At 46.7% G+C, this 256,554-nt stretch overlaps 1 protein-coding gene across 2 annotated transcripts; it reads right to left on the bottom strand.

Annotated features, from left to right (window-relative positions):
- Positions 1–16,026: 16,026 nt before the first annotated feature.
- On the bottom strand, positions 16,027–219,987 carry TMEM132D (transmembrane protein 132D). 2 transcript variants are annotated; one of them, XM_058851867.1, is made up of 10 exons: positions 219,248–219,304; positions 186,783–186,874; positions 173,232–174,120; positions 135,777–135,920; positions 93,077–93,260; positions 51,959–52,102; positions 23,735–23,940; positions 22,493–22,766; positions 20,922–21,113; positions 16,027–18,102 (listed from the first exon to the last, which is right to left on the bottom strand). In XM_058851867.1, the coding sequence occupies exons 3-10, from the start codon at positions 173,990–173,992 to the stop codon at positions 16,942–16,944; spliced, it is 3,066 nt and encodes a 1,021-aa protein (XP_058707850.1). In that variant the 5' UTR covers positions 173,993–174,120; positions 186,783–186,874; positions 219,248–219,304; the 3' UTR covers positions 16,027–16,941. The 2 variants fall into 2 exon arrangements, with proteins under 2 accessions (XP_058707850.1, XP_058707849.1); XM_058851866.1 differs by lacking the exon at positions 186,783–186,874 and having other exon boundaries at positions 219,248–219,987.
- Between the last annotated feature and the right edge of the window lie 36,567 nt (positions 219,988–256,554).

The raw sequence follows: 256,554 nt of genomic DNA, 5'->3' as shown, positions 1-256,554 counted from the left end.
TGTGCAGCTCAGCCCTGTTCCAGCTGTTCCAGCTGTGCAGCTCAGCCCTGTGCAGGCTCCCTTTGGATCAGCCCTGCAGCAGCTGCCTGGTGTTTGCTCTCCTGAGGCTGCCGAGGGCAGAGCATTCCCTGCACACACAAATGCTCTGCCCTGGTGCAATCCCAGCCCCCTGCAGCAGCTGCAGCTGCCCTGGCACCTCTGCAGCCAGCCAGGCAGCCTCCCACAGCTGCTGCAAAACCCCCAGCACAGCAGAGGAGCAGAACAACACATCTTCCCTCAGCCAGGCTCTGCTGCAGCTCCAGGGGCACTGGGGAAAGGGAGGAGCACAGGGTCAGCTCTGTGCTGCCCCTGCAGCCCTTCCCCAGCAGCTGCTGTGCCTGCATTTGTGGCCCTGCATTTGTGGCCCTGCATTTGTGGCCCTGCATTTGTGGCCCTGGAGCAGCTGCCAGGGCTGTGCCAGAGATGCCTGGCTAAAAACAAGAAACTACCTCTGGGTTTGCCAGTTCCTTTGGCACCTCTGTCATTTACTTATTTATTAAAAGATTTATGAGACCTATGAAGAGGGATGTGGGGGGAGTGGAGGTATTTTCTATTTACTGTGTGTTTTATATAATGCAGCAGGCTTGTCCTAAAATGAGACTGATCTCTGCCTGAAGTCCACACCAACCATCCCAGGGATTATGGACAGATCTTTGTAACTGCTCATCAAAGGACTGGAATCTAGAGAGAAAAAAGATGAGAGGCATATTTCTAAGTGTTTGTTATTAGGAAAGTGTTTGCTTTGTCTGTCTCGATCCTGCCCCAAGGAGAGCCTGTGCAATGTTTTCTGTTGACTTCAGTGGCTGTTGTGTCAGACTTTTCTTTGTAATAATGTTCACTGTGTATTTTGAGCTTTCCTCTCTATTTTTGATGTTTTGCAAGGTTCTGGTACAGTAAACAAGAAAGCAGTTTGAATGTTGTATATTGATTTCTCCCAGATTTCCCTCCTTGTTTTGTGTTGGGGTTGCTCAGCTCTACCTTCAATAACACAATCCCCAAGGGCAAAACCAGCCTGATTTAAAATCCCAGCATTGCTGCACTCCCCTCTGAGCCCATTTCTGCCCCATATTCCCCAAAGGTGTGTCCTTTACAGCGTCACAGATGGGCCAGGGGACCTTTAGAGGGAATAAAAAGGGATTTTTCTGACTAACTGAGCCAACTTCAGAGTGTCCTGTTCTTCTCACAACCTCTCAGCCTGCCAGCTTGTTTCTGCTCACCTGTTTGATTGGCTTTGATCCTTTGCCAGCTCCCCTCCCCTTGTTTTCTGAGAACAACAGGTTTTTAAAAGCAAAGAAACAAATACACAACGTGGGCACTGAGCTAATGGTAAGAGATTAGTAATAGTAATGATTAGAAAGCTTTTTCTGCAGCCTGATACATTTATTACTAAGCTTCAACTATAAATATATTGATCTGGAATTTGTGCTATTCCCAGCAAAACAAAATATGTGCAAGTGAGAAATTCTGCTACACCCTCAGAATGTAATTAACATATGATTTTTCAGGCTGTATTTAATCTATAAATATGAAACCTGCATCTGGGAAGCAGCACACTCATTTGCATGTGCTAACAGTGGCAGAAGCACAAACAACACTTGTGCATGAGGAAAAGCAGGAGAAGAGCCCAGCCCCGGAGCAGGCAGCACTCATCCATCAAGGGTGGCCAGCTCTGGGCTCATCCATCACAGCCCTGAAGGCTGAAAGGTTGGGGCACCAACTGCAGGACATTTCAGCAGCATAAACTGTGCCTGGATTTATGTTTTACATTTCATCCCGTCTTAACTTCCAGGCCTATAAATATTCAATGAGTCTTGTAAGTCCTTGTAAGGGAAATATGAGACCCGTGCAGGCAGTTTTGGGTATAATTATCCTTGCAGCAACTTCACTCAAATGATTTTATAGGTAAGAATAATCCTTTTGTTGTCCTGCAGCCCTAATTACAGTATTTATCTTCGCCTTCAAAGCCCCACTCCTACCCAAGCAGCTTTTTAAGCAAAGCACACCTCGATGAGCTGCAGATACAGCTCCAAAAATAGCCCTTGTTCTGTTTGCAGGAACAAACCTCCATTGTGCACCTACCCCACGGCTACTGCTGTATTTCAGGACCTTGAAATGTACTGTTAATTAATCCAATTACATGCATTTTATTTTGCAGTTAGCTCTGCCACTGAATCCATGGGTACCAGGAGGCTGCTCCCTTCCTTGACAAAGCCAGCCCTGTGGAATGGCAGCTTTCCCAATTAGGATTTCATTTGAATCACCCCCAGAGCACACACTCCCCATTTCCAGGGTTAGTTTCTGCACTTTCCTGACCAGTCTGCCCTCAGAACACTCATGCTGGGTTAACTTTTCCCATTTTTTGGGGTGCTGACCATTGGGGTTTGCATTTACAGAGCCCCAGAGCCAGGCTTTGAAGGTTTGCTGTAACCAGATCAGGACTTCAACATGAAAGAAAAACGTTCAAATGGATACTGGGAAGATTTAAAAGTATTTGTGCCTCTTCTGCAAATCATTTACCATCAATTAACCAACCCAAACATCTGCAACTGAACCCTCTGGGTTTAATAAATGCACGAGCACTTTGCTTTCCATTTTCAATGGATTTCCTCCTGTCTCTTGGGCTCATAACTCCTTCTGTCCCTCTCTCCCCCCAGTCTTTTTAATCTTTAGGTCAGGAATCATTCCCCATGAAAATAAAGGAGCAGTTTTGTCCAAGGCTTGTCAGAGGAGATGGGTGCTTCCATGTGGAATTCAGTCATTTAATGGCTCACTGGGATCTGAGCTTTTTTTTTCATTAAGTTGTCCAAAGTAATCTCATCATTCCAGAATTTATTTCACTTCCACCCTCCTCTGTCTGGCTGGTCCCAGAGTTTTAAACATTCCTTTAATGTTTAAAGCTTAAACCTCATGTAAGAGCAGGTCCCTACAGCCCTGTACCTGTCCCAGTGTTCCTCAGTGCCTCTAATTCTGCCTGACACAGACAAAGCCAAACCTTCATCTCCCAGGGCCTTAATTGCACCGAGAATTTTAAAGGAAAGGAGCCACTTATTAATCCAAAAAGTCTCACAGTCACCAATTTAAAAGCAAACCGTAGTAAAAACCAGGATTCCTAATTTTTTGAGAAACAGTCTTCATTTTTCCAAAGGGCTGGATAATCATCTGCAATTTAATTCTCTCTAAATGAAGCATTTTTCATCGAGTAATTATTCTGTGTCATTCCTGTGACATCTATTTTAGGTATCAGATATTGAGGGCACTTGAAATCTCACATCCTTTCTGAAAAATGTAGGCCAGCATTTGTTTTGTCCAGTGCCTGAAAAAATGACTAGAAATTCATTTTCCCTAGAGCATTGCCATTGAGCTAATTTAAAACATTTGTTTGAAATGAAACAAAACATTTTAATTAGACCAGCAGAGGACATCTGGTTACTGAGAAATCAGAGCTGTGGACACCTGACCTGAAAGAGCATTCACCCTTTAACCCTTCCTGCTCCAGAAAAAGTGCTGGCACCCCTCTCAAGATATTTTTATGAGCTTCCAACCTGCAATTCCCATTTCTGTGCACTGCAAATCTGCTTAAGAAATAAGTCCAGCCACAAGTATAACCTTGCCAGACAGAGGGCAATTATTTCATTTGTCTGATTCAGTCAAGCTTCATCATTCATTGAAACTAAATGCTCCTCTATGGCTTCAAAAATTAATCCCTGCCATTGAAAAGTCACACTGTTATTTTAGCAAAGTGAACTGAGTTACCAAAGCTTTAATTTCATTTGAGCAATGCATCAAAAGCTCTTATCCCTGAGCGTGGCCTTTGCCATCCCTCACAGCTTCTTCCCAGGTTTTTTTGTTTGTTTTTTTTCTTTTAAAAATAGGTTTAGGTAAGTAGGAATTCACCTGAAATCACTTTTTTATACAAAACTTCCATAAATCCCTGCTTGTGGAAGCGTTCACAGCTGAGCCAGGCTGCCCCACAGGGCTGAAGCAAGGCTGCCTTGGCCCTGCGTTATTTCACGAGCTGCAGCATCATCTCCTGGGTGACAGCAAAGGAAGAGGAGATGGACAAATTTAATTCCCATTTTCTGGAACAGGAGAGCATCAGTGTTCCATGTTCTGAATATTCACCCTCTTTTTAACACCACTCCTCTCTCCTTTTCATGTCAGTGGGACCCCAGCAGTGGTTCAGCCTTTCCCAGAGCCTGCAGCTCGGGCTGGCTGCTGCTGCTGCTGTTGATGACATCTCTCATCCCAAAGCTCTGGGAGATGCTCCCAGCTGTCCCTGGAGAGTGTCTGGTGCCTGCTGCAGCCTCCATCCTTTTCTAGTGGCTGTGAGAACTTTTCTGTGCCTCCCACACTTCAGACATTTGTTCTTTATGGCATTGTTTGAATAAAACATCAGGACAGCTCGGGCTCTCACAGGGGAAGGCTCCAGGCAGAGGAGCTCAGGTAACGCTGCCCACACTGAGCTCTGCTGCCCTTTCTGCTGCTCCCAGGCTGGCATTTCAGCAGGAGAAAGGGAATTTCTCCCTCCTCAGCCCCAGCTCGGCTCTGGGCTGCCCTTTGCAGGCACAGGAGCAGCCCTGGATCTGCAGGTGAGGACACAAACAAGCCCTGCTCCAGTGCCACAGCAGAGAGCAAACACATCCCACTCCTGTGTCCCCCATGGGAACACTCCTGGGAAGACAGAAATTGAATCATGGGCAGAAAAAAAGAAAAAATATAAATATAAATAAAATATAAATATAAATGTAAATATAAATATAAATAATATAAATAATACTAATATAAATATAAATACAAATACAAATATAAATATAAATATAAAATAAGGGTAATTTGGTAATTTCTCTGGGTTTGGTAAAGGTAATTTGGTAATTCCTCTGGGTTTGGTAAGGGTAATTTGGTAATTTCTCTGTGGTTGGTAAGGGTAATTTGGTAATTCCTCTGGGTTTGGTAAGGGTAATTTGGTAATTCCTCTGGGTTTGGTAAGGATAATTTGGTAATTCCTCTGGGTTTGGTAAAGGTAATTTGGTAATTCCTCTGGGTTTGGTAAGGGTAATTTGGTAATTCCTCTGGGTTTGGTAAGGGTAATTTGGTAATTCCTCTGGGTTTGGTAAGGGTGTTTACTGCCTGCCTGTTGCACATCTGAAACCTCTGTGGCCTAAAACCAGGCATCCCACTCTAAATACTGCTCAACAACTCAGGATTTAAATGTTCCAGCTCTTTAGCTCCCCAGCATTTCTCAGGCCAACAGAAAATTCAGAGAAATCCAGGTTTTGCAGGGAAAAGTAATTTTTTTTTAATGACAACACTCAGCAGGTAACCCCAGAGCAAAAATCTCCATTTGGCCTTGGGCACCCATCCATGGCTGATACAAAACCTGCAATCCCATCCCCAGAGGAAGCAGATTAGCACCCTAAACCACCAAATAATTCCCATTGTGTATTATGTGCAACTGCACAAGCAAAATGTTTTGCTGCACATTGTGCTCCATTATTTTGGAATACAATAGTTCCCTTGGCATTAGTGCCAAATGAATGGAGAGTTCATTTCGTCTGAAAGACTCAACAAACACACGCTGACAATGAGGATAAATCAGATTGCTGCAGCACTTTCAAGGAGCTGGTAAAAATAATATTTTAATCAAATAACTCAGCTGCAACTGGCATGAACTACTGGGAGGGTTAAGGCTGTGGCTCAGTGTTCTACTGAGAAAACACAGAATTATTCCAAACACGCCTTTCCATCACTGCCGCTGGACCTGGGTTAAAAGCAGAGGATGCAAAGCAGTTTCCAGCCCTAACAGCAAATTGAAGCCACCAAAAAATGCCAAGGTTAAAGGAGCAGTCTCAAAGAGCAGTCATCCAGCAAGATAATGCAATGCTAGAGAAAATAACTACTGCCAGACTGGTGTGGTTCAGTCCAAAAGAAAGATTTGGGATATATAGTCCAAGATGAGGAATAAAGGCAGATGTAAGGCTCTGGAGCAGGGTCTGTGAGCTCTGACTGCTGCTGGACAGGCAGAGACACCTGAAATCAGCAGCCACAAACCTGGGCAGCCCTTGGTGCCTCATCCCTCTCTGTTCATGGTTCTGTGCCCCAGCTCCACACCCTGCTGGCCACACCTGGGCTCAGAGGGGCTGTGAAATTCCTGTCCCCACCTCAGCACCCTTTGAGACACAGCCTGGACTGTGCTCCTGGGCTCTCTCCCTCTCTGTTCCCTGACCTCTTCATCATTTCCCTCTCTGAATCCTTTAACACATGGCCTGGATTGTGCTCCTGGGCTTTCTCCCTCTCTGTTCCCTGATCTTTTCATCATTTCCCTCTGAATCCTTTGAGACACAGCCTGGACCATTCTCCTGGGCTCTCTCCCTCTCTGTTCCCTGATCTCTTCATCATTTCCCTCTCTGAATCCCCTCCAGCTCCTGAGCCAGTGTGCTTTGGAGGCCATGGCTGCAGGAAATGCAGAGTTCTGCACTTGGGAAAATGTTCCAACTCTGCTCTGCTGCCCCAGAGCTGCCAGAGGCTGGGAAAGCAGCACAGGCACACTGGGCACTGGTGCTGGCACCATCCGGGTCAGGATCACCCACCTGGGTCAGGATCACCCACCTGGGTCAGGATCACCCACCTGGGTCAGGATCACCTGCCAGCCCCTCCCCAGGACCCTCCAGGATCCTCCAGCAGCTCCAATTCCCAGGCTTGGGCCCCACTGGGCACAGAGAATTGGCTCTGAGAGCCAGAGGAGCTGGCAGTGTGACACTGTGACAAGGATTCATCTGCCACTTGAATAATTCAAATCCCTGTCACCCAGGGGGAGCTCTGTGGAATATTCCTCAGGGGTGACATCGAGGGGAGGCTGTGTGCAACAGGAGCAGGTTTTGTCACACAAGCTCTGCTTCCCAGTAAAGGTTTCATTGACTTCTACATAAAGACCATGAATGACTCCAAACCTGGTTTGTGCCAGTGAAATGTTCTTTCTTTCTTTCTCTTCCACACCAAATATTTAGATGTCAATCAGTTTAACAAATTGCCTTTGGAGGCTGGGAGCACAGGTTGTGTTCCTTATTAGCCCTTTCCTAGGTAACCTAAATTGCAGTCAACTAACATGTGGATTATAAATTCCCTTTCACAAAATACATAAAATATTAGTTTTAACCATCCACCTCTATTATTTACACCAGCAAATGTTAATTTGAACAGCTGCAAATTAAGCCTTTTGAGTGCAGCTTTACTTAAGTTCATTTAAAAAGAAGAAAACCAAAACCCTCCCAAATGAGTTTAAACAGAATATTTATCCTAATACATTCCACATAACAAAGCATTTTTTTTCTATATTGAATATTCATTTCTGTAAAGAAAAAGGCTTGGAAAAACCCCACAAAGCAGCCACACAGCAAATCAAATCAAAGCAAATCAAGGCTTTAGGAGTGGAAAAGGCAACCCCAAGCCCTCCCTGCCAGGGAGTCACCACCCAGCACCACCGAGAAATCAAATCATCCCCAGCAGCAAGGGAGCTGCTGTTAAATCATTCCAAGGAGCTGTCCCAGGCTCCTGGATAACTGCAATCCATGAATCCTCTGCCAGGCTGAGGTGTGAGCCCTGCTCTGAGGAACAAACACAGCCTGAGCAGCCAAATACCCCCAGCACCCTCTGAGAACACTCAATCCATGGTCACTGCCACAGCTCAGCACGTGGGGAGGGAGGAACGCAGCAATCAGGATAAAAATGAGATTTGGCTGCTTTGGCTCAGCAGCTCCTGTGTCCCAGAAGGAGATTGATGCTGTATTAAAGCTGGAGCACTGCAGGCACCCCCATGGGAGCCAGGAGCTCCTCTGCAGTCCCAAAAACAGACACCTGGGAGTGTGTGTGTCTCCTAAAATGTCTCTAAAATGACAAGCTTTCATTAATGCTGCTACCACAGAAAAGAACAAATCATCAGGTATTTACTATTCCCACCACCACAATTCGTTCTTTCTGTCTCATACTTACAGTGGCTGCCCCAAAACTCTGGAAATGTGCTGCACAAAGAAATGTGTGCCTCTGCTCTGGTTTTGTCTGATTCTGTTCCCCAGGTCTGGCAGGGAGAAAACAAATGGTTGGCACTTACCCAACCCCTCCAGCTCTGCCAGCCCCGGCTCCAAGGCATCCTCCCCTCCTTGGATTCACATCCTGCACCCCTCCTGCACCCATCAAACCTCTCCCAACACAACTGCAATCCCCTGACAGCTTCACTTGCAAATTCCCTCTCTGCACAGCTCATGCTAAGAACCTTAATATTCCTGCAGATTCAGAAAGGGGATTTCCAACAAGCATTAGGAAAATTAAACTTCTCAAGAGCTGTCTCAATCTGACAGGCTATTTCTGGCTCTTTAAAGTACAGTAAGTGAAAATATTATAAAGGAGGATGGGGAAGCTGTAGTAAGCAAGTGATGAGTTAGAAAGGAGGACAGGCAGCTCTGGATACACCTAAGGCACCCATATTTGTATATACATCCACAGAAATACATGAAGATGAATTGTTTAAGGCCTCCTGCTGCCTTGGAATAGAAAATCATCATCTCCCACCCTCTGCCTCTGTCCAAAGCCACAGCAGCTGGTGACACCAATGAGCGTGAGAGGCATTTCCCTCGGAGATCTGTGCTCTGTGTTCCACCTGGAGCCCCAGGTTAATCCAGGGAAGCCCCAGAATCCCACCCAGGCCATGGATTCTGGGGCTGGGAGCCAGGCAGGGCACGGTCCAGGCTGAGCTGGGGACACTGGGCTCCCCACAACCCCTGCTGGAGGTGGCACCAGTGCTGAGTGCACCCCACAAACCCCAGAGATCCATCCCTGTGTGTGTCCTGCTGTTCCCTCCCCATCAGGGCAGGCTACCAAATGCCCCCGAGGCCCAGCTCGGCTGTCCCTGTCCCCTTTTGCTCCTTTCTCCCCCTCTGCTGCTTTCCCTTTTCGATCCCCTGCAGAGCTGCCAAGCCCACACCCCAAAGGGAGGAGAGGCTGTTTATAGCCCAGGTCACTGCAGGGGAGGGTGAGAAGCTCAACCAGGCTTTCAAGATGTAAGGGTGTGACTCCGAAGGAGGAGATGATGTTATTTTCTTTAGGAGCATCAGAGTGGCAAAATTTAGCTGCTTGAAATTTTTTTTCAGTAGTCTGGCCTGACTCTTGGTCTAAAACCTGGAAATTTCCCCTGGTTTAAGGCCTGATTTGAGTCACAAGGCTCAGTGTGTCTGTCTGCCCTCCCTCTTTGTCATCCCCAGCACAAATCACATTACAGCTGGGCTAAAAGAGCACCCCCTGCACCTCCTCAGGGTGCAGCTGGAGTGGGGGACACCAGCTCTGCAGAAGATGAGGGGACAGAACAATTAGAAGAGATGATTAAAATCCTCAGGGGTGATTGTGCAAGGGCTGTGCATGTGCAGTGCAATGAAAAAAAATCCTTGTGAGCTTGCACTTGCAGCCTGCCCAAAATTCCTCTCCAGCTGCAGGGACTGGTGCTGCCAAAGACAATTACTGAGTGAAAGTCAGGCTGTGTGGAGAGCTTGGTACAGAGCAAGACCTGATCAATACATGGGATTTTTCACTATTGCAAAATACTTTGCAGGCTGATACCACTTATTTAAGGGAGAAACACAAGAGGGACTGGTTTGACCTTGGTATCCCAATGGGCAGAACAGGAGGGAATGCCAAATGCTAAGAGCAGAGCTATTGATTAGGCCTGAGAGAGGGGACTGATGGAAGAAAGCTGTAAAGTTATTAATGGTCAAGAGGAGCACAGTGATTTAGGGGTTTGGCTCGATGACAACAGGATGGAAAATGTGTGTCCACAGTCATCAGACAAAGGATGTGCTGAAGAAATAGGGAGGCATGAGATACAAGTAGAGTTCTTCGTGGATACAGATCATCCTGGGCTGGGCACAGCCAGAGACTGCTGACCTAGCCAGGGCTCAGGGACATGGAAGGACAACCCCCTTTCTTCTGTCCTTATTTCTGCTCCACTCTGCCCATCTGCACTTCCTGAGCTCAGCTGAAAATGGGACTCAGTCATCTCTGCAGCCTCGTATTATCAGGGCTGAGTAGTGAGGCTCCTTGGATTGGTTTTTATGTCATTAGTGCATTAACTGACTGTAGGAAGCTCTAATTTAATTATTAGGAACATGGGCCTGAACATGAATAAGCACAGACCCTGTTAGAATTCAAAGCTGCAGCGTTTTGGTGCTGGGGACACCCATCTGGGCTCTGCCAGGTGCCAGAGAGAGCTGGGACCCAGCATGGAACAGAGCTGCAGGATTGAGGCACAGAGCTGGGACCCAGAACAGAACAGCATGGAGCAGAGCTGCAGGATTGAGGCACAGAGAGCTGGTACCCAGCATGGAACAGAGCTGGGACCCAGCACAGAACAGAGCTGGGACCCAGCACGGAGCAGAGCTGCAGGATGCAGGCACAGAGCTGGTACCCAGCACAGAACAGAGCTGCAGGATGCAGGCACAGCACAGAACAGAGATGCAGGATTCAGGCACAGAGCTGGTACCCAGCACAAAACAGAGCTGCAGGATTCAGGCACAGAGCTGGTACCCAGCACAGAACAGAGCTGCAGGATGCAGGCCCAGCACAGAACAGAGCTGCAGGATGCAGGCCCAGCACAGAACAGAGCTGCAGGATGCAGGCCCAGCACAGAACAGAGCTGCAGGATGCAGGCCCAGCACAGAACAGAGCTGCAGGATGCAGGCCCAGCACAGAACAGAGCTGCAGGATTCAGGCACAGAGCTGGTACCCAGCACAAAACAGAGCTGCAGGATTCAGGCACAGAGCTGGTACCCAGCACAGAACAGAGCTGCAGGATGCAGGCCCAGCACAGAACAGAGATGCAGGATGCAGGCACAGAGCTGGTACCCAGCACAGAACAGAGCTGCAGGATGCAGGCCCAGCACAGAACAGAGCTGCAGGATGCAGGCACAGAGCTGGTACCCAGCACAGAACAGAGCTGCAGGATGCAGGCCCAGCACAGAACAGAGCTGCAGGATGCAGGCACAGAGCTGGTACCCAGCACAGAACAGAGCTGCAGGATGCAGGCCCAGCACGGAGCAGAGCAGGGTCTGTGGCTGCAGGAGGGAGCAGCACAGGAGCTCAGGGCTGCTGTGAACCAACGTGACTCGGGGCATTCGTGTCCCTGCAGGCTCCCTGGGCTGCCTGGAGGGGATGTGGCAGAACTTGTCGTGTGTAATCCAGCAGCCACCTTGGCAGCGTGGTGGGGATTTCCTAATGAGCACTGGCAGTACACACAAACACAGGAGTGCTGCTGCTTCTCCAGCCATTAATATTGCATTCGTGGGCTGCTTAATTTGCTGCTCCTCACGGAGCTGGAGCAGGGAGCCTGCATAATGAAGGATTTGTTGACAGAGGTCTTCATATCACATCAGCAAGAAGGTAGAAAATGATCCTGTTCCAGGCTCGACTGGAGTAACCTTGGCCCTTGTGCTGCTCCCGAGGATGAGCAGGGCTCTGCTCCTCTCAGGCCATCAACGCTGCCAGTTTTCAACTTCACCTGCTCCAGCTTTCAGCAGGAAGCCAAACAGCACATCACTCACTCCACAGGGAAGGAGCAGTGTTTCTGCACGAGGAAGGTGCTCAGAAAGGTGCTGAAGCACAAGGCTGGGGAAGGGCATGAGCAGAGCCCACCTGGGAGCTGTCAAACAGAAATGAACTGGGAGCAGATCGTGTCTCCCCAGCACTCTGAAGGTGATGGCCTCACTTGGTTCAGAGCTCTTGTCCTGGAGCTGCAGCCCCACAGGGCTGTGCTGGTGGGGAGCTGGGGCTGGCACCTCTCCCTGTCCTGCAGGACACACCTGTCCTACCCTGAGAGCTCCCTGGCCATCGCTCTGGGGACAGCTGGCACCTCTCCCTGTCCTGCAGGACACCCCTGTCCTGCCCTGAGAGCTCCCTGGCCATCGCTCTGGGGACAGCTGGCACCTCTCCCTGTCCTGCAGGACACACCTGTCCTGCCCTGAGAGCTCCCTGGCCATCGCTCTGGGGACAGCTGGCACCTCTCCCTGTCCTGCAGGACACCCCTGTCCTGCCCTGAGAGCTCCCTGGCCATCGCTCTGGGGACAGCTGGCACCTCTCCCTGTCCTGCAGGACACACCTGTCCTGCCCTGCCCTGGGGACAGCTGGCACCTCTCCCTGTCCTGCAGGACACCCCTGTCCTGCCCTGAGAGCTCCCTGGCCATCGCTCTGGGGACAGCTGGCACCTCTCCCTGTCCTGCAGGACACCCCTGTCCTGCCCTGAGAGCTCCCTGGCCATCGCTCTGGGGACAGCTGGCACCAGGACAGCTCGGGTCTGTGGTGGCTTTGATTTGTACTGCGGGCAGTGATGTGTGGCTGCAGGGCTGTGCAGGGATGGGCTCTGGCACAATGAACATGTAGAAATATGTGACAGGGTTCCTGGGCTTTCAGGACTAAATAAATTCATCTCTGGGAGCTTTTTTAAACGCTTGAGGCATTTTCTAAACGCACCATTTGGCAGTGATAGCTCCTTCCCCGAGCTAATTCCTCAGTGATGCTTGCTGGACTCTGATCAATAGCGAGTCCAGCCAGCTCTGTCTCCTCAGTGCCACATCTGCAAGGCTCTTCCAAGCTCTACACCAGCCCTTCAGCTCTCACCAAGGATCTTCCACAGCACAGCAGCCCCTGGGGCACAGGAGACCAGAGCTGGCACTCCTGGAGAGCCTGAACATGCACAGAGCTGAACTGAAGCGTCTCCAGGGTGCTCGTTTCATTTACATCCCATTCATTATGGAAACGAGGTGTGAAAGTCGTTTCCAGAGCTACTTGGTGCAGGCTGCACATAGATTTAATACCTATTATGGTTTTTCAAGTCACTTACCTCCAGAGAAGTCTTGTTTCAAACCAATTATTTAGCTGCACTGCTCAGACTTCGAATTCACGGGTGTATTAATGCAGCTGGGTCTAAACCAGCATATATTTAAGACTGCTGAAGGGGAAGCTTTTAAAATGAAAGAAGAGAGTAAAGAACCAGCTTACCTGATTTATAGGACCATCAAGTTTCTACTCCTGATTGTATTCATGCATAAAGTCCCTAAAAAGAACCAAACTATCAGATAAATGTTCTTTTTTTTCTTTTAAACATGCCTCAATCACTCTACTCACAGGAAGAAAGACTCAAACATGAAAGTAAGAGGCAACTGCAAAGAAGAAAACAATAAGGTAATTAATAACTCTCACAGGAGAGTGCTTGCTGTCAGCAGGGCTCTTTATCAGGTTCAAGAGATTGCCAGTGGGAGCCACAGCTGCAAAACATTGTGTGTATGCAGCACCTGAACACCATCACTGCTGGGAACAGGATTTAGTCCCCACATTTGCCAGCTGGGATCTGAAACACGGAATTCCTCCCCTGGGATGCTCCAAGGTGCAGAGGGTTTTGTTTAGAAACAAAAAAAGGGCCCTGTGCAGCACAAAAATGGAGTGCACACAAACACCCCCTCCCAACAGATACATACCTGCCCAAATCTCTATAGGAAGTTGATTTATTCTGCCATTAGCAGATTAATTAGTGTTTGCTTGCACACAGGTGGCCACAGTTCACTCTCAGGGCCCCTGTGTGAACCCTGCACAGTGGGGTTTTGTCACAGATTTGCAGTGACTCTGGGCAAATCACCTGCCTTGCGGTTCCCCATGTCAGTAAGGAGCACACCTTGCTCAGGCAGCGTGAGATCCATGGGAAAAGAGCACCCTGAACCCTTTGCATGATTTCTAGCACTGCCCTGTGGCTGGTGGGCACTTCCAGCTGCAGGACACACAGGGACCCCTGAGCAAGCACACGGGCAGGATCTGCATGTCAGGATCCTCAGCACTGCAGCTGGAGGCTGTTTGTCCTCAGAGAGCATCTCTGTGCTTTGTGCCAGCACAGGAGCTGGGTGTGGCTGTACCTGCTGCTCCCAGCATTGACACCTGCACAGGCAGCCCTGCACTCACACTCTGCTGCACTCCTGGGCACCCTCACCCTGCCTGCCACCCTGCAGACACCAAAACAGCACCCAAAATATCCCCAGGGCTGCAGGCGAGGCACCAAGGCTGCTTCCCTCACCTGAGAGCTCAGCCACAGCTTGTCTGGACATTGCACTGTGCTGTCCTCCCTGCTGCACTCTTCCTGCACTGCTGCACTTGTGCTGGAACTGCTGCACTTGTCCTGCACTGCTGCACTTGTCCTGCACTGCTGCACTTGTGCTGGCACAGCTGCACTTGTCCTGGAACTGCTGCACTTGTGCTGCACTCATCCTGCACTGCTGCACTCATCCTGGCACTGCTGCACTCATCCTGCACTGCTGCACTCATCCTGGCACTGCTGCACTTGTCCTGGCACTGCTCCACTTGTCCTGCACTGCTGCACTTGTGCTGCACTTGTCCTGCACTGCTGCAGTCATCCTGGCACTGCTCCACTTGTCCTGCACTGCTGCACTTGTCCTGGCATTGCTGCACTTGTCCTGCACTGCTGCACTTGTCCTGCACTGCTGCACTCGTCCTGGCACTGCTGCACTTGTCCTGCACTGCTGCACTTGTCCTGGCACTGCTCCACTTGTCCTGCACTGCTGCACTTGTGCTGCACTTGTCCTGCACTGCTGCACTTGTCCTGCACTGCTGCACTTGTCCTGGCATTGCTGCACTTGTCCTGGCACTGCTGCATTTGTCCTGGCACTGCTGCACTCTTCCTGCACTGGGTCACCAAGGCTTGAGCAGAGGTGCTGAAAGAAAGCAAAGACCATCTGATCTCCAAAGTATTGGGCACATTTCTCTATTTATTCACTGAAATTGCCTTCAAAGGTGTTGAGCTGAATGTGGACCTTGCCAAGAGAAGAAAACCAGAACCTAAACCCAGAAACTCACGTACTGGGCTTCCAGGCTAGAAATAAAGCATGTGGATTTATTTGCAAATAGTTTCAGATCTTGGAAGGGTGGCCTGGTGCACGTACATTTGCAGCATAACACGTTGTTGGTGCTGGATGTTCTGCCCCAGCACTGCAGAGTGTAAAATTCTGTGAGTGGATTGTGCCATGAGCCTCCCTGGATCCATCACAGGACACATCTCTGTACTGCTGCCAGCCTCTCTCAGGGTAAACGCTCTGACAGTGAAAGGAGAGAGGCGTTCAGAGTAGGGAAAAAAGATGAAGCCACTAAAATGCAAATTTTATTCACAGTTGGCATGTTTATAAATATATATATTACATTCTTACAATCTACAGTACATTCTAAATATAGAGGGATTCAATCTAAGTGTTTGTGGGAGGGCGGGTGTGTATTGAACTGAGCAACCTAGATTCAATGATGGAAGACTTAACAAAAAGGGGGCAAGGACTTACTCCAGAAAATAAAGGGGAACTTGAAAGATTTTTATATATAAAATCCACCATCTGGATTTTAGTTGGTGCTTTGGCACTTTGCCATTGGCCCTTGGGGGCTGCTGCTGGACCCCACGAGAAAAGTCCTGGTTTGAGGGCTGGGAGGGTGATCACTGAAATCCTAGAGTATGTACATGGTTATCAGAAGCAAACAGAAGATATCCATCACCCCTGGGAGAAAACAGAGTTATCTGCTGAGTTCAGCTGTGCAGGGCTCGGTGCTGGGGGTGCAGCTCTGCCCTGCGACCTCCCAGCACCCTCCAAATGTGCTGTGGGAAAGGGAAAGGGAAAGGGAAAGGGAAAGGGAAAGGGAAAGGGAAAGGGAAAGGGAAAGGGAAAGGGAAAGGGAAAGGGAATGGAAAAGGGAATGGGAAAGGAAAAGGGAAAGGAAAAGGGAATGGGAAAGGGAAAGGGAAAGGAAAAGGAAAAGGAAAAGGGAAAGGAAAAGGGAATGGGAAAGGGAATGGAAAAGGGAAAGGAAAAGGAAAAGGAAAAGGAAAAGGAAAAGGAAAAGGAAAAGGAAAAAAGGAAAAGGAAAAAAGGAAAAGGAAAAGGAAAAAAAGGAAAAGGAAAAGGGACCACAGCTTCCAAGGCTGACTGATCTGGGAAGTGCCCTCAGGATACCAGATGGGGAGCTCCAGGGAAAGGGTTGGGAATACAAATTCAAAACAGGACAATCAGATAAAGTGGGCTTTTAAAAATAGCTCATTCTCTCAAACTTTCCAAAACAGACCTTCATTAATATGAGTGATATTCTGAGTATAGATTATATCTTCTCCTATTTTACAAATTAAGAAATACCGAAAATTGGCTGGCAAAGTTTATTACCTTGGCATCTACTTAAAAAGAGAGTTTCAGTTTGAACTGTATCTGTGTATCCATTGTCAGTGCTTGGGAGGCAAACATGCTGGTTTGTAAACAGCCCAGTTACGCCTTTATCCCCTCCAGACTCTTTGGAAACCCACGACTCCTCAGCTCTGGGAGCTGCTTCCTTCACGCTGTTGGTTTTTGTCAGCTTTAAATGAATGTTCCTGGATGGATATTCTCTGCACGCGGCTCTTTGCATGGATCTATTTATTCTGAGAGCAATTTTTTAACCAAAGCTTGCAATATGGAACAGTAGAGCTGTGTGAGCTTTGTAATATCCAAACTGCACTGGAGTTTGTTATATTTATTGATTTCCTGGGAAAGCACAGAGAATGAGACCGTATTATTTTTCTACATTTTTTTTTTTTCATGTTACTGTGTATCAAAAAACCACACACATCTCTCACTTCCATCTCTGAGCACAGAGAAGACTTGAATTTTAAGAGCTGTCCAGGATCTCTGCTCTCCCAGCTGCTTTTGGGTGGCTTCTTGGGGCTCCATGGAGTTATTATCCACCAGCTGATTCTTGTTAGAATACAACACTTTGCCCCACTACCCAAAATTAAAGGCAGAAGGTGAGTGAAAAACAAACAAACAAACAAACCAAAGCAAAAAAGTCTTTTGTGTCTCATTACGCATTTTCGTGCAATCTCTCCATGTAGTTTTTAAGTTCTTTGCACTCCCCCAGGTCCATATCCTGGCAGACCCATTTGATGTCATCCTCATTGCTCATCAGGATGGAGTTGACAGTTGGACACCCATCATCAGAGGAGATGGTGGTAAAGGTGGTGAATTTAACCCGTTTCCTCTTAGAGGTAGGAGAAGTGGTTGGTTCACTTTTCTGTTCTTTGCCCTCACTGAATGGGGACTCAGGAGACCTGAAAGATTGTCCATTGATGTTGGTGGTGGCAGTTGTGTTGAGGAGATACTTGCTCTCCTCGTAGTCCACTCCCCTGTCGATGGCTGTGATGCGTTCATCCTGCTGGGATGAGAAGTTGATGTGGTTCTCCAGGAGTTCTGTCCTGTTGCTCAGCCCAACCCAGTCATGAGAGTGGCTCATGCCCTCCTGCTCCTCAAAGGGAACTTGTTTGTTCCTGTACTTGAGAGCGAACGTGACGCAGTTGATGAGGAACACCAGGATGGCGAGGCAGAAGACGCCCAGCAGGGCGTACATCCCGATCTCCAGGTCGCTGAGGCCGCGGGGTGTCTGCACCAGCTCGTTCTCCTCCGCGTCCCCGCTGTCCCTCGGCAGGTCCACCTGGGCGGGGAAGCTGGTGAAGTCTACGGGCAGGTTCTGGCTGTCATCCTCCAGGAGGCTCTCCCTGTCCTCTTTCCTGCTCAGAATGGACCTGTGGGTGGTGGTGGCCCTGCCCAGCTCGTGGCCCATGGAGGAGCTGTAGTACTGCCCATCCCCTCCTCTCTCCTGCCAGCTGCTTTTCTGGCCGTGCTTTTCCAGGTGGACGCCGGCGCCCCTGTGCTTGCTCTCACTGATGTTGGGGTTGGCGTCGCTCTGCCCAAACTTGACCTTGATGCTGCCACTCCCAACAGCCAGGATGCTCTTCCTTTTGGATTTCTGGCAGGATTCACTGATCACCATCTCCACCTTCACCAGGGTCCCCTGGCCCTCAGTCTCAGCGGCAATCACAGGCCACTTGAACTTGGGGTCATGGTGGATGGACACCACCTTCTCATCCAGGGAGGTGGCTGACAAGGAGAAGTCTTTGGAGTCATAAATATCCAGGGGCATGACAGATCCATCACTGAACTGGATCCAGCAGCTGATGGCTGCCTCCTGTAATATATAAAACACACACTCACTCAGAGTGATCGTCCAGGGAAACGTGCTGTGCTCTGCTCTGTTCCCTCCTCCTCACCAGATCCACACACCATTAGTGATCAAACACAAATAAATAGGGAGAGCAGTGGAATTCATATCTTGCCAAGATGTGAAGAGCAATACTAGTCTAAAACACTCGTTGATAACAAGATTTGTTTCCACAAAGGTGCTTAAAGGAGCCGTATCCCCTGGGCTCTGCAGAATCCACTTCAGCACCAGAATAAATTGCATGTCAGGAAGCATTACCAGTGACTGAGATCATTTACTATTGTATATTTAAATAAAAAAAAAACCCAACATTATTTCTAAACTGCTTAAAACATAAAGTCTCCTCTTATTACACAAAGCACATGTTCAAAGACAGCTAATACAGCCAACAGGTCCACACATGACTCCATACCTTCACTCCTTGGTTTCTGTCCTCAAATTACATTAGCAGATCGTATAAGCAGAGGAAAACAATCAGTTGCCTCTTTAGGAACTGGCCAGGGTAATTTTTACGCTTGTTAGCAATTAAAAGCAAGACAATAATAAAGTTTAATCTTGTGTCACAGCAATGCAGATTGTGTACTCCAGTGTGTGTGGTGGCTTTCACCGAATGCAAATGAATCCGACCTGGGTACTGAGAACGTGCCTAATGCTGCAGCTTTCCTGGGTCCTTGACTTTGGGCTTCTCACTTGAAACATTTTAAAGTATTTTTAAGTTTCAGAAAACATGTGCTCACCCATCTCTGAAAATCAGGTCCTCTAAGGACTCTCAAATGGCTATTGAAAATTGTCGTGCCACCTGAAAAAAATCTCTGTATTTATAAATTGATCATTTACAGACAAAATTCAGGTTGCTGTTCTGGAATCTCATTGCAGCTTCTGATGGTTGGACTTGTCCTGGTTGGGATATCTGCACTGGAGCATCCCCACCAGACACACCTGGCTCCAGCAGTGCAGTCTCTGCTGTCTGAGCCTTTGTCTGGTCAGAGCTGGGATCACCTTGCTCTGAGAGCCTGCCAGACAGACAGACAGACACCCAACCAACAAATTAACTTGTGAAAACTGTGAAAAGTCCTGCTTCTTTAAATAAGCAGTTTTTCATACAGTATTTACGTTCTAACTCCACACATGTACAGAGAATAAACACATATGGTTATCCTCTAAACTGCTCATAGCACAAAGTCATTCACCTGCTCAGAGTGTGGAGAATAAGCTTCCAGTCTTTGGGATTGTATTGTGCAGAATCTCCTGGCCTGATTCCGAAATCCTCAGAGCCACAAAGCTCCCCCTGCTTCAATAGGAGATTTGTTTCTGTCTGTATTTCAGGACAGAGCCCTAAGACTTTGCTGACACTGTCATAAATCCCAGCTTTGTGTTTATTAATCTTTGGATGTTTCTTGAAGGCTGCATAGAATTTATGTCATCAACTCTCATCCTCCCACTGTGTTGCTTAAACCTGCATAATCATTTAATAACTTTGCACAGCTTTGCTTACAGGGACTGTGCTCTGAAATCATGTCCTGAGCAATGGAGGGACCCAGCTGCCTTTCAAACAGAGTCAGGCTGGAGGGCTGGGTCCCCTCTCTGGGTTAGTGTGGGTCCAGAGAAGATGCAGGAATGACCTGTCCTGGTTCCACTGCTGGGAACTGAGATTCCAGAGCTGGGCACACAGTGGGACAGCCTGGCACCAACCCTGCTCCAGCCTGGCACCAACCCTGCTCCAGCCTGGCACCAACCCTGCTCCAGCCTGGCACCAACCCTGCTCCTGCCTGGCACCAACCCTGCTCCTGCCTCCCTCAGGGCACTTTGTTCAACTCCCCGTGCCATGGGTCAGCTCACTGGCCTTCCTTCAGCCTGCCTGGCATCCATTTCTGACTCCTGGAACACTGTGAGAGCCTGATTTTATCACCCTATAAAGACAGCAGCTCTGCATTATTTCTCATCCTGCATCCCAAGGATAAGACCCCATGATGAATTAAAGTACCTCAGCAGTTGGCCAGACTTCAAATGTGCATGCCATGATCATTTACCTTTAAAGCTCAGAACATGCTTAAGTGCTAACAGCCCAGTGCATCCTTGATGAAAGTCCCAGACTGATGGATTTGGTTTGAAAAAAAAAAAGTTTAAATTTCAAATGTGTACAGAAGCACAAGGACAAATAGCAAGCAGGGGTATGAGGACACAGCAAAGTCCAAAAGCCCTTGGTAACTGCTGGTTCCCTAAAAAGGAACTAACAGTAATAAGGGGAAAAAAATGGTTTATGAAATCATGAATCAGGAAATGAGTCAGTGATGCTGATTCATCTTCTAGTAATGAATCAGAATGAAAGGGATGTTCCCTGACTTCTTCAAGTGCTCACAGGAAGTCACTAAAGGAAGAAGAGTTTGGCACAACACGAGACCCTTTCTGATGTAAAGGTGGCATTAAAGGCTTGATTTGGATAGCTGAGGCTGAACATGGCAGGATGTGCTGGGATCCAGGGGGTGCTGGATGGGACAGGAAAGGTGTGTGTGTGTGTGTGCACCACTGCTGCTCCACTCTGACACCTCACTGCCTGTTATTTATGGGCTGTTTGGTGCCTGGGGCTGTTAAAACACAGTGCCCTTTTCGTCAGATCTTTGCTTGTCTGTTTAGAGCCCTTGGTGGCCTTCAGGAGAGTCCCATAAGCAGAATGTTTCATCAGCACACTGTTAGTAAAGATCTGCTTTGCTGGATGGCAGCAGCTGGAAATGTCAGAGGCAGTGAGTCAGAGCAGCTCCCTGCACACAGCCCAGCTGGCTCTGTACCTGCTTTGGGGACTGCAGCAGCTCCTGGGCCACTGCCGTAGCGAAGATGGCCCTGTTGCTCCCCGGGCTGAGCTGCAGGGACAGCGACAGCCCCGTCACCAGCTGCACCCCCAGGTCAGTTATTGTCACCTTCTCGTCCAGCACTGTCACTGTCTTCTCAGCCAAGATGGCATCTGAGAGGGGGGACAGTATCTGGAAAGAAAAACTGAGGTTAATGACAGCCGTTTGTACAGCACACGTGAAATAACCACACAGAACTGGTGGGGCACAGATGAGGGCTGTTCATGCTAATGGGAGGAATTTCTCACAGCAGACACTATTAAAATGTGATTAAAAAGGGCTACTCACATTTTGTAATTCTGCAATAACAGGGGCCTTGTAACACCTTTTACCTGCTGTAATCAGCTGTGCCGTTCCCCTCTGCAATGTGCCAGCCACATCTGCTGCAGATGTGCTAATTGTAAATGCAATAACCACATCTGCCTCACATGTAGGACCAGTTGGAAATCTAAGCTTCATGTGAAATACAAGTATTTGATTAATCTTTATGTTCTAATGTGGCAAAAATAGAATGCAGTCTTTAGTTTTGTATAAAATCCACTGACTAAATGGTATTTATTTCTATCCTGTGGAAAGGAAGGGTAATGTATTTCTACAATAACCTCTCCTGGTACTGAATGCAAAATTGACAGAGAGGATTTGTTTTGGTTAAGAAAATACACACAGAGGTCAGTGCAGTGATACATGACATCCAAGATGCTCATTAGCAAGCGAGTTGAATTTAATGATCCATACAGGGTACAGAGCATTTTTGAAGCAGCTTATAAGAGATATTCTTTAAACACAACTTACTCTCAGCTTTTTACCCTTGGATTTTTCTTTCCACAGTTTTATGTGCATTGGTTGGAGCATTGGAAGTTCCAGAGCTTTAGAAAGGCATTCAGAAAATCTCTGCAGATTTTGCAGAAAGACAAAAATCTCAAGTCTCATTTCTCCAGCCTTGACAGCCTCGTTATCCACAGGTGTGGTGGTTGTGTTCTGCTTGGGCAGTTTGGGATGATAAGCTTGTTTGGAGAGAGATTTTTCTCCCTGTTCTACTGTTTGTTAACATGTTTTCTACTTCAGTTTCACTGAAACAATCTCTCTCCCCATCTCCTTCTTCTTTTCTTTTAATTAATATTTGGATTAATATTTCAGTCTCACTTCCTTAATCAGCACTGGTTAATTTTCACTTTACTCTCTGCTCTGTCAGTGCAGGCTGGGAGGAGGCTGAGCTGTTCCAGCAGCTCCATGCCTTGTGATAACCCAAATCCTGGCTCCGGGTTCAAAAGCAGCCTTAGACTAAAATAATCAAAAAAAGCCTCCCAATGCACAGGTTGGGTTACATGAAATAAAACTGCCATCATCTACACTTTGGGGCACCAGATAAGGAGAGAAAACCATCTCTTCCACATCTTCTCTCTTCAATTCTGTTCCATTGAGAAGCTGCTGGCTGCAGCTGCTGCTGTCAGTGCTGGCTCCCCCATCCCCAGGGAGGTGACCCAGGGGAGGACAGGGACACGTTGCCCTACCTGGATGGTTGTCATTCCGAGCTCCAGCCCAACCAGGACCTGCCCGTCCTGCAGCCTGGCGATCCTGGGCTCCTCCACCTGCATGAAGTCCCTGACCAGGTCTGTGATGTCCAGCTGCCAGTCGGAGCCCAGCAGGAAGCTGAGCTGAGCCCCAGGCTCGGGGGGCTCGGCCACGAACTGTGTCAGGACCCTGACCATGGCGTGCTGGTACTGCAGGGTGCAGCCCCTGCCCCTGCGCTCGTCCTCATCCTCGTCATCGCTGTCCCTGGCCGGCCTGCCAGGGAAAACAACAGGAAATGTTCAGCTGTGCTGGGAGCTGCAGCAGGAGAGCTGCTGCTGCTGCTGGCCTGTCTGCAGCCTGCTCGTGCCTTCCTGCACTTCTCCCACTTTTACCCTGTTTCCCGTGTCCATAACTCAAATACAGAGCTTGAGACCTCCCAGCTCTGCTACCACACTGCCCTCCCCAAGCTCCTTCCATTGTTTTCCATGCCAAGTCCTTGCTTTCAGGACTTTCACACTTCTTTTCTTTCTGGATCTTCCCATAAACATCTTTGTGTTGCCATGGAAATCTGCTCTGCACCTACACACACATCCCTCTCTGTACAGTACAATTTGAAATCACATCTCCACCAAAACGTCTCTGATGCTAACAGAAACCTGTAATGAATGTCTTCATTTGCAGGTGGGAATACCAAGTACCTGCTTTATCACTTTGTTCCTCTTGGTAACACTGACAGCAGATGCAGACAGTTCTGCCCTGCTCCATCCATCCTCTGTCCCTGACAGTGTCTGAAAGCTCTGTGTCCTGACTTTGGGATGCTGAGTGGTGCCACTGAACCCGACAGGGGTGTGAAACAGCTGTGTGCTAACTGTGACCACTGGATCCATGAGCTGCCAGGACCTGTGAACAGGCTGCAGACCGACCAGCCCTGCCAGAGCTGCCTCTTGCTGATGTCTCCTTGCTGCCTCGTGGCTGATCCTGCCTAACTTGACCAATTAGCTCTTCCCATCTCAGTCATTAGTGCTACAAAAGGAAATTGATTTCCAATCTAGATTCATGCAACCTGCAGCTTCCATTTCCCTTCCAAGTCCAGTGCAGGAGCCTATTGAATAAATGTCTGGTGACCTTCAAATTTACAGCAGAATTGCATTAAGGCCAAATGAGCATGTTCAGATCCACTGGCCCTGACAGGTCCCTGGCAAGTGCACAGCCCAGAATGAACATCCTCTAATGAAACCTACCTCTTATTAGAGATGATGGGGACTCTCCACCCCTTGATCTGATTTAGTTCTGTGTCAGAGACCTCTATCTGCAGCGGGAGACGAGGAATCCAGACTGTCATTTCTAAAGGGGCACTCAGATGCTGGTAAGTAAAATTAACTATGACATTCACTTTGCCTTTCATTTCCTTCCCGTTGACAAAGACATAGTCACATCTGTCAGAAACCTGAAAATAAAAAGGAGAAGGGGAAAAAAAAATAAATTAATGAGTCTCTTCACTAATTATAAAGTTCACAACATGCTGGGTAAGTGAGTGGGAGGAAGAGAAAGGATCTAGGTTTAAACTAGCTCCAGGTTCAGAGGACAGCTAGGCATAACAAGAAAGGTGCCTGGTGTGCCCTTAATAGCCTGTATAATTCAGCATCATTTTAACAGGCTGGTTTTCCTGCTATAAACACTTCTAGTAAAATCTAAGATAAGGAAACAGCTTTTTCTTGGTCCTTAATCCCCAGTAGGACAGACCTGGGATAAAGGAAGGGAGAGCTCAGCCAGACTCCCCAGTCCTGCTCTCCTCTGTGTGCAGCACAAGGAACCCATCCCCTGGGGAGGAACAGAACAGAAACAACTGAGAGGGGACAGAGCTCCCTAATCCAGCCCAGGACAGGACAGAGCTCCTCAAGAGTCCCATCACAGACACAGAACAGCTACAGAAACAATTGAGAGGGGACAGAGCTCTCTAATCCAGCCCAGGACAGGACAGAGCTCCTCAATCCAGCCCAGAACAGGACAGAGCTCCTCAAGAGTCACAGAACAGCTACAGAAACAACTGAGCGGGGACAGAGCTCTCCAACCCAGCCCAGAACAGGACAGAGCTCCTCAAGAGTCACAGAACAGCTACAGAAACAACTGAGAGGGGACAGAGCTCTCTAACCCAGCCCAGAACAGGACAGAGCTCCTCAAGAGTCACAGACACAGAACAGCTACAGAAACAACTGAGCGGGGACAGAGCTCCCTAATCCAGCCCAGAACAGGACAGAGCTCCTCAAGAGTCACAGACACAGAACAGCTACAGAAACAACTGAGAGGGGACAGAGCTCCCTAACCCAGCCCAGAACAGGACAGAGCTCCTCAAGAGCCCCATCACAGACACAGAACAGCTGCAGAAACAACTGAGAGGGGACAGAGCTCCCTAATCCAGCCCAGAACAGGACAGAGCTCCTCAAGAGCCCCATCCCCTGGGGAGGAACAGAACAGAAACAACTGAGAGGGGACAGAGCTCTCTAACCCAGCCCAGGACAGGACAGAGCTCCCCAAGAGCCCCATCACAGGCACAGGCTGGTGCCAAGCAGAACTGATGCCAGGGAAGAGCTCCCTGCTGGCCAGGGCTGCTGCCAGCCTGGCAGGGGCTGCACAGCACTGCAGCACCAGCTCAGGCCAGTCCTGCTGCCGCTTTATTTATCACCTGCAGCTCTGGACATCAATATTGCAGAGAGTTAGTAAATCTCACTCAAGCAATTTAGCAGTTCCTGCAAGGATCTAGGTGAGCTGACAGGACCTGTTCATTACACTTAGTTAAAATATATGAGTAAATGTACACGTCAAATAATTTATTAACTACCACTTTACCGTGCTGATGATCTGAAGGAATGATCTATTGGAACCCTGAACTCTTTTCACAATCCATTACCAGCCAGACCTTCAATTCCATTCCATCAATGTATTTAATGTTTCTCACTCTGGAATGTATAGTCTCATCCCTGTCTGAATTTAATGCCATTTTCTACTTTCTGGTTTAAATGCTGAATGAATTTAAATCATATTTAAATATCACCAACTTTTCTATGAGAATTGGCATTCCTAATGTTATTATCTTTAAACAACAACAATCCCCTCACAGACAGATCCACAGCAGATGCATTTCCATCCTGGCTTGTCTGAGCCCAGGTAATTCACCAAGAAAGGTGACCAGGGCTCTTGCAATGCCTCCCTTCCAAGCCAAGGGTTTTAAGGGCAGACTCTCGAGGTTTTGGCAGCAAAGGAAGGAGTTTGTTTTCAGGCAGATTTATGGCTTTGGGGATTTTGGGATCCTGTAAACCTGTTTTACACCAGCTCCCAGCAGCTCCTGTCAGGAGCCCGTCTCATTGTTGTGCAGCAGGGAAATCCAGCTGCTGTCAAAAGCCCTCCAGACACGAGGGGAGGAGCTTAGAGCAGGCAGCTGAGAAAGAAAATTTGGCAGGCAGAGACCTCAATTCCAACTTTATCAGGGAAAAGTTGTTCTTATTACTGCACAGAAACAGTTAAAATAAAAGAATCCATCCCTAAAAAACTACTGTATGAATGATTAAATAAATACCATGACCTTGTGCCTTCAAGATTATGATTTCTAGAACAAACTGATGGTGAGGAAAGAAATGCCCAGGCTTGGGATAGGTGCTTGTGCCTGTTTCCCTGGCTGAGAGTGGAGTCAGCAGCAGCTGTGAGCTCACTGAGTTCCCAGGCAGCCCTTCAGCGTTTCAATGAATCAGCATCACTGTTCTGCTGCAGTTTGCATGCACTCCTAACCCAGCAGCATCAAAACACGGGGCAAAGTACAGGACATTTTCATAAATCAGGCCAGCACATTCACAAACAGGTCATCAACAGACAGATCAGCCGTGCCCCTGCTGCTGCAGGCACATCCCAGCCATGCATCTTCCTGCAGAGAGCAAGGAGAGATGGGGGAGCAGAAAATGCCAGCCTGGGGTCTCTCCTGGAGGGTCTCTGGGGATCTCTGGGGTCTCTCTGGGGTCTCTCTGGGGTCTCTGGGGTCTCTGGGGTCTCTGGGGTCTCTCTGGGGGTCTCTGGGGTCTCTCTGGGGGTCTCTGGGGTCTCTGGGGTCTCTCTGGGGTCTCTCCTGGGGTCTCTCTGGGGTCTCTCTGGGGTCTCTCTGGGGTCTCTCTGGGGTCTCTCTGGGGGTCTCTGGGGGTCTCTGGGGTCTCTCTGGGGTCTCTCTGGGGTCTCTCTGGGGTCTCTCTGGGGGTCTCTGGGGTCTCTCTGGGGTCTCTGGGGTCTCTCTGGGGGTCTCTGGGGTCTCTCTCTGGGGTCTCTCTGGAGTCTCTCCTGGGGTCTCTCCTGGGGTCTCTGGGGTCTCTCTGGGGTCTCTGGGGTCTCTCCTGGGGTCTCTCTGGGGTCTCTCTGGGGTCTCTCTGGGGTCTCTCTGGGTTCTCTCCTGGGGTCTCTCTGGGGTCTCTGGGGTCTCTCTGGGGTTTCTCCTGGGGTCTCTCTGGGGTCTCTCTGGGGTCTCTCTGGGGTCTCTCCTGGGGTCTCTCTGGGGTCTCTCTGGGGTCTCTCTGGGGTCTCTCTGGTGTCTCTCTGGGGTCTCTCTGGGGTCTCTCTGGGGTCTCTGGGGTCTCTCTGGGGTCTCTCTGGGGTCTCTCTGGGGTCTCTCTGGGGGTCTCTGGGGTCTCTCTGGGGTCTCTGGGGTCTCTGGGGGTCTCTGGGGTCTCTCTGGGGTCTCTCCTGGGGTCTCTGGGGTCTCTCCTGGGGTCTCTGGGGTCTCTCTGGGGTCTCTCTGGGGTCTCTCTGGGGTCTCTCTGGGGTCTCTGGGGTCTCTCTGGGGTCTCTCCTGGGGTCTCTCCTGGGGTCTCTCTGGGGTCTCTCCTGGGGTCTCCTGGGGTCTCTCTGGGGTCTCTTTGGGGTCTCTCTGGGGTCTCTGGGGTCTCTCTGGGGTCTCTCTGGGGTCTCTGGGGTCTCTCTGGGGTCTCTCTGGGGTCTCTCTGGGGTCTCTCTGGGGTCTCTCCTGGGGTCTCTGGGGTCTCTCTGGGGTCTCTCTGGGGTCTCTCTGGGGTCTCTGGGGTCTCTCTGGGGGTCTCTGGGGTCTCTCTGGGGTCTCTCTGGGGTCTCTGGGGTCTCTCCTGGGGTCTCTCTGGGGTCTCTCCTGGGGGTCTCTGGGGTCTCTGGGGTCTCTCCTGGGGTCTCTGGGGTCTCTCTGGGGTCTCTCTGGGGGTCTCTGGGGTCTCTTTGGGGTCTCTCTGGGGTCTCTCCTGGGGTCTCTCCTGGGGTCTCTCCTGGGGTCTCTCTGGGGTCTCCTGGGGTCTCTCTGGGGTCTCTCTGGGGTCTCTCTGGGGGTCTCTGGGGTCTCTCTGGGGTCTCTCTGGGGGTCTCTTTGAGGGTCTCTCTGGGGGTCTCTCCTGGGGTCTCTCTGGGGTCTCTCTGGGATCTCTCTGGGGTCTCTCTGGGGTCTCTCTCTGGGGTCTCTCTGGGGTCTCTGGGGTCTCTCTGGGGTCTCTCCTGGGGTCTCTCTGGGGTCTCTGGGGTCTCTCTCTGGGGTCTCTCTGGGGTCTCTCTGGGGGTGTTTTCCCAGCTGCTGACTGGGACAGAGGGGGGTCCCGTGCAGTGAGTTTGCTGGGCTGGCAGGATGAAGAGGAGCAGGAGGAAGGGCTGTCTGGGCAGGGGATGTGCTCATCCCAGAGCAGCACATGGAGCCCCAGACAGGCCCTGGGGACCAGCAGTGCCCGCAGCTCTGTCTGACCCAGCTCCAGCAGCGAGGGACTGCAGGGTGCAGCACCCAGCCATGCAGCAGCCACCCCCAGCGCCAGCCAACACCTCCTCAAACCCAACAGGAGCCGCAAGGGTGTGTGATTTGTGGGGGAAAACAAATCTGTTTTCTTCCCAAGATCCAGGGACTCCCTCCCATCTCACATTTCCCACTCCCCCTGCCTTTGAGCTCTGATTTCTCAGGGACAGCAGATCTGGCTCTCAGTGAAGGTGACAAGGGCTCAAGAGAGAAAGAGTAGATTTTCTTTTACTGCTAATGCACTGCTGGAATACATCTCTGTGTTGTGGCCACTGCAATTCAAGGACATTATAATGCCATTAAACCCTTCTGGTGCTGTTCTCCCTTGCTGAAGCTTTTCTAGGCTTTGTGTCACTGGAGCTTTTCACTCAACTACACTGAGCTAACTTCCATTAATTAAGGGAGACTGTACCTAGCGTTCACAAGATGCTCCAGAAATTCTCTCAGTACAGGGGGCTTTTATCTCTTGAGGGACTGAGCTTTGAATGGCTTTTTTGGCCATGAACTTGGTAGGTTATAAAAGTGCTTTGGGTTTCTTCTGGCTCCTGCAGGTCCCCCTCTTTTTCTTCCATGAGTGAACAGCTAAGACAGCTTCCCGTGAGTCACACACACACACACACACACAGATCTGATCAGGGCAGAGGTTCTGTCCCTCACTGCCAGCACAGCACAGGCTCAGGAGTGACATTCCCGAGGGCACCGTGTCCATCCCCAACACGCAGCTCCTGGTGAGGAGGGTGTGGAGTGCAATCATCATCAGCGCAGCAGAAGGTGCAGAGGGAACACTGCAGGTGTGCTCAGTGCTGAATTCACACCCCCTGAAGAGATCTGCTGTTTCCCACTGCAGATCCCTGCTGGGAGCAGGCAGCTGGGCAGCTCTGGGTGCCAGACTGAGCCCACAGCGCAGCTGGCAGCCCTGGAGCCCTGCAGCCCTGCATCCCTGCAAGCCCTGCATCCCAGCATCCCTGTATCTCTGTATCCCCGCATCCCTGCAAGCCCTGCATCCCAGCATCCCTGTATCCCTGTATCCCTGCATCCCTGCAGCCCTGCATCCCTGTATCCCTGCATCCCTGCAGCCCTGCATCCCTGCATCCCTGCAAGCCCTGCAGCCCTGCAAGCCCTGCATCCCAGCATCCCTGTATCCCTGTATTCCTGCATCCCTGCAAGCCCTGCATCCCTGCGTCCTTGCATCCCTGCATCCCTGCATCCCAGCATCCCTGCAAGCCCTGCATCCCTGCATCCCTGCAAGCCCTGCAGCCCTGCATCCCTGCAGCCCTGCATCCCTGCATCCCTGCATCCCTGCATCCCTGTATCCCTGCAAGCCCTGCATCCCTGCATCCCTGCATCCCCGCAGCCCTGCATCCCAGCATCCCTTCAGCCCTGCATCCCAGCATCCCTGCATCCCTGCATCCCTGCATCCCTTCAGCCCTGCATCCCTTCATCCCTGTATCCCTGCAGCCCTGCATCCCTGCATCCCTGCATCTCTGCATCTCTGCAGCCCTGCATCCCTGCATCCCTGCATCCCCGCAGCCCTGCATCCCAGCATCCCTTCAGCCCTGCATCCCAGCATCCCTGCATCCCTGCATCCCTGCATCCCTTCAGCCCTGCATCCCTTCAGCCCTGCATCCCTGTATCCCTGCAGCCCTGCATCCCTGCATCTCTGCATCTCTGCAGCCCTGCATCCCTGCATCCCTGCATCCCCGCAGCCCTGCAGCCCTGCATCCCTTCAGCCCTGCATCCCTGCATCCCTGCATCCCTGCATCCCTGTATCCCCGCAGGGGAGGCTGCTGGGCCACCCCAGCACAGACAAACACTGCCAGGGCATTGCTGCTCCAAGGCACCTCTTCCTCACGTGCATTCCAGAGCCTGTTTGTGTTGTTTGAAAAGGGATCACCTTGTCCTCCCCACCCTCTGCACGCTCTTGGGCTGTGATCACAAACCAGAGAAATGAGTTGTTTACTAATTCCTCATCTTTTATTTCACATTATCTGTGGAAGAACACACTAAACCCTTGGAAGGCCTGTAGCAGGACTTTAGGCAGCCTGGGGAAAACGTGGGAAGGAGCAGTAAAGCCTCTCAGAAATCCCACCCAGCCCTGTCACAGCGACCTCCTGCATCCACTGCTCCAGTGAGCGCTGTTCCCATCCCTTTCCTGAAAGGATTTTACTGCTTTTCCCTCTCCCCTGGTGTGCAGGCTGTCTGTGGGAGATGTGAATGTGTGGCTGGAACTCCTCTGCTCCCATAAACCCTGTGTCAGCCCTGGGCTGAGCAGAATCCAGAGACAAAACAGGAGGGAAAGGGGAATGTACGTCAGAACTCCCAGAAGAGGAGCCCAGCATCTCACTGTTAGCTCTCAGAAATAACTCTAACAGCCTTTCCCCACCTCATTATCATTATTAAATTCCCATGGGATAACAGTAAAGCCTCACAGGAATTGCTTTTCTGCAACAGTAATTCGGTTGGAACTCTGAGGAAGTCACAGCTAATAAATCTTTGAAAATAAAATGTATTTTGAGCAGTTTAGGTCTATGCATGCCAAGGGTGGCCAGTTGGGAAGGGAAAGGCTCTGGTATTTCCACAGAGAAATCTGTATTTTGGAATCACTCTGTGACTCTGTCCCCATCCATGGTGCTGTAAATGATCCTTCCCGCTGCAATCACTCTGTACATAACACACGCTTCAAACACAGCCCTGCCACCGGGGCAAGCTCCTGGGATCTCTGATTTAGCACTGCACACATTTCCCTTGGTCTACCAGCACAAATGGGGATATTTAGTAACCTAAGTTATGATAATGAGCCCTGCCTAAATCACTGCTGTCAGAAGAAGAATGGGGGAGCCTCTGCTAACCATTAAAAATGAATGAAGAGGGAAATAAATAAGCAAAAGCAGCTCATTTGAGCTATAAAAGACTTCAGAACACAAGCTGTGTACCAAGCTACAAAAGGATGAGGCCATTATTAGCTCTGTAAGTCACTTACAAATGACTCGGGGGAGGCGGAGTCGCCTTTCATCACCCGAGGGAGATGCTCTGGGATAACCGAGCCCAGCCCAAAGGATGCGGGGTGAGATAAGAACTGTGATATCAGCGCTCTCCTGAAGGGACCTGTCCCAGTCCGGCCTGCTGGGGACCCCAGGTGAGGGGATGACGGTCCCCAGAGGCGATGGCAGCAGCACATCTGTGACAGCACCCGGCTGCTGCTGGAACCGGGATAATCTCAGCATCCCGTGCTGCATTCCCTTCCCCGGGAAGAAACAGTGAATACAAACGGGACCGAGTTTAGGGATGCTCCTCCTGCTCCTCCTCCTGCAGGTCCAGCAGGACAAACATCCCACGCTGGGCAGCTGCTGAAAGCATGGCCTGACCCTGCTCACTGATTCCAGACAGGCTTTAACCTGCATCTCCTGCACCAAAGCTCTCCCCATTTGCTGGGATTTACACTGAATAAGGTCTTATTAATTTAAAATATTTTGAATTTTAATTGTGGGGTTGAAGTATCTGCCAAAATCTGAAAATCCCCATTCAAAGGTGATAGATGACAGAACAAGGGGGGAACGGTTTTAAACTGAAAGAGGGCAGGATATCAGATATTGTGAAGGAATTCTTCCCTGTACCACGGGCTGCTCAGAGCAGCTGGAGCTGTCCCTGGACCCCTGGCAGTGCCCCAGGCCAGGCTGGATGGGGCTGGGAGCTCCTGGGACAGGGGGAGATGTCCCTGCCATGGCAGGGGGGACCTTGCTGATGTCCCTCCCAACCCAAACCATCCCATGAAACGATGAGCCTCAAGAGCTCTGAGCCCATCATCGTCCCCAGCTCTCTGCTCTGTGCAGAAGGGTCTCACTAGAGCAGCTCTCAGGTGACACACGGGAACTCTGCACATCCTGACAAACCACAGGCTGCTCTGCATTTGGGAAGTGCCTCCCTTCAAACACCAACACCGTTCTGCAGAGGTTTTCCTATCGCAGCACCACACCAAAAATCACTGCACCCACAGCTGTATCTGCTTGTTCTACCAGAGACAAACATCTGCCCTGGTTTTGCAGGGTGGTGTTTGCTGCCAGGCTTCCCATGCAGGTGCACCCAGCGCTGCTGTAAACAGCTGTTAGCACAGACCTGTGCACATGAGACATGTTCTCCATTCCACTAATCCACCTGAAGCATCTCACAGAGCACACTGATGAAGAGAACTCCAATATCAATTAATTCCTAAGAAATATTCTGGTTTCTTGTGCAGCTTTGTGGCAAACATCAATCCATTATGTTCAGCCGAACATACCAGGGTGAAACATGCAATGGGACATTTTAAAAGGACTCACAATTCTGGGCAAACATCCAGCTGTACTGCAAGTTTAACAGCTCCTTTGTGATCTGACACAGCCTCCGTTGTGTGCTGGTGTTACCAACTGACAAATCCCCTCATTAACAGTCTCTCCTCAGGAATCACCTTTTGCTGTTTAAAACCAAGGCTTGGCGGATAAAACCTCGCTGGGTTTTTCCTTTCTGCGTTTCCTTTGCCCTGGTTCAGTGGGCAGCTCCTCTCTGCGCTGTGGATTTGCACAGATTTTCCACATTTACTGGGGTTGTAGTGACAGAGGAGCAGCTTCTCCCAGCCCTTTGTGAACAGGATTTTAGGTCTCTGTGTGCCCACCTGGGATTTATTTGTGCCTTTGAGGAGTTTGTCCCCACTGATGTGTCCCTGCTGCTGTGTCCCCTCCCCATGGCACTGGAGGATGGGTGCTGCTTCTCACCAGACACCTACATCTGCTTTCATTTTTGGGTCACGAAATTCAGTTTCATTTCAATTTCAAATGATTAAAATTATGTAAAAATACCACAACATCAAGGGAAAAGTTATTTTAAAATGAAAAAAATCAAAACATTTCATTTTGGAAACGTCAAAACAAGTTGTTTCCTTGACACAACAAGAAGCTGGTAGCATCCTTTTCTTCTTTTTTTCTTCTGTCAGAGATGAAATTCCAAGGAAATTAGCATCATTTCACGAAGCTGCTTTACAGGACTACACATTCTGACTGAATAAACCCTGCCAATTTTTCCCCAATAAGCCTTAATCAACTGGGGCCACAAATCACAACAAAACCATCACGATGGCACTGTTCTCAATGAAACTCCAATCCCAGGGACTCCGTGGTACCTTTGGCACAGGGAACAGAGCTATTCCCAGTGCAGGGAGGGTCGGAAAGGCACAGAACCTTCCCTGGGAACAATTCCCAGCTCCCTCACACACTTCCAGCTGCCTGTGTGTCATTTATTGAGATCAATACCCCGAAGGATACTGAAGTGCTAAACTCCCACTGAACTCTGGAGGAGTTTGGTGCTTAAACCTCTCTAAGAATCCGCCCTTTAATCTCCCTTTGATGGATTTGTAAAATAAGGCTCCCATCCCCTTGTTTTACAGGGATTTTGCGAAGCCTGATCTGTAAGAAACAAGGAAGAGTTCAGGTGCTGGAGTTCCACAACTGCATCTTTCTGTTGATTCAAATTTCTGATTTGGGATTTTGGGGTGCAGATTTGGGGTGCAGATTTGGGATGCAGATTTGGGGTGCAGATTTGGGGTGCAGATTTGGGATGCAGATTTGGGGTGCAGATTTGGGATGCAGATCTGAGGGTGCAGATTTTGGGGTCCAGATTTGGGGTGCAGATTTGAGGGTGCAGATTTGGGGGGTGCAGATTTGGGGGGTGCAGATTTGGGATGCAGATTTGGGGGTGCAGATTTGGGGTGCAGATTTGGGGGGTCCAGATTTGGGGTGCAGATTTGGGGTGCAGATTTGGGGGGTGCAGATTTGGGATGCAGATTTGGGGTGCAGATTTGAGGGTGCAGATTTGGGGTCCAGATTTGGGGTGCAGATTTGGGATGCAGATTTGGGGGGTGCAGATTTGGGGTGCAGATTTGGGGGGTGCAGATTTGGGATGCAGATTTGGGATGCAGATTTGGGGTGCAGATTTGGGGTCCAGATTTGGGGGGTGCAGATTTGGGGTGCAGATTTGGGGGGTCCAGATTTGGGGGGTCCAGATTTGGGGTGCAGATTTGGGGTGCAGATTTGGGGGGTGCAGATTTGAGGCGTCCAGATTTGGGGTCCAGATTTGGGGTGCAGATTTGGGGGGTGCAGATTTGGGGTGCAGATTTGGGGTGCAGATTTGGGGTGTAGATTTGGGGGGTCCAGATTTGGGGTGCAGATTTGGGGGGTGCAGATTTGGGGGGTCCAGATTTGGGGTGCAGATTTGGGATGCAGATTTGGGGGGTGCAGATTTGGGGGGTCCAGATTTGGGGTGCAGATTTGAGGGTGCAGATTTGGGGTCCAGATTTGGGATGCAGATTTGGGGGGTCCAGATTTGGGGTGCAGATTTGGGGATGCAGATTTGGGGGTGCAGATTTGGGGTGCAGATTTGGGGGGTCCAGATTTGGGGTGCAGATTTGGGGGTGCAGATTTGGGGTGCAGATTTGGGGGGTCCAGATTTGGGGTGCAGATTTGGGGATGCAGATTTGGGGGTGCAGATTTGGGATGCAGATTTGGGGGGTCCAGATTTGGGGTGCAGATTTGGGGATGCAGATTTGGGGGTGCAGATTTGGGGTGCAGATTTGGGGGGTCCAGATTTGGGGTGCAGATTTGGGGGTGCAGATTTGGGGATGCAGATTTGAGGGTGCAGATTTGGGGGTGCAGATTTGGGGGGTCCAGATTTGAGGGGTCCAGATTTGGGGTGCAGATTTGAGGGTGCAGATTTGAGGGTGCAGATTTGGGGGTGCAGATTTGGGGTGCAGATTTGAGGGTGCAGATTTTGGGGGGTCCAGATTTGAGGGTGCAGATTTGGGATGCAGATTTGGGGTGCAGATTTGAGGGTGCAGATTTGGGGTGGAGATTTGGGGGTCCAGATTTGGGGTGCAGATTTGGGGGTGCAGATTTGGGGTGCAGATTTGAGGGTGCAGATTTGGGGTGCAGGCTCCTCTGCACATCACCATGGACTGCAGCCCCTCCACACACCCTCTACAATTTATTTTTTCCCTGTTGAAAAAAGTGAGATCCCCCTTTAAAGGGTTTTCATAACTTTATGGAAAATTGCTTCGAACCAAATAAAATACAAAAATTCTTCTGCATCAACGGATGAAAAAAGAAATTACCACCTTTATTGTAGTTTTACGCATGACTTCTATTAAACTTCGGTCCAACAAACCAACAGCTGTTGGTTTTCTTTGTAAAGAAAAAGAAATAGAGAAACTGGCTTCAAATGCTTTTTCTTTAAGGCTGTAAGAGAAATGTAAATTCTTCCAGACCATTCTGGACTTCTAAATGAGTTAGAAAGAAGCACTGGGCTGATGTATTCTCTGCCTCCTTGGATTCACTCATCTTTCATCTCCATCACTGCACGGCAGACTGGAAGCATCGCTATTTTTTTTGACAACATTCTCATTTTTCCAGCTTCCAAGAAATCTCTAGACAGGGATTGTCAGTTCTAATTCTGCAGCTCGTGCTGCAGCAACAGGTGGTTACCAAGGGCTCAGGAACAACATTTCCCCTTTTGCAAAGGGATGCCAAAGCCTGGTCGTGCCAGGGCAGCACACGAGGGCAGGCAGGAGGGGGAAGGTGCAGCAGGAGAGGAGCTGCTGGTGATGGTGATGGTGATGGTGGCCCCTCTGCCAAACCTTCCCAAACTCACCTGAAGGGGCCCCTGGGCTGCCTGGGCTCAGGGTGCCCCAGCTCTGGGCAGGTTCACAGCACCTGGAGCCAGCTGAGCGCTAAAAGCTCTGAGTTAGGAGGTGTGAGCTATGCCCAGGTAATTCAGCTGCACATCCACAGCTGAACACCTCTGGACATCATCACAGGACACACCACAGGCAGGGCACAGCCCCAAGCTGGACTGGCTGCTCAGGGATGCAGTCCTTAGGAGAGCCAAATTCCATCCCTCAGGGGGGAACATCCCCTGGTTAGCTTTGATCCTACCCCAAACAGGCACATCTGTGTTTTTAACTTCTGCCACTAATGGCTTAGACAGACATTTTCATTAGGGACACCACTGAGGACTGATGTGACCCAAGCCAAGCACGAGACCAGACCTCCCCAGACTTAAAGGAGACGAGAGCTGCACAGGAGAAGCGACTGAAAAGCCCCTGCAGTGAGCAGAGAAGGCCAGGATGAAAGGAGAGGGGTTGGAACTCCTCGGGACACTCAGAGTTCCACAAGCCCAGATCTGCAGGCACCAACTTGAGCTGAGGCACTTCTCAGCTGGCACTGAACAGAACAATGGCCAAAGGCTTCTGAGATCACTTGTGGAGCTCAGACACCGCCCCAGCAAGGGCACTGCCTTTCAGTCACTTCCACACAGCCAAAAGGAGATGAAATGTGCTCAGCAATGGCAGGCTTCAGAGCCACAAGGACAAAGAGATTTCCATCTTGGTAACAGGAGGACTTCAAAGAGTTTTAAGGATCCTCCTTCTGCCACAGAGTTTGCCCAGGAAAAGTCTAGTTCTACTCCTCTGGCAAGTGTTCAGATATCCAACATCACAATTTAGGGAAGAAAAGGAAAAATCCATTGCAATATCCATTCACTCATGCATGCACGGCAGGCTCTGGAAAGCTGGCCAACACTTTGAAGGGGAAAGATAACGCAACAGCAAAGCATGAAAACTTTCTGAAAGAGTCCTAAAGAGTCCCATGCCTTTCTAAGGCAAGAATGACTTGCAGAGAAGCATATCTGAGCAGGCCTGTGCCCCAAGAGCAGAGCAGCAGCCACAGGAGCCAGGTGGGAGCTGCCAGCAGCCCACATGGACAGGCTGGAGAGCCAGGGAATGTTCTCCAAACCTCCCTTGCTGTGAAAGCCACTGCAGAGGCTGCACTGGAACAGGAGGGAGCCCTTTCTCTGGGCAGGGAGGGGTTCCTGTCCTCTCCTGAGCCACCAGGAGAGCTCAGCTCAGCCTGGGGCTCCACCAGGGCAGCTCAGAGCTGTGAGCAGGGTCCTGGCTGGGACACTCAGTGCTGCCCTGGAACACAGCTCAGTTCAGCCTGGGGTTCCACCAGGGCAGCTCAGAGCTGTGAGCAGGGTCCTGGCTGGGGCACTCAGTGCTGCCCTGGAACACAGCTCAGCTCCTGCCAGGCTGGAGAGGAGCTCAGAGCAGCACTGAACTGAGAACAGGATCCAGGCTGGGGCACTCAGTGCTGCCCTGGAACACAGCTCTGCTCCTGCCAGGCTGGAGAGGAGCTCAGGGTTCCACCAGGGCAGCTCAGAGCTGTGAGCAGGGTCCTGGCTGGGGCATTCAGTGCTGCCCTGGAACACAGCTCAGCTCCTGGCTCCACCAGGGCAGCTCCGAGCTGTGAGCAGGGTCCTGGCTGGGGCACTCAGTGCTGCCCTGGCACACAGCTCTGCTCCTGCCAGGCTGGAGAGGAGCTCAGGGCAGCTCAGCTCAGCTCCTGGCTCCACCAGGGCAGCTCAGAGCTGTGAGCAGGATCCAGGCTGGGGCACTCAGTGCTGCCCTGGCACACAGCTCAGCTCCTGCTAGGCTGGAGAGGAGCTCAGGGCAGCTCAGAGCTGTGAGCAGGGTCCAGGCTGGGGCACTCAGTGCTGCCCTGGCACACAGCTCTGTTCCTGCCAGGCTGGAGAGGAGCTCAGGGCAGCACTGAACTGAGAACAGGATCCAGGCTGGGGCACTCAGTGCTGCCCTGGCACACAGCTCAGCTCCTGCCAGGCTGGAGAGGAGCTCAGGGTTCCACCAGGGCAGCTCAGAGCTGTGAGCAGGGTCCTGGCTGGGGCACTCAGTGCTGCCCTGGCACACAGCTCTGCTCCTGCCAGGCTGGAGAGGAGCTCAGGGCAGCTCAGAGCTGTGAGCAGGGTCCAGGCTGGGGCATTCAGTGCTGCCCTGGAACACAGCTCAGCCTGGGGCTCCACCAGGGCAGCTCAGAGCTGTGAGCAGGGTCCTGGCTGGGGCATTCAGTGCTGCCCTGGAACACAGCTCTGCTCCTGCCAGGCTGGAGAGGAGCTCAGAGCAGCACTGAACTGAGAACAGGATCCAGGCTGGGGCACTCAGTGCTGCCCTGCACACAGCTCAGCTCCTGCCAGGCTGGAGAGGAGCTCAGGGTTCCACCAGGGCAGCTCAGAGCTGTGAGCAGGGTCCAGGCTGGGGCACTCAGTGCTGCCCTGCACACAGCTCAGCTCCTGCCAGGCTGGAGAGGAGCTCCCAGAGCCCTTCCAGCACTGCTCCCACCCTGAGCACACCCCTCAGCCAGCCCTGGAGAGGGGCTGAGCCAGCCCAGCATCTCCCCGGGACACAAACCATCCACACCCACTCACCCTGAACACAGGTCATCGTTTTGACAAATTAGTTAAATCTCTCACAGTCAGCAACGAGCACCCTGAATTATTCAACAGGCATCTGTCTTTTTCCCTTACAAAAATGGCCCGGGAAGCAATAAGTGTATTTCACTTGAAGCACTTCTGAAAGATGTGAGACAGTTTGGGTTCACTCCAATGCCCCTTGAAGTCAATGCAAGCCTTTCATTTAATTTTCATTTAATTAATTTCATTAAATTTGCAGATGATGCCAAGCTGGGAGGGGTTAGAAGTCCTCTGGAGAACAAGCTTAGAATTCAAAATGATCTTTGTAGTGTAGAAAACGGTCTGAAATAAATAGATGAGATTGAAGAAAGGTAAGGGCAAAGTGCAAAGCTGGATAGAAACAATTAAGTGCAGGATGGGGAAGATTGGCCTGGTGACATCAGTGGAGAAAAGGATTTGAACTAGAGAGGATCTGACTGGAAACTCTCCCACTCCAGGGACCACTGAGGACTGGAACACGATAATTAACAACTGCAGTAACATTTCAGATCTGCTTAGACAAATTACTTTCAAGAATGCTTTCTGTAGCTGGAAATGTTCCTTTCATCTCAGCTGGAAAATTCCAGTGGTTTTTATGCTTTATAGTGAGATATGGCACGCACAGCTTTTCCTGTCTGCAGTCCATGCAGGTCATCTACAAGAAATGCAGGTTTGACACAAGTATTTCATCTTTGTTCCTCAGCTTCAGCACTGATCACAGAAGCAGGTCCTGTTGTGGGAAATGTTTCACAGGGAACACAGCCCTGTGAAATCCTCCCCTCCTCTGAACCTCCAGGAGGACACAGCAGACTCACACCCTTTCCTGACCACCTCAGTGCACTAACATGGAGCAATTTATGCTGCTGGTATGCAATTAAATAAGTTTGAAGTGCACAAAGTAAATATTACTTCGAACTTCCTTCTTTCCCTACTAGATGTGAGAAAATGCTGAAGATATTATTCTCACCTGTATTTATAGCGTTAGATGTGAAGCATTCTGATGTGCAAGACAAACCACTGCCTGAAAATTGATCACACTTTGTTAAATCGAGAAGATTCGTGGAAAAAAAGATGTTAAAAAGATGGAAGAAAAGGCATCCTGTTTTCCTCAGACAGCTAAACAAAAGCCTGGTTTAGGACCAGTGAAATCACTATGGATCAATACTGCTTCATTTCTGTGTCTCTTCACACACTCAGGTAAAATAATAACAACAGTGGTGCTGCTGATGAACATTTCATGTTTGAATTATTCCCATTATCTAACAGCATTACAGCATTTTGCAAAAAAACCTCCTGACAACACTTTGTAAAGCACATCACAGTGAGGGCCCAGTGCTTCTGACATCCATGTGTGTCTGTGTGTGCAGTTTTTCATAGAAATACCTATTTATGTAGTACAGATATCATTATCCTCATTGTGGGAATGAAGGAATTAACTGTTTAATGGCCACAGAGAGCTGGGGAATGTTATCTGCAAATGCTCTCTGGGATGAGACATGAAGTCTCATTACTGTGACATCAGAGAATAATCAACCAAACAATGAAAACAGCTACATTTAGCATCAATAGGAAAGCCAGGCCAGAAACATTTCCTCTCATACAGTCTAGAAAAAATAATTCAACAAGCCCACACCTGTGGAATGGGTGGAAGTCCAGGGGAGGACTGAAGAGATGTGGTTTCTATTTCATCTCTGCCTTTTGACCTCATAAAAGGTGTTTTTTGTGCTGTGTTTATTGATGAATGTTTTATTCCTGGCTGGTGGTGTCACAGGACGGGCTCTGGGGCTCAGTGCTGCTGGGAGATGCTGCAGGTGGCAGGAGCAGAGCGAGCCCTGCAGCTCCCACCACACAGCTCTGGGGCTTTCCTCCAACAGCCCAGGGCAAAGGGAGCTCTCTGAACGTGTCCAGGGTCAGTGCAGAGCACAAAAACATCAGCTCTGCTCCCCATAAACAAGCACCAAAACCCAGTGGGACCCAGCTCCTGGGGGAGGCACAGCCAGGGCACAGCATCACTGCCAACCTGAGCCCACAGCTCCTGCAAGCTCCTCTTTCCTCCAGAGAATGACAAGAGGAACACAGTCAATAAAAGATTTCAGGAGCTGGTTTCAGCCAGGGTAGGGAATCGAAGGCGGAGGATAATTTGAAAACGTTTTGTAAGATTTTTACCTGCTTGTTCCCTATTGACTCTGCTGGGAGTCATGCTGCTTTGATCTTCCAAATGCTTTCACACTCCTTCCACCCTGACAAGCACTACACCTCGGATCTATTTACTGGGAAATTGAGGTGAGGCCTGAAGCTTGATATCTGAGCTATCTTCAAACAACCAAAGGAGAGAACGGCCAGACTGGAAAAGAGGCTCCATGGAACACAAAGTGCCCTGCTGTAATGACACATCCTGCATGTTCTGTGCTTAGGAATTGATGTTGCTGATAACAAAGTCTCATGGCTGATCAAGAAGCCTCAGTGAAGCTGGATTTCACCTGAAGCTGGATTTCACCTGAAGCTGGATTTCAGGTGAAGCTGGATTTCAGGTGAAGCTGGATTTCACCTGAAGCTGGATTATATGTGAAGCTAGATTTCAGGTGAAGCTGGATTTCAGGTGAAGCTGGATTTCACCTGAAGCTGGATTTCACCTGAAGCTGGATTATATGTGAAGCTAGATTTCAGGTGAAGCTGGATTACATGTGAAGTTGGATTTCACCTGAAGCTGGATTTCAGGTGAAGCTGGATTTTAGGTGAAGCTGGATTATATGTGAAGCTGGATTTCACCTGAAGCTGGATTCCACCTGAAGCTGGATTTCACCTGAAGCTGGATTTCAGGTTCCACCAGGGTGTGGAAGCTGCAGGAATGAGCAGCTGTGGGTCTGTGTACTCAGTAGCTGGATCTTTTCCAGAAAACTCCTATTTAAAGCTTAGGCAAATTCTGGACACTTAATGAGACAAGTGTGCCAGTCAGCAAGACAAAAAACCCTCCACAGAATGGCCTGGACAACTCATTTCAGCAGGAGTGTTCCTTCCAAATCCCCACTGCTGGCTGCCAGGGAATGGCACAGCTTAGGCTCCCTGGATTACAGCAACTCCTTATTCCCATCACTCCTTGGAAAACTTCTGACTAAATTTATGAGAAAAGGTAATTTTCTTAATACAGCGACTGTGTCCTGCAGAAGCAAGCTCCCTTGCAATCCATTATTCCTCACACAATTTTAAAGTTCATCCACCTTTAGCAAATCTGGCTGTTTCAGCTGAAAGTTGTGCAGCCTTGGGCGTTCTTTATCAGATGAGCAGATGATCTTCTTAACACCTCGAGTTTCTGAGCTTCACAGCATTCACTAAATCAATCTCCCTTTCATGATTTGTATTTATACCAATGCCCAATTCTATTACAACTCTCTCTTATGCTTTCTCAATTTCCTCTATTATTCTTTTTTAGGTCTATAATATAATTTCAATGGCTTACTCAGAGGCTGTCACTTCATATTTACGAACTGAAACTTGAATGTGCGTTATTACTTTATTTTTATGAAAATCCATGATAACTAATGCAGTGATTCAATTTCTACCAAGAGGCTTTATGTTTGGTTTCCTATCTGGCCTCTAACCTTCATTCCTCCAAACAAACTTTTACATCTCTATTTACATATTGGGATCATTAAAGTTCTTTTCATCTCCCTGTCTCAATGGCTACAGAAACTAGAAAGGATTTAGGCAGGAGTTTAATTAGGAACTGCTCTTTTCTGTATTTCAGGCTACATTTCACGTGGAAGGGTAAAAGATGCCTCCAACAAATGAAGGATTTGATGCAAGCCCCAGGAGCCCCAGGCTGGGTGAGTTTTAGTGGAGCAGGCAATTCTGCAGTGGGAGATCCTGGTGCTGGGTCCATTCCACGGGAAGCTTGCATTCATTTCACATCTCTGGAAGAAAATCACCCCCAGCAGTTTGCCTCTGTTGTGCCATGATACCCATGCAGACACAATCAGGTTGTTTTCAGTGAGGTTTTTCCTTATTTTCTTTCTTCAGGGAGCACAGAACATCTCAGAGTTCCATCTCAGAGGTGCTGTGGTCAGTCCTGTCCCTGCTCTGGGCCACCTGCACTCCTGTCCTGCTGAGAAGGAACCACAGGAGCTGCTGCACTGGCACTGCTCCTGACTGAGGGGCCAGGCTGGGCTCAGGAAAACACCAAACTCCACAAGAGCCTGGCTGGGTGATGGCCTCATTATGGTTCTGTGATTAAAATGATTCAATTTTTTCATGAAAAGCCATGGCAGCCCTGCAGGGATGTGCCAGCACAGACTGGCCAGACTGGGACTGACCCCAGGGCACCCTGGGCTCCTCCAGCACCAGGTTCTGCCCTCCCTGGGCTCCTCCAGCACCAGGTTCTGCCCTCCCTGGGCTCCTCCAGCACCAGGTTCTGCCCTCCCTGGGCTCCTCCAGCACCAGGTTCTGCCCTCCCTGCTTCCTGGGCTGCTCAGGGAAGGAACTCCTCTCACACACAGTGACATTCTGGGACCATCCCATTCCTCCTTCTTCCCCAGTAATTTCTTTTCTGCAGTTTTCCTGTGCTGAGCACACTTTGTGGTACTCAATGTCTCATTTTATCCACTCAACAACAACAAAACACCCAGCCTTTGAAGGAAGCTCTCGTCAGTAATTAGCCCTGCTGGATTTCAGATGATACCTGTCAGCTCTGGCACTAAAGAGTCGGGGTGAGGTTAATCACACCTGCACACGGTTCACAGAATGAGGATCAATGGATGCTGTCCAGCTCAATCTGCTGCGGGAACAGAGAGCTCCAGATGAGATTAGACACACACATTGTTCAGCCTGGGAACAAAGGGCACAGTTTGGGAATCTGCTTGTCAAGGTGTCTTCAGGAATTAGCCCAGCACACGCAGGTTCTGCCAGAGGGGCTGCTGCTCCTCCCGTCCCAGCGCCCCCAGAAATCCTCACCGTGGGATTATGAGCCTGGGGAAACACTGGCTTTCAAGATTTGTTACAAGCTTCAAACTCAGCTCAGCATCATCAAAATGTGTGAAGAACTTTCAAGGAAACACGGGCTGCCTTATGGCTGTGGCAGTGGAAGAGCTGAAATTGGCTCTGGCTGTTCTTTGCTTTCAGCGCCAGACAAACGCGTCCCGTGACAGCCCGAGCTGTGCTCAGACACAAACAGCTTCCCAGAGAGGAGCACACTTCCCTCCTCCTCATCTCAGAAAGTGCAGAGCAATCCCATTAGCCACACTGGGTGAAATCTGCATTTGCAGAGGCAGAAATGAGATCCAGTTGTTAGCAGAAGTTGTGTGTGGTGCACGTGAGCCTGACTTTCCTGCAGTGACAGCAAGTGCAATTAATATAATGCTCACAGACAATGCATAAAATAGACTTTAGTGCCATCCATGGTGCCTTTAGAAGCCTCCTCACCAGGGCAAAGGATACTTCCCTTCATTACTGAAGTTTCACTTCTCCCTCTCTGCCTTTTAGTGGAATGAAATGGAGCATGTAATGGAACGTCATATTCATAGATTTCATTCTGGTATCAGCTCCAGGTCTGCACAAAATCTCAGCCACTACAACAGCTTTTCACATGCTCACAAATGCTCTAAGAAATTGCTGAGGGCACTCAAATCCCCAAGTCTAAAGAAGATGCCCTAAATTTACTCAAACAAAACCCCTTTACAGCTGCAAAATAATTACCTGCTTGCAAATAATCACATTATTTTTAATATGAACAGATTATTTAAGTGGGGAGAAAATATCAGCTTTGTATAATACCCACCTGCTCTAAATATACAGTTACACTTTCAGTTAAAATTGAAGAGCCATTAAAGCCACTTTTTGTAGGTGCTTAGGTTTCTAATTTGCAATTAAATTAATTGGATTTGAATGCCTAAATTGATTCAGAAATCAGGCTTATCATCCAATAACCAGTTAAAGAGGACGATGCTGCAAACCAAGGCTGGAACAGGAAAGTTGTTCAGCGTTTCTGTGTGTGGCTGATGGGGGAAGCCAATGGCCACAGAGTCAGAAAAGGCAGGAGAGCAGAGGCTGTCACCCGTGCAGAGCACGAGAACTGCTGCAGATATTCATTTCTGGAAATAAACTGCAGCCAGGCAACTCCTGGGATTCTGGCATCTCCAGCACTTTTCACATGTGTTTGACTGGTTTAGCTTCTTTTCCCTTGAAATCCCTAAGTACTGCATAATTATTTTATATAACTGCAAAGAGAAAAAGTACATGGGTAGCCAAAAGTCACCATCCCCAAGGGAATGCAAAATGGTCCAGACAGTGAATGAAGAGAAATCTCCAGCCAACCAACCTGCACAGACTCTGTTATGTAAGAAATCTGAAAATATTTCTAAATCCTTCCTTACTCAGCCACTGATATTTGTCATGACAGAGTTTTGTATGGGCTGTGATTAAGTGAAATTTAACAGGAGTGATTTCTGGAGAGGCTGTGCTCTGTCCCAGCCAGGGTTATGTATGTTAATAACAGCCCTAACGATGATGCTTATACATTTTATGTCTCAAAGTGTTCTTTGGGGGTTTAGCATTAATGCTCTGTATCTGCCAAGGTAATCCAGCAGCATTCCACACCTTTTGTGTGCGTCTCTGCTGAGACAGATCAAATAAAGCAGTGCCAGGGCCCACAATGGCACAGCCTGTCACAGCTGAAAGCACATGCCAGAGCCCACACTATCACATTTCAGCACAGCACCTCACAAACCATCCCAGGGGATGTTACCCAATTGTTATCCCATCTTATTAAGGAAGAAATGAAAATCAAGTGTCACACGCTGTGTGCAGGCTGAGCCCTTATTAGAGCCTGCAACGCCTAAAATCCCATCGCAGGCTCAACCATTAGAGCAGGATTCCTTCCCTCATTAGCACAGCATTAAAAATTCAGGTTCATTATGGCCTTTGGAGCCCAGCCCTCCTGACCCAAGCAGCCTCCTCTTTTCTGCACAGATGCATGTCCAGAACCTTGCTCTTCTGACTGTCACTGTGAGCTCGAGGAGCCCTGCACAGCTCATGTTCAGGAGACTTCAGCTCTGACCAGAGCTTCTCCAGTAACTCCAGAACCTGAGCCTCCCCCTCAGCAAGCACTGACAGCCCCTGGACATCAGCCAAACATATCCTGGCACATGCTCTTTTATTTGAGCAAGAGCAGCCCCTTATCTGGCCAGTCCTGCTCATGATAAGCCATGATAAGCAGAAGTCACTTTGTGGCTGTGAAAAGTCCCAAACTGGGCTGAGCAGGCAGTCATTTACATGGCACTGTGTGGCCCTTTACAGCGTGGTGCCAAAGCAGCACAGAGCTCAGTGCCAGGACCTGGAGATGCTCAGAGCTGGCAGCAGCAGCTGGAAATCCCTCAGCCCATCAGGAAGAGTGGCAGAAGGTGACTGGAGCTGCTGGGCACACTGGGGATGCTCTCAGGGGAAGCCTGGCAGTTCCTGACCCTGATCCAAGCTCCTGTTTTGGAGACAGGTGTTGGTGGATGCTGGGAGGCCAGGACAGCTCTGCTTCTCTCAGGGTAACATCAGCTGCTGCCCCAGCCCAGGGGAAGGGAGCAGGGAACTCATCTCCCTCTGCCTTGCCTGCTCCTTCCCCCTCAGCACGTTTTCTCTGGAGATAAACCAAAAATCCCTTCTCATGAGATGATGGAGCGCTTCCCAAAAGCAGGGTTCAGCACACAGTGAGGAGGGGTTGGAAAGCAGCTAAAAATCCCTGAGTGCCCTCAGCAAGTCCAGGGGATTCAGACATTCCCCTGTGCAGGGCTGTCTCCACTGCACAGATGTGCTGGGGCACCTGCCAGACCTTCACCCTCCCTGCTGAGCACCTTCCTGGGATCAGCCTTTTGCAGGGATGGGCTCAGGATAACGCTGTGGCAGCCAGGGAGAGAAAGCCTGGCTGTCATTCCAACAAACACACAACAGCAAGAGGCACTGCTGGCCACCTCTCACCCTCTGATTCCTGCTCCAGAGTCACTCCTGTCCAGTGCTGGCACTGGGAGCATCCCAAACCGGCACAGGGAGCTGAGCAGGCACTCAGCTGACTCCCCAAAAATACAAATGGATTCATTTCCACTCAGCACAGCCAGCTCCGTGTGAGCCTCCAGCAGCCACAGAACTGCACCTCAGCACTCTGGGGACATTCACCAGCCCCTGCTGGGCTCAGCAAAGGATGGGATTTGCTCACTGGGATCCCCCTTGGCATCACTGTCCACATGTTCTTTAGATTTTGCCTCATTTATTTTATGGCTATAGACATATTCCTCCCTATAAAGGAAGAGGAATACCCAGAGAAAGAGATTATTATCCCTGGCTCTACAAGAACAGGTATTTTTTCCCATGAAGCACAAAACCCCCAGATTCCTTGGTATCTTCTGTAGAATTTTGAAGAAGCCTCAACTCAGAAATTATTTGGATTATTTTTTTTTCCATTACAGAGGAGTTTTTTATCTTATAAGCTTATAGCCTTTCAGAAATATAAAGGAAGTGCAGGCACCAGTGGCTGTTGCAGTCCCACTGGGGTTTTCAGTATGGATGATTACAAAAAGGCAAATAACACCACAGAAACCTCGTTACTTCCCACGATTCACATCACAATGATGAATTGGCAGAATATGAAAGAGACAAATCCAGTAACTTCAACAGCTTTAGGTGAGTCTCAGACAATTCCTGGGAGATGCAAGTCTGTTCTATTGGTTCTAAATTCAGAATTCATCTTTGCCATGTCTGTTTTTCATACCAGAGAGATGAAAATTGTGCCTTCGCCCTTTCCAAGCAGCACCAGCAGCACATGAACTGGACTCCACAGTTATTATTACAACTCTCAGTTTTGACAGTGCATTTTTCTGAGTTTTTCCTGTATCCTGACTCCCAGAACAAAGCAGAAAAAGCATTTTCATTTCTAAAGTTGCTCCATGCTAAGGTGAAAAGGTCAGATAGATTCTGATGTCAGGAATACTGAAACTGAGTTGAAATGACAGGACATGATTTCATCATTTTCTATCAAAATGAAATGTTTAGACATTGCAGAAAATAAAAACATACATTTGCTGACTTAAATCCAGATTGTTTACAAGATGGATCAAACATTTTTGGGAATGGAATAAGGCAGTTCAGCTGCTGAGAACAATCCCATTATATTATGGAAAATCACGGCATGAACTTGATCTTCACTGCACTCCCAAGGCACAGATTTATCAATTATGTTCTATATTATGGATATAAAGTGTGGCACGTTCTGGCTAGCCACTTGAACAGATCACTGCTCCTCAAACAAGGGCTTGCTCCTCTGGCTGCCCCTCTGCCCTGTCCCCAGGGCAGGATGATGTCCTGTGTCCTGTCCTCCTCCTGCACTGCTCCCCTGCAGCGAGCACAGCCTGAGCACTGCCTTCCCCCTGACTCTGATTTTAGACTCAATGAGCCATAATTCACTTTCAGCTTGCCTTGCCCTTGACAGAGCACTGGGAAACTGGGATTCCTCCCCCTCGTGCTCTGGAGGTTTTGTGTGTTTTGTGTGTTTTGTGTGTCTGTGGATGTGTGTGACACTGTCCAGGAGAGCAGAGGAGCATCCCTGGGCTGCCCTGGGGCACAGATCTGCAGCTCTGCAGCACCAGAGCCCAACTCAGCAGCACACAAAACCCTGCACTCCCTTCTTTGCTCCCTTTCATTCTCTTACTCTGCCACTCCAGTGACTTTAGAAGAATTCAACTTCTCCCTGAAGTGCACAAGTGTAAGGAAGAAAAGGAACAGCTGTTAAAAGTTTCATGCTTTAAAACACTGTCTGCTTCGGGCTACTTTAAATGCTCTGACACTCCAGCTTCGGTAAAGTCTGTCACATGATTAAAAAGATGTTATTTTGCCACTGGTAAAACCACACTAAGTGTTAGTGAAAGATTTATTAGCCCACAGTAATATTTCACAAATTGCCAAGCGTGCTGCTCTCCCCTCTGAGCCACTCCAAAGTGTCAGAGCAGAGCTGCCAGTCCCTCCCTGGAGCAGGAGTGCCCATCCCCAGCTCTGAGCTCTGTCAGCCCCAGCATCCCTGACACAGCAGAGCCCCCAGAATGGGCTGGGGAGCTCTGGGAAAGCAAAGGGAAATACAGGCTGGACATTGGAAAAAGTATTGCTGAAAGGGTGATGAAGAACTGGAGGGGGGATCCAAACCCCCACATCCCTGGGGAAGGGAGGGATGGAGTCAGCATCCCTGGATGTGGCACTCGGTGCTGGGGTTCAGGGGAGCTGCTGGGGCTGGGCTGGGCTCCATGATCTCTTCCAAGCCAGTGATGCTGGGATTGTGTGCAGAGGGAATTCTGAGAGGCCACGCTGGGCTCTGGGGTCACTCCCAGGCTGTGCCAAGGATGGCAGCAGCAACAACAGCCCCTGCACTCCCTGAGCCCCAGCAGCTCCTGTGCCCCAGTACAGCTCCCAGTACAGCTCCCAGTACAGCTCCCAGTACAGCCCCAGCAGCTCCCAGTACAGCCCCACAGCTCCCAGTACAGCCCCTGCACTCCCTGAGCCCCAGCAGCTCCTGTACCAGTACAGCTCCCACAGCTCCCAGTACAGCCCCAGCAGCTCCTGTACCAGTACAGCTCCAGCAGCTCCCAGTACAGCCCCAGCAGCTCCTGTACCAGTACAGCTCCAGCAGCTCCCAGTACAGCCCCAGCAGCTCCTGTACCCCAGTACAGCCCCAGCAGCTCCCAGTACAGCCCCTGCACTCCCTGAGCCCCAGCAGCTCCTGTACCAGTACAGCCCCACAGCTCCCAGTACAGCCCCAGCAGCTCCTGTACCAGTACAGCTCCCACAGCTCCCAGTACAGCTCCCACAGCTCCCAGTACAGCCCCAGCAGGTCCCAGTACAGCCCCAGCAGCAGCAGGGAACCAGCAGGAGGGGTTTCTAGGAAAAGCACTCGGGTTTGGATCACACGGATTGCCAGTGGAGTGCTCTAGGAAATGCACAGTACAACACAAAACAGGGGAACTGGAACTGGATCCTGTTCCCAGTGCTGGCACCAACACTCTGTGGCTTCTGGCAGCTTTCAGGTGTCTGATCTAACAGAATGAACAAACTGCAGTTCTTGTTTCAGGATAACCCAAATGCAGATTTTCAATTAACTCGTCAAACTGGGAACCCAGAGCACTGGAAAATGTTGCTTTGGAAACTTCTGGGCTTTGTTGAGCCTTGAAAAAAAGGCCATTTGGAAACAGAAATATCTTTTCAGAATGAAAGACTGAAAGAAGCTGATTTTTCTTATCTCCTTATTCTTGATTAAAATCATATTGAGAGTTTATTCCTTACTAATAACTCAGCAAAAATAAAGTCTGCTCAAAAATCTCTCTTTTCTTTCCATTAGTTCAGTAGGACTTTTACTATCTACAAATGGTCAGTACTTCAGAGCACTTTGAACTTTACACCTTAACTTTTCTGGGGCTCACAGAGGACAGAAACAGAGTCTGTCACACACCTCCGTTCTTTGGTGTGGTTATTCTGTCATGCTGGACCAAACAATTTCTGGCAATCGTTTGTCAATAAAAATATTGTTTCAATGGACTAAATTCTGCTCTGACTATTCAGCCAAGTTCAGGTAGGTGCAGTTTGGCACAAAATGAGTCAGTGCAGAGTTTGGACCAGCTCTTCAAAGTTCTTTGAAGGCTCAGATGAAAGAAGTGAGTAATAAATGTGGACCCTGAAACGAAAAGAAGAATGAGGTATCCTCATTCTGCAAGGAAATTGAGCTTAACCTCATCATTAATCAACACCAAAAAGCCAGGAATAAAAGCTAAGCCACGCAGACATAATCAATCTGTTAGATGCTGCTTGACAGATGCATTGAAAAACAGCAACAGTAAAGACCCAAAGAAATGTAATCTTAATCTTTCTGTTTCAACGGGCATCTTAAGCAGATTTTTCTTCCATTTTCTATTCCCTACTCTAATGCCCAGAGAACAGAAACTCTAATTACTGCTGCATGCTGAAGGCTGGCCAGTAATTATATATCTTTATCTTCATTAGATGCCTGTGAACAAGGCTTGCTCTGAACCAGAGCAGGTAAACTGCAAACTCCAGCCACATTTTCAATGAAGAGCTTTGCTTTAAGCTGGCAGCTCCTTTCAGCTGTGCAGAAAGCTCTGTGCTGCTGCAGGAGCCCTGATGGTGACAGCCTGCCCTGACACGGGGCTCTTAATGCTGTGTACATGAATAATTCTAAACACACGAGCACTCATTGCTCTGTTCATGTCCTTACAGGCAATGACTGAAACTTCAGAAAGTAAAACTGATTTTTATATGTTTGCCAAATGATAGATTTGCTTTCAAAATCTTATTTTTCCTAATTCACCAAAAGAATTAAATAGAAGATGAGTGAGTTAGTAAGGGCTTAGTGTATTAACTCCCACAACGTAAGGACAAATAATTTCCTTCTTGTTTTTAAATCTGAATTAAGTGCAACAATTTGCTATATTTGGCAGATTTACTGGATCCAATAGGGCTTCATAGAAGAAAAGAGCCCCCAAACCCCAAAGTTTCCTAATAATACAGCCAGAAAGACACATTTAATCAGAAAGTACCAACATGGTGACTAATCAGGTAAATAGGAACACTGAGGAGATGCTAAAAGGAAAGCAGAAAAAATACTGAACTTTGAAATTGCTGGGGTCCATCTCATGCATGAGAAATTACCATGAAGCAATTATTTAAAACAAGTCCAATGAGCACAGAAATTGCAATTTTTTTTGGTCAGAAAATATAGCTCAGGAAAAACCATTTCCACCTCTGCCCAGCCCTGTTCTTTACTTCTGCTGCCCCGAGTTTGTGAAAAGATAAAAGCAGCTGTAGATAAAGCAACTTTTTATCTGCCACCATCAGCACTGCTGAGCAGCTCCTTGCACTTAATCATTCATCAAGCAGATGGAAATACCCGGGATTTCAGTGGTAATATTGGCACTTCAGAAACACCCTAAGGTTACCAAGAGGCTCCAGTCCCATTTCAGGAACCAAAAGGAAGCTGGAATTGTTTCTGTGAGCTCTGACCTCGCTGTGCCAGGAAAGCACAGCCCGACATTCCTGCAGCCCCTGGAACCAGGAGGGCAGGGGGGGATCAGTGATGGAAAAGCTCTTCTCAAACAAGAGTCAGCCAGTCCTGAGCAGGATGGAAATCTGGGATTTTGTGTTTGCTCTGCTGCTTCCCTGAAGCGAGCTCCACAGCAATAACAAATAAATATTAATATATATATTAATATATATAATATTAATAATAAATCCCTGTGTTCCAGCAGGACAGCAGCTGGGAAAATGAAAGAACTTGTTCCATGAGGGAGCAGCACTGTTCAGCAGGACCTGTGCCCCCATGGAAGGAGCAGTCTGAGCCTACCTTAATGACATCTTCATCTGATGATCTGCATTCCACAGACTCCACCAGGTCAGTCACAGTGCCATCATCTTCCACAGACACCACCTTGACAGGGACAGCCACTGTTTTCCCAGTGAGAATAGCTGTGTTCAGGATCTCTGCTTCCTGGGAGACAAGAAAACAAAAGGCCACTTAATATATACTGCTATTAATTCATTAGTACCACCTAGACTCAGCTTTACTCCAGTCCCTCATGGCAAGAGCTGTTCCAAGTGCAGCAGGCAGGAAACAGAGGTTTCCTCCCTCTGATGCTGAACCAAACTCCCAGGTGTGATTCTGCTGAGACATTTGTCATGCCCTGGCTGCTGTCTCAGGGCTGCTGAGACATTTGTCATGCCCTGTCCCTTGAGTGTTCACCGAGGGCAGAGCAGCAGGGGGAGTGACCCTGCACCACACGAGCAAAAGCACCTGGATGTGGCAGCAGGGACATTTCCAGCCTGGATGTGACAGCAGGGACATCTCCAGCCTGGATATGGCAGCAGGGACATTTCCAGCCTGGCTGTGGCAGCAGGGACATCTCCACCCTGGCTGTGACATCAGGGACATTTCCACCCTGGATGTGGCAGCAGGGACATCTCCAGCCTGGATGTGGCACCAGGGACATTTCCAGCCTGGATGTGACATCAGGGACATTTCCAGCCTGGATGTGACATCAGGGACATCTCCACCCTGGCTGTGACATCAGGGACATTTCCACCCTGGCTGTGGCAGCAGGGACATCTCCAGGCTGGCTGTGACAGCAGGGACATCTCCACCCTGGCTGTGGCACCAGGGACATTTCCAGCCTGGATATGGCAGCAGGGACATCTCCACCCTGGATGTGGCACCAGGGACATCTCCAGCCTGGATATGGCACCAGGGACATTTCCAGCCTGGCTGTGACATCAGGGACATCTCCACCCTGGATGTGACATCAGGGACATTTCCACCCTGGCTGTGGCAGCAGGGACATTTCCACCCTGGCTGTGGCACCAGGGACATCTCCAGCCCGAGCAGTGTGCTTACTTGATTATCTTACTTACACCGAGCCCCTCCAATAATAAAATGAAATAATCAGAGAAAAGCATGGCTCTTCATGCATTAGAAATGGAATTCCAGGTAATCTTTATTCTGAAATCGCTACCATGGTAAATAAGTAGTAATACTTTAAAGCAGATGCTGGAGTGAGTGTTCTTTGCTTACTGAAGAGATTCATATTAAATAACTGAGCATATTAAGCCCTCCAGCAGGAACGTGTTCAGAGGATGTACACAGTAAGCGTCAATTTAAGTTGAAATGCAGAAGTGAATACCTATTAGTTTTTTTCAATTTTAATAGGTAGCTTCCCTGAAATTTAATTTCCCTTCAGACATCTTTTGCCTCATCTTTCCTAGGGTGAAAAAAAAAAAAGGACCTTAACAATATCTTTATAAATTTTTGTGAATTTCTGTTTCTGCCCCCAGCCATGTGTGTATACACAGAATTTCCCAGTGTTTGTGTGTGTGTGTGTGTAACTTCCTAAAGAAATAAAAGCATGGCCAACTCCTGCCTGGCTTTGAGCTGGCTGCAGCTGAGCTCCCCTCTCAGCTCAGGACAGAGGGGTCCCCCCTGAGCCCCTGAGTGTGCTCTGAGCCCCTCTGTAAACGCTGCTGAGCCCTCCCAAAGCACCTCTACCCTGAGCCTGGCCCCCTCCCTGCCTGAGCCACCAACAAATGCATCGCTGCTCCTCTCCTGCATCATCCCAGCCACTCCATCCTCAGCAGAAGTGCTCATCCTTCTACAGTACACAGGAAAAGAAGACTCAAAACTCCCCATGGCACCGTAATTCCTGCTCTGGAATCACTGCAGAACTCCAGAGACATTCTTCATTAGAGCACTGCAATGTATCTTTACAGGCTAAAGTTCTAATTTCAAAAATCAAGAGCGTTCCTCTCGGGTTTCAAGAGGTATTTTGGCTTTTGGGTTATGTCCAGAGGGCAATCAGGAGGAGAATAAACTGATCCCTGCAATCTCCTGAAGTCCAGAGCATGCCACAAAGAATGAAAAGCTGCCTGCAAATCCCTCCCCTTTGCCTTTCCTTAGCATTCTCTATTTTCTCCTTTCTCATGTATTTTCTACTAATCAGCATGTAGAGCATTAATCCAGGGCCCCACCTTGAATCTTTCCACTCTTTAGTTAAAAAAGAGCTGGATTTGGTTCCTGTTCAGCCCTCTTGCTCATATCAGAGGATCCACGCCTCAGTCGTGCATAACTAATTTCAAATCTTATTTAGCATCAAGTCTCAGAATTAAGCAGCTAAGTGACAGCTGTTTAATTAACTCCTTAAGCTGATTAGAAAGCATTACAGAAATCCCCCCAAGGAAGAGTTTATAACTGTCAAGAGAGCCTAAGGCCATGTTAATGCTTCTGTTTAAATTTAGTAAGCTTCTAAACCAATAAAGTCTAAATGCTTGACATTCTCATGGATGTGGTCAAACTCAGCTTTTTTCTCCTGTTACCACTGCAAGGGTAGGAAACAAAACCAGCGACAGAGAGGGGATTTGGGAAGTCAGGGAGCAGCAGCTGAACGAAAAAGCCAAGAGCAGCATCTCCCCACAGGAGCTGCTGCGGGTCCGGGGCACCAGCCCTCGGTTATTGGGGATTAGCTCTGAGCTGGAGTAAAGCTGAGCTTGCACCTGAAATGCAGAGTCATCTCCAGCCCCTGGCTGCAAGGAAAAAGGGTTTGTTCATCGCCTCTTAAAACCTAAATCCACCTTTAATGATAAGATTATGGCAGCTGAAGTACAAGTTTTAGAGGCAGCTGCTGGGGCCAGATACAAGGTGCTGCAGAGAAACCAAAATTGCTCCAAAGCAGATTTCCTCGCCTGTAGTACATTATTGTCAGCTCTGAGCTTGCAAACAGCTTGAAAAATATAAAATATAATTCGGATTTCCTTATTTCCCTTGCTGTTTCTAGATTCTTTAGGATGCACTGGAAAAATTATTGAAAAATCAGCTGCAATTCTTCTGTGTCCCAAGGAATAAAGGAGCAGTGGCCAGAAATAACCCAAATTAATTTGTGAGCCCTTTAATGTAAACAGAAAAGTTGAAAGTACAAGCTGAAATACTGCAAGTATGGGAAATGATGGTGAAACCTGAATGAGGAAATGTGAAAAGACCGACATGAACTTCAAGGTTAAATGTTTGGTTTAATGTGAGCACCTTTCATCACGCAGAATGAAACCTCAAGTCTCTGGGAACAGAGAGGAGGGGGATATTATAAGAAAATTAATCACATTTCATTCAGGCACTTGCTACTTAATCAGTTTCCCTTTCCCCAGTACAGGCAGGAGAGCCCCAGAGTGAGATGTGCTGACACAGGGTTAAAAAGGAGCAGCCACAGAAATCCAACTGCACGTTTCTCTGGACAGATCCACCTGCTGCCTCCCACTCTTCCCCACAGCTCCTGGAGAGGAGAAAATGGAATTTTTTGAAGGGTAAAATGTGATTGAGAAGCATTGTTTAGAAAGGAGTGGGTGGCAGAATCAATGCTTCAATACATTTTTCACCCTTTCTTCCTCAGCCTGTGATTCTTTGAATAATTTGGGGTCCATGTGGTGGGGGGTGACAGCTCCAGCCACGCTCTCACTCCTCTCGGGGGCAGAATCAATGCAGGGAGCAGATGAGGCAAGGACGAGCAGTGGAACAAAACCCCAAACACACACAAAGCCCAAATCCCAATTTTCCAGTTAAAAACAGAGAGCAGCCAATGGCTGGGCTGTGCTGAAGGGAAAAAGCAACACGGGATAATCAGAGCCTGTCTGCCCCTCCTACTGTCACACACGAGGCATGCAGCAGAAATACCTCATTATATTTAATCTCAGACTTAACTTTTGCAAAGCCTTTAAGCTATTTGATATTCTCCCTAACGAACTTTCATCTCGGTGTAGATGGAATCTATCACTGAGGCTGGAGGAGGGGGTGGGGAAGAGAAGCTGAAGATGTGAGACAGTGCTGGGTGTAGGAAATGGGGAGAGAAGGAGCAGAATGACAGGCAGGTGGTGCAAAGGAAAAGGGGGATCATTAGGAGATGACCAGCAGTGAGAGGCTTCTCATTACACAGCCTGTGATGTTCAGCAAAAAGCCCAGGAAGGAAGGAAATGCATCTCAGCAGGGAAATGCAGGTGCTGCTGTAGCTGCCCCATGCAGCAGCTGCTGCCCAGGCTGGTGATGCCTTGTTCCTCCTGGGTGTGCAGTGAGGACAGGCAATCCCCACTGTGGACACTGCCTATGATTGCAGGATGCAATTCCACATCTTTAAGTGATGAAAAAAGCCAGGAAATAAATCATCTCGCTCCCAGGGAGAGAAAAACACATTTGCCTGTTGTGTCCCTTCTCCTTCCCTCTGTGAGTGTCGTGTGGCTCAGCTGGAATGGCTCAAAACGGGGATCTTTGATTTGTTTTGTGTTTGTGCAGTGTCCAGCCCCAGCTCAGAGCCCAGCTCAGGCTGACAACAGGCAGCAGCTCCCCAGCAAGGGGAAAATACAGCAGGGCAAACACAGCAAATGGGAGAGCCAAGCCCTGGGGAGGGCTGCTGCCTCCTTCCTCTGCTGGGGATCACTGGAATTGGGGATCCCTGGAATTGGGGATCACTGGAATTGGGGTTCCCTGGAATTGGGGTTCACTGGAATTGGGGTTCACTTTAATTGGGGATCACTGGAATTGGGGTTCACTGGAATTCAGGTTCCCTGGAATTGGGGCTCCCTGGAATTGGGGTTCACTGGAATTGGGGATCCCTGGAATTGGGGTTCACTGGAATTGGGGATCCCTGGAATTGGGGTTCACTGGAATTTGGGTTCACTGGAATTGGGGTTCACTGGAATTGGGGATCACTGGAATTGGGGTTCCCTGGAATTGGGGATCAGTGGAATTGGGGTTCTCTGTAATTTGGGCTCCCTGGAATTGGGGTTCACTGGAATTTGGACTCCCTGGAATTGGGGTTCACTGGAATTGGGGTTCTCTGTAATTTGGGCTCCCTGGAATTGGGGTTCACTGTAATTTGGGTTCACTGGAATTGGGGTTCCCTGCTATTACAGCTCTGGGATAAAGGCACCCAAGGATTTTGGGTCCCCAGGAGTGACTCTCCCAAGCAGCAGGTGACTTTAAAGTGGGGGTTCCTGTGTTTCTGGAGCACACAGCACAGACTGGGGAGGGCAGTGAGCTGCTCAGCACAGACTGGGACCAGTGCTCAACACAGACTGGGACCAGTGCTCAGCACAGACTGGGACCAGTGCTCAGCACAGGGACACACTGGGACCAGTGCTCAGCATGGGACAGACTGGGACCAGTGCTCAGCACAGACTGGGACCAGTGCTCAGCACAGACTGGGACCAGTGCTCAGCACAGACTGGGACCAGTGCTCAGCACAGACTGGGACCAGTGCTCAGCACAGACTGGGACCAGTGCTCAGCACAGACTGGGACCAGTGCTCAGCACAGACTGGGACCAGTGCTCAGCACAGACTGGGACCAGTGCTCAGCACAGACTGGGACCAGTGCTCAGCACAGACTGGGGCCAGTGCTCAGCACAGACTGGGACCAGTGCTCAGCACACACTGGGACCAGTGCTCAGCACAGACTGGGACCAGTGCTCAGCACAGACTGGGGCCAGTGCTCAGCACAGACTGGGACCAGTGCTCAGCACAGGGACACACTGGGACCAGTGCTCAGCACAGACTGGGACCAGTGCTCAGCACACACTGGGACCAGTGCTCAGCACAGACTGGGACCAGTGCTCAGCACAGACTGGGGCCAGTGCTCAGCACAGACTGGGACCAGTGCTCAGCACAGACTGGGACCAGTGCTTAGCACAGGGACACACTGGGACCAGTGCTCAGCACAGACTGGGACCAGTGCTCAGCACAGACTGGGACCAGTGCTCAGCACAGACTGGGACCAGTGCTCAGCACAGACTGGGACCAGTTCTCAGCACAGACTGGGACCACTGCTCAGCACAGGGACACACTGGGACCAGTGCTCAGCACAGACTGGGACCAGTGAGGCCACCCAGCTGCCCTGGTTCTCCTTCACCCCTGGCAGCCAGGGAATCAAACCCTCCCTTGGGAACTCACTTCTTCCTAGCTATAGAGGCAATGTAAATTTAATTTGTCTCAGGTTTAAAACACCAAGTCCCTTTGATGTGTAACGTTTAGGATGTGTTAGCATCCTTCTGGGGGGCCTTCCTTTGCTGTTTGGGTGGCTTGCAGTGCTAAGCAGGCTTCCACCGTCCCAGGGAGCTGTCAGGTACCTCCCCTGCTTATCAAAGTCAGAGCCAGGAAGCCTCAGAGCTGTCAGGCTGTGCTTCTTCAGAGAAATTGCTAATTAATTCACAGGCCCCAAACTGTAACTCCACCAAGCTGTGTGTGCATACTTGATTCTGGTCTCTAGACAAGCTGCTTTAGCTGATCATCAACAAGCTTGCTCTAGAAAGCAACAAACAAATGTGTTTGGGGAGGATGCCACTGCCTCACTGCCACCTCGTCCTGCCCCCTCCTCCCAAGCTGCTCCATGATCTCCCAGCATTTTCCCAGCTTTTAATGCCCAAAAGCCACCTCGGCACATCCTGATTTTCCCTGTGACACCTGCAGGGCTGCTTTCCAGCCCTCTTTACAATTCACAGCGAGTGCAGGATGCTGCAGATCTCCAGCAGCCACGTTTGCTCTCTCCTGCCATCTCCCAGAGCTTTGTTCAGCTCCCTGGGGTTAAGAAGAGCCATTAGTAAAGCGGGGAAATCGAGGTACACACAGAGCCATAAAGGTTGAAAGAGATCTCTAAGATGAAGAAATCGATTTATCAGCTCTGATGTGATTTTCCCATCACTTCAGAAGTTCTGCTGTTGCTCCTGCAGCTTTCCAGAGGAGAAAGCTGAGGAGCAGTGAGGTTCTGAGCTGCCCAAGCCCCTGCAGCTCTGCTGTGCCATTTCCCTGCTGCACGTGGAAAATCCCGGTAGCAGCATCGAGCACGTACCAAACGTGGTGGCAAGACAAGGAGAAAATGATGCAGAGACCATGAGAAAACAGCAGAGTGGTGAGGATGAAATCTGCCCAAATGTGGGCACTGCAAACTCCCGTGGCAGAGCCACAGAGCAAGGACCAAAGCAGCTCTCCACGTTTCCAAAGAGAACAAAAAGGGTTCTAAGGAAAAGAGAACTGGTGTTCTGCAGGTCACTGTGCAGAGGAGAAGTGACTGAACTGTTCCAAATTCCCCTCCAGACTGGCCTGGCAGTTTGTGTAGCACATTCATATTTAGGAATGTCAGGCAAGAAGCAGCCTGAGCTAAATTGGGACCATCCCAGGGCCCTGGAAAGCTGCCTGCAACCCAACAATTCATTGATGAGCAGACTGAGGGCAGAGCAGCGGGGCAGCCTGCAGCCAGCGGGCTCTGCTGCTTCGTAATTAGCTCCTCAGCTGAGCTTTAAACACAAACACAACAATAAACAAAGGGCACATTGGGCAAAAAGATGATGTTCCAGCTCCCATATGGCAAACGGGGCCAGAGTCTGCTGTGAGACATGTGAGCATGACCTTGGTGAGGACACCCTGGTGGCCAGGACAGCATTTGGGTCACACACGTCCTTAGAAAGAGCCCAAGGACAAGGAAGGCTGCACCCTCCTGCCACTGTGGCTAAACCCATCACTGCTGTGCTGAGAGGGGATCCACACCCCATTTCTAGGCACAAAAACCATTTATCCCCTGTACCTTGGTCCTAACTCTGCCATCCCCGCACCTGAGGAGCCAAAAACTTCAGCTCTTTGCATTTGGTCTTGGGCAGAAATTTATTATTTTTTATTATAAATAAAATAATATTTATTTATATAAATATAATAATATATTATAAATAATATATAATATAAATAATATATAATATAAATAATATATATTTATAAAAATAGAAAATTATTTTTATTATCATTTTGGAACACAGCAACCAAGGTTTTATTTCTAACTATATCCCTAGTTACAAATTCCAGGCTCACAGAGGTGGTTTTGTGCCTGGACTTCAGCAGTGCTACTTTCTTTGAGCTTTTGCTGTGTGATGGGCCAGTGACAACTGCCAGGACATAAATGGGTGCAAATCTTTGCTGATTTGGCAGATGTGCCAAGGAAGTGACCCAACACTTGACTCCCCTGCCACAGATAAAGGCTCTGGGAAAGGGCAGCATCAGAATCTGAGTGAAGATCAAATATTTCTCGGTCTAGAAGTAGGCTGAGCAAGCAGTGAGCCTGCAAGCTCTGCTTTGATCACTTAGCCTTGTAGATTTGTGACAAATTGTTTTTTTCTGCATGAATCTGAACTGATACAGATTTACATGAGTAGTTAAAAAGTAATACCAATTGGGAAATAAAATCCCTCACAGCACCACAGAGCTGCTAGCAATAAACTTAAGAAGAAGTTAGACAGGCAGGATGCTTTACAATAGGAAAAAAAATTAATAACAGAGAAAAAGAGAGGTTGGACACTTGTAAAGCTGCTTGTGGCAGGCTGAAAGCAGAGAATCCAAAAAGCCATTAGAAAAAAGACATGAAGAGTCTTGTAGTAATGTCCTGGGGAACAGGCTTGCTTCAGATTCAATGCCTTTGAGACCCTGTTGTGTGTCCTGTGACTGTTGTTTTATGTCTAATCCCTCTGGAAAGATTGGTAGAGAACTTGTGTTGGCATCAGCCCAATCTCCTCAAGGAAATAAATCTGGATTTGACATCAAATTACACATTTTGTACCCAGGACATTTGAAGCATTTTGCTGATCTGGTGTATGCAGAGATCTGTACACCCAATAATTCTGATGTCAGTGCAAGAGGAACAGTTCCATTCTCTTCCTCCAGCTTCTTCTCATTTAAAACATGAGGAGAAAACATTAAAACATTTTACCCTGTGGGTAAAGCCCTGTGTCCAGGACTGCTGACTCCATGGTGTGAAGCTGAGCAGCTCCAGGCTGCAGCAGTGCCCTGACAAATGCAGAATTGCAGCTGGATGCTGCAGGAGAGGCTGTTCCCAGGGACAGAACCCAGCAGGGACCAGCTCAGCCACACCTCAGCTGCTTTTACAGAGCCCAGCAGCTGAAACAAACCCAGCTGGGAGCACCTCAGGGTCTTCTGGGGGTTTTTTGAGAATTCTGGAAGTTAAGAAATACCTGCTTGAGGAATGTTTTTTTTCCCAGGTGAGTTATGTGGGGCTGAGTTTACAGTGAGGAAGGAAGGGGAAGGTGAGGAGCCTTTCATTGATAGTTGATAAAGCACTTGCTGTGATCAATAAGTGCCTCAGACGTGGCCCTGCTGTGCCCATCCATCTCCCTGCTCCAGCCTGCCCAGACACCAGCTCTGGCAAAGCCAGCTGATAAATGGGATTGCTGTGTGACAAGCTTGTTTATTGGGATCAAAAGGAAGACCAAAGTCTTTAAATGGCAATAATAAATGCTTCTGTAAGATACTGCCAGACACATCAGACAAACATAATCTGACTTCTGCTTTTATTTGGTCAGGTTTTCCTGTTGGTTCAGAATTTACTGCGAGCTCGAGGCCCTGCAGCCAAGGTCTGTACCAAGCTCCTGAGCTACCTTGGCAAAGGAGAGCTTTGCCTCTTCTCCAAAATCAGTCTCACAGAACCTGGGGTGGCTCTGGCTCCAGTGAGACCCAGCTTGAGCTGAGCAGTGACTCAGGAGAGGCTGATCACAATCTCCCCATCACTTTGTGTCTTCCTGCTTTCCACTTCAGGAATTTCCCCAATGCCCCCAGCACTCCAACTCCCTCGTCACAAAGAGCAAATCATCCCTTCTGATTTCCTCTTCTAACCTGCCTGGATTATTTCCTGGGCATGTCCAGGACAACAGGCCAAAAGGGTGAGGCAAGAAAAAAGCAGTGAGAGAGAGAGGCTACAACAGGAATTCCCAAGAGGATCAGGGGCCTGGTGAAACAGAACCACGAGCAGAGATTCAAGGTCTTCCATCACAAGAGAAAAGGGAAAATTATCATCTGGCTGGGCTCAAAACAAAGACAAGACTGTGTTTTTCCAAACAATGTCGCTGCATCAGGAAATCCATGGCTACAGAAAACAGGAGTGTTTATATGGATTGATCTCCATTGCAGTTTAAAGGGAAATCAAAGTAATTCATGGCAGAAAGAACTGGATCCCACCCCTAGATGACAAAGCCTGCACTGCTGGGATGCAGCTTCCTTTGCTCTCACATCATTCCATCATTGCTGCTCCCAGCCCTGCTGGGGACACAGGACAATGCCTGGCCTGGGGCACAGGGATTCTCTCCCAGGAACACCCTGCAGTTCCTGCAGCTGCCCTGGCAGAGAGGAATTACAGCTCCCAGTGAGCTGCTCCTCCACTGCCCTGCTTTTAGGGACCCACGCTGCAGACAGACTTGAAGAATTGTACTGGTTAATGGAATGGATTTTGGCATTAGTGGAAAATATAAGCCCTCAATATCAAATATTAAATTATTCCTGATTAATTCTTTTATGGGCTCGGACTTGCAACTGATTTAATACTCCTGGATAATTACTTCTGTTATAACTGTGCCTTTGATTTTTAATTAACCATACAAAGTTTCTCATTCAAATCTAATATTACCTTTGTTAACAATGTCAACTCTCTGTTTAGGGATTCTGCTCACATTAAACTCTATGCTGAGAAATTAAAATCTGCTTTTCCACAACTGTGTGAACAGATTCTGTACGAGGCTTATTTATTCCACATAATTATCTAGGAAAATATTGTTTCTGGTATCCTGAGCACTGCTGTCTGCCAAGTACCCCCGTTCCTTACAGCACTGCTCTCTCCTCCCCTCATCCCAGAATCCCAGACTGGTTTGGGTTGGAAGGGACCCCAAATGCACCCCCTGCCCTGGGCAGGGACCCCTCCCACTATCCCAGGCTGCACAAAAAGTCAAAACACAACATTTCCAAACCTGGGCTCCTTTACTCACCTAAATTCTTCTTTACAGATGTAATTAAGTGAATTTACTCCATTAAAATCCAATAAAAGTCAGCTGCCTGGGAATTGCCTGCTGAGCCATTTCAGTGATCCTTGAAATCCAGAGTCTGGATGTGAGTTTGGGTGTCACCCTTGAACCATTCACATCAGAATCTGGGCCTTGCTTTGACAATGTCCTTTGTAATTCCTCGTAATTTCATTCACATTTGGCCATGGAGAGAGGTTTGTGTCAGTCTTTTTGGCAGGTCCACACACCTGTGTGGGCTCAGAAAGAGACACAACCTCCAGGTAGTGCCTGGCTTAATGGAGGTGATTGGCAAAGCTCCCATAAGCAAATTAAACACTTTGTTTTTGCTCTACCTAACGTTTTCACAAAGGTTATTCTTAGAGTATTTGGCACTGGCCTGTTTGAGCTGTTAGCTCAGTGCAGCTGTGCAGAGCAAATCAAACTGCAGCCTCATCTCTTGTGCTTGTTGCATCAGCTCTCCCTCCTTTGGGAGCTTTTCCATCCTCCTCGTTAAACCCTTCAGAAGAGCAGCTTTTCACTGAAGGGCTTCTCGCCCCTCTTCTATTAAATACCTTTGGTTTTAGGGAGGACAAATTCAGACTTTTGTGATCCAAGTCACATCCTGGCATTTTTCAGTCCATTTTGCTGTTTGTGACCCCTGCCCTCTCAGAGATGAGGTTCAGAAGGAGTTTAAGGAATAGGGCAGCAATTACCAAAGGACTCGGAGAGGAAGGAGAGCTGACCTCGACACTGACTCCTGCTCCAGCCTCAAACACCCTGAAAGGGCTGGAGAACAGCTCTGAACCCTGACTAAGCTTCTCTGTGCTTAACAAAAGATCAGAATCCTCCAGCCTGCAGGGCACTGGGCAGCTGTAATGCAATTCACTCACTACTGTGATGAGGCACATATAAAAAATATAAATATATATGTATTAAATATACATATAAATTAAATATAAATATATATGTACTAAAAACGAATTATGTGAGTGCTGCTGATTGTCAATTCTCACAAATGCTAAAGGATTTCTGAGAACCTACAAAGATCTGGCAGAATTTCTGGATATTTTAAAGCTTTCAACTATTTTCCATTAGGATTCTCAGCGGAGTTCAACTGAGAATCAAAAGCTTTGCAGAGGAACATGAAAAATGCAAAGACAGGAATGATGTGCTGCTGCTGCTGCTGCAGCTCCCCTGGCAGACACCCCCAGGAACTGAGCTCAGGAACATCAGGGTTGTGCCCTGACTCTGCCCAGCCACTGAGTTACACCTGCCTGCATCCCAGAGCAAAGCAGGAGAAAAGCTCATTCCATGGCTCAAACCAAGAAAATGGAGTCTAAGAAAATAATTATGTTGTGCTTGAGGAAATATGGAAATGACCATGAGCTGCTGCATTTAACAGACTTTTTGAAATGAAATTATTTGTATTCAACCATGTGCAAAACCAATGATCATTTTTGGTTTTGATCAGCTCAACCTGTTCTTTGGGGAAATTAATTTGATGCTCTGGGTATAAACACTCTTTCAAAATGCTCACCATGAAGCAATGTTTTCCTCCTGCTCTCCTCAGCACCAAAGCAATTTTCAAAGCATTCCCATTGATAACACAAAGCAGACGAACCATTTCACGAGGAGGAGCAGAAATTGCAATCAGAGAGGTAATACTTAAAGCACAATTTAATCCATATTCATCAGCAGCAGGCCACACGTGGGTGGGGAGCAGAGGCTGAAGCAGAGCAGACATTTCTGGCTGCTGGAGCACAGCTTCAGGCTCAGGTGCTCTGCTCAGCCCCTGCCCTGGCCACAGCAAACACAGAGAGAATGTCAGGAGCTCGTGGCAATGAGCTGAGAGCATCCAGCACTCATTAAATACCAGGGAAAAGCATCTTGAGTCTCCTCACACTGGGCACAGCTCTGGGCCAGCTCCAGGGCAGCACATCCGAGCTCCTCACAGCTCACAGCAGCCCTGAGGATGGAGGGGTTAAACCCTGGTGACTCAGCCTAGAAGATGTGAATCCTGCTGGGAAAAGGAGAAATGAGAGCCAAGGGGAGGGAGGGAGGGAGGGATGGAGGGAGCCCTGACCCTGCAGAAGCTGCAGCAGCATCAGAGCCTCGTGTTGGGGCTGTGGAGCAGGAACACGAGAGGAACCGAGCCTGGCTGCCCCATCCTGCACCCCCAGCTCCCCTGGGTCCTGCTGAGCCCACACAACAACACTGGGGGTCCCTTTTGTGCTGGGGCAGCTGAAATGGCTCAGCTCGGGCTCTGCTGAGTGCTGAGCCATCAGCCAGGACGGGGTGGACGTTCCTGACCTAAAGCTTTACCTGGAGAGCTGGGAAGGACACCTGGGAGCTGAGGTGTTCTCTCCAGTGCTCACCAGCACGTGTCCATCTCCAGCAGCTTCCAGCTGAAGGGGCTGAAGCAGGAGCAGGGAAAAGGGGCCAGGCCATGTCTGTCCATCTCTGATCTTCAGAGGAGCACAGAGTGGAACCTGAACTTCTGCTTTCCCCAGCTAGCACAGAGCTTCATTTCCTTCCCAGCTGGTCTTTAATGCCCAGAATTACCAATATCAATATCCTCATTCATTTTCTTTCAGTTCCTTCTGTAATTGCTTGGGGATAGTAAATGCTGCCAGTATTGGGGTCATTATTAACCCCAGGCAAAATGTGCATTGAAGACCACAAGCTTTGATTCCTGCCTTGTTACCATAGTTACACCTGGCCAAGAGGTGACACCTGAACTCTGCCTTCAGGCTCTAAGTAAGTGATGAAGAACTGAAGAATCTCAGAAAATGAAATGACAGCGTTTGAAGAAGAAAAGGTCAAGCACACTCATGGGAAAATCTTTAAAATTTACACTCACACTATTAATTTCCATAAACAACTTGTTATCGCCCTGCCTACTCAGATCTGATGAGATTATTCTTGCCAGCTCTTGATCGTGATACTGTGCAAGTGCATATTGAAAAGTTCTGCCTTTGATCACAGGGAGCACAGCTATCACAGATAATGCACACACTGCATGCCTGCTAATCTTATTCTGATTTTTCCTGGGAAGTGAGCAGTTCTGAAACGTGCATCTCACATCAGGAAACTTCCACCATCGCAGAAAAAGCAGAAAACAGGCGTTAATCAATTTTAAATCTGACAAATGCTTAATACCAATACTTATACCCCCAGATTTCTCCATCTGTCAAAACATTTCAGCAATTCCAGCAGTTACAGATGTGTAACTGCTGGGCCTGAACACAAAGTTACTGCTGAAAGGGAGCAGTGCTGTGCTAATGCACCCCAAGGGTGTTTTTAATTCCTGTGTCCAAACTTCCCTCTCTGCTGAGGTGGGAGCACAGCTCTGCCAGCCCAGGGCTCGCAGGGAAAGCCAACTCATTCCCTTGGCTTTCACTGGAGTGACACTGAAGCCCCAGGGGTGTTTCAGTGACAGAACACACCACATCCCTGCTGGGAATCTTTACAGCTGCTGGAGAAGGTGCTGAGGTTTGTAGGAGACCCTTTCTGGGGACAGTCTGAGACATGGCAAAGACCTCTATAGTCGAGTTAGGGGTTAGAAGTTTATTTCAGGGCGTGGGATAGAGAGAAAGAGGGATCCTGCTATGAGCCAGCAGATAGAGCTCAAAGCAGGCTCGGAGGGAACAATACAAAATAGGGTAAGATACGAATACATGAGTTCAAGACTTAAGATTGCTAAGAAATAGAGTAACAGAACAGAAGTGAGAGAGCCAGGAAAAAGAGGCCGAGCTCTCCTATACAACCATTTATATAACCTACACCTTTGAATATTCTATTCCTTTACTAACCAATCTTTCTAAGTATACTAATACAGTAACATTTGTATACAACCTATAGAAAACGCTATTTTTGCATATTTTTAGTTATCTCAGGGTCTTTCAGACCTTTCCTTATGAGGCTGGGAAGAGGGGTCTCAGCTTGGTTTTATTGCAGGAAAGAATGTGTTCTGGCACACCAGCCCGGTTTCTTTGAATTATTCAAACCGTGCTATCATTTGTATTTCTTCCTTAGCCTTTCTGGCTACAGAGTCATATTTATAATTTCTTTCTAATTCTACCTTCCCAACAGAGGTTGGCAAAGGCTTTTTCCCCTCTGTGTTCCACAGCTGGATTGAAGGAGCTGAAGCAGGTCAGAACGAGGGATTCAGCTCAGGCTGAGCCCAGGCTCTGGCAGGCAGTCACCACTCTCCTTGAGGTGTGACATATGTCACTTCACTCTTGTCACAGAGCGTTTCATGCTAGGCTAGATGTGAAGTTTTGAAAAAAAAAAAAGAAACTTTGTAATCATACATGTCATGTCAGATTTATTCCTAGCATGGAGATGACCAGCCTCTGAAAGAAAGACTCAAAGTCATTGTTCACAGGGACACACCCTGCTTCTTCTGTGCTTGAAGGATAGTTTGTTGTTGTTTTGGGGGGCTGTTTTCATTAGAGCTAAATAAAACCAAATAATGTATCAGAAAATCGTGAATCTTTTCACCTAGTGTACCCTTCCTTTAGATGTTCAAAGTTTCTCTGACTGCTTTCCTCCACACAAACCACACTCCTGGGTGTCTCAGTGTCTCTCAGTCTCTGGGTTTAGAATTTTAACACTGAAAAAGCTGAGCAGGAGGAGCTTCCTGCAGTCCCAGATAAATGAGGCTGGCAGCCATGTGGCCCCAGTGATTTCAGAGGAGTTCTCCCCGTGCACTGGAGGATGTCAGATCTGCATCCCAGGAAGTTTTTATATCCTTCAAAGTCTGTATTCTGCACAGACCCACGTTCCATGATAAAGCAGATCTGTTACAACACATCTTGCAGGGCAGACATGGGTGCCATGAATCTGAAAAGCCAACCTGTCAATCCAGAGCCAGCGAGCTCATTTTCCTGAACAGCTTTCAAGGACATTTACCATAAATCTGTGAAAGGAGAGCTACTTACAGGTCTGGGATTTATAGAAAGTGCTGCCTATTTGTGCTCTGTCTTCTGTCAATAGCATTAAGATTTGCAGTTTGCACTGAATTATCCAATGACCTAAATCCTAGCAAGCTATCAAAATCTGTTTCCCAGATAAAGCCATGCTGGAGTTTGATACATTTATCAGTGTCAGACACACAGCACTGCTTACAAGCACCGCAATTCCTCAAGTCTTCCTCAGCAGCAGACAAAAGGGAGGTACAAATGAATTACAACCTATTCACTCCAGTGGTTTAAAATAATTATCACCCATTGGAAACAAAGTAATACAATTCCTTCCTCCTGATTTCACACAAACTCCTGCCTCTAATGAGGCACTGTTTATTTACCTAATGTAAAGCATCCAAATCTTATGCTGACAGCTCCAGAATGATTTATTGTTCTTCCATTATGCTAAATACTTGGGCTAGATCATGCCTCATTATCCAAAAGCTAATCCACTGAACAGGAGTGGATGTGGGAGAGGCAGGGCTCTGCTGAGTGCCAATGTGGCTTTGTGGTGACAGGGACCCCACATCAGGCCTGCAGGATGGGACAGGGAAACTCCTCTGTCCTCTCCTCTCTCCAGCACCACGGGGATGTTTAAATTTCCACAGCTCCTTTTAAAGGCAGAGTGCTCAGAGATGGCAGTGCTGGCCTCAGGGGACAGTGCCAGGGAAGGTTTGTGCCTTGCCAGAGTAAGGACCAGAGCACTGGGAACACAGCAAGGGGCTGGCTGGACACAGAAATTCCCCACACTCTCCAGCTGGGATGAATCCTGGGCTAAACTTTGCTTTCAGTTATTTCCTAAACCAGCAGAGGAATAAATCATGGTTAAATCACGGTTAAATCATGGTTAAAGCATGGTTAAAGCGTGGTTAAATCATGGTTAAAGCATGGTTAAATCATGGTTAAAGCACAGTTAAATCATGGTTAAAGCACAGTTAAATCATGGATAAATCATGGTTAAATCATGGTTAAATCATGGTTAAAGCGTGGTTAAATCATGGATAAATCATGGTTAAATCATGGTTAAATCATGGTTAAAGCATGGTTAAATCATGGATAAATCATGGTTAAAGCACAGTTAAATCATGGTTAAATGATGGTTAAATCATGGTTAAAGAACAGTTAAATCATGGTTAAAGCATGGTTAAAGCATGTATAAATCATGGACAAATCATGGATAAATCATGGTTAAAGCACAGTTAAATCGTGGTTAAATCATGGTTAAAGCACAGTTAAATCATGGTTAAATCATGGTTAAAGCACAGTTAAATCATGGATAAATCATGGTTAAAGCACAGTTAAATCATGGTTAAAGCATGGTTAAAGCACAGTTAAATCATGGTTAAATCATGGATAAATCATGGTTAAAGCATGGTTAAAGCATGGTTAAATCATGGTTAAATCATAGTTAAAGCACAGTTAAATCATGGATAAATCATGGTTAAAGCATGTATAAATCATGGTTAAATCATGGTTAAATCATGGTTAAAGCATGTATAAATCATGGTTAAAGCACAGTTAAATCATGGATAAATCATGGTTAAATCATGGTTAAATCATGCTTAAATCATGGTTAAAGCATGTATAAATCATGGTTAAAGCATGGTTAAAGCACAGTTAAATCATGGATAAATCATGGTTGAAGCACAGTTAAATCATGGTTAAAGCACAGTTAAATCATGGATAAATCATGGATAAATCATGGTTAAATCATGTATAAATCATGTATAAATCATGGATAAATCATGGATAAATCATGTATAAATCATGTATAAATCATGTATAAATCATGTATAAATCATGGATAAATCATGGATAAATCATGTATAAATCATGTATAAATCATGGTTAAATCATGGTTAAATCATGGTTAAATCATGTATAAATCATGGATAAATCATGGTTAAAGCACAGTTAAATCATGGTTAAAGCATGTATAAATCATGTATAAATCATGTATAAATCATGATTAAATCACGGTTAAAGCCTCCAGCAGACACAGCAGAGAGAGCCGAGCCAGCAGAACTCCACTCCCGGGCTCTGAGGTGTTGGACTGGAGCTGGGGGCACTCTGGGAGTTTTGGGTGGAACCCAGGGCTTTCAGACAGATCAAAAATCAAAGCTTTGAGACATAAAAACATCCCTCTCATCCACCTCAGGGAAAGACTGTCCACCAGGAGGAAAAGCTTTCACTGAAAAAATCCTACACTGACAATTTAAGTTTTTTAAGAGCCTGTGAGAGATTTTGAACAGCTTTTGGAGCTTTCTAAACTCTGAGGTCTGCCTTAAGCTAGGTTTATGTTGCATAAACACTTGCTTTCAGATTTATTATTATTATGAAAGCTACAACATGAGCATAATAAATGATTGTGGTATTAAAGCACATTTTACAGCATCATCTTGAGTGCTGTTTCCTTTAATGCTCTGCTTACATGACATGGAGGGATTTGCTCTGAAACTGTATTAGGATGGATGGATAGAACCCAGCAGTACAGCCCAGAATGTTTTTTCCTCTTATCTCTAAACCAGTTTTAATATCCCCAGCCCTGTGAAGAATGCAGCCTGAGTTTTGAAATGCAGAGGTGTCAGTGCTGGCTCGCTGCTCGGTGGGAAGGGCTTTGGAACTCGAGGCAATCTGTGATAATCTGGTGATAAAAAACATAAACATTGGCTCTGCTCCCATTCCTGAGGCCTTGGCTTGTGCCTGGACACTGCACCCCCAGAGCCAGGGCAGCAGCGAGGTCAGCGAGTGGGTACAGGGGTTCTGAGCAGAGGAAAGTGTCCTTACAGCGGGAAAGAGATGAATAAACTGGGACCTGGCCTTTGGATACGAGATTTCATCAGCCCTCTGCCTTGTGCACTGAGAGCAGCAGCAGCTGGGGTGGCTGAATTCCCTGCTGGGAGCGTGAGGGAATTCCCAGATTCCCTTCCTGGGAACCCCAGAGTGCAGGGAGAGGATTCCTGGGAATCCCAGGGGTGCAGGGAGAGGATTTCTGGGAATCCCAGAGTGCAGGGAGAGGATGCTGAGGATGAGCTGCCCTTCCTGGGAATCCCAGGGTGCAGGGAGAGGATTCCTGGGAATCCCAGAGTGCAGGGAGAGGATTCCTGGGAATCCCAGAGTGCAGGGAGAGGATTCCTGGGAACCCCAGAGTGCAGGGAGAGGATTCCTGGGAACCCCAGGAGTGCAAGGAGAGGATGCTGAGGATGAGCTGCCCTTCCTGGGAATCCCAGGAGTGCAGGGAGAGGATGCTGAGGATGAGCTGCCCTTCCTGGGAATCCCAGGAGTGCAGGGAGAGGATTCCTGGGAACCCCAGGAGTGCAGGGAGAGGATTCCTGGGAACCCCAGAGTGCAGGGAGAGGATTCCTGGGAATCCCAGGAGTGCAGGGAGAGGATTCCTGGGAACCCCAGAGTGCAGGGAGAGGATGCTGAGGATGAGATGCCCTTCCTGGGAATTGCAGGGTGCAGGGAGAGGATTCCTGGGAATCCCAGGGTGCAGGGAGAGGATTCCTGGGAACCCCAGGGTGCAGCTGCTGGAGGAGCTGAATCCATGGGCCCCTGGAGCTGGCAGCCAGGATCAGCAGGGCAGAGCAGGGCTCACCTGCCCTGGTTTCACAAACCACAGGCAGGGCAGCTCAGGCTCCTGGGATGCACAAACATTCTGCTCTCCCCTGTCAGTGCTGCTCACATCTCCTTGAGTCAGGAGAAAACCTTTATTAATGGGATCACAGACAGGGAAAACCTCCCAGCTCACGTGGCAGCCCAAGCTGTACTGAGATAGATCCCTCCTGGCTCTGGCTGCCAGGTAATGCAGGAATTATGGTTTTTATCCAAGCTGCAGATTAAATGAGCTGTCTAAAACCACTGTGACCCTGCATGTTTACTGGGAAAAAAAGAAAAATCTAAAACTTCAGCTTGAAAGACTGCTTCAAAATAATGAATCTTCTTGAAAGCGCTAGGCAGAGTTTTAGTGTCCAAAGGTAATACTTTTCTTTTGATTCTTATTGTCTCCTGGTTTTTGGTTGGTTTTAGTTTTTATTTTTTTCCCTAATAGGTAAATAAAATGCAATTTTATATTAATACTGCTCTGAAATTATGCAAGACACCCATAATGTACACTAATAATTCACACCATCAGAGAACAGAAAGACTGAGGCTATGTGGCTTTTGTAAGAAATGAGTTTTGGCTCCTGGTTAGTAAATGTTGCTACAGACTCCCTGTTTCCCTCTGCTCCTCCCCATAGTTAATCTACCCCTGATTGCTGTAATGCTCCCCATAGACAGACAAATTGTTTGGGTGAACTTACAGCATTTACATTCGTTTTTCATTTGTGACTGTTTCAATTAGCAATGCCATCTATTTCTGAAAGCTTTTGCTTTTAAATAATTAGGGTTTACCCAAGAGGTTAGCACAAAAAAAGTATTTGAAATGCTAATCCACCACCTCAGACAAAACTGTTCCAGCAAATCTAAAATCCTGTTGCTTCTTAAATATATTGTAAAATACAATAGTGTCCACAGCGTACTGATAACCTCTGTGCAGCACAAAGGAGGGGACCAAGGTGTTACACGAGATGGGAATGAAATGGAAATGCCCTGAAATGGAAATGCTGACAGGCCCTGAAATAAGCAGGGATTGGGCACAGGGATTTAATGAGCACAATAATGGGCAGGTGGGCTGAGTGTTCCTGCCGAGATCAGACCCTGGCAGGAGAACGTGCCCTTGGAAGCTGCTTCTTCACATACTCTGTACACAGGAGCAGGCTGGGAATTACAGACAAAAAGTGGCTTTTCATGTTCCCTTTGTCAGCCAGGCCTTTTACAGCCTTGTCACTAACACACACACACACACACACACACACACATATATATATTTCTATTTCATGCCAGAGCATTTGGATTTCCTTTGGAACATATTTCTTTTTCTAACTACATTCAAATCCAGAAAAGAGGAGGAAATCTGTTGCTTTGGTGCAAACCACTCCTTATCTCTGGATTTAGTGCTTTTGCTCTTTTTCTTCTTAAATTTGATACACTTGGACCTAAACCATTAACCCACATGCTCAGCCTAAAGATGTGGAAACCCTGAAAATGTGCTGCAAGGAGGGAGCTGTGCCAGAGCCTCACTCTGTGCCACACACCCAGTGCCCACCGTGCCTTTTGCCAAAATGCAATGAGGAAGTTTCAGTTTCTGGCTCACTGTCTGGGATGGCAGCAGGGCTGTGGCTTTACCCCTCCCAGCTCCCAAAAAGCCACCACCGTGTGCAGGTGCCACTGGAAAGGCTGGGCTGGGAAGCAGATGGGGACAGCAGTGCCTGGGAGCTTTCCCTGCTCCTCAACCTTCCCCACAGTGAAAGCAGCCAGGGAGATTTCATCTCCTCCAGAGCACGGGGTTTGGTTCCTGGGCATCTGGGAACAGGCATGAAAACAGGCAGAGCAGAAGTTTATCACTAATAGCTACTTCTTGCATTCAGGATAGATCTGTGATTGTTCCTGGCTTTCCCACCCTAGAGACAGGGGATGGATGGAAACTACTCCTGAATTCAAAGCCATGTTGGAATTTCACTCTGAATACTGCAGGATCTAGTGGCAGTCTCTGCTCTTGGGTACCTAAAAAATGCCAAAGCCCCAAATTTCCTCTTTTCCCAAGGGGCAAGAGCCATTCCTCTGGTGGGGGAGCTCTGGGAGACCCAGCCCTGGGGAAGGTGAGCACTACTCAGGACACTGCCTCACACTCCTCACAGCTAAAACTGCTGAGCTTTCCACTGTGGAAGCATCCAGCCTCTTTTAAAGGCATGTTTTGCTAGAGGAGCAGTCTATTCTGCTGTCATAATACACAACTATTTGGGTTTATCTCCCTCTGCACACCTGGCACGCCTTCATCATATCCCACTTATTTTTACAGTGTTCCAACAGAGGTTACTGCTATAAAAAGTGCTCCCAATAGAGAGCAAAGCAAAACTACAATCACAACACTGTCTCTCTTCATCACTGGGGTTATTATTGTTTCAATTCTGAATGCCTGGCCACGGGGGCATGCGTAAGAACTGAAAAACGAGAGCAGAACACTTGACTTCCACACACATTTAAGAGTCAGGTTGCTGCTTTTGCAACCAGAACAGAAAAATCAGGCATCAAGGAGCCACTTTGGAGAAGAGGGAGATTTCAGGGCTGTGCTGGCCACCCTGGTTTGGGAGGGGGCTCCTGGGTGGGCTCTCCTTGCAGCACCACCGGGGGGAACAGGTCCAACAAGCACAGCAGCAGCAGAGTCACTGCCTGAAAAACTCTGTGACAGCAACTCAAGAGAGGTAAATCTGCATTTACAGCATTTCCCAGAGCTGGGAACGAGTCTTACCCAACAAAAGGAGGAAAAGAGGTGGTGTTGGGGAGCCCAGAGAGGAGTACAAACAGCAGCTTTAGGAATAAAGGAAAATACAAACTAAATGTGGAGAAATGTGTCCTAACAAACACCTGACTAAAATCCCAGTGAGAGCACAAAGCTCCCACTTGTCTCACTCATGTCAGCGTGGACCAGACATTTAAAAGCATACAGAATAATAAAAATCACTGAAGGTGCCTGCATTTCTGAAATGGTTTTCCTTACAGGCTTCTAAGACACTAAAATATGCCCCAAAATGTAAATTGTGCTACAGGGATGCAACACCTGTGGTCAACATTTCTCAGGCCTGAAAACTTCACCAGAATTGTGCAGCTTTAGCCCTTGAGGACAGGCTGTGGGAACAAAGCCCACCCAGAGAAGGTTTTGTGGCCACTCACACAGGAAAGGAAGCAAAGCTGGGTGAGTCCAGGAGCAGCAGCTGGCTGGGAGCTGCTCTTTGCTCTGGCCCTTGGGCCAAGGGCACACCTGGAACCAGAGCCCGTTTATCAAACACCCCCAAAGTGACTTCACTTTATCCTCTGTCCTCACATCATTTCACTGCATTGCAAGTTAACTGCTTTAATGTATCTTGAATTAATTTCCTTGGTGTTAAAGTGCAAACTGGGCTAATAAAAGTGACACATTGACTTTTTCTGGAGAATGATGTTCAGCTTACGCACAGTGGCAGCATAAATGAAAATTAGCCTCAAGACAATGTTAATTACATTTTATCCATTAGTAGGAGGGTAATTGAGCCACTCATTTTCACTGCAAAGAAAACCCTTCTGGCTTCATAAAGGGAAACTATGTGTTTAATGTGCAAATTAAAGTCTAACAATGGAAAAATCCACGATAAAAAGAAAACCAAAATGCAGGTAATGTATATCTGTATTATATTGCAATGACCATCTTGGACATCATCCGTGTCACTGCCCTCTTGCTGAGCTGAGAGAGACTTCAAAATGCATGACAGAACCCAGTGATCTGAAGAATCAGCCAGGAATTACTGATATGAACATGAAATACCCTGGAAGACTTGATTCAGCCAAGAAAACATTACACACATTGCAGATAGTGCAATTAGAACTAATCCTGCCCATAAACAACACTTGCAGAAAATGGTCCTTGCTGATTTGAAAACCTTCCCACTCGTTTCTATTCGATCTCAGCGTGGTGAAGAAATGACATTTGCTTATTCTTAGCCAGAAAATGCCCCCAGATGACTGAAGGCATCTGGATACATCTGAGCCATCCCTGGAAATCAGGGAGCACATTCTCTTTCAGGACCTGTATCAACAGGAGTCCTGACATCTGTAAGCAGCTCCCTTCATCACTGGAAGTTTGAGAAACACAGGATACATTAATAAAAGCACATTTTGTTCTCTGGACTGCTGGAAACACCTTGCTGCACCTTTTTTATCTATATTCCATGATATCCCACTGCTTTTGGACCTTCCATGGCTAAATAGCAAGATTTTCAACTCTGGATATAAAGCTGTCATAGGAAATTCTTATTTCTCTTACCCACAGGCTCTAACTTCTTTTCTGCACACGTTATCTAGCCTGGACCTCAGTCCATTGGGATGAAACACTTCTGCCTGGGATTTTCTAAAAGCAGAGCTCTGAGGCTGCTGAGAGTTTGGTGAGATGCAGAAAGATTGGAGTAAGGTGTCTGGAGGAGAAGTGCAGATAAAGTTATCACCAGTGCTGGCAGGTGAAGCTACTGCAGTTCTCAGGCTGTAATCCCTGCCTGCCAGGGGATCAGAGAACACACAGGACACAGCATTTCAGGGGCAAACACAGCACACCAGCCAATATTCCCTGAGCTGGACACCCTGGGTACAGCCTGGGCCAGAATCTGTGAGATGCTGAGGGGAAATATGTGATAAATCAATTGTTCAGCTTGTCACCTCCTCTCCTGTCTCTAAGGGCACTAAATTAGGGAAGTGCACCCAGACCTGGGCTGCTGAAAGCTGCTTGTGCACAAATCCCACAAGGAAATCCCACAAGTACCAAACCATCATTTCCATCAGCCAAATAAAGTGTGGGTAGAACAAGATTTAGTTGCAGATAATATTGTGGATTATCTGCCCACTGGGCTCAATGGAATCCAGATCAGACCCCTGAACTTCCTGACCCCAGGAGCATCTGGGCAGAGTTAAAGTGAATTCAGAATTCCTGGCTTCTACAAAAGCCAAAAATACATTCCCTTATTCAAAAATAATAATTTAAAAATCAACCTTTATCATAATATTACCACGAGCATTGAAAAGGATTATCTTATTACAAAACTGAAATGACTTAAATTTACCCTCATTATTGTTTCCCAGGGAAAAAAAGAGGCTTTTTTAATTTCATTGTGGATGAAGCTGCTATTTGCATTTAAATGAAGACATCTGAAGAAGAGGAGCTAGAAAGTTGGTTGGGTTTTTTTTTTTCCTTTTAGAATGAGATTTCATTTCAGTATTCTATAATGCAAACCCAACTCCACTTTCTGCTTCATTAAATAGTCTGTCACAAGCTGCTTTCCAAAAAAATTGTCATGGAGAGCGAGATACTCTGATTATTCCCAGCTGAGGATTTGTAATGATGGCAACAAGACAGTGTTGGTATCCCCTGAATACCTGACTCCAACAAATAAATGAGGTATTTCCATACTTGCTGTGCAGCATGGATTTTTTTATTTATTTCTTTTTTTGATTGACTTATCATAATTGACACAAACAATCTTCTTTCCTAATGCTCTGCTAGGAAGAGCCTGGTATGGATGGAGCTTGGCTTCCAGGTTATTCCAGCAGGTGGGCACACAAACATCCATCCCATGCTGAAGATTTTATCATGGAAAACAGGCACAACACCCAACGCTGACACCTGGAGGAAATGACCATTTTCCTAAAGGGGAAGGAAGATTCCATGGAATGGGACTTTGTCCTGCATTAAATCCCACACCAAGGGACATTTGGATTGTAAACTGCCTTCAGATGTGGAGGAAAAGCAGAGCCCAGACCTGCCAGGCAAAATCTGTGTTACCCACAGCAGGCAAAGGCAAGGCCATGGCAATGCCACTGAATTTCCATCCTTTCCTGAGCTGAGAGCAGAGCTGAGAGCAGAGCTGAGAGCAGAGCTGAGAGCAGAGCTCAGCTGTGCCAAGAGCAGACACGAGAGAAATGGTGAAAGTTGAGGTTAAAAGGAAACTTTACCAGCGGGCAGAAAAGAAGAAAGCAAAGCAAAAGCTGTTCTTATGAGTCAGCCTGGATGGGCAAAGGTAGAAATTCAACAGAAGTATTAAAATATTAGCCAAAACCAGGATGGAAAATATCCTTCCCAAGCCACTCTGTCCTGGGGAAGGCCTCTGCTCTCAGCAGTGGCAATCTGTGGCTTTCAAAATAAAATCAATCTCTCTTAGTCTAGCCAGGCTCCAGCTGATGGGTTTTGCTCAAATACCAGGCTATTTCTCATTACTGATTGGTATTTAATTTGCAGATCCTCTGCTCAACAAAGATAAAAGGTCGAAGCTCAAATTAACATATGGAACTCCTCTTTATTGTTACAGATTTTAGGCAGATGATCTGTGCTCCACGTCTGTGCTCTGTGAAAGTTCATTCACTTGGAACTACACACGGCACAGTCTCTAAACTCTTGTATCAGCCACGTGCCAAATACACAGTGAATAACGTAAACATTTGTGTTCTATTATGGTATACTCATTTAATTGATTTTCAAGAATAATCATTTTAAACTAAGCAGTAAATGGTCTCAAGAAAACTCATTTTAGTGCAGCAATGCAGGAATGCTTTGGTTAGTTAAACCAAGGGAAAACAAAACCTGCAGGAAGCTGGGAAAGAAAGGAAAATCTAAGGATGAAATTCTTCTATGCAGGGTATTCATGCACAGCCTACCAACAGCAGTGGAAATTCACTGTGCAATTCAAGGATGGAATTTGGTCCAAAGGGATAAATTTCCAAAGGATGCTGAGTTTCCCCTGTCCCAGGACAGAGCAGGATCTGCTCTGCCACCCTGCCAGGGACTGCACTGAGCTCTGCCTGCTCCATCCATCCCCAGCCACCCTCCAGGGCAGCACTGCCCACCCTCACCTCTGATTTATCAAATAAAGCTGCACACAGAGAGATTGAAGCGCTCAGGATGTTTCCAGGTCACAGTCTGTGCCCTCTGGAGCCCCCAGAGTGTGCACTCCCTGGGCTGAGCCCTGCCAGATAATTCAGATAATTCAGAGATAACTGAAATAATGCTCTAATAGTGTTGATAGCTATGGAAACCATATCATCTTATGGATTCTGCTCTTCATGTTTTGTCTAAAAATAAGATTACTGGTCAAAAGAAGCATTAGAGAGACAGAGGTTTTCATATTCAGAGCAATGCTAGAATTTGAGGAAATGTAAACTGGGAAATCTTGAAAAAACAATTGGAATATAAAATACATATATCAGAATATGTAAAAATACATATATCAGAATATGTAAATCACTTTGTCAGATTGACAGGAAAAAAAAAAAGACATTTCAGTGATCTGGGAAATGAAGCTCCTCTCTGGAGTTTAGAATTAAAGACTGGTAAAAAACCTCTACCCCTTAATTCCTGTCCCCCCAGTGTTTATTCAAATTTATCCCAAGCAGGTGGAGGTTCCAGTGGCACCCCAAGGTGCAGGAACCTCATCCCCAGCAGGCTGAGAACCACTGCCAGCACTGCCAGCAGAGCTGAGGATGATGACAGCAATTACATGTGCAGGAGGATCTGCTCTGCAACTGAAAATACACCTGGCAATCCACATTTTTAAGAAAATGAGAAGAAATAGGCTACAAATCAATAGTAATATGCAGAAGCTGAGATATTTAGCTTGCCTCTTTGCTGAGGTAAGAGCAGTAAAACTCAATCTCCTGTGGGTGTATCAAAGCCTGCACTGGAGAACAGAGAATCTGCATTTCACCAACAATGCCCCAGCCCTGCCTCTGCTGGGCAATTACACACAGAGCTACAAGAGATAACTCAAATGTACAGAGGGATGGGTTTCTTTTTATTCCCTTTTCTCTAAATGCACCTGCATTAAACTAACAGCTGACAAATGCCTTTCTTTCCTTTGCCCTCCCTTTCCCCTCCTCACACTCCCTTCCCCCTTTACATGTGACCCAGAAGGAAATCTTTCACAAGCCAAGGTTGCATTAAAGGTTTTGTGCTTTGCAGACATTCAGGGAAATATTAAATCCTGCTGGTTTAGCCCTAGAAAGAGTAAATAAAACAGCAAATCTACAGACACCTTCGAAGCTCAGGTCGTGTTTTCCTATGGAAGGCTCCTAGCAAGAAACAATATAAATGACACTCCCACATGAAGAAAAATAACCAACTTCAACCCTTTACAATCACTTTGAAGATCACCTGATGATCTTTTCATGCACTTTTACACCGATATCCAGGGCAAAGTAGGGCATCAATCTGTTCACATGAACACCTCTGAAATGGGAATGGTTCTGTCTCAAGTGGTTCCAAAAGCGAGCTGATGATCTGCCCGTGAGCCTGCTCAGGAACAGCCACTCAATAGGCCTGTGACTCACAGCTCTTCTGCTGATACCTTTATTAATAAGCTTATTTTCATTTCTTTCCAGAGAATTCTCAAAATCAATCCTTTTCACAAATGCCTTGTGAACAGAGTACACGAGGGCAGCTGCAAATTCCTGCAGTGATAAAGGATTGTGGTCACATAGTCCTGTGCACCTCTTCTGCCATAAATAATTCCATTTGCTCAATGGTGAGGACTTCTCCAACAAACATGAACTGTTTATGCAAGCAAGGTGGCAAAGGTTCACTTTGCCTTTCTCTCCCGACTTCCAGGCAAAAGGCAGAGAACAGATGTGGAAAGAGAATCAGACTAGAAAGGAACAAAACAAAAGCTGCTCTTTGGCCACAGAGGGATCAGTCTTTCTTTAAATAAAACCAATCAGAGCCCATTAACAGAGTTTTCTCTCACTGCCTTCAGGGCCACAGTGCCAGGTAAAATCCTGGCTTTGGGTGCAGCTGGACTAACACTTGTTTTCCACAGGGGTTTTTCATAGGCTGACATTTGAAGTTATTTGTCAAATGTCTGCAGTGAAACATCAAACCACAGCCCAAAGCAAAGCTGCTGGTGTCAAACCCCTTCCATGGCTCTGGGGTCACCAGCCTGCTCCAAGCAAGGTCCAGATGTTCCCCAGAAATCACAGAAAGCTCCTTCTACCGACATCCAGCAGCAAAGCAGGGGCAGCTTTTGGAAGTGTTGATAGGAAAGAGGAATTGGAATTCACTGCAGGCCCTCCCAGAGCGGGGTTTGGGAGGGAGGGTGAGCAGCTGGGGGTAAATTCCAACCTGCAGAGGCTGGAGCTAAATTCAACATTACACTCTAAGCTCCTCTCAGCACTTATCCAATTGTTCTTCCATGTTCTTAGCACTAAGACTTTTTAAAACAGGAAATAAGTCAAATGCTTTCTTGGAGCTATTTGTTCATGAAGTAGCTCTTGATTGAATCCATTTAAGATAAAAAAGAAAGAATGAGAGGAGGTAAGAGGCCACAGGCAGGTATTTCTAAATGTCACCTGCTAACAGAACACACTGCAGCTGCTGCTGGATTCCCACCCTTCCTCTTCCTTCCTACCACCCCATGGCCTTTCTGTGCACCAGTTATCATCACTAAAGGAATTTTACAGCTACACATTTTCTAGTGGAAGCAGTGACTTTTGAAAGGGCATGACTGGGCACCCTTTCCTCTGTCAGGGACGCTGCAAACCAGATAAAAGTGACCTTGAAGGTGTTCACAGGTGTAGGGCAAAGATTGAAGTGTGATGAAATTCCATCCAGGGGAAGGCTGGAGAAGCTTCCCAGCAGAGGGCACTGGGAAGACAGGTATGAAGTTAAGACAATTAGTCTGTTGGCTTTATCAGAGTATCCAAATTCTTCTCCCATTTTCAGCCTCTGTGAAATTTCTACTGGAGCTGTTTTATTTGAGTAAAACCTGCACTGCTTCAGGAGAGGAACCAGCCCCCCATGGTGTCCTGACACGAGTGAGGAGGGGCAGGTACAGAAGGGTCAGCTGGGTTTAAATTCCCTTTGTTGTGCCAGAATTACTCAGGCACATGTAGAAAGCCAGTGTGAGAAGAGGAATTACAGATCCCTTCTCCTGACTCTGTACCTAATGTTCCCAAGATGTGTTTCCATATCAGTGCTTTCCTCTGCCATGTTTGAAGTTATGCAATTGGTCTTGTCTAGAACCTGTGACAACCAAACTGTCAGGCAGTTTCTCAGAGACAGCAAATGCTTTTTTTACACCATGAAATCCCCACTTGCAATCTGGGTTTTAAATGTCATAGCATTGTTATGGCTCCATATAAATACCCTGGGTATTTCAAGAATAAATTTGTTGTTGCTTTTCTAAGGCTGTCCAGGATGGGGATTAGGATGTAGAGACCTGCACAACATCCTTCAGCTCACAGCAGGAAAAGTAACAAAACAATCCCAGAGCAGCTCACCAGCAGAGCTCTGTGTCTGTACAGCCAAAATGCTTTTAGTGACTGAGCTGCCTCCTCACCTGGGGAACAGCACAGGGAGCTTCACCTGCTCAATCTGCAAACATTCACAGCACAAACAGCCCCAGACATTCACCACACTGGGGTTTACTGACAGCTTGCCTCGTTGCTAAGCCTTTTCTTCCCCAGATTTGTGTTTGCTAACTGCTTTCAGGCAGCAGCAGCAACAATTCTTGCAATTAAAATCTGCATAACAAAGTTCTTACAGGAAGGAGAACCAAACCATTATTAAAAAGTCATTGAAGTTTAAAGTGCCTCCTCGCTGGCCTCTCCAGAAAGCAACAAGAAATGGTGTAAATGTGGAAAGGCCAGAAATAGAAACAAACACAGGAGCAGAGCAGCAGCACCTGCTCTGCCCTGGGGATGGCCAGGGGGGTGAGCTGGCTCCCAGGCAGGTCGTGGGCAGCCAGATGTTGCAGAGGTGGCCCTGGCCAGATGTTGCAGAGGTGGCCCTGGCCAGCTGTGAGGGGTCACCCAGCAGCCCAGGGCTTGCTGGCAGTGCCAGGGCAGGAGGAGCCTGGCTCTCAGGCTGTGCAGTGCCCAGGGGGAAGGACTCCAGTGATGGAATCAGGGCAGCTCTCAAGGTCCTGCAGGAGCTCTGGCTTCTGCTCGTGGCAGGGCAGGGAGAGGTGAGAGAGCTCCAGAGAGGAGCCTCAGTGCCCCTGATAAATGGCAAAGGCAGGAACACCTTGCCAAGAGCTGCAGCTCTTCCTTTACTAGAGAATGTTCCGAGTTTCTGCACAGACTGTGTCCTTCACCGATATCCCTGCGCAATGTTTTCAGGGGAAACACAAGAACACATCCTCTTATCTCACTTTTTGTGGTTTTTTGGACTATGAGAAAGCATTAGAGACGTGGGCAAGGCACTGAAACCTGCCTCCTCCACCTCCTGAGAGATCCCTGACCATGCTTCCTCCTAGACTGTTAATCTGGATTACTGGGATGTATGGAAATTAAGGGGAAATATTTTGTGCAAGAAAAGGAAATGAAAGGAAAAAGGAAAGGGGAAATTAGAAATGAGGAAATCTGGAACTGGACTTCTGCTTCCTCCTGAAGACCCACTCATGCTACAGAAGCTGAGGGACAAAGCTCAGAATCACTTCAGAAAGCCCAGTCTAAAAAATTTACATTTTTTCCAATAAGAAATTCTTAAACCATTTGACAGAGCACAGAACAAACCCCACATCCATAAACTATAACATTTGACACCAGCTTTTACTGCATCTGCTCAGGCAGGTCCCCCAAGCAGGAGAGCTGTGCTCCCTTGGCTGCCAGCTGCACTACAGATCTCTGCTTTTCTGCTCCTGTTTAGACAAAATTAGATGTATACTTTTACATATTTTTACATATGTTCAGCTTTTTTCCTCTCTGTTTTAAGTGTTGAAATGCTTTGTTTTCCCCCTCATGTCTAAGCTCTTCACTTTTTTTCGTGGTTCCTGTTATCACCTTATCAGCCAAGAGCTATATACATCTATGAGACTGTTCCCAGTTCTGACAAGGAAACTTAACTCTGTTTTCTGATATCTTTTTAAGATCAAAGAGAAAATACACCTGTGAAAACAACACACCTTCATTCCACTGAAACAAGGAGAATTATTTTTAAATTCAAAGCTGGTTTGCCTCACAAATGTTACAACCAGAATTTGGAATTTTTACCCTGAATTGCAATGAAAAGTCTCATTATTGTATTGCCTTTCTTTATGAAACTATGTATGTTTCGTATTTCTTTAGAACTTAACAATTAGTGGGCTCTACAGCCAGATGGAAAGTCCAGCAAGTTATTTTCAAATTGTCAGGACTGATTTTCAGGCCAGGTATAGAGTGGTTTAAATAGTGACATTCCCTCTGTTTGGAGCTGATGGGTTTAGGAAATGGAAGTTTAGCATTGCAGGAAAAAGTCACTTTGAACTGTATCTACTGTGTCTCCAGGGGAGTAATTTTGCAGAATCCCACTCCAGGGTAGTGATTCTGTTATTTTATGATAGAACTACGGGTAAGTGGTATGAAAAAGAACCAGACTTTTTTTATTTAACATTTACATTTCTTATATGCCTATAATTTAGTCTCTTTAAATGTCAAGGTTTTTTAAATGAGCACTTTCACATTTTGATGTTGTTGGGTTTTTTTGTATTCTCCTCACAATTAGAAATGACATCAGTGATTATAAAACAACATTAGGTATTCCAAAATCTCAGCTGTACAGATTTCCTGCTTTACTTTTTCCTTATCCCTTCTTGAAGGTCACAATAAAAGCCACACAGATGTGCTGTTACAAAATCTATTTTCTATTTTCTCTGCATTCTGGAAGCATTAAATTCTGAGATCTTCATTCTGGGTGGTTTGGGTCCAAACCCTCTGGGGGTTTCTGGGTCCAAACCCTCAGGACATCCCTGTGTCCTGTCCCTGTCCCTGTGTCCTGTCCCTGTGTCCTGTTCCTGTGTCCTGTCCCTGTGTCCTGTCCCTGTGTCCTGTCCCTGTGTCCTGTTCCTGTGTCCTGTCCCTGTGTCCTGTCCCTGTGTCCTGTCCTTGTGTCCTGTCCCTGTGTCCTGTCCCTGTGTCCCTGTCCCTGTCCCTGTGTCCCTGTCCCTCTGTCCTGTCCCTCTGTCCTGTCCCTCTGTCCTGTCCCTGTCCCTGTCCCTGTGTCCTGTTCCTGTGCCCTGTGCCCTGTGTCCTGTCCCTGTGTCCTGTCCCTCTGTCCTGTCCCTGTCCCTGTGTCCTGTCCCTGTGTCCTGTCCCTGTCCCTGTGTCCTGTCCCTGTCCCTGTGTCCCTGTCCCTCTGTCCTATCCCTGTGTCCTGTCCCTCTGTCCTGTCCCTCTGTCCTGTCCCTGTCCCTGTGTCCTGTCCCTGTGTCCTGTCCCTGTATCCTGTCCCTGTGTCCCTGTCCCTGTGCCTGTCCCTGTGTCCTGTCCCTGTGTCCTGTTCCTCTGTCCTGTCCTTGTGTCCTGTCCCTATCCCTCTGTCCTGTCCCTGTGCCTGTCCCTGTGCCCTGTCCCTCTGTCCTGTCCCTGTGCCTGTCCCTGTGTCCCTGTCCCTGTGTCCCTGTCCCTGTGTCCTGTCCCTCTGTCCTGTCCCTCTGTCCTGTCCCTCTGTCCTGTCCCTGTCCCTCTGTCCTGTCCCTGTGTCCTGTCCCTGTCCCCATGCCCTGTGTCCCTGTCCCTCTGTCCTGTCCCTGTGTCCTGTCCCTGTGTCCTGTCCCTCTGTCCCTGTCCCCGTGTCCTGCCAGGTCCCCCCCAGCTCTGGGGATTATCTGCCCCTCACAAAGTGACACACAACAGCTGTCACTGCTCCTGGCTCCTCCTCATCCTCACCCCCCTGCCCCTCTGGCTGCAGCCTGCCTCTGAGGGCATCTCACCCAGGAAAGGGAATTCTTAAAACCACTGGCTGGAAGAAGGATGGAAAAGTCAGGGAATAATTCTCTTAATTGACTACTCTTCTTACTACTTGTAATCTAGAGGAAATCTAATTAATTCTACATGAAGAACCACTATTCTGTGGTGAAGTGTAATTCCTGATCTCTGGGGCTTCAGCTTACCAGTTGTCAAATTATCCAATTACACACTTGTTAAAATCCATTTTGGGGAGATTTTCATGGCTTGTAAATAAATAATTTCAAAACCTTAAATCCCCAGAATAAAAAAAAAAAAAAAGGAAAGAAAGAAAAAAAAAAAAAGGGAAGCCCCCAGCCCCCCAAAGGGAACCTCAAAATGAGGAAACACATCTAAAAATAATGTCAAGAAGCTGAAAAGAGAGAATCCAGTGTGCTGTGCTCCAGCAGCACCACAGCAGTGATGATCTATTTCAGTAGGGAGAAACACTCTGCTGCTTTTCCAGCAATGCCTGATTGAAATCACTAATCTGAAGGGAACCAATTAAGGCAGCATCCCCTTCATTAAGGGAAGAGGGAGGAACCCTTTCCCAGCAGGGCAGGGATGGTGGCAGTGGCCAGGCCAGGCAGCTCCAGAGCCTCAGGAGGAGCTCTCAGGACACAGCAGGACAGGTCACACTGTCCTCACACCTCAGCTTTCAGCTGCTACAGAGATTATTTTCTATCTTTCAGGTCCTGCTCTAGTGTATAACTCCAGACTCCATGGCTGCTGTTCTGTTTTATCCAGACACAATTCCTCTCCAGGCTGGGGAATCAAGGACACCTCACTGCCCCAGGCCTGAGAGATGGAAACTGGGAATTGAGGGGACAAACTTGGACTAAATGACCTCATTACCTGCAGCTGTAATTGGAGAATTAACCCCTGAAATGTGAATGAACCAAACTTATAATTGTGTGAAAAACTCGTGAGCATCGTCCAGCTTGGGTGTAACCTCTGGGAGGCTCTGACTGCCCAAGGTGTATCTATTGAATAAACAGATAAATATTTAATAAATTTTAATAAAAACCCTCTTTATTCTCCACCTTGTCCAGCCTCTGTCCATCCCAAGGCATCGCTCCCAGGCTGTCTGGCAGCAGGATGAGAGGCCCAGGTGGGAACACAGGAAATCCTCACCTCAGGGAACATCTGTAGGAAGGGATGTTCCTAAATCAATGCAGATCCTCATGTGCCAAACCCAAGGCAAGAAAAAAACCTTCTGTGATCTTTTGTATCTCAGTGGAAACACCACAGCAGTCAGAGTTACAGACTGTGGCAGTGCTGTGTAAGGAAATGCTGTGAGTGAAACCAGACATGAAACAAAAGAGGAACAGAAGGCAGTAATCTGCTTTTTATAAACCCAATCTGACTGTAGTTCAATAAAAGTAAATAAACACCATCCCTGGTTTGGCTTTTTTTCAACAACAGCAAAGAAAAACCCCTTCTGAAATTTCATTGAGTCTGATTATCATAAAGATATAAAGGTGTTGGAAAAACAATTCAAATTCTTCAGATTCAAATATTTCCAGAGAATACTGGTCATTCTGGGCACTAAGTGTGAGACTTCTCAAGACATCCTGACTTGAAAATCCTTCAGAGCACTTTGCTACTGAAAATGAGCTGACTGAAATCATCTCCACAAAAATGATCAAATTACAAAATAATTACAAGAGCATCATTCTGAAAATTCTCAATTCACCAACAAATGATTTCTGTTTTAAACTCAGAACATTTGTAATAACAGTGGTTTTACAGCAGTGGGAAAACAGGCCAGCACTTCTAAATCTTGTGTCTGTGTCCATAAAGGAAGAACAAGTTCTGGTGAAACCTGCTTTAAATTGAGATTTGCTGTGTTTTCCTGCTCCTTCCACATTTTGTAGCTGCAGAGCAACACAAAGATTGTCAGGGTGAAGGATTGGGCTTGTCTCAAACCCAGTTCAAGCACGTGTCCAACCAAAGCAAACACATGTAACTCCCAGCTCAGACAGAACAGCAGCTCTTAGGCAAAGCCATTTTTCTTAGGCTTTAATTTGTAAGAAAATCACCCCTGTGCTTGTTGCTGCTCGTGTGGGGAAGCTCAACCAGCAACAGCCTCGTGAAGATCCCTTTCCATCAGCCTGTGGGAACAGCAGTGGAGAAAGGGCTGGATTGAAGAAGATGTGCCTGGTGGTTCCCAGGGTTTGGGAATTCAGGGAGCCAAAGGTGTGTGGAGCTGCAGTGAACACAGTTATTCCATCACTGCACGCTCCACACGTGTCTAACTGGGCAGGAGAACACTATTGCTTGGCATTTCAAATGTTAAGGACCCCAGGGTGGTCATTAATTCTGGAAGGAAGAACCCAAAGAACATTTGTTGGATTCTGGGGCGTGCTCCACTGCCAAGTGCCTGCATTGTTCTCTTGTCCTGTGCCACAAACACAGCCTTGCTGTCACACAGCTGTCCCTGTGTCCACAGGGCACGGCACGAGCCTGAAACAGCAGCAAAACCAAACCAAGCCACGTTTCCAGATGGTTCCAGTTGGAAAGGAGCCCTGAAGAGCAGCCCCAGGGTGAGGATGATCCCTGGTGAGCACAGGCTCGTGGGGACAGCAGCTCTGACACTGCCCAGGAGCCTGGCCCAGCAGCTGGGGACAGAGATCTGCCAGCCCCACCAGCTCTGGAAAAACCTCAGGCACTGACATCTACACATGGAACAACGCCCTGTGATCCAATTAATTCCTGGAGCACCACAGATTCTTCCATGTTAATGAAACACCTCCTTCCATCAGCTGGCTGCAGTCCCCAGCATGTGGAACAGGATCTGATGTGACTCACACAGATTGATCAACAGCTCTGCAATACAAAACCCTGCCAGGGGAGCTGCCTGAGCACCAGAAACCATCCCTAAGGGAGGATTCTGGATCCAGGCAAAGCTGGGAGAGCCACAGTCGGTGACACAGTGTGTTCTCTGCACTGCCACAGCAATATTCCAGAAACACACTGATACAATAGCCCAGAAATAACCCAGGGAAAATCTGGGGTTTTAGTGCTGTCAATAATGACCCTGGAACAGACCACTACTCAAATTTCTGATGATAGCAGCTGGGAAGGCACTGTCAACACAGGAGTTTAAACTATTAAATAGAAAAAACAGATAAACCCAAGGATTCAGAAAAAAGAAATGGAATGAAATGCAGTCATAGTTTAATTCCAGTCAGAATTTCAGCCATCAGGGAAGAGGTCCCCAGTCTGAAACAAGACAGCAGCAGAAAGACCTGGATGTGACACTGAGTCTCAGGACAAATGTGTGCCATTGTAGAGAACAAGCCCTGCCCAAGTCAACAAAAACCCCAGGAAACAACCAAACCCTGGCCTGCATCTCCTGAGACACAGAACAGAACATTTCCAGGGCACAAACACCGGGACTGCAATGGCAAGAGACATTATCTGGTATTCTGACACCACCTGGGATGTCTCATTTCAGGAAAGGTGGCTCAAAATCAGAACTGGTGGCTGCTGAGACATGACTGGGGGAGTGGAAAGTCTTTCTCATGGTGTGAAATTTTAATCCTTGACCTGTCTAATTTCAGGAATAGGATGTATTTCTGAAAAGAAAATGGTTGCTGGCAATATCACAATGATCCAAAGGTTTCTCCCTTTCTTAGGAGTAGGTTTCATCTGTGATTCACTCATCATTTTGATTTAAAAAGGCTCCCTTTCAGCACTGGGTAACGTTTTAATTAAATATTTGAAAACTTGCCGAATACTGTAATTGCAATTTAAAAGCTATGAATTAGGAAGGTAAAAGCTTTTATCTACTCTCCAGACATCTTTTTCTTTTTCATAAAGCTGTCAGTGGAAGTCTTTAGGAATATTCCCTGGTGCAGTTTGAGCAGGACAGAGGGCTCTGGCTGATGTGATCCTGCACTTCCCAGCTGCCAGCAGAACTCAGGCCAAGGGCAGATCCCCCTGAAATCAATCAGTTCCTCTACAGCCCCCACAAGGGGCGAGATCCACCTCCCAGAAAAGCACTGGTTTCACCCCAAAGCAGCCTGATTGTCGGGTGGATGGGGAGAAGAGGCTGCAACAGCCCCCAGTATCCCATTCCAGCAGCCCACTGGGAATGCTGGAGCTGAGCTGATATCCAGTCTCTACCAGAACACGAACAGCATTATTGAACAATGAAATGTGTCAGCTACATGCATTTATAGGAGCATTAATACCCTGGGTATTTATAAAATCCATCAGCCACTGCCATGACAGCTGATCCCTGTAATTATTAGAAATAATTGTAATACAAAAGAAGTTTCCTTTATTATAAATAGCCTCTTTACTGCCAGGATTGATTTTATTTATTTACTTGGTCTGCTTATACAGCTTCTAATGCTGATGGTAAGTAGAACAGTTTACTTCCTGTCAACATATTTGTTTAAATTTTAAAGAGAACATCAGGAGCAGGTTGAAACAATGAATTATCTAGAAGGAATAATGTTAAATTGGTGTTGAGGTTTTGGATACAATTTATTTAACATGACTGCCAGAAATAGGAGTTCTCAGAAGCCAAGATGTGTCTAATGTGTCTGAGGACAGGAACAAGTTCCTTGGCAAGAGGAGAATGGGTTCAGGGTCAGCCTTACTTTGATAATTGCTTTATCAAACGAAAAGCTCCGTTTTTTAACGAAACTGAGCTTTTAACCAAATAATCTTTTTAAACATGAAGTCTGTTACATGCTGTGCATTACAACAGATTTCTGTTCAACAAGAAAAGACCTTTTCTCTTTACAGCTAGCTGATGAAGCTGACCTTATCAAACAAGTGTTCCCCAGTGTTTCACACAGTCCCAGCTGGGGTGGCACTGCAGAAATGCTGGCACTGGTGGCAAAGGTTCTTCTGCTCCACCTCCACCACCCTTCCCTGGATGTCCAGGGGAAGGGGACCCCAGCAGCTCTCCCAGGTTTGTTTAACCCCCCTGACCAGCAGGCTCCAAACAGTTCAGCTTTTCTGAGCAGGGGACAGCCACCCAGGCTGGGGGACAATTCTGTGCCACTGTGCCCTCTGTGTGCTGCCTGGGGGACACTGACCCTGCTGAAGCCTCTCTGCTCAGCTTTTCCTGCCTCTGATGGAAAGCTGTCCCCACCTCAACCCTCAGTGAGTGTCTGGGAGGCCGATGTTGTGCTTGAGGATGATGAACACTGGGCCAAACGCAGGGACAGTGGGAGCTGGGCAGCTGCAGCCAGCTGGGATTCACTGCTCACCATCCACCTGAGCCTGCTGAAACGCCTGGCAAGGATGGAAAGCTGTCTTTGGAGCTCTTGCCTCTGCCAAGCAGACTGCAGCCTCACCACTGGGCCATTAATTAACTCTCAAATCTCATCCAGTATATAGAATATAATATATAATATACAATATACTCTAGTATTAACTTGTTGAATTGGAAATCTAAAAGATGTATGTGGAGAGAAATTTATCAAAAACTGAAGGTTGTGAACCTTCAACCTTTCAAAGAGATTTCTGAAGGGACACCACACATCACTTTTTCCTGTATTACAGGAGAAAGTAAAGCAAACTCACTGGTCTGACAGTGGATTTATCAAGCCTGGCACCAGCATCTCATCCTGCACTCCATTCTTGCAGGGCCATCAGGAGCTGGGATGCCACAGGAATGAAAAAAAGCGTTGGAGAAAAGCAGGGTGAGTGCAGCAAGAGTCCCAAGAGCTGCAGCAGCAGCACTGGCCCTGTCCCCTGAGGACAATGTATACATTGAAATATTTTCATTGCAGTCTTTTGTAACTTGAGAAATCAGGAACATCAAACCTGGCCAATCTTCCTCTTTTCAATTTACAAATCCCTGAGAGTGAGCAGAAAGGACTACAGGATGCAAAGCTGGTGCAGAGGTGGCATGCTACAGTCTTTTAAAAAAAACAAAGTTCTGCCCAATGTGAAAGCAATAAAATTGTTCTTTTGAAAGATTAACTTGTAGTGGAAATATTCAAGAGCATTTCTGTTTGGTGCTTCTATACATGAAATTACATGTTCTGCTAAGAAAACCAGTAAAAAACCACCCCAAATTACCCCTGCCTCCAAAACCAGAGGAATAACACAACACATTCCTTTCATTGTGCTTCTTTCTAAAAGGAAGAGGAGAAATTATTCTTTCAAATTTCATTTTAAATTAGCAAATTGCAAGCCATCTTTGCAAGGACCAGAGGGAAAACTGAAGTATCAAACCAATCAAAGTTGGTGCCTCCAAGGGGCTGCACCTGAACCATCATTTCCTCAGCACACGGTGAAGGATGACAAAGACCTGGAGCTTTGAAATACCCTGGAGCTCCTTCCCTGACACTGCAGTGAATGCCAGGAAGGTTAAACTATTCCCAGTCTGTCAGGGATCCAGGGACTGCTGCCATTTCTCTCTTCCCCATTATCCCCACACCTGTTGCCTTGCAAATGCCATCTCCTGATAACTTTATAGGCTGCGTGTGACCTTTGAGCTCACAGCTCTGTGCTGCTGCAAAATGGGCTTTTCTTCATCTTTAATGGAAATTAAGAGAGTGAGCTGATTTGCAGCAACTGCCAGCAGAATCTATTTTTGCTCTCAGGAGCTAGGTTTTGCCACTAAATCACTGGATAATAAAGTGATCACGGGTGGTGGGCACACGTGAACAGAGCTGTGGTTTTCTGCAACCACTGGGGAAGAAACCTTTTCTCTTTTCAATTATGGATGGAGAGAACAGAAACCCCAACATCTCAGATTACGTAAATCTGATCACTCTCCAGCCTCTGTGACTGCAGAGCTGGCCTGGGTGTCCCCAGCCAGAATATTCAGTGAAAGCCTCCTCCCCTGCCAAGACAGAGCCATGCAGAGGGGTTACACAGCTCCCACCTGTGAGCCAGCCCCAATTTCAGCTGTGAGACACACCTTGGCAATGAAAGCACGAGCCACCACAAGAGAAAAACATGGTTTTTCACAAAATAAAGAATCAAAACATCTGTGTAGTTTGGGAGCTGGTAAATATAAATAACAAGAACAGCCAGTTCTGTGAGTCTGAAAGCTCAGAAAACACCTTCAGTAATGGCATAATTAAGTTGCTATCACCAGGCAAACATCCAGGTTCCATTTTTTTAAATGCTTTAGGATTGATTTTTGCTTTTCCTTCGGCACTAAATAAAAATGTGTCGGTATTTTCTACCAGATTGCCTAAGAACAGAAATGTGGCACAGCCAGACCTTACACAAGCAAACTTCATCCCTAACAACAAAGAAATGTGAAAGGGAGACCAGAGGAACGCACAAATTTCTGATTGTACCTGAAATTTGGGTGTCTGACAGGCATTGTCTGGGTAAGAACGAGGCTGAAGGATCAGGGAAGTTCCAAGCCCTGTAGTTTTCACCATGGGGGAACCTGTGGAATGCCTTCCTGCACAAGAGTTGGCTGCATACTGCATTCTGAGCTCCCCAGCTAACTGAAAATCACTCTGAGCTCATGCCATTCCTTTCATTTCTTTTCTCACTCTCAAATGGATGTGGAGTGAGAAGTCAAAACCTGGAAAAACAGCTACTCAGGAGGTCCAGAGCAATGTAAGAGCACTCTGGATTCAGGCCAGCCATGAACCACGATGCTCTGAGTGTCCAAGCACACCTCGTGCTGCATCCACAGCTCTGAGCAATGGAAATGCCACAAACTCAGCTTCTGCCCCCAAAATCAGTGCAGCAGCCACAGAGCAGGACTTGGCCTCCCCAGGGAAGCTCCCAAGGCAGGATGTGTTCCTCACCTGTTTCCTTCTGTCCCTCCCTCCCCTCTCAGCTGATTCCCCCTGCCAGTTTGAAACACTGAAAACCTTCAGAATGCCAAAGAGCTGCTCACCATGGCCAAAGGCAGAACTCCCACCAGCTCCTTCTGGCTCACGTAGATCTTGGAGATGGCCAGGTCAGATGTGGTGTCTCCAGGATATTCCACCTGCCAGGTGATGAGCTGGGTCTCAGGTAGGTCAGTCAGGTCCTCGATTTCAAAATCAATCTGCATGATTTCAGAGGAAGGACCCTCGGCACTGCAGCAAAGAAAGGAAAAGAAATGTTCATTCACATGACTGATTGGCCAGGAATATAATTGCTTTTATATTAATAAAACCTTGGATTAAGGCTCCTTCAAAGAAAGGATTTGGTGGGATGATGGATTTAATAATGAATTAATCATTTGCACTTGTCTTAAGATTTCAGTGTATTTCCCAGCAATTCAAGTGGCTCAGTAACATTTTGTGCCATGGATCACTGTGCACTGCTCCATTTCATGGGGGGAGAAACACATGATCAGAGGCAAAACAGAGGCTGAGACTGCAGCCTCAAGTGACTCCCAGCCCCTCCCTTTAACCAGCACATTCTGATTCCTCCCTGCTAAAGCAGCACGTGAACAAATCTAAGGGAATCACTCCTTGGAAGGGAAAACCACTGCATCCAGAGTATTTTCTGTTTATTAAAAAGACAGGCATGGAAGCAAGGTCAAAGCTCGGCATGGGGTCCATGAACAAGGGCAGCAGGGAGCAGAGGACTGGAAAACTCAGAATTAATTTTTGGTTATACTGCTACCCTGCTGTGAGTGTCAGTGGGAAGCTCCTTTTGTCCTTTGCCAAACCAGGAATTACAGATAATCGAGCTTGTTGTGAGAGAGGTACAAAACTGGGCAGTTTAATATCAGCCAGTCCTGCAGGATGGTTGAGAGAAAAGCCCCAGAGAAGAGCAAAGCCTTGCTGGGAGTGATGCTGGGGCAGCACTGGGGGCACTGGGGGCACTGGGGGCACTGGGGGCAGCTCCCCAAAGCCAGGCTGGATTTTGGAATCCCCTTCCTGGGTTCCATGGTCGGCTCAGAGGGATCCATGCAGCAGAAATGCAAAGGTGGAAAGGGAATTGATGCAATTCCTGCAAAGTTTGTTATAAAGCAGCTACTGCATGGAAAGGTAGTGAAGATTCCAGTCCTGGGAAGGTGAGCTCCTTAGGCCAGTGGCGCCCAGAGAGACAAGAAAATACTCAATTTCCTGTAAAGCTGTAGAGGAATGTGGGGTTTCTCAGCAGTGCACAAATCCAGGGGACACTGAGAATGCTTTCAGTCCTGAAGCCCTGAACTGCTTCAGTGTTTGTGTGGAGGGGAAAGGAAAGAGCAGAATTTCTTCCTGTGGAATAATCCTCAAGGAGAGGAAGACTGGCACAGCACTGAAGTGTCACAAGCCATTTCTGCTGGAGAATGCAACTAGAAAAAAAAAAGGAACATTTCAGGGTCTGATCAGAGTCCCAAAATGCACCCAAACCCCAGCAGGTTTCCCAGCTGATGTGGGAAAAGAGCTAAAGCTAAAGATACACTTTTATGAAGAGCAGTAATGACAACAGCCCCAGCTGGGAATCCTCCCAAGATCCTCAGAGATTTCCACTGTGCTGACTAAATTCAGAGCTTTACCCAACGCCACTTCTTGAAGAGGCTGATCTGATTATCCCTCAGCTTTATATTTCAGTGGATGCACCGTGTTCTTTCTCTCCTGGATGGAATTTAAAGCGAGCCTCTCTGTTTCCAAAATGAAACACAGAGTGTTCAATTTCTCATTTCTTCGTGTCATGAAAAGCAGAGCAGGATTTCTGCCCCAGAGCTGGATGCAGCCTCGTTTCATGGTGACCTGGGTGGGATCAGAAGCTGCTTTATGCAGCGGTGACTGTTGACTCTCATTCCCTGAATGGTGAGAGCAGGAGCAGCAGTGCCCAGAAATCCAGGAATCCCTGCACAGAGATTTTATTTTATTTTTAAAATCCCTGGCTTGGACAGGCTGTCCCAGCACAGCTGCTGTGCTTAAAGAGCTGAGGGAATCTCCAGGCACTGAACCTGGGGCTGAACTCTGCTCAGGGTGTCCCTGATACTGCCAGGGGGTGATGCTCCCTGTGCCCACAGCTGCTTCACAGGGACACTCAGGGGACACTGAGGGGACAGGGACACTGAGGGGACAGGGACACTGAGGGGACAGGGACACTGAGGGGACACTGAGGGGACAGGGACACTCAGGGGACACTGAGGGGACACTGAGGGGACAGGGACAGGACACTGAGGGACAGGGACACTGAGGGGACACTGAGGGGACAGGGACACTGAGGGACAGGGACACTGCTGTCACAGGGACACTGAGGGACAGGGACACTGAGGCCACAGGGATACTGAGGTGACAGGGACAGGGACACTGAGGGGACACTGAGGACACAGGGACACTGAGGACACTGAGGTCACAGGGACACTGAGGTCACAGGGACACTGAGGGGACACTGAGGCCACAGGGACACTGAAGGGACAGGGACACTGAGGGACAGGGACACTGAGGGGACAGGAACACTGAGGGGACAGGAACACTGAGGGGACAGGGACAGGACACTGAGGGACAGGGACACTGAGGTCACAGGGACACTGAGGACACAGGGACAGGGACACTGAGGTCACAGGGACACTGAGGTCACAGGGACACTGAGGACACTGAGGTCACAGGGACATTGAGGTGAGAGGGACACTGAGGTGACAGGGACACTGAGGTGACAGGGACAGGGACACTGAGGACACAGGGACACTGAGATCACAGGGACACTGAGGACACAGGGACACTGAGGTGACAGGGACAGGGACACTGAGGTCACAGGGACACTGAGGGGACACTGAGGGACAGGGACACTGAGGTCACAGGGACACTGAGGACACTGAGGTCACAGGGACACTGAGGTCACAGGGACACTGAGGGACAGGGACACTGAGGCCACAGGGACACTGAGGACACTGAGGTCACAGGGACACTGAGGTCACAGGGACACTGAGGGGACAGTGCCAGGCCTTGGGGCCACCCAAAGACTCTCAGGAGATTACAAACCCCTGGATGTTCTCCAGGCAGGATGGAGATGAGGAGAAGCGATGAGGACGGAGTAAAACACAGGAGGGAGTGAAAGGCAGTGGAAAAGATGGGGAGAGAGAAGTGGAGGCTGGAATGGACAGGAGATATGAATATTCCAAACAGGAACTATCACAGGAAAATTAATGGCAGAGCCCACGGGAGAGGAGAGAAAAGGTAATTTTATTCTCTCCCACCTCCACAAACATCCCAGCACATCCCCTGCAGGGGGCTGTGAGAGCCTCTGGCCTGAAATGCTGCACAGACCAGGGCAGGAGGGGCAACAGCAGGGCTCAGAAAAGGAAGAAATGTTCCCAGGGATAACTGGGAAAACTTTCCAGCAGCACAGCTGACCCCAGGAGGCCTGAAGGGGTTTGTGAAAACCATCACTCCCCTTTCACAGGAGAGAAAATGAAACTGAAAATTGCTTTCCCATAAAAAGAGGGGATGAGATGATTTATGCACCACAAAGTGGAAAAACGTGGCATTTCAGAAAGAAGGGAAGTTTTTGGGTAAATTAAGGTCACATGCTATGTTGTCAGACAGACAAAACCACCAAGTTTCCTCCCCTGTGTGGGAGGAGACATCAACCCATAGCAGATGTAGGATAAATGCCTAAAAAGCCAAAGTGTTGCCATGTTGTAGCAAAGCTCCATAGATTTATTTAAAACATTTCATTTCTGATATAGATTCTAAATAAAAAAGAAGCCTTTTCCTATGGCATTTTCTCCAGAATGTAAACAATTTCACTAAAAGGAATTTACAAACCTTCTCTGCTCCTCTCTTCTGGAATTTGAAGCCATTACTCCTGATATCACCATAAAACATCGCTTGTTTCCCAACCAAGCATGAGGAGGGGGAGAGGAAATCAAAGGATCACTGAGAACCAGCCCTTCCTTTGGGATATTTGCTTTTTGGTTCCTCCTTCCCTTCCCTCCCTAGAGCACATGGGCATTGCATTTACCTCCCCTGCAGCAGCAGATCCCCAGCAGTGCCAAAGTCTTTAAATAAAGTGGATTTTATCCATATTTTTGCAGTGCTCCTGGGAACATGCAGCCCAGCAACAAACTGTCTTCACACCTAAACAGATTTTTGGGGGGGGGGAAAGGAGGAGGAAACTAGAAGATATTAAGAGAAATCACTGAGTGAAAAATCTCCTGTACCAGAAGGAATATATTTTATTATATATTTATATATATATATATCCATCTATATTTAAAGTAGTCAGGAGAGAATCCTGGTAATCTTTTAGCTTATCTTCATCAAGAAAAGATTGTCTGTCTAGTCTTTGCTGAATTCTTAAGAAACATCTACAACTCTGGTCTCAGGAAAGAGAATCCTTTTATTTCTGAGGGTATTTTGTTTGTTTTAAGGAGCCTTTCCATGTGAGCCCCAAGGGCTGTGGCAGGAGGGACATTTGCATTCCTGTCCACATTTGCTGGGAGCCAGGGGTCACATCAGTGCTGAACAAAGAGCTCCTTGCCATGCAGAGGGACCCAACGAGGGAGAGCCAGGAAAGGGAACCCCAAAGAGCACACACAGGGGATCCCTGGAGCTTTATTCAGAATTATCCAGCTCATTTTAATCAATCCAATTGGCTTTTCCCTCTGCTTTCCCAGATAGACTGGAATCCACGAGTGTTTTGCAGTTTGTTTTTGGAGAAAGGTTTTGTACTGGGTAACAGCTGCAGATTGTCCTGGGGTGTTCTTTTAAGGTAAAAACCTCAAAGCTCATGAAATCCTCATGAAAGGAGCAAGGCAGTGGCTGCAGGGCTGGCTCAGAGCTCAGTGCAGATCCGAGCCCAGCTCCAGCCCCAGCAGCATCCCCTGCCCTCCCTGGGACACCATCACAACCACGGGAATGACTTCACCCCAAAAACTGGGATTCCACCACCCCAGAGGCAGCAGGAGGCTGCAATTCCTGCCCCATGAGGAGGAATCATCTCACAATCCACACAAACAACAACTGAAATACTTCAGACAATAAAGTGAGACTTGGGGCTCGGCCTGAGGTCAGGGAGGACGTTCTAAAACCCAATATCTGTAGAACCTGGAGCACTGTGCTGCAGCAGAGATCACCATTCACCATTGATGGATCAGGAGAAGGTGATACATACAGCACTACATTAAAATCTAATTTTATTCGTTGTCATCTCACTATTAAAAATTCAGGATAGGTAGGCTGAAAAGTCATTTTTCTATGGGAATCGCTGTATGAAGTGAACCAACTAGCAAGAAAAATCACCAAGAAATGAGCCTGCTAATCATGTAATAGAGTTATTTTTAAAAATTGATCCATCTCTCTGGAGCTTGACATCAGTAGTGTTGGCTGAGAAATATTTCCTGAATTATTTATTTGACTTTTTTTTTTTTTTTTGCTATTGTCAAATAAATTATTCACAATACGATTTTCCAGCTGTTGATAGCACTTTTCCCAAATAACTCAATTCAAAAGTAAGCAAAATTTAGCAAACCTCTTAAAATACTATCAATTTAAGACATAATTACCCAGCGAGTCAGCATTTCAGCTCAGAGCCAGGGTTCTGAGCATCCCTGGAGGTGGTGCAGGCAGGGATCATTCACACACTGTGCCAAGGGGAGGGAAAATCAGCGCTGACTTTATTCATCCCACCTGATAATCCTCCAGTAAATGATCCCCCAGCAGTCAGGGAACATCAGCTTCTTCTGCTGCAGCCCCATCACGAGGCACGAGCAGAGCTGAAGGGCTACAAAAACGCTTTTCCTGCCAGTGCAGGGTCTAATAAAACCCTGCAAATACACTCCAGCCAGCTTTCTCCACCTGCTGCTTTACTGTCCTCGGCACAAAAATATCAGTAAGTGTTGGATAAGTCACTTGTGAGCGGGATAAAAGTGCAGGAGAGGAAAGCACAAGCGTTCACAACTGACTGGTGATGTTTCTGCCCAGGCTCAGAGCTGCACAGCACAGCCAGGGAACGCAGGGATGGTTCACAAGGGGGGAAATGGGAAAATAAACCCCAATTGTTGTTTTTTGGGTAGGAAAGGCAGGTGTAAAGGCCACGGGCAGGGCAGGAGTTTGTCCAGAGCTCTGGGGACTCACAGGAAGCCCAGCCTGGCTCAGAACCTCTCCTGAGCACTCCTGACACCAGCTCTGGGTATTTCACTCCCATTACACCTTGGCAGACTGCTAACACCATCACAGCTCCTGCAGAGGAAGGAAAGCTTTTTGTGAATGGCAGCTCAGAGGGAAATGAGACCCAGGATCTTCATGCTGAAACACTCCAGAGCCAGCACTGCAAATATTTACTGCTGGGTAATCCCAGCACACCAAAGCAGAGATCAAGGACTCAGCACTCAACCCCGCAGCAAAACTCACCCCTCATCCTACAAATATTTATCCACCTAAAAACCCCTCTTCAACACAGCCAGAAAATTTACACTTGTGCATAAACATATGTGGGGTTAGACTCTGGGGTTCAGAATGATTTTGAAATTATGCCCCCTACTCATTTTTTTAAGCTTTAACTGTGGTATTAAATCCAGAGTGGAAGATCTGATTTCTTAACATTTACTTCCAGCCACGTCTCCACAGTGAGATCTAGAACACATCTTTTTATGCCTTGCTTATTAGTGTCCACACTGGTTCAACAAATGCAATTATATATAAAAGCAGCATTACATTCCACAAGACTCAAGCTCTCAATATATTTCATTAGTGACTTATTTGGAGACACCTGCCAAGGCACATCCAATACATGAGATGAGTACCTTCAGCTACAGGAATTTCCTCTGCTGTGAACTATTCAGCAAGTATTTCTGCTGAACTCATACATCTTCCAAAACTGAAAAGTTCTTTTCAACTAAAATAAAATTTTTAAAGGACTTTTCTTTACATGATTGTTCAGTGTTTGCCAAATCTAGAATTAAAAAAGGAAACACTTTCCAGCTTTCTTAAAAGCTTCCAGAATCCCATTTGTTTCTTGTTTTTAAGCAATAATATGAGAAATAAAGTGAAGAGGGAAGATACACCTTGCCTCCCCTCCAAATCCAGGCTTTTGAAAGAGCTTTAGGCTGGAATATATTTTAAATCACAGAATTACAGGGCAGTCTTGGTTAGGAGAGACCTTTGAAAGCCATCTGGTCTAACACCTTTCTCAAGGTAAATTATTTCTCAGTAAATGATTCTGTCTGTAGCAATCAGGGTAAGATCCCTGTCCCTGCTCCAGCTGTGGCACATTTTTACTGGAGCAGATGTTTCCCCTCCACACACCTTGGGATAAGCTGATGGCCATGAGGAAATCACAGAGACAGGATGATGGGCCAGGTCTGCAGCTGACTCCTAGGTCCTGTCAAATCAAATCACACTTTTGACTGTATCTGTGACATTAAAAATTGGGTGAGTTCAAAAGCTCACAGAACTCATGTTCTTGTCAGCAGGAACTGCTGGAGTCAATCCTTTTGGGTTCTGCTGCAGATGATGTTCCCCCTCTGAGCCCGAGCAGCACCTGAGCTCAGGGTGCTGGGGTGTAAGGGGATGCTGCTGGGTCTGGCACTCACAGGAGTGACCAAAACTGGGATTGTTATTATGAATTAGAATAAAAGAAAGATATGGCAGGTGATGATTTGGCTCTGCTGGAGCTGAAGTCTTCCAAGAGCCCATCCCACCCCAGACATGCAAGGGAAAATGGGCAAATGCAGCTGCTCCTCCTGCAAGAGCTCTCAGCCGAACATTAAATAACTCTGCAGAGCTTCTGGAAACATGCAATGGCTGATAATAACTCCCTCATCCAGAATTATTCCTTCCAAGTTTCTGTGTCCTCAAATCACCTCCAGCCAGACTGCTTCTTCCCTACCCCAGCACGGCTGTAAACAAAACCATTACTGCAGATAAACTGAAATGGCTTTAAATATTCACTGATCTAAGGAGGCAGCCTGAGAAATGGTGGCATCTCAGCACCTTATCTCAATATGCTCTGTCACAACGTGGCTGCACTTGTTTGCCATTTCCAAAAGGAAATTACTCTTTCAGTAAAAATAATACCATGATCAGACTAATAACTAGAAAAGTGGAGGAGACAGAGGAACAGCCATGGCATGAAATGGTCCATGGAATACTCAGGAAATGTGTCCCTGTGAATAGGGAATATCAGCTGAGGTGAGGAGCTGGGGCAGGCACAGAACACATCACACAACTTTCCTTGTGTGGCCAACTTCCAGCTGTTGGAATTTGGGCTTCAAAGGCACTTTCAGAGCTCAGTTTGCAGGTACTAATCTTGGACCTGAGCAGTAGATTCTGTGGGAAACAGCCACCACTTCTAGGGCCTTCAGCAGAGCTTTGGGGAATCTCAGGAATTTCTGCAATTGACAGTGGAAAGATGCACATCCAGCCCTTGCAAAAGATATATTGATTTTATGGAGCTGGAGGCAGGGGAAGAGACACCCTAATTGTTATAATTATGAATTCAGTAATGTTAGCAATCATTAACAGTTTCAACAGGTTCATAAATCATTCACGTAAGGGGGAGAAGCAGAAAGTGAAGATCAATGTCTGCTGCAGTAACATTTCACAGCACACACCTAAACACTGGACTGCTTCAACTACTCACTCTTATTTCATTTACACTCTTACTGCTACTGCCCCAGAGCTTCTTAGTCCAATTATGAGTCTTTAATGACTTAATTGAATGTAAACTCTCTTTCTTTGCAAGGCTAACATGGAACCTTGGCAAATATAGACACTGCATTGAAAATCCTCGAGGGGGTACGAGCTGGGACACAAAATCACCAAAAATGTGATTGAAATATCTGCTCCAAGCAAGCAAAATGGAAAATCTGGATGGGGAACTTCCTCCAAACCTCCTAACTAGCATGGTCCTTGGAATTTGTGTGGAGAAATCCAATGGGCAGCTGTTATGGGTATTAAAAGCAACCAAACGATGTGAAGAATTAAAACACAGCGCTGCCAGAATTATCACTGCAGTCTGTGAATACAAATGGGGTTTTAGGCATGGTTTTCCATTTGCTTTGCTCAAGCTGCTTGACTTTAGTTCTGCTGTCACTGCACAGCAGGATAAGGTACAAACAACAGCCACAAGGACTGCAGGAAATGGACAGGGTTTTTTAGAAAAACGATGGAAGAAATAATCTGCCAGATTTCCAGAGGGCCTGAATGTGCACTACTTGAGGGAACATCAAGTAGAGCAGAAGGTAGGTTGGTGATTTTCTGAAAAAAAAAATCAGTAGGTGAGGCTTAAAAGGCAGAAGAAGCGGAAAGTGCTAACTTTCCACAAATATTTCAAGGATTTAAGCGTCAAGGAGAGAAAATTGCTGGAGCAGGTAGGCAGGAGAGTATAATTAGAAACAACAGGACATGCAGAGCAAATTCAAAGCAAAAGGACAGTGGAAGAGTCTCAGAAAGAAATGGGAAACACAATATCTGGGAAGGTTTAAAAGTAGATAGGATAAAATGCTTAGAGAGAAATCATTTTTGCAGTGGCATAGGTGTCTATAACAAGCTGGTGTGGGGTTTGTTTTTCTTCCTCCAAGCTCCTTAATAAAGTGAGGATTATGCAACCAGTCCATCTGAGTGTCTGTCATTCCCTCCAGTACATCAGACCAATTCCACCAGAATTAGAGAGAAGGGCTCTCTAATAGAGGCTGAGAATGACGAAATGTTTGGAAGCAGAAGGGGATGGGTGGTGCCTGTGTGAGAACAGATGCAGAGCACTCCCTGAGAACCCCTGAGTGTCCCTGTTCCCCAGCAGAGCACAGGAGCTGTGGATGAATATTCCCTACATTCCGTGGCTCCTGCCCTTCCCTGCAGCCCCAGGGCTGACCCTGCCCAGCAGCACCCAGGCTCTGCTGGCACTCTCAGCCAAGCACGTGTGGAAGAGCTCTGCTAAAAGCAAAGAACCTCAGCAGCCTGCTGAGCTGGGCTCTCCTTTAAAACCTGCACTTCAGCTCGGGAAATCCACCCAATTCATCCCTGGAGAGAATCATTCCTGCCCCTGCTGAGCCCTGCAGGGACACAGCACATGGAATCAGGGCTCCCAGGGATGAAGAGCCTGACTTCTGCTCCCAGCCAGCCTGGCTGAGTGAGGACAGCAGCAAATCTCAGTGTCAGCCTCGTTTGTTGCTGCTCTCTGTCCCTGGGAAGCTGCTCAGCACAGAGCTGCTCCCTCCCTGTCTGCTGGGCTGCACAGCTAATGGAAATTCAAAATGCAATATCATTATCTTCTGTATCACAGCATCCACAGTCAACAGCAGTAACTCCAAAACTGAAGGAAGGTAAAGGAATAACTCTGTTTTCATGGTAAAAACATGCAATAACATGAAGGAATCAAACTTTTATTTGACAATTCCAAAAGAAAAGCGCTACAAAATACGTCTCTCTTATTTCTGTGTTTAATAATTTAGAACTCTCAGTCTTTGTTCATAAAAGAAACATTGTGTTCTGCAGAATTTGTGGAGATGCAAAACAAGAAGTAACAAAATCATATCTGAATTACTGGTGCAGACTTTTCCAATGCTTAGGAGCAAAGTAATCTAAAACATCAAACAGGCAAGGATTGGTGCCGAAGTTTTTGCATGAATGTGAGAAGTGGGCAGATGAATTGTGTGGATAAAAGATGAAATAGAAACACCTTGGAAGCTGTTTGTGAAAGAAAATGAAGAGTGCTGGAGCAGGGAGTGGCTCCAGAGCAGCCATTTCTCCCATGGGTACAAAATGTGACATCTCCACCAGGACTGATGAATGTGAATCATAAATTAAAGTGTGCTCCTGCTTTCAGAAGGTCCCATGTCGCAAACACGATGATCCTTTGTGATTCATCTGTCTCATAAAATACAACCACAGGGGGCAGAAACTTCCCCTAACCCTACACCACTGCTAGAGTTCCAGAGAATGCCAGGATCAGAACTGGGATGAGTTCAGGGATTGCACTGGGTCCATTTCCAAGCAGGAATACAGCAGAGCAGCCACACAGACATGCAGAATTGCTGTGAAACACTGAGCTGGGAGCACAGGAGCTGTGCCTGTCCCTGCTCTGCTCAGTGACCCCTCCCCACGCAGCTCCTGACACCCTGAGTCAACCTTTGTCAGTGAAGGCAAAAGGAAGAGTTCAGGGCTAAATGAAGATTTTCAAAGGGACAAATGCTGATCACTGAGATCCTACAAGAGCAGGAGCTCTTTCCCACGGAAGGATCAGGCTGGTTTGCAGTGTGTCCATCAGCCCTGCTCAGGTCTCTGTCCCACACCTTCTGATCCCTGAGCTGCAAAGCTCCTGGCAGCCCAGAATGGAAGAGTCAGATGTCAGAAGCTGAGCTCTTTTCTAGCCAGATTATGGCACTCTGCTGCACTTCAATCTGCACTAGGCCACTGCAACATGTGCCTTCTTGACAGTTTAAAATACAGCTGTTAAGTTCTCCATTAGTTTGTTTTTGAAGCCTTTCAACTCTGGGGATTCTTTGGGTGGTAATTCTGGTCTGCACCAGGGCACTGGCATTCCACAAGGTTCAGAGAGAAAGAGAAATGAAGAAAAATAAAAGCAGTAGCTGATAACACAGGTTTTTTATCTGAGCAGAGATCCAAGTCCTGTTTAAAGAAGAAAAGCTCAGTGGTGCATCTGTTACAACTCGATTAGGTGAGAAGCATGAACTGAGAGCACCAGCTACAGCAGCTCCTCCTAAAGCTACAGCAGAGGGAATTCTGAGCTGTGCTTTGCACTCCGAGACACAAAGGCCCAGTGCTGTGAACGCTGCTGGTTTTTATGAATTTATCTCTATCTATCCATCACTGTGATGTGACTGGAGCAAGCCCAGCGAGGAGTCTGTGCCAATGTGACGTCCTTGGCCTGTTTGAGCGAGGCTCCATCACTCAGGGAGCTGCTGGTGATGCACAGTGACAGCACAGAGCAGCAGAAAGCTTTCAGAGCAGCAGCTCTGTCCGACCAGGCACCAACACAGGACACTGGATTCACAGCCTCTGACAATGCAAACCACTCTTTGCAACTGAAATATTTATTCAGGCACAATTACCATCAAAGATTAATATTTAAATAAAGGGTAATTTGTTTTTGTTATTACTCTTATTTCTTTTTAAACAACTGTTAGGATTATAAATGGAATTAGATTATTTATTCCTAAAGTGGCTCTTTAACGTTCTGCATTTATTAATAGAAGTGTGAAATGCTCAGCCATTGATCAAACTCTTTTTCCAGAGGGATGGCCTGGGAAGAAAAAAAACCAAACCAACAGCCCCTGAGCTCTGGATTTTCCAGGCATTACTGTCAATTATCCACCCCACTGTGGGAGCAGAGATCTTCATCCAGCCTCATCCCTGAATGCTGCAGAGGCAATTCTCATTTCAAACACTGAAAGGGAACAGAGAATGAGGGGAGAAAACCAAGCCAGCCATAAAGCAGAAAGCTGAGGTTCTACCCCATGTCTGGAGTCCTGGCATGGGAGCTGGAATCATTTCTTTGGGAGCACATTTTGGTAGCTGCCAATATGTGATGATGATAATAATCCCCCTGAGGCTGCAGGAATTCCTGCAGGAACCCCAAAGCCTTTGTGGAGATGAGAGGAGCAGGATGGCTCCAGCACTGCACCCCAGCTCCCCACCCCGACCCCAGACCCCAAACACAGAACCACAGCTCCAGGTCTCACCCTCTGTGTCCTCTCCTCATCCTCCAGAGGTGACCAACCAACCATGGCTGTGCACCCAGCTCTGCAAACACACAAATGCATCTCTGCAGCCTGGCTGAGCTCAGGAGATGAGCAGAGAGATTCTGGCACAGAGCTGAATAAAAGCCAGGTGAATTACACCTAACATTATCCTTTCCCTGCCATTAACTCTTCCCTCCTTTCCAGATGTCTTTTCTATCAGAGAGATTTCTAAGATTATGCAGAAAGTTTTCCTCCAAGAGGAAGAATGGATAATCAGAAACCTCCCTGGAGCCCCTGACCTCTGGTAAATCCAGTCAGCACTGGATAATATTGATTTGAAATGAATATAAATAAATTATGAAGTAAATAAACATTCCTTTGATATGTTAACAAAGTGGATTATTAAAAGAAGTAAAAAGAAACATGGGGATGATGAAAAGCCCATAATGCAGCAGGAAGTGTTGGTATTTGGGCACAGATTGAGCCACAGACAGCACCAGCTCCAGCAGGAGATTTCCATCCTGCTGCACTCAGCACCAGGAACACAGAATAAAATACACAACCTGAGCTGAGGAGCTGCCTGACCTCAGAGGGCAACTCACAACCTCTCACAACTTCAATTTTAAAGAGCAATTTACTTCATTTTGAGTCTAATACAGTGAGAGATGAAACTGTTAAACAAGTGTCAGGCAGCTATCGCTTATCCATATGTGAAAAAAGGAAATAAAACAGCATTAGGGATCCAAACATTTAGAGCAAGATGTTTGTAAATGTTTGGGTGAAATATTGTAAGGGTCAGCATTATTATTACAGTATTTTCAATTTGTATCTGTGTCTTTTTGATTTTGAACATGAACCCTGGCCAAGTTGTCAGCCCCTGTTTCTGCCAGGGGCAGCTCCTGCCCCAAGCCCTCAGCTGCTGGTTCATCCTCAGAGCTGATCTACAGCAGGATTGCTGAGATTTCTGTCTTTGTTCATTTTACATAAACCAGCAAACCATTGCTCAGAAGCCTAAAAATACCCTGGATCCTTCTGGAATGGGAAAAGGTTACCCCTAACCTGAGATGTCAGGAGAAACAGCACATTCAGAGGTGAGGATGAAAAAGAAACGGGGCTACAAAAGGATGAACCCTGGACCAGAGCTGCAGTGGTTCTCACGTCTGATGCACAACCCAGGGCCAGAATGTTCCAGAAGTGGCCAGGAGAGCACTCAGGGGGTTCCCTGGCACTGGGGGGGCAGCAGCACGCTGTGTTCATGCTGGAAAAGCTGCTCAGGTTTCCAGTGGCACTGAAAGCCAGGAGATGTGGGTATAGCTGGGATGCAGCTTTATTAAATCCCATTGTCCCCTGCCCACCTCAAATATTTGTCCTGACAAAACAAAAACCATCTCCAAGTCATTTCTGCTGCAGGGCCTGGTGTAGCTAAACCACAAAGCAAGTTCATGCCAGAGCTCTGATCTCTACTGACCTTCCCAGAGATTTCCTCCCAGGTGAAACATTATGGCTTGTCTTGCATAAATAAACTCTGTCCCAATCCTGTCCTTTCCCACTCTTCAGTTCCCTGTCTAAATTTCAGTCTGTGACATTCTTCTGGAATATTTTAAAATTACCTAAGGAAGTAAATAACAATATCTGGAATTTATTGTAAATTATGACCTTAAGGTGAAACGTCATCATCTCATTATCCAGCACCAGTGGCACACTGAAGTTTAAATAAATTCACATTCACATATGAACACACACACACACACATCCTTGACTTCATGTTTTCATACCACTCAGTGCTCAGGAGTACTGTGGAATTTATTAACATCCTTGCCTTCGCTTTTCTATTTTTCTCTTGTAAATGACACCAATTCTAAACCCATTCAGGCATAAGAAATGTTATTTTGTTTCGGTTGAGTTTTGTGTGCTCTCAGCTCCTCAAGAGCTATTGCAAAACTCTTGGAGGCTTTTTAATCTCCTTCTGGAACAGCTGAGAGTTAAATCCCAATGCCTTGAAAACATTGCTGGGGGTTCACAGAAGGAATTCTGCTGCAGGCCACACCTGCTCTGTGGCTGAGCTCTCTGCCTGCACCCAAGGCTTTGCTCTTGACTCACAAAACATTGGAGAAGGGAAAAAAGCCTTATAATTTATAGGAAATGTATAACCTACGTGTTGCTAGGAGAAAATGTCATTTTTTGTTGGTTTTTGGGTTTTCTCTACACAGGAACAACAGCCACAAATGCAGAATCTACAAGAGAAATCACTTTTCTCAGCAGAGCAATGTGATGTTGAGAAAAGACTTGATTTTTATGGCATTTATATGAAATCATCCCCATCATCACCCCTTTTCCTGGGAGTTCCTGTGATTCTTCAGAGTTGTGCCAGCCCTACTGAGATGACCACAGCTGCAGTTTGGGAATAAACACTGGAAAGAGGTAAAATAATAACAGCTTCTAGAAATGGTTACCTCATCGACTAAATGAGATTTGCATTTGGTTGCTAAAAGCCAAGTTATATCTTTTTTTTGTTCCTTATTTGCACATACAGAAAAATATTCATTGGTAACTGCAATTATTTAAAATAAAGAGTTTGTTTTTCTTGAACTGCTTGAAAACATATTCTTAAAACAATCTGCATAAATACTTCAGCACAGCAGATAGAAATGAACATGCCTGCAGGATGCCACGGAGTAAAAATACACAGATGAGGCTGCAAAAATAGCAAATAACCATGAAATGCATGAACCAGTGATGACTCCATGAAATTCCACTGTCTGAGGTGAATATTTTGCTCTGCAGAAAAGGATTGCAAACTGCTGCAAAAGGCTTTGAAACCACTGCAATATATATGTCAAAAAATAAATCACTCTGAAGTTTGCTGCCCTGCCCTCTTTTAAAGAATTACATAAATCAGCAAATTCCTCACTTCCACTGAAATACCAATTAAAATAAAGGAAGGGCAACATTATCATTTTCCCTGGAAAACCTGCCCTGGCCTGGGAGAGTTGTGTTATTTCAGAGAACACAGTGGCAATGCATATTGGAATTCACCAGAGCAATAAAATGAGGAGTTGGAGCTGCTGTTAAACAGGAAGGTTCTCCAGCATTGTCCTCCTGTGCACTGGGGTGAAATTTGCTTTCAGCACTCAGAGAATCTGATTTTCCCAGGTTTTCCAGGCAATCCTTGCAGAGCAGGACACCCTCCCCAGCTTGTCCAGGTGAGCCTATTCCAGCTGTGATCCAAACCCCTGCCTCTAAGGAAAGACACCAGAGGACTTTGTTTGGGGTTGTGAAGGTAAATGAGAGTAGAGGAGGGGATGGAAATGCCTCCTGTGTCATCTGGCAGGGATGTCTCTTATGTCACTGCCACAATGATCCCATCACCTTTTCCTTTCCTGACCTGCTTGGCTTTCCTCTCCGCTTCATCTTTGACTCTCACAATTAAATTTACTCCTGTCTATCATCACATCCATTTGCAAAAATCTGCAGAATGGCAGAAGTCAAAGAAATGTAAGAACATGAACTCAAAGGACAGGGAGGAAATCGATGCTTCTGTGTCAAAAGTCAACTTGCCTATTTCAAAAAGCTCTCTGCTGGATTTTGGACTCTGAAGGAAGCTCTTGCTCAGGGATGTACTGAGCTCTGCTGGTATCTCCACTGCTGAAACAGCACAAAATTAACCACGTGGAACATTCAGCTACAGCACTGCTGCTCTGGGGCTCAGGAACCTGTTGGGACCACGGCAAAGAGTCCCAGCCTGAGACTCTCAGCATCTGATACAGAAAAGCTCTTTCTCTGAAATCCCTCTTTAAAGCCAGGCTGAGTGCTGAACATGAAAGGGTAGGAGAAACCAGCCCAGACACACACACACACACACACACATATATATATATATATATTTGTTTTTCAAGGCTCTGTGTTTGCACAGAATCCTCCCAGCAGCTGCACAGGCTGTGTTTGCTCACACAGCACCCACTGGCTGACCAAAGGGATATTTTATATTTCACACAGCAGTAGCAGTTTGTAACTCACAGGTGTGCTGCAGCATCTGGCGGGTATTTTAACTCACAGCAAGAAGGAGGTTGATCAAACAAAGGCAATGTGTAAAGCCTAAATTCACTCTGAAGATGTGCCATGACAACTGCTGGAAAGACACAATCAGATATTCTGGCAAACTAGGAATAAACAACTGCTCAACACCATTAACTCAATACCATGGCCATTTCGAAGGAGATTTAGCCCCAGCTGGATAAAAAGCTGAACAGTTTTGCTTCTACCAAGAATTCTTTTAGTTGTACTGCACCCACTTAATGAAGCATGAATTTTAATTTAGTCTGACACTTGGATATATTTTTAGATTTGATTTTTGCATCTTTTGTACACACTCAATTTCCAAGCTAGGACTGTGTTGGAGGGTGCTAAACTGTGCACATTAAGGATGCCTCTTCCATGTAAACTGTCACAGCACGTGCACAGAAATTCCTGGGAAGGAAGATAACATCAGCACACAAAACATCTCCCTGGGGATGCAAAGATAATTTAAATTAAGGATTTGCCAGTTCTTTGAGGTTTGCTACAGGTATTTGCCAAAAGGTTCATATTGGAATGGTGAGGTGTTCAGGGTTAATTCTGCTGGCTGCACACACGTGAGGCAGATGAGTCTTTGTGCAGGACACAGTGCTTGGACAATACAAGGGTTTCATGAAGTTATCCAGGAATGATTGAAGCATTCTTTGATCATAAATATGCAGCAGCAGGGGCAGCCAAGGGCTTGCCTGGGAAGCAGTGAGTATCATGGGGGATGTAGAGTTTTGGAGAGTTTATTGCTATTTTCCACATTTCCTTGGCTCCTTCAGAGGACAGCAAAGATGGACACACAGGATGGAAAATGTTGGGGTTGTTTATAACCCTCCTTTGTCCTCTTCCCCTGTTACTTTTGTTAGGGTGAGTAATGGCCTGGCAAGTGATGGATAAATACGATGAACTGAAAGATGCAGATGATAAAACAAAGCTGAAATGAACAGCCAGCGCTGCCATTGAGTGGAGCAGGGTGAGGAGCAGTGCAGAGCTCTGCTGATCCCTGCTCACAGCACTTTTCTCTCAGCACACGCTCCCAGCAGAGCCCCCAGGCAGCAGAGAGGACTCAGTTTGCACCACTGCAGGCACACACAGAGCTCTTTATTGGAGCTTGCAGCACAGGACACCCAGAACAGAACACAGCCCAGGAACCTCCCACAGCTCCTGACCCCGAGCAGGAGCACACAGGGCAGGGGAACGCAGCTCCCACCAGTTACATCAGCTACCCTCAGCCTGGACACTGCAAAATGAGCCTTTAAGAGGATAAAGGTATGACTTGGTGATAGTCCCCAGAATTTGTTTAAAATCTGAAGAAAAATCTAAGAGAAAACCGAAATAAGCAGCTCGTAAATATGTAAGAGGTCACACTGAGATGGCCCCATTGGCCAAATAAACACAGCAATGCTTATCCCAGAGTCCAGAGGGGCAGACACAGGTGTGGGAATCTTTCCAAACTCTCATTTAGCTCTTACCAGTACTACCCCATTAATGCTGTTGTGTAATTAATAATCTAGTTAGCACTGTGATAAGGATTAACTAAACAATCCCCAGTGTCTAATTTGCCTGAAGGTATGGACATAAAGGATCCTTTAGTTAGTGGGCTGTGAAAATCAGCTCCAGTGCTCACATCTTGCCTTTGCATTTCCCCCTGCTGGGCTCTGGCTGCTCCAGCTGCAGGCAGCTGTGAGGGCAGGGTTTGGGGAGCCAGCCTGCCTTGGGGAGGGTTTGTAGAGGGACCCAAATGATGAAGCTCTCCCTGGGAAATCTGCAGCGTGAACCAAAGTGGCAGATCCAAGTCAATGAGCTCATTAGCAGCTCCAGAATAAATGTGCCACAGGGTTATTTTATGGTGACTGTGGCCTCTCCACAGACTCTGCAGGCTCTTCTTTCCCCACTGTGAGTCAGCCCCTGCACACTCCTAACTCCCAGGCTCTCCAGAGGATGATGAGCAATGAATATATTGCAGTATTACTGTTTTATGTGCTCTAGTGGTGGCAAAAGCTGAGCACTTGTGATTAAATGGAGGAAGTTAAAAGGTGCTGTCAACAGCGTCTTTCTCTCAAAGGTTTTATTTCTTCACCATTCTTGCTCTTGTTGCTTTAAGTAGAGAAAAATGCTGTGGTAGTGATTTCTTTATTAGAAATGTCAATAGGGTCTGCCAAACTTTAATCAGCTCATTTTGCTGTTAGACCAGACTGGCACAAACTGTCTTTATGAAATAAATGCCTATTCTATTGAGCTTACTATTAAAATACTGCAAATACCTGCAAAGTGTTGAATAGAGCATTATCTGGCTATCAGTGTGAATGTGGAACATGTTCATCCCCAGGGCTGGGGAGCCAGGGCTGGCAGAGGCTGCAGCCAGCGTTGCTCATCTTCCTCACTCACATCTCTTCTTGCTCTGTAAGGCACCATGGGCAGGGCTCCTCCTCTTCCATGCTGGAACATTCCACATCCCTGTCCCCTGCTCCCAACCCAGCTGGGGTCACTCTTCCATGCTGGAACATTCCATATCCCTGTCCCCTGCTCCAAACCCAGCTGGGGTCACCTGCCAAGGACACCTCGGGGAGCTGTCCCCTCCCAGCTGGGGTCACCTGCCTGGGGTCACCTGCCTGGTGTCACCTCAGGGAGCTGTCCCCTCCCAGCTGGGGTCACCTGCCTGGGGTCACCTGCCTGGTGTCACCTCAGGGAGCTGTCCCCTCCCAGCTGGGGTCACCTGCCTGGGGTCACCTGCCTGGTGTCACCTCAGGGAGCTGTCCCCTCCCAGCTGGGCTCACCTGCCCAGTGTCACCTGCCCAGTGTCACCTCAGGCTGAGGGAGCTGTCCCCTCCCCAGCTGGGGTCACCTGCCCAGTGTCACCTGCCCAGTGTCACCTGCCCAGTGTCACCTGCCCAGTGTCACCTCAGGCTGAGGGAGCTGTCCCCTCCCAGCTGGGGTCACCTGGCCAGTGTCACCTCAGGCTGAGGGAGCTGTCCCCTCCCCAGCTGGGCTCACCTGCCTGGGGTCACCTGCCCAGTGTCACCTCAGGGAGCTGTCCCCTCCCAGCTGGGCTCACCTGTCCAGTGTCACCTGCCCAGTGTCACCTCAGGGAGCTGTCCCCTCCCAGCTGGGCTCACCTGTCCAGTGTCACCTGCCCAGTGTCACCTCAGGCTGAGGGAGCTGTCCTCTCCCAGCTGGGGTCACCTGCCTGGGCTCACCTGCCCAGTGTCACCTCAGGGAGCTGTCCCCTCCCCAGCTGGGGTCACCTGCCCAGTGTCACCTCAGGCTGAGGGAGCTGTCCCCTCCCCAGCTGGGGTCACCTGCCCAGTGTCACCTGGCCAGTGTCACCTGCCCAGTGTCACCTCAGGCTGAGGGAGCTGTCCCCTCCCCAGCTCTGATCCCAGGGGCATTAATGCCTCAGGGACAAGGTCAGTCTGCCACAACAGTCTGGCCCAAGACTTGCTGGGTTTCTGGTGTTGGGCACTCTGGAAGCAGGTAAGAAACAGGGAGAACTTTCTGTGTTCTGTGTCAGCTCTGCTGAGCAGCAGGGAAAGGAGAAACTGAAGCAAGAGTGGAGAAAGGGAGAAGGATTTCAATTCCACAGGGTTGTTACTGAAACCAGTAATAATGTACCTGCCTGCCTGGGACACGGGACTGAGCTCTGCACTCCTCCCCTCAGCACCACAGTGCTCCAGCATTTCTGAAAGTCAGGTCTCAGTTCAGTTTTTAATTTGAAAAATTCAACTTTGATGCATCCAAAATCCTCCAGTCCCCCTAGAATCTCTTTCTCATGTTTACTGTGAGAGCCCACACTATTCCCCTGCTCCAAGGCTGCCCATCCAATGAATTCATTGCCAATAAATGGTTCAAGAAAATATAGGTACTGAAATTCAAATAAGTGTTCAAATCCTCCTGATTCCAGTAAGATTTCAGGTTAAACTGAAACACTTGAGGGACTCAGGAGCAAGGGAGGGGATGGAAGCTGTGCCCCAGGGCAGCCTCACAGAGCTGGGCTGCCAAGAAGTGAAGCCTGCAGGACAGTCATTATGCAAAACCCACACCTCTAAACTCAGGTATGAATTGTCTCGCTGCTCTCTCCCCTTGGCTGAGCACACCAGCCTGGGATGCTCTGTGAACAGCAATCACTCCTGCTTTTTAGCTCTCCCACACTTTTATCTCCTGCCAAAAGCTGGATATTGGTTCCACTGGCTGCTCCCCCACCTCTGGTGTGGCAGCAAGAGCAATCAAGAGCAGGATAAGTATGTGCATATTAATGAGGTGCAACTGAGCAAACGGTGCTGCTGCTCACTGAAGGGATACGATTTTCCAGCCAAAGATCCAATAAACATTTCAAAAAACCAGAGCAGAAACCTCAACAGCTTGTGAGGCTTTCAGGTCCTTCAGAACAAAACAACAGGGGCAGAAAGAAGTAAGTTGAGGATTTTGTATGAACTCCATTGTTTGAGGCTGGGCTCCTCGAGGTTGAGCTAAAAGAAGGAATTGCCAACTCTCAGCCTCAGTAGATTCTTCTGGCTGCTCATTTCCTGCGGGACACTAAGCAGGAATCATGACAGATGACTCCTCTGCACTATCCGTTTACCCCAGCTTTACAGCAGAGACCAGAGAATTTATTGGATTTTGCCTGAAAAAGAGACAGCATGTAATAACCCTTGTCTAGGAAGGATAAATAACATGCTGAGTGGAGGTAGAAAAGCACCTTATCTGTTAATTGTAAGGAAAACTGTAAAATCAATAGGAATATAACAAACCAGTCAAAGCAAGTTTGAAATTTCCCTTCAGGTGTGAGCAATGAACGAGTGTCCATTTCCAAGGTGCTGCTGTAATTCCTGTTCCTCATTTCCAGTGTGGCTGTTTGGTTTGGTGCTGACAGCTCCTCCCTGCTGTCACTGGAGCATCCCACAGCCCCAGCCTGAGGATTCCTGGTGCCCAGAGTGTTTGTGCTCAGCTCTTACACAGAACCTCACCTTGCTCTGGGCACCAAGGTGCAGGACACGCTGTGGCTCTGAAAACTCAGCTTCTGAGCTTGCTGACATGGTTTTCTAAGGACTGTCCCAGGACAGGAACTGTAAACATAGATATGTGTACATTCTTTCTGTTCCACGTCCTGTGATGTGATCTCTCATGGCCAGTGCAGTGGGAAAGTGTTATCCTGACCATCCAATCCCTGGCTGTGGTCAGAAACCTGTAAATCCTGGGAGGAAAAATAAACTTTCTCTTCTCTTCACCACACCTCGACCTGTGTCCGTGTGATCTGTTCATCTTCAGCAGCAACACCCACGCTGCAGGGGAAGGAGTAACAGCAGCAGCTCAGCCCTTATGAAACCTCACCCTGCTCCAAGCACCAAGGCAGTGACAGCTCCTGCTGGTTCCTGGTGTGCCCAGAGAGCCCCAGCTGCCCCTCAGACTGAAGATCCTGGTGGCTGAGGTGTGCTGGAGCCTTTCCCAGAGCACAGCAGCAGCTGCTGCCTCCTGTGCAGCCCCTGGCCAGGAGCTGCTGGCTGCAGGACGGGGCTGGGAGCTCCACACAGCACAGCACGCCTTCACATCCTCCTGCAAAATGACATTTCCTGCAGCTCCTTCCCTGCTGAGCTCTGTGAGCCAGGCAGGCAGCAGGAAAATGGGCAGGATTTACCAGCAGAGCCCCTGAAGAGCTCCAGCACACAGAGGGACGTGCCCACTCCAGTGCCCACTCCAGCAGCACAGCTCCATTAAGACAAAAAAGCTCCTGCAATTTTGGACGGGCAGGAAAAGAGCACAAAGCTCCCACTGAGAATATGTACACAGCATTAATTCATTAAATGTTGTTTCTCTGACCAAAAAATGTTCAAATGTTTTCATCTAATGCATCTAATATAGTTAATGACCTGACAAGGAATTCAGATCCTGCCCCAAGAGAAGAGGAAATAGAATGGTGTAAATAAAACATGACTTTAAATGGGGTGGAAATCACAACTTTACATATGAAAGATGTTTCCTTCGCTAGGATTTATCTAAGGGAAGTGGGAAATTGTATAAATTCTAAATTAAGCCCCAGAGGCTATTCACACTGTCCTTTAAATAAAATTAAACACCCACTCAGAGCCTTGGCAAACGAATAAATGTTACAAGTGAACAGAGTGACGTGGTTTTTAAGAGCTTTGTGTTTGAACTACACAGACAAAAGGGGCTTAGTTGGATTTTGGGGGGAGAAGGACAACATTCTCCTATCCTGAAATCAGAATTTTAAAGAAAAGAATTGCAGTAGCAGAGGGTTTCAGCTGTACATTCCATTTGACTCAGCCCCACCTGCACCAACTCTTAACATTTAAATTAAGTTAGTACAAATTGGCTGTGTGATGAAAGCCACCCCAGGACCTGGGCACACACATTTTTCCAGGTGCACACCAGAAGCAGTTTCCATTTCCAAGTTAGGCTAAAGCACAAAAATCAAAGTGACTGCACCAGCACTGATCCAAGGACATCACATGTGCCATGCCAGAACTGAACAGCAAAGAAAACATTTAAACTGTTCTGTTTCTTCAGTCATTCTGGAGAGTAAAGCTGACCAGAGATAAACCCAGTTAACTTAACAATACTGCTAATTGTTCTTTTTGAAATGGAAAATTTCTGCATACACAATAGCCTTCAGAATAAAATATCTTCATTCCTATTAACTGAGAGGTGTCATGAAATAATTTCTTTGACCCAGGTGCTATTATTAAATTACATGTCTAATTTACATTAGAGGGAGTTAGGGAAGAATAAACAGATTCAATATAAACATACTAACAAATCAAAGCTATTTAAAAATAGGTGTAATTTTCCAGCCTCAGAGAAATAAAGAATTGCTGTCCAAAGTGCTGCTCACAAAACCTGCTGCCTAAATTTAAGCCATAATTTGATGTCTGTCTATTACAGGGTCAGAAAAATACAGAATGGGATCCATGACAGAGAAATATTCTTGTTACTGAATTCCTCCTGCAGATGGAGAAGCGCAGGGAATCACCTGGTGGGTTTTGACTGCAGGCAGGGCAAAGCAGGGCATTGGTTGAGTTTCCCACACTGAACACCACGAGAAAAACCCTGCCCTGGCTGCTGAGCCATTTCACAGCCACCAGAGCCACTGCTGCTCTTGGTGGTGCCAGCACCTAAAGCACAAAACATCCTCTCACTTCAAGATCTCCACATTTCCTAAAGCAAAACTCCACAGCCAGCATTTGTTACAACTCACATTTCCTTACGCTGCAATCCAACCTCTCATCTATTTGCTGAAATTCAGATGCCTCCTCTCCAGGAAACAAGCACCAAGCATTTTTGTTAGGTGATATTTTCCCTTTGTTTCAGACCTTTTCCATCTGTTCAGATGGTCACTGACAGAGGAAACCCATTCCAAGGCAGACAGTGGTACAGAACTGATTCTATTTTTGCATTTCATGTATGGTTTTTTCCTTTGTGTCTTCCCCAAATCATGCACTTGATCTAAAGAGGGAAAAAGGGCAGGGCCTTTTTCTTTAAATAAGACTCAAAAAGTACTTTAATAAAGAAATCTCGTGATTCTATCATTGGCAAAACTCCATCCCAAAATAATAAGATCCAAGCTCACAATCGTTGCTCAAGCAAATTCACATTGAGCCCCAGAAAGCACAGGAGAGCTTCAGCCTTTCTCTGCAAGTGCCCCCGCTGTGAGCTGAGAGCTGAGGACTCCAAGGGACACCAAGAGCAGCAGGAGTTGGCTGCACAAACCCTCATCCACCTTCCCCTCTCAATTCTGCTGCTCTTTTTCTTCCCCCTCCTTAGTCTGTAGACATCCTGGGCTTTTAGCAACAGATCCATCCATGTCAAAAATTAAAATAAACAAGTGTTGGCCACTATCAGCCACTGGGGACTCAATAAACTTTCCTCAGCAAAAGCACCAAGAATAGCCAGAATTGGCAGTTCTGCTTTTTTTGAACTGTGTTCCCCACAGAAATCATCTTACAGAGGTGAATTATCTGTCCCTTTACCTTCAGCCCCACCCTGAACACGATTATTTAAGATGGAAACCATCAAATTAGGGATTTTGTAATCTCAGAACTCACAAACACCAGGTTTTGGATGGCAGCAATGTTATTTCTATGGTCACCAGGGAATGAAAAGTTGCAGAACACATCCTTTCCTGCTCTCCATTTTGCATTTAACCAGTAAGGTGATTTTCCCCCAGTAACACTTTCTCAGCAGCGCTTTCCAGCTCTCCAGTGCCTGAAGAACAGCCCTGAACCGAATTTACCAGTACCAAACACAGTACAAACCTTATTGGTTCCTTTTGCCAAACACTTCCCGTGGAGATTTCTTGCTTTTTCCTCCCCAAAGCAAGAAAGCTTTTTTTTCTTGGCTTCTTTGACAGCCAGACATCTTAATCACATGGAATGTCTCCATCTCTGCTGGGTCTTCTTTCATTTACTTTTTATGATCCTTTAAAGGACTCTGAATGCTATCTTGTAAAAAAGGATTCCTTGTTGCCAGGATGGGTATTTCACTTCCTGGCTCAAGCACTCTGGTAGGAATTTGACAAAGGCACAGACACCACACATCCACATCTATTCCAGAAACCCACTAAAAATACTGCAGGAAACCTGCTTTAAAATCTCATTTTCCAAACATTTTACAAAGCATTTGTGCAAAATTCCTTATCATTCAACTGGGCATGTTGACACCCACCAGCATTTTAACCAGAACAACTTTTGATCCCTGCCTTTCAACCTAAAATTGAAAACATTTTATACTCCCACCTCTTCCAGCATGCTCAGTCTCCATGGAGACTACAGGACCATCACTTTTTTTTAATTAACACCATGGCCATATGTCACTTGGGTGCAAATGCAGTGCAGTTTTCATGGGCTTTCCACTCCATTTCAGGGGGATTCTAGGGCAGTGAACCTTGAACAGGGAGAGCTCCATGCAGGGCCTCCTGATGAGACTGTAAAAGCAAAGTTCCACACCTCAGGAGAAGATCCAGTGGAACCAGCCTCAAGTAAGTGCAGGACTTGCCACAGAATGGCATCCACTGTATCTCTAGATTTGTTTTATAAACCTTCTATCCAAAATTTTCAAAAGCTTTTACAGACACTAAGCATGTAATGCTCATTATCATCCCTCAGCATTGGGCCCAGACATTCTGATGTTCTCACTAGTCATGTGAAAACCCAAACCATGAATGAATGGATCATCCCTGGTGTGAGGTCACACCAAACGTGCTGCTGGAGCCATGGCTTCCCATCCCTCCTGTGTCCTCTCCTCCTGCTACAGCTGCTTCCCTGCCCTGGGACTCACCAGGGGTGCTCAGGGACCTGTTTTGGGCACAGCACCCACCAGAGATGCTCAGGGACCTGTTTTGGGCACAGCACCCACCAGAGATGCTCAGGGACCTGTTCTGGGCACAGCACCCACCAGGGATGCTCAGGGACCTGTTCTGGACACAGCACTCACCAGGGATGCTCAGGGGGCACAGCACCCACCAGGGATGCTCAGGGGGCACAGCACCCACCAGGGGTGCTCAGGGACCTGCTCTGGGCACAGCACAAGGTCTGGCAGTGCTGGTTCCTGGCACTGATGCCCCAACAGCTCCCTGCCACACAAAACAGAGACAGCAAGGGAGGAAAGTGCTTCCCTCTCAGCAGGCACAAACCTGCAGCTGAGGAACGTGATTCCTAAGCAAACCTGAGCACTGTGATTCCTGAACAAACCTGAGCACTGTGATTCCTGAACAAACCTGAGCAGTGTGATTCCTGAGCAGCGTGATTGATTCCTGAGCAAACCTGAGCAAACCTGAGCACTGTGATTCCTGAGCAAACCTGAGCAGTGTGATTCCTGAGCAAACCTGAGCAGTGTGATTGATTCCTGAGCAAACCTGCAGCTGAGGAACGTGATTCCTGACCAAACCTGAGCAGTGTGATTCCTGAACAAACCTGCAGCTGAGGAATGTGATTCCTGAGCAAACCTGAACAAACCTGAACAAACCTGAGCAAACCTGAGCAAACCTGAGCAGTGTGATTGATTCCTGAGCAAACCTGCAGCTGAGGAATGCCATTCATGACTTGCTCAGGTCTAAGCAAGGTCCAGGTTGTGGGCACTGCACAACCTGCTCCATGCACAAGTCTGTGAGGACACCTGTGCTATAAATCCAGCAACACTTATTATGGTAAGTGAATACAGGCAATGAAAAACACCTCAGCCAATATCCCCCTTTTTCCACTGGAAATAATTACATTCAGCAACTCTGGCAGCAGAAGACTTCATCATTTCCCTTTGTGTGACACTACAGTCCCCCAGTGCCCCTCAGCCCCAGCTGTTCTCACCTTGCACCCTTCCCTTCCCTTCCCTTCCCTTCCCTTCCCTTCCCTTCCCTTCCCTTCCCTTCCCTTCCCTTCCCTTCCCTTCCCTTCCCTTCCCTTCCCTTCCCTTCCCTTCCCTTCCCTTCCCTTCCCTTCCCTTCCCTTCCCTTCCCTTCCCTTCCCTTCCCTTCCCTTCCCTTCCCTTCCCTTCCCTTCCCTTCCCTTCCCTGCCTCCATTTAACAAACAGCAACAGAAAACATGAAAGAGTCAAAACAGTCTTGGCTCAGCACCTTTTGCAAAATGAACCAGGAAAAGTTTGGAATTAAAATCACATTTTCCTATGAGGGGGAGACCCCCAACACCCAAACACATTCCTCCTCTGTGCCCTCCTTGAGACATGAACTGGGGTTGTTCTTGCAAGAGCTTGCAGAGAAGCAGAGAGGAAAAGGCATCGAATGTGATTTTGAAGAGGGATGAGGGGATGGTGCTTTGCTTTGTACACCAGCTGTGAATCAGCCCAGGATCTATACAGGAGCACCAACAGGGCTGATCAATCTTTATTCCTACACAATCAAGCAAAGCTGCATCTTCAAGTCCCTCTGCTGACAGCTCATAAAACGATGGGATCGATTACAATGCCCAAATTTGTAGTTTTGACAATAAAAGCAATTTGTTTGGGGAGGGAAATCGCCATATGAGGTGAATGCACATGGTTTATTAACTTCAGAAAATAATTCTTCTGAGCAATAATATGAAAGGTTAGACAGAACTTTTTAACCTTGTAGATTCTGAGCTCCATTTTCCCTGCTAAGACCCTTCCCTCTGAGACCTTTTACATTTGGAGTCCAGCAGGGCACAAGGAGTGCTCCCTGCCCTGCTGATGTTTGTGTGCTGCTCACAGGAGCTCTGCTCGCTCCATCCCAGCTCAGGTGCCACCGCAGGCTTCACACAGAATCCACCTCTGCTGCCTCAGCAGGTCCTTTCTGGAAGGCAGAGCCCAGCCCAGCTGTGCTGTCCATGCTGCTGGGGAGGGAGGGAAGAGCAGAGGTTCCCTGCTGGAGGGGTGCACGGGATGTTCCTCACCCCACAGAGCCAGGCTGGCAATTTCCACTGTCCAAACCCTGCACAACTCCTCTGCCTGAACCTCTGCACCCGGGGCTGTCTGCAGGGCCCATTCCCACAGTGCAGGAGGAACTGAGCCCTGGCATTTCCCATTTCCCACTAAACTGGAGCGAGCTCTGGCAGCTGCCAGCGCTGAGTGAGCTGCAAGGAGCCACCCTGATAAATGAGCTGCTGGAAAGGACGGGGGAGGATGCAAAGGGCAGAGCAGACAGGCAGATTTACAGATTTCCAGCTGCCAGCCCAGGCTGCAGCTCCTGGCCAGGCACAGGTAGAGCAGCAGCAAGCAGAGCACTCGAGCTCTCCCTCCAGCCCTGAATCCAGGACAGAAGAGCCCAGGAGGTTTTCCCTGGAGGAAGGCAGCTCTGACCTCCCTCCCAGAGCTCAGCTCCATCCTCTCCCCAGCACCACATGCTGATAATTAAACACCACAGCCAGGGCTCCACTACACAGCCAAGATCTTCTGGCAATTACTTGAGCATGGAAGAGAAGAGGCTCCGTGAGGATGGAGCAAGAAAAAAGCCACTTTCTTCCAGAGCTCTGGCTCATGCTTGATTGGCTCTTGTGTCCAAAAAACTACAAGCTCTTATTTAAGATTTTTCCATAATTGCCTATTGATAAGAATTCAGCTGCCTGGAGACTCTCTATTATGTTTTTCCTGTGCTCTGTGTATTTTCATGACACAGATAAGAAATAACCATCTCTGAGTCAGCTTTGCTGCTGTCAAATCTAAGGCACACATGCACAGGCAGCGTGAGACTCATCTGCTCACAAAACCCGCCTAAAATCCCTTTTTTTCTCCAAAGGGGAAAAAAACCCAATGAAATTAATGAAAAATTGACCTAGCTGTAGTTACTTGTTTTATTTCCTTCATTAAAAATGACAAATGTATTCTGGAGTTAGCACATGTGGAGCACTGCTGGCTGTATTTATGACAGAAATAAGCACAAGTTCTTTCCTTTGAAATAAAACACTCTACACCTATTATTAGCGAGAGATCTGCACTACAGCACTTGAATATATCCACTCGCCTGTTGACACCTCTCTGAAATAGGAGGAATATTATAATGTTAAAAATAGAAAGCATGAATATTGGTGATGTACAAACAAAAAAGAAAGTAATATCCACAGAGCACAGAAACAATATGTAAATTAAGAGCTAATGTAGATACAGAAAAAAAAAAAAAATCTCATCTTTTAGGAGGAAACATCTTGAGAAATTGCCTTGACATCTTTATGCACATTCTTTGAGATGTGGCTCGCATGGCATCAATGAATTTAATCTACAATATATTTAATATAATCTACAATATATTGAAATTGCAATTGCCTAACATCACACACATGTATGTAACTTAATTTGAATTATTAGTCATGGAGATCATTCTTAAGGCCTGATATGAGGCTGCACCAATTTCTTTCATATTTCTACCCAGGTCTTTGAGGGGGGAAAAGCAGCAAAAGCCGTGTGCACTTCTTTGCGACTACATCCCATTTTTTCCTTGAAAGTTCCTGGACTTTCCCAAATCCTTGAGCCTCTCCAGGCTCCAGTTTTGTAGAATCCTGTGGGGATTGAAGCAGCTTATGGCCAGAGCCTTCACATGTGCTGAGCAGCTGTCAGAGCAGCCTCCAACAGGAGACACAACCCTTGCACGGCAATAATGGGAAATCCTTTCCAGGTGCTTTCCCTAGCAAATCACATTCCAATTGTTGCCTTATTTCCCTTTTTTCCCGGGTCTGTGCTACATGAAGGAGCTCCCTCTGCATTCCTCCTCTCCTTTCTCTACAGCAGCAGCCCCTCTAACAGAGCACGTGGCTCTGTTAACTTTAATGCCTTCGTTTGGTGACAATTAAGGAAGAGATATTCAGCAGAATGAATTGACACACCAGACTGTTTGAAGTGTCCTTTAATCTTCTGCATGATTTTAAAAGTTCAGCTGCTTATTTCATTTAGAGATCAGGCTAAAGCAGCTCCCTGCTCCCCTCCTCCTTTCCCTGTAAAGAAGCTGTGCCAGCCTGCAGAAATATTGTCTGTCTTGGATGCAGTGACTGCCCCGAGGAGGAGAGCTCCAGATGAGTTCAATCCAGCTTGTTTCATTGCTAATTTCAGAGGCCATGTAGAGCTGCTTCTTCCCCTGCCTTAACAGACAAATTGACTTTCTAATTTTAGAGCAGGAGACTTCTGCACAGGCACAGACCAAAAATGCTCCTTTTCTGATGGATCTAAATACAGATTTATGCTCTGAAAAACCACAGCACCTGAGGGACTTCAAAAGCTTGCCATGAAAAATGGTATTTGGGAAGGTTTCCCCACAGCCAGATGTTTAAACAACAATGCCCACATTGCTCCTTCCTGGGGATGTGCCAGTTTGAAGCAGCCCTGCTCACCCTACATTACAACATTAAAACAAGGTTGGGGGTACAAATGAAGTGCTGTAATTTACTCCTTCCTGTGTTTGCACTGTAAGGACCTTCATAAATATACATTCTACTTTTCCTTCTAGACTACATCTAAATATTTGCTTGCTCTGCTCTGCCCCTGGCACAGCTCTTCCTTTTCCACGTTAAAAAGTTCCATTTATTGCATCATTTTGGGGATGGAAAATGAAATGTGAAGTCTGGGAAGTGAAAAGGGGATGAGAGCTGGCCAGAGGACACAGGGCTGTGTTTGACAGGATTCTGTACCTGAGAGCTGCTTTCAGCTCCTGGATAATTCTGCATTTCCATAGAATGAAACTCGGCAGTTTCTGTGCTGCCCATGGAAGCACCTGGATGATCATTAGCAGTTCATTAGGACTTTTGGGGGTGTTTACATGTCCTGATTACAACTGAAGAGTAAAAAAATCTTTATTTGTGGTTTATCCAAGAAGCAGAAGCAGCATTTCTTTTCATAAACAGGATTAATCCCTTAAACCACTGAACAAGAGATATTTTCCTAGAGACTTACATAATGATGAGAGTGCCAAAACCACAAACCTAAAGTAATGAGCAAAAAATACAGCTTTTACAAAACAGCTGCTGATTGCCACCATCTCAGAGATTTGATCATAAGGCTGCATTTCTAAAACTGTCATTTATCCCAAAACTCTGGAGACAGCTGAATTCCTGATCCTTTGCTGCTGAACCACTGCAAATAAGATTTATTTTCATGTCCTTTATGAGAACAAAGTCTTGATTTTTGAACAAATAGTAATTTTTCATCAAGACATTGTAATTCTCTTTGAGACTCTTAAGGACTAAGTCAGAGGTTTATCTTCCTCAAATACAGAAAACAAATGTAGAATAAACCCACAACCCCCCCCTCTCTTCCTCAGCATTCTTGGTATTGAACGTGCATAAAATCCAACCTGATTCAATCTCTCAGAACCTAAAAACAATTGCAATATAGACAATAGGAATGCACTGAATGTGAAAATGCATTTCTAACATAAAACAGATATTGGTGAGATCATGGGAATAACGTGGATTTGAAAGCTACAAAATAATTAAGAAAATTCAAAATTATTTGGAATTGCAAAATCCTCCATTCAGTAGTTGACAACTTGGCAAAAGAATGAAGCTGTAAAATGAAGCTATAAATTTCCATGTCAGAGGTGTATCCAGCTTTTGGGAAAACCAAGTTCAATTGTAGCCATTTTGCCATGTGCAGTAGAATTTAGGAGAACAGCATTGTCTGTTTCTATTAAAATATGTTTAGAATTGCAAAGCAACACTCAAAAATAGAAGTTATGAAGTTTCTTACACTTCCAAACAAGGACTCAAAGACTGGCAAGGGACACAATTTGGATCAATTTTGGATTTTGCATCCAAAATGCAAAACAGAAATTTGTTTTCCTTTTAGAAATCTCCCCAGATTTTTCCAGACTGTGGCTCAGGACAGGAGGGAGACGTTATTTTGAAACCCACGTCATACCCAGACTTGTCAGAGCTCGTCTGCCAAACTCCTCTGTGCCCATGGTCCTGTGGAACGAGTGCCATGTGTTCATGTGAGACTGTTCCTCATGAATATGCAGCAAAGATTCCCTCCAACTCATTTCTGCAACACAATTCTGTGTCCTCATTTCTGCAGCTCCTGCAAGCTCCTCCGCTATGGATGCTGGCAAGTGCATCATGTATGGACAGCACGGATAATGTGCTCTACATACATTGCATTTCATCATTCTCTGCTCATTTTTTACACTCATCTCTCCTTCTCTTCCAGGCCTTTTTTGTTTTCCTTGCCTTCACTACTTCACACAAAGGCCTGCATATGTCTGTAAGAAAATTAATTGCTTCAACAATTAACAGGAAAATGCATCTCAGAGGAAACACTTCACGATCGATCTGTTTCCAGGTACAATATTTGCCACTCAGGAATAGATTAATTGGATTGAAAATTATTCAAGCTAATTATTTTCTCTCTCGTATGAGATTAAATGGAAGAGTCTAATAAATGGAAAATGAAGAAGTTCCACTCAGCACTTCACGAGCTCACGGTGCTGTTCCAGTTCAAGGATTCTGCTCATCCTGTGACCAAGGACTTGCTCTGGGTCACGGGTAAGACTTCCAGAAGAGAAAGTATCTTGTCAAAATTGAAGGGATTTTCAAGTATTTCAGCTGAAGCTGAGAAAAAGGCAGGCAGGCATTCCTGCACCATGCCAGGGAAAATTTCTCTCAGGAATGCCTGGTGAGAGTATCCATCCATTCAGGTAACTGCACCTTTGAATATTCGCTTCAGGTGAGCCCTGAACTAAGAATAACATGAGCACATCTGGAAGTGCAGGTGATCCCTCCCTGGCAGTGAATCCCAGGCACGGGATCTGGGCTGGATCCTCCTGGAACAGAGACCCCAGTGGATGCACCCCGTGCCAGGGGCCACATCCCCATGGGCTGTGCCTTCACCCCACAGAGCAGGAGAATCACACAAATAACCAGGTCACAAAACACCTTGGACATCATCAAGTCCAACTTCTGACCTAACAGGAAGAACTCTGTGGGCTCCTGGGTAACAGAGGGAACAGGGGCTGTAGTAACTCCTGCACTTTTCCAAGGAATCATGCAACAGGCTGCTCATCCCTTCCAGCCTGCTTTATTTGCCATAGGCACAGCCTGAATCCCCACTCCTACTCACTCCAAAATGTACTTTTGTCTCACTTCCTACTACGCCTTTTCTGTGCATTCCTCTGCTCAGATTTGGTGTCAAACTCTCGTACACAGGACAGGATTCATCATTCACACCACGAGCGTGGATTTCAAGCTGAGATCTCTGACAGAGATGCAAATGCAAAGGGAATTGAACGTTTCACAGCCCCAGGTGATGCTCACTCCAGACCTGGGCTCCAGACTGAGCCTTTGCCAGTGCTGTAGAGCTGCAGATTCCCAGCAGGGGAATGACTCCCTCCCTCCATGGATCCCAGAACATCCAGGGAACACACACACCCCGCTCTGCAAATCCCACAGCTCCCATTCCTGTCCTGTTCCCAGTTCCTCACACACACACACACGTGTCTCTGTCACACCCAGGGACACCCACAGACAAGGCATCCTCAACACCCAAAATCTTCCACTGCCACGGAAGCCAACAGAAACTCCAAAAGGAGATTGAGACAGCCCAGCAATTCCAGAGAACCGTGCCATGGATGTACCTGCACAATAAACGTGGCAGCCATAAAATAATGCAAATGTCCAGTGAACTCAGCCTTGTACCGGCAGCTGGAATTTATTTAGGATGTGTTTTGGCATTTAGAAGGATGCCACACTGTGTTACACCATTCCCTTAACCTTCTGGCCCATGCTTTGTTGTGATTTGGATGTGATAGATTGGTTTTTTCATCCTAAACATGGGAATTCCCTTATCTCAAGAGCAACAGGCGTATTTTTAGCCTCAGCTCATATTTTAAGTCATCCACTCAACTTTCCAACTCTCTCAGTAATTAGTATCACTTCTTACAAGATTTCCTCCAAGGGAAAAAAAAAAAAATCAACAGCACCATTAGAGATATTTTCCTAAGACACACGTTTGCATTTAATATTAGATTTTTAATAGACAGGAGATTACTCACTTGCTGTCTCTTTTGTAATAGAAAGCAAACTGGTTTTGTCCCACTGGAATTGTTATTTTGAGCCTCTGGGCTACTAAAGGTTTAAGAAGTACAGTGCTAAGTACCACAAACACAAAGCAAGCATAACGATGATGAATCCTGAAGGTTCTTAAGGGAAATAATTCTTTCTCAAGTTTAAAATTGTGTTTATTAAACTGTGTAACAGCAGGGCAAAAATACAGACACTAAATATGAATGAGGTTATCCAGAGCACTGGAAATATCCTTTAGCTACTTCAACACCAGACAGAAAGGAGGGCCTGTGCTCTACAGGGGAGGTGACAGAAATACCCCCAGGGCACCTGCACATCACCCAGGAAGAGAGGACAAAATTCCCAGCACATCCATGGATTACCTGCCCTTTCTGCAACTGACTTCTGGCAGCAAACTGCTTCCCCTCAGCTTGTTTCCCTCAGATTATTTGGTTCCCAGCTCTTCATGCCAAGAACTCTCAGTGAAAGGGGATTGAGCCCTTGACATTATTTACTGTTTGTGCATCAGCTGATTGCAGAGCTGCAGTGCCTTCAGAAGAACCCCTGACAACCCCTTTTAGCTTTCATGCTGAGCACTGTGCCACAGAACCTCATTGTACCCACAGTGCTGCATGGAGAACTGCAGGAGCAAGCCTGAGTACCAGCACATCACAGCTTTGTGTCTTGAGAACCTATTGAAATGCCAAAAATGAAACTCTGACTACTCCCACGTGAGCATTAGAAAATGTTCTCTCGTTATGTGAGCACAGGAATCATCAGGATTCCTCCCAGGTTCACCCACAGCTCCACCTCTGAGCCAGCACAGTGGCTGCTGCTGAAGCCAGCACAGCTTTTCTTTATTCCCAGCTGAACCCACAAACAAGGGAGTACTGAGCACCTGTTCTATGTTCAATTCTTGTATCATTTCAGAGCCCCATCCATGAAGTACCCGTGGGTCCCCGCTTTCCATGGCTATTTTCATGTGTAACGTAAAAGCCAGCAAGATTTAATCCAGAAACACAAAGGGGACAGCATGCTTTCAGATGAGCTAGGCCAGGAAATGAAATCCACCCTCCCCAGAGCAGCCAGCAGTGATTCTGTTCCCAGCTGTGCCCCGAGGCCACATCTGGCTGAGCTGGGCCAGGGTGCCCTGATGGGAACATGGAACTGCTCCAGCTCCAATCGGGAACACTTCCCCAGGATGTCCTTAGCTGTGACCCTGCAGAGAACACACAATCTCCTCCCTGGGTTCTGGGTGGACAGAGGAGGACTCCAGAGCTGTGTGGAGGTGGTGGACAGCTGGGGAATGGCCACTGGCCTGTGACCAGAGGCCACCAGTCCCCACTGTCTGTCCCTGGCCATATTCCCCCTGGAACACATTGTCACAAAAGCAGAGCCAAAGCTAAGAATGACCAAGAGAACTGAGACCTGCTGCAAACCCCTCTGGAAGGAACATCTCTGTTGCTTTATTGCATTTACCCATGAGCTGTGTCATTAATCCCACACAAATTATTGCCAGCGGGAGCTCCAGCTCTCCCAGGCTGTGTGGGGAGCCAGCAGTGACCCTGGCAGTGATCCCAGTGATCCCAGTGACCCTGGCAGTGATCCCAGTGACCCTGGCAGTGATCCCAGTGACCCCAGTGATCCCAGTGATCCCAGTGATCCCAGTGACCCTGCCAGTGATCCCAGTGATCCCAGTGATCCCAGTGACCCCAGCTCTGCTCCAGCTCTCCCAGCTGTGTGGGGAGCCAGCAGTGACCCTGGCAGTGATCCCAGTGATCCCAGTGATCCCAGTGACCCCAGTGATCCCAGTGATCCCAGTGATCCCAGTGACCCTGGCAGTGATCCCAGTGATCCCAGTGACCCTGGAAGTGATCCCAGTGATCCCAGTGATCCCAGTGATCCCAGCTCTGCTCCAGCTCTCCCTGGCTGTGTGGGGAGCCAGCACTGACCCTGTCAGTGACCCTGGCAGTGATCCCAGTGATCCCAGTGATCCCAGTGACCCCAGTGATCCCAGTGATCCCAGTGACCCCAGTGATCCCAGTGACCCTGGCAGTGATCCCAGTGATCCCAGTGATCCCAGCTCTGCTCCAGCTCTCCCAGCTGTGTGGGGAGCCAGCAGTGACCCTGCCAGTGATCCCAGTGATCCCAGTGATCCCAGTGACCCTGGCAGTGATCCCAGTGATCCCAGTGATCCCAGTGATCCCAGCTCAGCTCCAGCTCTCCCAGCTGTGTGGGGAGCCAGCAGTGACCCTGTCAGTGATCCCAGTGATCCCAGTGATCCCAGTGACCCCAGTGATCCCAGTGATCCCAGCTCTGCTCCAGCTCTCCCAGGTGTGTGGGGAGCCAGCAGTGACCCTGGCAGTGATCCCAGTGATCCCAGTGATCCCAGTGATCCCAGTGATCCCAGTGATCCCAGTGACCCTGGCAGTGATCCCAGTGACCCTGGCAGCGATCCCAGTGATCCCAGTGATCCCAGTGACCCCAGTGATCCCAGTGATCCCAGTGACCCTGGCAGTGATCCCAGTGATCCCAGTGATCCCAGTGACCCCAGTGATCCCAGTGATCCCAGTGACCCTGGCAGTGATCCCAGTGATCCCAGTGATCCCAGTGATCCCAGTGATCCCAGTGACCCTGGCAGTGATCCCAGTGATCCCAGTGATCCCAGTGACCCCAGCTCTGCTCCAGCTCTCCCAGGTGTGTGGGGAGCCAGCACAGCTCTGCCAGTGATCCCAGTGATCCCAGTGATCCCAGTGACCCTGGCAGTGATCCCAGTGATCCCAGTGACCCCAGTGATCCCAGTGACCCTGGCAGTGATCCCAGTGATCCCAGTGATCCCAGTGATCCCAGTGATCCCAGTGATCCCAGCTCTGCTCCAGCTCTCCCAGGTGTGTGGGGAGCCAGGACTGACCCTGGCAGTGATCCCAGTGATCCCAGTGATCCCAGTGATCCCAGTGATCCCAGTGACCCTGCCAGTGATGGCAGTGATGGCAGTGATGGCAGTGATCCCAGTGATCCCAGTGATCCCAGTGACCCCAGCTCTGCTCCAGCAGCTCCAGTGCTGGAACCTGCAGGCTTTGGGACACCTCAGAACCGCTACGTTACTATTTCAAAAGGATCATCCCTGAATGAGGGGATTTATTTCCTTTAATGGTTTCAAAAGAGCTGATTCTCACCTTTCCCACTTCCAGCAAAACCCAAAGGCCCAGGAACAGCCTTGCTGTCTGAGGAGAGCCCAAGATTCAGCTGAGATGAAAGGGAATTGTCTCTGCCCTTTGAGCAGAATTCCCTGTGTTATCTCCTCCATGTGGATGTCACCGAGACAGGAGTTCCCCTCTAAGCTGCCAAAGGCCATCCCAAGCCTTTCACATCTTTCTGCAATTTTTGTTTTGAAATGAATGACTCTCAAACCAACAGGTGAAAAAGTTGTAATAATAATGCCTTTATCTAATAATTGGTTATTATCTCATCTCTTTGCTTTTGATTTGATTCAGGATGATAACCGTAAACATTTTTCCTAGTGCATTAGCACTGAGTAGAATGATTTCAAGATAGATTCTGCATTTCTTGCTAAATAAAACAGTTCTCTTTTTAAAAAAAATGGAAAAAGTGGGTCAGTGTGTAAAATAATAATGCACTGAGGCTTGGTTCAGACAAATTTATTTTGCCTCAACATCTCAAGGGGTTCTATCTCTGTGGGCACATTTAAGCTTTGAAATGAGCAATAGAGGTTTGTGACTAATTGCCTTCAAACACAGGAATGTAAACATGACTTCTGAGATGTTCAGCACTTTCACATTATCACAACAGACAAACTCTTGGAAGCCTGGAGGTTTCCAATAACACAGGAAGGAGCAGGAAAGCCCAAAGTGTACCCAGCAGAAAACTCTAACAGCACCCAGGGTATATATGTGTGATATACATATCACACTGATCATTAGCTGATCATTACCCACACGTCTCAGAAGCAGAAATGGAGTTCAACTCTGCTGTGTCACAATTAAATGAACACATTCTGTCTGCCCAGCAACAGATATCTTAATCTATTACATCAGCACCAACAATGCTGAGTGAACAGACAGATTTTTAGGGCTGAATAATTATTCTCAGAAAATAATTTTGGAATCACATAAAAGTGTCACCTTTCTCCCTTCCCTCCTGTTTCCCTCCATAATAAAACCAGCATTAAAAAATGAATGGGAGAAATCTTTTTTGCTTAGAATTCCCATCAACAAATAATGCATTAGGTTGCCACCAAAATCCCCAAATATCCAGCCTAGGCCAGCCCTTCACCCACTGGTCCTGCCCTGCTCTGGAAGCACCACAGGAGTTTATTCCATCCTCAAAGTCTGATTGCTGCAGTCTCCTTCTTGCTTTTATTTCACTGTGACAAAGTGAAGTTCTCGTGATTCCCACAGGATGGGATGTGACAAAATACAAGGGGATTTTTTTACTACATCACACATTCTTTTCTCTCATTTTAGAGTAGAAATTTCTCTTTCCAAGCAATAATCCATTTCTAGGTGACAAAGTCACATGAACACATGGGAACAAGAAAAAAAAAAAATTGATGGTGATCTAAAGCATTAAACTACTTTTATGAAGCATTTTGATGAAGAGCAGCAAGAGAGAGTGTAATTATTGTGGCCATTAGGCTGTTATTTATGTTAAATTTGTTGCTCTTGTTGGCTTCAGAAGCGTTTTAGGACTACTCCTGGGAGTCCATCAGATGTACTGGCATGTGCAACAAGTAGAGAGCGAGGCAATAGCTCACTGCATTTACAACATGAAAATGTTTAATAACTGCATGTGAAAATGACAGAAACAGGGCACCAAGGACAACGGCATAAATGCAACAGAAAGAAAATATCGTGTAGCAAAATCAAAGGCAATGTTGCTATACCTTTTCCTGACCCCTGTTATTATTTAATATCAAGTTAATTTCTTCAATTATAAAATTGTTAAGAAAATAAAGCACTGAAATACAGTACCATGAACAAGTGAGAGCTGCAGGAATAAATGAGGGATATAGCCTAGAAAATCCTGTTTCAGTCTCTCACTGTGTCCACGTTCTCACAGATTTAGCCACTCATAGTTCAAACTGAAAATCAGTTTCTCTGACAGCAGCATCTGGTTTCAGGCAGCACAAACCAGCAACTCCTTCAGTGCTACAGAACTGAGGAGGAAAAGTATCAAAACAAATGCTGTCCTTGTTACATTTCCTGCAAAAGGGAATTGCTGGGCAAAGCTGATGTGTTAAACAATTGAAATACTTCTGGTGATAAGGCAGGAAATGGTCATTAAGGTTCTACTCAGAGATGGCCAAGCTTTGTCTGTAGTTATTTTGTATTTGATTGAATCAGTGGCTTCATTCCTGCCACAGGCACAGAGAACAGTAACAAAATGGGAATAACAAACATTTATACCCAAAAGTGTAAACATGAATAGAACACTGCAAGAGGATCACGGCACCCATTAGTATCACATCACAACATTTGCCTGATGTCTCCACAGCAGCTGTGGGTAGAGGGAAGTGCTGTCAGTCCTGTTCTGCAGATGAGAAAAACCCAATAAATCTCCATTTCCAGCCACCCCAGTGATTTTCCAAGCCCACCCTGCCTGGGACGCCACCAGCCCAGCAGCAACCAGGGGGAAGAACAGGCAGCAATCCACATTTTAACTTCTGCCTGCTCCTCATCTCAACCCTCACTGGCACGGCACAGAGAACCCCTTTCAGGTATGGTGAGAACAGCTCCAACAAAATCTTTAGGAAATGCAGGAGTCCTTAACCTCACTCTCCTGTTCCATTCACCTCATTGCATGAGGAATTAACAAAAATGAAATCAGCCAGCTTCTGAAGGACAAAAGTAAAGGATGGCACAGATGAGGATGCGTGTCCCTGGCTCAGTCAGTGCTTGGAGGCTTTCCCCAGTCCCATTTCTGGTCACTCTTTAATTCCCACCCCGTTTTCTCTTTGCTTGTTTGGTCACCTGCTTGACAGGAGAGGGGTGGGAGATGGATGCTTCCCATGAAGAACAGCAGTGCTCTACAGATGCTACAAGCACTAAACCCATCTAATGATCTCCTGGGTCAGGATTTAGAGCCTTACCAAATTATTACTGCCTGAGAATGAAATCAGAAGAATTGGGGAGAACTTTCTAATTGCTTCACCATTAACCTGGAACACTGTCGCAAGCCGTAATAAGCAAAGCGCCAGAGCTTCAAATCATATTTGACAGATGGGCTTAATTAGTTATTCTTAGACAGAATCATAATATTTGCTGTTAATATTCATCTGAAAACACCCTGCTGGCTGTGATAATATTTATATGTTAATCCTGTTACGATAAGCTGCCGGTGCCAGAACCTCTCCAAACAAAATGACGGATATATTTCAAACCCCGATAAGGAAACGCTCTGGCGTTCTGCTCGCGTTTGTCACTTGCACAAGTGCCTCCCTAAGCCGTGAAATTACACTTGTCACACTGAGTTAGCTTTATTAACACTATTTTCTGATCCATGTAAAACTATCAGGAACACAAAGGTACTGAATCTGCAGTTAATTAACATTGCCACCTTTGCATCCATGTGATCAGACCTCTGCTTTTTAGGAGAAATTAAAGAATATGCAAACAGAGTTTGTGCAAGTCCTAAATGAACTGTGGAGGAAAAAATTCGGTAAGGGACATCAATATTTAACTCTTACCCCTTTTGCCTATTTGGTGACATCAAACATTTCTAGATAAGGATAAAATTATTTCCCTAAAACTGGAGAGCACACTCCACTCTCTTTCCCCATGAAATGCTTCATCTTGCTTCTTAAAATGCACAGCTAAACAGATCCCACTACATTTAATGAAGAAAACAGTACACCAGGTAATGAATTGCAAATATTTTGCACTCATTTACAAAGAGGGAGGAAGAAGTTCTCAAAAGTGAGAAAACCAGAAAATCTCAGCTGGGAACTCGATGGAACAAATCAAACCAGCAGTTACAGGAGAGGTATACGTGTAACCTTGTTCTCCCTGGATTTTCTTCCCAGTAAAATCTGTGTATGAGCTCAGATTTCTTTTAATAAACATCCAGCAATGTTTATACTCAGCATGTGCAAGCACACAGAATCCACAAGCACTGCCTGAAAGATGACACAATAATTTATTTTTTGTGTACCAGGGGTCATTTTAAAGGATTGCCACCGGATGATAAATAGTGAAGGGAAGTTAAGTTGCCAAGATTCAATTTCCCCATGAGGCTGCTTTATATTTTCCTGCTGAGGAAGAGGAACCAGGCAAATGCACTCTATGGCCCCAACAAGATAAAGCGTGATGGAAAACTCATGGCTGAAGTAATCTCTGATTTTGCTCCAATGCCCATTTCAGTCAATGGAAATATTCACATTTCCCTGCAGCAGCTTTGAGGGGGGTTTAAGGAATCTGACAGAAACAGCACAGAAAGCTCCCACCTTGGCAGGCACACACCTCCTGCTTTACCCAACCACATTCAGGCAGATACACGACAGTACCTGCTTCAGATGGGAAAATTCAGCACACTGTGATACAGGAACCGTGTAGAACCTGAGCTGTTATTGCAGAAAGTGATTCCTGCCATCATTACAGAGTTCTTCCCTTCCTCTTCTCTTCCCATACATGCAGATTGCAAGGAGATAAAACTTCCTAATTGTTAGGTTCAGAAGGTATTTACTTAAATACCATAAACCACATAATAAATCCCCCAAGCCCTATTATGTTTTGTAAAATTTCACACGTGAATCCCACGTGTAATGTGGGAAGTTTTCTAACAGCAATGCCAACCACAAAGCAAATGCAGTCAGGTCCTTATGAATGTGCAGTTCCAGAAGCAATAAATGAGCAGCACATTATATAAAAATATATTCATGAAACCAAATAGCTGTGATTAAAAAAGGAACATTTACCTGCTAGATGAAGGCATTTTAAGACAGATCAATGTTGTAGAATGGGAATGGAAAACAGAAAATCTATTTCCTTCCACAGATCAAAAATTCATATAAATCTCACCATCAACATCATCATCATCCAGTCACAAATGACCAAAACAAAACCAAGAAACAAACAAAGGAAAAGGACCCAACCCACCAAGAAAACCCCAATTAATAAACCAAACCAAAAAAATCCACCACAAACAGCCAGATAAAGACCCCCCTACTAAAATGTCTGGCACCAAATAATTTGAAGAAAGTTAAACTAGCCACAGAAACTTCGAAGACAGGAAGCAAGTTCTTCTGAAGAATTTGTGAGTACAGTAATTCCTGCTAGTTTTTACTTCCTCTGAGCACTAGGACTGAGTAATGGAGTACAAAATGCAGTAATGGAGCAATGCAGCACAAAACAAAGAGCCACAGCTTTTCCAAAGGCATTTCCCCAAGTGCTACAGGAAAATGTATTAAAACCATTCAAATGTTTTGCAGTGGACAAACAGCCATTAGCTCTGAACAGCGAGGCTGCAGGACGTGACCTACCTGTTGTCAGCAGCAGATTTCCTCTGGCAAAGCACAACAGCTGGTGCAGATTTCCCAGTATAATCCACACTCTCCCTGATGTCCCACAGGTAGGGGCTGCTGGCTCTCACGCTGAAAACGTTCACACCTCTCTTCACCTTCGCCCTAGGAGAGCAAGAAGATATTTCCCCAATTAGACAGCAAATGTCAGCTCCATTTATTCCTTGTTTCTTCATCGTGTTCTCATTGCTGCCCCCCAGAAAATGCCACCGCTCATTAGGAGTTCAACAGCAGGACAAGGGAAGGAGATGAGAGAATTAATTAAGACTTTCAGATTTTGAAGGAATTCTATCAAGAGAGAAATGTGATTGAACTAATGGTAATTACAGCTTTAGTCATAGCTCCATTGAAGGGTAGGTGTGTTCTGGAGCAGGCTCCTGGCTCCTCTCTTCCCTTCCCCACTCTGTGGGCACCACTGGCCATGGCAATGCTCTCTCCTGGCTCCCAGTTTTTGTACTGGAGCATTTCTGGTGTAAAACAGGGAGTTGGGTGCTGCAGTCAAGAGCCATTGCTAGGCCTTATTACAAGCAAAATCTACCCTTTCCTCCCTCTCTGGATTACTCAAAGATGACAGTCCTTATCTTTGCTCTTATTTTCATCATCTTCTTGAGCCCACAACATTTTCTTTTAATGCTGTTGGGCTTAATCGTCCTGTCAGCTCTGAACTTAAAAATGGCTATTTTTAAAAATTCCTATTTTTTTCCTGAAGCAACAGATTTCTCTGGAGCTCTGTTTCCATGGATGAGAGGTTAAACAACAGGAAAAGCAAACGAGACTGGCTCCTGTTGAGAGGTCCCTTCTAAGCCTCATGTGCTAGCATGATACTTCTGGAGCTGCATGTTAACAGAATAACCAGAATTAAAACCAGAAGTTATTAACCACAAGTGGAGAAGAGGGACTTTACATGGAGAGAGATGCATATATCTCTCAAATATCTGTTTTAATTCCTCTTTTCAGGTGTGGCACTCTTGAATTCTGTCTCTCCATAAATCTGTACCTCAGGGCACTACTGAATTACCCCACGGGTATAAATCTAATATTGGCCAAATGACTGAACCAGGAGTCCTGGGTGATGTTAACTGCTGGCTCCTGAATGTGTTTACAAGAAGTCCATTGTGGTCAAGGCTCATCTGTGAGGTGTCAGGAAATGACAGTTTAATTATATTTGCTTAAAATCTCATACACAAAATGCATTCAGTGCCACGGCAAGTTCTGAGTTCTGGGCAGAAACCCCAAAAAGTTATGTGAGGTTTTTGTGTGAGCAGCTGCTGCCACGCAGAGATGCAAACAGCAGTGAAACAGCTCTGCCCCCGCATGAAATTGCTCAGGAAATCTTTGAAGGACAAGATCCACACAGATGTTTTCAAAATAAAAAGCCAAAGGATTCCTTCAACTGTCTTGAACAAAAAGGATTATCTCTCCTTTCTTCCAGCGCTAACTCAATAGCAGTGGCTGCAATTTCCTCAGCACACCTGGAAGAATAAATACACAGAGGCTGCCAATTTTTGTGCAAATTCTCCTATGCTAATTTCACAGAATGAATTTTAAGCAGGTGCAGACACTGCTGCTGGAGCAGACATCCCCCAGGACAAGAGATCAGCGGGCAAAGGAGAGGGAATTGAACCACATTCCTGATGTCTCAGAGAGGGAGGTACAGAAAGGAGGTACAGAAAGGCCACACAATCGGGGTGAGACATTTCTCAGCACGTGTCTTTAGCCATTCCTGGGGACTGGCACCTGCTCCTGCCTCCCTGCTCCTCCCCAGGGAAGGAGAACTGCTGGTCCCCAGCTCAGAGCAGGACACAGGGAGGCTCAGGGTCCTGTCAGTTCACCTGGCTGATGTTGAGGAGCTCATCCCCAGCCTGGAGCTGTGTCTGTGGATGCAGTCCCAGCTCCCAGCCTGGAGCTGTCCCTGTGGCTGGATCTGTCCCTGTGGATGCAGTCCCAGCTCCCAGGCTGGATCTGTCCCTGTGGATGCAATCCCAGCCTGGAGCTGTCCCTGTGGCTGGATCTGTCCCTGTGGATGCAGTCCCAGCCTGGAGCTGTGTCTGTGGATGCAGTCCCAGGCTGGAGCTGTCCCTGTGGATGCAGTCCCAGCCTGGAGCTGTCCCTGTGGATGCAATCCCAGCCTGGAGCTGTCCCTGTGGCTGGAGCTGTCCCTGTGGATGCAGTCCCAGCCTGGATCTGTCCCTGTGGATGCAGTCCCAGCCTGGATCTGTCCCTGTGGATGCAGTCCCAGCCTGGAGCTGTCCCTGTGGCTGGAGCTGTCCCTGTGGATGCAGTCCCAGCCCAGAGCTGTCCCTGTGGATGCAATCCCAGCCTGGAGCTGTCCCTGTGGATGCAATCCCAGGCTGGAGCTGTCCCTGTGGCTGGAGCTGTCCCTGTGGATGCAGTCCCAGCCTGGAGCTGTCCCTGTGGATGCAGTCCCAGCCTGGATGCAGCTGATCTCCAGCTCCAGCCACGAGTGAGGAGCTGCTCTCATCTCCCACAGCCTGGAGCTGCCTGCTTGGCCCAGCTCTGTCCCAATGCTTTGTGTTGACTACAGCAGCTCAGCTTTTACACATTTTATTAACAAAACTGGCGTGCAATCAAGAAAAACAGCCTTAGACCATAGCAGGGTGTACCTTGCTCAGCTGGCACACTGCAGCAATTCAAAAGCTGGGCAGGGTCTCAGGACTGCTCAGCAAACAGATACACACTGAAAATCGAAAAAAAATCTCACTTGTATTTAAATTTCTCAGTCAGTTAAAGCTAAAAAGCTTTAAAAACTGTAGTAAAATAAGTGTACAAGCACAAAGCTGATGACATCCTCTTATTTTCTATCTGGACTCCTTTGAATACCAGGGAGAGGAGGTTAAGCCAGAAAAATGGACACAAAACCAGTAGGACAAGCTGAGTTTGTTTATCCTTGACAAACTTTATCCATCGACAAACTGCCATCCTGTACTGATTTTTAATGCTTCAAAACAAATGCAGATCCTTGGGGTAAATGCAGTCTGTGGATTTCTCTGAAGAGATAAGGTCTCATTTAATCATCTGTGAATGCTCCAATCCCATTTTACTGAACACAGTAACACGAGTTTGCTGTTTTCTACACAGTTAGAGGTTAGGAACTCGTTTTTAGAAATCAGATTAATATACTTCTATAATTATCATAGAAAGTTCAGTTCCTCATCCCAGGAAATGTTTTCCCCAGTAAGTTTCAGTGCTGTGTTTTCCACTGTTGGGCAATTGCAGCAATTTCCTCCCTCCATTTCCAGCAGCACTTTGCAATTTCCAAGGAATGACCTGGGTGAAAGGGGGTTGCTAACCACAGAAGGAGCTTTCTGCCAACAGATGAAGCTGAAGACACCTGAGGTGAGAGCACTGGGGCTCTCTCGCCTCCCTGCTGGCCCAGGGACACAGGGATGGACCCTGAGCTGCTCCTCAGTCACCCTCTCCCTTCAGCCCAGCATCTCTCAGCTGAGCACACAAAAACCTGCATGGCAAAGCTTTTCCATCTATCTTCCCTCAGTCAGCATCTCCTTCAGCCCAGCATCTCCCTTCAGCCCAGCATCTCTCAGCTGAGCACACCAAAAACCTTCATGGCAAAGCTTTTCTATCTATCTTCCCTCAGTCAGCCTCTCCTTGAGCCCAGCATCTCTCAGCTACAGCACACCAAAACCTGCATGGCAAAGCTGTTCTATCTATTTTCCTTCAGTCAGCCTCTCCTTCAGCCCAGCCTCTCCCTGAGCCCAGCATTTTCCTTGAGCCCAGCCTCTCCCTTCAGCCCAGCCTCTCCCTTCAGCCCAGCCTCTCCCTTCAGCCCAGCCTCTCCCTTCAGCCCAGCATCTCTCAGCTGCAGCACACCAAAACCTGCATGGCAAAGCTTTTCCATCTATCTTCCCTCAGTCAGCATCTCCCTTCAGCCCAGCATCTCCCTTCAGCCCAGCCTCTCCCTTGAGCCCAGCATCTCTCAGTTACAGCACACCAAAAACCTGCATGGCAAAGCTTTTCCATCTATTTTCCCTCAGTCAGCATCTCCCTTCAGCCCAGCCTCTCCCTTCAGCCCAGCCTCTCCCTTCAGCCCAGCCTCTCCTTGAGCCCAGCATCTCCCTTCAGCCCAGCATCTCTCAGCTGAGCACACCAAAACCTTCATGGCAAAGCTTTCCCATCTATTTTCCCTCAGTCACTTGCTGGGCTGCAGCAAGTGGAGTCCTTGCAGTGTTTGTGCCCGTCACTTTGGGCAGTTTGTTTTGTGGACAGGAGGAAAGGAAGATCAGAAGCATTTGAATGGTGGCTGGTTTGGGGTTGTTGTTTCTTTTCCAACAAGGAGCCCATCCAGCTGAACACCTTGCTGGCTGGTATTTACCTCTGGATCACTGCTCCCACATCACTCACCCCTCACACCAAATCAATCACGGCAAGCAAAGCCCCTGGGAGTCCACAATCCATGAAAACTCCTCAGTGCTGACAGGGTGCAAATCGAGAGAAGGGAGAAGAAAAAAAAAAAACCACAGAAGGAACTCCCAGAATCAATACATCACAACTGGAACCAAGGAAATGCATTACCTAAGTGCATAAAGATAGCGATTCCCAATTCTACCCCATGACCCACTAAACACTGTGTTTACTCTAGTGATGGAAGAGGCTGCGACTCCAATTGGAATGCAGGCAACATCCCCTCTCATTTATCAAGGTGTCTGGTTTAGCATCTCCTTGTCTCTGCAGTTTACAGCCAGTTAGCGCTCAGCTTTCAGCCTGGCCCTTACTGGGGGCTGCAAATGCCTGAGAAATTGTCACTACAGGGCTGGGAAACTGCAACAGCTGCCTGCTGGAAAACCCTGGGGACAGGCAGGGCTCACACTGCCCTGGGGACAGGCACAGGTCACACACACACAGCCCTGGGGACAGGCACAGGTCACACACACTGCCCTGGGGACAGGCACAGGTCACACACTGCCCTGGGGACAGGCAGGGCTCACACTGCCCTGGGGACAGGCACAGGTCACACACTGCCCTGGGGACAGGCACAGGTCACACACTGCCCTGGGGACAGGCACAGGTCACACACACACAGCCCTGGGGACAGGCACAGGTCACACACACACAGCCCTGGGGACAGGCACAGGTCACACACACTGCCCTGGGGACAGGCACAGGTCACACACTGCCCTGGGGACAGGCACAGGTCACACACACTGCCCTGGGGACAGGCAGGGCTCACACTGCCCTGGGGACAGGCACAGGTCACACACAGCCCTGGGGACAGGCACAGGTCACACACACTGCCCTGGGGACAGGCACAGGTCACACACACTGCCCTGGGGACAGGCACAGGTCACACACACTGCCCTGGGGACAGGGACAGGTCACACACTGCCCTGGGGACAGGCACAGGTCACACACACACTGCCCTGGGGACAGGCAGGGCTCACACTGCCCTGGGGACAGGCACAGGTCACACACACTGCCCTGGGGACAGGGACAGGTCACACACACACTGCCCTGGGGACAGGCACAGGTCACACACACACTGCCCTGGGGACAGGCACAGGTCACACACACACTGCCCTGGGGACAGGCAGGGCTCACACTGCCCTGGGGACAGGCACAGGTCACACACTGCCCTGGGGACAGGCACAGGTCACACACACAGCCCTGGGGACAGGCACAGGTCACACACACTGCCCTGGGGACAGGGACAGGTCACACACAGCCCTGGGGACAGGGACAGGTCACACACACTGCCCTGGGGACAGGGACAGGTCACACACACACTGCCCTGGGGACAGGCAGGGCTCACACTGCCCTGGGGACAGGCACAGGTCACACACTGCCCTGGGGACAGGCACAGGTCACACACTGCCCTGGGGACAGGCACAGGTCACACACACACAGCCCTGGGGACAGGCACAGGTCACACACACACAGCCCTGGGGACAGGCAGGGCTCACACTGCCCTGGGGACAGGCACAGGTCACACACACTGCCCTGGGGACAGGCACAGGTCACACACACTGCCCTGGGGACAGGCACAGGTGACACACACACTGCCCTGGGGACAGGCAGGGCTCACACTGCCCTGGGGACAGGGACAGGTCACACACTGCCCTGGGGACAGGCAGGACATTAGAGCCAGGGATGTTCAGGGCACAGCACACCCTGCCCAGACTGGACACCCTGTCCAGGCCGGACACAGGACACTGGACACCCTGTCCAGGCTGGACACAGGACACCCTGCCCAGGCTGGACACAGGACACAGGACACCCTGTCCAGGCTGGACACAGGACACCCTGCCCAGGCTGGACACAGGACACAGGACACCCTGCCCAGACTGGACACCCTTCCCAGACTGGACACCCTGCCCAGGCTGGACACCCTGCCCAGGCTGGACACAGGACACAGGACACCCTGCCCAGGCTGGACACCCTGCCCAGGCTGGACACCCTGCCCAGACTGGACACAGCACACCCTTCCCAGGCTGGACACCCTGCCCAGACTGGACACAGCACACCCTGCCCAGACTGGACACCCTGCCCAGGCTGGACACCCTGCCCAGGCCGGACACAGGACACCCTGCCCAGACTGGACACCCTGCCCAGGCCGGACACAGCACACCCTGCCCAGGCCGGACACAGGACACCCTGCCCAGACTGGACACCCTGCCCAGGCTGGACACCCTGCCCAGGCTGGACACAGCACACCCTTCCCAGGCTGGACACAGCACACAGGACACCCTGCCCAGGCTGGACACCCTGCCCAGGCTGCTCCGCTTGTCGCTGTCCCCATGCCCTGCCTGCAGCACACAAGTATCACACATCCCCCCCTTTCCAACAGAGTGCAAAGAAACAGGCAATCCGACCCCTAAACAGCTCTAAATAAAGATGCTTTAGACCCGTGACATTGAAGTTAGTTTTTCATTACTGTAAGTGCTCCGGGCACAGATCTGTGGGAACCTTTCATGGTCCTTCTGAGAAAGAGCTACTTTCAACATCAAAGGAGAGAAAGAAAAGGGAGGCTGTTAACACCCTGCTACCGCTGCTTGTCATCTTGTCACCAGTGGCGACGAGAAGGTGGCAGATAAATTGTGTGCAGAGGGGGCATTTAGAGAGCTCCTCGGCACCTTCCAGACATCACAGTGGCCTCTGAGTTTGCCTTGTCACTGCATCATCTCCCCAAAGCATTCCACAAATAACTACAAGGGGCTTCTATTTCTGTTTATCTTCCTGCCCAGAGGAGACCTGCAGCCAGCGATGGAGGGCGAGCAGAGCAGTCAGGGTGGCAATGTCCCTTCGCCAATATCCACCTCCTGCTGCCAGCAGCGCTGGGGAGAGGCTCCCCCCAACACCCCATTTCAAACCAAACACAAGCAAAATGAGAGCAGAAATGGAGCTGACCACAGCTTCTCATGGCACAAAACAAAGCAATCAGGCCAATTCTTACTCTCTGAAAAGTCAAACGCACTGATAGGAGTCCCTGCACAAATCCCTGCAGGCATTCCCAGCCCTGCCCTGGAAATGCCCAACACCTCTCACTGCCCTGAGCCCATTTCTGCTGAGGACAAGCCCATGGGCTGCTCCTCACACAGGCTCCTTCCAGTGACATCCCCTCTTGGTCCAAGGACAAACTGGAGCTGGAAACATCTTGTCTGTACTCCCTGAGCCTGGAAGGGCTGAAGGGCAAACCCAGCCACCCTCCAGGCACCAAGCAGGAGCTGGAAAACCTCCTCAGGGTCTTTCTGAAGACCAGAATTAAATGTCATGCTTGAAAATCAGGTGGTGTGGGGCCAGATGCTACCGTGGGACACAAAATGAAGACAGCAGTTGTGGTATGACTAAGCTGTGGATGCACGCACGGAATTCCCTGGGAGCCGTCTCTTGCTGGCAAGTAAGTGCAGAATGATCCCTGTTAACGCTGGGAGTACATTAAATGCAGACATCTCTGCAGGATCTGAGGTCATTCTGGAGCTGGATGTTGCTTAAATGAGGCCGTTTTGATAGCAGAACACTTCGCTCTGACATTTACGTCCTGATGTTTCACTGCCTGCACACAACCTCCTCCCCTCCCTGAGGCCTCTCTGCTCAAAGAATCTTATTCAAATGCACAAAAAATATCACAAACAGTGGAAAACACCAACAAATGTTCTGGCTTTACTTCAGGACAGAGTTTCTCTTGACCTGTGGAGTAGCAGAACTGGAGGCAATATGGGATAGACAGGTTTGATTGCCAGGGAAGCTGGTGAGCTCATGAGCAGCCCTGGAATGGGAATGAGGAATGTCAGAGCTCACCAGACCTCACAACAGTGAGAGGGTGAAGCAGGAAGCCAAGAGCCACAGTGAAAACAAAACCCAGAGGTAATCCAGTGCACAGGCAGCCCTTTGTGCTTCCAGTCTCCCTGAAAACCCATCCTGGGGCCAAAATCCATTCCCATTCAAGAAGCCCTCAGTGGATCAGACCAAATTACCCATTCCACAGCACAAGGAGGGCTGCCTGCAATTTGTGTTCCCAGCATTTCCATTTCCAGCTTTATGTGCAGCATTAGGGTGATGCTAAATTTATGCACTCTAAGGTCACACTCCTCTTTTGCCTCCCTCTGCAGTTTCATTGCTTTTTACAGCTGAAGCTAATATAGGACAGAATTTGAGCCTTTCTGAAAGAGGCTCTTTGAACATCAGTCAAAAATACAGCGTGTCTGTCATTGAGAAAACAGAAACTCAGCCCATTTTTGATAGAATTAAGGCATATTTGCTGTGAGCACATGCAAACCAAGAGTACAGAGGCCTTCTGGGTCTGCATCCACCACGAACCCCTGAAGAAATTTAGACCATTAAACCCCAAAATTATTTCCCCATCAGGAACAAACCTTTAAAGTTGAAACTCTTTCAATGGAAGAAGCTGTATTTGAGAAGGGCCTGTTTAAACTGTTCTAGAGCTGGCTGAAGTGAATTACACCCTCCTCAGTTCAGCAGGAAAGGCAGATCACAAAAACCAGGGCATGCAGTAAGACACTTCATACCAACCATCTGAATGTCAGGCTTTAATTCCATAATTAATTTTGGCATGGCTTATGAAAGGTAGGGTTTGGATGCTGTGATTTAATCTGCAGAGCTGGCTTCTGCAAGGCTTTTTTTGGTTCTGCTCTCCCCACTGAATGCTTGATGTACAAACCAGTGTTGTCAGTTGTTTTCAGAGAAGATACCTCGAAGTTTCTTCAGATTACACTAATAGTTCCACTGATTGAAAATCCACAGCAGAAGAGAATGGGGAGTCCCTGAGATGCTGGTGGAGTTAGAATAATTTATGGAGAGCGGTCTAGCACAACAGAAGCTATTTAAAGCTGTATGATATACCCACAAACTCTTATTAAGGTCTGTGGTTTTCAGCCCTGTGAGACAGAAACCAGTTATCATTATGCATCACCATGAAAGCAGATTAAAATTAAATCAATCTGTTTATCTATGGGTTTGCAATGCAGCTTTTCCAAAGCATAACACATTCTCCACCTAATTAACATTTCAGGAGGAAAAGCCATTCCACACAGACACCAAGCCACTGTCATTCAAACAGAGATATTACCAAACATAGCCCAGGTGGATTTATAATGAAATTTAATTAGTGAAAGGGCACAAGACCTATTTAGGCTTCAGAAGTTGAATTGTGCATACCAGGAGTTAAATAAAATAGATTTGTCTGTCATGTGTATCTCATGGGCTGCCAAAAATTGTTGTGGTTGAAGTCTGTGTGCATGCACACAGGTACAGATATCTGCACACATGAAATACATTCAGATTTTATTCCTGTGCCTTTCAAACAGAGTCCTTGTTAAAAACATGTTCTGCAAGATGTAAAACACACAAGTCTCTGGAGAGCCAAACGGAAAGGATGCATACAAATCAATTTAAAGCAGAAACAAATACAGAGCCAGCAGCTCTGACCTCTATTTACTCAGCACACAAGGCACGAGGGGGACACATCCTCGGTGGGAAGCAGAATTCCATCTGTGTTCAGAAAGACCCTGAGTCAGATTGCAGCTCAGGAAGCAGAGCTCCAGAGGCACCCAAGGTAAGAATAGCACCCTGTGTCCCCAGGGAGCCAGCAGAGCCATCCTGGCACTCCCAAGGTGCCAGAAAAGTCAGGAACAGGTTTTGTACAAACCCACAGCCTGGCCAGGGCCCCTCCTGCACCCCTGGGCTGCTCAGGGAGCCCCAGGCAGGAGGAGGAGGAGGAGGAAGAGGAGGAGGAGGAGGGAGATGCTCTCCCCAGCACCTTCCCCTGCAGGACAGAGCTCTGGGCACCACAGACAACCAGAGCACAGCAAACCATTTCTGCATTCAAGGCTGTGCAGGAAGGTGTTTGCTTACAAAAATGAGAGGCAAAGATAAATAGTGCTGCCTGCTGATTTAAAGTGCTTGGGAGCCCCGTGGACTGCTTCAAAGCACAGTTTCCAAAATAAATGCAAAAAATATTATGTAGGGTCTGAAATCTTTCTAAATTGCTTGTAAGAAAGCAAACAATGCAGCACATCCCTTTTATTGCTGGCCAAACAGCAGCAAAGCTGCTAACAGCACAGCTTGTGCAACCAGCAATTTTTTAAAATTAGACTTAGATTTAAGGAAAGACAGGAAAAACAAAGCACAGTACTGGGCAGTCTGTGCAGGGAAAACAAAGTGCCATCTGCCCCATCTCACAGGTGAAAAACACACTCTGAAACAGCCAGCAGGGAGTGAAGCTGCTGTTGGACAGCCCCAGAGAACCCTGCAGCCCATGAGAGGAGAGCACTGATGGATTACCCAGAGCAGATGGAGCAGAGCCCACGATAACAGAACATTTCCAAAGAGCTGCAGGACACTTCTCTGTGTTTATGTGTACATATATACATCTCTGCTGAGAGGGAAAGCAACAAGTGGGGGAATTCTTCTAACTCACTTGAATTGGCTGAGAACATTGAGCACAGAAAAAGGAAGAAAAAAAACTGGTGAACTGTGCACCACAAGTCTTCTAAAAAGCTGCAGGAATAGGATTAGACCTTTATGTTCTCTATATGGACCAAGAAGCAATGGGGTTGGTCAAAGTCTTTGTTTTTACCTGAAAAGCAGTGCCTGGAACAGGGCCTCTTGCTTTGAGGGCACACAAAAAGGCAGTTTTCTGAGGGATGCAGATCCTGCAGAGCCATGACCTGGCCAATGACCTTTTCACAAGACTGGAAGGAGGGATGTTGCTAGCAATTAAAACCAGAGGAATTTTGACTCATCAAGCAGCCACCACCCCAACTCCCCCAGCTGCCTGATGCTCAGAGAGGAGAGTGCATCTTAAAGCAAGTGCTTCTAGCTGAGCCTGAACTCTATCAGCAGCCACAGACAACACCAAGAACCTCCAGAAACGTTCCTGTTCTCTGCTGGAGGGACTGAAGGCATCACATGCCCTGTGAGCACAATGCTCCTCCCAGGACAGGCTCAGCCCCCCACACGGTGACCCCAGGAACTCCCAGCACTGCTGCTGACCTGAAAAACCTTCTTTACTAAAAGTTCATTCCAAACTCCAGCAGCAGGACAGCTCTGAGGTATTTCCAAGTCACATCCCAATGCAGAATGAGGCAGCAGCATCACTGAGAGCAGGAGGAACATTTGCTCCACAGCACTAACGAGGAGCCATCAGCAAAAACGGGCTAGCTCTGTTCCCTAGCAACTTCTCACAGCTGCAGATAAAATCATCTTCTGGACATCACAGAAATTGTGAATGCTTAGTTCTCTCTCCCAGGAATTCTCTCATCCACTGCTGTGAGCAGCTCCCTCCAGGAGGTGACACAGGAGCCACTGACAGACATTGGACCATTCCATTAACTTGGCCAAAACTGCAAAAACCCTGTAAAAATCCCCGTGTGCTGTGCCTGTCCTTCACTCAATGACATGCATGTCAGATGTTCAAACATCTGAGAGACAGAAATCCATGGAACAGTCTGCTGTAAAAATCCTGCAAAGCCTTTTCTGCAAAGGTGCTTCCTCCTGGGAGCAGCTCCACTGATTCCTGATGACATTACTTCAGGTTTACAGCACCTCAGTAAAGAGAATGGAAAGGAAGTGGATAAATAAAGGCTACAGATTCTTCAATGGAGAAAAAAGCCTGCATTGCTCCAAAGAGCTGCTGTTGGCATGGAACAGATATTCACTGAGCAATTCAAATGGGAATTTTTGTTCTATACATGAAATCCAGGCTGAACACTATAGCTCTGTAGTGCCACATTTAACCACCTCTCTGTCATCTGCACGAGTGGCCACCAAAGCAACATTTGCTAAATAGCAGCAAGGAGTTCTGCTGCAGGCACAGCCCAGCAGCTGAGTGAAGCCACTGATGCAGAAGGGAGTTCAATTAATACAAAAATGACACTGCTCACAATTATCCTGTGCCCTTAATGTAGGGCACACGCAGTGCTGTCAGCATCCAGCTGCAGCAGTTAACTCCAGTGCAGGGCACAGCAGTTATGGTTATGATTTTCATCTTGGAAGAGCCAGAGGAAAAGGCTTGGCTGATCCAAACAAGCAGAAGAGATCACTTGGAGTAGCACAAAACCCTCTCTGTTGATCGCTCTCCCAGACTGTGCAGGAACACAAAGGCAACCAGGAATCCTCTCCACATTTAAATCCTGAAAAATAATAACTCCATCTCCTCTCAGCCTCCAGCTCCATGCATATCCTTGGACTGCTTTATTCTGTTTGTGCATTCCAGTGTAAGGAGGATGAGGAGTCCAGCACACAATTGCTCTCAGGACCCTCCTGTGGGACTCAGAGGGGTGAGAGAATCCCCCCTGTCCTCCCTCAGTGCTCAGTGAACACCATGAAACAGAATATGGGAACTGAAAACATGGACTGAGCACCAATGCAAGTGCACAGGAATTCTTCTGCTCTTTTGTATTAAAACCTTGTAGCCTTGGACACCAGCTTTAATGCATCAAAATTTTAGGCAGCAATTTGTTCTATTGAAAACAGAGGGTTTTAAAAGTTTTAATGAGCAGACATGAGGAATGTTACTTGTGGCAAGGACTGACATTTTTTTACTCCTGCAGCAAAAGCCCAGTAGCAATCAGCCAAAAACATTAACACTCTAAATCATTTGCTGCTTTTTAAAATTCTCCAGGAAGAAGTGACCACTAGACAGCTTTTTTTTTAAAGGAAAAAGGTTATATCCCTGGCTGCCAGCTGGTAGGACAAAATCCACTGGAGAATAAAAGCTGGTTTAGCAGGCAGCTGAAACATCACCACAATGGCTGGAAGATGAAGTGATGAAACACAAGGCTGAAGAAACCACGATGGGGAGAGAAAAACTGCAGAAAAGAAGCCCAGAAAAAAAGAACTTAAATAGTGAATTTATCAAACGCTGACTTTCCCCTCATTCTTTAAATTCCGAGTGAGCCACGGTTTCAGGAATGCCCGTGCTCCTGTCAGTCAGGATTTTACAGCTTGGGAGACCTGGATGGGTACGGGAAGGAGGAACTGAACCTCCCCAGGGACTGAGGCATCACTGAGACCCAGAGAAATGAACTCCCGTGCCCTGGCCAAGTGGATGTGCTCTCACAAACTCCAAGCTGCTCCTGGGGGTCTGAGAGACTGATGGCCAGAATCTGTGTTCAAAAAGAACCTGCATTTCAGCATTTCAGCCCTTGGCTCTGCTCCTTTAGCTGCCCAAGGGCGCTCAGGGACCACAGCTTCTGCCTTAGCTCAGCTGGGAATGAACCCATCAGAGCTGAGTGCTCTGAGCCAGGAGCTGAAGCACAGCAGGGAGGGCAGAGCAGAGCCCCCCTGAGCACCGGTGTTTGCATTCCAGGGATACTGGGAATGCTCAAGAGAGAAAATTCCCCCAGCAAGCCCTGGGTGTGGCTGAGCATCACCCATTAAAACCCCACTTTCCCAAATGAGATGCCAGCAGCAGCAGAGAGCTCTGTGAACACCCATCTCCCTTCTGAGCCATGGTGGGGCTGAGGATTTGTCTTCACAGCTTTGAGACACAAAGTCTGCTCTGCTCTCATCAGCCCCTACAGAAGCCCCAGCCCACCTCTGTGACCCAGAGCCACATCAAGGCTGTTGGGGCTGGCACAACACAAACCTGCCGGGATTTTGATAACTGGGTTAAAACTCATGGTACTGAAAAACCCACAAAGCTGAGCTGAGCTTTCTGATAGCACAGAAGCTCACGGTGCACTGATGTGGTCACTGACAGCACTCTCACCTTTAGACTGTTTGAGTGGCTTTGGGGTTTTTAATGAGTTTAAGACATCTGCCTCACAAAGAACATTTTCCCAGCTGGAGCTGGAACATCTCCTGCACAAAACGTGCGCACGGTGCTCTCGCTCTGAAAATCACTGTTTCATTCCTGAATCGCAGAGAGGGACAGGATGAATCAACAAACAGGGCAGGGAAGAGCTCAGCCCACAGTCCTTAGTGAAATGTGTGTGTGTTTCACAGTCCTGAGTGGAATGTGTGTGTGTTTGTTTCACAGTCCTCAGTGAAATGTGTGTGTGTGTTTGTTTCACAGTCCTCAGTGAAATGTGTGTGTGTTTGTTTCACAGTTCTCAGTACAATGTGTGTGTGTGTTTGTTTCACAGTCCTGAGTGAAATGTGTGTGTGTGTTTGTTTCACAGTCCTCAGTGAAATGTGTGTTTGTTTCACAGTCCTCAGTACAATGTGTGTGTGTTTGTTCCACAGTTCTCAGTGAAATGTGTGTGTGTGTGTTTGTTTCACAGTTCTCAGTGAAATGTGTGTGTGTGTTTGTTTCACAGTTCTCAGTGAAATGTGTGTGTGTGTTTGTTTCACAGGTCTCAGTGCAATGTGTGTGTGTGTTTGTTCCACAGTTCTCAGTGAAATGTGTGTGTGTGTTTGTTTCACAGTTCTCAGTGCAATGTGTGTGTGTGTTTGTTTCACAGTTCTCAGTGAAATGTGTGTGTGTTTGTTTCACAGTTCTCAGTGCAATGTGTGTGTGTGTTTGTTTCACAGTTCTCAGTGCAATGTGTGTGTGTGTGTGTTTCACAGTCCTCAGTGAAATGTGTGTGTGTGTTTGTTTCACAGTTCTCAGTGAAATGTGTGTGTGTTTGTTCCACAGTTCTCAGTGAAATGTGTGTGTGTTTCACAGTCCTCAGTGCAATGTGTGTGTGTTTGTTTCACAGTCCTCAGTGGAATGTGTGTGTGTTTGTTCCACAGTTCTCAGTGAAATGTGTGTGTGTGTTTGTTTCACAGTCCTCAGTGAAATGTGTGTGTGTTTGTTTCACAGTCCTCAGTACAATGTGTGTGTGTTTGTTTCACAATCCTCAGTGAAATGTGTGTTTGTTTCACAGTTCTCAGTGAAATGAGCACTCTGGAGTGCTTTGCACGCTGATTCTTTCCACGGGAGCTCCCACTGAAGCCCCACACCAAAGGGGGCTCTGTGTGCATCCCGAGCCCTTTGAAGAGCAGCCCCAGCTCCAGGCACTTTAGAGAGACACTAATTAAACAACAGCCCCTGTCACCACAGCCCCATGCCAGCAAACTGCTGATGACATGACACACGTGCTCCCAGCAAAGAGCAAAACCAGCCACAAAAACCAGCAGCCCTGGAAGGGGCTGGGGGAGGCACTGACCACTCACTGGAGTGTTTAAATCTAGATTGAAATCTGTTCTTCATCAGCATGCTGGGGTGGGGACAAACAGCCCCGAGCTGGGGACCCTGAGGTGACAATGCAGAGCTGCAGAAGTCAGTGTGGGGATGGGGGAATAAAGATGTTTAAGCACAGGCTGTTCTAAACTGGAAAAAACAAGTGTCAGCCTCCTCTGTGTGGCTACAAAGGTTCTCTTGGAACTGTCTTTGTCAGGAAATACAGAAAACACAGTGTAAAAAATGTTATTCAAAACCCCCAACCTTTCTTGTTGGCTGCTGGGAAGAGACTGGTGAAATACCTCCAGTTTGCTGTCAATGTATTGCTTTCACTTAAGAGAGAGAAAACAAATGTATTAAAAAGAAAAGATGCCAGGGATAAATATTTTAGTAATCTCAGTCACAAACCTGTCGTATTACAAGGATTAGAGTCCATTAGGATTGTATAAAATCCATGGCAAAGCTTCTAATTCAGCCGTGTCTCAGTGACAAAAACCTCCTAATGTGTTTCAGGAATCCCTATTTGCTAATATTGAAAACATCTTCGAGAGCTACTTGTTCTAAGGGGCTAATTTGGGGAAAACCAACTTAAATCCAGCACTCACATCCTGCTCTGTTCAGTCCACAGGGATGGGGAGTGTGGGAGCAGCTTCCTCTGGAGAGGCTTTTCCTTTTCCTGCCACCTCATGCGCTGTGTTTTGGGAGCCCCTTGCTCTGGGGGTGAGAGCAGAGGAGCACACCTGGGCCAGGCTGGGCACACCTAGGACAAACCTGGCACACCTGGGACAAACCTGGCACACCTGGGCCAGGCTGGGCACATCTGGGACAAACCTGGCACATCTGGGTCAGACCTGGCACACCTGGGCCAGGCTGGGCACATCTGGGACAAACCTGGCACATCTGGGTCAGACCTGGCACATCTGGGTCAGACCTGGCACATCTGGGACAAACCTGGTACACCTGGGCCAGGCTGGGCACATCTGGGACAAACCTGGCACAACTGGGTCAGACCTGGCACATCTGGGTCAGACCTGGCACATCTGGGACAAACCTGGTACACCTGGGCCAGACCTGGCACATCTGGGACAAACCTGGCACACCTGGGCCAGACCTGGCACATCTGGGACAAACCTGGCACATCTGGGCCAGACCTGGCACATCTGGGACAAACCTGGCACATCTGGGCCAGACCTGGCACACACATCTGGGTCAGACCTCGCACACCTGGGCCAGGCTGGGCACACCTGGGACAAACCTGGCACATCTGGGACAGACCTGGCACATCTGGGACAAACCTGGCACACCTGGGACAAACCTGGCACATCTGGGACAAACCTGGCACATCTGGGTCAGACCTGGCACATCTGGGTCAGACCTGGCACATCTGGGACAAACCTGGCACACCTGGGCCAGACCTGGCACACACATCTGGGTCAGGCTGGGCACACCTGGGTCAGACCTGGCACACCTGGGCCAGACCTGGCACATCTGGGTCACACCTGGCACACACATCTGGGTCAGACCTGGCACATCTGGGTCAGACCTGGCACACCTGGGTCAGACCTGGCACACACATCTGGGTCACACCTGGCACATCTGGGTCACACCTGGCACATCTGGATCACACCTGGCACACAGCACCATCCCCTGCACAGGGCAGAGCCATGAAGGGTTATCTGCAGCAGCAGCAGGGCTGGAGGTACAAAGGGCAATAAATCAGCCCCAAGGTTTTCTGCTAAATAAAGAAATTTTTCCTCTTCTGAAAATATCCTCCTGGTAGTCTGGGAGTGACTGCTAGAGGAGATTTACTAAAATGGTACACACTGAAAAAGAAAAGTAGAAAAAAATGAATGTGACAGGCCCTCCTGAAGGCTAATTTGAAGACCTTCCCTGTAGGAAGCTGAGTTTCTGACAGAGCCATCACTGTAGATGTGGACGCTCTGCACTGATTAACTTTCATCCCACCTGCCCTGGAAATCCTCTCTGAAGGGAGGAGAAGCCATGGACAGCACTGGAGAATCCAACACCAGGCAGGGCTGGTAGGAAATCCTGCCTGAATCAGCAGTTGGAATGAATTACCTGAAGTCAAATGTTCATTAAGTTTGTCCTTGAAGTGAAGTTAGACTGAAGTCTCAAAGTGGGTCAGGGATTGTGAGACTCTCATCAGAGGCATCATCAGATCTGCTGCTGCACTGACTGATCACTGCCATGGCACTGCCTTGAGATGTGCTCTGCTCAGAACAGGGAATTAATTAAACCTGAACCTGCTACTGATAGTGCTGATGTAAGAGAAGACTATTACCTGCTGAAAACCAAAGATGGCTAAATGCAACATTAGACAAAACTGAAATTTATAGCAAAATACCACTTCAAGAAACAGAATGCAATTTAAAATAAGACTTTAACTCATTATTTCAATAATTCATTTGTCTCTTTCAAAGTCAAAAGGAAACTTGGTCTTCAAAATGTTATTTGCAGCACATACTCAAACTAATGACAATACAGCAACATGGGAGAGTCACATTTTCAAATGTTCATTCATTTCCCACCACAGCTGCAAAGTGTGCCTGTTTAGCCCATGATATAATAGGATATTTTGGTTCTGAAAAATTGGACTTGAGCAAACAAGAGAGTCAGAAGGGAAAAAAAGAAGAATACTTAGAATTCAGAATTTCCTAGCTTTTAGCCATGCTCAGACTGAGGACACAAACTCCATGTGGATTTGAAGAAGCTCTTCTGCACGCCCTCTCCAAATTACTGTGTCTATGCAAATTGCCAGCTCTCATCTGCACTGTCTGATTTGAATGAAATTGGGAATAAGTCAGCTCAGAATTAATTCCAGCAAGATACTTTAAATGTTCTTCTTACAAGTTTCATGTTCTGTGAAGCCACTTTGAAAGCAAAGACGCTTCAGGATCCTGAATTTCCAAAGGTCACGGATGAGCTCTCACTAAGCCAACAGTTACAGGGAGAAGGTTTGAGAGTGCTGGAATTCCTGCACCTCAGCCTGCTCTCCTGATGGTGGTGATGGCATGGCAGCAGAGTTCCCCTCAGCTGGGACAGGAGGAGAACAGTGTGCCCCGTTCCTGGAGCCAGCACTCGCTTTCGGGAGAGCAAGAGAGGAACTGGCATCACTTTGTCACGTCCTGTGCTGAGGAAGTGACCGGGATGGAAAGCATCCATGGAAAGCAGGGTGCCAGGCAGGCTCTGAGGAAAAGGACACTTCTGTGCTGCTTCCTGAAAAGAAGTATTTGCAGAAAGAAGAAATGATCTGTGCCACCCTGGAAAAGCAATCCCAGAGGTCTGGGTGAGACCATGCCCAGAAGCAGATTGGCTACCTGCAGGTCTCTCGTCCTGGCACACAAAAGCCTTGGATTAGATGGAATCCCTGCTCACATGAGGTTTATTCCATTTTATACCAATCCTCAAGTTTGGAATGCATTCCTTTGTAGTTTTTCAGGGACTATCCAAATCCCATCTCCCTAAACACAGAAAATTCCCACTTGTTCATGTTCTTCCCTGCCCAGAAATCTGCAAGCCTCATTCTCATTTCTGTTCCTGAGGAGCTCCTCACTCTGTCTCCAGTCCTTGATCATCATCTGTCTCTCCTTCCTGCTCTTTTCCTCTTAGCATCCACCCAACAAAGACATTTATTTAGAACCAAAGGCTTTCTCAGTCCATCAATTTCTCTCTGACTTAGGATTCCTATCAGAGATTTTGGCTGTTGCCATTGACACAAATGGGAGCTTCTTCAAACACCTGGAGCTGATGTGAGACCAGCACCTGCCCAAATCAGCTCCAGGACTGGAAGAACAGGACTGGAGAGCGCTGGATTCCAAAGCTGCCCCTGCATTTCACTCAGGACAGCTCAGCTTCCTCGCTCAGAAGTTGATTTTGAGACACTGGGGAATATTGCAAAGCTGTTTTAAACCGGTGGCTTTACTCAGCACGATGTGTTTGTTAATCAAAGGGTGTAATATGCATATTTGCTCCTGGTCTGCACAATAAATTATTTATTCTGTCTATTTCTCAGTTCAGGATTCCTAGACAGGTAGTTAAAAAAGATGTGAACTGATTTATTCAAGGTTGAGAACACTTTTAGCATCCATAATAGATCTCAAAATAAGCCATATTACTTCCAGAACATTGTTTTCATAAAACTTCTGAACAATTTAATAAATCTTCTTAAAACCAGAGGTTTAATAATTGATCTTAAAAATTTCCCATGGAAATAATATATATAAATAATATATATAAATATATAAAGGAGACACTCTTTATTTTTAAACCCTGAGAGGCACCACACCCATTACCTTTCTCAAGGGACTAAAGGTGCCCAGAATTCCCTGAAGGAACCCAAATCTGTGTGTTTTGCTGTAGCTGGGCTCTCCTGCTCACACAGCCTGCCCCATCCCCTGCAGCTCCCCTCTCCTGGGGGCTCTGTGCTCACAGAAAGTTCCCCTGTGCTGCTGCAGGGTCTGTTCCAACCCTTGTCCAATCCTGCCTGCCTTGTTACCTGATCATTATTAACAGCACTTGGCCGTGTAGTGACTAATTAGTGCTCAGTAACGATAAGTACAACTCCTGACAGCACAAGGTGCTTCGTCATTTACATAAGATAAAAGGCAGTGTACACAAAGGAACAGAGGAGATGGCACTCCATCTATTATGGATAAGCATTTTATTATTCTGGAATTATTGTCACTTCACCAAATTAATCTTTCCCTTCATAAACCTGTTTTTAAATTCCCTATCAGTGAGTAGAACTCTAGAGTTGTGCTTCAAAGACCCCATGTATTAATATCAGAATACAAACAGCAGCAATGTGACTAACTGAATTCTGACACAGAAGTAGGTGCTTTTGGGGGATTCCAAGGATCTCTGGTGCTGTATTTATTTGTGCTACTGAGATGTATTTGATCACCTTAGCCTGATTTGTTGTTGAGGTTCACATTGCAGACTGTCATTCTGAGAAGAGTGCTATTGTTGGTAACACTTTCCAACTCTGTCAAACAGTAGAGTACACATTCATACATTTTTCTAAATCATTTTGAAACACTTGAAAATATTTCTCATTTTAAAAAGACATATTGACATAGTGAGAAGAAAAGGCTGTGTGTATCCAGCTCCTCACTTCCTACAGATGCTGGCTGTGCCCAGCAGAGCAATCAGCTCGTGGCCCCTTCACTGAGCACATTCAGCTCCAGGAGCTGCTCTGCACCCAGAGAACGCAGCACCCTGCACACCTGGATCTGCCTGCAGAGCAGGAGGAGCTGGAGAACACTCTGGAAGCTTGGCTGTGAATTAGAGAGAAAAAACCAACCACAAGCCCCAATCCAACCAAACTGCAGGCAGGAGGCAGCCCCATCACCCTGCCTGTGCTCAGCTGCTCGTGTGCAAGGTGTGCACACCTGGCACACACCCAGGGCCATTCCCCACCTGTCCCTGCCCAGGCTCTTCGCTTCTTTGGGCTCAACAGCTCCAGCTTTCAGCTCCAAAGGAACACAGAGCAATCCTGATGTGTGCTGAAGCCAAGTTAATGGCATTGAAATACACACATTTGTCTTCTCTCTGTTTCTAGCTGGTTTTTGAGTGCAAGCCATCCTTTCCCCAGGAAGCACCAAGAGTTAGTGGTGGCTTGCTGAGCTCTGTAGGGAAACTGGCCAGGTTTTAATTGCCCCAATCCCTGATAAAATTCTCCACAGATTAAATGACTGTGGCACAGGGACCCAGCCTCTGTTTCTATGCTGGCCACACCAAAGCCCAACATCTGAACAACTTGCTCCTGTTTCATCCTGTAAGAAATATTGATTGCCAATAAGAGGAGGGAAAGGAGACGGGTACATCAAGCAATCTTCTCTAAATCTCAACCCTTTAAAGTATAATTGTTGTGAAGGAAGGGCAATGCATCTCACAAGGATTTTGAATGCTGCCTCCCCTGCAGCATCCTTGGACAAATGTGACTCTGAGTGCCTCTTCTCCAAATACCCACGGGGCATGAATGGCCCAGCTGAGTTTACAACAGCAATAAAGAACAGACTTTCAAACCCAGTGTGGACTCATGTATACAGCAGAGTGAAAAATAAACACACTAAAGCTGCTACATAATTCTGTCAAGCATATGGTTAAGTTGTGATTTTATTTAGAAAACAGATTGTAAGAGTGAGGTGATGACAGCTGAGTCTGTATTGGTCAGTCATAAATAAGAGTATTCTAATAGAGCTGGGCTCATTACTGATCACATGCTGCCACACAGATTCAGCAAGAGCTAATCACTTAGAAAATAGAGCCTTTAAAACACATTCTGCAGTGCATTTTTAACTTTACATTGCTCAGTTGAGAAGTCCATGATTACTGCTCCTAACTTTGAACAGGGTGATGGGAGAGTTCCATTTCTGGGCTCAATCAGACTCTGTAGCTCCTTTAGACAAGGTGAATCCCCCTTGCAGTGCACAGAAAGGCCCAGCTGGAGCTCAGGGGGCTCCTGCAGCAGGGAGGATCATTCCCTGGGACACCCCCATTGCCAAGGCTCCCCTGCACTGATGCCTCTCACTTGCCTTTTGTATTTTCCAGGCCAGGGAGGAATTTCTGGGCTCTCAGCCTCACTGAGCCCCGGGTAGAACACTGCAGACCCCAGAAGTGTCTCCATCCTCTAAATGAGAGCACAGACTGTGAAATCCAGCCCAGGCTGTGCTCGCTCCCAGCCCAGCTCAGGCCAGAGTTTATTGCTCCCACTGCCTTCAGTGTGCCACAGGGAGGGAGCAAATGGCACAAATTCTCTTTTCTCTGTCCATGGCCCATGAGCTCCTTTTATCACCATTGTCAAATTCCAGGGTAACGAGCTTTGAGCGATTTTTCTTGTTTGTTCTTTTCCATACAAGATGGAGCTTGGGAGGGGCAGAGGCTGCAGCTTGAATCCCCTCTCTCTGCTCTGCCAGCACTCCTGCCTGGCTGGCACTGTATAATATATATAAATATGTATAACAAAAATATTTATATAAAATAAATATATATATATATAAATATATAAATATTTCTACATATATATTTATATATAAATATATCTAAATCTATATATAAATATATATAGATATATAAATGTATCTAAATATATATAGATATATATAAATAAATATATCTAAATATATATAGATTTCTAAATATATCTATATATATATAAGTATATATTTATATATAAATATATCTAAATATATATGGATATATTCATATATATGGATATATATAAATATATCTAAATATATATAGATATCTAAATATATCTATATATAGATATATTTTTATATCTATATATATTTTTATATAGATATATATTTTATATAGATATATATTTTATATATATTTATATATATTTTTATATAAATATATATTTATATATAAATATATATTTATATATAAATATATATTTATATATAAATATATCTAAATATATCTGGATATATATTTATATATAAATATATGTATATATAATTTCTACACACAGAGAGTGGATAAAAACCTGTCAGTGTTGCTGCATGTGTTGCATCGAAGGTGGGATAAATGCTAATTTCGATTATTAACCTGTTATTCCTGTAGGTGCTCGCAGGGCACTGGAAATGGAACAAAAGCAATGAGGATGTTGCTGTTTGTGTTTGTTTCTGCTGGAATCTGGCCCTGCCAGGATCCCAGCGTGTGTCGAGCCTGGCGCTGGAAGCCATTACACACCAGCAGACAAACAACTGATAATTACCAGCCTTTCCATGCCCATTAGGTTAAGTATTCTTGAAAGTATATTCATCTGCCATCACATTTGCATTCTGATAGCAGACGAGAGAAATTGGATATTAAATCTGTTGGCTCCCTCAGAGGGCAAACAGAGCAGAGAGTCTATTAAATGACAAAAGGAGCAAAAACTCCTTTCTGCTGCCCTGTAGTGTGTGCCCTGTGTCAGGAGCTGGCAGTGTTCATCCAGCCAGGGCTGAGCTCATCCTGCTGCCACTGGAGAGAAACCATCAGCTTCCCTGGACACTGCGAAACCCAGCCTCACCTTCCTGCTTCAGCTCACTTCACTGCAAAACCAGCCAGATATTTTGTAAAAGACTAAGAAACCTAAAGATAAAATCAATCTCTTAAGTGCAGAAGTCCTTTCTATCTATGTTTTCTGCCTTAGCATTTACTCAGTTTTAAGGAACACAAATCATCAGATAAACACATACTAACAATTTCTAGTTTTTCCAAAGTTTCCTGGCACATTTAGCAGCATATTCATACAGTCCTCCAAAGAACATCATCTTCAACTGCTGAAATTTCTGCTCAGCACCTCGATGAATGAATTCTACCCTTCATACACAGTTTGTTTGGTTTGGGGTTGTTTTTCAGGCAGAGGCACAGGAGGTGGCCCTGGTCCCTGTGGAACTGCAGCCACCCATGGACGCAGAGAGATGTGCACGGGTTCCTGAGCCCCCCATGGACACACAGAGTGATGTGCACGGGTTCCTGAGCCCCACAGCCCCCCATGGACACACACAGAGTGATGTGCACGGGTTCCTGAGCCCCACAGCCCCCCATGGACACACACAGAGTGATGTGCACGAGTTCCTGAGCCCCACAGCCCCCCATGGACACACACAGAGTGATGTGCACGGGTTCCTGAGCCCTGCAGCCCCCCATGGACACACAGAGTGATGTGCACGGGTTCCTGAGCCCTGCAGCCCCCCATGGACACACACACAGAGTGATGTGCACGGGTTCCTGAACCCCACAGCCCCCCATGGACACACAGAGTGATGTGCACGGGTTCCTGAGCCCCCCATGGACACAAACAGAGTGATGTGCACGGGTTCCTGAGCCCCACAGCCCCCCATGGACACACACAGAGTGATGTGAACGGGTTCCTGAGCCCCCCATGGACACACACAGAGTGATGTGCATGGGTTCCTGAGCCCCCCATGGACACACACAGAGTGATGTGCACGGGTTCCTGAGCCCCCCATGGACACACACAGAGTGATGTGCACAGGTTCCTGAACCCCACAGCCCCCCATGGACACACACAGAGTGATGTGCACGGGTTCCTGAGCCCTGGTTCTGTGGAACTGCAGACACACAGAGTGATGTGCAGGGCCCTGCTCCACTGGAGATGGAAAGCAGTGTCCCAGCAGAGCTGAGCTCTGGTTCAGCTGAGCCACCTTCCCAGGCTCCAGCACATCCAGCTCAGCCTCCAGGCACAGCCACATCTGCCACGCTGGGAAGATGAGAAGTCTGCCATAATTGAAAAAGATTTTGCCAATACCATCTTAAGTAACAAATGCACAGTCAATCTGTTGGTGCCTCTCAGAGAAATGAAAAAGCACATTACAGCCAGGCACTTTCTGTCTGACAAGGCCAGAGCAATCTCTGCAAGCTCTTCCTAAGAGAATGGAGGAAGAAAAACAAACAAACATTGAGTCTATTCAGAGCACTTACTCCAGTAGTGCCTGGCTGGTCTGAAAACACAGACAAAAACCTCAGCACAAGCAGAGGGGGCACAGAACACCAAGGATTATTTCCACACTCAAATGCACTCCTCCCAGTTCAGAGGCTGAAGCCAAAGACTGTCAGCCAGACAAAGACTTTATAAATTGCTTGTGGCTTTGAGCAGGCACTGGAAGTGTCCCCCATGTCCATGGAGCTCTGGAAGGAATTCCAGTGCTCTGAAGAGGCAGCTGCAGAATCCCCAGGTGCTCACAGGGACACAAGGACACAGCCAGTGCCACACTGGCCAGGCCCCCAGGGGACACTGGCTGCTCTCCACAGCTGCAAATCAACATCTGGAACACTGCAGAACAGCTCCTGAGTGTTCAGCTGGGCTGAGCTTCTAAAATCAAGCTGATAAATAATAGTACACAGAAAAAAGAAAACCACTTTAAGTGCATGGTAGGTGGGACACGGTGAAGGAGGATGAGATCAGCTGCTGGCCTGAGTGAACTTCACCGTGATTATTAATGATCAGAGAACAGCCCTTGCTCCTCTACTCAAAGTGCCTGAGAACACTCAGTACAAAAGCTTGGGTAACTCACTCCTCTCAAAATTATTCTGAGCCACTGGAGTCATAATTACACTGTCATAATGAAGAGGGAAAAAACTCTTCTAACAAGTAAATTCTTGCTGTAAATTGCATTATGAAAGTGGTAATTCCCTCTGAAGTAGGCATTATCATGTCTTACTGCCCACATCAGTTCATTATGGTGCCTGTGCTGTCCCAGCGGAGCCTTCTCTTGGTAAATGAATGTTTTGGGATGATATTGCCAACTCGGGACTTATTACTTAATTGAATATGGAAACATTTAGGCCATTAGCATACATTTAGAAGTGTCTTATTTCACAGATGTTAATTTATCTTGGGGAATGCCCTTATTTCTTCCCTCCTCCTTTCCCTCTTTCAGTTTTTTCCCTGCAGCCACCTTTATTTATTCAGTTTGGTCCTAGTTCAGCCATTTGCAAGCCCATGGTGAGCAGCTTACTATTTTAAAACCTTCCCAAACTGAGATTTGAAGTCTGTTTTCCAAAAAGTGCACAGCCAAGCACTTCCTGTCTTCTCTCACAGCTGAAAAGTATCACCAACTCCAGGTGATTAAGAAAGCTTAAACATCTCTACCTAAATAATGAAATTTTTCAGGCATTCCAAAATTTTTTATCCACCTAATTATTGCAAGATCTCAAAGCCATGCATAGAGCTTTTCTCTGCAGGTATCTCACTTTGGGAGTTTTTAACTAATAATACATTCCCTCTAACAAAAGGCTCAAGAAGCATCACTAATCCTGTGCTGCAGGAATGGAGCTCCTGGGGACATCCCCAAGTGTCTGGGGGTGCCCAGCATCGCAGGCTGAGCAGCTCTGATATCCCAAAGCCTGACAGCCAGGGCTCTGCTTCACCATTTGAACTGGATTTAGATCAGATTCCATCTGCTGGAACACAGATCAATTCTTTTGTGCAATGAGCTATCCACCCCGGGCTAGTACCATTGGTATTCTTTGTGATGGGGTTGGAGAGATCAACCAGCACAAACACTGATCCTGGAACAGCAGCTCCCTTCCCTCCATTCCCACTGGAATTCCATGGAGCAAACACAGAGCAGTGAGCTGGGAAACAGCAGCAGAACACACCCAGCACAGAGGGGAGCAGAGCAGGGAGCCAGGAGAGAGGAAACTTCAGGGAAGGAACTGATGCAGACACATCTGATAAAGTGACAAGGCAATTCATTGCCATGGCTTTACACAGATGTTACAAGGATCTGGCAGATATGTTTAAGTAATAACCTTAAAAATCTAAAAGGGCTCAGATTTGCCATTAGAAGCAGAAAACTAATGTTCCAATTTTTTTGTGATCAAAAATGCACTTTGAGCTTGCCTGGTGCATTACATGAGTGTGCGCAGCCTGGATAAATGTTACCCTTAAAAAATGCAAAAGCAACACTGAAAAGTCAAACTATTCCAGTAATTTCAAATCAAAGATTACTTTCCCTCCCATGAAATGTCTTATTCCTCAGTGTACTTAGCTTTTATTTTTAAAAGTACTTTGGAAATAGGAAAAATCCTCACCTGGCTGAGATTTCACATTTTACTAGAGTATTAGAGGAAGAGTTCTTTGACCCAAAGTTTTACAAGAATGTTCTGTGTATTCAGGCACCAAAATACAGCTAAAAAGCGAGCTGCTAAACTGGTGAGCAGTAACCAGGAAAGGGCTGGAGCTGGAATGGAGATGTTCAGGTGCTGGGTGTGTGATCCCTGGTGCTGATGGAGCAGCACAGCAGAGCCCTGGTGTCACCTCCTCCTGCAGTCTGTGCCCACACAGCTCCCATCAGTGCCCTGGGCCAGGGCACATCCTCTGACACAGCCCCAGGTGAGAGGGATGGCAGCAGCAGCACCTGCAAACCCAGCAGCACCTGCAAACCCAGCAGCACCTGCAAACCCAGCAGCACCTGCAAACCCAGCAGCACCTGCAAACCCAGCAGCACCTGCAAACCCAGCAGCACCTGCAAACCCAGCAGCACCTGCAAACCCAGCAGCACCTGCAAACCCAGCAGCACCTGCAAACCCAGCAGCACCTGCAAACCCAGCAGCACCTGCAAACCCAGCAGCACCTGCAAACCCAGCAGCACCTGCAAACCCAGCAGCACCTGCAAACCCAGCAGCACCTGCAAACCCAGCAGCACCTGCAAACCCAGCAGCACCTGCAAACCCAGCAGCACCTGCAAACCCAGCAGCACCTGCAAACCCAGCAGCTCAAACCAGGCACTGCCACCCCATCTCCATCTGTCTGTCTGCCCTTGGCAGCACAGCCCCAACAGCACCTTTCATATCGGCTCATTTCTGACCCCTAATGCCCTCTCCACTGAGAGCTAAGCACTTCTGGGGGAAGAAAACAACACTTCTGACATCAAATCCACAAACTGGGGCATTTGTAGTACCCCAAACCTCCCCTTCTCTACACAAACCACCAACAAAACCAACCCAAACCTGTATTCCCCAGCGATAATCAAGTTAACTTGATGTCTGCTAATGTTTTACAGCTCCCTAAATTAATGAGTTATATTGGAAAACTAGTTTTCCCTAACCAAATCTCACAGTGTCTCCAGAAGCAGGAGAACAGTAATTCTGAAGTGTAGATCAGCAGGGCAGTAGTGCAGTCCCAAACCCAAAGAGCTTCCTGATGTTTGTTCCAAGTGATCAGGAGAGGAGGCAGAGTCCTTTCAGCAGGACAAGCAAAATAAACCTGTGCAGGGTGCCTGGGACAGCGAGGCTGCAGCCCAGGGCTGCCCAGCAGAGCATCCACACACTGCTCACAGGGATTTCATGCCTGGCTGCTCCCAGCACGGGCTGGGATGGCTTTGGGAGGAGGAGAACAGACAAACCTGGAACAGCTGCAAGGGCCACTGGTGTGGGAAATGGTTTGCAGGATCTGTCTCTCTGCTTTCTGACACCTGCTCAGGCAATGGAGCTGATCCTCAAGGCAGAGGATGTTAACTGGAATAATTTCAACAGAAGGAACTATTTTCTTCTTAACAGAATCTGCAAGTGCAACAGGAGGTAACAGAGTGCCCTACAAGTCAATGGTTCTTAAGCACTTGTCTCCACAGTGCCACGGACAATTTTGGGCCATTAGCAAGTCACTTAGCAGTGCAGGAAAGCTATTTTGCCATCCAGAAGATGGAGAAAATTATATTTGCTTGACTAGCTCATAAACAGGCTGTGCAAGTTAATTCCTCCCTGAGCAGAAGGGCCAGGAGCTGGAGCAGCCTCTCCCCAGGCAGCACCCAGCAGCTCCTCCAGCACCCAGCAGCTCCTCCAGCACCCAGCACAGCTCCTCCAGCACCCAGCAGCTCCTCCAGCACCCAGCAGAGCTCCTCCAGCACCCAGCACAGCTCCTCCAGCACCCAGCAGAGCTCCTCCAGCACCCAGCACAGCTCCTCCAGCGCCCAGCAGCTCCTCCAGCGCCCAGCAGCTCCTCCAGCACCCAGCAGAGCTCCTCCAGCACCCAGCAGAGCTCCTCCAGCACCCAGCACAGCTCCTCCAGCACCCAGCACAGCTCCTCCAGCACCCAGCACAGCTCCCCCAGCACCCAGCAGCTCCTCCAGCACACCCAGCAGAGCTCCTCCAGCACCCAGCAGAGCTCCCCCAGCACCCAGCAGCTCCTCCAGCACACCCAGCAGCTCCTCCAGCACACCCAGCAGCTCCTCCAGCACACCCAGCAGCTCCTCCAGCACCCAGCAGAGCTCCTCCAGCACCCAGCAGCTCCTCCAGCACCCAGCAGAGCTCCTCCAGCACCCAGCAGAGCTCCTCCAGCACCCAGCAGCTCCTCCAGCACACCCAGCAGAGCTCCCCCAGCACCCAGCAGCTCCTCCAGCACCCAGCAGCTCCTCCAGCACACCCAGCAGCTCCTCCAGCACCCAGCAGCTCCTCCAGCACCCAGCACAGCTCCTCCAGCACCCAGCAGAGCTCCTCCAGCACCCAGCAGCTCCTCCAGCACCCAGCAGCTCCTCCAGCACCCAGCAGCTCCTCCAGCACCCAGCAGCTCCTCCAGCACCCAGCAGCTCCTGCAGCACCCAGCAGCTCCTCCAGCACCCAGCACAGCTCCTCCAGCACCCAGCAGCTCCTCCAGCACCCAGCAGCTCCTCCAGCACCCAGCAGAGCTCCTCCAGCACCCAGCAGAGCTCCTCCAGCACCCAGCAGCTCCTCCAGCACCCAGCAGCTCCTCCAGCGCCCAGCAGCTCCTCCAGCGCCCAGCAGAGCTCCCCCAGCACCCAGCAGAGCTCCTCCAGCACCCAGCAGCTCCTCCAGCACCCAGCAGAGCTCCTCCAGCACCCAGCAGAGCTCCTCCAGCACCCAGCAGAGCTCCTCCAGCACCCAGCAGCTCCTCCAGCACACCCAGCAGCTCCTCCAGCACCCAGCAGCTCCTCCAGCATCCAGCAGCTCCTCCAGCACCCAGCAGAGCTCCTCCAGCACCCAGCAGCTCCTCCAGCACCCAGCAGCTCCTCCAGCACACCCAGCAGAGCTCCTCCAGCACCCAGCAGCTCCTCCAGCACCCAGCAGAGCTCCTCCAGCACCCAGCAGCTCCTCCAGCACACCCAGCAGCTCCTCCAGCACCCAGCACAGCTCCTCCAGCACCCAGCAGCTCCTCCAGCACCCAGCAGAGCTCCTCCAGCTCCCAGCAGCTCCTCCAGCACCCAGCAGCTCCTCCAGCACCCAGCAGAGCTCCTCCAGCACCCAGCAGCTCCTCCAGCACCCAGCAGCTCCTCCAGCACCCAGCAGAGCTCCTCCAGCACCCAGCAGAGCTCCTCCAGCACCCAGCAGAGCTCCTCCAGCACCCTTCAGAGCTCCTCCAGCACCCAGCAGAGCTCCTCCAGCACCCAGCAGCTCCTCCAGCACCCAGCAGCTCCTCCAGCACCCAGCAGAGCTCCTCCAGCACCCAGCAGAGCTCCTCCAGCACCCAGCAGCTCCTCCAGCACCCAGCAGAGCTCCTCCAGCACCCAGCACAGCTCCTCCAGCACCCAGCAGCTCCTCCAGCACCCAGCAGAGCTCCTCCAGCACCCAGCACAGCTCCTCCAGCACCCAGCACAGCTCCTCCAGCACCCAGCAGAGCTCCTCCAGCACCCAGCAGAGCTCCTCCAGCACCCAGCAGCTCCTCCAGCACCCAGCAGCTCCTCCAGCACCCAGCAGAGCTCCTCCAGCACCCAGCAGAGCTCCTCCAGCACCCAGCAGCTCCTCCAGCACCCAGCAGAGCTCCTCCAGCACCCAGCAGCTCCTCCAGCGCCCAGCAGAGCTCCTCCAGCACCCAGCAGCTCCTCCAGCACCCAGCACAGCTCCTCCAGCACCCAGCACAGCTCCTCCAGCACCCAGCAGAGCTCCTCCAGCACCCAGCAGCTCCTCTAGCACCCAGCAGCTCCTCCAGCACCCAGCAGCTCCTCCAGCACCCAGCAGAGCTCCTCCAGCACCCAGCAGAGCTCCTCCAGCACCCAGCAGAGCTCCTCCAGCACCCAGCAGAGCTCCTCCAGCACCCAGCAGCTCCTCCAGCGCCCAGCAGAGCTCCTCCAGCGCCCAGCAGCTCCTCCAGCACCCAGCAGAGCTCCTCCAGCACCCAGCAGAGCTCCTCCAGCACCCAGCAGCTCCTCCAGCACCCAGCAGAGCTCCTCCAGCACCCAGCAGAGCTCCTCCAGCACCCAGCAGCACCTCCAGCACCCAGCAGAGCTCCTCCAGCACCCAGCACAGCTCCTCCAGCACCCAGCACAGCTCCTCCAGCACCCAGCACAGCTCCTCCAGCACCCAGCAGAGCTCCTCCAGCACCCAGCAGAGCTCCTCCAGCACCCAGCAGCTCCTCCAGCACCCAGCAGAGCTCCTCCAGCACCCAGCAGAGCTCCTCCAGCACCCAGCAGAGCTCCTCCAGCACCCAGCAGCTCCTCCAGCACCCAGCAGAGCTCCTCCAGCACCCAGCAGAGCTCCTCCAGCACCCAGCAGCTCCTCTAGCACCCAGCAGAGCTCCTCCAGCACACCCAGCAGCTCCTCCAGCACCCAGCACAGCTCCTCCAGCACCCAGCACAGCTCCTCCAGCACCCAGCACAGCTCCTCCAGCACCCAGCACAGCTCCTCCAGCACCCAGCACAGCTCCTCCAGCACCCAGCAGAGCTCCTCCAGCACCCAGCAGAGCTCCTCCAGCACCCAGCGGCTCCTCCAGCACCCAGCAGAGCTCCTCCAGCACCCAGCACAGCTCCTCCAGCACCCAGCACAGCTCCTCCAGCACCCAGCACAGCTCCTCCAGCACCCAGCGGCTCCTCCAGCACCCAGCGGCTCCTCCAGCACCCAGCAGAGCTCCTCCAGCACCCAGCAGAGCTCCTCCAGCGCCCAGCAGCTCCTCCAGCGCCCAGCAGCTCCTCCAGCGCCCAGCAGCTCCTCCAGCAGCCAGCAGAGCTCCTCCAGCGCCCAGCAGAGCTCCTCCAGCACCCAGCAGAGCTCCTCCAGCACCCAGCAGCTCCTCCAGCACCCAGCAGAGCTCCTCCAGCACCCAGCAGCTCCTCCAGCACCCAGCAGCTCCTCCAGCACCCAGCAGAGCTCCTCCAGCACCCAGCAGAGCTCCTCCAGCACCCAGCAGCTCCTCCAGCACCCAGCACAGCTCCTCCAGCACCCAGCAGCTCCTCCAGCACCCAGCAGAGCTCCTCCAGCACCCAGCAGCTCCTCCAGCACCCAGCACAGCTCCTCCAGCACCCAGCAGCTCCTCCAGCACCCAGCAGAGCTCCTCCAGCACCCAGCAGAGCTCCTCCAGCACCCAGCAGCTCCTCCAGCACCCAGCAGCTCCTCCAGCACCCAGCAGCTCCTCCAGCACCCAGCAGAGCTCCTCCAGCACCCAGCAGCTCCTCCAGCACACCCAGCAGCTCCTCCAGCACCCAGCAGAGCTCCTCCAGCACCCAGCAGAGCTCCTCCAGCACACCCAGCAGCTCCTCCAGCACCCAGCAGAGCTCCTCCAGCACCCAGCAGCTCCTCCAGCACCCAGCAGAGCTCCTCCAGCACCCAGCAGCTCCTCCAGCACACCCAGCAGCTCCTCCAGCACCCAGCAGAGCTCCTCCAGCACCCAGCAGCTCCTCCAGCACCCAGCACAGCTCCTCCAGCACCCAGCACAGCTCCTCCAGCACCCAGCAAACCACTCTCTCCTTCCCAGGTACCTCCTGCCTACCTCAGCCTCATCTTAACATCAGGACTGAGCAGTGAAAGAACTGAAATGCAGAGGTTGTATTTCAAAAGAAGAGATCATTTAGGTTTTGGTTTGTTGGGTTTTTTGTTTAATTCCCTTTTGTTCACAGTTAGAAGAAAGGGGGAAAATTCAGTTATGAGAAGATTTTAGAAGCTGTTTAAAGCAGAATGTGGAAGGGATGTTTTAACTGTCACAACCAGAGTTATGGAAGGAAGAGTAAAAAATGTACAATAGGATTCTTTTCAGTCTGGCACAGGAGGTACAAACTCAGGGCTGGGTACCATGAAATAGCCACAATCTAAGGCCTAGAGAAAAGCCCATCTCATCAGAGTTTTATGTGCCTGGTAACCTTCCTGATCACCACTTACCCCTGATTGTTTCTGCTATTTAAATATGATTCAGTTCAGCACGAAGAATAAGATTTGATTTAGCCCAGCACTAGAAGAACACACAAGCAATTTGATAAAATGCCAGTCTTGTTCAAATTTTCTTGCTGTATAAATTGAGTGCTAATGATCTCCACTCTGCTCCCCTCACGGATTTATGCAGCCCTTTTCATGTCTGCTGGATTATTATTGATTGATTGTTAGATAAAAAGGGAGAATAAGAACAAACTCATGTTTGCTCATGGAACAAACTCTTTGGGCCTTTTGGGGAAAATCTTCCCAATTATCAATAAGCACAGCTTATTCAGCACCACAATTTCACAGCAGTCCCTGCATTCCCACAATTACCATCATTAAAAATGCCACAGGGAAACCACAAAGCCTCTCAATAGTTCATGAATCTGGTACCTGCAGATGTCCAGCCCCCAGCTTGGGTTTACAAATGCACAAATAGCATTGATAGCTTATAAAAAAAACTTAGTTTTCTCCTAACACTGGAGGTTTATGACTTTCTATTACAACCTTCAGTCATCCCCGCACACAGGTTTCACTAAATATAATTAGAAATTGAATTACTGTAAAACAAAAAATAGCTGCTGCTTTTTTCACTCCTGAATGTATCCAGGCCTGACACTCAGTAGCTCACGGCAATTCTAGCGCTCTAATTTCTTTGCTGATTCATCTCCAGAAATAGGAAAACAAATTAAAAAGGTTTCAAGTATCAATCCTGTTGACTTTGAAACAAAACACAAGGTTGTGTTTATCAGGTCCAGCAAACCAGAAGAAAGCTAATAAAGAACTGTATCTACAGCGTGGGTTGAGAAGAGTCCTGTTCCTAACTCTGGGAACTCTGACATCCCTGCACAAACTGACTGCAGTTTAACAGCCCTGAGCTCATTCCAGCAGGAACTGGGGAATGAAATTGGAATTGTGCAACACCAGAGCTTTGAGGCTTTAATTGCTGAAAGCATTTGGAAGGACTGACATGAAATTATATTTATATTATATTATATTTTCCTTTCTCAGCAAAAACACTTCAAATGAAGATCTCACTTCAGTTTCAGCTCCTTGTACCTTGAATTGCAGAGAAACAGCAGAACAAGCCAGACTGGGATATTTTCCATGGACACCAGGGAACCTGCAGCACCCACGATGGGCAGGAGCAGGAGCCTTCAGCCCTGCCTGGCCAGCAGCAGTGAGAAGGTGAAAAGAGGGAGAACGAGGGGAATCAAGTGTTGAATGAAGCTGAGAAACCCCTCAGTTTTCTAAGGCCCAGTCACGCAATATTCCGTATTTATCCATCATCTGTATTTCATCTCCTTCCTTTCCTCTATCTCTCACGCTCATACAGAGCCAAGACAAATATTTTTAATTTCCCTAGCTCATTAAAAAACAAAACCTAGGCCCTGGCTCCTGTGGTCCAACTCCTTCTCAAATTAAAAACAGTCCATCAGTTCCACGTTCACTCCTCTAAATCTTCCCTTGTGCAGAACAGCACAAGATAAAAACCAAAGGTACCTTTCCCTAAATCTTTCAGTATTCACAAGTTTGCAGAAGGCTCCCCTTGAAGACAATTCCCTATTAGAAAGGGGATAGGGTTTACTCTAAGCACAATAGTTCTGAAACAGAAAATATTCAGTAGTGATTTTTTTTTTTTTTTCACTTTTGGCTGTTTTGCATGTCTGTTTCTTCATTTTTGACCTGTATATCCTATATTTTCCATCTGTTCAAGCCACAGTTTCCAGTCCACTGGAGCAAAAGCAATGGTAAGAGCATTTTGCCAGCAGCCCTTGGCCTCACTTCATGAATATGGTTCCAAACCTTGCTGCCACTCAAGGCAGAACTTCAAAAAACAATGGACAGGTTCAAAATAAAAATTAATGCAGTTTCTCATGAAAGAGTTACACTGGAGGAGGGAGGGGAAAGAGAGGAGAGAGAATGAGAGGAGATCAGAATGAGATGAGACCAGAGAGATGGAGAACACATCTGGGAGGGATGAACACAGGAAGCACAACTCAAACCCAAAAAGCCCAGCAGGAAGCCCCAGGAGATGCTGTGGGCAGATCAAGAGAGGGCTGGCTCCCCACAAGGACACAAAACGTGTCACAACTGCCCTGGCACCACAGCAGCTCCCAGCCCCAACGCCAGGCACTCTCACAAAAACACGGCAAGAGAAATCAAAGCTCAGGAAAGCAACAGCAAGCTCTTACCAAAGTTTGTTTTTTTTAAAGGTAACACCCAGGTGCTGTTTTTAAGACAAGAATGCCATACTTTTCATTTTGAGCTGATATTCGCTTCCTATTTTTAGCTTATTTTTTGTTTTATGATACTTTAGATCTCCGAATAAAAAGCTACAATTCAAACGCATCTTTTCCTTTTTGTTCCAGAAAATTCATTTTAGAAGCATTCCTTTACAAGTTCAGGTGCTGAGTTTTCATCCTAATTTAAACAAAGCAAGGTTTTTGAAAATTTTATAAACCTATATGTAACATAATTATCATGGTTGTAACCAGCTCCACTTTTAATGGATTACAGCTCATGGAAACAGAGATGCTTTGAAGTGAGATTTCTAAGACTCTACAGAGTAAAAACAATAAACCTTTTTTACCTTAATTAATTGTTTTTAATGCTTACAGTTAAACCTATTTTCAAATGTAGCAGAAGTTTCCATGTCTGCTGATGTGATCCCTTTAAAGTTATTAGTTCAGAGAATAAAGACATCCCTGAACACTTGCTATGAGGAACTTGGATTGTCTGGCTTGAAATCAGCACTCAAAAAACAATTGAAATGTTAGATTGACTCAGAAGATGAGGAACAGATATGGTGAGGAGAGGTGTTCGTCCTCCACCAGGTGAAAAAGAAATAATTGCCCTTGAGTCAGCAACCAAAGGCTGTGGTAATTCAGTTTATACATCACACACCTGCAAAGGGAAAATGTCCTGATTTTAGGGCAAACCATTTCCCCACAGATCTCCCTGGGAGAAGGGGAGGGGAAAACACATTCCTGTGTTGAGCTGTTCCTGCTGAGGCCAGTGGTGCCAAATGTGAGTTACTCCTTCCTCCAGGGCAGATGTGAGCTCCTGGATGTTCCACTTCCAGCCTCACCCATTTGTGCCCTGGAAGGGGAGATGTGTAACCACGAGAGGAGCCTCATCTCCAGCCCAGCAGGCTGTGACTGCCTGGCTGGCAGCTCCAGAGCCCTCCAGTGCCCAGCCCAGCTGCCAGCCTGTGCCATTGGTACGAGCAGGGAGGTCACTGCTCCCTCCTGCCATGCACCTGCTCTTCCAGAGGAACCTTCTGGCAGCTCTGGCAACACCCCCCAGCTCCAGGACAAACCTGAGACAAACCAGCCTCACCCCAGCAGCCAGTGTGACACTGACCCTCAGCTCAGGGGGCTGAGGAACGAGTCCCTGAGAAGGGAGAAGAACTGGAACGATCTCTGCAGACACAGATTTGCACTCCTCAGCCACACAACCCTCACACAGTGCTGGGACACGGGTGACAGACAGACAGACAGCTGGACAGGTCCTGGCAGGCACCACACACCTGCCCTGTGCCCCTGCTGCTCTGCCTTGCACTGTCCTGGTGCTTACAGGGAGTGCCCAGGGACACCTGAGTGCTTGGACAGAATGAGGCACCCGATGTCACATTCAGACACCAACCACCACCCCCTCGGGCAGATCCTCACTTTCAGAAGTTGTTTTGGTGGATCAATAATACTTGGGAACCTCAAACATCCTGTAACACAGAGCCAGGCTCACAGCAAGCTGGGGAGAGATGCTGGAACACGTGAATCCTCTTAAATGCCCATTCTTGCTCATTTCCTGTAAATAACTCCGCGGATTTAAGCTTCATTAATCTCAACATGAGTCCAGTGAGAGATTAGGAGAACTGCAAACCCCAGCTCTCAAGAATTTAGATGTTATCTCCTCCTAGTACATAGATATGTCCCAGCTCTACCATTTCAATTTTTGTAAGCATTCCTCAAAGGACAACTTGAGGAAAAGGCCTCTCTGGATCCAAGAGACCACATCTCAGCCAATTCGTGCAGTATCACACTGAACACCACGAGAAGCGGCGAGTCAACCAAGCAATACAAGTTTTGGAGAGCAGCAATTGATGGGCTGTTAAGGCAGTTTACACAGAGAAAGCGACTTCCCAGAGCAGAGAAGCAAGAAGTAAGGTACCAAAGAAAGAAAAGCAGCCTTACCTCAGCGTGAACTGATCTTCTGTGGAGTTTTTAGCAACAGATACAAGGAAAGTCAGAATGTCCCCTTGTTTGACTGTCTTTGGTGCATACTGGATGACAACATTACTATCCAATCTCATTTCAGTTAAAGAAGGGGCAGCATGTGTCTGGTAAAGGAAAACACTTCCAATCCTCTGCAGGGGAGGTCCCGACTCATCGATGTCATTGCGCCCTGACCGGATCCCGTTACTTTTCCTGACGTCCTCCTTGGCGCACTCCCCTCTCTCATCTCCTGCTTGGATGGAGTAGTAAAGCTCCACGGGGCTCCCCTCAGACCTGTCCATCTGCTTCTTGCGGCCCGTGAGCACGCTGGGGGGGCTGAACCAGCTGGGCAGCAGCTCCAGCTGTGCCACGCACAGCCCCAGGTCCCCCTTGAGCCGGCAGCTGCCGCGCACCTCGCGCGTCTCGCGGAAGGCGAAGACGCGCAGGCAGGGCAGCCGCTCCGCGGGGCTGTACTCGTCCCAGTCCCTGCCCACGATGTAGAACAGCACCTGCACCCTGGGCTTGCTCAGGTAGATCTTGGTGCTCATGATGAAGGCCTTGAGCTTCCAGTCAAAGGAGAACTTGTTCGTAGACCCAAAGGGATTTGAAGACAGCATTAAGTCCTGGGGCACTGCTTGTTCAATGGAAAAGGGTCCATAGCTGGCGTTCAACACGGGGGGACTCTTGGATTTGTAGATCAGAAAGGATTCCACCCGGGACTGCAAGCTGGAGTTCCTCATGATGTCCTGGTTGGCTTCCTTGAGAAAGAAGGAAATATCTGCATTGTGGATGCGATAGGTGACGGGCAGGTAGGTGGGCAGCAAAGAAAACCTCTGAATGCTCTCCAGGATCCCTCGACTCTCAGTCACTGTTGGAAGGAAAGGAGAGTTTCAAAGATCAGATCTTCAAGTCATGCAGTGATATAACCTCTCTGACTTTACTGAGGGGCTCAGTAGTGCTGCAGCTGGGATTAGTGGCAGCAAACCTCATCAATCCGTGCAGAGGTGGCCTGGGCAGATGATGATTTATCTCATCAGCTTGGAAAACAACACTTTATGATACATTCTGCATGACAGGCAGATTAAAAGAAGCAGCTTGTGCAGGTTTACACATGCCAAAGGTCACTTCTCCCCTTGCAATAAACATTTATCATCAGAGCCAAAGTGACCCAGTCAGCACCCACACATCTCAGCACTCTGACCATTACAGCAAGCTCCACCTGTGCAGGGATCCAAGGCAATGATTTTACAGCAGATCTGCAAATGGAGCACCCAGAGTTCACTCCAACCTTCTCAGCACTCTCAGGCAGTACATGGACTCTAAATGGTTTCCTGCACAAGGCTGAATTTCACTTTAAAAATATTTAGCACAATAGCCACTTACACATGAGCTCCTTTACATCACTCTGGTGAGGATTTCAAAAGGAGCTGTATTTGCATCCAATTTACAGCCCTTTCTATTTCATTTTACCCACCAATAGAGGTTTATTTCTGTAAATCAGGATTCATTGCTGCATAACCCTCCACTGTGCCCTGATGCAGCTGCATTATCTGGAGGCTGTACATCACTGCACACACAGAACATTTCCACTGAGCCTCTCCCACTGCAGGGCACCTATTTTAACTGTGCCAGCCAGCAATTACCTGAGGCAGGCTGTCAGCCTCAGAACAAGCTCTGCATCCTTTCTAGGAACTGGCAGGCCCAAAGAACAAATACAGAAACTTAAAAAATACAGATGTAAATACAGTATTCACCTTTCCTGTTTGAACAGCTGGCCTTTGTGCTGACATCTTCTACCCTAATTATGAAATAAATTACCTTTTTTCCCCCCACAGCAAATTCAAATCCTTACCCTTATGCAGAAGGGGGACAAAGGCTTACCACAGATGGCTTTCAAAGACAACCCAGTTTCTCAAGCTCTAATTCACAAATGCTTTAATAGTCTTTATTTTTTTGTTCAGCATCTGACCTAAATATTTATTTGCTCATGAGTACTGTGATCCAGTTACTCCCAACCATGAATCTTCCATTTAGGTGCTGCAATCCACTCTGTCCAACCTCAGACATTTTTCCTGTGCTGTACTTCTGTGTCCAGAAAATAAAGGGTACTACTGTTTCTTTCCCCTTCCTTTTTGTCTGTAGGCTGCAAACATAACAGACTTATCCCGCTATTTATGTAGGAGCAGCACTTAAAATCCCAAAGCTGTGATCTGGGTTAGGGCCTCCAGGCCCTGGCACAATGCAAAACAATAAACTGAAGTTTAAAAAAAAAAGAGCAAAAGACTTTCTAGATGTAAAAGCAAAAGTATCTGGCTTCTTAAAAGAAGCTAATCCACAGAATCACCTAAAAGCCAGCAGCAAACCAAAACAAACTCACCCTAGCTAAGTGTGGCCATCTCAGAATGAAAGAGACTGGGAAGAAAGTCCAGTCTCCAGTGGGCACAGGATTCCCCACTCAGCTGTGCAACACCAGCTTGCTGAAGCAGCAACTGATCACTGTCAATTGTCACTGCTCACACTGATGGGAAATCAGTGCTCCAATCTTCACCCACTTGCTTGGAAGAGGAAAATCAGCATAATCAGAAATTCAAGACTCCAGCCTATCTGCAGCAGGAACCCTGAGCTTCCCCCTGTGCTGTCACACCATTAAAGAACAGTTTCCAAAAAAACCCCTTTGCTTTTGGTAACCAACAGCATTCTAAAGGGCAAGTACCCAGAGAGCAGTGATAAAGCCAAATCGATGTGTCACAAAGAGGAAAGCAAAACAGAACCCTGCCACCCAAGAGTCATGCATTTATCTGTAACAAATTAAAAAGAGAAATGGCTTCAAGGCCCAAAATCACCAATTTCTTTTTAAGTCCTCTCCTCATTAGCATTTCAGACCGCTCTGCCTGCTTCACTTTATAATGTTCCCTGTGACCGTTTCATCCTTGGGAAATTATCATTCTTCTCCAAGAGCGATGCTGTTCCCAACCTGCCAACTTCTCCCTCTTCCCCCAGTTATTACAACTCTCATTGCAGTCCCACATCTCTGCAGACCTTGTTAGAAAGTCAGGGAAAGAGGGTTTGGACATCAAGGCTGCAGACCACACTGAAAAGCTTCTGGGTGAAAAGGTGACTCCTCATTTCCTGTACGAGAATTTTAAACAAGCTGGAATATTTTACAGACTGCAACACACTTAACAGCAGATGCTGAATAAAGCAAATTAAACTTGAGAGATGCCAACAAATCACCTGTACCATCACTTCTAAAAGGACTGCACATTTCCAAACCATTCTTTTTGTGGAAGCTATCAAGCATCATCACCACTGCAGTGAGAAACCAGGAATTTGTAAGTGTTGAGTCAGGCAAAGAGGAAATGCTCTGAGCCAAGTGCTTCAGCTTCATGAAACTCACAAGACAAGGCAGTTACTGAGGTGTTTAAAGAGAGGCCTTTGCAAGGGGAAGCATCACAACAAAGCACACCTGAGCCACTGACACCAACATTCACAGGGGTTTCTGCAAAGGGAGCTCTGCCCCAGCACAGGAACGACCCCAAGGCTTGGCATGAGCCACTCGGATGCTTCCAAAGCAGGGCAATAAATACAAACAAATCCATCCTTTTCACGAGCCTGACCATCAGGAACTCCCTGGCTAACTGTGGAAGTTGAGTCTCAGCACCAAAGGATGTCCACGTGTGCAGAGAGAGCAGGATCCTGACACACAGACCCCGTTCCCAGGCTCGGGGAGCTCAGCATCTCCTCCTGCCCCTCCCCTGCCCAGCTCGGGGTCCCAGCAGCTCCTGCTGCCTCCAGGGCCTGATCAACAGGCACATCGAGTCTCTCTGACAACAGCACTCAGCTCTGATGACACAATATTTGCTTTTAATATTGCATTTTACTGAAGTTTGAAGAAACTTTTGTAAATTAATCATTGATGTTAGAATAGATGACACCTGATCATTCATTAGGAGAGAGATGAACAATCCTGAAACTGTTTTATTATTCACACTGACAGACAGATAAAGAAATCATTTAAATAAAAAGGCCTCAGAGGAACACATACACCTTTGTATTATCAAGTGATACAAAAATGATCAGAGAAAGATCATATAACAAAGGCAAGCTCCCACCTGAAAAGGCAGCAAAGTAATAATTACAGAGAAAAGTATTTAGATAAAAGGATATGACACTGTTTCACAAAATGATGTCAGCCTGAACATGAAAGGGCAAAGCAGTGATGGGCACCACAAAGTTTACAGGGAGAAAAATCAGAAAAAGGAAAAAAAAAAAAAAAAGGCAATAAATAAACCCAAGTCACAGCCACCCTAGATAGGGGAGAGAGGAAGTGATCCTGGCAGGCACAGGGCTGTGGCAGCCCATCAGCTGCAGGTGATCTGGGGGAAGGTTCCAGCTGAGAGCCATCATCATCCCTCCCTGTCCCTGCTCCAGCAGAGCTCTCCTCACTCCCCACAGTGCCTCCTGCAATCCTGGGACACTGATTTCATCAACATCAAACAATGAAACTGCGAGAAGCACCAGGACAGGAGAGATCCACTTCAAGCTCAACAACTCCAACAGCAAAAGTACTGTGAGGTGAGAGCTGCTGTGTCCAACAGACTGAAGCACTCGAGGCTTTCAGCAGCAACACTCTGGGAATCCATTTCTGCCTCCCCCCACTAATGGCTCTGCTTGCACAGGAAGCAATAAATGAAAAACTCAAAGATTTCAAGAACAAAAAAACCACACAAACAAAACAAAAAAAACCCCACAAAATTAGAAAGCTGAGATACTTGCCAGGAATATCAGGAATTCAGAAGCAGTGGTGAAAAACGCACAATGGGACACTCAGAAACAATTCCTGTACATTTAAAGAATTACAGATACGCTTTCTGGCAGGCAGGTGTTCACACTTACAGAGATCCCTGTCACAGCCAGCCCTTACAGGCTGCATCTCTGCACATCCCAGCCCATTCTCCTCACCACTGGATCACCACGTGCCTGTGTGAATCCATGGGCACATCTGGAACAGTTCCTGTCACTGTCTGTGTGCAGCTGAGTGCAAATCCTGCTGCAAGCAAACACGTGAAGGTGTTTTGTATGCACTGAGTCTGCACCAGACTGATCCTGCAGTTGTGGAATTGATGCTTGTGAATTAACAGATGAAAGCTGAAGCTCTCTAATTGAATTGTGTCTCCAGAATGAGGAGCAGTTGGAGCAGGGTGGATGGTGGGATCTGTGTCCAAGAGCAGCCCAGCAGGAAGGCATCACCCCATCCCAGCTCCCCCTGGAACCTGCATTTTGTTCAGCAGGGTTCATTCACACAGCTGCTGCTGCACTTTCCTATGTTCTGCTCTAAGTCTGTGTGAGGAACTGATTTGTCAGCTGCCAAGCTGAACTAATCACAACCTAAAAACAGTTCTCTCAGGTCAATCCAAAGTGAAACACCTTTCAGCACCCCAGCACCTCAAAAGGAAAGGAAAAAACCCTAATAAAACCATAGGAAAGGAAAAAAAAAAACTAATAAAACCATAGGAAAGGGAAAAAAAACCCTAATAAAACCATAGGAAAGGAAAAAAAAACCTAATAAAACCATAGGAAAAGATAATGTTACCCCTTAAAAATTTAAAAGAAAAAATTTAAAGCCTCCAAACTTTATTCTCAAGTTCCATCTTACTTTTTGAAAATAACTTTCTCAGGAAAACTATTCTGCATCTCCATATCAATCCACAACCTTTCTGCTACACTGGCATGTGTAAGAGCTCCTGGAATTTTTATTTTATTAATTTAGTACATTCATAATAATTAATAATAAAGGCAGTTCCTTTAAAGCTTGACACTGCTTCCCTGTGAATGGCTGCTCCTGAACATAGCAGCCACCTCTCATTTGTCCTAGCTGGATAAAATCAAATCACTGCATAAATAGAATAAACAGTTCAGCAAGTATTTCTATGCCTAGTTATGATAATCCACAAATCACTACCAACTGTTGTTTTATTACATAACAAAGACAAGGATTAAACCTGTATTTAGAAGACAACAAATATATAATTAAGACCAAACAGAAAAGTACTGATTACTTAATCTAATTTACATTACTATCTCTTGTTTTACAAATTAAGATAAGCTTCTTTACATATCCATGCACACAGTCTGCAAGTGCTTCAGCCCCTTTCCCCATCCCTGAAAAATGGTTTGACTCGATGGAACAAATCACAGAATGTACAGACATTTACTGCCTGGCACTTCAGGAAACATCCAGGAGTAAATCAACCAAGACAAACCACTGAAAATGAAGGAAAGCAAAAGCATTAAAATGACATATTAAAAGTGTTCTGCCAAATTGCATATGGTTCACAGAGGTGCCACATATAAAATTTAAGACTTGAGCGCTTTAAACTGTACAAATAGCAGGAGCACTGCTGATGCCACAGTGGGTGAAAGTGAGGAACACCACACTTGGGAACCAGGCTTGGTACCTGACTATTCCACCTGGAGAGGGAGGACAGAGCCAATCCATTGGGAGGAAACACCTGTAGCAGGTGAAGAGCCCCATCACAAGGCACAGGAAGAGCTTTCCAAGGAGAAGGAAGGAGAAAGAAGGAGAAGGCTCATCAGGTGAGGCACACACAGTGCCCCAGGAGGAACAGCACGAGCACTGTGTGCTCACCAGGGCCAGGGGCTCACATCCTCCAGGGCATGGGGTCTGTGCTCATCTCAATGCTGCTGCCTCTACCGAACATGGAGGAGTCAGGGTTTAACACCTCCTGTGCTTTTATCAGCCTTTCCTGCCTGCTGCTCGCTGAGTCACCCAAAAATCTGCTCCCACCTGGTTCTGTGGTTCACCCTGGAGCAGAGCTGAGGCTGTGCCAGAGCACCCTGTGCCCACAGCACCCCGTGCCCCACAGCTCTGCCTCCTTCCTGCTCCGTGTGGGCACCTGGTGTGAAACAAATCCCTTCCCTGCCAGGGGAAACAGGAATCTCAGATCTGTCCATCTGCACGGATTTGGTACTGAGAGAGGGTGGCTGCTCTCCTGCTTGACCAAAATGTGAAGTGTTTGCTTGGAGCACGGTGGGGTCTGTGCTTAGGAACAGGTAATTAAAAGGCTGGAACATTCCTGTTCTCCCAGCCCCAAATCAGCCAACATCCATTTGGTGCTGGCTGTGCCTTCAGGAACAGGCAATTCCCCAGACTACAGAACATCACCTTTCTCCCAGCCCCAAATCAGCCAACATCCATTTGGTGCTGGCTGGAGCTGTGCTGTGCCCTCAGGAACAGACAATTCCCCAGACTACAGAACATCACCTTTCTCCCAGCCCCAAATCAGCCAACATCCATTTGGTGCTGGCTGGAGCTGTGCTGTGCCCTCAGGAACAGGCAATTCCCAGGCTGTAGAAGAACATCACCATTCTCCCAGCCCCACCTGTGCCTGGACAGAACACCCTTTAGGGCTCGTGCCCCCAGCTCCTTTCAGCCTGTTTAAAGGTCACAGGCTGACATTTCACCAGTGCCACGAGTCATTGTCTTGCCCTCTATGTGCCATCCCTACTTAAGCGTCACTCCCTTCAGCCACGAGGCTCAAGGCAACAAATCACTCCTTTGTGAGCAGCCTGGGAACTGCTCTGGAGACTGCAAACAGGGCACAGCAGCTCGGTAGAAATAATGCAGGATGGAAAGGGGTAATGGATAAAACCAACAATCCACAGGAAACGCAAAACTAAAAGAGAAGATGCACCTTCTTCCCCTGCTTGGATCAAAAAGTCCAGCAAAAGATGAAATCAGCCCCACTTACAGGCCAAAGTAACTTGGCCTTTTTTGTAACAGCAAGTGAGATATCATCAGTCACTAATAACATCTCAATTCAGACAGAGGGAATTCTCCTCCACTAAAACACAACCAAAGGGAAAAAACAAAACAAAACAAAACCCCAAACCACTTACTTTCTGTAAAAGCAGGATCCTCACCATTTGTGCCTCACGCTGTCCTCTCAAAGCTGTCCCGGCACAGGGGGTGAGGGATAATGGTGAGGGAGGAGCTCTGTGATTCATCACAAGGCTCAGCTGGGGATGCTTTGGCTCAGCTGAGGATGCTTTGGTTCAGCTGGGGATGTTTTGGCTCAGCTGGGGATGCTTTGGCTCAGCTGAGGATGCTTTGGCTCAGCTGGGGATGCTTTGGCTGATTGGGGCAGCCCAAGCCCACAGGTGTTGGCAGTTGGAGCAGTTTGGGGGAGCCTGCACAGCTGCTCTGCTCTCATGTGCCCTCCAAACACCCCTGCCTGTCCTCATGGGGACATTTCCTCAGAGGAAATTCACTGCCAGTTCCTCCTCCTCCAGCCCTGAGCAGCCACAAGGTCCAGGACTCACCTGACCAAGCTCTTCTGGAAGTATTTTAAGTCTTATCAGGGAAGAGTTAAGAGTTGCAGGGGGTTTATTGCTTTACGTTTTGATTGAAGGAAAAATTGCAAAAAAGGTTGTTCTCTGAAAATTTTGCAGCTGTAATTAGGGAGTTTCAAATGTGTTGCCAATTAGCTTAATTGGTGTGCAGGCTGATTGAGACCTGAGCAGGAAAAGTTCCTTAAGGGGGGGAAAGAAAGAAGCAAAGACTAAAACATCTCATAAACTTGGTGAGAGGAAGAGCACCAGAGGAAGTATTTGACTCCATGAGCAGTAGCTCAGGATGAAGTAACAACTCTCCAAGCATTTGAAGAGAATAAGCCCTTTGAAGATTGGATTCAGCTGTAGCTTGCTAAATCCCAAACTAAGTGCTAGACTAATTAGGATTTTCAGCTGTCTCTGTGATTTCATGAGATCAGTCTGACAATAGTGAGTGATCCATTTGGTGTTAGCTGAAGCTCTGCTATGGACTGGGAAGGTGCTCAGCTCCATCAGGGCAGATGCAAGACAAAGAAATCCAAGCCTGTTGCCATAATTCTGTCTTACCTACATGAACAGCAAATCTGCTTTTTGTTAGAACAGTGTTGAAAGTAAAGTAAAGCACAATTCCTTTAATTATACACCTTTTGAGGCTCCATGTCCTGCCTGGGATTTCAGTAACAAGAGATTTCAGAGCCACACAGCTTGGCTGTGGTTAAATTAATCCAAGAAAGCCAAGAGTGAATCCACTAAACTAAGGCTTAGTTGGCACAAGGGAAGCTCAAAATCAGGCAAGCAGAACGTTGGAGCTGACAGGACTCCATGGTCACACTCAGAATCCATTCCTCTGCATCTTAAACTACTTTTTAATTTGTTCTGATTAAAGTGCAGCTCCAAACAAAGGAACTCTTCTAGGATTGTCCATGTTTGATCGTAGCATCTCAAGAGAATCTAAGAAATTTAATCTAAAACCAAATCTGCTTTGTTTTAAAATCTCAAACCTTTAACTATGGCCAAGCACAGTCAAGATCCAGAAACAAACACCTAAACAATATACATCCACTCTCTGCTGCAGCTGTATCTAGGATGGTCTCCTGGCGTTAGTGTTTTCCATTCATATGAAGTCAGTGAAGTAAAAGAAAGCAATGTCTGAAGACCAAGAGCCAAATCAAACTACAAACCGTAAGGACTTTGTCTTGTGGCTAGTGCCTGTTGACCAAAATCTGGCTCAGTTCACATCACTGCCCCAAGTACCAAAGATTTCCAGTCTTTATGGTGCAGCTCAAGCAGCTGATGGTGGTTCCATGGCAGGTTTAAGTAAAGCTCTTATCCTGTGTCCATCAGGCTGTGTGAGGGCTAAGCCAGGACAGAGGTCACTTCCAGCCACACCAACAGCTCGGTGCTCACTGGCACCGGTGTGCAAATGATCCTGGGACAGGCAGAGCAGCACTCAGTGATGCAGAGCACACCTTTCTGTCTGCCAGTAACACTGAAATGAGGAGAGCTAAAGGAGGTAAATGTGTTACACTTAGGTGAAAGGATAATAAATGTTCTCCTTGTATTATTTTAATACTTTTCTCAAAACTTTGCATCACTCAATTCAGCCAGAAATTTCAGGAGGCTGCTGGAATTTTGACTTTTCTCACAGAGCCACTTTCCTGATCAAGGTGTGAGCATTAACTGGTAACTACTCCCATTCATATGAATAATGTCCATTTTACAGTTTCAGCTGCAGTGCAACACCCAGTTTGAACTGCTGCCTGTGAAAAGAGTAGATTCAGCACATCTCATTTATGTGCTTATCTAAACTGGAGGCAGCCACACAATATAATTTAGTGTATACAGCACTTTGCTAATAGAGAAACTGTGCACTGAGTAGCTTTTATTCAGAAGGTTTCTTTAGCTTGGAACCCAAGCACTTAACACAGCAGAAGAATTTCATTTTCTGGGGCATGGTTTCTCACTGACACAGGTGCTCTTATAGCAGAATTTACAGAGTCCATTATCTTCTCAAATAGGAAGCAAAGAAGTGATCATGTAAGAAAAGACATTGTAAAAGACTTCACTTAATCTGAGATTTGTGGGACTAGGGCTCCAGTTTAAACATCAAAAGCCATGTTCAAAGCCCTGCTGCAGGAGGATCTGCGGTGTGTAACTGGTGAGTAACTCCAGCAGCTGCCCTGCCCACTTGGGCAAACCCTGGCTGCCGTTCTCACCCTCTCAGTGCACAGATCCAATTCTCTGGCTCTGTGTCTGAGCAGGGCAGGGGACACAGACACTGCCAGGACATTCATGGCCTGGCCTGAGGAGCGAGCAAAGGACAAACACCACACTGCTCATCTGGGGCTGGCAGCGGGGCAGGGCAGAGAGCAAAGACTGGGAATGGCTGGGAAAGGCTGGGAATGGCTGGGAAAGCCTGGGAATGGCTGGGAATGAGCAAAGCCTGGGAATGGCTGGGAATGGCTGGGAATGGCTGGGAAAGCCTGGGAATGGCTCTGGGAATGGCTGGGAATGGCTGGGAATGGCTGGGAAAGACTGGGAATGGCTGGGAATGGCTGGGAAAGGCTGGGAATGGCTGGGAAAGCCTGGGAATGGCTGGGAAAGCCTGGGAATGGCTGGGAATGGTTGGGAATGGCTGGGAAAGCCTGGGAATGGCTGGGAATGGCTGGGAAAGACTGGGAATGGTTGGGAATGGCTGGGAAAGCCTGGGAATGGCTGGGAATGGCTGGGAATGGCTGGGAAAGACTGGGAATGGCTGGGAATGGCTGGGAATGGCTGGGAATGGCTGGGAATGGCTGGGAATGGCTGGGAAAGCCTGGGAATGGCTGGGAATGGCTGGGAATGGTTGGGAATGGGCTGGGAATGGCTGGGAATGGCTGGGAATGGGCTGGGAATGGCTGGGAATGGTTGGAAATGGGCTGGGAATGGCTGGGAATGGCTGGGAAAGCCTGGGAATGGCTGGGAATGGCTGGGAATGGGCTGGGAATGGCTGGGAATGGCTGGGAATGGCTGGGAATGGCTGGGAATGGCTGGGAAAGCCTGGGAATGGCTGGGAATGGCTGGGAAAGCCTGGGAATGGCTGGGAATGGCTGGGAATGGCTGGGAATGGCTGGGAAAGCCTGGGAATGGCTGGGAATGGCTGGGAATGGCTGGGAATGGCTGGGAAAGCCTGGGAATGGCTGGGAAAGCCTGGGAATGGCTGGGAATGGCTGGGAAAGCCTGGGAATGGCTGGGAATGGCTGGGAATGGCTGGGAATGGCTGGGAATGAGCAAAGCCTGGGAATGGCTGGGAATGGCTGGGAATGGCTGGGAAAGCCTGGGAATGGCTGGGAATGGCTGGGAAAGCCTGGGAATGACTGGGAATGGCTGGGAATGGCTGGGAATGGCTGGGAATGGCTGGGAATGGCTGGGAATTGCTGGGAATGGCTGGGAATGGCTGGGAATGCCAGGCTGTGCTGTGCTGGAGCTGAGCACACACATCCCTGAGGCTGGAAGGACAGACTTGAACTGGAATCAGACTGTGAGCACCGTACCAGGAGAGGGAACTCCCAGAGCCCTGCTTTGGGAGGAGATGCTGCTTGAGAAGGAAAGGACCAGTCTCCTCTGGTTTCCTCACAGTTCAGTGGCATTTTGCTCTCCTGTGGGCACTGGGAACCTTTCCACTGGGAGCAAGGGGATGAAGTGTGTCCTCAGCCAGCCCCAGGGGCACACGTGTCACGGGCAATCAACACAAAATCCTCTGTGAGGAGCTCAGCATGGCTTTCACCTTGGAACAGGAGCAGCAGTCAGGGCTCTCTGATTCATTTCTCAGGAGGCCTTCCATCATCACTGGGGATGTGCCTGCTCCTGAACACTTCAAAGCTGTCACTTCCCATCTGCTGTTTTATGATAGGAACACTCATCAAGATACAAACAATACAAACTGAGACACAGTCTCTGTGTAAAGGAGGTACAGCCTGAAGGAGTTCCCACTTCCTGATGTGAGGACTCAATAAATAACAGGGAGATATAAAATGACAGAATTTCATTGGATTAAAGGGTGGGATTCAGGCCAACCTGACTCAAGAAACACCAGGATAAAGAAAAAGCTTTAAGTGAGGTTTCTTCTGGTTACAAAGGGATACCAAGGGCAGGTTGGATGGGGCTCTGAGCAGCCTGTCTAGTGGAAGGTTCCCTGAACTGGGTGATCTTTAAGCTCCCTTCCAACCCAAACCATTCCATTCTGTGACACCACAATGAAATGGGCACCCCAGGGGAAGCCAGGGTCCGTGTCAGCTGCACAAATCTGCACAGTGCTACCACACAGAACGTTCCCAAGCACATGCAGCCACAGACCAGAGAGAAATACCCACTTCTAGACAGGAACACCTCAATCCAGAAGCCAACGTGGCTGTTGAAGCTCAGACCTGGAAGCATCCTTGCAGAGTAGATTCAGTGCTGAAAACCATCAGCAGCCCCTGGCATTAAGGAGTCAGTGAGTAAAGAAGCTCCTGGATGCTGGGAAATGCCAGCCTGGCTGGGGACACTGTCCCTGGCTGCTTGAAACAGGACAAATTACTCTGCTGGCTGTGTGTGGTGCTGAGGCACTTGGAGTCCCTGTCACAGATTCTGCTGTTGCTAGCACTCTGCCGTGGAAACCAGGGCCAATTAACACAGAAAGCAAGAGCTGGATCATATTTAAAGGTGTACAGGTAGATAAATATACTTTCTACCTGCTGGATAAATTGAGGAGATGAAAAGGACAAAAGGCAGCACAAGCCAGCATGCAGTGGCACTGTCAAAGGTGCTGGGAGTTCATTATCACCTCCAAAGGACAGCTCTCCCTGGTGCTCCAGCCATGAACGTCCTGCAGGGAGATTTCAAAGCAGGTTACATAAAACCTTTCCTTGGCAAAGATCCATGGTTTTATGCTCTGAACCATCTTTTATGTTATGTTTGGTTTCCTTGTTCCATTCTGATTCTAACAATACCATGGATAATAAATGAGTGTTTCACAACTTGGTAAGATAGGCAAAATGCCACTACCTACCTAATGAGCCTTATAATTGAGTTGTAATGAATTTTATGTAGTGCTCTGTAACTTGAAAGATGCGAGAGACACTGGGAAGGTGTTTAAGAGGGAAGAATTCTAATACAGTTTTCAAAAGAAGGGATAAAACTAATCACTAGTTTACTCACCCAGTTGTTACTCCTGACAGGATTCCATTTAAGCCAATGAGATTTCTCATGTGAGTAAATCTGTCACAGGAATAAGGCTGCAGAAATAAGCCCTGGGACATAAAGGTGATGATGTTTAGAAAGGTTTTCTTTGTGCAGTATCCAGCTAAAGCTGTGCAATGCATTTCTGTGAAGAAATGGTTTGACACGACATGAAAGCCTGGGAGTTCTGAAGAAGTTAATATCCACTTTTAAAATATTTTATACTGATCATGAGTTGAGCATAAAAGCCAAAAAGTAGAGTCTCTATTCTTTTGCTTGTTTTTCTGTCTATTTGATGAATATTACCTCATTTGGATATCAACTGAAAAAGCAATTAAAAATGAAATTAGGTCAATAAAATCAAAGAAATACTTTTAGATCTCCTAACTTGCTGACAAACTTTTTAAAAAGTGGAATAGATAACAAAACAGTCCTTGAAGCAAAACACAGGAAATTCAAACACCTGACAGCACTTGTGTGAATTTCCAGAATATTCTGGAATACATGCAAGACTAAATACAAATAGAAAGAAACAAAAACCCTGCGGTTTTTCATGATGTTTTGCCCAAGAAATAAATACAACCATTTTCCAAAACAAATGGTCTGAAGCCAAGATTTTCAGCTTCTAAAGCCCCATAGCTACAGACCCATCTGCAGGAAAACAGTACCTGGAACATTTCAAAACCATTTCTGAGTAAAGTTTCTTGCATTAGAAGTTGGTATAAGAGCTGAACAGAACCCATTTCACTTCACAGGGATTTGCATCAGCATCTTCTCTGGGTTTACACTGCCATGGCAATTTCATATTCTCAAATGACTTCAAAGGAAAACTGGGTGTATTTTCATTTTATCCAACCATATGTGGTTTTGACACATGCAATCAAAAAAGATAGTTTGATCCAAATCTCCACACAGCCAATTACTCAGGGCTCCCAAGGCCTTCATCATCTTCAGAGCAGCTGATTTGTGCAGATTTTGGGCCATGGCAGCAGCCCAGGCAGCAGCTGCCTGCCACAGGAGCACTCTGGATGTTCCATGGTGCCCAGCTGTGCCATCCATCACAATCCCAGAGCTCTGCTGCTCCAGGAACCAGAGAGACAAACCCAGCTCTGAGCTCTGCTGGGATCCCACCTGAAATAAAGGCTTTGTGTGGCTTTGCCTAAGGAGAGGCTGGGGCCTGACTACCAGGAGCCTCATTTAATAAAAGCAACCAATTCAAATACTGGGGTCAGGTAATTGAGTGATTTACACACAGCTCGAGTTTCCCTGTACACCTGCTGAGTGAAACCCCACATCTTCCCAGTGCCACTCTCTGTTCTGTTATCAGGAAGCTCCATTCCTGCACTTTATCAGCACAGCACCACTGCCTTTACTCAGCTCTCCTATTTTTTACGAGCCCAATGCTTGTACAACCTGGCAGCTTTTTAGCTCAATCATATAAATGTCTTAATACCCTGCATTGATCTGGAATCAACACAGTTGCCAACACATGGATAAAAAGCATCTGGAGAATTTGTTGGTTGTTATTTCAAGCTGTTTATTATTCCTGGAGGACTCATATGAACACTCAGAACTATCATGCCTGCATTAATACTGCTCCCCTGCACCTCTGGGTACAGTAACACTGTACATTAAAGATGCTTTAGAAAATTGTTTGCGAGTTGATATTGCACTGGGATTACTCTGTACAGGCTGCAGCTTTCACTAAATAAATACTGGAGAAGGGCTGCCTGGGAAGGCAGACAGTCTGAACTCCTCAGCTGGCCTTTGGAACACAGTCAGGAGTAAAAACAAAGCACTGATATTTACCAAGTTGATTTCTAATCTTGGATTTGGCAGAGCTGTGATGAACAGAGACTCAGGGTACATTTGGAATGCCGTTCTTGCAGACTGGCACTGGAAAACAATCCTTCACAGGCCGGGGAGAGCATTCTGTGAGCTGCTCTTGCTGCCCACGTGGAAGCAGAGATCCCCATTTTATCACAATGGTCCAGTTTGACAAAGAACTATGGAAAAAGCTACCACGAAGAGAGAGGAAAACAAGATGCAAATGTCAGAGGAGAGTGGGAGAGGGAGCATCTGAGAACTCCTTACTGAACTGCTCCAGTCTAGGGACAAACCATCAGCCACTGCTACACAAGTAGTTTCAAGTCATGCAATCATGCACTAAGAAAAATCCTATTAAGTGAAACAGGTTCTGTTGCCATTGGGAAAAACAGGAGCAAAGGTGGGAGCAGGAATGAATGAAAAGGTCCAAATGCAGACGTACAAACCTGTAATAATTCTGTTATTACCACTGGAAATCATCCCATGCTGAAATGTGCTGTAAGGCAAATCTATTGAAGGAGATTTTCAAGACAAATCAGCACCATCATAGAACAGGCTGCATTCTGTACAGAGGCACTGAGCACTGCACAAACCTGAACCACCACAGCTTTACAGCTCTGCTGATGGGTATTTATGTGATGGGTATAAATCCCCAGGAGAGACCTGACTGAGCACAAACATCAATTCCCCTTGGTCAGGTGAGTATTCAGTGACCTGTTGTAAGCCCCAGCCCTGTGTCTCAAAAGCCTCACACTGGTCCAGGGTGGACCTGAGGAGGAATTCCTCCAGTGAAAGGGTTGTCAAGGACTGGAGTCCCCAGCCCTGGGGTGTTCAGGAAAGCCCAGGACATGGCACTGGGAGCTGTGCTTCAGCTGACCTGGTGCTGTCATTAACTGAAACTCTCACAGTCACAACTCACATTCCAACCCCAGAATATTTCAGTCAAAATTTTTTAAGTGCCCAGATTAGAGTTTTTGACTATAACCCATTATACTGTTGCTTATCTTCTATATCCATCCCATCTCCATATTACATTATGTATGCATGAACCTACACAGTAAGTAAGGAGTATATCTACATATCTATCTAGACCATTATTAATCATATAAGAGGAAAAATGAAAATGATTTGCCAGATGTTATTAAAATGTCCAAGTCATTTTATCCCCTAGCACAGAATAAAAAAGTTACTATGTGGCTGTTAATATACAGTAGAAGGGAAATTGCTGCTTCAGGTATAGAAAATATTGTAGCTCCAAGCCTTTAGAAATTCAGTTTGCCAATAAAAACGTTGGAGAACTGAATATTAAGGGTCACATCCAGCATTTCCTCCATATTTCACCTGACCAGGACTATTAACAAGAAAACTCAGTGCCTTAAGGAAGCGGATGGAGTAAAGAACACAGAAATGATCTGTACAACAGTATTACTCTGCAGAATTACAACATTTAACATCAAGCATTTGAGAGGCTGTGGCAGGAGCAGTTTCCTCTGAAACCAGCAGGTTTTAGATCCATTCTAAGATCTGGAGGCAAAGCAGGCACCTCTGTTATGAACCAGGAATGGAGTGTGGTGATTCCTGGGGCTTAGGGCAGATCTCTGTCTGATGAAAGGCTCAAACCTTGCTGACCCTCGTGACCCGAGGCTGTTTCCAGGGAGAGTTTTCTGTGCCCCTCAATCCCTTCATCTGCCCTGGAGCCAGCCCAGCCCATGGGGAGGTGTCTGGAGGAGTGATTCTGTGTTAGCTGTCACTTCCAGGCCACAGATTCCATTTTAACATAATAAATAATAGCTGTTTCACTGCAGCTTTCCCATCCCCATTCCCAGCTGGATGTTTTACACCCCTAATACAGATGACATTCATGTCTTTTACGTTTCACTCTGCCGTTGGAGAGAGTCCTCAGCAAGACACAATCAAATTAGCTCCAACTGTCTGCAGGACCTACTGCAGAGAAGCTGTAAAAGAAATCAGTAATTTCAGCCTCAGTGCAGACATGTACATAATCACTGTGCTCCAGAAACACAGAGAAGAGAGACGTATCCAAAAATGAATGAAAAAGAAGCATGTAAAATGAAAAGAACCTTTTATTCTCCCCCTCCACAAGGGATGATATTTTTGCATTTATTTATAGCACTTAAAAAGCTGAAATCACAACTGGATTAGTAATAAATTGAATGAAAAAATTCTGGAAAGCCAAGGTATGGCCTCCAGGAAGCACGAGGGAAAACAGGCTGCAGAATGACACTGAAATTTCATGTGTCTTCACCCAGACAGCAACAGCAAAAACCAAGTACCTGAAGTGTTCTTCCCAAAGCCCCAGGCATCATTTGCACAGCTAAATTAACACTGAGCACTCACAGGAGAGCACATCCCCGTTTGTCTCTGGTACTCAGAAGCACCATCACTCTTTTGCACCCCTGTAATTTCTCCCTTTTTCTCCAAGAGCTTCTCCCCTAACGTTCTGTAGCTGCTGAGAGCAGAGGGCTGATCCTGCTGTTCCCACTCTGCACACAGATCTGGGCTGACAGGCTGTTAGCCACAACTCCCACTCTTCTTCTGACTCCTCCTCAGCATCTCCCTTTCCTTTTGCCAGTGCTCCCGGAACTCCTGCTCTCGTTTTTAACCCCGCGTGTTTCACTCCAACCGCAGCTCCCTGAAGTTCCAGAAGATGCCTCGTGTGTGTTTGCAAAGCTCAGCCTGAATTAGCAGTGTTATATATGGAGAGCTAACAACAGTTAATATTTACCCAGACGAGCACAAGCTCAGAGACAACATTCAGCTCTGGACAAGTCCTGCTGCTTTACCAGAATCCCATGGGTTCACTCAAGGACCCCTGTGCAAAGCAGCTCAGGATCTTCACAGGAGCAGAGCTTTGGTGCAGATGAAATCCCAGCCTGCTCCCAGCTCTGGGATGATGGATATCTCCCCCAGAATACAAAAATAGCCTTGCAGACTCTGGTGGGCTGACCACCACCAGCTGCCAGACACCCTCTCAACAGGATGGGGGAAAAAACGAGATGGATTCAGATAAACACAGGGAGGTCATTTTCTCATTAGCATCTCCAGGAAAACAGACTCCAGTCGGGAGAAAACAATTTAATTTCTTGGCAATTTAAACAGATTTGGACAGTGAGAAACAGAGAAAACTAGAACACCTTCCCTCCCTTCCTGTTTTCCAGGCACAATGTCACAGCTTTGTTTGTACAACCAGGTTCATGTCTTGCTACTTTTCCCTTCATCACTCCTCACACCGCCCAGGTGATGTTGGAGCACTCAGTCTTGGGGACTAAGGGAAACATTTTGAGTTCCAGTTAATATAAAGAACTTGTGCCTGCCCTAGTTCTCCCCAAAGGTGATCATACTGCCATTAAGAGTGCAGGATAATTTCAAGGAAAAAGAAAGAAAAAACAGTTTTTCAGTAGTCAGAGGTATCTTGCATTGAAAACAAATGGAAAAATTACTTTTTGTGTTGGGCTTCTATAGACTTCTTCAATACTGCATTTTTTATAAAGGAGAACAGAGATTTGTGGTGAGGTTTACTCCACAGAAACCATGGATTATAACGACATGCATTGAAGAAGGCTGGGTAAATTGTCTCAATGCTTCAGATGAAGTAAGAAAAAACACAGCAGGACTGGAACAGCCTTCCTGTCTCAGAGATCACTCCTCCAACCATGCCTTGCTCTGGAGAAAGTTGTCTTCCAGATAAAGTTACTCAAGAGCAAAATAGGTTTATTGCAAAAATGCTGTAGAGCTCATCTCCAGCCAGCATCCATCAGCCCTGGTGCAGGAGCTCTTTTCTCAAGAGAGAAAACTCCACTTTTATCATTTTTTCATAACCTTGGAAGAAATGGGTACCAAGAGAATAAATCTTCCCCATTCTGTCATAAAATGCTTTTGCATTTAGAAAGGCTAAAAAATACGACTGGAATTAAGAAATGAGCCTGAAGTGAAAACTTCAGTGAGTGTAACTGAGCAACTGCAACGCAGTGCACTTGGAGGCTGTGTCTAAAATCCATTTCTGCAATGGCTTTGGGCATTCACTGCCTGCTGTTCAGAGACAGGCTGGCCTCCCACTGAAGCTCTGTGGAGGAAGGAGAGAGCCACATTTGTGCCAGACCTATATGAAATATGAGAGCTGTGGGTCTCCATTCTCCCCCAGCTCACTTGAGTCACGCAGTTTATTCTGATCTGCAGCAGACGTGGAGGAACGATCCAAATGCAGCTAAAGCCCCAATTCAGGGAAGCAGCAGAAGGGAAGATATTAGGGTCAAGTCCCCAGCATGACTCCAGAGATTTTGTTGACTTTACCAGCAGCAGAGCATTCTAAAAATACTGGGAAGCTTTATTAGTTGAGCTTGAGCTGGAAATACATACATGTCTGTAATTTCAAGTTTGCAGCTATATTTCACCTGTTTTCTTCTCTACACAGACCAGAAATAAAGTCAGTAACTAACCAGTACAACCTGACTTTGTGTTCTTGTAACACTCCTTATTTAAGGATGCTGAAGGCATTATAGTAAATATTATCATTCCAATAAACTTTGCAAAAATATAAATAATGAGGATTTAAACAAACAACATAGATTTTCATTGCCCTGCTTGAATTTCTCCTTCCACTCAAATCACCAAAGGAAAAAAACAACACACAAAACAATTGCAGTTCTAATCTTTCAGCCTGCACTTACAGGATTAAGAGTTAATGCTTCTCATAACTGCAGTCTCAGTCTGTTTTTCTGGTGTCTCAGAAAGAAGTAATTGCAATAACTTGCACAGAAATTTTATGGATTTCTTTTTATTTGTCTTCAGACATAAACCTTAAAGACTCAAATACGTTCAAGGTTTCCTCCAAAACCACAGAAATGTGAAGTTTTTGTAATAAATGAGAGGTTTATAGCTAAATCCTCCAAACTTCTCAAAAGCATCAAATGCCATGGGAGTGATTAATCTCCCTCAGCAACCCTTCCAATGCAGAATCCATTGAACCTCACCTCCTGCTATCGATGCACAGCAGTTTCTAGGCTTCGAGAGGGGGGATTCATGACAGCCTTTGCTAGAAAGGAAGAAATGCTGTGGTTTTGCCTCACAGTCCTCTCCTAACAGATCTGCAGTTCCCAGAGGAGAATCACAGGGAATTTCTCCTCCCTTACAAACACACACATGGAAACAGAACACTTCTACAAAGACAAACGTGTGTGCGAGTGTTTGCCACATCCCTCCGTGACTCCAAGGCAAAGGAGGAGTGTGCCACATTTGTTTCTATGAATGTCAGTAGCTGCTAAGTGATGATCAATGGAGGACAATCTGTTCTCAGCAAGATGCAGAGCAGAGGAGAGCTGGGTCCCAGCCAGGCTCAGAGCAGACACACCAGGGTGGTGGGCACTGACTGCAGCGATGGCACAGCAGGCTGGAGGGACACACAGGATCACAGCGTTACCTCAATGCTGCTCAAGCCCTAAAATCTGACACTTCCCCGTGTTTGAAGCCTACAGATGCAAAGCAGACAGTTATTTCTCCCTGTCTTAGCAAACATGCTTTCCATGGCGTGTTTTCTGAAAGCATTATGCTTCAAGGCTCTGTGCAGTGCAGGAGGTCAATCCTCTCGGCTGGCAGATGGTGACGAGGCCTCCACAAGAGGGTGAGTGACCATGGCCAGGGTGTTCCTCACCTCCCAGAGCCAGGAGCTCAGAAGTATCTTCTTGCTCATCCCTGGCTTCCCCTCTCTCACTGTTATTGTGTTCTGGGAGTATTTGTCACTGCTGAGACACCGATGTCACCATGAAAGTACAGGGCAGCCTGCTCTGAGCTTGACAACATTTGGGTGATGAAAATTTCCCTCATATCCAACCTAAACCTCCCCTGGCACAGCATGAGGCTGTTTCCTCATGTCCTGATGTTCCTGTAACGTGCTTTGGAAGAAGCAGATCTGCCCAGGCACAGACTCTCAGGAGGCAGGACAGAGTGTGGCTGTTCCCTCCTGCGCTTCCCGTGCCCCCTCCACCTTAAACAGCTGAAATCCACGTCAGAATGGGGAAGAGCACCATTCTTCAGGGCTCAGGTCACTGATCCATAAATCTACACTTGGCCAGGCTTTAGTGAAGACTCAGCTGGAGCTCCTTTAACAACCAAACTTACAAAATTCTTAGCAAAGAATTCTCTTGGTGTAATTAATTCCTTGACCGCTACCCAAGGATACTGTGAGTGCAAACACACTCCCAGCCTGTAATGATTATGCTAATCTAGAGAAGAGAAAAGATGTGTTGTGTATTAATCAAAGTCATGAGCTCAATTTCTCATTGTTCTTGGACTAAGTGATCAATACAGCAACACTCACTTGCTACAAGTACAGAGGGGCTCTAGGAGGAATTTACATTTATCTTGTCCCTGGGAAGGAAAGGCAGCTAAGGAAGGTTCATGATATCAGGAAGCTCAAAGGAGCATTATTCACCAACATTTAGGAAATGCTGCTTTGTCAGAAGGTTCAGAGTACACAACCAAACTGCCACCTCCACTCTCTCCAGAGTATCACGTACTCTTAAAACCACAAGAGATTAATCAAATGTCTTTGGGGAAGGTTTTTCCTTCATCTCCCAGAGAGCAGCTGGATGCCATTCCTATAAACAAAGACAGGAGTTCCCTTTCTCCTGTCTCCCACAGCCTGCAGTCTGAGAAGTGCAGAGTTATTTCTGCAGTTTCACAAAGTCTATCCTCCAGCATCCCCCGTGGTCCCTGAGCGCTGTGTGCCCCAGAGGGCACAGCCCTGTGCTCAGCTGCTGCCAGGAACCCAGGCACTCTGATCTGAGGCATTTACCAAAGCACAGCCAGGATCCCACCCCAGCTGGGACTCAGTAATGGTCTCAGGGCTGGGTGTGTGCTCTGACACAGAGAATTCATAAAAGTTAGGGAGAAATCCCAGCCACCTGTAAAACTCATTTGAGTCCATGGGGGGAAAAAAAACAACAAGAAAAAAAAAAGGAACACTGAAACTTTTCTTCTGGTGGAACTGAGTTCAAAATAGTTTCCAGGAGTAATTTTCACCTGCTGGCTCCAGCCTATATGAAAAAACAAAGGACTTTATTCTAAAATTATGTCCTAGGTCATTCAAAATGTAAGAAGCCAGTGGAAGGTCTTGTGGAAGTCACCATTTCCCTGTGTGAGGCTGGCATTGGAATACAAACTGCACCACCAGAGCAGCTCACACACACACTGAAGCTCTCTGGAAATTATCCCAGCTCCCACGGAGCTCTGCTGGGTCTGTGAGCCCCACAGAGCAGAGCAAACTCAGTGTGGCAGAGTAAATCCCATTTCAGAATGGCCTGAGTGTCCAGCTCAGCAGTCCTTGCTGCCAGGCTCTCCATGAGTGTCTCCATCCCTTCCCCAGCTCCAGGAATTCCCATCCCCACAGTCCCTGCTGTGGGTGCTGTCCCAGCAGTGCTGTGGAGCTCAGTCCTGCAGCACAGCCAGGGAGGGTTCCCAGCACCCCAAACCTCGCTCTGCCTCATTCTGCCTCCAGCTCCAGCTGGGACCCCCAGAGCACCAACAGCAACACACAAACACCTCCCAAAATTCCCAGTGACTGCTGTCCCCTGCTCAGAGGGAATCTCAATCACCAACACACAAACACCTTCCAGAATTCCCAGTGACTGCTGTCCCCTGCTCAGAGGGAATCTCAATCACCAACACACAAACACCTTCCAGAATTCCCAGTGACTGCTGTCCTCTGCTCAGAGGGGATCTCAATCAGCAAACACAAACACCTTCCAAAATTCCCAGTGACTGCTGTCCCCTGTTCAGTGAGGAATCTCAATCAGCAACACACAAACACCTCCCAAAATTCCCAGTGACTGCTGTCCCCTGTTCAGTGAGGAATCTCAATCAGCAACACACAAACACCTCCCAAAATTCCCAGTGGCTGCTGTCCCCTGCTCAGAGGGGATCTCAATCAGCAACACACAAACACCTCCCAAAATTCCCAGTGACTGCTGTCCCCTGTTCAGAGGGGATCTCAATCAGCAACAGCAACAAACACCTTCCAAAATTCCCAGTGACTGCTGTCCCCTGTTCAGAGGGGAATCTCAATCAGCAACACACAAACACCTCCCAAAATTCCCAGTGACTGCTGTCCCCTGTTCAGCGAGGAACCTCAATCAGCAAACACACAAACACCTTCCAAAATTCCCAGTGACTGCTGTCCCCTGCTCAGAGGGAATCTCAATCAGCAAACACAAACACCTCCCAAAATTCCCAGTGACTGCTGTCCCCTGTTCAGAGGGGATCTCAATCACCAACACACAAACACTTCCCAAAATTCCCAGTGACTGCTGTCCCCTGTTCAGAGGGGATCTCAATCACCAACAGCAACAAACACCTCCCAAAATTCCCAGTGACTGCTGTCCCCTGCTCAGAGGGGATCTCAACCAGTAACACAAACACCTTCCAGAATTCCCAGTGACTGCTGTCCCCTGTTCAGAGGGGATCTCAATCAGCAACACACAAACACCTCCCAAAATTCCCAGTGACTGCTGTCCCCTGCTCAGTGAGGAATCTCAATCAGCAACACACAAACACCTTCCAGAATTCCCAGTGACTGCTGTCCCCTGCTCAGAGGGAATCTCAATCACCAACACACAAACACCTCCCAAAATTCCCAGTGACTGCTGTCCCCTGGTGTTAGGGCTTTTGCAGGTGTGCTTGGCTTGCAGTCTCTTTACAGAGCGTGCTGACCCTAACAGTGAACTGCCAAAGAAAACAAAGTGATAAACATTGTTGCTTGTTGAGCAAGAACAAGGATCAAACAAAGGTCTGCAAGCATCTAGTAATTTGCTTTAAGATAAGGATAGTAACGTGTTTAGAGAAGAACGAAAACAGTGTTATAAAATAGAGCTATAAGTTTGTATTCTATTTTTAGATGCTTGGCTTAAACTATATAAGTAATGCAAGAGCAAAAAATAAAGGTCTCAGTTCCACATCATATTGGTGTGCTGTCTGATTCCTGCCTTAAGATTGGACTTAACACCCTGGTCAGCGAGGAACCTCAATCAGCAAACACACAAACACCTCCCAAAATTCCCAGTGACTGCTGTCCCCTGCTCAGTGAGGAATCTCAATCAGCAACAGCAACAAACACCTCCCAAAATTCCCAGTGACTGCTGTCCCCTGCTCCGAGGGGAATCTCAATCACCAACACACAAACACCTCCCAAAATTCCCAGTGACTGCTGTCCCCTGCTCAGTGAGGAATCTCAATCAGCAAACACACAAACACCTCCCAAAATTCCCAGTGACTGCTGTCCCCTGCTCAGAGGGGAATCTCAACCAGTAACACACAAACACCTCCCAAAATTCCCAGTGACTGCTGTCCCCTGCTCAGAGGGAATCTCAATCAGCAAACACAAACACCTCCCAAAATTCACAGTGACTGCTGTCCCCTGCTCAGAGGGAATCTCAATCACCAACACACAAACACCTCCCAAAATTCCCAGTGACTGCTGTCCCCTGGTGTTAGGGCTTTGCAGGTGTGCTTGGCTTGCAGTCTCTTTACAGAGCATGCTGACCCTAACAGTGAACTGCCAAAGAAAACAAAGTGATAAACATTGTTGCTTGTTGAGCAAGAACAAGGATCAAACAAAGGTCTGCAAGCATCTAGTAATTTGCTTTAAGATAAGGACAGTAACGTGTTTAGAGAAGAACGAAAACAGTGTTATAAAATAGAGCTATAAGTTTGTATTCTATTTTTAGATGCTTGGCTTAAACTATATAAGTAATGCAAGAGCAAAAAATAAAGGTCTCAGTTCCACATCATATTGGTGTGCTGTCTGATTCCTGCCTTAAGATTGGACTTAACACCCTGGTCAGCGAGGAACCTCAATCAGCAAACACACAAACACCTCCCAAAATTCCCAGTGACTGCTGTCCCCTGTTCAGTGAGGAATCTCAATCACCAACACACAAACACCTCCCAAAATTCCCAGTGACTGCTGTCCCCTGCTCAGAGGGAATCTCAATCACCAACACACAAACACCTCCCAAAATTCCCAGTGACTGCTGTCCCCTGCTCCGAGGGGATCTCAGTACATTTCCCAGTACAATGTGAAGAGATCAATAAGTATTATACTCTAATCAGCAGGTAATAAGACTTAAACAGCCAGTCTTGTAAATAGAGCCATTAGCTAACTAATTAAAGGAACCATTAATAAAGGCATCCAAATTGATCTCAACTTTTCTAAAGAGTAAGAAGATCACACAAAAGAAAATTCTGCTTTGAACACTGTGCCAGCTTGCAGGGTGAATTACTGAGTGAACAGTACAAAATGAATATTCCTGTTACAAGATACATGTACAAGTTAAACTGCTTGTTACCTGCTACAGTTATTTACTTCATATATATATATCCTGAAAATCAAGTTTTCTAATATTTGCTTTTTTTAATGAGTCATAGATACATTATCTCAACAAAGCTATTTTCCCACAAATAGAAATTTCAAATTCTTTCTCTTTTTTGATACACCAAAAAGGTAAATCATGAAGCAAGGAGCTCAAATGCAAAGTTTTCTTAAGGTTATTTTTAAAACCAAAGAGATGTTGATTTTTAAAGATATATATATCTTTATATATATATATATATCTATATATATATAGCTTGCTATATTAGGGAATAAGATCAGGGGAAGCACAGGTATCAAATATATGTGCTGGGAAAGCAGAAAGGACTCTAATTAGAAAGTTTCTCCTCCTGCTGAAATCTAAAGAGATAAATTCTGTTTCCTGTAAAGCAAAGTAAATCCAGAGTAAGCCCCCAGAAACTGCTCCACTGTTACATCAAGGTAACAAGCAGCTGAATTTAGCCAGGGTTCTTGAAAATGAGATTAAAATGAAGCCCTGCAAGTGCTACCTACAGCCAGAGCCATTTGCATGACAGGTTGGTGATGCTCTAGGCAGCAGAGGATGAGGAGGGGCTGGGATGAAGGCTGGGTATGGTTAATGAGCCTTTCCAAGAGTCTGGTTCACTGAACAGCCCTGGGCACAGCCTGGGACGTGGCACTGGACACGGTTCTGTGTCTGCATTTGGGAAAACCAAAAGCACATTCGGGATTTCCTTTGAGGGCTCTTCCCCTTCATCCTCACGTTACAGTCTGAGGCACAAATCCCAGGGAATTTGTCTTTTACCCACATGGAAGGGGCTGGGGCTTTACAGCAAACCTGGAAGATTTTGTCCTGTCAGAGAAAGATGAAACATGCCCTGAATGTTCCCATGCCACCTGCAGGGAGAAAGACGAGTGAGATTTACAGTTCAGAGAGGCAAACACCAAAAGCTCTGGGAAAGGCTAATTTAATACATCTGTCACACTCAATTACAGAGTCTGCAGTAATCCAACACATCCCGTGTTTTTCCCTCTTCAGACAGCGAAGAGCCAATTGGCCAGGCTCAGAATTAAACATCTGTTCCACAAAACAAAGATATTAACCTCCAAGTTCTGTTATGAACCAATAAAATCCAGTCATTCACCACTACTCAGCAGCAGGTGTTTTCTCCATTTCACAAATTGCTATGGCCAAATCCTCAGTGGAAGCCACTGCAGGGATTGGATTTTGAAGGTACTACGTGGGCTGTTATTAATGCAGGGATACAGATGCTTCTTTTACTAATACAATATATTTATTTTTAAATGTTCTGCTGTGGTTTCTGTAATTGGTTACATAGATGGAACTAAATATTTAGACATAAAAGAACCAAGTATTTTAAAAGAAACAAATAGAACTGGCAGCTTTGTATACTGGAAAACATCAAATCATGTTTCCATATTAATCACAAAGCTTTTGAACAGTTTGACAATTATTTCATTGTTTTAATTCCTATCCATCCTTAGTACACACAAACCGATCACAAATAAAACAGGAAGCAGTCCCGACCATGACTTTTTACTTTCAAATAAGCCTTCACACTTTTGGAAATAAACCAATCCACACTGAATGGGGTTTGGTCAGGCTCCTCAGGAGCAAGAATGATGGAATTCCTCTGAGAGAGGCAAATTCTGCCCCCAGGGCTGCGATGTAAATCCAGAGTGACTGAACATCATCTGGAGCACGAGTCACTGCATGAGCTGGGCACTCACTTCTTCCTTCCAAGTTCTCCCAGACACCAAAGCAGTGAAGTACAAAGAGCTGTGATGTGTTCTTGAACTGCTCAGCACGAGCAGCGAGCAGAGGGAGCATTCATGGAACAGCAGCAAACATGAGAGCAGCAAATGAGCTTTAACACAAGCTGCAACCATCATAAATCCAACTCCAGTCTTGAACTTTGGCTTTGTTGTAGGCTGCAGATCTGAAACTGTCCTAATTTAAGGATATTAGAAATAAAATGCTGTGAAAAGGACCCACAACTCACACTTGTTTAACCCTGTGACACACCACGGCACCAGGAATTCCTTGCCTAGGCAATGTTTTATAGAACGCTTTTCCTGCAGGTTTTACCTCAAATGTGCAGTATTTCATTTATTAATTAGTTGGTATTTTCACTGATTGCCAAGCTGTCCATACAAATTGCAATCTGATAGTAAAGGCACATCTTTGGCTTCTCAGCCTTTCAGGGATTACATGAACATAGATTTACACTGAAATGGCAAAGAACACTGGCACTGGAAAGTGTTCTGCAATGTCACTGGGTCACTCCTGAACTCTCCCCCTGGGAACAGTATTTCCCTGGTAGGTCTGTTTATCACAGAGTTCAGGGGGAATTTTGAAGCCTGATAACTTGAAGTAAATGAGCAGATGGAAAGACTGAAATGACTGGTAAATGATCAAAATTAATCTGTGTCAGTCTTTAAGCACAAATAGCATTTTGCTTCTCCAAAGGGTCAAGGATTAATTCCATTTCAAAGCACATAATTACAATCTTCCTCTGTTTCTTGAGGACATTCACAATGTAGTAGAGATTTTCCAAAAATATTATCTGGCACTTCTAAAAGTGTGCCTGTAATGTATTTTAAAAAGCATTATGTTAGCGATCTCTAAACATATCTCTACATCTTTTTATACTCATGCCTTAATAAGCAACTGCAAATGAGCACCAATTAGCTCCTCAAAAGTATATAAGGATTAACAGTCCTTAAACTAGATGCATAGTCCAGAAATCCAGGAAATGCAGGAAAGCCATTTAACCCAACAGAAACAGAACAGAGGCAGAGGATCTGGCCAAAATATGAATCTTCATCAGGAAAAAATACAGACCAGGCCTCCTGAAAGTCTGCTTATATTAGCAGGACCGTGAGAAGGTTTTCTTCTCAGAATTTTTAAGCAAAGTTATCAAAAGGTTACAAATCGAGGCCAAATTCCCTTGAGAAGAAAAGCAAATCTACCAAAATAGCTACAAACACATCCCATGGATTAAAGGTTATATAAAAAGCCAATAGGTCAGAAATACCTCTCTTCCTCCTCTCCCTCCACAATTCTATCTAATTAGATGGAATGCCTTTTTATTTTGTTCAGTGCAGAGAATTTCTGAAATCCCAGTTTAATCAAGCCTGAGTCCTACTACTCCTCTGAGGCACCATTTTCTGAAAAAGCCATAAACCTCAGCTGAGGTTGTGGTAATTTTACAGTATTCCCCCCACCTTGAATTAATAATAACAAAAATCTAATAGTATCCCAGTGTCTCACCTACGCTTTATTAAAGCACTTAATTTCTGATCCTTTAAATATTCTCCTTTATGCCAAGACCTCTCTCATCTGTTACTGCCAGAGACATTTTCAGCAGATGAGCACCAGGAGGATGCTGAGGCTGTGATACCATTCCAAAGGATCCCAGGAACCACACAAAACCAGACATTTGCTGTTCCCTCAAACTGAGGGCCAAGTTATGCCTTTGACTGTGGCTGCATAACCCCAGAGCCAGGGGCTGAGATCTGACTTTTCTCTGTGATTGGAAAGCTCCCAACGTTCCAGCTGTTTCCAGCACAGCTGCCTCTGGCCAGAAGAGGCACTGGGCTGCACTGAGTTATCAAATCCTTTTTTCTGTGTCACACAAGGGCTCGGACAGGAGCAGATCCTGGTGTGTTAAAAAGGTCCCAATAGTGGGCACTAAAGATGTCCTTAACCTAAACAGAGAGGGACCCTTATCAAGGTAAAACAGAACCTGCTTAACAGAAAACCAGAAAATGCAAATTGGAAAGCAACAACTTTTAATTACCAAGGTGACAATCGATAGGAACAAGCTTTGCCCTTTTAAAGGTGATCAAAATAAGGAGAATTCTCCCTTTTAAATGTGCAATACTAGACTCACTACAAAGGTGAAATGATGAATAAAGGTCTAAATGCACGTTTGACAGTACAAATGGAGAGGCTAGAGGGCCTTGCAGGCTGTAAAAGCAGTGGATTTGGTTAGTGGCTTTAAGAGCTGAACTCTGGACAGGTCCCTGTGTGTGTCCAGGGCAGGAAACTGAGGCAGGAAGCAGCGAAGGCAGAGCCAGCTCCAGGCACACCCTGCCAGGGGCTCCTGGTTATTGCAAAAGCAATGGCCAAGTTCACCTCTCTCAGGATTATTCTTCTCTACTCTCTGGCTGCTCCTGCCTTCTCCTCCCAGATGAGTAAATAAAAGAGGTCTTTGTCATGGAAACTGTGGAGCTCCTCACACAGGCAGCCTCCCAAGGAGAATTGCCTCTGAACAAAATGCCCACCAGATATTCCAAGGGAAGTCTCCAGGGAAATAAATATTGAATTACTGCAATGCTTTAACTCAAGTCTCAGTAGCCAATGTCTCTGTAGCAGCTCACCTGCCTGAAGCTTGTGAGAACATGTGAAAAACCAGCTGCGTGAAAACTTCTTAATATGTGAAAAGGGATTGTTTTCTAAAAATGAAGTTTGTTCTGCTTGGAATATGTCTGATTTAACAGAATGCCCTGCCTATCATCTTCTGGGGCCAACAGCTGTGGAGACTGAATATTGTGGTATTATCCAGCTCTGAAACAATGTAAGAGGAATTTAATTTTGGAAGGCAGGTATGGCTTGTTCTGTGCATACAGGAAGCATGAAAGCATTATTTGGGAATGATAAAAACTGTCTTGCAAGACAGCAACTCCTTTGTGCAGTCCTGGGGAAGGGAGAATGCAGCTCAATGCTGTGATCAATAAAACTCTTCCCAACAATCCAATCAATGTGAATCTCTGTGGAAAGGACATCAGGACTGCTGATGTTCATTTGCCTCAGGGAAAGCCAGGCTGCTTTGGCTGCTTCTCCACAAAGCCCTGAAATTCCTGATGCTCCAGTGCAATTTTAGCCTTCTGACACAAAACTCCAGCTGCACTCAGGACAGCCACCATTTCTTAGGATTTTATGGGGTTTCTTTGCTCTTTTAACAAAATTCAGGCTTGGCTCTAACATACAAAAATGTAAAAGAACCTGATCTCTGTAAAACTATTTCAAAATAGTTTTAAAGGAATCTTAAATTCTGCATCGTGGACATGGGTTTGGAGTGAATGATGAACTTTCAGATACTTGTGACTGACTTTGAATTTCAAGACAAAGAAGTTCAGACATCAGAAGATAACACAGGGAAATTGAATATATACAGGGGAACAGAAATTCTGAATTCATCAATTTAACCCATTTCTGTTGTAATAATAATGGTTCTTAACACCACATCAGCATCCCTGAACTCCAGACAGGATTCTATCCACTCAGCTGGGAGCCTTTTGGTTCTTAAATTTCAAACCAGATGCTTCTAAAAATCTAGCCCTCATCTACAGAGGGAAGAAGTGTGTTGCTAAACAGATGTATTAATGCAATGTTCTCTTAAAAGCAGGAAAATAACCAACCAAGATAAGGACATTCCTACATCACCTGTTCACGAAGGATGACATGCTTCCATGTTTTATTTTAATTATGTGGAAACAAAAGCTCTTTTAATTAAAGAGAAGGCAGCTACATAAGCCAGAACTGGAAAGTGAAATGCCTTGAGCAGTTTTTTGGAGAACTTCACAATGTCTGACAATTTCAATCTATTAGCTATCCTTCTCTCCACAGAGATCACGATTAGCCAGCAAACTTGCCCTTTCAATTCACTCAAAGCCTCAATCTATTCCATCTGTGCTCTCTGAACCTTTCATTTCCAATAGGTTCAGGGTAATTCAGAGCAGCCAGGGAGGCTGACAAGCTCTGCCTTTCTTTCACATCCCCAGGGCTACACGCTGACATCTTGGAATGAATTTAGAAATAAATACAATATCACTGCTTTCACACAACAACATCATTTATTTGAATTCCATTAGGAAGCACACAGGTGTAATTAGGAGTTGGGCCATGACTCAAACAGCCACTTGCCCTCATGCTGGTCTCACCATTCTGCTGTAATGGAATAAAACCCTCCTGTGAGCTCCCAGTTTGACCTGAAGGCTGAATGCCTTGAGAATCCAGATGGACAAAAAAGGTAACTGTGATGCAGATGAGTGAGCATTTGTGTGAGTCCCTGCATCTTACAGCACCCGTGCTGAACAGCAGCGGAGCCTGGGGCAGATCTGCATTCCCACCTGGAATATTCTGCTGATGAGAGGTTCAGGTGGTGGAGAGGAGCAGGAAGCTCATACAGGATATGATGAGTTGAGAGTTAACCAGAGCAGTCACAGCACCAGCTCAGGAGGAGGAAACAAGGCAGTGATGAAGATCTGGGAAGTGTCTGGGTGCAGGCAGCCTGTAGTGCTGGGCACAGCACTGAGAGCCAAGCAGAGAACACCAGTCTGACCCAGATCCATGGCCATGGAATCTTACAGAGGCTTGCAATGGAATCCACGATCGTGGAATCACAAACCCCATGAAAGAGGGAGGCTCAGCTTTTTGGAAATGGTTGCAACATCAGCCACAGGTGATGGCAGAAGGTGACCACAGCTCTGTGACTGGGGCAAGGACACAAACCTGACAGAAACTCCTGTGTCTCCAAGGGCACAAACCTGACAGAAACTCCTGTGTCTCCAAGGACACAAACCTGACAGAAACTCCTGTGTCTCCAAGGACACAAACCTGACAGAAACTCCTGTGTCTCCAAGGACACAAACCTGACAGAAACTCCTGTGTCTCCAAGGACACAAACCTGACAGAAACTCCTGTGTCTCCAAGGACACAAACCTGAAGGAAACTCCTGTGTCTCCAAGGACACAAACCTGAAGGAAACTCCTGTGTCTCCCATCTTCACTTCCACCCTGCAGCCTCTGTCATCACTGCTACAGAATTCAGCTCCTCTGAATTAGTTTGGCTGGATTAAGAAGACAAAGATCATTTCCAAAATCTTTCACCTCACCCACCAAAATGCTCAGCATACAGCAGGTATGCAGTGCTACTACAGCAAGCAGTAGGGTTATTCCACTTGGCTTTGGAATGCTGCAGCTGCATCCAGAACTATGAAGTGTAGTGATCACCACAGTACCAGCGACAGGGGCAGGCTTCCCCTCCCCATCAAAAACCTCAACAATACCATGAAAAGCAATTAATGAGGAAGATGGGACTGATAACATTTGTTATACAGAATTACCTAACTTTCATGGCTTTATCTTTTTATTAAAATTCTTACCATTCTCTTGTTTAAAACGTGTCTGTTTCGTAGCTGCAATGGGATGTTAGTTTGCTGAGGCCTGTCAGCTGAAAATGGCAAATATAAATACACCAAGTGATCACTGTCAAGCTTTTTTCCATTTTGCCTGGTTTCTGTGCTTAAACACCACCCGGTTCTATAACCATGATGTTTTCTGCAAGGGAATGAGAATGAAGAGGCCTGGGAACAGATTACTGGATGTACAGTTTGATGCTACAAAAAGAAAGCATTAATTGCAGCCTCCGAAGGCACTCAGCCCTTTCTCATCTGAGGTCTGGTGAGTGTGTGGCCTCAGGGTGAGATTATTCACAGTCACATCTCTGTTGGAAAGCTTTTCTTTTTGGTCCGTTAGTTTTCCATCAGATCAAGGAGCTCAACCACCTCAGCAGGCAACTGCAGTATTACTGGAGCTGGTGCCTGCAAAGGAAAACCCCAACCTCCAGAAATGAGGAAAAAATATTAGTTTTCAGCTCTCCCTGCGAGCTCTCTGCATGGCTCATCACTCAACTGCAGAAATGGCAGTGCCACACAGGAAAGAGACTGCAGCAGCTGAGGCTACAGAGCAGCTCCACCATCCACGCTCCTTCTCAGATCAGATTCAGCCCAGTAAAGAATTATTATCATTTTTTTTTCTGTTTACAGCTTACACTCTAGAGTTAAGTGAACAAAATCCAACACACAAAATACAGGAAAGCAGCACTGGCCAACCACTGCACCTGCACTATCCCTGCAAAGTGGGGTTTTGATTTCCAGGAAAGGTCTGCCAGAACCATTTTCTGCAGCCAAGTTACAAAACTTCTGAACATTGTTCCTGTGAAGCCAGACCTTGACTCCTGAAGGTTTATTGTTTCCAGCAGTGTTTGCCCAGCACTTAGCAGAGTTTTCCCAGCAATGCTGTGTGGTTTCATCACTGTGTGCCATCTCCAGGAGCACACAGCAGTTCCTCTGCTCCCAGCTGATGCCTACTCGTGCATGGCAGGAGGAAAGTTCCACGAGCTGAGAATGAAACAAAAACCCTCCTGCTATTATCCTTGGCCAGCAGGTCAAGGGAAGACACTGAGAGTATTTGGAAAGTGTGAGAGCTTCCACTGTGCAAAGGCTGGAATGTGCAGAGACACTTCTTACTATTGCTGGAAAAAAGAGGTGAGAATGATGAAGCTTGCATGCTGGTGAGAATATTCTACTGCAAAAACAAAAGGAGTTATTTTCAACCACTGAATGCAAAGGAATAAATGAACATCAGTCATTCTGATTTTCCTTTCAGGCAGGAGAAATAGAGTACAAACCAATTCACATGAGATTATTGAGAAAATAAGCAAAACTCGATCTTGGCTGCTGCAACTTGTATTCAGCATAAGGAAAATTAAGATTTGTTTATTCCATTAAAATTTATGGTAGTTTAGTATTTGTCTTAGTCTGAAACTGAAGTGTAGAGAATGGACTGTGTCTTCTTAATTTAAATTGCTTTAATTAATGTGAGGGTGACTGCAGTTTGGTGGAATACAAGTTTCATAGGATAAGATCAAGTGTTTGTGTAACTGAAGCCATCAGACCCCCAGGATGGCTCTGGTGAGGGGCTGTGCACACCCTGCACTGATTCTGATTTTCCTTAGCATGCAACTTTCATAATCCCATCTTCACTCTCAATTCTTACTCTGCACAACACAGGGTTCGATCTTTATTTCTTCTTGTCTTCCAACGTCCATAAATTTCTTCTTACCTGCCCTCAATCTTCATTTTCTGGGCTCCCAGCCTAGAGTTTCAATTATTTTCTGGTAACTCGTATAGGTCAGTACTAAAGTTCAATGTCATCTCTAAATCTAAGATTACACGTGGTCTGTTTTCCTCCGGGATTCCTTCTGTTCACCCACTGCTGCAAACAACACTCGGTACTGGAAGGAGAACACTGACCTATAAATAGAGGGGCAAGAGAAAGTGCAGGAATTATGGAGGGCTTCGCTTGCTGAGTGTCTGAAAGAAACATTTATTCAGAAATTGGAGAAGAAAATGAGGAGGTACTGGAAATACCATTTGCTGAGGCCCGGTCAGATTCAGAAGGAATACAAGGATCAGCTCTTCCTGAGACGGATGTCAAAGAAGGACAAAAGATAACTGAAACTGCCACAACAATGGCACAGGCTCCAGAGGAGATTTTGATAGTGCCTGTTTGTAGGAAGAAGATGGAACAAGTGGGAGAATGTGTGGTTCTTGTGACAAATTGATGAAAGTGGCAGCAAACACCTGCAGCAAGTCAAAGAGAGGCCCAGAAGGGGCCGAGGGAACGGTGCAGTCACCACACATGTGAGGATTAGAGGGCTGCTCCTCTCAGGCAGAAAACAAATGAGAATGTACTTGTTATGAACAAAAGGATGCCTTTAGCACTTCTCAGGATGAACTGAGACACTGGAAAAGCCCTCTTACACCAAATAACATCCTGCAGCACTCCTCTAGCATTTGGGGACACTTTTCTTCATCCCTTGATCTGCACTGTCTCCCAACAATTTTCCAGACAAGTTGTAGGCCATAAATACCTAAGGGTTGGGAGAGTTAATGACCTGAGAAATTATCATCTGACCTACTGCAACAGCTAAAATCCTTCAAGGGAATGCTCCCCTCTGCACCTAACGTGGATTCAGGGCTCCTCACTTGGGCTGCCACAGCCCAGAGCTGGCAGCAGGGCACACAGGCTGCCAGAGCCATCGTTCCTCTCTGCAGCTGCTGAAAGGAGAACAGTTGAAGAGAATCTCTTCATGAACCATCATTTTATTATTATTGATGCAATTGGACTATTTGATGATAACCTGTAATGCACAGGCAGACATTCTAAGCACCAAACCATAAATACAGGAACAAAGGGCTGCTATATTTAGTATTCTCCTCTTAAAATCATTTCTCTTTCTTCAGGGTCTGATCCAAACCAAACTCATAGTTCTGATAGGAATAGATGGAAGGATGAAAGGAGCACATGACTGCACAGAAACAGAATGAAAACAAACAAATACATGCTTCAGCAGTGATTATTGGACCATTACTCTGATCTACTGCTGCTCAGATAAAGAGGCTAAATAAAAAGGCCAGCAAGGACCCAGATGATGCTGATATTTGTATTGTAAAGTGCTGCAGCTGAAACAGCAGGGAACATCTTCAGCAATAGCCAAAGTTATGACAGGACAAATGGGGAAAAAGGTAACAGCAGCAGCAAATACCTGTGGAAAATCACAGATCTCAAGTATTTACCTTAGTTAGCTTGACACAAATGAATAATTAACAACAATAAAGGAGCACTGAGATACCACTCACAACATCAGCCTGGTGGACAGCGTTTGGGAAATGCCACCTTCTTTGTCAAGGGAATTCACAGTGAGAATTTCTTTATATCTTTGCTAACCTGACACTGGATCCAGGTCAGACTGCACGTGATTTAGAATAAAAGAACCTAAAGGCAGACAAAGAGGATTGTGTCTGATTCTCTGACTGTTCACACAAGTTAGCTCAGAAGGGCAGAAGAATCCATTCATTTTGACTCTTCCAATTTCCATGTGCCACCAATAACGCAGGGACCAGCCAACAGTTTCTTTCACCATCTCATTACCACCCCTGCCCACTATGTGCACAACTTACCAAACTAAGGAGCTTAAAATAAACCTCAAAGACTTGAAGGGGCAAAGAAGGGATGAAATATTTCTAAGATCTGTACCATCTGTCAAAAAACCTATTTTTTCATAAGTGGTTTGTTGCACTGTTAGTACAGACATTGAAAATATTTTCTTTAATAGCTTATTAACAAGGATTACAACAGAAATAAATACAAAAACATCTTTATGACATCTTCTACAAAAAAAAAAAAAAAAAGCTTTTTATGTTCCCTTTGGGAACATCTACTCAATCTCTTTGAATATTTTAATCACACAGATGCTTTCATGATATCTTTATTTTCTTTCTTACCCCACTCTTTTTTTCTGTTCTTACAGGCCTCTGAGCAGTTCATGGTGTCCAGCAATCAGAATGTCACATTGCAATGTTTAACACAGATGCTAGAAATGAATTATTTTCACGTGGTAAAATGTACAGCAGATGCTGCATAGCTGCAAGTAAACCAGATCCTGCTCTGAATATCTTGTATTCTGAGCAGACAAAACAGTTTGAAAAAAGGGAAAGCAGGGAACAGGAGTGATTTGTCAAAGGTTACAGAAAGCCAATGGGTACCCTCACTCCTCAATCACCATCATGAACCTCTACATTCCCCTGCTCTCATAAAGAAAAGAACTCTTAACAAGGTAAAACGATTGCATTTTTGCAAAAGGATAATAACACCTGACTTAAAAAATGGGATGGAAAATAATGCTTTGTAAGGTCATTTAAAAAAATAAACCAGTACTATTAGAAGGCCATTCCAAGCTATCAGTCATTTTCCCACTTTAGAGCCTATCAAACAGAGATATTTCTGCTCCACAAAATATCAAACAGTATGAAATCCTCAATTTTGCTGGAGATGCCAATGTTCATGTGTGGCTTGTCTGAAGAGATTGTGTTTATTTTTTAAAATCCGAGCGTGCTGCCAGGGCTGTGGTACAGCCTGGCTCAGTGGAAACCCATTAAAACCACTTTGCTGGGCAGATGGTGTCAAAGAGTCAGGAGCAGAGAACAGAATCCCACTGTGCACAAGTGTTCAGCATGCAAGAAATCATCTCCTGTCAGACAGTGCTGCAGGGGACACGGGCAGGCACCGAGCAGAGAGCAGAGCTCTGCAAAGCCAGGAACCCAGAAATCTGGAAAAGGAGATGGAAGAAGGGAGCAGGAACGGGGGAGCAGTGAGCACTGCACCACGTGAGCAAGGGCACATCTGTGCAGAGCACCAGCTCGAGCTCTAACAACAGCACACTGCTTTCATTCACTGAAGGGGGAACCAGCCTTTGGCATTAGCAGGGACAGCACAACTCAAAGACTAAAATAAGATTTTGAGAAGTGTCCAGTACATTTTGGACCCCCATCTTTCACACCCTGACTCACAGGGTTGCTGGGCAGTTGGAATTTCAGTAGAATTCTGGGAGTGGGTACAAAGAAACTCTTCAGTGACATCTGGAAATGGCCTTGCCATGACAGTCCTGGAACATGACAAAATGTGTAAGTCATACACCAGACTGCACTAACACAGCAGATCATTGCAAGGCTCCTTTTGCAGATGCTCCTTTCCCACTCTTCCACAGAAGGAAGGACAAGTGTGTTCAGTGTTTTCAGAGGGGTTAATTCTGCAGGTGGGCACAGCACCTAACAAAGCCCCTAACTCTGGGTTAAACAGATCCTAAACAGAACAAACACAGGGAAAATGAGTGTAAAAGTATTCCTTGTACTCTGCAGCACGTGTGGCAATGAATTTGCAGTGTGTGTGCACCTCTTTGCTCTGCTGGGCACAATCAGCTGCCCAGCTCTGCCCCAAGTCCTGGATTGTGGACCACATAAAGAGATCCTTCTTCATCTTCAAAGCTGCAGACTTGTGACCCTGAGCAAACTAAAAGCTATTTTTATTTCTGAGAACAAGGTAAGGATGACAGGAGTGTAACTGCAGGTACATGGTGTATTTACAGATTTATCACACTGGGAAGTTTTGCAGAGCTCCATAGTTCTTCCAACAGCAGCTCAAAACACAAATCTACAGAAACAACATCAAGCCCTTCTTCAGAGCAGGGAAAGCTGGCAGTGTACCCCTCTGCCAGCAGCAAAGCAGAAAGTTAAATGTAGGAATCTGACACACACAGACAAGAAAGATAACTACCCCATGTGTACCAGCAAATCAAAATTAACCAAGCAAGGCTGATTACATTAGGACAGAGATGCAACACTAAAGGATACAGATATTTCAAATATAAGCAGATGCAAGTCAGCATTATTTCCATGAAGACAAGCAGAATGAGTCACCATGGCTCAGCAGAAAATGGAGGATACAATTATGTGTTAATCCAGAATCTTTGGTAAATGAGTGGATTGAAGACTAATTGGGATTGTTTCCTTCCCTGTACTGTGGATTAGATCAATATTCAGAGACACCACTGGCTAGTTACCTCTGCCAGCTTTGGGTTCCTCCTCTTGCACTCTGAATTTACATAATGTATACTGAAGACATAAAACTACACTTTTAAAAATACAAATAAAAAGCAAGTGATGTTGAGGGCCCACAAAATTCAAGGTTTTGAGACCATTCAGTGTTAGATGAGACTACACTCTGTGACTTGGAGGATTTTTTTTTTGCATGCAGGACATGCAGAGTCATCTGTGTGGTTACCTGGACATCTGCCTTGCTCCTCAGCAAGAGATCTGCAGACTGTCTGCTCAACAGTCTGCCTCTCTTGAAAGCAAACACATCAAAAGACAAGATGTGGAGCATCCTGGTTCATCTGGAGAGGAGCTCCTGTTGCTCCTTAGCCCACCTCCAGGCTGTGTCCCTCCAGGGTAAAGAGTGTTGACATATTTCCCCACCTCTGCTTGTGGTGCTTGCTATTATCACCCCTGCAGATTTTTTATACATACCCAGCTGATTTCTTTTGTTGTTTTTGTGATACTTACATTATTCAATATCTTTCCCCTTCCCACAGTTCAGAATCCACATGGTCATTTTCAGATGTCGGTCTGTTTTGCTTACAAACCATTACCATAGCAAATTTCTGAAACACTGTAGCCAAAACATCCTTGTGGCAAAGTCTTTGTTTGCAAATAAAACCCCAAATAACTAAACAAACTAAACCAATTCAAGGTAACTTTAAAAACAGAGCCAGAGGGGCCTGTGAGAAGGTGAAGTGACTACAGGAGGAGGAAAGAAGCCTTCTGCTTTGTAAATCTGGGGAAATGTGGTAACGCTGATGAGACCACTACCAACCTTTTATCCACTGCTCATACGAGAAACAAAAGTGCATTTTGCTGAGCCACTTCCAGGGAGACAGCACAGAAAACTCCCTCAAGGAACCTTTCTGGAAACCTTGATTAAGAACTCCCAGCAGTGAGGGTGAGAGCACAAGCAAGCATCCTCTGTGTGCAGAGCAGAAGCTCCGAGGCAGTAAATTGACCCCAGAGTGCAGATGCCGTAAGTGACTGGCAGGGTTCTCCTGCTCTGCTCAGTGGTGATTTAAAACAACCTCTGCAGCAGAGGATCACAAACACAGCAGCAGCAGAGCCTGTGGCTGAAGCGGCGAGGCAACACCAAACAGCTCACAGCAACATTTCCAACTACCACAGCCTACTACACAGCCACTACAGTGGTTTTTCTCAGCCCTTTCAAGGAAAAGGGCCATGGGACCTTCTGAAAGAGATCCAGAGCATCTCACACAGAGCCCTGGTTTTGGTATTGTGACAAAGGTCTTTGTTTACAAGCAGACACAAATTGGGATGCAGCCTGAAAGCAGCCTTGTTACTTCCATTTCCTCCCCTCGGTTTTTTCTCGCCTGCACGCAGAAGGTTTCTGGCACTGGTTTCACAACACTGCTCAGATGTTCTATGAATCACCACTGGTGTGTGGGCTACGGGCTGAAAAACACCACTCCAGAAAACTCAGTCTGCTCTGAACTGAAGCCTGCTGAAGGCACTGAGATCCCCTCTCCTGGCTGCAGCAGCAAGAGATGCTGTATCTGCCTCTGTCACAGAGCCACACTCCTGCAGGACGTTATGGAAGTTTGCACTGATACCACACAGGCTGTGCTCTGGAAGATGAAGCATTTCAATCCCCAGCAGACCAACTCCTTACACCGGAATTAAGTCTATTCAATAAAAGAAGAAATCAGGGACATGAAGAGGCCAATCTCATTCTACAGTAACTGTGCCCACATTTCAAGCCCGGGGTGAAGTAGCCTAACATCCTCAAATATGTACTTTAAACTGCTCATGATAATTAGTGTTATCTACAGGTCTCGCAGCTACTTAAAATCCACTTCATTTGGAACTGCCATTAATAATGCAGCAGGCAATAATACAAAGACTGGTGAAAATCAAGTAATTTAATGTACCACTTTATAAACCAAACTTGTGATGAATCTCAGCTGCCTCTTCAGCTTCCCTGCAATCAATCAGTCTGCAGTCATGTTTATGTATCCTAGGACCCGTGACAGACTGCCACCAGACTTGGCATCCACAACCACCTCAGGAGCTTGATTTAATGTGAATGCAGCATGAAAAATCAGATTATCTTTTGATTCTCTCCTTTATTAAATAAAACTGATCTTTATTGAATAAAGCTGCTTTTATTAATATCTAAAACATTGGTTGGTGTCACAGAGCCTGCCAGTCCTAAGGAACTAATAAAAGAAAAGACTGAAGTAAAAAATGAGAACATTACAGGGAAATATTAGAAACCAAATCACATTAAGCCAGTATTGCAGCTGACAAATAAAACATGGGTCTAGCTGTGGATTTTTTTGTTTAGTCTGAATTTATTATTTTTACTGAAAGAAAAGGAATCAGAATGGGGCTTTTCCCAAAAGTACTCTATGGCAAGAAACACAGCGAGAATGAAAAAGTGGAAGTTCCCCTTCCCTTTTATAGTGCCTCAAACAACTTCAAGTTCAATGCAGCTGGGACAAAGCACAAAAACTTTGGGTTTAAGGAAACTGCTTGAACCTAAAGCTGGAAAGATTTAATTTATTTTGGGGGTTTTATAGAAAACTTCTGCGGTTTTTGCCCATTGGCAGAGCTCACAGGAAAAGCTCCCACTGGCCACACGTGTCCTTTATGCTCACGTGAAAGCAGCAAGCACCACATTTCCCATGCAGATCAAGTGCACAGCTGGAGCAACAGATGCCAGGGATGGCTCTGTCACAAGCAACACCAGCACGGTTCCTTGGAGAAAAAGGATTGTCCCTCATCATCACAATCACAATCTGCCAACATGAACTGTAATTCAACCCTGAACTCCTGTCTAGCTGCCACCAAGAGGGAGTGGGAAAAAATACATTTCATAAATCAAATAAAACAATCTTTGATTTTAATCCCACATACAGAATTATATTCCATTACTAATATATTACTAACCACTTTTCTAGAGGCATTTGGGGGTTTGCTTTCCTTGTTTCCCCACACTCACCTTGCTGTAGCAGGAGATTTGCATCACTGCACATGTGCTCTGCACATCTCTAGCTATGAGGAACACCCTGAGGGGATACAAGGGAATCCTGCCTAGTACACTTGCCAAGCCTCCATTTCAATAAAACTGAGAGAAAATCAAGCCAGCAGCTCTATGGCCTGAGATATCATTAGAGAGCAACTTGCAGGAAGATTTCTGCCCAGGATGACACAGAAGAACACAAAATGCTCAGCAGAACACAAGCAGAACAAGTCACTAAAACATTCACTTGTTTTTTTACAGTCAGCTTAAACTTGAAATTTGGAATCAATGAAATCTGGTTTTATCTGGAGACATTCATAATGCAAAAGGCTCCTCAATCTTTAGTCTCACAACATAGATCTCAAAAGTGTTTGGCATCTTACGGGAGATGCTGTTTTCATTCCAGACTTACCCCTGGGCTTATGCATAGAACCTGGAGCTCAAATAAAGTATTGAAGTTTTTATGGTACTCCAATGGAGCTGATGACCTGCCATTTAAACAAGAGAATAAAACACCCACATTATTGTGCCTATTGTAGAGTCTGTTTCCAATAACATCAGCTGCACCTGGTTATTTTCTGACTGAAAATTTCCCAAGAACTTCTTCTCGCCTCTGATAACAAACAGCAAAATGCTGATCTGAGGGCAAGCATTGGCCTCCTAGGACTTACTCAAGGAAAATCTGCTGAAGACAGAAGTGGGATGGAACTGCCCCAGAATTGCAGCTCCAGAGCAGAATCACCCCTGCCCTTACACATCCATCTATGGATGGACTGACAGTCCAATGGACTGACACGTGGAGTATATCATCCCTGACAAACTGGCCTGGTAGGATCTTTAGCTCATTACTGAAAACAGCATTTCATTTCTCAGCCTGGAGCTCTGCATTTTACAAGATAAAAGCAAAGCAAAATCACAATAGTATTCTCAAGTCTTCAACATGATTACCTGGAAGATTTGGAAAATGCGCAGCACAAGGTGTGTTGCCATGGTTCTGAGTAATAAGCAGCAGCCCTACACACAATAGACAGCTGATTGCTGATGCATGTTAAAAGCTTTTGTATCTCTTTAGGAAAACTTTGTCTTCATGTCATAAATGAGAGACTTTTTCTATTAGCAACAGAAAAGCATCAAAGAAACATGCCCTGTAGTAGTAATCACGCCTGATTTATTTTTTGTGCGTTCATCTTACTACGTGGAGGGGGGTGGGAATCAACCTCTTGCACTGTGAAGTTCATGCTATGAATGTCTGGAACACTCTGGGCTTTCCTCTGCATTAAGGTGTAACAGTGCAGATGGAGTCTGTTAGCAAAGGGAAAATACACAATTGCATTAAAGACAGATACCTGTGTTAGTGAACAGCAGAGCCCTGGCACGCTCACAGCAGTCAGCTCCTGGACACCTCAAGTGCAAGATCAACAGCACAGCCACCACCAGGGATTCTGCTGCCATCTCTTGTGTCTGCTTGCATGGAATCCCAGCATTCTTTAGGCTGGAAAGACCCCGAGACCATCGAATGCCACTGCTAACCCAGCACTGCCCCGTTCACCCTGATCACATCCCCAGGCACCACATCGGCACCACATCTGCACCACATCTGCACATCTGCACCACATCTGCACCACACCTGCCCCACATCTACACCACACCTGCACATCTGCACCACATCTACACCACATCTGCACATCTACACCAAATCTACACCACATCTGCACCACATCTGCACCACACCTGCACCACACCTGCACCACATCTGCACATCTACACATCTACACCACATCTGCACCACATCTGCACCACATCTGCACCACATCTGCACCACATCTGCACATCTACACCACATCTGCACCACACCTGCACCACATCTGCACCACACCTGCACCACATCTGCACCACATCTGCACCACATCTGCACCACATCTGCACCACACCTGCCCCACATCTACACCACATCTGCACCACATCTGCACCACACCTGCATCACACCTGCCCTGCATCTGCACCACATCTGAACCACATCTGCACCACACCTGCACATCTACACCAAATCTACACCACATCTGCACCACACCTGCACCACATCTGCACCACACCTGCACCACACCTGCCCCACATCTACACCACATCTGCACCACATCTGCACCACATCTGCACCACACCTGCCCCACACCTGCACCACATCTGCACCACACCTGCACCACACCTGCACCACACCTGCACCACATCTACACCACACCTGCACCACATCTGCACCACATCTACACCACACCTGCACCACATCTACACCACATCTACATCCCCTCCGGCCTTGGGGACTCCACCACTTCCCTGGGCAGCTGTGCCAGGGCTTAACAACCCTTTGACGAAGCAATTTCTCCTAACACATCTTTCAAAAGAGATGTAAGTAACATTTCAGAATGAAATCACATATGAACGCTATAATTGCTGAGTTGGCAATAAAAGAAACGCTGTATTCTGTAAAACTGAAATGCCATTTATTCCAGTTCTGGAATAAACTGCAATCTCAGTCCAACACTATGTTAATGCAGTGGTAGGGCAGCAAACTGAAACGCAGCAAAAGCCAGGGAATGAAGAAGTTCATACTTTCACTGCCCTGCGAGCCTATCCAAAGTACTGATGCTATTGCTTGTAATAAAATACATCATTTACAACCTAGCTGGGCAATCACAAGCCACTGGTGTGCAATGTGAATGAAGCAATCTCTTGAAAAGATTCTGACTTCTAATCCCTGCTGCTAATGCATTTCCAATTGCAACTTTAGAACAGGATTTATGTAGGCACTGCATTTAGGGAACATTTGAGAAGATTTACAATTTTGTTCCTTTCTTTCTTTACCTGTTCTGAGGGGAAAAGGAGAAGAATGGAATTTGATACAGGGAACCACCACAGAAATACACAGCTATGTATTCTGCCTTCTGTCAGTAAGTTCGGGTCTGGATACAAACTGGTTCGTAAAAATAACTCACTTCATGAAAAAGCGAAGTGCTGATCTCGGGAAGTGTAAAAGGGTGTTAAGAATAACTAATACCATTTTTTAACAGGGATATTTATAAGAAGAACTCTTTGCCAGTATGTTTGCAAAATCACAGATTAAATGCATATGCTCTGATTCCCCTCTGAAGACTTAACCACATGAAAACTCTGTCTCCTGCCAAAATATAACTGTTGGTGCACAGTATCTGCTCCGAAGAAATGCATACATCTCCTAACTTGTATTTCACAGGAATGCTCAGAATCATCTAAATCAAGTATTGCAAAAGTGCATTCACCTTCTGGCTGAGGCCATCGATGAAAACTTTCAAGTTCTGAGGAAGCTTTAAATGCATACAAAAATATGTGCTCTGTCTGTATGCTGCTTTTCAGTATTCAAACTGTAAACAAGCTCGAGGGCTCCAAGAAGAAATCACTGAGTTGTCTGAAGTGATGCCATCAGGACAGTCAAACTCTACTCTGCATGCAAGATATCAGACACCTGCTACAGCATCTCATCAAAGCTTTTAAATGTTCCACTACAGACCTGTTTCTCTGGTCCAGTAAAACACTGGCAGCTAGTCTGACATACAGGATTTTTAATCTGGAAAACACCACAGAAGATAACGGTGGGGCAGCCAACTCCAACAGCTTGTACCTCTGGGGATTTCAGATTTCTGTATCACAAACCCTTCGTAATCCAAAGCAGAGCTACCAGCTAAGCTCAGCAGCAGCATCTTCTGCCCGGTGGAAAGCACAGTAAGGAGGAACACATGCCCCAGGAAACTGCCAGGCTGTTTGTCATGGTCAGCCAAGGGAAGATCCTTCCACTCAGGCTTCCCCATCACATCCTCTGTGTTTCTGACCAGCACACGGCTCCCCCCAGGTCCTTCCGTCTTGAGCTGTGGGGATCAGCACTCAAGGCATTACAGAGAGAGGGGAGGAAACAGAAGCGATGGAGACTTACCTTTGGAAAAAACTGCTGCCAGGCTCAAGAGGAGAGGCGACAACAGATGCCCCATATTGCTAATCCCGGAAGCAGACATCCTACGCTTTGTGGAGCACTTAGGGATCAGTTTCACACACTTCGCAGTCAAAATCAGAAGCGGTCAGCTGGAGAGGCTACATTTTCAGAAACGATCATCTGGAAAGAGCAAAAGGCATCTCCTTCGCAGAGAAGATTTACTTCTTTAGCATTAACCCTCCCCTTTCCTCCCTCCTTTCTTCAAAACAGATGATGCTGTGGAAAAACACCCCTCTCCTCGCCAGAAATGCAAAGGAGTCGGTTTGGATTGAGATGCGGGCGCGGAGCCGCAGCTGCCCGAGGCAGGCGGTGTCGGTGCGGGGCGCTGGGCAGGGCTCGGGGCAGCGCCCGCCGCCGGGATGCGCTTCACACGGCCAGCGGCCGCATCCCGGCGGAGCGGAGCGGAGCGGCGCGGCGGATCCCCGGCCGGCACCCAAGTTTCCCTATAGGTGATGCTGATCAGCCCCGAAATCATCCACACACGCGGGGCTCGGTGCTGCGCGCTCTTTTTTTCTTTCGTTTTCTTTCAAGTTCTCGATTTCCTCATTGACCTGCCCGACTTTCCGCACGGGAGGCGCTCAGGGCTGCCGGGGCCGGCGGCGGCGGTCGGAGCGCACCTCCCGCCCCGCGGCGCGGCCCGCCCGCCCGCGCCGGCCCCGCCGCATCCCGCGGGCTGCCCGGCCCGAGCCACCACCGCCGCCCCAGCACCGCCAGCACCGCCAAACAAATAAATACACAACGCCGAGCCAAGCCCCGCCTCGCCCCCGCCGGCCCGGCAGCCCCAATCCCCGGGCAGCGGGGCGCGGAGCGGGCGGAGCGGAGCGGGGCGGGCCGGGGATGCGCGGAACGGCTCCGCTGCCCGTCCTCCTCTGCCCGGTTCCTGCTGCCCGGTTCCTGCCTGCTTCCCCCGCTGCCCGTCCTCCTCTGCCCGGTTCCTGCTGCCCGGTTCCTGCCTGCTTCCCCCGCTGCCCCTGCCCAGCCCCTGCCCGCTCCCCCCGGGCGTGGCGGCAGCGGCGCCGATCCCGGGCTGGAACCCGGCTCATCCTCTGCGGGCAGGGCAGGGCACAGGGACAGGACACAAGCAGGACACAGGGCAGGACACAGGGCACAGCACAGAGGGCAGGACACAGGGCACAGCACACAGGACACAGCACACAGGACACAGGACACAGCACACACGGCACAGCACAGAGGGCACAGCACACAGGACACAGGACACAGGACACAGGACACAGGACACAGGGCACAGCACATAGGACACAGGACACAGGGCACAGCACACAGCACACAGGACACAGGGCACAGGACACAGGACACAGGGCACAGGGCACAGGGCACAGCACACAGGGCACAGGGCACAGCACACAGGGCACAGGGCACAGCACACAGGGCACAGCACACAGCACACAGGGCACAGCACACAGCACACAGGGCACAGCACACAGCACACAGGACACAGCACACAGGACACAGGGCACAGGGCACAGCACACAGGGCAGGACACAGGGCACAGGACACAGGACACAGCACACAGGACACAGGACACAGCACACACGGCACAGCACAGAGGGCACAGCACACAGCACACAGGGCAGGACACAGGGCAGGACACAGGGCACAGCACACAGGGCACAGGGCACAGGACACAGCACACAGCACACAGGGCACAGGGCACAGGACACAGGGCACAGCACACAGCACACAGGACACAGCACACAGCACACAGGACACAGGGCACAGCACACAGGACACAGCACACAGGGCACAGGGCACTGCACACAGGGCACAGCACACAGGGCACAGGGCACTGCACACAGGGCACAGCACACAGGGCACAGGGCAGGACACAGGGCAGGGCAGAGGTGGCTCCGGGAGCACGGGCAGGCAGAGCATCCCTGCGGCCGCTCCAGCAGCATCCCTGAGCCGCCCGCACGGACGGACACGGACACGGACACGGACACGGACACGGACACGGACACGGACACGGACACGGACACGGACACGGACAGACACGGACACGGACACGGACACGGACACGGACACGCATCCAAACACCGCATCCCTGTGGCTGCCAGGAGGGACGCACTGGCCTGAGCGTGCTACTGCACGTGGAGAGGCTTTGGCTCCTTCCCTCATCCCAATTTGTTGTGTTTTCAGCTCTCCCCAAGCCACTGCAACAGTCGTGAGCCAAATCCAGTGCGGTACAGGTGGAATAGGGAAATAATGTGAAAGGTGTGTAATGGAATACTTCATACATGTTCAAAACCAGCAGCAAAAATACTGACATTAGGTCTAAAACAGTCTCCAAAAATGCTGGGGGAAGATAACTGACCTCAGGTTTTCCATTGCAGAAGATACCAACACTAACCCAAACATTTAGTCAAGCTTAATAACGAGATTTATATTATCCTTGGCAGATAGAATTACAGTAAAATGCAATTTGCCACAGCCAAAACAAAACAAAACAAGACAAAAAACCCCAAGAAGTAGCTACAAGAATTTATAGTCATTTTCTTCCTTCCTGGAGTACATGTTTGGGAACAATAAAAACATACGTCTGTATATCAACATCCACAACACTGAAGCTGTAAATAGTCTATCAAAATAAACTTTGCACACTTTCTGTTTGCCAACACTGAGAAGTACACGATTACCCATGCAGTGAGAAAAGGCTGTGTTTTGTGAGGTGGTGTGAATTCATTTCAGAAGTTCATGTCAGCTTTGGAAGGATTCCCAGCTCCTGAGAGGCTCCCTAGAGCTGAAATGAAGCACATCTCTAGAACCGGCTGCAAACAGAAATGTACCAGCTCAGAATATCCTCTACCTGAGAGAGGATAAACAACTGTTATTGACAGATGTAGTGGCCAAACCTTGCAGTGTTGTACAACATAAAAGAATTCTTTTCAACAACACTATTCCAGACACAGCAGTCATGCTCTGGAGGAGGAACTCAGTGTCCAGCTTCATTCAGTGGCAGGGTGGAATGTGCCAGGATAATATTCCAGTTAATCTGTGCTCTGGTGAACAGGCTTCAAAAAGAAGTCTCTGCAAAGAATGAAAAGTGCAAAGGAAGAGCTTTCTCTCCAGATACAGGTGTGGGCAGTTTAGTTACCAAAGTAATTTAAGAAAAAAAGACACTGGAATAATGAAAAAAAACCAAGATTCTCTTCTCTTTTTACTTCTACAGTTTCTGCCTCTTTGCTTTTACACTCAGCTCATTTGTGCACCATTTGGAGATGGTTTGTGCAGAGGCTTTTAAGGCCTTGCAGTCATTCAGGGTAGCTAGAATGAGAGAAGGGAAGAAGTTGTTACAGAAATGCAGACTGAGAGAGAGTTTTAATGCCAGCCATATTATTTTTGCAAAATTAGCTTCTTTCCCTTCTCTTGATATTTTGCAACATCATTGTTGAAACAACAGACTTGGAAGCACTTATTTCATTTTCCAGCCCAAATATAGAAACTAGGGAACCTAGGATCCTTCATCGGGGATGCTGCTACTCACTGAATAGATTAATTTTTTTAATTTGGTCTTGTGAGAAGAAAAAAATAATTATTAGTTTTTCCTTAATGTTTTTTAAAGTAATTCTGAAAGGTCACTAACTAATTATTAAATTTTATGCATCAATACCTTTCCCCTCCAGAGCACTATGCAGACTTTTAGTAGGTCGTAATGGACACTTAATATTTTGTCAACATCCTGCTCCTCATCTTCCACCATCCTGTTATCCCCACAAACCAGATTTGGGTCTCGAGTCTCTCTCAAAGCCAAGTGACTTTTGAATGAACTGTTGTGTTCAGTCCCTTCAGAAATGACAAGTGCACCCATTTCTTGCCCTGCCCAGAAATAATGTTACTTTTGGTTTGGTGGGCATTTTGCTGAGGGTCAGGCCACTCAAAGTTCCCCCTGCAGAGTGGGTGTTCCAGTTGCAGTTTGTGCCCACCAGTGCAGGTGACAGCACATCAGCTGTGCAAACTCTGTCCTGGCCAACGCTTCTGGGATGAAAACCTTTCCTGTGCACTGCTCATGGAAATCACAGCAATTCAGACAACTCAGAATGAGAAAACATCTTCCTGTTTCATTAGCAATATGTTATTTTGGCAAGAATGCCTCATCTTTTCTGGGTGATTAACAGCACTAATTGTGAAGGAAGAACTGGCATTAGGAAAACAAGGGAGAGAGTGGGGAGACCTGAAAACCCACAACCTAATAGAAAAGGTAGAAAACCGATTAATTCAGACCCAACAAGGTAATGAAAAGATCCATCCTCACCCTGAGATTTCTTGGTTCATCTGCAGTGTGATACATTAACTTAACATCATTAAAATTGCTAATTGTCCTGATATAGATATAGATATATAGGTATAGATGATATAGATATAGATATAGATAGATAGATAGATAGATAGATAGATAGATAGATAGATAGATAGATAGATATAGATATAGATAGAGATAGATATAAATATATAGATATAGAGATAGATAGATAGATAGATAGATAGATAGATAGATAGATAGATAGATAGATAGATAGATAGATAGATATACAGATATCTCAATAAATAAATCTATAGAGATAGATAAAAAGACATGGAAATACAGAATATGCCTAGTGATCTGAAAGCAAACAATTCATTTTAAAAGCCAGCTGTATTTAAAAATTGTCTCTCAGTGCCCACAGACCTGGAAGAGCTGGGCATGTTACTGGGTCTTTTAACTTGAGCAGCTAGGTATTTTTCTCCAAAAACATTTTTCACTTTCAATTTAACTCTGAGGGAAAAATCCTTGTGCTGCTGAAGTCGGTGCATGTCTTGCCATTGATTTTTACAGAGACAGATTTTTACTCCTATTTTTTTCCTCCTTTGCATGGGATTGCACAGAGGGCATTGAAATGGATTATCTGGGTTGCAACAGCACAACATGCAAAGAGAGGAGCAATTAGAGTCAGAGATTGAGAAGATGAAAAGGCATCAGCATGATCAGCTTGACCTCCCAGCAATTTTATACCATTTCATGTCTTGTCTTCAAAACAGTTAGCAGCCATGAGGCAGCAGGTGTACTGTGACTGCCATTTCGAATGCACAGTGTAAGTTGTTCTGTTATTATTTCATGTTCCTATCTCATATTTCCTCATCACATCTCCCTGTGGTCTCTTCTGTTTGTGTGGTACAGAGTCTTTGGGGAAGGGACTTCCTTTGGGTGCTGGTGCACCCCACATCTCGGCCAGCTGTGCCACAGTCACAGCTGAGTGTCTTTGTGATGCTCCCACAGAAACACTCTGGAAATCAGAGCAGCTTAATGGGAGATGCCACAAAGACCACACTGAGTCACACGCTTTAGTTGCCTCTTAATTTCTGCATTTTACATTTTTTTGACATTAACTAGCGCTTAGATTTTTGTTTCAGTGACAGCAGGATGAAGCATTAAATCTTTGTTAATTTTCATCTGTTCACTCAAACCACATAGGGAAATAAAAGATGAAGTCACTTGATTTCCTTGTACCGCTTCTGTTTTATGAGAGAAGCAGAGTCACTGGAAAGCCTTGGCCAGGCTGAAAGCAAGAGCTCTTTGTCAGCTGGATTTCTGCTGTCTGTGGCAGTGCCCCTTGAGTGCCATCCCCTGAACGATCAAGCACCAGCCCCAGTGGGGAGAGCATTCCTACAGCTCTGCTTTGTGCTGCTGGCCTTGCAGTCAGTCCACAGCCGCTGGCAAAGGAGATGATGCCAGCATTTCCACTCTCCTTTACTTGTTTCCAATGAAAATCAGAAATATCTCAGTTCCAAATTATTTCCTTTGTCATTCTAAAAGTGACAAAGGAGCTTATCACAACATAGGTAGGCTCTTCTCAGCCTAATATATTGGCAAAGGTGTATCTAAGGGGGCATTTTGATTTGAATTAATGAACTAATATATTAACCTGCTTCATCTGGCAGTAGGATTTTAAAAGCTGCTCTGGCTGCAAGTTACTGTACTCATATCACAGTAAAGTGCAATGATTTATAAAGACCAAAACACATAAAATGCAGAGGCCAGCTCAGAGAAAACTCAATAAATAAACAAAAAAATATGTGTGCACCTCAGGGAAAAGTCAATATGAGAAGAAACATCTCTATGTTGTGAGAAAATGAGCAGGTACAAAAGCAGCAACACGTGCCAAGTTACCATGGGCAGAGCGATGGAATGTCAGTGCTCACAGGCAGCGTGTCCCATTGGAAATGTGATAACATTCCCAGCAGAGCAGTTGGAAGCTCACTGCTTTGCAGGAGCAGGTAATGTGGAACAGCAGAACAGAAGATGTTACCCTGCCTGACCTGAGATGTAGCTAAAGACAAGCTGATGTGATGCAAGCAAGGAAGGCAAAGCCCATTTAAAATCACTCTGGAGATATGAAAACATTTGTCTGCGTGTACTGCCAGCTTCCTTTTCTGGAAAACCAAGACAGAGATCCCTTAATCCATCACTTAGACCTCCCTTTTCAATATGAAAAAATACTGAAAATACAGCAATTCTATTAACAGCATTAAAAATGTAACTTTTATGCTTAATCAAGTGACATTTTTTAGTGGAAGGGTCATTATATACACTAATTATAATTTATAACACAATATTGTGAGTAGAGGGCCAATCCTCAGTGATTAGAATTTTTTTTCTGAGAACCAGTTGCTGTTCTGTGCTCAGGATCTCTTGGAAAAAAGGAGCCAGTGCTGCACAGACATCGCAGTGAGAGAATTGTAGTGCCCCAGGCTGATCCCTGTGAGCTGGATCCAAAGGTTTGGATTCTCCCGAGCACGGAACAGGGGTGGAGCAGTTTAGAGCTCAAACACACAGAAACAGCGCAGCCCAAGAATTTACAGGAACGAGAAACCCAAAGAGCCAGGGAATAAACACATTTATTGCCGGCTGGCGTGCACACGTTACACCTTAAAGCAGTCTCCTGCTTGGCAGCACCAACACTCCTGCAATTGCCAGGAAAATGGGCTCGTGGCTGCGACAAAAGCCAGCCTTGTTTGTCACCAGCCTCGGCTACTGATGGAGTGCCAGTGACCCCTAGTGCTGCAGTCACTCGCTGAGGCTCCGCACACCCTGGCACCAGAGCACAACGTGTTTCCTCCTCAAAATGAGACAAGAATTGGTGTCTGAACTATATATCTATCATAAATGTATAAAATACAGTGAAATACCTGACGTGAGGAAACGCTAAACCAAGAGCATTAGAAGAAAAAGCAAAACTTTTCGTATTTAAAGTTTTCCATTTCTAGATATCAGAGGGTAGTTAGCTGAGTCCCTTAAAGCACACTGACTGATTGTCTTGCTTAATATGGTTTCAGAAAGAATGGGCTTACTTAAATTAGGGAGTCATACAGAAAATATTTGTCTGATTGCCTTCGTGGGTCTCTGTTGGCTGCTGAGCTGTTGTTGCCCAAAATATTGGCTATGTTTTTCTGCAATATTTTGTCTGCATACCAAATTCTGTGTGTTTTAGATCACACTGTGTATTTAGGGTTGGTCAATAAAGTGTAAGTCTGATCAATTTTTAATGGCGGATAAATGATTGTTATGTCTAATGAAATTTGTTATTTGCTTATAGGTAATACCCAACAGTAAAGTGATTATTACATTTTTTGCTATTATATCCATGTTGTAATGCTATTAGAGATTAATAATTTATTGACTCTTTATAAAATATTTATTAATGGAAGATCCAGTGTTGCAAAATGAGTAGTTACATAGAGCCAAATTCAAACCTACTCTAGAAGACAGTGATCCTTTTGCCTCCAAATGCAGACTTGCTAACTCCATTGCAGGGGGATGAGATATCAGACACGCCAGGAGGAAAGATCTTTGCAATACAGAAGCTTGTAAGATTTAAAGGTAATTTCTATAAAGACATTTTAGATTAAACAGCTCATCTTTCTGCCTTCTTCTGTGGGTTTCTTGGTTGTTTAGGAGGTGTTTAAGCTGTCCAGTACAGCCCATGGAGCTCTTCCTGTCTGGCCTCACTTCCATTGGAAACACCAGAGGTAACCAAGGCAGGCAGGTTCCACAAAAGGTCTTAAAGGAGTTACAGGGACACTTGTGTGTAAGTTCAACATCTGTACAGCAAAGCTGTACCTGCCCTCTCCAAAGTGTCTGTCAGCACTGAAGGGCTTAAAGTCACTGAGAGCAATTAAAGTGTCTGCAAACTGATTACTGAACTAAGCTCCTGAGCTTTATCCACTTCCACTCATTCTCCAGGGATCCTAGCCACTGCTTTTTACACAGAAAATGCTTGATCAGCAATGGGAAATGAACAGGAGGCAGAAGAATTCATGACATGTATAATGCACATATTTACTTTTCAAGATTTCCTCAAAGCAGGCAGAAATTGCATGCAGTTCAACTCTAGTCACTCTGAAAATTTTGCTTTTTTTCCAAAGCCCTCATTCTTATCACAGATGGGAGAGCATATGGTAGGAAGCCCTTACACTATATTGCAAACAGCTTCCACACTATAGTAGATTTCATATTGAAACTGCAGCGTCAGTAAACGGGAGGAAGCAACGGAAGATATCCAGAATATTTTAACCTTCTCACTATAAACATTGGCTGTCCTTGCAGTTGGAGCTGCTGGAGAAGAAATGGGCAGGGGAAAGTTACACTAGCTCTGTGAATGTGTGACCAAAAAATCCCCAAACCAACAACTCTGAAAACAAGAACCTGTGAAAAAGAAGCAAATTTGCATGCAAAATGGGAAAGCTGAGGGATTAGAACCTGCAATGAATGTACATTAGCAAGACTGGAAGAAAAAATAAAGGGAGATAATAAGAACACACATTAATGTGACACCACAGCATCAGGGAAGGAGCTTGACCTCTGTCCTCCAAAACAATCTGCCTGCATCATTCCCCAGGACAAAAAACCACACGGGACAAAGGTCTTTCCCAGAGACAATTTTTCCCATGTAAGCACAATGTTTCCAAATGATCAGTTAAGCATCAATCCATGGATCTCTTGTTGTTTGGAAGGAGAAGCCTTCCACAGCAGCCATTGAGCTGCAGTGCATTAGAGAGAACAGGGAATATTCCTTCCCTGGGCTGGGCTGTGCTCATGCAGCCCCAGACTCAGATCTGACATTCCCTTCTGACACTTTACTGCTGCTCTCCTGGTCTGGGCTGCTACACTCATACACTTACACAGAGGTCTGAAAACTGTATCCTTTGCTGTCATGCTAACTACAAAAAAAAAAAGAAAAAAAAAAACAACAATAAGAAAAAAACTAAAAAATTTTGCCACTAGCTCTGAACACTTGGAAGAGAGGCATCAGGAGTTGTTACAAATATTTTTAGATGAAAAGTCTAAGGAGTAGAAATAAAATATTATCTTTCTGAAGTACTGTATTTTCCAAAGTCATTATTCAATAATATTATGAAGAAATTAGTTGTTGGTGTTTTATGAGAGAATTCTTTTATTACTTGGTTTTAAGCACTTCACCTGATTCTCATCTAGCTCATATTGGTACATATCATTAAACCATGATTAACTTCAAAAGTCTGGCTTGTGATTTGCACAAGGAGAAAAATGCTATCTCTTACATCTTTGGATAAGCATCAAAAGACTTTATTTGGCCAGGAGAATTGCCAAAAAAGAGAGTTGCTGTTAATTGATCATCTTAAGTTTTTAAAAATACCTATGGATAGATCTTGTCGCAGAGTTCGTTTTCAAGGATTTCCAAAAATAAGCAAGGATTATCCCAGGATTAGAGCAAATGCAATCTTTATCTCCAAGTCACATAAATGTAGATTTAACACTGAATTACATAACTGGCAATGTGCAGTAAACATCCAGCTCTCTCCTGAGCACGTCTGGAATGATCTTCAGTGGCAATGCAAAATTACATTTTTCTATTGGGGTCTCTGTCAGGAGTATGACACTGCAGTGACATCTGAACCTAGTGGTGAAGACATTCATCAGAGAGGGAACAGAGAGTGATTTTCCCAGCTCAGTTTTATATTCCACACTCAACAGAACTAGAAAAGCAGGATTCTCAGGTTGTCCAAACACTGCAGGACAGTTCAGCTCTATTTTCTCTCCTTCCAGACCCAAGTGCTTTCCATTCTTTGTTGTGCTATGACTCAGCTTTAAGGGGAAAAGGAGCAGATGTAGGTGTCAGACCCCTCAAAGCTCAGCAAAATGGGTTTTACGGGGTCTGAGCCACAAAACCTGTCTGGGTAAACCTGGGAAATGCTTTTGCTATCCCACTGAATTCTGTTTCACCCACAAGGTTAACAGCTGACTGCAAATTGCTGACATGCTCAATTTCTATCACTCAGATGATCTTGTTCATGGGCATCAGCTTCACTTCCTTTCCTAAAAGAAATCAAAGCTTTGGGCATGCTCTTAGCATTTTTTTTAAGGATTAAGGAGTTATTCTGCAGCACTGAAACCTTCTAACTCTGGTTGGAAGGTCAGAAACTTGTGATTTCTTCTATGATGAACATCGGCACATACCGTGGGTTACAACAGGTCAGGACTTTCCGTGCGTCGCTGATCATCACTGGGAGTGAGGATGTTCATCATCTGGCACTCATTGGTTCAGACAGCAAATTAAAACCTCGATTATGTTCGGCAGCATTTCAAGGTTTTATGTTCGGTATCATTTCAAGTTTTTTCGTCCAGCACCATTTCAGGTTGTACTCAGAAAATTAAAGTGACGGTTGCCAGGTTAGTGATGCCATTACTGAGTGAGTAATACCCTCAGCAATGCATGTTGAGGTATTTAATTAAGTATCAATTAATACCATGGAATTGATGAAATTCAGACTATTTTACCTGAAGTGCTGATATATAGGAAAGAACATAATTTTTGTTTGCTTTCTGTACTGCTGAGAATCTCACAGACTTGTAGTCCAAGGCAAGTGCAGCTTTGCTTATGGGACTATTTATATGAAGTAATAGCTATTCTCTCACTACCTCATTTTTTAAGGTTTACAGAGCCTAACAATCCTTTCCCAGTACCCATTTCATGTGTAGAAATAAAGCTCTTCCTGGAACATTATTGCCCACTTTTAATAGCCACATTTAATCTTTGTTTAACAAGAAGTATTCCAGAAAAATTTACAAGTACTTGTCAGAAAACATTGCAGGATCTTGTTACATTATTAGAGTTTTATATTGATTAAACACATGGTCTGTAAAAGGTGTAATAAACCAGCTGTCATTATGAAATGGAGCTCACAAGGTAAGCTACATCCTTCTGCAATTCTTATTTTACTTAAGAGCAGCTGATTTCATTTTCATTTATTTGTTGTGCTCTCTCTCTGCGAGCTTGGCACAACATTTGAACTGAAGGATGTTCTGTGGTGCTGTCGTAACTCTGCTGCTGCAGGACAGGAAGAGTCACTGTGCTCAGCCAAAATTACAGCCTGGGGGACCAGGACTGGGAGAAACATCACTGGCTTCAATTTTAGAGCACAACAGAGTGGTTTAGATTAAGCTAAACTTTGCAAATGGTCTGATCAGGGGGAAAAAAGTGATTTCTCTCTAGTTAGTGGTAGAAAAGAAAGCCATGCACTTCTCAGCAAAGAGGGTTATTGGCTTATCCAAAAATGAAGCAAAGCAAAGAGCACAAGCAGTTAAGGACACGTCCATTCCAGCCAGGGAAATCGACAGCAATGAAGGAATGATTTGTCATTTAAGAATGACACAAACAATTCGCTCTGCACACACTAAGCAGCAAAGCCTTTCAATTAATTGTTAATAAGTAAATTATTTGCCTGTGTTAGATAAACAACACTTGCATTATAGGAATTAACAACCTTCGTATTAGCCAAAGGAAAAACAATTTTAATCCCAGGCTGTGCAAGGAAGTTGTTTTAGAGGTAAAGATGATGGCATGAGAGGTGTCTCAATTCCTGTTTTGTAAAGAGTTATTGGTGAAATACAACACGCTGGTAAAAGAGGGAAATACACAGAATTTTCCAACTGAATTCAACTCTATAATGACAAAGAGGCTATAGCTCATTTATTTAATCTAAGGGGTGCAGCTACATTTTCTAAAATAGTTGGTTTTTTTCCCTTAATACCACCAATAGAATCAGTTGTGGAAACAAAACTGGATTGCTCTTCAGTGCAGCTTCCTTAGTGTTTAGAAAATACCCCAAAGCTTCTATAATTGCCAGCACCTTAAAAAACCAACCAAATAAAAAATCCAAACTGTCAGAGGGTTCTTGCAATACAATACCATGTTCCTTCCTTAAAAATAAAAAAACAAACCAAATTATTTACCCAATATGGGGCATTTTGCCATTTTTAATGTAACAATACATTCTTGCCTTATGTGAAATATGATGACATGCACATCCCCTCTCCTGCAAGATGGGCTAGATGTGCCTGGTTTCATAGAAAGTTTCCTTTGGTATAAACAGGAGTTATAACACAACTGCTCAGCATCCTACTCTGTCTGTGTTTCTAAAATGCAACTGTGCTTTTTAAAACAAAATGTAGACTGCGTCAGTTTGTTGTCATTTAGTTCTTTTTCCCAGCCCGGGATAAGGAATTATCAATTTTAAGTCTGTCTATTTTCATTCCAGCGAGCATTTGCCGAGGCTTTTCCCCTCAGCGTGTCTGTAAAGGTTTGGGGCAGGCTGGAGGTGTTTTCCTTCCCCTGCTGCCCCTGTCACAGCAGTGACTCAGAGCAGAACTCTGCTTATTGCACCTTTTGTCTCTTCATTAACTCCATCCAAGGACCCCTGCAGTGCTGTAAAGGCTGATCACCTCTTTCCTAATTAAATCAAAGTGCAGCACACAGAAACACGGGCACGGCTTTGATCCTTCCCAAACACGGCAGCTTTCAGCACTCCAGGATTTAGCTCTGTCTTAAGACTACAAGTACAAATTTGATTATCTGCTCCGTGGCTGATGGGAGCAGGAGTTCCAAGCCAGTGCTGTTGGGAAAGGCTACAGCAAATGTAATATTCCTTGCCAAGGCCTTCCCCTCGGGCATTAGGTATCTACAAGAATCCTCCTATCACAGATATTTTGTTCTAATTTTAAAGATAAAAAGCCTAAAATGTCAACTCCTATCCCCTAGCACTTAGAAAAGTAGTTTAAATCTCATGATTTCATGTGTCTCTGAAGACCTACTCTAAAACAAACTTCCCATTCATTTAGAAATCTGAGGGGCATTTAACTTTACTGAAAGAATGAGTTTCAAAAAATCAAAATGTACTTGAGAGAATGCACAAAAATCAATCTTTTGATAAATAATCCACACTGACAACTGCTTATGATCAACCATGGTTAGGAACTGATTGTTATTTCAGGATTACACACACATGGCCAGGGATAGGATCTGGTCATAGAAAATATCCTGTTCCACTTCTTTAAGATAGCAATCTTAAAAGGAAAGACATAAATGGAAGCAGATTTTGGCCTGTGGCACATGCTTGCATGCAGACATCACTGCTCAGGATGAGCTGCTGGACTAGAGGATGCAAATGTTTTTGCTTAATAGAACTGGAAACTCTACAGTGTGCATAAACCAGCTATTTATAGATTTGAATTCCGTTTCAATGAGTTTGGTGGCATTTTTAATTTACAGAAGCTGTAACATTAACTGTAAATAGAAATAAGAGCAATGTTATTATCATAACATGACTGCCTGGCCTGTAACTCGTACATTCTCTCATGGCTCTGCAGAGAACAGAGCATTTATTTTCCAGATATTTATTTTGAATTCTTAATCCTCAGTATGCTTGGCAGAAAAACCAAGAGAACAGAACAGAAAGGGCCTAGAAGGTTGCAGTTAATCCAAATATGAGAGGAATTGGTTTTGTAATTTATTGTTCATTGCATTAATCAAACTTTGTAAGATTAGGACAGAAAAAACTATTTCTGATGCAGGCCTTTTGTCTTCTAAATATTATAGAAGCAAAAATGAAAAATAATTTAACATGTGGTAGATTGTAGACATTTTCTTTGAGTGAAGAATTCAAGGTTTATCGGCTTAGATATAGATGGCACTGGTAAATTTGTAGAGATTCCTGTAGCATGTGAAAAAGTTGGCACTCTAATGAATTTATTTCTTTGATTTCATAGAACTCATGTTTCTTAAATTAAATGGAACATCATCTGCAAAAATTGTCCTGCAACAGATATTAGTTGTAGAGTCATGTTTCACTGTGCTCCTCTGTTTGTCATGAAAAACTGATGCAGTGCATTTCATCTGCAGTATCTGTAATTGAACTGAAAATTAGCCATTTTCTGCACAGCTTGTAGAGGAACCTGGTAAAAGTCTAACAAATTGAGTAATAGATCTGTGTGACACTGTCATCTCCATAACAATCCATTTCTTTTTAAGTATTTAAAATGAGTTTGATAGCAGAGAGCCTGTGTTTGGGCTAAATTCTGTGACTTATTGCTGCTACCGTTCCTTTTGCACAACATGTACATCAGAGACAAAAGATGAAGATGGCTTTTGCAGCCTTATATTTACAGTTTTCAGAATTATAATTAACTTTTACCTTGAGGCAGCTCTGATGTAATAAAATGGCTCTCACAGAATAACTTTATTTGTTACATGAAAATTCAGTACAACCAAGAAGCCAAAATCCCTGGTGGTAAGAAAAGCTTGGTTCTGCTGTTTTTCAAGCAGCATAGAAGGGAAGAGGAACAATCAAAATCCATCCTTGCTGGCAAAAAAAAAGCAGCTTGCAACTGGCAAAAGAAATCTGAAGAATAACCAGGACCTGTACAGCTCTTCTGAAGTGCATGTGGCTGCTACCAGGAGGAAGATAATCCATCATGATAAAAAACAACCATCCATTTTAAACTTGCTTGGCAATGAGGATGTTCTTATTTGCATAATGATGGTGATTTGAATATGATGAGAATTTGCCTGAGCGAGACTCAAGCTCAAACACATTCAAATGTGATACAGTCTGTACAATTTTCTCAAGGATTGCAATTTAATACTATTTATCTAATGAAAGAAAAATAAATATTGGCTGTAACATCCCATTATGCTTGAGAGCCGGTTTTAAATTACACTTGAATAAAGTAACTGAGTGTGGGATGTTTGCATTTCCTCAGGGATCGGTAACACTTCCCAAAATGGTGAGAAATATCCTCCTTTTCCAAGTAGCCTCCACCTCAAAGCCAGGAGTGCAGAGATAACTCTGGCAAAGTGGCGCCTGTTGCACTTCCAGCGTTCCCAGCCACACGGAATGATGGCAAGGAATCAGAAAGTTTCACAGGAAAAAAATACTCACCGTATTTAAAGACTGGCAAATAATCATTGACAATATTTATACTGGAAATGACACAGAAATTTCATCAGAGAGAAGCATTGCTCATTTTAGCCATTTCAGAAGGAAACCATGGCTGGGATATTACTTGGTATGCTCAGAGTTTTCCTTCCAGCTCTCAGAGATGATCAGAAGGGAGAAGTTCTTGTCACTTTTATGTATATTCATAAGTAATTGTGAAAAAAGATCTGTCCATAGAGAGGGAAATAACACCACAGCTACAAATACCTACATTTTGCACTTCATCTAACACAGACATTGTGACAGCCTCTATTACAGGACAGACTGATTTTATTTCTGAGCACTCCTAAAACTGTGGTGAGTTACATTTCCAAATGAGAACTTTGCCATCCACACTCCATAAAAAGCACAAGAATTTTTGCTATTTTATTGTAGGAAAGCCTCCACATTTTCTCACGATATTGGATGCCACCTCTAGCACGAAATAAAAGACTTTTGATATGTTCAAGAACATAATGCAATGGGAAGCCCAGCCATGGATGGTGATGAATGGGCAGTCACCTTGCAGTACATTTTTACCTACATGGAGAGCCACTAACTCCAGGCAGCCCCTGGCTCTTGGCAGTTCCAGATGGCAGTGCCTTTAGCAGGGATGCAGTTTTCTGACTGCAGAGCCATACATTTGTCTTGCTAAACCTAAAATGGCCCAAGACTGGATTCTGTGCTGCAGATGCTGTGGATAATTAACCAGCAAATCCAGCCATGTGAGAGAGATTATTTTATTTGTGTCTTCAAAGGCATAAGAAAAAACCATGCCTAAGCTTAGTTCAAAGCCAGTCTTCCTTCTGTTAAAGTCTATGGGGTTCTTTGCTGCTGAAGTTAACCTAAAATGACTTAATTGTTCTAATTATGTCGTGAACAAGACTGTCAAAACGCTCTGTTCTTGTAAAACAAAAAGTGTTCTTGAGGAACAATTGAACTACCTGAAACTGTGATCTTGAGAAGCTAATAATGCATCTCTAAACCAGAAAAGGATGCAAGCTGGTGTCCATTGCAATTCAAATAAAGTGTCAAATAAAACTCATGAATTTCCACTGTCATCTTCCACTGTGAATCCCCCACATCACAGGAACATCTCCAGCTCTGATTAAAACCCCCAAAACTTTAACAGAAAGTTGCCACCTATTTCAACCTGTCCTGCTGGAGCTGCCTTCCCTGCACACACAGATGTCTCTGCAGAAAACCATCTCAAAAGGGTTCTTCCTTCAGTCCTGTTGCCACAACTTCTGGCTCCTGCCCTCAAAGCTGCTTTTGTGTTAACCCAAGTCAAGATCAGCAAGCAGGTCATTAATAAAGACAGTTACAAATTTCACATTCTCCTGCTTTCCAGTCTGGAGCCTGAGTGACATTGTAAAACAACATCAACCTGATTTTAGATTTTTATTTAGAATATTCTACAAAAATACTTGTTTGCTTTCCAGACAGGAAAATATTTTGATATTTCAAATTGTAAGGCATTGAGATGGGTGAGGAAGTGATCACAGCAACATTTCCACATAATGAAGCAAAGTGTAACAATTTGACTCTGGGGTTATTATTCACTGAAGCAGCTATAGATATAAAAATATCAGGCATTTTGTGGTAGCTTTTCCTTTCCTCACACTGGTTTATTTTTGCTCTGGGAATGCAGTATATTGGTGGCAATTTATATGCTAATGACTAAAGTGGTATATAAATTTTATAACTGCATATTAATGAAGAATGAGGGGGTGTAAGTTATGATGCCTTTATGTAGTGCACAGGGAAGCATTTTCCCATCAACTGTTGATATTTAGTTCTTGGACTGGTCTCTAAATCAAAATTCCCACAAGCTAAATAGAAGTCAAGGAAACTGTGGAAGCAAGACAGGTATAAACTTAAACTGAACTGAGTTCTTGATGACTAAAACCTGACTAGAAATGCTTATTGAAAAAAAAAAAAAAAAATTAGGAGATGGCCTTGGCCTCAGAATTAGCAAATCAGAAATCTTTTTAAGGGGGAGTTGCTGATAATAATTTACTGCTTCTTTGTTCAATTGTTCAGCTTGCTGGACAGTTAAAAAGAAGTAATTTCCTCTCTAATCTTGGTGCCAAAATATTCACTGAAAAGAGTAACTAGAAATATTGCTCAGGCCATATCTTTGATTACTATTTGCATTAATACAGCATCCAGACTTGGTGCTGCTCAGTTCCACTGCCAGGTGCTAATATATAATGTCCCTTTCATTTATTCACACAAAGCATCTAAAAGCATCCTCCAGAAAAGCATTTCGGGGCTGTCTTTGCAGGCAACAGCCCAAATCACACCTCTGCAATAATTGCAGCCTAAGTGGAGGGTCCTGCACAGAGAATAGTTCTACACATGCTGGGGTGCCCTTCCTGGGGGTACCTGAAATCCCCAGGCCTCATGATTTTGTTTTCACAGTTGAATTAAGCAGAACTGATTCAGTCATGTCTCATACACACAGACGTGATGACAACTTGAGCATTTTGCTGTTGAGCTAGAGGGGTTTATTCACATGGCACTATTTTAAGGCAGCTCATCCATTATACAAGGAAAAAATAAATATTTTATTCCTATTAAGTAATTTTTAGAGCCTGGTTCTCATGTCCCAGGATCCATTAGGTAACTGGATGGAATTAGTTGTCTTCCTGCTGCCACATAATACCTGAGCATCCTTTCCCAAGCATTTCCTGCACCCAGAGAGCCGCTGCCTTTGTTGTCAATCACCCTACTGGCACTCATTTACCAAAAATGCAGCCCAGATGTCAGCCCACACAGCGAATTTCTGCTGAGCTGCACCAGCCAGCCCTGCTCTCCTCTCCTCACACCGAAACCTGCACTAGAGCACACACATGGCTGCAGTTCCTGCCCTGGGGATACTCACAGCAGTGGCTTCAGACCTGCACTAAACAAAGGGAAGGCTCCAGCAGTTTGACTGATCTGAATTTTATAAAAAGCCTACGGGGAAACTACTTTTTTGAAAAGTAATATGATAATCCTTTGTTTTGAAGAGTTCTAGGTTAGCCTGGGGAGATGGTTGCTGGTTAGGATATAAAGAATAAAACAAAAATTACCTTTTTTTCTCCTGTTGTTTTCCCAATTAATTCAACACATGGATAAACCCTTTCTTGACATCTGTTATTAATTAATCTCAAGGATCTTACTGGATATTAAAATTATAAGGATAAAGAAGTTGGCTAATACATCTACCTTCTCCAAGGAAAGACATACAGGTCATTCCTGGCAGATGTTCTTGTGGTCCTGTAGTGCTGGACCCTTTGGAGAGTGCCATGGACAATAATTCCAGGGTGTTATCCCTACTGCCATGTTGGTCACCAGAAAAAGACACTCAAGTTCTTTGTGTTTGCTTCCATTTTATCTTTGTGCCAATGATTTCAGTACATGCTGTGTAATTTATTTCTTTTAATTGATGTTTGCTGAAAGTATGATAAATTGAGGTAAGAGTTGAAGCAGTGTTTTCACCTCTGTTTTGTTTAATGTTTGGAGAAATCGATCAAGCTCTGAGATTATAGCTGCACTATAAGCAGGGTGCTAAATCAGCACAGCTTCATTAATTGTATGAAACAAATCCAACTAGTACAGCGGAAACAGGGACCATTTCTGTTCCGCTCAGCTCTAAAAGCAGATGATAATTCACATTTCTGCTTAGCTCTGCTCTGCCCAGTTACTGTCCCTTCCCTTGGTGGAAGCCTGCCAGAGAACCGTGCCCAGCAGGAGCCAGCTCAGGAGCAGTGATGGGTGCTGGGGACACTCCACACCATGGGATGTGTGCAGGGGAGGATGGAGGGAGCTCAGCAGGAGCACAGCCAGCTCAGGAGCAGTGATGGGTGCTGGGGACACTCCACACCATGGGATGTGTGCAGGGGAGGATGGACTCAGGAGCAGTGCTGGGGACACTCCACACCATGGGATGTGTGCAGGGGAGGATGGACTCAGGAGCAGTTCTGGGGACACTCCACACCATGGGATGTGTGCAGGGGAGGATGGAGGGAGCTCAGCAGGAGCACAGCCAGCTCAGGAGCAGTGATGGGGACACTCCACACCATGGGATGTGTGCAGGGGAGGATGGACTCAGGAGCAGTGATGGGGACACTCCACACCATGGGATGTGTGCAGGGGAGGATGGACTCAGGAGCAGTGCTGGGAACACTCCACACCATGGGATGTGTGCAGGGGAGGATGGACTCAGGAGCAGTGCTGGGGACACTCCATACCATGGGATGTGTGCAGGGGAGGATGGACTCAGGAGCAGTGCTGGGGACACTCCATACCATGGGATGTGTGCAGGGGAGGATGGAGGGGGCTCAGCAGGAGCACAGCCAGCTCAGGAGCAGTGCTGGGGACACGCCACACCATGGGATGTGTACAGGGGAGGATGGACTCAGGAGCAGTGATGGGTGCTGGGGACACTCCACACCATGGGATGTGTGCAGGGAAGGATGGACTCAGGAGCAGTGATGGGGACAGTCCCTGCAGCTCCCAGCACAGACGGCTTCAGAACCACTTTTTCACTTGCGTTGCTTCATGCCAAGTGAAGGAAACCTCTTAGGTCAATAAATATATCCTAAGTTTGCGAGGTTTATTCAGCTCATTTGAATTATTCTGTCTTTGAAACACAGGAGTTCTTCACTGCAAAGTTATTAACTTCTGTGAAGGAGCAGCTCCTTCACCTTCTCAGAAAAAATACTAGTTGGAAAAGAGTTTTTAGGGAAGGCAAAAGTTTTAAGAGCAGCCATCATGAGCCACTAATCTAAATCAAAACAGCACGCCACTGTCAATCTGATAATGGAGGAAACCTTATGGGATATTGCAGTGATTATTTTTTTTGTCAGGTAAATGCTTCAGGTAACAAAACAGCAGCAACAGTTAAGTGTTGAATACTTTTGATTTGATTTAACATGAAAGGATCGCTTCAACCAAAAAGCTGCAGAAAGCAGGTGACTCCCCCCACGATGGCAAAGTAACAAAAGCCTGGGAAGGGGGCTGGGCTGCAAGGCCAGGTTTTAACATTATACATGTTATTGTAATGTTATTTTTGGTTTTTTAAAACACAGACATTGGGCATCACCACAAATACTTGTATTACTCCATATGCATACTCCAATATTTTTTCACTTGAAATACCTACACATTCATTCAGCCTAAGACATGCAAAAAACCTCTTATGGGCTAGAAGAAAAAAACCAGAGGCATGTAAGAAAGAATAGTAATAAAAACCACATTGCTACATTTTCTAGCTCATTAGAAGAAAAAAAAATCCAAATGCAAAACTGTATTTTACACAGGCTCAACTTCAGTCTTACAGAAAACCATGGATTAGCAGCACTAAGGAAGCATGGATTTGGTTTTTTAATATTTTTATTTTTTATATTGTTACTGCATTGGTTCCTAAATTAAGCCTTGATAGAGTCCCTTTAATAAATCTGATCATTTGAACTATTCTTTTAAAAGCAAAGAGTGAAAAAACTGATGTTCTCCTATGAAATTTACATTCACAGAAAAAAAATAATATATTAGACTTCAAATTTCATTTGTGTCTATCCTCTGGGACAGAAGCAATTGTGAAAATATTTACTCATATGAATATTCCTGCTGAATTTGATGCCTAAAATTAACTCAGATGTTTCCAACGTGATGGTTTTCATTGGGATGTAAATGTATGCAAGTAAACAAAGATGCACTTTGTTCCTGTCTCAAGCAGCAGCCCTTTGCATGGAAACAGGCTGGAGCATTAACCAGAAAATGCAAGGGATGAGGGGAGGAGTGCAGCACTTCCTGATGAGCCCAGGAGATTTTGTAAAGCCAATGAACTGAAATACTTCCAGACAAATTGACTAAAATCTTAACTGCGTTTTCAATTATGGATAACTGAGAGTGGGCAGCAAACACTCAGGAGTTTCAGTGCATTTGAAGTTATTACCTTTAATTATGTCTCAGAAGTCTATTCCAGCACAATGAATTTCTGGAGAAAAAATATTCCAAATCTATCCCCCAACACAAAAGCAGGATCAACTGTTGATGCACTGTGGAGGATTTGCTCCTTTTTGAATGTGCTTGGAATTTTTAGGAGAAAAATTATTAGCAAAACAGTTCATTTTAACAGTAAAATAGTTCAGTTTAGGGGTGTGAAAGAAGTCTGTTACTCTCCAAGAAGTTAAATTCTTATCTTTTTCTTTATGGTGCAAGGTTTGCCTCAGTCAACAGTTACACTTCTAAAAAATACCATGCTGAAAGAAAACCGATTTCCCATACATTTTTGTAACAGAGATCAGATAAATCTAATTCCTTGTGTCAGAAGAATACATCATAGATTTCTAGGGATCAGCACCACTGTGGCTGAGGAGGTAATCAGTCTTTCAGAAAATGGGGGTAGTGACAAAGTGAGGCATAATGGTTTTAAACTGAAAGAGGGTAGATTTAAATTAGATGTTAGGAAGAAATCCTTCCCTGTCAGGGAGGTGAGGCCCTGGCACAGGGTGCCCAAAGCATCTGTGGCTGTCCCTGGATCCCTGGCAGTGTCCCAGGCCAGGCTGGATGGCTTGAAGCAGCCTGGGACAGTGGAAGGTGTCCCTGCCATGGCTTTGAGGTCCCTTCCAGCCCAAACTATTCTATGTGTCCATGATAAATGTCATGGTTTCTCTTCCCAGTCAAGGCTCTTTCACCTTCATTTAAATTTTACTGCACTGCTGGTCAGAAATCAATGTCAGTTTTGTGTGTGATATTTGAAGTGAATGCTAACTTCAGCAAAAGCACTAAAATGAAAAGAAGGAAGGCAGAGGAAAAATCCAGGGGTGGGAGAGAGTATTCTATAATAGGCAAACTAACAGAAGAAAAGGCCAAGAAGCAGCAAAGGCTTGTAGCCAGCTCTCTCCCCTTCCTTTACGCTCTGCAGGGCTTTTTGAGAGGCCAGCAGTGCCACAGGTGTGGCACAGATGTGCCATTCCTGATCTCTGTGTACAAGGCAGCAGTGCTGGTGTGCACTCGTACCTTCCAGCCTCAGTCACCTCAGCGCAAGGCATCGGCTCCCTTGCTTTCATCCCTTTCCTTGTGATAGAGTTGGATCCTCCTTACAGTCTTCCTCACAAATTTGTAATAAATTACAGTTTGTATTTCACCATAGATAAATCTACCACTGCATGTAATGAGGAAACAAAAGGTCTAGCCTAATATGAGCAAAATTCTTATGTGGTGTGGCCTGTGTTATTTCACGGTCTGTTAAACAGGTAAGTGAAATATATGTTTAGGTTGTGCTATGGCTATTCTTTAGCACACTACTCCAACAGCAAATAGAAGCAACTCTACAAAATCAGAATTGGGATAAATCTGATATTCAGTATAATGCTGGTTGCTTTCAGGGATATGCCCCAAACAAAACCCAGTGTAGGTTCAAACCCCAGTGCAAGCACAGCCATACACACGCAGAAGGAGTGCAGGAATTTGCTCAGCATTGTAAAGAGCAGATGATTCTGGCAGCCTGGTGTTGTTTTCCTTCTCTACAAAGCCTGCTCACTGCCCTGAGCTCTGCTCCTTGCCCGGCCCCGCAGTCACTCACCTTGGCAGCCTCTTCTGCCAGGCAGAAAATACCAAAGCTAGGAAATGCTTTCCTTATGTCATTGTTAAAGTCAGGTAGTTCAATATCCAGAACATATCTAATAAAATCTTAAATGGTTTCTTACTCCTTCTTTTCTGGAACAGCTCCACTATCATCAATAGTCAATTTTCCCTCTAATAGATGGAAATGCCAATGCCAAGGTGGGCAGGTATGCACAGGTAGCCGCAGGGGTACCCCCATCCCTGCTCCAGGACCTCCTCCCTCTTCCCACCCAGGTGTGAGGGGCAGCCCCACCTGCACCGCTCCTCCCAGGGGAACGGGGTGTTTGCAGCTCCCAGCCCAGCGTCCTGCTGGAGATCCCAACTCACCCCACGCCTCTGCCCAGCTCCTTGTGCAGCCCGCCATGTTCCTGCCTCCCGTCATGGACCCGCGGCTCCGTCCAGCTGCACCAGGAGAGCGGGGCCCTCAGGGAGCTCAGCTCACACCTGGCACGGTTCCTCAGCCCGGCCCGAGCCCCTGGCACTGCCCGTGGGTGCCCAGCTCCGTGAGGAGCCGTGAGGGGCCGTGATGGGGGGCTATGAGGGGCCATGATGGGCCGTGAGGGCTGTGAGGAGCCATGAGGGGCCATGATGGGGGGCTGTGAGGAGCCATGATGGGCCGTGAGGGGCCGTGAGGAGCCATGAGGGGCTGTGAGGAGCCATGAGGGACCATGACGGGTTGTGACGGGGGGCTGTGAGGAGCCATGATGGGCCGTGATGGGCTGTGAGGAGCCATGAGGGGCCATGAGGGGCTGTGAGGAGCCATGAGGGGCCATGACGGGTTGTGACGGGGGGCTGTGAGGAGCCATGATGGGCCGTGATGGGCTGTGAGGAGCCATGAGGGGCCATGAGGGGCTGTGAGGAGCCATGAGGGGCCATGACGGGTTGTGACAGGTTGTGACAGGTTGTGACGGGGGGCTATGAGGGGCCGTGAGGGGCTGTGAGGAGCCATGAGGGGCCATGAGGGGCCATGACGGGTTGTGACGGATTGTGACGGGTTGTGACGGGTTGTGAAGGGGGGCTGTGAGGGGCTGTGAGGGGCCATGACGGGTTGTGACGGGTTGTAACGGGTTGTGATGGGGGGCTGTGAGGGGCCATGAGGGGCCGTGATGGGCCATGACTGGTTGTGACTGGTTGTGACGGGTTTTGACGGGTTTTGACGGGGGGCTATGAGGGGTTGTGAGGGGCCATGAGGGGCCGTGAGGAGCCGTGAGGGGCCATGAGGAGCCGTGAGGGGCCGTGACGGGGGACTATGAGGGGCCGTGAGGGGCCGTGAGGGGCCATGAGGGGCTGTGAGGGGCCGTGACGGGTTGTGACGGGTTTTGATGGGGGCCTATGAGGGGCCGTGAGGGGCCGTGAGGAGCCGTGAGGGGCCGTGACGGGCCATGACGGGTTGTGACAGGTTGTGATGAGGGGCTGTGAGGGGCCGTCAGGGGCCGTCAGGGGCCGTCAGGGGCCGTCAGGGGCTGTGAGGGGCCGTGAGGGGCTGTGAGGGGCCGTGAGGGGCTGTGAGGGGCCGTGACGGGGGACCATGAGGGGCCGTGAGGGGCCGTGAGGGGCCATGAGGGGCCAGGGCAGCAGCCACGCCCAGCCAGGGCCTGACGGGTGTGAGGGGTCACGGCCGAGGCACCCCCGGATGGCGGGATGGACCCTCCAGTCCACCTTCACCAGGTAACAATGGCTCTGCTGTGCTGGGTGGGCAGCAGGAAGGAATGTTTTCTGTCATGTTTTGCCGGCCATGTGAACAGGAGAGACGGGGAAGGCACAGCCCAACATGGCACCCATTGGCCGGTCATGTCTGACTTTGCCCCGCGAGGCCAAACATTGCAATCGGCTCATGGCTCCGTCAGGGGTGGGCTTCGTTTATCTTTAAAATATCCTTCTGGCCTGTTGGTAGAGTCACATTTTATGCTACTGGTTCTACATCTTCTTTGCCAAAGTAGATTTCAGTTCAAATGGGAATTAAATTATGATTTCTGTGGTTTTCCTTCTACTTTGACGTTGCAAGAGTCGTTCTTGCTGGTATGAGCATTTCTTACTGGTATGCCAAGGCTTTCTTCCTGAGTAGCTGGGTAATTAGCAAGTTCTGAAATATATTTGTAAGAAGGTACAATGTAAGCATTCTAGAAGAGAAGTCTGTACTTGAGTGGATGATATCAAAATGGTGTGAAACTTCAAAGCTGTTCTCTTTTCTTCAAGAGAGTAGCTACTGCTCTGTGAGATCTCTTAACAGACAACCCTTACAGATACAGCTTGGTACTGCACGTGCAAGTACAATAGAAATAAAAAGCTCCAGCTGTCCTAGTGTTTGTTTTTAGACTGCTGGCATCACAGACACTTTTTATGTATTACACAACAGGAAAGTCTGGACTCAAAACTTCAGGTCTTCTAATAAATAAGCAATTTTAACCTGATTTGCAATTGTGCTATTTAGTCATATGGCGTCTGTAAGTGGTAAATAAAACATTCCCTACTGAGAGAACCTCCTGAGAGCGCCCTGAGTGCAATCACCTGTAGGTCAAACAAAAGTCCTCAGACAGCTTTGGGATGCTGACCCTCTGATTCTAGAGTTGAAACCTTAATTAATTCCTATTTCTGCTCAATAAGGTTTTTACAGCTGATAACTATCTAGTTAGTGTGCTGCTTGGCAGCACTGCAAATGAGCAAATTAAGCATAGTGCTTCTTCCTAAGTAATTGCCATTTAATCCTGATTTTAAAAGAAGCAGTAGTGATTGGAAAGCAGCTTTAATTTTGTTAATGCAAAGTTATCTTTTGGGGAAATAAATCACACAGAACATGAAAGAGAGTAGATTTAAATTAGGTATTAGGAAGAATTTTTACTGTGAGAGTGGGCAGGCCCTGGCACAGGGTGCCCAGAGCAGCTGTGGCTGTCCCTGGATCCCTGGCAGTGCCCAAGGACGGGGCTTGGAGCAGCCTGAGATGATGGAAAGGGTCTCTGCCATGGCAGGGTTGGCACTGGATGAGCTTTAACCCTTCCAACCCAAACAATTCTATCATTCTATGATGATTTTTTTACTTTATGTATTTTTATATATCTGCTTGGTAATAAAGGACTAGTAGGTTAATAAAAATTAAATCCATCTGTATTGAAACTGAGATACGATTTGCTGTTCATCTGTTTGGGCTTAAGATTTCATCAGCAGAGGTTTTGAAAGTGGCTGACCATCTGTAAAAGCAGCCAAACCATCTTGTCTGGTAAAATGTGCATCTGCAGTAAATGGAAGGCAGAAAATACCAAAGCTAGGGAATGCTTTCCTTATGCCAGTGTTTTAGTTGGGTAATCCAACATCGAGAATATATCTAATAAAACCTTAAATGGTTTCTTACTCCTTCTTTTCTGGAACAGCTCCGCTATCATCAATATGCAGTTTTCCCTCAGCTTCTAAGAGATGGGAATGTCAATAATGCCTCATTCTCTAAAACACGTGAAACACTTTGATATTGCATTTTGGGTCATAAAAGTGTGCTTGAGCTGATGAACAACAGCTGTGGAACAGGTTCTGTTGGATCAGAACAAAAGGGGATTTTTTTCTTACTGACCAAAGGTTTCCAGAAAGAGACCTGGCTTCTGAGACTTCATTTTTTGTCCCTGTAGTTTTGGAAGCTGATTGTCAGCGTAAATCTTGGGATTTAAAGCTGTTTAGAGAAAGAATAGATCTGTTCCTTAACTGACCTCTCTGTTCTGAAATATTTTGTTGTTCTAGGGTAGGACAGATGAAGCATTTATCTCCTCTTGCTCTTGCCCTGTGCTTAGTCCTGCTAGATCTGCATGGAGTAGGTTTAACATCATCTTTAAAAGGAAAATGAACTGTTCTTACCTTGCCTACTCTGCACCTCTAAGATAGGCAGTAGGTGAATTTAGAGATCTAATTTCCCTTCAATAAATAATGAAAACAGACATTTTAAGCTATTCTGGCTTTTTGGAATTTAGCTCCAAGTCTGAGAACAGGATTTTTTCTTTTCCTGGGGATGTCTTCTAAGAATAATGCTTTCCTTTGTCTGAAGAAATATTTTTTGACATACAAGACTCCGGGGGAAAAAAATACAGGAAGAGTAAATGTTTTGCTCTTCATGTTCTAAAATAGCTGTGCACTTTCTTTCAAATACTTACTACAAGTTAGTAAGTATTGATTATCTCAATAGTGTATTTCAAAATGGATAAATAATTAATCAGTATATGAGCAGTGCAAGGATTTGGTGAGGGAATGGAATGTTTCCAGCAGGTTTTCCAGTTTTTTCAGGAAGCAAGTTGATGCACACTGCTTGATTAACTAAGAGTAGTGTGACCAGTGGAAGAGGAACACTGAAAGCAATAAATACAATCTTAGTTTCCTTTGTTTGGACATGAATGGAAGCAATGCTGGGGCTGCCCTGTGATCACTGAGCAGTACAAGGCACAGGAGGAAGCTGAATTCACATACAAGGTTATTAGCTGAGTTTTGAATATGAGCAGGGAGAGCCTCCTGCATAACACAAGATGGACCATGATGTTTTTGTATTTAATAAAATTCAAGCAATTTTTTTCAAGAAATTTAAGTCTCAGTTGTCAGGAACCAGTTTTTTGTATGTCCCAACTTGCAAATAGGCAGTTCCAGATGAAAACAAATAGTTGGCATGTTAATGATAAATACCAACATGCAACTTTCAGGAAATAACGGAATTTTTCACTATTGACTGCATCCTGCAGAGCAGGATCTATAAAACTTGTGATCCATCATTCTGCTTTTTGTGTGCATGTATGTTTTCATTTTTAATAAACTGCACTCAAGTAAGAACTCAAGTCTTCTCACAGTAGCACTAAAGGCTCTGTAGAAATCAGAACTGTACAATTTGGGGTAAATGCTCCCATTTTTATATTGGATTTATGTGGATGTAAGTAGTTACACCGAAGTGCAAAGCTCTGGTAAATCAAAAGCTTAAGTTGATTTCCTTGGTATGGAAAGCTGAGGGCTTAGTGGACTTAGAGAAAGTTACTCTGGGATTTCCCTCTGGAGAAGCTCTGTCCAATTTCTGCAGAGATCCAATGCTTGAGATGTCAGAGCCACGTGGCACCTGTTCTTTTGAGCTGATATCTGGGGGTCACATGAAAGTGAGGGTCTCTGGGTGTCAAACAGCAGATGACAGCTCAGCAAGGGGGGGTCAGGCAAACCTTTCTGTTCCCTGCCCCTCCTGCCTCCCATCCAAACATCATCTGCACGAGGAGAGGAGCTGGAGCCTCCCCTCTGTGAGGAGAGGGCTGGGATGGCTCTCTGGGGGCTCCAACAGCTGGAATTCAGGTTCCAGTACAAGGTACAGACCTTGGGGTGCTACACAGAGGCTGTAAAATCTGCTCTTATACCCTCCTGTTTACTGCATGTGCAAGTTGATACTGCAGTGTTGCAGTTTATTTCTCATGAGCGTGGATCTCCTAAGCACTTACCTCTCAGCTGCTTTCAAATACCCTGGGAATATTCTCATGGACATGCTGGAAAACACTGTTTGATATTAATGGTACAAGTTCAAGGATGAAGTAATGGTAAACAAATTAATTTTTAAAGCCTAAAACAATTGCCTAAGTCAATTCTGTTTACTAATGCATTTATTCAGCTTTCTGATTAAAATGTCACATGAACTTTAATGCTTTATTGCCTTTTATTTTAGCACACATTATATTATGTAGTAAAGTTTTCAATTATACAGATGTAGTCTTGTATTAATTTGGCTATCTCACTTCAGTAATTAAAAGAAAGCTTCTTTTCTGTTTTCCTTAATAGCCCTTCCGAGTCTGCCTTTATTTCTGGTGCAATTATTTTGGCTTTTGACATGCAGGGATCTGATTTTCCACTCCAGCCATTACAGCACTGCCTGGTTCTATATTCAGAGCTTTAAAAGGATATTTCATGTGAGAGCTGCCTTAAGTGCTGCTGTGTCATTTGGACGGGAGGAGACGCGCATGCATTGGTGATTGACACGGATTTACCGTGCTGCATCCACAGCCGGATATTCCTGAATCCGAGGCTGAGGAAGGGCAGGAATGCAGGGGAGCTCCAAAGCACATCCCACACTTAGCGGTGGGAAATGGCAGCTGTAAATCCTGCTGGCTGGGAGCCTCCTCCCAGCTCCTGGCTGGCCTCTCGCCCTGGTTTAAGATGCCTCTGACACCTAATTCCAAGTGTTTTGCACTGCTTTACAAGGAGCATTAACAAATGGTAGCTGTTCACTAAATGAAATGTTTGTTGTTTCGGTATCCAAAAAGCATAACGGAGTAAATAGCAATATTAATGTGTTATTGATAAGGGGAAAATCCTAATCACAAACTGGGAAATCAGAATAGCCAGACTCAATTTGTGTCTGATACTGGGCAGCCTTGAGCAGGACACAGAAGGGACAGTGTTTAAAAATTCTGAGTGTACATTTACACTGTAAAAAACAGCAGGAGTCTGGGTTTTGTCAGTCTGCACCTGGAAACCTGGAGTAATGATACTGGCCTGCCTTGCAGGGGTGCTATTCAAGGCTTTGAAAGATTTCTTAATATCAACCAGATATGGAGTTAGGATACCTCCCTGAAACCAAAGAAATGTCCCTCAAAAATCACGGGGAAAAAAAAGAATGATGGGAGATTTACTTTCTCTGATCTGAAAATTAAATTTACTTGAATATCACCTTAGAAACATCAGAAGGTATTAATATTTAACTTCTTTCTGTCATAGAACCACTTTTAGAAGTACAAGAGAAGTGAAGGAAAAATGTTTACAAACTTCTGTGAAAAGGTAAGAGTTTCTTTTACCAAAAGGATCTTTACATATTTATTTAACCGTTTTTGGAGATGGTCTTATGTTTTTCACACGCTTAAATACCACATGCAGGAAACCAGAATTTGGATTGCCAACTCTTTGCCTAAAACCAATGCAATCTGATATTTCTCACCTTCAGCCTAAGGAGGTCTTTTGGGAGAGAGAATAAAAAAATCTGGGCTCTATCATCTTGCCTATCACTTTTTCTCCTTGTAAAAATCCTGTCAATGGTGCTTTCAGAAGTAACTTGTTAATGGTAAACAATATTTTGGAAATTCCAAGAAATGTTTGCTTTTTCTACCAAACCAGCTGGGTGGTTGAATAAACAAATTTAATTCTCTTTAAAGTCTTCTAGATTTCTAATAAATATCTGCTTTCTTTTCTATTCATGATAAAAGCTTGAACACTGTATTATTAGCAAACAACTATGCATGCAACATTTGTCACTCGTTTTGTTGGGAAGCACAAAGCTTTGGCAGCACCCTAAATCCTTGCTAAAAATGAAGTTGCCTTGCACTTTATCAGTTTATATAGAGATGGATTCTAGCAAACTTCTGCTGTCACTGAAATTTGCAGTTTCAAAGTCCAGCAGCAGAGGAGGCAAAGGAGGAAAAGACTGAAGTAGATATTTGCTTTTTGCCTGTCTCTCAGTCCTAACAGAATCTAGACAAATAGAACAATTATGGTGAATATTTGCTAAAAACAAAGTTATTATGGAAAGGCTTTGAGTAGTGTTGAGTGCATAAATTCCTGGAATAAAGGTAAAAAGGACAAGTGAGAAGATTGAGAGCTGTCTGGTGAGTCTGCAGGGCGGTGATGCAGTGCCTGACCCCCCTGAGAGGCTCCTGCCATCAGCGGGCCTTACAGGGGCTTGGTGCCACAAAGCGTTATCAGCAGAAAGGTCTTGGGCAGCAAAGGGCTGAACTGCAGAGCTCAGGAGTCCCTTCACAGCTCTGCTGGGGGGAGTTATGGCTTTCCCCTTCCCTGCTCCCCAGGGGAAACGAGGCTGCTTTGCTGCTGAGAGGGAAAGGAGCAGCTTCAGCACAGGGCCCGGCCGAGATTCCAGATGTTCCCCAGGTGTGTTCCTGACATCTGAAACCTCGCCGTGTGCTGCCTGCCACTGACCCTCCCTGCACGGCATCTTCTGGAGGAGCTGCACTTGCAGGGGAGGGTTGAGTTTTTCTCTCTGAAGTTGAGATGGGGTTTTGTCTGATCATTCCATATGTTGCGTATTCTGGACCATCCCCATCACAGATGTTTCTTTCCATGCATTAAAATCGGGTTTCAGCTCATTCGGCTTCAGCACTTGACTTTAAAAGCCAAACAAATCAAATCCTTTTCTTGAGGGTATAATGCATCATTTTCCCCTCTTTGACTGTGTATTATTTTCTTTTACATCTGATCACATCATCAAAATCTAACTTCCTGCATCTGTGCTGGCTAATTAGTGCCTTGGCTTTAAACCTCCTCCCATCAAAAATATACATTTTTCAAACTAGTCAGTATTTTTATTTATTTTATACAAAGTGTTCTGAGCATATTTAATGAGAAGAGGAAGAGTGATGGTTTCTCTAAATTGGACATACCGAGGAAGAGTGAAAGGATTATGGGATGTAGAAACAAATAAACCAGTGAGTTGGGAACAAAAGAAAAAAAAAAAGAAAAGGAGCTTTAGATCAATGTTTCTGTGGTCAGAATATATTCAAATGTTACAGGCTCTATTCAAATGTGGCAGCATTATGGACAGTGCTGCTCTGGTGTCTGATTAATTCCTTCTGAATGGCTGCAGCCTTGGCCATGAGGAAACCTGTACTGCACTGATAAAAATCAGTGAGAGTTTCCCCATGAGAAAAAAGTCACAAGGATGGGCAGAATGGAAGCAAAAAGCTCTGAAAGGTTAGGTAAAGAAGATGGAGAATTCTAACAGTAGCAAGCAGAGTTTCCCATGCATGTGCTATCATTTGCAGCATTACCTTTTTTAGGTATGTAATGTGATATTATACCTAAGTTTGAAAGGTGAACCTCCTGTGTACGTCACTTATTTTACCACCTTCAATAGCAAATATTCTATCCACTGAGCACAGGTAAATGCACACCATCACTCAGATTTTCATGCCTGGAATCAACATGAGTTGTAATTTAAAGCATACATGCTGTAAAATCTTGTCTAATTACTGGATTTTAATTAAAAACAAAAGAGTATTTCCTTTTGATAGGACATTTCAAAGTACATTTACTTTATGTTTTTGAACATGACACTTTTGAGTATGTAGATATGTTACAATAGAATAATTTTTTTCTATATATCTGCCTGTAAAGCAATATGCACAAAATTATTTTACAGGGTGCAAAAGACCACACAGAACTTGATGCTTATATCCTGCTTTTCTTTTCTGTCTGAGCAAATTGTACTTGTTCAGCAGAAGAATGACTTAATTTCCAGTTTAATTTTTTGTCCCACGATTTCTGATAAGAATTGTTTGTTCTGGATGTAGGTGTAGATCCTAATGCCCAAATGTCTGGGTGTCAGAGGGTTTGTGCTGTACTCAAGCCAGCCAAATGAAATTTCCATGTTTACCCCTTTTCTGTTACATTTTCAGGAAGTACTGCCGTCATTTTAACTGTGATTGTTCTGGCTGTGGTTCTGAACTCACAGCTAACAGCAGGACAAAAGAGACCAAAAGAGGTCAAGAAGAAACAAGTGTTAGGATTTGGGTTTTCAAAGGCTCATGGTGGAGTTAGGCTTTGTGGAAGTTAATGGGACATGGCAGATGGCCCAAATTCAAAAACTTTCTGTGAAGTGCCAGTGGCCTGTGTAATCCAGGAGTGCCTCTGGCTGAGCTGCAGGAGTGTTGGTCCTGGAGAACAGGATGGGAACAGGAAATCCAATGAAAACAAGGCTCACAATTCCTCCCAGGTCCCTTTGGTGACCCTGGGGACAACGAGAGTCAGCACTGGCAGAGCTGTGGCACCAGGAAAAGCGACGGCACCTTCTGCAAGGTTATCTTGCAGTCATTTGGGGAGGAAATGCCCCATAACTCAGGCGTGTCCCACCATCCTACCAAGATGTTACTGCTCAGGTTCCTGCCTGAAAATGCAGCCCTCCTTAAATAACACAGCTGAAAGATAAATGAATGGGCCATAATTTAATGAGATTAAATGGACAGAACTTTGGACACTTGTCACAGCTTCTGCAATGCCTGATATCTGAACAAGGAGGAATTGCTAAGTTCAGAAATGCCAGGATCATTAATCAGCCCTTTGATGCTGAAGAGATGTGATATAATGTTCATAGCTTGTCGAATACAGGAATTTGTTTTTCCTCGATCTGCCAATCTATTTTATGTTGAGTTCAGCCTCAGTGTAAAATCCAGAGAATGGGAGAGCCGGGAGAGGGGATGGGAGAGCCGGGAGAGGGGATGGGAGAGCCGGGAGAGGGGATGGGAGAGCCGGAGAGGGGATGGGAGAGCGGGAGAGGGGATGGGAGAGCGGGAGAGGGGATGGGGGAGCCGGGACAGGGGATGGGAGAGCCGGGACAGGGGATGGGAGAGCGGGAGAGGGGATGGGAGAGCCGGGACAGGGGATGGGAGAGCGGGAGAGGGGATGGGAGAGACGGGACAGGGGATGGGAGAGCTGGAGAGGGGATGGGAGAGCCGGGAGAGGGGATGGGAGAGCCGGGAGAGGGGATGGGGGGAGCCAGAGAGGGGATGGGAGAGCCGGGACAGGGGATGGGAGAGCCGGGACAGGGGATGGGAGAGCCGGGAGAGGGGATGGGAGAGCCGGGACAGGGAATGGGGGAGCCGGAGAGGGGATGGGGGAGCCGGGAGAGGGGATGGGAGAGCGGGAGAGGGGATGGGAGAGCCGGAGAGGGGATGGGAGAGCCGGGAGAGGGGATGGGAGAGCCGGAGAGGGGATGGGGGAGCCGGGAGAGGGGATGGGAGAGCGGGAGAGGGGATGGGAGAGCGGGAGAGGGGATGGGAGAGCCGGGAGAGGGGATGGGAGAGCCGGGAGAGGGGATGGGAGAGCCGGGAGAGGGGATGGGAGAGCCGGGAGAGGGGATGGGAGAGCCGGGAGAGGGGATGGGAGAGCCGGGAGAGGGGATGGGGGAGCCGGGAGAGGGGATGGGGGAGCCGGGACAGGGGATGGGGGGAGCCAGAGAGGGGATGGGAGAGCCGGGACAGGGGATGGGAGAGCCGGGAGAGGGGATGGGGGAGCCGGGACAGGGGATGGGGGAGCTGGAGAGGGGATGGGAGAGCTGGAGAGGGGATGGGAGAGCCGGGGGAGGGGATGAGGGAGCCGGGAGAGGGGATGGGAGAGCTGGAGAGGGGATGGGAGAGCCGGGACAGGGGATGGGGGAGCCGGGACAGGGGATGGGGGAGCCGGGAGACGGGATGCGGGAGCCGGGAGAGGCGGCTGCTGACATCTACCGGCACTGGGCACCTGAGCTCTGCTCCAGGTCGGGGAGAGCCAGGATTTCGGCGTCTCAGCTACGGAATAAGCCTTGCTTTTAAAAGTGCTGCTCCTTCAGCGTCCACTCCTCACTTGCAGCAGCTCTGTACTGCCCGCTTGTGCAATAATTCTCGTTTCTCTTTGTAACTCACCTTAACGGCGTGTGGTCTAAACACTCAGCAAAAGAAAATACTTTCCCCTTCGTGTCAGCTCGGCGCGTTAATGTGGGGGCTATCTGAACTGAATGCACTAGAAAAGTCTTTAAATGGTCATTGAATTGTTTTAGGCAGAATCAGAATGGTGCTACAGGGACCACGTTAAAAGCTTTCAGCCCTGACCAGTTGTTGGATCACTGTGTTTAAAGATACTGAGGCAAAACCTTGAAATCCAGTTCAGAGAAGGATGCTGAGAATGCCCCGTGTCTTTGAAAAGCAATCCTGGCAGTATATGGATTTGGTGTTTTATCAGCCAATAGTGCTTACACTTGAAAAGCAACTGGACAAAATCGTGCAGGGAACAACTGCCAAGAACTGTTCCATTCAAGCACTTTCACTGCTTTCAAAGATCCTGAGTCAGAAAACTGTGGAAGCTGGTGATGACTGAGGAGCATCAGCATCTCTGTGCCTTATCCTCGTGCTTTTGCTGGGGCTGTGAGCAGACAGGGCTGCTGCACCTTTGGTGTGACCTAGTGAATCATTCTTTAGGGTTAAGTTTTCTATGTTGCAGCATCCCTAACTAAATATCACAACTATCTTTCCCCATTTTGTTGTTTTAGTGAGCTGATTTGATTTGAATCACATTTTAGAGATGTACTTCGCACTTTTATCTAATGAATAAAAATCTAAAAAGTGTCCTAATATAGAGAAAGGCAAAAGATTGTGTTGCATTTGAAATGCCACATAAATCTGTGTTTCCTGGCATGCATGGGCTGCTGATTTCAAAATTGTGTCTGATGTGATTAAGCATTTTCTTCATCTGTATTCTATCACTTGTATTATGTCTAATTTCCTTATTTGAAATGAGATCAATGGAAAAAAGAAATACTGAGAATGTTGAGATTCCCCCTTTTGCATTTAATGTTGTGTGCAAAACTTCAGCTAGCTAAAACTGAAAAAAACTCTTGCTTTTCTCAATATTAAATACTGCAATGTTTTAAGCTCAAAAGGTGCCAAAAATCAGGCACTTCACCTCTACCTCAGTTTTCATCATATAATTTTCCAGGATTTTAGATCTGTTGCTGCTCTGTCTGAAGGGATATCAGCCACCTGTATTCCTTGATGTTTAAAGAACTTAGTCAGTTCTGCTGTGCCCTGCTTCAGAGCAGGGACGCATCGTCTTACAGCAGGCCTGTGTTTGCCAGCTTTGAGCAGTGTTTGCTGTGTTGTCTTCAAGCAAAATGAGTCATGATTTCTGTTGGTGTGATTGCATAGATCACTTCAGATTTTCCAGCTTGGATCCCAGCTGCAACTGCACTGCATTTTTATTTAAAACTGGTTATAGTGAATAATCTAGGTCTGGAAATTCCAAAATACTCCACGATGTTGTATTGTTGGAATAGGATGGTCTGAAAAATTTGTGGTTCAGGATTTTCAGCATTCATAAAAGTTTTCTAAATGAACTCTGTCTTCTTTGTTGCTCAATGCTATTTCAGTTCTCTAATATTGAATTTAAATTGTCTTACAAGTAAGATCTGCAGCTGCTTTACACAATTACAGTCAGTGAATGATCAGATGTGAGAGCTTTCTCTTGAAAATAAAATTCCCTTTATATTTTCCCCCCATGAAGTTCAGCACAGTCCATATCCAGACATCAGGGAATTGTCTGAGACCCCAATGGGAATCCGACAGTTTCTGAGCAGCGAGATCGTGTGTATGTGCTCCTGTTCCCTGCTATAAATGGAGTAACTTGCTGCTGCAATAAAAACCTGGGCTTTGGCAGTGACTGTGAAATGAGGCACTGAGATAAGTAAGGGCTAAAAAGCCTGCCCGTGTTTTTGGGGTGGTTGAGGACCAAGCACAGCCCTCGAGTATCGACGATGGATCAATTGATATTGATCGATTGGATCGGTCCAGGGTGTTCCAGCGCGCTGCAGTGCGCGGCTGCGGCCACAGGGCGGCGCTGAAACAACGGCTGGAGCGGGAACAGCATCCCAAACCCAGCCGGGATCACAGCCTGGAACATCCCAAACCCAGCCGGGATCACAGCCTGGAACATCCCAAACCCAGCCGGGATCACAGCCTGGAACATCCCAAACCTTACCGGGATCACAGCCTGGAACATCCCAAACCCAGCCGGGATCACAGCCTGGAACATCCCAAACCTTACCGGGATCACAGCCTGGAACATCCCAAACCTCACCGGGATCACAGCCTGGAACATCCCAAACCCAGCCGGGATCACAGCCTGGAACATCCCAAACCTCACCGGGATCACAGCCTGGAACATCCCAAACCCAGCCGGGATCACAGCCTGGAACATCCCAAACCCAGCCGGGATCACAGCCTGGAACATCCCAAACCCAGCCGGGATCACAGCCTGGAACATCCCAAACCCAGCCGGGATCACAGCCTGGAACATCCCAAACCTTACCGGGATCACAGCCTGGAACATCCCAAACCTTCCCGGGATCACAGCCTGGAACATCCCAAACCTTCCCGGGATCACAGCCTGGAACATCCCAAACCCAGCCGGGATCACAGCCTGGAACATCCCAAACCCAGCCGGGATCACAGCCTGGAACATCCCAAACCTTACCGGGATCACAGCCTGGAACATCCCAAACCCAGCCGGGATCACAGTCTGGAACATCCCAAATCCAGCCGGGATCACAGCCTGGAACATCCCAAACCTCACCGGGATCACAGCCTGGAACATCCCAAACCTCACCGGGATCACAGCCTGGAACATCCCAAACCTCACCGGGATCACAGCCTGGAACATCCCAAACCCAGCCGGGATCACAGCCTGGAACATCCCAAACCTTACCGGGATCACAGCCTGGAACATCCAAGCCTGATTTTTCATGGAAGCTGTGCACCTGTAACTTGTTTGTGGTTGAATCCACAGATAAGTGCAGTCGTGATAACTGAGAATTCTTTGTTACTCTG

This window comes from Poecile atricapillus, chromosome 16 (assembly GCF_030490865.1).
Source record: "Poecile atricapillus isolate bPoeAtr1 chromosome 16, bPoeAtr1.hap1, whole genome shotgun sequence".
Taxonomy (NCBI): domain Eukaryota; kingdom Metazoa; phylum Chordata; class Aves; order Passeriformes; family Paridae; genus Poecile; species Poecile atricapillus.
This window is presented reverse-complemented; position numbering and strand designations above follow the sequence as displayed.

Excerpts from the sequence above, each read along its gene's own strand:
- TMEM132D (XM_058851866.1), bottom strand. The coding sequence starts at position 219,326 with ATGTCTGCTTCCGGGATTAGCAATATGGGGCATCTGTTGTCGCCTCTC. Across the intron at positions 22,767-23,734 it reads CCCATCATCTCTAATAAGAG|GCCGGCCAGGGACAGCGATG; the intron begins GTAGGTTTCATT and ends TTTCCCTGGCAG. Across the intron at positions 21,114-22,492 it reads TCGGAATGACAACCATCCAG|ATACTGTCCCCCCTCTCAGA; the intron begins GTAGGGCAACGT and ends TTTTCTTTCCAG.